This window comes from Crinia signifera, chromosome 2, assembly GCF_055691185.1.
Source record: "Crinia signifera chromosome 2, ASM5569118v1, whole genome shotgun sequence".
NCBI classification, from domain to species: domain Eukaryota; kingdom Metazoa; phylum Chordata; class Amphibia; order Anura; family Myobatrachidae; genus Crinia; species Crinia signifera.
In genome coordinates, this window is record NC_139218.1 from 342,997,424 (window position 1) to 343,285,781 (window position 288,358).

Here is a 288,358-nt window from a genome sequence, read left to right on the forward strand (position 1 = left end):
ACACCGAGCGGGATAGAACCGGAGACTCAAAATCGGGCGCACAGTAACCTATATAATTTCTTAATTAGATGAAGAGTGTAACACCTGCAGCTCTTAAATGGAGAGTATCTGCAATCTCCAAGAAAGGATAAAATTAGCAGGAAAATATTAAGTAAATATTTAAAGAGCGCAAATGTGACACTAGATTTCAGGTAAAAATATATATTTATTACTTATCATAGAATAATAATATTATTCATCACACACCTAAATGGTGGGCAAAACAATTAATATGGTTTTTTAAAAAATCATACAATACAATACACATATAATAATGAAAGAATAAATAAAATGCAATTTAAATCAAGGACATGGACATCCAATAAATTCTTAGGCTGGCCAGCCCGATTTATAATAGCAAATACAGCTGTAGATTTGTGGATTAAATTATCAAGTTCCTCCAATCAGTATTCTTTGGAAACAAATTGGTAAGTAGGTAGCCAAAGATTTGCGATATGTGCACAATTTGGGATTCAATCTCTTACTTTTGGTTTCCTAGCTTGCCCATAATTCTGGGCTGTTTGGGCAGGATAATGCTTGATTACACAGTCAGTTTTAAGCCGTATTGGATGGACTTATAGCGTGCTGTGATGAATTACAAGTGACCCACAGCAGGGGTTAAATAGAGTATGGATTTTTATTCCAGTTGTTCCGTGCTGACAACAATGTGTTTGGCAGGAGAAAGTGTAGATACACTGTGGCTGCTGCTAGTAAATGCTGAGTGTGGTATAATGATTGCGTTACCTGCACTCATGAGCTGTCCATACACACTCAGCCGGGGACTTACGGCCACGCAGAGTCTCCTTGCCGTGTCCAGATGGAAGAAGGGCAGCGTTCATTGTATCAGCTGTATACAACCGTCACCGCCGCAGTGTTTTGGAAATCAGCGCTGGAACCCAGGATTTATTCAGAGCACAGTCACGTTTTAGTATCGGAGTCCACGTCCTTGTACAGGTACCAATGCCTGTCAGAGGGGGCTGTCTTGACGCGTTTCTCCGATTTACAGGGATGTCGGTTTCCTCAGAAGATGCCCTCCCCCTCATTGGGGGTCATTTTTAAAAGACAAATGTCCAATCAAAAAGGTATATTCGTTAAAACCACCTGTGGTCATTAAATGATCATTCTGACCACCTGTAATCAGTGTGTGAGCTCATAGCTAACAAGCTAGCTCCATTTATAAACAGTGACATAAAATATTTTATTATATTATTAGGAGATGTTGCAATGGCAAGTTTTGTTACTCTTAATAGAACAGAGAAGATGAGAAAAAAAAGGACAAGAAAAGACAGCAAGTTTCATACGGACCTCTGTATTTAGAAATAGCTCATTTATTCTAATTCTAGAAACATTGGTACTTCTGTGGAAACACTATTAATTCAGCAGCCGGGGTGGCGCAACGCACACGGCAGAAGCAATACAACCCCATAGCATCGGGTTCGGCACCCACAGTTTTCCAACCTAACTTAAAAATAAAAAAATTTCCAATTTAAGCACCTATTTTTATCTTTAGATATTATACTTTCGTTTTGAGCCTCATAGTGAATTGTTACAGAGAGAGAGAGGGAAACTCTGTCTCATTTAGCTTATGTCCGTATAAACACCGGCTGTCTTTCTTTTATAGAGCGTTCGCTGCATCTCTATATAGAGAAGTGACTCACAATATTTATTCATTCAAAAAAGGAATCTTTATAAGAATCATTTTTTCCGATAAATATATAAAAACAGAAGATTACAATATAAACCACATATGACACAGAGCATAGTGAGAAATTAATTATCTTGCAATTTCAAAAAAGGTGCTAGCGTATGAATCCGAAGTATAATAAGTGAAGTCCAAAGAGAAATTACGTGTTTAAAGTACATAAGGGGGGAAATTTACTAAAGGAAATTTGTAAAAAAATAGGTGTATTTGTACCCAGAAATACACTTATTTTTGACATTTACTATCCCGAAAATATGGCAATTCGTAGTTGTATTGATGTGCTATCAATACGAATACGAATTGCCGTATTTTCGGGATAGTAAATGTCAAAAATAGGTGTATTTCTGGATACAAATACACCTATTATTTTACAAATTTCATTTAGTAAATTTCCCCCATGGTGTCTATATTAAGTGTGTTTTTACTTCTGCCTGCCACAAGTAGTTTAACGGGGTATAGTGTTTTGAATTGCTTGATTATAGTTACGGAACATGGGCGCGTGTGATAAGATTTTGCACACGTGAAGGCAAAGGCATGTATTTATTATAGGACATAGAGGATTCTTTCTGCGTAAAACTATAATCTTTTGTTGTTGTTCGTTACTGCAGGTCCAGGGACTCAGCCACGTGGCGACAAGTTCTGGGTCTTTACAGTAACGTGAAGCGTCTGCAGTGTATTACGTAAGGTATGCGGGATTTATTTTGCATCTTTGTACGTAATTTACAGACTTATTACGGGATTTATTTAGCATTTCTGCGCAATTGCTGCGTTTGGCGGAACCCGATCGCGACCTTACAAATACACTGTAGAACATGTGGGTGGCCGATCCATCGGCGGCCTGTGTACAGGTTTTAACAAAAACACGGGCACTGCACACGCAACACTCATAGGAGCCCAAAGGTGGCTGGTATTAAGTACTAGCTCTATTTAACAGTATATTAACATACTGGTGATAAAGCGGTAATTAATACAAGAAAACAGTATTTTCGGTTCATTTTTCAAAAACAAGCAATTCAAGCATTATTTTAATAGATTCCTATAGCCATTAAAGGGGTTTATACTCGCATAAGCATCTGGTGAGAAACTGCCAACCAGGGAAAGTTTTCTGTATGAAAAAAGAGAGAGAGGCAAAGCGAGTGAAATTACTTGAACAGATGAAATCACTAGAAACATTCCATAAAACTACTCTTTCCCCAGATATATTGAAGGAATTGACTGAGACTAGGGCTCTTCTTAATCAGTTACTACGAGACAAGACCAAACTTGAATTGCGTAAATGTAGGCATAAGTATTACCTTTGGGGTAACAAACCCAGTACCATGTTAGCAAGGGCGCTGAGAGCACAAAGGGCACAAACATATGTGCAGAACGTACTGAACTCTGAAGGGAAACGGGTACATACCTTCACCCAGATAGCATGAGCCTTCGAAGAGTACTATGCTCGACTTTATAATTTAAAGGCAGAGTCTTCGCCTCCGGATAAACTCCTACTTAAAGAGGAGATAAATAAATATTTGACATCAGTAAGATTTCCTAAATTGTCTAACGAGGACTTATGTATGTTAGAGCGACCGATTGCTATAGAGGAACTAGAACAGGCACTCTCAAATACCCCTTCCGGGAAAAGTCCAGGCCCAGATGGTTTCCCAGTAGTTTATTATTGTTACGATCCGCCTCCAGCGGATCGGTGTAAATGTGCAGTTTTTCATATTCTGTTTGCAGTTTGCATGTTTTCCCTGGATCTGTACTCCGGGTTTTGTGGACCCAGCTTCCTCAGTTTCTTGCATTCCCTGCTGCTTGGGTGTGGCTGCATGCAAGGTGATTAAGTGAGGTTCTCAGCATGCAGTCACTGCCGGTTATAGCTTACTGATAGCTTTGTGTATCCTGCCGTGTATTCCCTCTATGTTGTGCTCCAGAGTCTTCCCAGTCCCAGCACCTTGTGTACAGCGTCCTGTGTGCCAGCTTCGTTTGTGCCTCAGTCCTCAGTACCTGCAGTGTCCTTGCCAGAACCTGCTGCCAGCCCTCGTTTCCAGAGTGTTCCCGGTCCCAGCACCTTGTATCCAGCGTCCTGTGTGCCAGCTTTGTTTGTGCCTCAGTCTGCGTGTACCTGGTCCTTGGTCACCTCAGTCTGCAGTACCTGCTTCATCCATCCTGCAGTGTCCTAGCCTGAACCTGCTGTCAGCATTTGTTGCAGATAAGTCAGGGGTGCACCCTGCCAGTTACCCTTGTGCTTTGCAGTATTGTATTAATTATATTCCATCGTTGAGCATTGTTGCCATTTATATTTTGTTATATTCCATCATTGAGCATTGTTGCTATTGCATTTGTATTTATTATATTACACCATTTGGGCATTGTTGCAATCCCTGTAGGGGTATCAGTCCTGCACGTCAGGTTTAGTTAGAGGTCCTTTTGCTGCTGATCTGCCTCCACAGATACGTTGTCCTGAACATAAAACCTGCCTGTAGCGGAGTGGGGCGGACATAATTCGCCCTTCAGCCGAGACGGGTACAGGAGAAGACTAGCTCCGCACGTATCTCGTGGACGTCAGGCTGGGGCAACAGAGTCAGGGAGCAGGTCTTCTGACCACCTACAGAACCATAACAAATATAAGTCCTTCCGCTCTCTCCTTTTGCCATTTTCTTAAAAGCGTGTAATGCCATCACGAAGGAGACAATCTTCTCTCCGCAAAGTCTCGAGGCCCATATTTCTATAATCCCAAAAGAAGGAAAAGATCCGTCTCTCTGCTCTAGTTATAGACCTATCTCACTCTTAAACATTGACTTGATATTATTTGCCAAACTTCTCACCCTGCGTATGGGACCCCTTCTTCCTGGGTTAGTCCACGGGGATCAGGTGGGCTTCATCATGGGTAGAGAAGCAAAAGATAATACAACCAAGATGGTGGACTTAATCCACTTTGCGAAAATGTGTGATGCCCACGTGGTTCTATTGTCTACTGATGCAGAGAAGGCTTTTGACAGGATTGATTGGACCTTCATGGAGACTCTTCTTGAATTCATAGGCCTGGGGCCAGCTTGCCTTCATCGTATCCTGGCTCTCTATAGCACCCCTTCAGCATATATCCGGATTAATGGGGCCCTATCTAATTCGGTTCGAAAACGTAATGGTACCCGCCAGGGTTGTCCCGTGTCGCCCTTAATCTTCATCCTGTGCATGGAAGCCCTGGCGCGGGCGATAAGGCTAAATGGCAATATAAAGGGGAACCAAGTGGTAGAACTGAACATAAACTAGCCCTCTATTCGGACGACTTGTTGGCCTCGATCTCGAGTCCTGTCACTTCTTTGCCATTGTTGATGCTTGAATTTGAGAAGTTTGTCCTCCTCTCTAACTTTAAAATTAACTTTAATAAATCTGTGGGGTACTTGTTTCCTAGCACGGCCACATATCTTATGGATCGTGTACCTTTAGTTAAGGTACACGATCCATAAGATGGACCCGATTTCCTTTGAAATCAGGTCCATTTGGCCGGCTAGGACAAAATATCGGGGGCATCGCGTCGGTCGGGACCGTTAACAATGGTCCCGACGCGACCGACGCGATGCCCGCGATTTCCCCATAGGGTTCAATGTTAAAAAATATTTTAACATTGAAATCGTGTCGGGAAAGGTAAAATATCGGGGGCATCGCGTCGGTCGGGACCATTAACATAGGTCCCGACGCGATGCCCCCGATTTTTACATAGGCTTCAATGTTAAAAGATTTTTTAACATTGAAATCCAGAAAAAATGTGAAAAATGTGAAATGGGCCAATATGACCCATTTCACATTTTAGATGTCCCCGTCGTCACCCCACGATAGACGCCAACCCGAAGCGTGGCGAGCGCAGTGAGCCCGCGAGGGGCGGCGGTGCGCGTCCTCCGACCTTTTCATTCCCCTACTATCCACGTCGGCGTGGAGTTGAGAATAGAATAGTGTGGTGAGCGCAGCGAGCCCCGCGAGGGGACGCGGATACCTTCACAGTTATACGCGTACCCTCGCGGGCTTCACAGGTGTCCGTGGCGACGCGGACACCTGTGAAGTCCGCGAAGGGACGCGTTTACCTGTGAAGGTATCCGCGTCCCCTCGCGGGGCTCGCTGCGCTTGCCTCGCTGCGCTCGCCTCGCTGCGCTCGCCACACTATTCTATTCTCAACTCCACGCCGACGTGGATAGTAGGGGAATGAAAAGGTCGGAGGACGCGCACCGCCGCCCCTCGCGGGCTCGCTGCGCTCGCCACGCTTCGGGTTGGCGTCTATCGTGGGGTGGGGTGTACGCCGTGACATTTGGGGGGGGGTTGGGAATATTTTACATTGAATCCAATGTAAAATCGGGTCCCAGGGACCCGATTTACATTCAATTCAAAAAAAAAAATCGGGTCCAAAATCGGTCGGTCGCGACGATCGCATCGCATGCGACCAAATCGCATGCGATGCGATCGACCCGATTTTTCCGACACGACCACCCCGATGTAAATCGGTGTGGCCGTGCTAGGAAACAAGTACCATCTGTGGCTTTAAATATATCGGCCCCTGATGAGGTGATTGCAGGCCTTGAAAGGGCATTTCCTTTTTGGTGGCACCCAACCTATATCAAATACTTAGGAATCCTTTTATCTAAAGATAATTCTAATCTCTTTCAACATAAATTTTTACCATTATTAGCCAGCTTTAAAGCTTCTATTGCAAAGTGGTCAGTTCTCAAGCTGTCATGGTTAGGCAGCTTGAGTATGAATATACTCCCTAAAATATTATATTTACTTCAGGCTCTTCTGATTAATGTTCCCTCTTCCTTTTTCTAGGAATTACAAAGTATAGTGGGTAAATTTGTTTGGATGAACCGTAGGCCTAGGCTTTCTCAAAAAGTCCTTATCCAAAGTCGAGTGAGAGGTGGTCTACAGCTCCCTCACTTTCTTAGTTATTATCACTCAGTTCATCTTAAAAGAATTGTGGAGATGTCTAGGCCGGTTTAACACAAACAATGGCCGGTTATAGAGGGTCACTCTGTAGGTGTTTCCCCTCGGGTTATTCCTTGGCTTCAGAGGACCCCAACAATACGACATCCCACCCTGACCCCGACACTCCTCAGTTGGAAAAGGTTTAGATGTCTTTCATACTTTGATCCAGGGGTGACGCTTCTAACCCCTCTTATTAATAATCCTGAATTCCCCCCTGGATTTAATTTTAGAGACCTTCATAGTCGATTATCTGTAGATATATCTTATTTAGGTTGTTTAGTAGATAGACAGGGTTTACGCTCCTTCGAAGATTTGCATAAAGATATTGGTCTCCCGGTGGGCCTCTTCTGGCTCTTTCTCCAAATCAGACATGTATCCTCTCTTCCTAAACGAAAGCTCAGTTGGGAACCAACTCCCTTTGAGTCACTGGTGCTAGCCGTGGAACCCCCAAGGCATTTGATTTCTAATTTTTATCAAATATGTCTAAGGAATCTCCCAGAACAAATGCCTGCATACACGAGGGCATGACATGGGGAGCTGGGTCGAGAACTATCGGGAGACCAATGGAGTCAAATATTTAAGTATATCTTTGTAACATCATCATCGATACAAACATTAGAAACCCAATATATCTCGATGGTATAATTGCCCAACCATATTGCATAGAATGAATGTGTCAGGTTATGCAGAGCATTGCGCCGCGTGCAGTACTCACCTGCATGGGCGCTGTACTCCTGGCGGTGCTGCAGCTGTCACACAGCGGTCCCCTGACTTGGTGTCACTGGCAGGGACGGGGGTATGTCCTCTGGGGGTCCGGCTGCTCCTGTGGTCGGCTCCTGGGACGGGCGCCACTATCTTGCTTGTGGCATTAGGCAGAAGGGGGCTGGGTCTGATATAACCTCTGATTGGAGGTTGGGCCGGTGACATCACAGCCTGGGGGAATAAAAGGCTGGGCTGCCTATTCCTCAATGCTGCTGCTACTTCTGGTTTATGCTCAGTGTCCTGCTGACAGCCAGTGAGAGTGTACACAGCTCCAGGTCTCTCTGAGTCCTGTTCGCGACCCAAAGAATTCAACTACCATTCCAAGTGTCTCCTGAGTTTAGTTCTCCTTCCAAGTGTCTCCTGAGTTCCGTTATCCTTCCAAGTGTCTCCTGAGTTCAGTTCTCCTCCCAAGTGTCTCCTGAGTTCCGTTATCCTTCCAAGTGTCTCCTAAGTTCTATTATCATTTCAAGTGTCTCCTGAGTTCCGTTATATCCATCTGTTCCAGCTAGCGTCCAAGTCTCCTTGGAGGCTCCTGATTGGAGGGCCGCGACCTGCTGGGTGGACGCAGCAAAGTCCAAATCCCCTTGCTACACTCGCCACAGGTTTATATCCAACTCCATGCCCACTTGGATAGTAGGGGTATGAAAAGGACCCCTTTTCCCATTGAATTCCATGTTAGAATGGACTCAGTCCATTTTAACATTGAATCCTATGGAAAAATCGGGTCCATCGCATCGCATCGCATGCTATATGGTCGGATGCGATGCGATGGACCCGATTTCAAAATCGGCAGCCCAGTTAGTACATAAGTACCGAAGAATCCGATTCCTGCTCCCTATCAGCCTTTTGCTGATGTCTTCAACAAGCAAGCAGCTAATATCCTGCCTCCACATCGCGAGTGGGATTGCCCCATTGACCTGGTTCCAGGAGGGATGCCTCCACGTGGTCGTATATATCCTCTATCCATCGCTGAAACTCAGGCAATGAGTGACTACATCTCCGAGAATCTACAGAAGGGATTCATCTGTCCTTCTTCATCCCCGGCCGGAGCGGGGTTCTTCTTCGTCAAGAAGAAAGATGGAACCCTAAGACCCTGCATAGACTACCGAGGTCTAAATTATATTACAATAACAAATAAATATCCATTGCCCCTGATTCCGTAACTCTTTGATCGCATTAAGGGAGCTGTTGTCTTCTCCAAATTGGATTTAAGAGGGGCTTACAATCTCATTCGTATTAGAGAGGGGGACGAGTGGAAAACGGCCTTTAACACCAGGGACGGCCATTACGAATACTTGGTCATGCCGTTCGGCCTCAGCAATGCCCCCGCAGTCTTTCAGAATTTTGTGAATGAGATCTTTAGAGACTTACTGTATCAGTCCGTTGTAGTATATTTGGACGACATCCTCATATTCTCCAAAGATTTAGAGTCCCATCGGTCACAAGTGAAGGAGGTTCTTCAACGACTTCGAAATAATCACCTTTATTGCAAACTCGAAAAATGCATTTTTGAACAAGCCTCTGTACCCTTTCTGGGATACATAATCTCCGGTCAAGGTCTACAAATGGATCCAGAAAAGGTTCAGGCGATTCTAAATTGGACACAGCCCACTACTCTACGAGCAGTGCAGCGATTCTTAGGATTCGCCAACTATTATAGGAAGTTTATCCGGGGTTTCTCCACCATCGTTGCACCCATCACCGCCCTGACTCGGAAGGCAGCCAATCCAGCTGTTTGGTCTTCCCAGGCACTGTCCGCTTTCCAGCAGTTGAAACAGGCTTTCATCTCTGCTCCTGTTCTCCACCAGCCAGATCTTTCAAGACCTTTTATTTTGGAAGTGGACGCCTCCTCTGAGGCTGTAGGAGCCATCCTGTCTCAAAAATACGGAGATGGGTCCACACATCCGTGTGGGTTTTTCTCCCGAAGATTTTTACCCGCCGAAAAAAACTACGCAATCGGGGAACAGGAACTTCTGGCGATCAAGTTAGCGCTTGAGGAGTGGCGATACCTCCTAGAAGGTGCTCAGTTTCCAATCCAGATCTACACGGATCATAAAAACTTGATTTATCTACGAAACGCCCAATGCCTTAACCCACGACTGGCGAGATGGGCGATGTTCTTCACCTGTTTCAACTTTAAGCTTTCCTTTCGTCCGGGTTCCCAAAACGCTAAAGCAGATGCATTATCTCGCTCTTGTTCTCCTGACGCTGAGGAAAGACAGCCATATCCTATTCTGGATTCCTCTGTCTTCGCGGCTACCAGAATAGTCAACATCCAAAGGGGCAAGACTTATGTAGGGCCTCTCCTCCGAAAGAAGTTGCTCCATTGGGCCCACTACTCCAAGTTTTCTGGGCATCCTGGTGCAAGAAAGACCTTAGAATTTCTCCAAAGGAAATATTGGTGGTCTACTATGAGAACCGATGTTCAGGACTTTGTATCTTCATGTCCAGTGTGTGCCCGGCACAAATCCTCATGCCAACCCTCTGTGGGGAAACTTCTACCCCTTCCAGTTCCTGCGAAACCATGGACCCATATAGCCATGGATTTCATTACAGATCTGCCTCCGTCTAATGGCTATAATACTATATGGGTGGTCATCGACTGTTTTTCCAAAATGGCCCAATTCATCCCTCTGAAGGGCCTTCCCAGTGCACCAACGTTGGCACACCTTTTCATACCTCAGATCTTTCGTTTACATGGCTTACCACTAGAAATTATATCCGATCGGGGTGTCCAGTTTGTAGCCCGATTCTGGAGGTCTCTTTGCTCCGTTTTCCAAATCAAACTAAAATTCTCTACAGCCTATCACCCCCAGACCAACGGTCAGACTGAAAGAGTTAATCAGGATTTGGAGAAGTTCATCCGACTCTACCTATCATCCTCACAAGACAATTGGCTTGAACTCCTACCCTGGGCAGAGATCTCTCACAATAATACCTATCATTCTTCCAGCCGAACCACTCCTTTCCTCACAGTTTATGGAATTAACCCTCGTGTTCCAGACTTTTCTAAACTCCCTGGTAATGAGTTACCTGCAGTTCAGTCTTCTGTAAAATTCTTTGCAAGCATTTGGAAAAATGTACAAAAAGCCTTACAACAGGCCTCCAGTAGTTACAAACTTAGCGCTGATCGGAGAAGAAGTGCCGCTCCACCTTATAAAGTTGGTGACCGTGTCTGGTTATCAACCCGGCATATTCGCCTCAAGGTTCCGTCCATGAAGTTGGCTCCTCGCTACATTGGGCCCTATGTAATCCAAAAAATAATCAATCCTGTAGCCGTTCGTCTGAAATTACCACCTTCCTTACGGATCTCCAATTCATTTCATGTTTCGCTCTTAAAACCCTTAATTCTCAATCAGTTTCAGAAAACTCCACCAGGAAGGTCCGGTATCCGAGTAAAACGAGATGTGGAATTTGAAATAAAACAAATATTGGATGTTAGATGACGTGGACTGGAAGGGATACGGTCCTGAAGAAAGAATGTGGGTTGATGCTTCCAATGTTCATGCACCTCGTTTGATTGAAAATTTTGGGAGAAACAATCCTAAGAAGTGTCCGGTGTCCACATTGCTCACCTGCATGGGCGCTGTACTCCTGGCGGTGCTGCAGCCGTCACACAGCGGTCCCCAGACTTGGTGTCACTGGCAGGGACGGGGGTATGTCCTCTGGGGGTCCGGCTGCTCCCGTGGTCGGCTCCTGGGACGGGCGCCGCCATCTTGCTTTTGGCATTAGGCAGAAGGGGGCTGGGTCTGATATAAACTCTGATTGGAGGTTGGGCCGGTGACATCACAGCCTGGGGGAATAAAAGGCTGGGCTGCCTATTCCTCAATGCTGCTGCTACTTCTGGTTTCTGCTCAGTGTCCTGCTGACAGCCAGTGAGAGTTTACACAGCTCCAGGTCTCTCTGAGTCCTGTTTGCGACCCAAAGAATTCCACTACCATTCCAAGTGTCTCCTGAGTTCAGTTCTCCTTCCAAGTGTCTCCTGAGTTCCGTTATCCTTCCAAGTGTCTCCTGAGTTCAGTTCTCCTCCCAAGTGTCTCCTGAGTTCCGTTATCCTTCCAAGTGTCTCCTAAGTTCTTTTATCATTTCAAGTGTCTCCTGAGTTCCGTTATATCCATCTGTTCCAGCTAACGTCCAAGTCTCCTTGGAGGCTCCTGATTGGAGGGCCGCGACCTGCTGGGTGGACGCAGCAAAGTCCAAATCCCCTTGCAGGGGTCCCTGGTGAAAACCGCCACTCAGTTTAGACTCCGCGCCTCTGATTGGGAGTATTGCCAAACTCCTTGAAGACTCCTATGAGACGTCAATATATTCGACCAGCAGTTCTTTCTCCACCATTGGCCTCCGTGTCAGAATCCACGCCCCCAGTGGATCCACAACAACCCGTTGTGACAGAATGGGGCGTTACCTGATCTCTGCTGGAGATGTGGTCAACACACAGGTTCTCCCCTACACATATGGTGGTCTTGCCCAATTATTCAAACATACTGGCATCAGATTCATGCTATCGCAGAGAAAATTACGAATTCCTTCCTCCCCTTTGAACCGGAGTTTTGGTTGCTTAATCTTATGGATATCCCCATTTCCCGGTTTAAAAAATCTTTAATTAAACATTTAATGAATGCAGCTAGGGCGATCATACCTTGTCATTGGAGGTCCAACTTGGCCCCACCCATCACACACTGGTTCCAATAGGATAGATCTCTATATGTCTATGGAAGATTTGACATCATTTTTGAAGGACTCTCCCCAGACCTTCACTGCTACATGGTTAAGATGGCTTGAGTATAAGGAATCCCCAGATTATTCCCACTTTCATACATCAGAATAGAGACCTGGGATTGAGGGGACTCCAAACAGTACTATCCCTTCCCTGTTCCCCCTTTTACTACCCTTTCTCTTTTATCTTTCTTTTTCTCTTTTTTTCTTGCAGTCTTCTTCTTTACATAACATTAGACTACTATGTCTTGGTCATAATATGTATATTTCTTATCTTTTTTCTTAAAGAAGATTAGTTAGATTATGTCAATAACAAGTCTAATAACTTTTTCATACCATGATTCGAGTTATGACAATTGCACACCTTTTTTCTTTTCTTTGTGATTTTTTTTATCTTTGGTGTCTTTTTTGGTGCATTATATGTAACATGTTGCAGTTATATTGTGACCTTCTTCAATAAAAATTGATTGCATAAAAAAAAGGTCTTAAGGAAAATTTGAGGACCAGAAAAGAAACTGTTTTCCGCAACTGGAGAGAGATGACAATATGTACCTTAAGAAAATCTGCTATTGATCAAGACAAAAGAATTATGAGAGAGATGCAAACAAACGGTGTGCTTAAATTGATGGCAGTTAGCAGTCACGCTTTCAGTAATGCCCCAACCAAAAACACACAACACACAAGGCCAGAAGATGTAGGATGGAAACAAACGGTGTGCTTCAACTGTGGTAAAGAGGGACACCTAGCCAGAAATTGCAGGACACGGAACCATAGGAAGAATAACACATGCATAAGTGACTGGGAGACACACCAAAAGGAGACAGACAGGTCTCAACACATAACCATAGCCCCATCTGTTAGCCGACACCGCCCTAAGCGTGACACAAATATGCAAACAGGGAGTAGAGCATACTTATATCCCACAACCAGGTAACATGACACAATATCTGAAGGAGGAGCCTCAGATATGGGTAAGTGTAACGGTTTGAAAACTAAAGTTTTTTTGCTTAGCCTTGCTAACAACATTTCCTCTTGATCTAGGTTGTGCCAAGCAAATGGTAGTTACAATTGGGGTAACACGAAAAGAGCAGCATTACCCATTGATGAAACCAATAGAGATCATGATCGGGCCCTTGCATACCAAATATTCTGTCTTATTGACTGCAGTGTCTACGATTTACCTCCCAAGTAGAGAACTGTCTTGAAAAATAAGTTATGTCATCCTCTGGGCTCCAGAAGATTCATAACTTAGATACAACAGGACAAATATGCACGAAAAAGATTCAAAATTGTTAGATATACCTCCATGATTAATGCTGCACTGTACTGTTATAGATTTTAACCAATCTAAGGTAGCTAAAAATTACAGCATGAATACCGAGTTCCCTTTGAACTAAAGATGGGCAGGACACAGGATTAATGGCAACAATAGCTCCAATAGAAATCCATTTAAAAACAGACAGCATAGCGCCCAAAATACAGCATCACCATTTAAAACCTGAGGTCAACCTGGAAATGTATCCATTGATATAACAAGTTTCTCAACAGAGAACCTCTTAGTTAATACCCTTAGACATGGCCTATAGTCCCACCCCCACTGGGTAAGAGAAAGGAGGGAGGGCTTACAGACCAGAACAGGATTTAAGAAGGGTAGAAACCAAAACCAAATAGTTGAGAGCCAATCCCCCATAGTGCTAAATCCTGCTGTCATCCAAACAAAATAATAATTTCTGTTGCAATATACACATATTGCTGTCATTAATTTTCTTTTCCTCTAATTTTCCCTTTTTCTCCCTCCACTTCTGTTCCTGATACCTTAATAGCCACAGAGCCTCTTCCCGGGCCTTGCGGGGTTGCACGTCGTCCTTACAGCCCATAAATGGCTTGATACCGACACAATGGGTCAATGATCTATTGTTATGTCCTGACTCATCCAGAACCTCGATAGATGGCACTAGACAACTTCTAGTGTATTCCCCTGAGGCAGGACATAAGGTATCGAGGGACGGGTTGCAGTTTTTCCTGACCAGGGGGGGAGGGGAATCTAGGACACTGTAGTAATCAAAACCCCACAAATGATAGAATACAAGTGGTTCAAAACACTGTCGCACACCCAGCAGAAAATATCTATTATGAATGTGCAGTACCCCATAAACCAGCACAAGTGTACAAGATAGTAGTCACACTATTTTCAGTAAACCTTAAACAATGTTCCAGTAACTTTAAACATTGCTTTCTTCGTTACCCATGGCAACAACAGCCATCATCTTGTGAATAGCAGTCCAAGAAGTGCACAAAGCATTCCCCATCCAACAGAGAATGAAAAAGGTTGTCAAAGGCATTTACATATGAATACACTGGCGTAACTTGTGTAAGGCAGCCCCCGCCACTGCTTGGGGGAGCGGGGGCTGCGTGGGCGCCGGCTCCCGCACGGAGAGTCAGGATCTCATTACCTGTACTCCCTGTCAGCAGCAGCACCGCAACGAGTGAGTCTTCATTCTTCTGCAGCTCCTCGGTGTCTCACTCTCAGCAGACGCAGCTTCCCACTGCCAACCTCCAGCTTCTCAGTGTCACCAGAGTCCCGGCACCTGCATCTACTAGTAATCACCAGCGCTGCAGTACAGGAGCAAGCAGCGCTACCGTCGCTTCCCTAATGACGATGCCTGGGGAAAAGTATAGTAGTTGTTCCTATGTGTGCGGCTGTACCCGTGCGCTGCTAGCTCTCGTTACTGGCGCTGCTGCTGCAGCACCGGTGGTTAATAGTAGATGCAGGCGCCGGGCCACTGGTGATGCTGAGACGCTGAGAAGCTGGAGGTTGGCGGCAGGAATCTGCTGCTGTTGATTTTCACCAGACGCTGGGGCTGTGGAGACTAGGAGCTGGAGAATGCTCCTGTACTTTTAGAGGTCAGTAACCGTCAGTTTATAAAGACAGAAGGGAGGGGAAAAATTAGTGTAAAATAAACAAAGGGTGGGGGGTGAGTGGGATACATACATTTTTAAGGCTTGGGGGATTATAGATAGTAAGGGGGGGGGGGTCAATATATTATGAGTGGTCATGAATGAGTTTCACTGGGATGGGGGGGGGGGGGGGGGGGGCGCCAAAAAATATTTTGGCTTGGGGGAGCATAATTTATAGTTACGCCACTGTATGAATAGGTGCAATCACAAAACCCATGTCCCACAGACAAATGTGGATAGTAACAAAAAGGAACCTGCCACTATGACTGGCGTTTCTTGTGCCCCTAAGAATCAGAAGCAAGCCTGACTACAACCCCATCTGCTGGGTATGCGACAGAGATATAGTGACTTAAGAAACCTGGTGATGCCAGCCTGACCAATGTCGTGCTGCAATGTACAATTAAACCCAGTTGCTCGAGCACTTCCCACTTGTCTACACAGTGTAGTTGCCATAGCACTACTGGTAAACAAGACTGAGGATGTGTTGTTGGGGTGTGTTTTAACTAGTTACGCTCCTCATGTAGTCTGGACACTCCTAAAATTCTGCCTAAACATGAGAAAAAGATTAATCTAACTAAATGGGAACTTGCATTGATGAATTCTATAAATATTACCAGTAAAATGTGTAATATTATAAACTCAGCAACACTCTTACCAGGTGTGCCCTCCAAGGCACAAAGGGTGGGAGTTGATGCTGAGGTTGCTGGAATGGTGGAGTTTAGTGAGAGCCTAGAGGAACATGATTGCATGACATGTTTGAATCAAACCTTTGCAGCATATACCCAAAGGGTGGTAACAACATATTGGAAGAGGTAATTAAAAAAAAATTCTCTTCTCTCTTTCTTTTCACTGATGGCAGCTGCCACAGAGACACCGAGATGGAAAAATTGGACTGGCTATACCGTGATAGATGGAGAAGGTATAGTAGAGACTGGACCCCTTGGACCATCTCACTTAGCAACAGTAGCCTAATTAGTGGCACTGACCCAAGGTGTGTGAGCTGGCTGAGGGAAAGCAGTCAATATTTATGCCGACTCTAAGTACGTTTGTTGGGGTAATGCAAAAGATCCGGGGCCCTATGGCGCCTAAGAGATTTTGTGACAGTAGCTGGCACTTCAGTGGCGCAAGTGTTGTAAGTTCAAAGATTCCTGACCGCCGCACAGCTGCTGGACAGAGTGGCTGTTATCAAGTGTAAAGCCCACACCTTCGATAAGGATTCAGTGTCACTTGGTAATGGCCGTGCCGGCAAGGCAGCTGGGTGAGCCACGCGCTCTGCGAATAATGTTTTTGTTCCCCTGTAAATGTCTGTGTGTTCACATAAAAGTGCAAGATTTGTGTCCCCTGCAGGAGAAAGCAGTCTGGAAGCCGAAGGGATGTGGACAGGTATAGAAAGATGGACAAGGAAAACCAGTGACTCCGAGAGCATGCCAAACTGTCATGGCAGAGATAGCCTATGGCCTGACTTGCTTTGGCAGGGAAGGTATGTGGAAATTGGTCAAAACTTACTGGTGTGCCCAGAGGTCACTCCACAGGCAAGTAAGACGGCAAGGTCATGCCTTACTTGTCTGGGGAAAGATACTGGAAAGGCTGTCCCCACAGAGCCATCTCCACATCCCTCCTCCAGAAGGATCCTCTGCAGGTAATACAAATTGACTTTGTACAGTCCACTCTAGAAGTGTTTAGAAATGTCTTTCCTATGTGTTGATGTCTTTGTGTATAGATATGGTAGCCCAGAAGTACCCCTGAGTACGCAACTGTATATGAAAAGTTTTTTTTTAAGTCATGTGTAAACTCCTAGGGACTGATGGTACACCCCACACTCTCTGCTGACCCCAAGTAACCGCTAAGGTGGAGAGGGTGAAGGGTACTATCAAGAACAAACTGGGTAAAGTTATGGCTGAAAGAGAGTTGCTATGGCCAGGGGCACTGCCCATTGTGCTGCATAGTAGTAGAATCACTCTCAGAACTGCACCTCATTTGTCCCCATCGAAACATTGCTTGGCCGGCAGCCACACATCATGATAACCCCACAAGAAGATCTTAGACGCAACCACGAACTGACCCTTGTTTCAAACGTAACTCAAATGATGTATCCACATCTGGAAAAATGCAGCAAAAAGGACTTTGTTGACACCTGTTGTGAACTGTCATAACCATGAACCAGGAGATTTTGTTGTTTCCCATGATTTGCCATACACAGGTTGCTTGATAGACCATTGAGAAGAACCATCCCAAGTCTTGTTGACCAGCACTACCTCAATAACAAAGTCGCGGAGAGAGAGACTCGGGTACGTTCGTCCTACTGCCAGAAGACCAGAAACCCAGAAGTTCCTTACATTGAGAGCTAAAGAAAGAACTCGCTAGAGGCATTGTTCCGGGAGGACTGGAGGGCAGCTAAGGTCAAGCAACCTGTACAAGCTACAAAAAGGACTGTGACAAACCCCACTGGTAACAGGTTGGAAGGACCACTAACAACCTTTTCATATTTTTTATTATTATGGGTCCTATTTTTGTTTCTCCCCACTATCCGTTCTTGCCCCAAAATCAAGGATATTGTTTTTGCATTGCTGCCAGGTATAGGGCAGATGATACAGAGTTCTGAGAGTGTATTACCCGACCCAGTTAAGGTCAAGATAGAATCTCTAAGCTTGATACTTTACCCAGGACCGGAGTATGGTAAGGAGGTTTGATAGTTACGATACCAACATACTTAAAGCATATGTACCAGAACGAGAGGCAACAAAGAAGTCAAGGGTTTGGTGTGTGACCCTAGAATCAAAACCAATGGCCACCGAAGAATGCCATATCTGTAAAATGTATATATTGTAACTTACCATTTTTATTTTTATCCCAAACTTGTACATTAAATTGTTAGATAAATGTGGTCCTTCATTTATCCATAATCCAGGATTGGCCTAGCGCAGATGGTTTACTCCCCTTTTATGTCTAAGTCAGAGATCCCAAGTTGTTTTATTAGGAATATGAGTTTATTTTGTGTTTTAGGAAAATTTTGAACTGTGACAGTTTTATATTTACTGTCAAAGGGTGGACTATTAAAGTCGAATTATATACGCGCCATTTTAGAATGGTATGGCCGCCATGTTGGTTCGCAGAGTTGCGCAAATAAAGTATAATACCCAAGTTCTGTGTAGCGAAGCGAGCCTTGAGCGCAGCCATACTAATACACATAAATTCATATCCCACACTTACACGAAATAAAATATAGTTAAATGTAGGTTTAGTTCACAGCACATAGTTTACCCAATAATACACGACTTTTTCTGTACATGTTTAGTATCTTTATGTTCCGTGTTTTATGCGCAGCACTCCGGTCGTAGCGAAAAAAGTTTGCAAGTCCTAATGTCTGATAATTACGGACAAAATCCATAATCTACTGTATGTACTTTTGCAATGTGAACTGAGGACGACAAAGGATCAAGTTGTTACCAGTTCTTGTGGTTGATTTACGACCTCCCATGACGATGCCAGCTAACAAAGGACACAGAAGTACATTCCCTCTGCACCAATCCACTTAAAGTGCATCCCCTTTGCTCCAATCCACGAGGACCTGACTTTTGAACTCTTGGACCAATGAAAACTACCTTTGACCTCTTTTTGTGTGGACACTATAAAAGTAGCGATCCCTGGCTGGCTCGGTCACTTCTTCACTGCTTTTTTCCCCCCTCCATCCTGACCGGCTAAGTTCTATTTGAACCTAGTGAGCTCGACCGGACCGCACTGCGCTATTGATATGACGGTAAAATTTGTATTCCTGTATGTAGTTATGGCTGATTACATTAAGTATCCGTTCTCAGCCTTAGGGGTGGTGGGCCTAGTCCAGGTGTTCTCATGGCAATGCTGAGTTGAGGCCACATGATGTTCCTGAGTTTTGTGGTTATAATGCAGCTGAAGTGCAGCTGATTTGCTGCATTAGCCGCAGGTTTCGCTGTTAGGGGGAATCCTCGCCGTCCTGTAACAGCGAGGATTCCCCTGGAACGTTGAATAGGGCAATCGGCAGGTCCGGCGACAGGGGGGGTCAATGGGGACAGCTGACCCGGGCCCGACCATCGGAGGGGCCCCAGAACCAGACACTCATCCCTGCAGTCAGCCACCCGGTACTCGATTGCTGTGGGCGGCTGACACATAAACCACCCCCCCCCCCCCATCAAGAATATTTGCGGCCGCGGCGATGCAGACTCGGGAGGGGAAGCTTCCTGGGGACACCTGTCAGAACACGCAGCTTCCGGCCGCAGCTTACACACACTAGCGCCACTGACATGAGCGCCACTATCCACGTCGGCGTGGAGTTGAGAATAGAAAGTGTGGCGAGCGCAGCGAGCCACCGAGCCCGAAGCGTGGCGAGCGCAGAGGACAGCTGTGAAGCCTGCGAGGGGACGTGGATACCTGTGAAGGTATCCGCGTCACCACGCTTCGGGCTCGGTGGCTCGCTGCGCTCACCACACTTTCTATTCTCAACTCCACGCCGACGTGGATAGTGGGGGTATGAAAAGGTCGTAGGAAGCGTACCGCCGCCGCTCGCCACGCTTCGGGTTGACGTTGATCGTGGGGTGGCGTTAACAATTGGGGTGGCCATTTCACACTTCAGGGTGCCTATTTGGCCTCTGTGGCCTATTTAATATTGTTTCCTATGGAAAAATCGGGTCAATTGAGGCATTGAACAGGAAAATCGGGTCAATTGAGACATTTAACATTGTTCCCTATGGGAAATCGCGGGCATCGCGTCGGTCGCATCACACCTGATTTTTTAGTGCATTCAATGCCCGCGATGGCCGATGGCTGTTATTGTGATTTTTGGAATTGTTTCAGTCTTTTGCTTGTTTTCTACCCTAGCAGCAGTTTTAAAAAGTGGACAATAGACAAAAACAGCTAATTAATGAGATGAGATAGGTGATAGTGGCTGATTCAGAGTGGATCGCTATTGTGCGTATTCGCAATCCATTCGATTATCGAATGTCTTTGCTTGCGCACGGATCTTAGTGTGCATGAGCAAGTCAATATAGCCAAAAACAGCTACAATTTCAAATCACAATCCCTTCACAATTTGATGGTCAGGAAGCCGGCATTTGTAAGTGTCACCTGGCCATTTTCTGGGAGTGTCGGAAAAAACAAAGGCGTGCCCAGGCCCATGGTATGTGATATCAATGCTGGCCTTGATCAGCCTATCTCTGTCGCAGAGTTTTGAAAGGGCCAGACTACAATCCATTGAGATTGTAGGATTGGGTGCAATGTCTTTCTGATGTATGGCCACCTTTACTCACATTTGCACAAACTGGAACAATCATTTGATTTGTGTATGGATGTGCAACAGGATAGCGGATAGCGATATTTTCGCAATTCCCTCACAGATTGCACAGGTTTTCTTTCTGTATGTGGGGCAGGTAAAATTGGCAGATGAGCGGTCAGCTCTAAATTCAGGCCTGCAATTTAACAAATAAGGGACAGTTGTATTTTAAATGCTAAGTTTAGAATAGAAATCAGTGGAGGAATAAAAACATATAACACATCACTTGAATTGATGTTGTGCAATTCTCCTTTAAGGAATGTAGAACACCAATGAGGTTGTGCTGTGAAGTCAATGTTAACTGCCTACTGTATATCAGCATAATCATTTAAGTCATTAATATCCTCCAGATCATAGGTGCCGATTTATATTTTTGCTGGTGGGTGCTCAAGGCAAAAATATAGAGGAGTGGCTTCATGGGGAAGGGGTGTGGCCACAAAATAATATCACTTTACATTATGGAGCACATTTGTCTCCAATAATCAAATTACGGCAACAGAGTTCCACATACATAAATGCCCCGACAGTGCAGGTACATAAATGCCCCCACAGTGCAGGTACATAAATGCCCCCACAGTGCAGGTACATAAATGCCCCCACAGTGCAGGTACATAAATTTCCCCCACAGTGCAGGTACTCCGCAGACAGAATACACTCTTCCTGGCATACTGTTTCCCAGGTGGCGGGTCTGGCGATGTGGGTGCTGCTGCCGCAAATTAGCAAGTTAATATGGCAGCCCAGCAGCAGGACTTGGGCCCGTGGGTGCTCATCAATTTCCGTGGGTGCTCAGGCCCTTGAGCACCCACAGAATCGGCACCTATGCTCCAGATACAACTCTTGCAACCTGATGTTTCCTCATACATACACAGTCTTCCAGGGGAGAGATCCCTGCATGAGGTAAATATCTTGTCAAAGACAAGGGGCGAAATTTACTAAGATCTAATGAGTATGAATACACCCATTCGTACCCATTCAATGTTAAATACGGCCAGGACTCTATGCCCGGCAAATTTACAATCAGCCATCTATAGAACTCGCCCATATATGGCCATAGAGTTATATCTGATTGGCTAATTTACAATCACTCACACTGCTGAATTCGGCTATGACTAGAAAATAGACCTCATTTTTCAGGTGTATTTGGCTGAAGCTTGCACAGATCAGTAAGATTTCTAAGCCAATCAGGAATGGGCCTCGGGCTCAATAGAAGCCTATGCTAAGAATTTCACATGGGCTTCTATAGTGGGAACTGGCAACTTAGGCTGACCACAAGGTGACCCCATCCAGGGCACTTGCAGTCAGCCAGAGTTGATGGTTCCCATCAAAGAAGACCATGTTAATTTCATGACATGGGCTTCTATAGAGCTGCGCAGAGGTCCGAACTCCCCCGTAGCCTGCTCCTGATTGGCTGAGGGAAGACCAATTTCCTCATTTTTGGGAAGGGACACAAGGTCCCTCAGTCCACTGAATACGGTATTCGGGTTTTTGTTTTTTCTATCTATGGATGCTACTTGGACTGAAGAGGATGTGATCTTTGCCGGATTGCTGGTGAGTATGATTTTTATTCACCATTTGAATATCGACCTTTTGACCATATTGATGTTATGACTGTCGACCTTTTGACCCTGTCAACCTTTTGACTGTTGACCTTTTGACTGTAGAACTAGACATTTTAGATCTAATATGCCGTAACCGTTTAGGATGTGAAAGGGGTACTAGTGCAATGCCATTTAGAGGTAACAGAACAATTTTCTGTAGTTGTTGTGCAGGACTTCCTATGATATTAGATACATGTGTCGTAGATTTACTAAAACTTCTAAAAATGAAAAGAGGTTAAGTTGCCAATAAACACCAGTCAGATTCTGTCTATCATTTCTATATTGTATCGTAGAAAATTTTAGATAGAATGATGGTTTGCTATAAGCGATGTCACCTCCTTTCATTTTTAGAAGATTTAGGAAATCCACCCCATACAGTAGTTAACAGAATTGGCATCTGGCATCCTATTAATATGCTCTAATGCAGGGTTGCCTGCCTGACCCTCTCCTTCAGGGAGAAAATGCTCTGTTCCTGGACTCCCCTAGTAATGTATGATTGCAATCACCTGTGGTGAGCTAGGTAATTGATAAGCATGGTGTTTCACCACAGGTGATGGTAATTATACATAACCAGGGAAGTCCAGGAACAGAGCATTTTCTCCCTGAAGGAGGGGGTCAGGTAGGCAACCCTGCTCTAATGTCTTAGAGGTCTCTAGCCCTATGAAAATAAAAATAGTACAGACTATCTCCAGCCAAAGAACGTCTAGGTGTTCTATAGTTAAAGTGGTATGGGATGCTCTTTTCATAAAATGGAGCAGATCTAATTAAGCCTTGTTCTATAGAGTGATAAATGTATAGCTAATCAACTCCTAACTGCCATTTTTCAATCAAAGCCTGTAACATGACAGGAGCTGATTGGCTGGGCATTTATCACTCTTTATCACCCTTGTGTTTATCTATTTTTAATGCTTAATACAGCTGTCCCATTGTATCATATGCAATGTCATTCATTGCCCCTAGGATATGACGAATCCTTGTGGCAGCCATAGTGATCTCCGGATCTGATCGAATCATACTAGTGTAGAGTGTGGTACTTGTGTATTTTGGCGGCGCCCATTGCATCGCATACCATAAGGCATACGATGGTATGCGATGCGACGCAATATCGTACAATAGTGCACGATGGCATACAATTTTGAAATTGTATGCCATTGTACATGGCATACGATGCGATGCGATTAAACATTGTATAAGCACCCTAATGGGTGCTTATACAATGTTAAGCACCCAAATGGGTGCTTACAATGTTAAATGCACCCCCACGCCACCCCCCCACTATAAACGTGAACCCGAAGCGTGGCGAGCGGCGGCGGTACGCGTCCTACGACCTTTTCATACCCCCACTATCCACGTCGGCGTGGAGTTGAGAATAGAATAGTGTGGCGAGGGCAGCGAGCCCGAAGCGTGGCGAGGGGACGCGGATACCTGTTAAGCCCGCGAAGGGACGCGTTTACCTGTGAAGGTATCGGGGGCGCCGCCAAAATACACAAGTACCTAGAGTGTCCTTTGTAGTAGTATCCTTTGTAGTATCGGGTACATCAGGGGTACCCAGGTGGGGAATAATGGTTGAGTGGAACCAGTGTGGTATATAGGATAAGGCACTGCAGTGTTACGTTGGAAGCTGCCCTGCCTTGCAGTGTTTATTACATTTATTGGTCCCTCTCTTTGCGGCCACAGCTTATGCTATGGAATTTACGTAGCGTAACCCGCACCACCCTGGGTCCACGTCCCCCTCCTGTGTCCACGCCACCAGTAAAGTGGAGTAAAGCAGAGCAGAGCCAGACACCGAGCCTGAAGCGTAGCCAGACACTGAGCCGGAAGCGTGGCAAGTGAAGCAAGCCCATAAGGGGACAATGGTGCTATTCTGAAAGCGGCTAACGTAACTGGCTTAAGCTATGACCGACAAGATAAGGAAGTACCCATTTATTTGGGATTCGGTAGGGAATCCCGGCGTTCAAAATCCCGGCGCTGGAATCCCGACCGCCGAAATCCCGACAAGGGGGGGACGTGGAGCGCCCCCCCTGCGGGCCCGCTGCGCTCGCCACGCAGCGGGCCCAGTGCCTTGCTACGCTCGGCATGCTAATTTATTCTCCCTCTATGGGTGTCGTGGACATCCACGGAGGGAGAAAGATTCGGGATTTCGGCGGTCGGATTCCAGCGTCGGGATTCTGACCGCCGGGAAATTGACTGCATCCCTTTATTTGTTAACAGTTATTTATTTACATGTTGAGTTTTGTGTTTACTCAGGAGAGAAAGGAAATTTCCAAGTCTCCTGAGTGCCCCGGCGCTGTTAGAGTTAATCTAAATAAAATTGACTCATAGAGAGAAATATATACAATTGAAAAAATTTACTGAGTGGCTGCTGCAGGGGAGAGAGGTCTGCCTGACCTCTAGTGAAGAGAAACAAAGTTTTCCTTCAGACAATACTGTTTTGGGGTTACCCACTGCGCTGTCAGTCAGGACAGTATAGATTAAATAGAATTAGTCTAGAATTTGTAACACACCAAGCAAAATGAGGAGGACACGCTGTATTTAAAACAATTGGATTTTATATAGACAGAAAGTAAAAATAAGTTTCAGGTAGGTATAAAAACACAAATTGGAATATAATACATATAAAGACAATTACTCATATATTTGAAAAAGAGCCTTGATAACAAGGTCAGTAATATGACAATAGATTCGAAAAGACAAAAATAATAATAAATATCAGGTGGGTATATAAACACAAATTGGAGGATAATACATAAAAGACAATGCTTATTTATTTACATGCCTAATATACCCGCCTGAGGCATCTGCTTGGGGTTGACAGTCCACAGTCATTAGGTCGACACCACTAGATCGACATACTGCAAGGTCGACAGGTTATTAGGTCAACACAAGCATTATTTCAACATGGTCTAGATCAGTGGTAGCCAACCCTAGCCCTCGAGAGCTATCAACAGTTCACATTTTCAAGACAACCTAGCTGCTGCACAGCTGCACTCATTAATCACATTTTAAAACACATTTTAAAAGATCCACAGATGGAGCTAATTAGCTCACTTGTGATTCTGTGAGGAGACCTGCAAAACATGCACTGTTGGTAGCTCTCGAGGACTAGGGCTGGCTACCCCAGGTTTAGATCGACAGTCAAAAGGCCAATATGGGGTTTTTCACTGTTTTTTGAGCCGACATGCAGTATTTCATACCCTATCATCCACTAGAGCAGGGGTGTCCAAACTTTTTGCAAAGAGGGCCAGATATGGTGATGTGAAAATGTGTGGGAACTAACCATTCATCCTGACATCCTTTGAACCATTAATCATATCAGAAAGGTCCCCCACTCTGCCCCCATTCACTGTATGTCCCCCCAGCGTACCCCCACTTCACTGTATATTCCCCGCCTTACCCCCTTCTCCATATTTCCCCCACTCTGCCCCCATTCACTGTATGCCCCTACTCTGCCCCATTCACTGTATGCCCCCACTCTGCCCCCATTCACTGTATGTCGTCCAGCATGCCCCTCCTTCACTGTATATTCCCCTGCCTGACCCCCTTTCTCTATATTTCCCCCAGCCTGCCCCCATTCACTGTATGTCCCCCAGTGTGCCCCCATTCACTGTATGTCCCCCAGCATGCCCCTCCTTCACTGTATGTCCCCAAAAGTGCCCCTCCTTCACTGTATGTCCCCCAGCATGCCCCTCCTTCACTGTATGTCCCCCAGCGTGCCCCTCCTTCACTGTATGTCCCCCAGCCTGCCCCCATTCACTGTATGTCCCCCAGCCTGCCCCCATTCACTGTATATTCGCATAAACTGCCCCTCCTTCTCTGTATGTACCCCATTCACTATGTCCCCCAGCCTGCCCTCCCTTCTCTAAATGTACCACATACTGCCTCCCTTCACTGTATATTCCCATGCAGGAGACAGATGCTTGGGCTCCCGCCGCTGCCCTTCTCCGCTCCGCATATTACAGGAGCAAGCTTCCCCTTTGCTGCTCCCCCCTCCCTGCACACTGCTGTCACTGTGATCGTGGTGGAGGGTGATATATAATTACAGCAGCAGGAGTTGGACACATACTCATCTGAAAGATGGCAAACACGTCTCACAGTGGCAGCTGGCACCCCCTCACCAATGCAGACAGCAAGCCAGCAAGGTAAAGGCGCGCTCGCCTGTGTCCCACCTCTAGAGTCCTGTGCTGTGTGTCCCACTTCAGCCTCCAGTCACCGCTTCTGGCTGTAGGCTGCGGGCCGCTTGAAGTGACATAATGGGCCGCAATTGGCCCCCGGGCCAGACTTTGGACATGCCTGCACTAGAATGTGTTGGGAGAATAAAAAAGTGTGCCGAGCGCATCGAGCACTGTTCCTGAAGCATGTGGCTAGCACAGAAAGCCATGCGAGGGGACGCTGTGCACTTAATCCTGTGTCCATGTCGACTGTGTCAACATTCGGGTAAAAAAAACAGTGAAAAAAACCGTCGACCTTTTGACTGTCGACCTAGACTATATCGAACTAAGGCTTGTGTCGACCTTGCCCCATGTCGACCTAATGACTGTCGACCATATGATCCATACCCTCTGCCTGAGCTCTGGTCAGACTATATTATGCACATTATAATGGTGTAACACGTCACTGCTAGAGCCGTAATTCCACTACTACCACCAGGCAGAAAACCGTAAAGACTGAGTCAGCGCTGCAAGAACACGTAATACCCGTGCCTAACCACACATCACCAACTATGTGTGTAACATAACATCTTACACAACAAAGGTGGAAAAGATATACTCTACATCTGTTCCTAAATGTCTCCAGCGCGGAACATACGGTTTTGCCCTACTTTAAAATTTACCGGTACGAAATATGCCAAAGTCACTGACAAAATGGCTGGTGCGATGGAGACAAAAGATGACAGCAACGCTTGTCTCTCTAGAATACGTTGCGGGAAAATTTAGCGTATGCCCCCACTGCCCGCCTCCCTAGCGAATACCGAGCTCCTGATTTGCTGCGCCCGCGGATATTTCACAGCCGAGGAAGCTGATTGGTCGAGTGAAAGGCGCTCGGCGTGTGATTGGCTGTGTTGCGGAGAGTGGGGAGAACTAGTAGTGACTGATGGTATCCATGGCGGAAGGTAGGAGCGCTGTGATGTGGGCATATGCTGCTGCAGAGTGTGTGTGGGTGTGGAGGCGCAGCAGGCATGTGGTGGCGGATTATGGAAAGATGGGGTCGGTAAGATATGGAAGGGCTCTGTAAGTGAGCGGATGACTGATTACAGATTAGTACCCTGGAGTGTAGGGAGCCTGATTTTTATATATATATATATATATATATATATATATATATATATATATATATATATATACATACATACACACACCCACTTACACCCCCCTATCTCTGATCACCCTTTTAGTGCAAGCTGTGAACACATGTTATTATACAGGAGTTGGTTACCTGAGATTGGGGTGTATCTAGTGATGTCATTATCTGTATGAGATGTTGAACAAGGTGTGAGCATTCTTTGCCAAGGACTTGGAAGCATCTGGGGGAATTATAACACACAGAGAGAGATTCTGTGGCTGTTGTGGAACTACGTGTCGAGATGATGATCACCAGCCGAGAGACCAGTTTGCCTGAATTAAAAACTGTTCCTTTGACCTTTTCCAGGGTAAGACATGGATGACCTGAACCTCCACTACCGATTCCTCAACTGGAGACGCCGTATCCGGGAGATCCGTGAGGTGCGAGCTGTGCGTTACCAGGAGAGGGCCAAGCACATTATGGTAGATGGGGATACCCTCAGGTGGGAAACAGCCCTCGGGTTTGGGGGTGATGTTCTTTCTGGGCACTGCACCTGTCACCTGTTCCCTGGCCTAAGAACGTTTAGGAAGGAATGAGGTGGTGTTGACAATAGATCCCAGTTTGATATTTGCTTTTAGTCTTTATTTTGAGCTTTGGAAATGGTTTGATCTGATTCCTGATGTGGACAGTTGTGCTTTTTTCTTCTTTCCGCCATTGCATAGAATTGCCACCCGACGGGTATTACCTGCCTCTTTTAAATTCAGCTGCTGTTTATGACCTTTTATTACTGTATTGTGCATGCTGGTCTTGTTACGCTGGTTATTACTCCTCTACTTCCTTGTTACCATACAAAGGATGTGTTTCCAGGTGTTTAGTCAGAATAGAAAAATGTACGATCTGGGTAGGAACATAATATTATTTTGTGGTGTGACCGTCTCCAGTGACTCAGCCTGATGAGAAGTGTACAAGTTGTCAGCCCAGAGGCATTTTGTTGGAGCTGAAAGATCGACTACTGCATGCCTGTGAAAGTATAACACATAAATCTGCACGTTAATTCTACCTTTCTCCCTGGTTCTTTATTTTGCACATGTAATCTATTGGTTTTTGGTACTTTTTGTTTAGTTTTCCATTTTCTGTATTCTGAGCTGTTATTACCTTTTGTGTGTTGCTATATGTGATTTATTTTTCCTTGTAGAGAATATTCATTCTTAATGCTTGAATTTGTGAAACTTTGCCAAATGCCAATGTGTGTCTTAGATCACCCACAGGCCCCGAGTAGATAACTTATTTACATTGGCTATTTGGGGTTTTGCTGTATTTGAAATTAACCATTAAAACATAAAATTGCCAGAGTAATATTAACATTTGATTCACAAAATCTAACTAATCCTTATTAGAAATATCCTATTGGGCAGTTGTTGGGCCTAATTGGTTGCAAGCACCTCCAATTAACCAGTGTTTTTTTTTTTGCTGCGCATGTGTTGAGATAGCATGCTCACACAGAGTTGCGTCTGAGGTGGATAGATGGAGGGCTAAGAAATGTATGGAAAACACAGTGGAGGTTTGTGTTCTGTGACAGGGAGGAGGCTTGTCACAGATGCTCCATCTTATGGGCTAGTCATGGGAATGTTACTCACATAGGAGAGCATATTCTGACAGAAGAACTGCACCTGCCATAGAGTTGGTACAATTTTTGATGGTGGATATAAAGATGCACCAATCGGTATTTCAGCATTATCGGATACCTCAGTGGGGATCTCATTCTGTGTATATTCAGACAAAATCCCGATGATGGTTCGACCGTTAATAGGTCAGCAGTGACTAGGTTGACATTAGGAAAAGGTCTACATTGCAATGATTGACACATGAAAATGTTGACATGAGTTAACAATTTTTTTTTTTATTTATTTTTTTTTTTTTATTTCTGGACTTTTCATACTTTTCCATTCCCAATTAGGATCCATGTGGATTGTAAAGTGTGAGGAGCGAGGCACCAGGCCCTAAGCATGGTAATCATAGTGAGCTATGCGAGGGTGTGCACTACACTATAGTGTTCCCGCTGTGGGCAGGGCGTCGGGATTGCGGGTGCACCGAGAAGGAGGAATGGGCCTTGCTGTTGTCACTAATGGGGTGTTCTAGCCCCTCTACATCACTGATGGGGTAATGCCCCTGTCTTCAGCCTCATTAATGGGGGCGTACCCAGGACTTACAGAGGTGCAGGTCTTTATCAACCTTTTGGTGTCTACCTATTGACCGTCTATCTAGACACTCCCAAAACTCTAAACTTTTCTTGAAACATAATTCCGAAACCACCTGCTTAAACCCCAATAGGGTATTCCCCTTGAAAAAAAAAACTCCATAATTTAGCTATTTCACAGGCCTCATATACACTGTACGATTTAGGCCCAATTCAGGCAGTTCGGGCCAAGAAATCTGGTGAAATTGTCCCAAATCGCATGCGTATGAATCAATTCCTAATTGATGCGCAGATTGGGCTGCACATAAAATAAGCACCCGCGATGTATCGCATCAGATACAGTCCACGCAGCTATGCATAGCTGGGAAGCCCCCGTGCTGGGGAGGCGCTCTCTCTGCTTTGCTTCCCCTGTGGTGGAGTGCAGGCTATTTGAAAATTTGGTACTCTTTACCTAGAAGGGCGGGCATTGAATGCACTAAAAAATCGGGTGCGATGTGACCGACGCGATGCCCGCAATTTCCCATAGGGAACAATGTTAAATGTCTCAATTGACCCGATTTTCCTGTTCAATGCCTCAATTGACCCGATTATTCCATAGGAAACAATGTTAAATGGACCACAGAGGCCAAATAGGCACCCTGAAGTGTGAAATGGGCACCCCAATTGTTAACGCCACCCCACGATCAACGTCAACCCGAAGCGTGGCGAGCGCAGCGGTACGCGTCCTACGACCTTTTTATACCCCCACTATCCACGTCGGCGTGGAGTTGAGAATAGAAAGTGTGGCGAGCGCAGCGAGCCACCGAGCCCGAAGCGTGGCATCCGCGTTCCCTTTGCGGGCTTCACAGCTGTCCGCGTCCCCTCACGGGGCTCGCCACGCTTCGGGCTCGCCACACTTTCTATTCTCAACTCCACGCCGACGTGGATAGTGGGGGTATGAAAAGGTCGTAGGACGCGTACCGCCGCCGCTCGCCACGCTTCGGGTTCACGTTGATCGTGGGGTGGCGTTAACAATTGTGGGGGCCATTTCACACTTCAGGGTTCCTATTTGGCCTCTGTGGGCCATTTAACATTGTTTCCTATGGAAAAATCGGGTCAATTGAGGCATTGAACAGGAAAATCGGGTCAATTGAGACATTTAACATTGTTCTCTATGGGAAATCGCGGGCATCGCGTCGGTCGCATTGCACCCGATTTTTTAGTGCATGCGATACCCGCAATTTTTTACTAACGATGCCCACGATCAAAATCGTGGGCGCCGTTCTAAGTAAAGAGTACCGAAAATTTTAATGCAAAAGAGTCAGCGGCCGCCCATTCCTTTTTTTTATTATTATTTTGGTAATTATCCTGCAGCTCCCTGGGAGTAACTTGTGATTAATCGCATATGATTTATCATATCAAGTGCCAAATTGTATATGAACCCTCCCTGGAAGCTGCAGGGAGAGCTCAAGGGAAGTTGGGTCCGAATTGTCCTTAGGACAAGTCAGCCTGTTTTTTATCAGTAGTTTTTACACCCGTTTTGGGTGAATTTCATGGTATCAGGGATTATGCCTAATCTCCAATAAATGCCAATGATCAGACTGATGCCAGTTACGGGCATGATAAACCATTGGCTCACTCCCATAATGTTCTGCAGGCATATAGGCGGAATTGGGAGCTGCACAGAGATCTGTCTGATATCTGGCTGGTCTCTCGTTCAAGGCTGGTGTAAATGCACGCTTCCGGTGATGGCTGTTACTTTAGTGGATGTATAGATATGAATAGCTCTGCATATGGGGGACTATACACATTTACACATAGGAAGCCCTCTGCATCTGATCCCGCATAGTTTCCCATGTCGTAGCGATTGTATCGGCGTAGGATGGCCGATAAGAACCACCTGGCCCATCTATTCTGCCTCTTTTTATGCTTTAGGCAATCTCAGCCCGTTTGAACTTTGGTTCTTTGTAAGGCTAGTCATATGCCTATCCCAAGCATGGTTAACTTGCTCTACTGTCTTAGTCTCTACAACTTTCTGTCAAGTAATTGTTCCTTTCTCTTACTTCCCCCTCCATCTCCCCTCTCTTTATATCTTTGTCATAGTTACTCTTTCTCCTCTCTCTCTTCCCTTCCTCTCTTCCCACACTTCCCATCTCACTCTCTTTCCTTCCGCTCACTCTCATTCTCTTTACCTGAAACCTACTCTCTCTCCCTAACACCATCTCTCACTCTGTCTCTCCCCTCTCTTGATGATACCCAACATTACTGTGTCTCTCTCCCTTTCTGTCCATGAAACCATCTTTCAATCCCTGTCTCTCATCCTGACTCCCTTGCTCTTTCTTTCTTGAAAATGGTGCTGGTGGGGCCCTTACAAAAATTTGCTATGTGGCCCACACAGTTCTAGTTACGCCCCTGTGCCTGTCCTTGTGTTTCCCTCATATGTCTCTATAGATTGTAAGCTTGAAGCAGGGCCCTCCTACTTCCAAGTCTGTCTGTTGTTACCCAGTTTGTTTTATCACTGTCTACTATTGTAAAGCGCAACGGAATCTGCTGCGCTATATAAGAAACTATAAATATACCTACAAATCATTTCAGCTTTTATCTAAATGCTGACCTATTGAAGATAACGGTATACAATTAACCCTTGCTTGTCTATGCTACTAACCTGACTGCTTGACTGCTATAACTCTACTGCTACTAACAAACACTAAAGATTACTGGGAAGCCAACTATCTAATTTTTAACATTGTACTTTACCATTCTATATTATGTTATTTTAATAATTGACATTGTGTATGTTTATTTTTAGCTTTATATAAATACTTTGATACAACATGGGTCTTGCACCATATATTAAATAAATGGACCATAGCAGTTGATCAGAAATTCACCGAAGTGTAAATTTCAGCACCTTAACTACCATTTACTTCACCTTTATATTTAGAAGGAAGCTAATATCTATTATCCTCTCTGTGATATTCACTGCGTTTCATGCATCCAGTTCAAGGGTGGGCGATAAGCATTCCTCCAGCTGCTGCAGGACTACACATCCCAGCATGCCCCGCCCCAGATTTGCTTTCGGCGCATTCTAGAACTCTGCAGGGTGTGCTGGGATTTGTAGTCCCTCAGCAGCCGGAGGGCCCTTTTTTGCTCACTCCTGATTCAGTGCGCACATGAAATTTTATTGGCGCTTGTGAGGAGAATGGAATCTTGGCCCCTCACTCTGCTCCTGTCTCTTGCCTTAATTAATAGCATGAGGAACATGTTTCATATCTATAAAGACTTCCCTAGTTCTAAAGTAGAAAACATTCAGCATCTTCAGTATGTTTTAGAAAACATTGCAGTAAAATTGTTCTCGTTGAAATGTCACATTGGCCTAACAATTGCAGCTCCTTTCCATATTTAATGAGTTCTGGGCACAATACCTATTGAACAGCATTTCTAATGAAGTCCCTTATGTACATCAAATGTGTCCTTTATTTTTTTTTAACTGTTCCCATCGATACAAATGAGATTTTCCTTGTGATCAGAGCAGTCTGTGCTGCCCGGACGGATGCTCATTTCGGTGATCGCTTACTTCTTCTCTCCACAGCTACCACGGGAACTCAGGGGAAGTAGGCTGCTACGTAGCTCCACGACCACTAAGTAAAGACAACAACTACTTTGAGGTGAGTCTTACAAACCACAGCTTTAATGTATCTGTACTGTAATTGTGTGGTCGTATTGTGGACACTCCTGACCAGAAGGTCTTCCCCTGGCCTAATCAGTGCGGCAGCAGCTGCACTTTACGGCAGCAAGAGCGTGTACAAAATTGTTTGCACCCTGATTGGTTTGCAAAGTAGCTTTGGGCAGGGGAGGGGTGCAAGATGCAGTAGCAGTTCTGCCCCTTAGCTCATAGCTGAATATCCCTGTTGGAGGTTTAGATTTTGTGGGTTAGTATTAAGCTACATACATTAAAATCAGGGTAATTAGGAAATTTGATACAGGGTGATTCAAAAGTCGCAGTACACCCTTTTGTTTGAGAAATTGTGCAGGAAATGGGGAGAACGGAGTACTCCAGTAAGGTATGTTTGGTACATACCCTAAATGATAGCCCACCTCACCCATCCCTTACTGGAGTATTAAGTTCTCCCCATTTCCTGCACAGTATTTCAAACAAAAGGGTAAACTGTGACTTTTGAATCACCCGCTATACCCTAAATAACTAATTTTCTTTTCTTTGGCAACACTTTTAATACAGTTGAAATTGGTGGGATGGGGGTGATGTGTTCTAGACTGTAATACTGACCACAATTAGCTTTCTACTTTATCCAAAGGATTTACACTATCCGTTCCGTTCCTTCTTCATACTTCATGGCAGCCATTACATTGGGTTCATCCCTCTCTCTCCCAATTAGACAGGTAGTTTTTTCCCCAGGATTTAGCTCCTTCTCTTCCTCTCCCTATATAGCTGAGCACCTCCCTAGTATCCATAGTCTTTTTCCTGTCTCCTCTGTCTGTAAACAGGTAGTTAGTTTAGTGTTTGTTATTTTTAAGTCCAGCAAGCTGGTTATGCTGCTGGACCCTGGGCAGTGCAGGGATGGCGGTGCTTTGCCCTATCTAGGTCCGGGCCGGTGGCATGGACTCTTCCCCCTCCTATGCAATACAGGGCTGGCGGTGCCTTAGATATGTCCGGGCTGGCAGCATGGACTCACCCTTGTATGTGCGCTTGGCGACGGGACTGGCGGGGCCGTTCCCGTAGATATCCGGCCCGTGCATGTGTCCCCTTGAAGCTCCGTAGCTGCTGGGACGCGGGGGGGGCATGTCCGGCGTGGTTAATGTGGGTGGCGGTGTTCTTCTAGCCGCTGTCGCAGGGAACTAGTGCCGGAAGGAGGATGACACACACTTCCGGTGGGCGCACTCTCTGCACGTGGCCTGCGTTCCAGATACTGGAAGTGCCGGTATTTAAGCACCTGGCCGGTGTAATAGGCGCTGAGGTGCTGCTTGGATTCTTAAAACATGGAGGAAGCCTCTCCAAAACAAAACGTACCGCTGCCCAGGTAAGTCCTCTTGGAGGACTAGTTTTCTTCATCTTTGCTGGTTTTTAGATGGTTAGTAGTTCCTTTTTTCTTTTTGTAGTGTGCCCTCAGCACCTAAAAGAAAGCCAAAAGTTGTCCATCTTGTGATAAATCATTTGTAGGAGAAGAGGTTTTATGCCAGGATTGCCTTAATAAAGGAGAAACAGGCCCTAGTGTGTCATCTGAAATTACTGAATTGATGAGCTGGATGAAAAATAATTTTGTGACCAAAGACGAGTTTCTGAGTACTAAAAGATCTAGGTCACAGACCAGTTTGGATAGAGAGGAAGAATGTGGATCGGTAGAAGTTTACTCTGATAAGGAAGGGTCTGGTGATTCTAGTGCAGAATCCGGTGACGTTTTGGAGGATGAGCGATTGTTTAAACTGGAATTAGTGGAGATGGTGTTAAACCTCTATAAAACTCTGTTTTTACTGGCTGTTTGTAATTCAGAGTTTGATGCCTTTATTGAGGATATATCAAAGAAAGGCAGATGTTTTCCCGTACACAAAGTCGTCAAGGACATATTGGCAAAAGAATGGCTTAATGTGGATAAACGAGTGGGGTCATTTAAGAGAGTTGATAAGAGGTTTCCCATTGATGATGAGGACTTTTTAAAGTGGTGTAGCATCCCAAAGATTGATGCGGCAGTGTCTGAAGTTACTACGCAGATGACTATTCCTTTAGAGGATGGAACATCCTTAAAAGACGCAATGGAGAATAAAATGGAAAGCGCCTTCAAAAGGTTATATATTTTTTTCTACCTTAGTTTCTATGAAATCAGGCGTGGCCATAGCCTCTCTTTCTGGAGCGCTTAGAATCTGGTGTGCCTCGCTGCAAGAAGATTTACAGGATAGAACTTCACGTGAATAGATCAGTAAGAATCTGGCCCAAGTCCAGTTAGCCGTGGACTATATTTGTGAAGCTTCCTTAGATGTTCTGGACTTTTTGGCTAAGTCACTAACATCAGGTGTTGTAACCAGAAGGGCTCTATGGTTGAAGTTGAAAGTTGATTCCCACTCCAAAAACAAACTGGCCACTCTCCCATATGAAGGGGCATTTCTTTTTGGGAGCAAGTTGGATCAGATGATCCAGAGAATGTGGGGGGGAAAGCCCGTAAGATTGCCACAGGACAGAAGGAGAAGATTTCCCGCTTATTCTGCGACAGTCGTTCAGACAAGCCAGATCATATAGGCCTGGTAGGCCATTTCGTGAGAGGTATGCTTCAGGTACGACCAAAGCGTTTTTTCGCCAATCTGTCAAGAAGAGGGGCAAAAATCCAGATCCGGTCAAAAGCTGTGACAAATCATATCCTGTGGAGCAGGTCCCAGTGGCAGGAAGACTGTTAAAATTTGCTCATGTCTGGGAACAAACCATTCGAGACAGATGGGTGCTGGAGGTGGTTACCACGGGGTACCGGCTGGAATTTCAAGAATGGCAACATTTTTAAGTTCCAAGCTTCCTCTTTTGAGGACAGAAAATGAAGCTCTGAAAATAAGTTTAAAAGGACTAGTCGACACGGGGGCAGTCGAGGAAGTCCCAAATACAGAAAAGGGGTTAGGTTTTTACTCCCGTCTGTTCATTATAAGCAAGGTTTCTGGAGGTTTCAGAACCATACTGGATTTAAGAAGTCTGAACGACCGAATAAGAAAAATTTCATATGGAAACCACCAAGTCTATCCTGATGGGTCTCAGAAAGAACGACTATTTAGTATCGATCGATTTGAAAGATGCTTACCTCCATATTCCCATTGCACTCGACGACAGAAAATACCTGAGATTCTGCATAGGAGAAGGGCACTACCAATTCACTTGCCTTCCGTTCGGCCTCACTTCATCTCCACGAGTTTTTAAGGTCCTTGTGGTGCTGATAGAAAAATTAAGGAAGCAAAAGATCATGATATGGGCATACTTGGACGACCTCTTGATTTCGACAGTCACATGATGGCACCGTATTTTGGTTGAGTGTGTGTGTGTGTGTGTGTGTGTTCCAATGGGGGTGCCGGATGACCTTCCGTCAGTTGGGATTACGACGATCCGCTTACGACATTGGAATCCAAACTGTTAAATGCCCGACAGTCGGGACCCCCCCCTCAATAGAGCCAGAATAGCCCCTGTGGAGAGCCATCGATGTGCTTGCCCTATCGGAGAACCGGCAGTCGAGATTCCAATAATGGTATTAGTGTTCATTCTAGCACCTGCTATAATTGAAAACCATTGCAGTTCCTCTTCCCTGCCTGGGGTGTCGTGGTCTGCTGTAGTGCTTCTAGCGCAGTGTGGTCTGTAGATCAGCAATGATATGCAAACCAGACCTGTGCTAGAAACACCACAGCAGACCGAGACACCCCAGGCAGGGAACAGGAACTGCATGGGTTTTCAAAGATTGCGGGTGCTAGAATAAACACTAGGAATACTGACTGTGACATCGCTATACCACACCAGTTGAAGGATTTGCAGAGTTGTGCAGCAGATGTTGAATGTCGAGAGAGTGAGACCTTTATATGAAATTGTAGTTTTGGTAGACGGGGATGTTCTCAGGTCCTCTACAGCTCATGTTGTCCAGGGCTCCTCAAAGAATCACAAGTGATATAATTAGCTTCACCTGCTGACTTTTTAAAATGTGTCAGTGCGTTTATGAATATACATGCGCTTCCACTAGATGACCTGGAAGACGTGAGCGGATTGGGAACCTCTTTTATTAAAGGATGGGTTAAGCCAGCAGTAAGGACACTTAAACAGCAATTAGAAAGTAGTAGCTGATCCAGAAGAGCACTATGCCATACCTCCCAAATTCCTGGCAGAATGGGGGCAGGGCACTGATGTGCGGGCAGGGCTTCATGCGGTGCTTGCTCCTGAAAATGGGTTTGCCGGCTCGGAAAGAGGTGTGGCATAGTCTGAATGACTCTTGGGGCAGCACTAATGGAGGTACTGCCATATCTTATCTCTATGCTTATGTCATCTATTTAACAGTAAGTTGTAGCCCACCTGCGGGTCACTGCAGCCCATGGGTGGGGAGGGTACGAGGCAGGCTGTTAGCAGAGCGCCACAATTCCAGCAGGTTGCATTTTGCCACTTTGAGATTTGGCAAATGTGGCACCCTTCTAAAGCAGCCTTGCGTGAGGGAATGTCTAGTTAAAGGATGGGGATTGTCTATCATTGGTTCTCTCTGGTTTTCACACTGACCAAAGCACAAAGCATTATATTGGTTAACATTTAAATCCTACAGTGACTGGTCTCCTATTCTTGTAACTCCTATTGAAGGTATATAAAATCACCCCTGAAGACCATCTTCATTAACGAGGTGTTGCTAATCATCATATTTTTGACAATTCTCCTTCTACTGTCTGTATGTTCTGTGGGCAGTAACAGCCCAAATGTGATGAACTGTGTTCCTGAGCCAATTGTTGTGTGTTAAACCTGTTTACAGCAGATCATAATGGCTTCCAGATAATGGCCCATATGACAATGTGCAGTGTTACTGTTTGTTGAGAGGCCATGTGAAGTGGCCCCTTATTCAGACTGTCCATAATGTGATACTGTGGCAGAGACTCCATTGCGCTCAAGCATCCAGTAGCCATTTACCACCACAGGTCATGCGCTCAGATACAGTTTTTTGTTTTCCGGTCCACGCTATACACTTAACTGCCGCCCTCATAGTTCTCTGGGGCAGCCATTTTGCTAATGCTCGCACCGCTGCTGAGTGCCAACAAACATTCCACGCAGAAAGTGTCAGATCGCAGAATGGCTATTACATAAAATCGAGCGATCATTTGCCTGCCGAGTGTACATTGGAACTGTGCTGACACTTGTGTTACAGTCATTGCTTGAAACTCTTCCATTAGTAAGAACACCCTTGTGTGATAGGGTATGGGTCAATGGATTGACCAAATTAAGGTTGACATGCATTGGATCGACCCATGAAAAAGGTGGACAGGGTCAAAATGTTGACACAAGCATTAGGTCGACAATGGGAAGGTTGACAGTCAATGGGTCAACATGATTTTAATTTTTTTTCGTCCCGAATGTCGACAGTCAACATGGACACCGATAGTGTGCCGCGTCCCCTCTCATGGCTCGCTACGGTTGCCATGCTTCGAGCTCTGTGTCTCGCTACCCTCGACACACTATCATGTTCTATCTCCACGCCCTTGTGGATGGTAGGGCATGAAATACTGCCTGTCAGCATGTGCCAACCTTAACCATGTCAACCTAAGCCTTGTTGATCTTCTGTGGTCGACCCAAGGCGTGTCGACCGTATACCGTGTGATAACTGTAATAGTATGGTCAGTGTCTCGCTCATGTACACTTGGCAACACTAAGGTATCTGATCTAGTTGATGTATTTCCCAGAAGCTGTCTGTGCGAGACGCGTAACCTGTGTTTTACCGTGTTGAGTATTGACCGCCATTGTCACTCTAGGTGTCCATTGTGGATCGTGGTGTGCGAGGGACAATTGCTGTGGGATTAGTGCCACAATATTACAGTCTGGATCATCAGCCAGGGTGGCTGCCGGATTCCGTGGCATACCACGCGGATGATGGCAAGTAAGTCATATATGTATTAACTTGTAAGGACTGAAAAGGAAAGATGCATTAGAAGGGTGTAGAAAGGTCTGCAGTATGACATCTTGTCTTGTAAAAGTTGTTTTATGTGCAGATTAAAGGATTTCATGCTTACTATGCTTCTGCTAGAAGGAAATCCTTGCTGGAATAGAGGCGGGCAAACAATGTAGCATAACACCGTACATAATGCAAGCTGGTGGTATGTTCCTAGCCAGGAGGGTCATGTATATCTGAAATGTAATAACTCTGTATGTCTTATATAATGTATCACCTTCTGTTAACTTTAAGTATAAACCAGACGTGATGTCTAAGGAAGCTTCTGCCCCTTAGCGCCAATATAAAGCGTCAGGGAAGCTTCCTGTCTTTCACTTCTCTTAAACAATGGGCTGGAAGCTGGCTGGTTATTTTCACATCATCCTAAAATAAACCTTTACAAATTGTTATTTTAAGTCCTTGATCGGAATTCTTACTTTTTTTTTTTCTTTCTTTGACTTTTTATTGTTAAACCCCCTCCTCAGCGCACGGCTTTTGTCCTGTGCATAAAGCTTTAGCAGAGCCCGTAATACCATATTGTGGATGTTCTAGAGCTGAGTGATGTCATTACCCAGATGCCTAGTTCTGTATATGCGCTGTATATAGAAGTGGGAGACTGCTCTCTTACGTATGGAATGCTGCTGAATTAGGCCGCAGCCTTGTACTCAAACATGATTTCTACACAGTACAATTACATTGGTGCTTATTGCTTCTGCCTCCCTACACCAGTTGGCACCAGTTTCCCAGAAGATATGGTTACCTTTCCTTATTCTAATTTACCCTCTAACAAAGCATGGACTGCTAAGGACATGAATGCTAAATTGACGTTTGTTTTGTACAGCGATGTCCCATTATGACGCCACCCACACATACCGCCAGGTATTTTCCTGCAACAGACTTGCACTAAAATGTATTAATTCCATCATACTCTGTAACTTTTATAACACCACTCTCTCTATAACACCTGATAGATGCCTATACAGAAGTAGAACGTCAGTAATAAAAATGTGTGAAATAGTCCTACATCAGGAAACAAATAATGCATGTGCCTTATTGGCTGGTGGCATTCTAACTATAAAATGTTCCTTTACTCAATGGAGTAGTCCGCCAATGTAGACTTGTTAGGTTTACATTAATTTGCTAGGCCGATCTGTGTAAGCAATGCAGTTGCTTTATAGACTGGACCTACAGCTAATCCTGGCTGGTACCATACTATTTACATAAGTTGTGCTACAGACCATTGTAATGCGTAGTAAGAGCGTCTGTCCCAAGAACCAGTAATTAAAAACTGATATGTATTTATTTATTTATTTATTAACAGTTTCTTATATAGCGCACACATATTCCGCAGCGCGTTACAGAGAATATTTGAACATTCACATCAGTCCCTGCCCCAGTGGAGCTTACAGTCTATATTCCCTACCACGTGTACATGCATACACAGACATTCTAGGGTTAATTTGGTGGGAGCCAATTAGCCTACCAGTATATTTTTGTATTGTGGGAGGAAACCGGAGTACCCGGAGGAAACCCACGCAAGTACGGGGAGTATATACAAACTCTGCACAGTTAGAGCCATGGTGGGAATCACACCCATGTGCTGTGAGGCAGTAATACTAACCGTTACATCATCCGTACTGCCCCTGGTTCTGGTATAGATGATAGACAATGTCTAGGTTGACTACTAATGGTTGAGTGACTAGGTCTACACCTACTCTCATTGTTGATCATTCTTAGGTGTTGACCATTAGTGGTCTGCCTAGTCCATGTCGACCCAGGGACTGGATACCGGTTTCCATTAGCGAAAGGTCAAATAAAGTATGAACTTGTTCAGTGTGCTCTCCAAGCTGCATTGACAAAGTTTGTTCAGGTTGCAGGATGGTATCTATGTCATTAGTGTTGGTGAGGCAGCGTCTGTTCTTGCAGGTCATCGCTGTGATCTCATCAGAGTTAGATTTAGTCGTAAGCCGAAAGCATTTACCTAGTTGTAGGCAGGATTCCACTCGTTCAGCTCAGGCTAGAAGTATCTAGTAGAACTGGAGACTATCTATCTGACCAGAAACTCTCTTTCAGGCTGTATAATGGGCGGGCAAAAGGACGACAATTCGGTACAAAGTGCAGTTCAGGAGATCGGATTGGTTGTGGCATAGAACCCAGCTCTTTTCATGTGCAGACTGCTCAGATTTTCTTCACCAAGAACGGTAAACGGGTAAGAAAGAGCCCTCGCAGTTCCTATCGTGGGTTTATCTTTAGCTTTGTTTGTAAGACACCCAGAGATGAACCCTGTAGTACTATGGAGCAAATGTCTGTCTGTTTCTGTTCCTGCAGGTCGGTAGTACGGTGATGCCCTTATCTCCTGATGGCCTGTTCCCAGCCGTAGGGATGCACTCTCTGGGAGAGGAAGTACGCCTTCATCTAAATGCTGAGCTTAGTAGTGAGGATGATGACAGCATAATGATGGTGGACAGCTATGAGGATGAGTGGGGGAGGCTATATGATGTCCGAGTGTCTGGAACGGTAAGACAGCTGAGTGACTGGGTTCCGTCCGCTCCAGGCATCTCTCATATTCATTATACAGTATGTCTCTTATCTCGGTCTGTCTTTCTAGCTCCTGGAGTACATTGGGAAGGGTAAGAGCATAATAGACGTGGGTCTGGCACAAGCTCGTCGCTCTCTCAGCACTCGGAGTCATTACTTTGAGGTGGAAATTGTGGACCCCGGGGAGAAATGCTATATAGCCTTGGGACTGGCAAGACGGGTAAGAACTTATTTGTAGGACTAGTAAAGATTATTTCTCTTATGGTTTATTTTTTTTTAATTATTATTTGTGATTTAATAAGTCTATATCTTATTGTATAATCATATGGAGTGCATCCAGCACGTGGGGCCTAATTCAGACTGGTCGCAGGACAGATTTGTTCCCAAAATGCTGCAGTGCAGGTGGGGCAGATGTAACGTGTGCACAGAGTTAGATTTGGGTGGGGTGTGTGCTCAAACTGAAATTGCAGTGTAAGAATATAGAAGGCCGTATTTACCCTGCACAGAAACCATATAACCCATCAAAATCTCCCTGCACATGTTACATCTGCCATTCTGAGAACACATTTGTCCTGTGATTAGGTCTTAATTAGACCCAGAGTGTGTTGCTGTATTTTAGGGATGGCCATCATTGCCTTTGCCATCGATGGCAAAAGTGCAACAGGCCATCGATGGTGTATAAGTATGCAATGGATGACCATCGATGTTTTTACATATCAATGGTCATCCATTTGCTTTGAAAAATTGGCCTATGAGTCAATAAAAATACGGGGGTGGAGCTATACCCCTTAATGAAAAAATAAAAAATAAACTATTCATTTAAGCCTGACATCGATGAGGAAAACCATCTGGTTCTCCCCCATCAGCGTAAAAACTATTCGACATCGGCCATAAACCATCAATGATTTCTAATCATGATTTCTAATGGCGGCCTGCACAGCTGGACAGTGTCCTAGTAAATCTCTAAGCAAGTGTTTCAATTAATCTCTGTAGTGTGGCGCTATAGACAGCACACTCACTATTCATGTCCAGCAAGGTGTGATGAGAAAAGGGTTCTCCTTGACCGGGCGATAGCTGGGCTGTGCATCGCTATCGCCCGCTGTGTACACAAGTGGTGATTTAGGCAACCCTAAGCGACAATGTAGTCAAAATCGCTTGGAAGAATTGCCCCGTGTGTACACCCCTTTATTTGATATTTCCTTTTGGACTCAAGTAAGGCTGAAGCACTTTCATTCAAAACATTAAAATCACAATTAACATGATTTACAATTTATTTATTTTGTAATGTTTTTATTTTGTTTCTTTAACAGGATTACCCGAAAAACAGACACCCGGGGTGGAGCCGCGGATCTGTGGCTTATCATGCAGGTAATAAACTTTTTGCTTTGTAGGAACAATAATAAGTGAAGTATAATTTCAATTGTAGTCTTCATTAGTGGGAAATACATAATTAATTCAAAACTGATCCATTCAGCGTATTCTACAAATCACAGGCCTTGGCTAAAGAATATTAATCATTGAATATACAGCAGGCTGGTGGCTCCACCCCTCTGGGGATGTAGTTATACTGGGGCAGATGTATCAAGCCTCATCAAGAGATAAATGCAAGGGTGGTAAGGAGAGATAAAGTCCAGCCAATCACATCCTAACTGCCATGTTACAGGCTGTGTTTGAAAAAAGTCAGTAAGGAGCTGATTGGCTGGATGTTTATCTCTCTTTATCACCCTTGCATTTATCTCTTGTTAAGGCTTAATACATCTGCCCCATTCTCTCATAGTGGGGCAGATGTATTAAGCCTGGTGAAGAGATAAAGTGGAAGGAGATGGGGGTTGGTAATACAGAGGGGTGCAAGCTCTGTGTTACTGATATGCATCTTTCATCACAGATGATGGGAAGATATTCCACGGAAGCGGGGTTGGGGATCCATTTGGCCCACGCTGCTATAAAGGAGATATCATGGGCTGTGGAATAATGTTTCCAAGGGACTATATCCTGGACAGTGAAGGTAGGAAATGTATTCGCTTTGCTGGGGATGGTGACCTGTTTGACACACACACACACGATAACACCACTATATATTTCTGTCACAGGAGAAAGTGACGACAGTAGCGACATGAAGGAGTTGAGGCTGCAGCCCCGCGGGGTTAGGAATGTTATGTATCTCCGCCGAGAGCAGCAGCAGGATGAAGATGGAGAGGAGGAAGAAGAGGATGAAGAGGAAGACCTTGAGAGGGATCATGAGGGCAGGAAAGTTGTGGTGAGTTCTGTAATACTAGATGATTTATGCTTCTTGAAATAAGGGGGTAATTCAGAATTGCAAAACAAAAATCTATCTCTAATGGGCAAAACCATGTGCACTGCAGCTGGGGCAGATGTAACGTGCAGAGAGTTACATTTGGGTGAGGTATGTTGAAACTGAAAATTAATTGCAGTGTAAAAATAAAGGAGCCAGTATTTACCCTGCACAGAAACAAATTAACCCACCCAAATCTAACTCTCTGCACATAATACATCTGCCCCGTGCAGTGCAACATGGCTTTCCCCATTTGAGAAAGATTGTGCTTATGCGATCCTTACTGAATAACCCCATAAGTGTGATTGGCAGAAGGGAGAATTCCTGCAGTGGATACAACATGTTGTGAAGGAGAAGTAAACACTTTGTAAACCATATTTGCATTTTTGACAAATTAAATTAACCTTACACTAATGAGCACAATTATGGCAGTACAGTCTTTCTTCTCTGTGGCATTCTATCTTGGGGGGGGGGGGGGGGTCATTCAGACATGATCGCTGGGCTGTGAATTCAAAGGCTTCCCGATTATCGATCCAATGATGAAATCTAGCGCCTTTTTAACTGCAAGCTGTTCACAATTTGATTTGCGGGTAGCCGGCATTTGGGGGGGGGTTACTGGGAGTGTCAGGAAAAAGGCAGGCGGTTTCGGGGAGGGTGTGTGACGTCAGCTCCAGTCATGATCAGCCTGTTTCTATCACATCTGCCAAGTAGGTCCTGGGCTATGCAAACTGCACACCGGAACAATTGTACAATGATGGGGTTGCAGCTTATCTGCAATATTTACATAAGCCTTTCGCAGTGTGGGTTTTATTCTGGCAGGGTGGTGGCTATTTGATCTACAAATTAGCAGAGAAGCAATCTGGTCTGAATAACCCCTTATTTCTAGGCTGTTGTCTGTGCTTTGTGATGTATTCCATTTAAAACTTTCACTCCTGAAAGCTGTATAACGTGTTCTTCTAAAGGGGCATACACACAGAGCAAATGTTTGCTATTTTCTAAGCAATCTGACTAGATTGCTTAAAAAGTAAGCACAGATCTCTGTGTGTATGCTCCAAGAGATAAATATCTCCTGCTAACTAAGTCAGTGCATGCAGTCACAATCTAGTCAAATTGCTAAGCAAGTGACTGAAAATCTATCAGTGTGTACAGAATGAGACACTGGTCTCTCATTCTGAACTGCTACCCGGCCTTTTTTTGCTTAAGCAAAATTGCTTAACATGTGTATGTGCTCCCCATGGGAGATCTGGACACAGGGAAATCACCTACCCTAAATAGCTTAGCACACATCTCTACGTGTGTATGCCCCTTAAGTAATGAATGGAAATGCTTTCTCTGTATCTTTGTGTTTGGAAGTGTAGCTGTGACTCAGCGTTGTGAGACACTATAATTCCTTCTCTCTCCACCTCAGGTCTTCTTTACAAGGAATGGAAAGATCATAGGAAAGAAGGAATCCATCCTGCCCCAGGGGGGCTTCTATCCGACCATAGGGATGCTGAGCAGCGGAGAGAAAGTGAAAGTGGACCTGCACCCATTGAGTGGGTGAAAGTGTGACTGTGGCAAAAGCACACTGGATTCATTTTCCATCTTTCCCTTACACCCACCCCCACCCCCGGTCATGCACGATTTGCACGTGGGCTTGTGATAGTGCTTCTTTGTATTTGGAAATGTATCTCATTGGCCCTTGCTTGTTATTGTGGGCTCTGCATCACTTCATGCCTGTACATTCTGGTATAGCAGGAGACCTAACGGGACAGGAAACAAGAGAGGATGTTGCGCGGTGGCCTGTTACACAGAATGGCGACCTTATACCCCGCAGGGTGGTAACTCCAGCCAAGGAGCAAAACTGCTGAAATTAATGGGATTTCTCCTCAGATTTACATAAGTCTGACATGTCATTCAGTCCTGAGCTAGAATATTGCTTTTGCTGTGGCACAAGAAAAGGTTTTGAAGCAGTCACACAGTGGTCCTGTGCTTCTCTTCACTGGGTCAGTTACGTGTCTACATATCAGCGTCACGTACATGCAGTGGTCAAATCAATGTGGAGTTTTTCCTTCCTGTTGCGGGGAGGGGGGTCACACTATTGGTGCAATCTATTTCTATATAAATAATATATATTGAGTAGACTGACATCCTCCATGGCCTAGGGCACTATTCACCGCTCTTCTTACACAGATGAATCTCTGTTTGAAAGAGCACCAGTGGTTTTTCCCAGAGCTTTCTGTCACCACCTCTGCATAGAATGACTGCAGGGCACATTAATATAAACGTATTATGGCCAATATGCACCTACCACTCACTGTAAGAGCGTAAATGGACCCTATGCTCATCGGCCAGCGTTGGATAGATCTGTTCTAGCACTTATCTCTTTATGCGTAAAGCCTTCTCTCTACATGTATGAATCATACATGACAAGGAATGTGTGTTGTCTTTTTCTGATGCTATTATTCAGAGTGAAATTTATGTGCCGCAACATGAGCATTGTGTCCATGTGATATATATATATATATAATATATATATATATATATATCTCTCATCAATGTATATGTAACATGGCATATCTACCTCTTCTTCTGCTGCTAATTCTCGTTACACGTCTCAATGTCCCGTCAGTATCTGTCTCTCACAGTCCGTTCTCAGGGCTGCTTTGTAAAGGTGCAATTTGGGCACAGTGTAAAAATTAAATGATGCTGTATCTCGTCTTTCCCTGGAGAAGAAGGACTAGGGTTGGCCACCTAGTGTTCCATAATTTAAGAGTTACCCAGAACACTGACTGACAGATATTACAGTACTCTTAGGGTGCTAACGTTTCTGCAGCGCCCCTACACAAGACATAGGCTGATGACATGGAGAGGCGATAGCTGCCGGCTGCTTGCCTCCATGTGGGTTATCGGCAAGGGCTGTGTAAAGGTAAGAAGGGACTGTGGTGCAGGGGGCACTAGACATACTTTTACGGAATCCCAAGTATTTCTAGAGAATGCCTTTTTACATTTTTTTATTATGTCAATTCTGTTTATTGGAACCAAAAAATGAATAATCTAAGGATTCAAAAAGCATTCTTGTACTAGAATTTGGTTTCACACATTAGTTGAAGATATATTATTTTATACTTTTTTTTTTTTATCCTGGATAATGTCTGTTTTTAAAATCTGCTTATTTAGATGCTCCCTCCCGTCATGAATCAGCCAGGCGAAGTCCCAGGATGCTTTGCTGTAATTCCACAGCAGTCATACAGTTTTAGGTTCTGTTCTAGATGCCTCCCTCTGATGGGAAGATAAAGCTATTGCATTGACCATTGTATACAGGCAGTAAAACACTTAATGCTAGGATACATTCCATATATCATTAAAAGAGGGGCACATACTGTCATTTTAGTCTTTTTTTTTTTTTTAAGTTTAATTAAAAATACTGTCCGATAGTGAAGTAACCTGTGTGTTACTATACCGCAAACAGCATTCCTCATGGGAACTGAAGGTTTTGAGTTATATGTATATTGTCAAAGCGGATTTCCCAAACACATCCAGGTATGTGCAGAAGCTCTCCATAAGGGGAGAGCACATTGGCCATACTGGGGGGCTGTGAGTCTATGGTGAGGAGTAGTGGTTCCTGACATAGGCACTGCGCAAACAGTGATTGGGCTTTACTTATGTAGCACTGACCTCTCGTGTAGTTTACCTATAGGGGCTGTCAGCGCCACATAAAACACAATATATTTGGGGATGAGTTTAATCTTTCCCCCAAAATGTGATTTCCCTGCACACAGTCCTTCTAAATGATCGAACATCTTATTTGGTTTATGCAGCTGTAAATACTGTAGTTAAATTGTGCCTCCCCCTCAAATCAAAACCTTTTTTGTTTGTTTGTTTTACAAATCCTATATAAAGGCTAATGTTGCTTCTCACTCTTATGGGTGGAATTCAAGCGTTTTGCATGCTGGAGGCTACCAGATGGTGCCCAACTGATCAATTCAAGTGTTGCTCCCTGCTGGCAATGACATTACGGTTCTGTCATTTTGACTGGCTGGTAACTAGTATTTTATGTTTGTCAAGAGTGAAGAGGTGCCATTGCATTAATCTCCCTAGGATGCTTAGAACATACCTACCAATCAGTGCACTAGACCCTTTTCGGTACACCAATAGTGACCACAAAAACATTTCTACCTTGTGTAAGCTATCCTGCTTGGAACAAACCCATTTTGCATTTAAACCCCAAAGTTTGTAACTGTAGCTATGAAAAGAAGAGGCCAAGTGTGGTCACTTCATTCACATGTAACTATGATGCCTAAGATTAGGAGTTTCTATGTCTTTGTAACTATAGACAACACTGTCTCTTTAATGTGCCGAGGGACTGAGCGGTTATACGGTATTCTCAGGTGCTGAAGACGCCATTGACAAGTCTTGTTTCTGCTCTGTCTGCTGCATATGCCACCCACTTCCTCAGATCCACCTCTGACCATTTTGGTTTTGTTACGGTTCCACCAAATTGCACTAGAACATATCACAATGTCTGTACATAATCAATATTCATGTTTATATGCATATAATAAAACACAGATCTATTTAAATGTTTGTGTCCTCTGAAGTTGTTGTTAATTATCTCTACAACTGTAATGACTTCATATTTAAGAAAAATAAATTTGGATACGCACCAGCTTGGATAAAAGTATTTATTACAGATTCATGTTCATTTTCTTTTCTTTCCATGATATAAACATTTTGATAAAAGATTCATTAAGCTTGCATAGAAAATTAAAATATCTTTCTATTCCAACTATAATATATAAAAGCGCAAGTGCTTCTTGCAAGTTTATTACATATATATTACATATGCTATGTATATGTTATAAATAGTCAATATATTTCTCTATAGAAGGCTCCCGTCATTCTTGGCAAACAAATCTTTTTAGGTTGTAGAATAAACTGTTAATGGTTTGTCTCTCAATCTCCCCCTTGATACCTCTATATGATAACATTTAACATGAGAACTTTCTGTGCAGGAATTCCAATCATTTTACAAACATGGCTGCAGTCACATGACTCAATGGTATATTAACTGGACAATAAGTGTACATAATAAAGTATACTAGCATTTAATAAATTCAGTCATACCTTGTATGATCAGCTACATTCATGAACAGGTTTTTAGTTTAATGTTTTAGGCACGTATACTGAAACGGATTGGGGGTGATGCGGCAAGTTACGTCACCTGTAATTCTATTGCGATCACGGAAGTTAATGCGTAGCGTTAACCTTATGTGGAACTGTACCCCTTTCTGTGATTGGATGGCATATATATATACACAAACGTAGGGTCCGGCACTCCAAATAATGGCAGCAATAGGCGGTCGGTGCCTCCACAACTCGGCAAGAGCGAATATAGACAGTGGTGGTGTGGCACTCACGACTCTTACTCAGATACATAAACGGTATGCCACATACCGTTTATGTATCTGAGTAAGAGTCGTGAGTGCCACACCACCACTGTGTGTGTGTGTATATATATATATATATATATATATATATATATATATATATATATATATATATAGAAGGGTGGTGGGGCAGCACTTCCAAACTAGAAAACATATACTGGCTCCGGTGCCAAGCTTTTAAGATACCGCGGTATCCAGACAGAGTTGCCAGGTAAGCGGCACCCGGAGACTGATCAATGAGGTAAACCAAACGTTTTCGAAGTTTATTCACTTCTTCATCAGGATGCCTCCTGATGAAGAAGTGAATAAACTTCGAAAACGTTTGATCCCATCCACGTTTGGTTTACCTCATTGATCAGTGTCCGGGTGCCGCTTACCTGGCAACTATATATATATATATATATATATATATATATATATATATATATATATATATATATATATATATATATGGAGCAGGTTGCCCTCACATTAAGCTTACCATCTCCTAGATGCCTGGTTAATGATGTCTAATTATCTGTATACACTGCATTGAGGCTTTATGGGGAAAATATATTAAGGACCTTAGAGCCTATAATGTACAAGCAACCAATGACCACAACAAGCGTTTAGGTGACAAGTAACCCTTTAAATACAACAAAATGTTTTTTAGGGTATAAATATTACTTTTCCTTAATGTACCTGGAATATAGTCGGCACTGTGCTCGGCAGTTTAGAAATAGAATTGTAATTTATATGCTGTGTTCCATATTACTGCTTACACCCCTCCCTAATTAAAGCAGTGCTACATGTTTTCTGTTGAGTCCTATTTATTTAATTGTTTTGAATAATAATTCATAGACTGGTCATTTACAGACTGGGTTTGAAAAATGACAGTTAGGCTGGGTACACACTATGGCTGATATCCTATTAGCCGGAATCACTGGAGGGTAATAGCCCCCCAAACAACTGAGCTCCTGCTTCTTTAGAATACTTTGAATTCCTGATTTAGTTGACATAAAATGCGTCCAGGTCATTTAATTGTCAGGGGCCATATGTAAAAAAAAAAAGTTTTACAAATTGTCCTGCTGCAGCAGTTCCATGCTCCGGGGGCTGCTGCTGAATAGGACTGACAGTCTCCCGCTGCTGTTGATTAAGAGTAATTTTGTGAGAACTACCGACCTCTCGCAAGAATTCCCCTGCACTTGACTCCCGGCAAAGCCACCAGGCGGGTGGGTGGGTGGTCAGGCCGGCCATTCAGACTGGCTACGGGGACCGCATACGGCCCCCGGGCCTGAGGTTCCCCACCCCTGGGGTAAACCAAATGCATTTTATAGAATCTTTACTGCACACATTGTTTCTCCATCCTGTGTGATAGGTATGGCAGGCTTAAGCATAATGCCATCATCTAGTGATGGTTGTACCTGCTGACCCATCACTTCATCTTGAAGGTATATTGTTCCCTTTACAGAACCGTTTCTGTAAATACTTCTAGGTTAACTTACAGTGTTGCATTTGATTAATTAGGATTCATTCCTAAACTTACTGTTAATATGCTCATCCTTCCATTAGATTTACTCACTTAGGATTGTTGGGTGACCAATCAACCTTCATGAATGAATAGATGAGCAGACACTCAGCTATACAGTACAATTTACTTGTACATCTTTCAGGATTTGCTCAAGGCTTGTGGAACATCCAGAAGATGGAACAGTTTCTTAGCACAAAACCTTGAACCTTCAATAGCCAAGACTGTGTGGAGGGTATTTGGCTGTTCTTCATTTCCTCCAAACATTGCATTTCCCTTTTATAGTAAACTGTCCCACTTTCATCTGCTCTGTCCACAGAACACATTTCCTGTAGCCCTCTGGATCCTTGGCTGTAGATCAGTAGTTTATTTTTTAGTTCCTTCCATACACATCCGATACTATCCTGAGAGTTAATTCATTAAGATTGTTTCAGTACCTATTCTTTGCTAACCTCACAGTGTATTCTGTATCTGTGTTTGAGTGATTTGTATTTGTTAGATTGCCCAGCTACTACAGTAACTGGTGTTTTGAACATTCTACATTTACATGGTGCCTGCCTAGATAAGTAATGAGAACTGATGCCATGAAGAACAACATACCCGTTATCTTACGCGAAGAGGTGTGGATGGAATGTTCTGTTCCTTATTAAAAAAAAAAAAAAAGTGTGGTGCTGGGTTGACCCATCCCACATGGAGGTGTGTCAGCATCACAAGTAAGATACCGCTCCTCCTCCATGGCAGTGGCCAGGAGCAATAAGGGTATGCAAGTAACATTGAATGATGGACCTCTCACACTGAGCCACTAACTCTGCATATTGTCCAGACAACACAGGCCATGGCTTGGCGAGTAAGGGTCAACCCATTGCATGGCCCCTGGGGATTCATCCCTGGCCGTGACCTGAATATTCTGCGTCTGAAAGGTGGAACCTGGTTTAAGCAGAGAAAAGGAGCGGATTAGGGGATCAGGAAAGTTAGCAGCCTCCCTGATGTGATGCAGCAGATGGGCTCAGCCGCCCGGCCACAGCCTGATGAACACAAAATGGAAATGGAGTCTGTGATAAATCACACTTATGCTGAGCCCCAGCACTGGCATCACTGCCCAGCACTGGCATCACTGCCCAACACTCCGCACAAGTAGCCACCACGTATCTGATGGAGCTGGTACCTACTGAATGTGCCAAGTGACTGGAGTGGTCTCTGCAGCTGGCACCACAGTCTCCAACTCCAAGTTTTGCCATCTTACCCTGAGCCACCCCATCACTGGGCAGCTGGCCTAGCTCCCTACCTAAGTCGGCACAAAAAAAATGGTGATGCACACTCTGTGGAGCCAGAGCAACCTGCTGGGGGAGAAGAGGAGTACACTGGGGAGAGAAGCCAGATCATCCCTGCCTTCTGTGCTAGCATCAAGGTAGGGGCGCAGTATTATCTGCCTTGGAAAGGCTCAAGTTTGTTTAGGACACGAGATTGGTGCTAAAGAAGGTCATGAACCGATCATGACTGTGGCAGGAGCTGCTAGTCTCCAACATGGTAAGGACAGCGGTGCTCAATCTCTATTGCCACCTCCTTGATACTGGACTTTGATTACTCATTTAATATAGCTAATACTGTCAGTTCGCACACGTATCCAACTAAATCACAATGCAGATTGTAGTAGAACATCTTATGTAGCCAGATTACTAGGAGAGTAAATAGCACGCACAAGGGAGAAAAGGAGGGACTTTATGGTGTAACACGATAGCCCAAATTATAGACCTCATAATAAATGTGCTCATTATCAAATAAAAAGTCATTGTAATGTGCAATTTGTTTGACGAGGCTATGGAGTACGAGCACTTAGATAAGTCAGGATAATGCAGAAATATATACATCTAGTCTGCACACACTGTCACCACAGGATGGTGGCAGTCACACATACATACTACTCATGTTCTTAGCATGTAGCTGACAAAATTGTCACCCATCACATTCCATGTTAGCACCATGCTCTAAGGGGACCGCAACCGCATGTGACGTAAAGAGACAGTAACACTTTTTTTTACGAATAACTTTGACGGCATGGTTTGTCTGCCTGTAAGTATGGCAGCATCTGTTGGTTTGCACAGGTCACCTCTTGGCTCCCTAGCACACACACAAGCACTGGGTACAATCGGACAACTCCCATCTTGTACTACTACCGTCTATGTACGCCCAGCATGACTTTAGTGATGAAGTTAACAATGGCTGATGCTGGCTGTTCTGGGTCCAGTTCAGCGAAGAGGTGGCAGACGTTCTCTGCTGCGCTGCCAGCTTTCCGGGCCACAAAACCAAACACCCTGCAGAGCACAGATCACATTTAGCAATACGTTATACATCAATATTCAGGCTGAGCATGAAGATGTACAGTAGTAAGTCACTGGGTTATGATATAAAGGGTCAACAGTCAAAAGGCGGACATTATGTAGGTTGACACTAAATGGTCAACACGCACAATGTCAACACAGGCAAAAGGTCGACATGGAAATGGTTGGACATGTCATTAGTTTTTCATGTATACCACTTTGCTCGCCATGCTTCGGGGCAAGGTTTACCATCCACAAAAACGCCAATCGGGATTGGTTACGTATGATTCTTTGCATACCGTAAAGGTGTCTCTGATACGCTGAAACACTGTATTCCGTATACGGGAGACTCATCCTGTATAACTCGGTCATATTCAATGTTTAAGATGAATCCTGTACTATTTTTGCTAATGGAACGGTAGGCATTAATCTAGGGCGGCCTTCAGTCCAATTGAACATATTTCCCATGTTTATTCCCATCCCGATCACCACAATCTTCCCCATCATGGTTCTCATTGTCTCATTCACGCTCTCACCCCTCTTCAAACACGGTGCAGTCAGAATCCCAGTGGTCACAATTAGGGTTAGCCACTACCAAGGGGATGGTTAGGCCAGGCCAGGGAAGTGGTGGGTTATGGTTAAAATGCTTACCAGGCTCAGTCCATATTCTGGCCATTGGGATCCTGACTGCCGGTATGCCATTTCCATCCCACTTAAACAATTTCCATTAGTCCACATTTAGGGCCCAATTCAGACCCACTCGGTCTCCTGCGAATTCGGTGCAAGGACCGATGTTGCGGGTCTGCGCATGTGTATGGGCAAAAATACGGATGTGCAGACCCACCATGCACATGCCCTCAGCAAGTATTATACTGATGAGGCGTTTGCACAGACAGGGGTGGTAAGGGGGCGGATAGTGGGCTGAACCCTGGGAATGCCAAGCATTTCCTAGGAAAGCCCCAAAAAACGGGAAAACCCAAAGAACCCTGGGCATCCCCATTTGAACGAAGGCGTGTCGAAGCCTGCTCGGAGAGGGCGGCTGACGTCACATGACGTCAAGGCCGCCCAAATTTGGCCATGTCAGTGACCAATAAAAGACAATCCTGACTGACTTATTTGTGAACAGGCAAAAAATAATAATTTAATGGTCGTTGACCCTCGAATGATTTTCCGCTCGTGCAGCTGCATGTGACTGGATGTGTAAGTGTACACATTCATTTACAAGAAACCACGGCCATTCATTCAGGGAGGGGGGTAGGCGTTTACTCGCTCAGCGGGCGGTATTTACCTGTTCCTTAGGCTTCAAGTGATGCAGCCTAGCGAACAGATCTGAACTAGGCCCTTGGCAGGAGCTCTGGCAATAGGGCATCGCAGCTCTTATACGGTAAATCAGTTTTATACTTGCAGCAGAATGGATTCTGAAAACGCAGGTCAGCAGAAATTGATGATTGGCGATCTGCCGGGGAATCATCAAAAACGCTGCAGGTCGGAAATCCCCGGCTCAACAATCCCAATTATTTCTTGGTTGGAATCGGCGAGTCCAGTATTTGCAACATGTTGGATTCCCTTAACCCCTGGACCCCGGCATGGACAGAATGGAGACCTGGCCCCATACCTGCCCGAACTGCAGCACGCACGCCATACAACATGGGATATAATGTGACTTATTTAATAACATGGAGCAAAAGAGCACGCATACATACTTTGATGTTGTCCTATCTGCATTGGTCCACCTGCAATGAAATGAAATAATGGTAAGGCAGATGCTACAGTGTGAGCTGTCTAATAGAAGCCGCCCCTTGTGATGAATGTGGTACCTGCGATCCTGGGGGTCAGCGCTGCAGAATGTAACACTGGACACCGGATAATGTCGCCTGAAGAACAGCCTGTTGCGAAACACAAATGTATTACACCAATGCATGGACATCTAAGTGGTGCACTGTGGAGATAAGCAGCCGCTTGCTCACTCACTTGCGCTGGCTGTCAGTCAGTGTGATACCCTGGTCAGACACCTTGAAATGGACAGTAGTTGCAGTAGACCTAGGTGGAGTCAAGATAGCGCTGGAAGCTTTGGAAATTGCTTGTGGTCCTGTCAGAGATTCAGTATCCACAGAGCCAAGGTATAGGACACAACAGGCTGGAAGTGGAGATATGCAGATAGACAGAAGATACAATTGTAATACCCCAGTTATGTAGGAGCAGAACATGCATTAACCAGGGACCTGTATCTGCCAGTAATGGAGCATGGGCTGTTCAGCTTATGGACATGAGCATGTTGATAGTAAATAAGAAGTAATGTAGCCTTATTCACTTTAGCACCAATTTCCCAATAACCAATCAGGTGTCAGAGCCTGCACACACACTACATACTTGGATGAAGAAGTATGAACATCATTCAACTACCATATTACTGATCAGCCCCATACTGTCCAATGTGTGCACTGTATCAGCAGCTAGTGGGTCTACACTTTACTGAGGGATCACACAACCGCCCCGAATCTCATCACAAGCCATACCCGCTCCTTGTCGCAGCAGGTCTGCCGCTGTGCTCATGTTTGTGGGAACGGCAACATCCAAATTCTGCTCGGTCAGATCTGTAGATGGTAGAGAAGACAGGAGGCTCGGTGTACAGCTAACTGCAACACTAACTACACGTTTCTATTCATTTACTAACAGAAAGTTTTTTATTTAACATATTTTATTGAAGAGCAGCGAATTATATCACACCGTATAACAGTGTGTAAATATTGTAAAGGAAACAAATGAGGACAGAGGATGACATACAATCAGCAATAAAGCTTATGGGGAAATCCATTGTGACAAACAGAAAGCACTAGCACACAAAGGGTACATTACATCTATATAGTAACTAATAGACAGGTCATGCATAATAATTTGTCTCGAAGGGTAATGTGTAATATTATTAGAACCGTTTGTAATCATTTCAAAATGATACCATGTAGTCCGAGAAACTGCGATTCGTAGTGAGGTTTTAATAGAGGGGGACAAGGATCTAACATAAGACAACCATATACTATTTGGCATTTTTATCTTTGTCCAGGGACCTCTCTAGCCAAACCATCTGAAATAAGTGGGAGATTCCAGGTAAAAGCAAAAGGTATTGTTAATGTATTAGAGTGTATTGCCCACTCAGGCGTAAGAACCACAACAATACTATAAGTGTTTTGCACATACTGGGCTACTGTTACCCATGCAGTGATACAGGTCTGCCCCTAGAGATGCACACTTAAAGCAATTTGGGTCTGTAGATGCACCAATCAGGAGCCTTCATTGGTGTGTAAAATACGCCCTACGCAAAAGCGTATATTGCATTTCCATTTACGATGCGGCTACTCAATTTTTGTTTATACGAACAAAAGCGGACAGTATGGACTGAAGAGGCGGATCAGGCATCAGGTAAATCAATAGTCCATTGTGCCGTTCCAGTTCGCAAATCATCTAATCGAAGTTGGTGTTTTATATGTAAATATAACAGAGAGGTAGTACATGGCCTGTTAGTAGCATGGCGAGTCATCACATCCAGGCCAGCTGTAGAACCTTTATCTGTCAGTTTCACTAATATAGTAGAGGTATCATTTCTTATTTGATTGTAAACAAATATGGGAATGTGTAAATCAATGTACTTCTCACATAAATTCTGATAGGAAAGTACTGTGAAACCACCCGTGTCCAAGACATGTAATAATAACCTACGGCCTCCTGCAGACCATGAGTGAACTAGTAGGCTATTTTGTGACAAAGGGGCATGTGTCCCATTGTTATAATGTATTGCGTTATGAGAAGATGGTCCCAATCTAGCGCGGAAAACCTCCATGCAGCACACGTAGAGGTCAGTAAAGGATTACCTGAAATAGGCAGGAAATCGGAAGGCCTCATTTATTTATTTACAGTTTTTTATATAGCGCAGCAGATTCCGTTGCGCTTTACAATAGTAGACAGTGATAGAACAAACTGGGTAACAACAGACAGGCATGGAGGTAGGAGGGCCCTGCTGCAAGCTTACAATCTATAGGGATGTAGTAGACTAGTTAACAGGACAAAAAGCTTGTTCTAAGAGCGGCCAGAACATAACTACTTATACAATGGAGTACAAAAGGCGTGGAAACGATACCATAGATCTGTGACATCTACCAAATTTATGACAACGGTAAACACCACCATGATTTAAAATCTGTTACTATGCGAGTAACTATAGGTGGGAAATTGATAGTGTATAGATCAGTTGGGTGGATAGGTATAGTAAGACCCAGATAAACCAATGACGAATCTGCCCACAGGAATGGAAAAGTATCAGACCAGCCTAATTCCGCCTTTGTATGACAAGCCAATGCTTTAGTTTTAGATTTGTTTATTATAAATCCCGATAACTGTTCAAAATCCGATAATAATTGCACCACCCCAGGAACCACCAGTGTCAGAGTCACAATGTTAAGGGGTCAATCCCTGGGTCTGACCTTGCTTGGACCAAGGTCAGTGTTTTACATTAGACAAGCCAGGAGTAAATGAAGGGGGTTATTCTGGTTGATTCGCACCCTTGTGAGTCACCAGAACCCACCCTGCGAATGGCGATACGCCTGCTCCCCCCCCTCGCAGCCTGTGGGTGAACACCCACATCATTCGATGGTCACAGAACGTCAGGAGGAAGTGGGTGGGCAGCTGACATCTGGTGATGTTAGCTGCCCGCCCCTGGCACTGACGTCACAGCCCGATTACCATGGGAACGCCCATGAAACAATGGGTGTTCCCATGGGTGCGAATATCCGCCACCAGCCGCAGCCTTGGGTGTGTGCACCCGAAGAACAATCTGTTCGCCATGGCCGCACGTACCTGGCGTATGCGTAAGTGGAGATGTAAACTATCAGCTTCTGTCATCTTTCAAACTCAGCCTGTAACATGGCAGTTAGGAGCTGAACAACTGGTACTTTATATCAATGTATCTCTCTAAAGCTAATAAAAGAGACCCCTGATTACATTACCAAGTATTTACTCACCTTTGTCAGGGACACGCAATCTGCAGGGGAGCGAGAGGGGGGTGACAGAGTGCTGAGACACCAATGCAGACAGGCTCCCTAGACACATGAACAGAAAGACACGTCATTCCTTAACCCATTCTTAGTTACCCCCTATACATTAGTTGTTCGGGCTACACCAAATGCTAGCTCTCTCTCTCTCTGGGCCTTATTCTAGTTCACTCTGACAACATTCTTCTTAGATGGACAAAACCATGTGCACTGCAGGTGGGGCAGATGTTACTTGTGCAGAGAGAATTAGATTTGGGTGGTGTTTTACTTCAAAGTGAGATCTATATTGCAGTGTAAAAATAAAGCAGTCAGTATTTTCCCTGCACAGAAACAAAATAACTCACACAAATCTAATTCTCTCTGTACATTTTACATCTGCCCCCCTGCAGTGCACATGGTTTTGTCCATCTAAGAAGGATTTTGTCAGAGAGTGAGCTAGAATAAAGCCCTGTGTTCCAAAGGGAGCCAAAGATAAGAAAACCTCAGTGGACCGCAATGATAAATAAAGTCACAAGTTGACATGTGGTCTCTTGCATGATGATCTGTGTATCACCACAAACCATCAGGAGAATGTGGACAGCTCCCAAGAGATCCTCATGTGTTCTATCACATTGCGCTCTGTGTGAGAGCTCTTGTGTGGACGAGACAGGTTAAGAATTACTGCAACAAAAATATTTACTATGTCCTGTTAAGATACTCTGCCAGCGCTGTCATTAAGAGCCTGCTGGTAATAATGTTGCTGATGGAAGGGGTAAACTCTAGGTCAGGCATGTCCAACATGCGGCCCTCCATCTGTTGTGAAACTACACGTCCCATCATGCCTTGCCACAGTTTTGCTATTAGGGAATGCTAAAACTATGGCAAGGCATGCTGGGATGTGTAGTTTCACAACAGCTGGAGGGCCGCAGGTTGGACATGGCTGCTCCGGGTGATGCCTAGAGAACAATCCATGTGTTAGGGGGGAAATGTACAGTACGATGAATAGAGTCTACATAATGACTCTACATAGGGTTGTTTACTATGATGGGATCAATGCAGTGCTGCCAGTCGCTGAGGTATGGGGGGTGCATAGATGTAATCAGTCGTAAGGGGCGGGCCTGCTGTTAAGGGGCCTAATTCATGTTGGCTTAATTAGCAGCGGTCGTTTGCTTCTTAGCGAGCACCTTAATGCTAGCCTGCCGGACGGCCACCCCCCCTGGCGCCAAAGTCCCTTCCCTGCCATTCGAGGAGATGTGTTCGCTAACACATCTTCTTGCACGTGGCTGCTTGCAGGAAAAATCATTTGATGGTCGCCGACCATCGAATGATTTATCCTGCCAGTCTAAACTGACTGTTATTTCCTCCGCAGATCGTCGAATACGGGTCGGGCGCTGACGTCATATGAGCCACCTGCTTGCGTTCCAAGGGGAACACCCAGCGTTTTCATAGCGACGCCAATAAAATGCTGGGCGTTCCCCTGCTCCGAGTCGGTATCCGCCGCTCTCCCTCCCCTACTCGTGCGAACGCCTCTGGTGAGTGTGATACTCGCCCAGGTCTGCAAATGCACAAACCCCCCACCATCGGAACGGGGCCGAATATGGCCTCATCCGATCACTGTTGATTCACCCCCAAAGTACCAAGAACGGTTGTGGATGAGAATCCTGCTCGTGTATTCACTAAAATGCCCTGCAATTCACAGATACAATATATTATCCTAATGCAGCCATATGCACTGCTGTCTATGTTACAATATACAGTATTGCATCTCACTACATGCTCTGTGACTGAGTATTATTCTGTCTGGAGTGGAAGACCTCAACAATGATTTGTACCAACATCTGTCTGAGCCACAAAAACCTCATCAAACCAGAGAACCGGGAATGGAGAGCAAGAACACAGAGCGGCCCACGCAGACATGACTGGGAAACATGAGGCCAGACAGAAAACCTCTGCAGCCCAAAGAGTTATGACTGGGCAGCACAGTCTACACCACTGAAACTGGGGTTCTCTTATTCATGTTTTGCAGACCGCTAGAAGTGATTCATTAGTGCACACAGACCTCAAAGGGATAAATCAGCGGAAAGAACTAGTGGATTAGGCTAATGCACAGTTCTTAATGTAAGTCCGCTAGTAAAAGAGGCAGATAGGGAAAGCTGGGTATTATTTTATCACAGTAAGGGTGAGCCTTCCATAAGATTCTAATGGTCATTAAAAAGAAAAAAGGCTTTTCATTCCTGCATCCGCTACGTTTGTCATTTTTGTAATCAAGTTATCTAGCCGCTCCTATTTCTGGGGCCCCATGTACCATTATTTGTCCTGTCTACCGTGTTTCCCCGATAAGACACTGTCTTATTTTTTTTTTCAGTCCCAAAAAACACCATAGGGCTTATTTTCGGGGTAGGGCTTATTTTAGCCCCTCAGTCCTGATTATATCCACATCATGCCCCTCAATCATCTTATACTTTAACCACAACTGCCGCTTAACTTTCCTTCTGCGATTTTCAGCCACTCAGCCTTCCTGCCGCCGCTCAGTCACTCCGCTCCCGTCTGTGTACAGACACCGCTCAGTCCTTGAGGTGCGCAGTGACGTCACATGCGCAATGCATCCCTTAGACCTCTGAGGCTTCAGCGGTACCAGGGCTGCTACCATAGCAGCAGCATCCATTTCATGCCTCAGGGGGTGGAGCTGGAAGTTTGGCGCAGGGACTGGGCAAAATGGGGATTTAGCTAGGGCTTATATTGGACTGTTGTCCAGAAATAAGGGTAGGGCTTATTATCGGGAAAACAGGGTAGTAGTTCCATGAAAATAACAGTCCAGTAACAGTCAGTTTGCAGAAGTCAGGCACACTGGAATTGTTATGCACAGAGGGGTAGATGTATGAAGCAGTGATAAGGGAGAAGAAGTGATAAAGTGCCTGGTACTTTATTACCGGCCAATCAGCTATTAACTGTCCCTTTTTAAACCCAGCCTGTAACTTACTTTATCACTTCTCGTGCCTAATCACTGCTTCATACATCTACCCCAGAGTTTCTCAAACTTGGTCTTCAAGACTCCACGCAGTTTAGGTTTTCCAAGTCGCCCGTGGATTTTCAAAATGTGACATTGCTCCTGCGGGTGACCTGCAAAACATGGCCTGTGTGGGCCTGAGGATGCCCCCCCCCCCACACACTTTCACCTGATGACATTACTCATTAGTGTGTCCACAGTACAAAATTACTTAATACTCCCAATGCTCATTCGTTGGGATTATATAGTTATCACTTAAAGATTTTTCTATAAACTCAGAAACAATCTGTTCCCACCTTTAGGTGATAGTTAAAATGTGAAAGCCTCTGAATAGACAATTGAAAGCAAGAGGAAGTTGTTCAAAATGGACAATAGACAACTTTTCATTAAAGCTGGGTACCCACTGGGCGATATACCGTCCAACTGGGCGACTCAAACTGGCACATCGATCAGTGTGTATGCATGATATGTGTGCTCCCGCAGCCACTTGTGACCACGCTATATTTGGCACATGTTTCAGGTTTGCTTACCGAGCATCTGAGACGCTGCCCCGCCGACTACCCCCGTCGCTGCCACGGATTTCCCTCGGTACCATGCGAGGGGATGTGTAACGAGAACACACCCCCTTGCATGCCTCCGCTGTAGAAGAAATAATTTGCTGGTCGCTGAATATCGAATTATTACTCCTGCCTTCAAAAATAGCAGTCAGTGAAAACTAATTTTTATTCGTGTGCACCTGGGACGTCAGCCACTCGCCCCTGGCAGGCATCAGCCCGCCTACGTAGCCATGGGAACACCCAGCGTTTTCACGGGGACGCCCATTTCAAGTGCTGCAAATCAAACCTAGCTGCATATGCATTATACATTAATGAAGGATTGAACAATGAACGTTCCGTCCTTTATTAACATCACTTTGGTGTGTACGGATTACCTGGCTGACGGGGATGTCAAAAGGACTCCCTGTCCCTTCAGTGTGTACCCAGCTTTACTCTACAATACTAAATAGATTTCCAAATTCTGGCTTACCAAAGTGGGGTTCAATTGGGGAACCTTTAATTTTCACCCCTTTGGGACCTGTCTCGATCAGGAAATGACGAACCAGCTGCTCTGCAGGATCTACAAGAAGAAACCCTCTGTGTTACATGATGTGTACTGCAGTATAAACGTCACTGCGGGGAGTAGGGGTGACAAAATATATGAATGAATATAATAAAAAAATACCTCTGCATGGCTGTGTCTGCACATTAGGAGGAGGACTGGAGACTTTCAGTGCCAACCCATAGGCCCCTCGGAAAGAGTTGCTGTCACGGATTAGGAAAGAACCCGGTTCTGCAGCTCTTAGTAGCGCAATAGCTGAGAGCAAATATAGATTGAAGTAATTGTTCATTTAGATTTGAAATGGTTTTGACTTACACTCTATAATATTGCAAAAACAAACCCCAAATACAGTTGTTTACTTTTCTGATAAACTAATTGTGCCATAAAACTGGTCTAAACTCAATCCAAATGGATTGTGAGAATATTGGGATAATGATGCAATATAGATCCTCAACAATTAGAAAAAGAAAAGCCCACAGATATTTTTGGTGATGGAAAACGTTATTTGGCAACCCTGGAACATTGGTGGTGTGGTAGGAGGGCAAGTTCTATTGTATTCTCTGAATTAGAGAGGGATTTATGGAACACAGAGGTTTGGTTAGTTGACATATAAATGAAACATCCAACTCCCTATAAGACGGGTTACTTTTAGTAATATACATAACAGATATACATGATGCATTCATTACCTTGCTCTCGAGAAATGTTTGGCCTATACCAAAACTTTGAGGAATCCTGCACAAAGTTGCTAACTGGAGGAGAGTCCTGTTGTACGTCTGAATATTGGAAGACACAAAGTCACACATTAATGCATCCAAAAATAGTTTGACAAAGTCATACCATTACCAGCAGTGTTCCTTAAACCAACCTTTGGTTGAGGAGGGTGATCTGTCTTCCCTTAAATCATTGGATCTCCCAAGAGTCCCGGACTTGTCTCCATTAGCAGGAGTGTGGCACTTTTCGGGCAACATCGGTGGCTGAGCACTTGGAGGACAAGGGCTTCCTGAATAATAGGCAGTGCTGATGGGAAATAGTGGTGTGGGGGAGGGTGACTGGAGCTCGCCCTGACTGCCCATTGGTGAGAGTGGAGGACTGGTTGGGACTTCCATACCATGGGGGGTTATAGGGGTGTCAGTTAGGGATATAGTGATACTTCTCCTCTGTGGTAGAACAGGATTAGACATCGGAGCTAGTTGTTGGGGGTAGCTGGTCCCAGTGTTTGCACTGTATTGGTCAGTAGCGGAAGTAGATGTCTCACTGGGCGCAGAAACGGCTTTTATTGATGGCTGCCTTGACACTTGTTCCGCTGTCCTCGTGGTTGGACTTACAGGCATCTGTGGTGCAACCTTTGATACATGGGATGGGGAGGAAGACTGCAATGTGACCGAATTTCCTTCGGAAGTTGTAGAAGCAACACTAGAAATCGTGGCCCCAGGCCTATAATATGAAAAATATTATTACCATTAATTGTGTTTTTATTGGTCATGATTTCAAATATGTTTATAGAGGTTGTGGGAGAAATACATTATGGCCAAATAATTAATGTGGTTAATAAGCCTCATTTGTTATAACCAGTCACAAATCTAGAAATAACACTCCCCAACTCTGGATCACACAATTCCAGACAGCGGCTCCTTCATCAGACAGAAATGTTTGGAGAAGTTTCAAAGCACAGAAGCGGACAGACCGACAGAACGTGGCGGTACAGCGACCATTATTTACCAGACATCCTTATCTACTTCTTCTTATGTCATGGCAAATAAGGAAAATTCAATATACAGTTTTCAACTTTCTAGGGGTCATCTCCAAAACCATAAGCTTGGTTGCGTAATGCTATAATTGTCATGTGACATGGCCCATCTATGAATACACCCTTTATGTAGAGAAGGACATTAATAAGCATCTGCAATTTATAGAATTTTTTTACATTATGATAGAAAATCACAGATGAAAGCGTGCGCTGAGATTTGACTGAAAGGTTACTGTCTGGCTTCCTGTCTGTAGCGGGGGGGGGGGGCACAACATTTTTCTCTTCGCTAAAGGACTTCGTGGAAAACACACCTCGCTAACACATTTGTAGCTTCCAGGCAAATGCTATACAGAAAAGAGTGCATTATTAGATGCAATAGTATGGACTTTGAAGTGACATTACTGTATATTTCGTTTCATCATGCCCATTCCAGCTAAACCAGTAAACTCAGAGGCCCAAGCATAAAAGGATGTGGGGTGCGGCACAATTGCACCAATGTACAGTAGGCACTAGATTAAAGTGGTAGCATCCACTGCATCACGCAAGCTATTACACTTGGGCCAGACGTTTTATTATGAAGCCAATTACAAAATCTGTAATGGAGGTGTGCGCTCACCTATGCAGCAGGTCCATATAGACAATAATTATATTGGGCAATGGCATATCTTGTGGATAGTGAATCTGTCTAGAGCTCAGCTGGCTACACATGTATTTGGACCAATCTGACAATCTACACATGTAGCCAAGTGATGCTCTGAGGGCAAGTAGGAGGATCAGCCCCTGTTTGGCCATCGTTACCATCTTTCCAGGAAACCAAATTACTACATTTTCTCTGTTCACAGCCAATGGTCAACCAATAATGGGGCAGATGTATGAATGTTTCTATGAACGTTATAAAAAAACCCCGAAATGTTAGAGTGACAATATCCCAAGTACAATTTGCAGTGATAATTCTAGTAAGGTGCTCGGTATTCATGTACCCTCTACTTGTCCTCTATTGTAACTGGAATTCACTGTCTTGCTTATTCGTTTATGTACTCTGTACTTGGGTGCTGCGGATCCCTTGTGGCACCATATAAATAAAGGGTAATAATAATGTTGCCACTGCTAAATTCCATTTTGCTACTTCACACCTTAACACATAGGGGTATATTCAATGCTTTTTGCTCGCTGTGACAGCTCGCACGGTCAGTATTCAACTGACCCCCTTGCACGTGCCATTTCCACCTCGCTGGGTTTTTACAGCGACGTGGAAACGGCATGTGTGCATGCTAAAACAGCGAGGCTCGCAGTTAAATGCTCAGTCATCTGACAGTGAGGATTTCCACGGAACATTGAATACGGTGAGCAGCCGTTGCGGGGGTTAATCGGCGAGGGTCGATTGTTTTCGGCGATCCCCACCGTTTAACGCCCTCGCTGGCCGCATTGAATACGGCATATACTGTAGACTCACCTGTCCGTGCTGGCAGTGCTGGGTGGCTGCGCGGAGTTGTGTGCATACACCGGCCTGTAGTTTGGTACAGCTGGACTCTGGTTGCAGGGATTTCTGAGTGTCTGTAGGGAAGCGGTCTGTATATGCACTGTGCTGTGCGTTTGGGGGTTCTGCTTGTGAATAGGACTGTGTAAAGCTAGAGAAGGCATCTGTGTTCGCACTGTGCTGTGAACTTGCCCATTGCTGTCTGCGTGCACCAGCGGACTCTGCATTTGCCCAGTATTGTTTCCTTGTATAAAGTGGGTATCTGAGCAGGCCGGACTGTGTAAATGGACTGAAGTCTGCTTAGGGACATTTGCCTGTGTAAGTGCACTATGGTTGGGCACAACTGTGGTTGGCTGAGCTGCAGGACTGTGTGAATTCACAGGTGAACATGAGTGGGCACTTGGGCTTTGTGTTTGCACAACAGATGAGGTCTGCGTTGCAGAATTTTGTGACTGCAGAGGCACATGTGGGCTTGGGCCTAGCGCTTGCCCGGTACTGGTTACCAATCTTTCGCTTGCCGAGGGAACAGGAGATAGTGGATGTGTGAAGCCCTGTGTGTGCACAATACTGTTTTTATGCACATTCTGCTCCTGTGCCACTCTGTTGCTATGTGCTACTTGTGTAAGCGTGTTCTGTATCTGCTCTGAGTTCTGGGACTGTACGGGAGGACAATTTCTTTGCACAAAGCCATTTACCTGTGTAACAGGGGGCTGTGTGTGCACTTGGCTATGGAAATGCACATGTGCACGTGGGGGGCTGGGCTTTTGCTGTACAGAGGGATTTTGCGGCTGTGTTGCATGGTCTGATTGTAACGGCCTATGTGGTGGGGAAGAACTTGAGTGCCTAAGAATACTAATCTGAGTTTGAACAGCTGTATTTTGTGTATGGATAGGATTGTGTTGTGCCTGTGATGGCTGGCAGTATGTATTTATGGGGGTACTAGCATGCATGGGGCTCTGAGGGTAAGCAAAGTTATCTGTTTGCGCTGTGTTCTGTCCATGTGTATTTGTGTGGATGTGGCCATTTGCTGGGTTGTTGGTGTGCAGCGGGTTTTGTGCGTGAACAACAGAGTTTGGGTGTGTAATAGAGGATAAGCTGGTTGCAGGTGCTGCAGCTGAGGGCTTTTGCGGCTGGAATAACGGAGCATTTCTTTGCACACAGTGGTCAGTGAAATCTGCAAGAAGAAGGACAGTCAGAAGCAAGCACATCAGTGTTACGAATTATGATGTGGTAAGTCATGTACTCAAATCTTATATTAGCAAGAACACAGATGGGTCATTCCGTGTCAAATCAACACACTTTGTGTTACAATTTTACCTCACAAGTTCACAATTTTGTTTAAACTTGGTACATGGAGAGTATATATGTAGGCTAAGAACATTTTGTGTATATATCTCATGCCGGTTCCAAATTATGGCTATGTACAATTTTCAAAGATCGGTCAAAAACACACAAGCATAGGTTCCTGTTGACTGACTAATAATAAGTATTTATATTCAACATGATTTATATAATTAAACTAAACTAATGAAGTCAACAAATTCATTATGACCTGTTACTACTTGTAATACACCTGTCTTTTTTTTTTTTAATAAACTACCTTGCTTTTTTTTTTTGTCAAAAACTTTTTGAGATAATCACAATCCAAAATTTTAATTTGAATAAGGTTTTCCTTATAAAGCCTATTGTGGAATGACCCATAAAGGAGGCAGCCATTTTGTGGGCTGAACTATCATTCATGAAAATGCATCAGATACTTTTAGCCTCAAAACTCAGTGAATTCACTAGATCTTGTAAAAAAGAATTAAATAAAAAAATAAAACCTAATTTACTAAAGGGCAGCACTGATGTCCTCATGGTGATCTCCTTATTCATTGAAATGGTTGATGAGAATTTTTATTAATGCAGATTAAATTATGCAGTGCGTATCTCTTCAGATTTTCTCCTGCTCACAACCGCTAGCACACTTTTGGGGGAGATGTGGGTGGTGAGTAGGCAAGTGGACCCATCCACCCAAGTGCCGGAGTGTTTTGCTGTGCATACCTTCTAAGTTACAGTAGGTCCACCATGTGTAGGTGAGTTGCATGCCTTTCTGTTCAACTACTGACTGGTGTCTCACTAACCTGTAGCACCTGTTCCATGCAGTTCATTCTCTTCTCATAATAATCTCCTCAGATGAAACACTTTAGGAAAATTCTTTCCGTGAGTATATCACATCTGGCATAATGTACTTAAATGAATATTATGGAATGCGTAGGGTCTGCAAGTTTAGAGGCTTTCGAGTGTCTCCGAGTCATTGCTGTGGAGATCACACCAAACAAACTCGAGTGCAGCCTTGACTGGGTAATGTTATCCAGGGTGGGAGCTGGAGGAGGTTTCAAAAAGTGTTCTATAATTTTTGCCCATAGGACTTGTAAATGATCCTGGCAGCTCCAGAATGAGTCATTACATTCTCAAATAAATGGGTTGTGGACTTGTCAGCCCAGAGAAGCATGTGGGAATAAAATGGAGTTTTCTACAGTAAATTTCATAGACTTCTATTAGAGGTTGTGTTTAATAAACCATGTATGTAAACACGAAGGCCCCGATTCTGGTTCATATGCCCCCCCCTGCATGTTCCAACAGGGGAGCTATGTTTAGCAACTGCGCATGCACAAACTTTTATGCGCATGTGCAGCTGCTTTGTGCGAGCAGGCATGCTCAGGCTCGTTTGCACCTAGCAGTGTGGACGGGGAGAGTGGGCCAGCGGCGAGAGGTAGCGCCCATGGGAACGCCAAGAATTTCATGGGCGTCCACATGAAAACACTGGGCATTCCCATGCTAATGTGGCCGTGAAGCTGACGTCAGCGGATGTCAGCTGCCGCCTTCTTCCTGTACAGGGACACCACAGATCTAAAACACCACAAAGATGTCTAAGGTCTGCGAGCGCTGTACAAATCATTCAATGGTCGGTGACCATCGAATGATTTCCCCCCCGCATGCAAGGCTGCGAATGGATGTTTATGCTAATGGATGTTTATGCTAAACATCCATTCGCATGTGTGCAGGGAAATCGTTGCACGAGGGGGTAGGAGGGAGCGGGTATCCGTACGGGCATCGTTTAAATTCACAGCTTTCTGGGTCAATTAGAATAACAAACAGGTGTGGATTGGATTGGCTCACAGTCTAGGTCGACAGCCAAAAGGTCGACATTGTCTCAAAAGGCCGACATGCACAATGTAAGTATGCAAGCAGCAACCAATCAGCTTCTCTCATTTTATAATATATTCAATAAATGAAGGATAGAAGCCGATTGGTTGCCATGGGCAACTTCCACAGTTTCTCTCTCTCGAAGGTTTGATGCATCTGCATCTAATACATAATTCTACCCAAAGTCATAGATTCAGTTTTGGGTGGAATATCCGAACTACAAAGTCTTCAAGGTAATATACCATGTGTTCAGTATATACTGCGAGTACATGGGCCATGGGAGATGTTGGAATGCACACCACAATTTAACATATAATAAGAGTTGCCATCATGCTGAGACTCGCAGTTCCATTAATAAAAACAGTAAATACAGATGCACTATAGTACTAAACATTGCTAATAACAAGAATGACAATAAACTCTGCAATATAACAAACAGTAAAATTAAGGTGGTTAGCATAAGTTTGGCCAAAATACGGGCTCACCAACTGTTATCAGTTGACTTCATCTGGGGGTCCCCAACACTAAGGTTCAAGTACAGGGCAAAGGACCCCCAGGTCAGCACAAGCCAGCCACCCCCCCAAGACATTGCATCAGTGAGAGGTTAGTGCAGGGCTCGACAAATACAGGTGACCAGATTCTGCTTCCTGGTGACCAGATTTTTTTGCCGGTAAAGAGGAAGCAGAATCTGGTCGTTCTGAGTATTTTACCCTGTTCTGGATCATCAGCCTTTGTTGTGGAGAGGAACTACTGCAGCAGCGGCACCGCCTGCAGAGACCCGAGGGCTGTGTCGGTAGCACACGTCCAAGGGCCACAGATATGGCATCGGTAGTGCCCCATCTTTAGTGCCCCTGGACCCAGGAATGGAGATGGCGGCACCACCTTTCGCTCAGTTTGAGGACTGGCAGTACTTTACGAGTTCAGTCCTCAACGGCATGGACAAGGCGAACTCCAATCCAACACACCAGTAGCAGCAGGGAGAAGCGGTGCGCTGTTCCAGGGAGCAGCGGTAGGCGGTGCTATGGAAGTAGCAGTGTCTGGCAGCAGGTGGCGCAGATCGAAGCAGTGGTGGCAGACACTGGGGAGATGAAGAGCCCGCTGCCAGTGAACAGGAGGCCTGCTGGTAAGAATGACACCAGTGACCTCTTTTCTTCCACCTCACCCCGTCGCCCCCTCATTCTGTAACCTCACCCTGTCACCTTGACCTATGTCAAGTGACCCTGTCACCACAACTGTCACTCTTGCCCCAATCACCTTCCCCCTCTCGCCTCCTGTCACCTCTCCCACCCTTTGGGTGAGTTATGGTGCCCATACATGGTACATGTTGTACTGCGTGAGGCAATGCATTCTCCTGTGCATCCCACGTACAAAAAGTATGTGCAGCCTGTACTTTTTGAACTAGATCGCATCACATCTAGTTCAAAACACACAGTGCTGTAGCGCATTCATTTTGAACTAGATGTGATGCGATCTAAATAAAACCCTTAAGCCGCCCATACACGCTCCGATCCCGGCGTGCGTTCTGTGCTTAACTAGCACGCATCGCATTGTATGCCTTGTGCATGCAATACGATGCAATGCAAAGCTAGTACAAAAAGTATGTGCAGCACATAATTTTTGTACTGGACGATGAGGTGCCGCGGGAGCGCGCACCTCGAAGCACACATCGCACCGCCTGGATCGGTGCGTGTTTGGGCACCTTTAGTTTCTCTGGCTCCTACATTTTCATCCTAGCTCATAGATTTAAAGTAGGGTTACATAGGTGAGAAGTAATAATTAGAATGTTAAAAGGTGTTACATGTGTCTTCTTCGCATCTGCCGCAGCATGGCTCATTCTAATTGCTTCTTTACTAAACAAGACACCAGATGTACTAAGCTTCAAAAAAGTGATAAAACAGAGACACAAAGTAGCAGCCAATCAGCTCCTAACGTTTTTCTCACTTTTCAAGCTTAGTACACCTAGCCCAGGGAGTGGAGCATGCAGTGAACCAGCCCGTCAACCATAGGGCTGCTCAGAAGTCTGTTGGTGACCAATGTGCACCCAATGCTGTATCTCCATATGCAAGCAGTGAATCAGATTTGCCAGCGGTGGATGTCTCTATACAAAAGACAGTGGCTGTAGCATTTGTACATATTCTCAGATCCCCTGCATATAAGGAGGCAGCAGCAACACTATTACCATCCACCACTTCTGAATCCTGCCGTTGAGTGTCCAGCAAGTTGACAATTGTACTCTGTGCTGGCCTTGCTACCAAACATGTGACAAATGGACCAAGTAAAATTTGGGTGCCCGGAGAATCTTAAGAATGCCACTGATCGTTCTGTGGCGGCTTACCACCAGGACCAGGGAGAGTGCTTGGGGTGGCTGGTGGAGGATTTCTAAGCTACAAGTTGCCGTTCCATATGTTTGCCTCTTTCTTGTTGCTAGAGGAAAGAGCAACAGAAAGCTATATGGCTGTGTACTGTATATATAGATCAGTCATACACCAGCCACCTATTAGAAGTTTGATTCATATACTATCAATGCAGCTTTACTGTGCATGCTAGAAAAAAACAGATAATGGGCCTCCGGAGAATAACCCAGAACCCCCCCACCAAAGGTTTCAGTAATGTCATCAATGTGCACCCACAGTTCTATGAAGGGAGTCTTGGAGTAACCAAAAGAGACAAACTTTCCCCCAGGGACCAAATGCCCAAGGCACAACTGTATTGGGTATGATCCGGGCAGCATCATAATTCCGCCTCACCACCCATTACCCACTACCAGACCCTGTGGGGCCATATACATAGAAGATAATAATGTAATACTAATGTAAAGAGGACAACAAATTCTATTGCAATCTACACTTTGATAAAGTTGCAATCATATTTAAATATCCCCAATTCCTGTATTTCCCTATTTATACCAGGCATTATTCTGAAGCTGAAGAAACCCATCCAAATGTGGCATCAGCTGACCTGTGGGGGCCTCAGGATGGGACTTATGCTAGTGCCTGTAGGTGGACTGTGAAATATACCATTACTACACTGGGGGGGGGGGGGGGGGGGGGGGGAGCACGATTTACATATAGGAAATGAACGTGTATAGGTTTTGTGGCCAATCAGTATTTATGCGCACGATGCCATAAAACGCATATTTTTCTTATGATTCATGATTAAGTGCGTCTAGCAGCTTTGGTAATTAAAAACCCACTAGCAGTGACTAAACCCATTATACAGTCTGCTAAAGTAGAGTGACTCTAGGGTCCTGTAGATTATCCTCAGCCACAAGGTTTGGCTGGGCAACATGCGCTGAACCAAGATTTCAGAATCCATGCCAGACTGTTATGCAGCCCACTACTGGCAATCTACAGGAGTTTCTGTCATCGCTCCAAAGGGAACAAGAGCTGCACTGATATTGTAGTGGAGAAATAAACGGTAGATGGTTTGGCAAACACTTACGCTTGGAACAGAAATGTCTAACTGTACATGGGAAAAGTGAAGAGAGGAAATTTCCAGCAGTCATTTTCGTTGGTTTATGGAGTAAATGAGTAAGTTGCTGATTCACCATAGATTCCCCCTTTAATGCTGGTCCCTATTACAGCTAAATGGAGTGATTTTCCTCTTCCTTTCTCCCTACTATGCAGAATTGATATTTACATGACCTTCTCAGAGAATCTGGACAGACTCCCACATATACTATTTCTTCTATATTTCCCCCTATAGATGAGACATTATACCACTTGCTTACTATGCATTTTTCCACTCTGGGAGAAGCCTGGAGAGGAGATTCAGTTAGGCTGCAACACAGGGCATTTGAAACACACTAGTCCCCGCCCTCTTGTGGGGAAATTGTTGAGATTGGTTCAAAATGTATAGGGGTGGTGCCAAAATGATGCCTTTCCATAGAGACGCATCACTAGGTCCTGTTCCATACTCAAGGAGATCAGGATTCCCTACATGAATATCCCGTCTTCACTAGGAAGTGGGCAGGATGCAGGAGGGGTGGCCACTCCTCCGATGTTGTGGCGGATTACCCGAAAAATCAGATGTCTCCCACGAGATTAGGGAGAGTAGGCAGGTATGTTATATATCACTGTCCAGAACTGTTCCCCCAGTTTATTTATTGTGGGGTTGATTCACAGTTAGCAGCAAAGAAAAAAAAAAGCACCTGTAAAAATCATTCTGGCATGCAGGGTAAATACTGGCTGCTCTTGCATGTAGCCCACAAATTCTGGGCAAATTTAGTTTTATGTGCAATTTAGACTTTAGCAAGAACATGCTCCTCTTAACTGTAATGAGAATAATTAAAAGTTGTGTGCGTGTCTCCATTTGGGCACCCATTAGAACTGACAAGCCTTAAAGCACCAGGTTTAGCCATATCTAAACCCAACTACAGCCGTGGTTAGGGGCCCAAAAATGAACTTTGCACACATTTCTTATCACACCTCAGGAGGCTCCAAGAAGAAAATGTCACCCCCGCAGATAACAGGAGGATAAACAGAGCAACAACTGAATTTCTCTCCCTGGTGGCAGCTGTGTAGGAAAACAATTGAATCACACCCTAAACATTTTTACATTTGTATCTCTGACCATCCCGCAGTGCAACACGGGTTTAACATAGTGCCAAAGGGCCTTATTCTAGTTCACTCTTTCTGACAAAATCCTTCTTAGATGGACAAAACCATGTGCACTGCAGGGGGGCAGATGTAAATGTGCAGAGAGAATTAGATTTGGGTGAGTTATTTTGTTTCTGTGCAGGGTAAATACTGGCTGCTTTATTTTTACACTGCAATATAGATCTCACTTTGAAGTAAAACCCCCACCCAAATCTAATTCTCTCTGCACAAGTAACATCTACCCCACCTGCAGTGCACATGGTTTTGTCCATCTAAGAAGGATTTTGTCAGAAAGAGTGAACCAAAATAACCCCCAATGTGTGTATTTATTTAGCTTTGCTTCCCGAGGCTCATTTGTCATTTACACCCTATAACTCTAGCCTATACAAGATCTGCCTGCTTCCTTACATTCACCAAGGGGAACTTCATTTAATTATTTTTAGGATCACTGTGCACCCAGAAATTGCTTTGATAGAAACAAATGATTAATATGTACTGTATACTATTGTAACGTGTAAACGATTCACGTTACAATTGGGAACAAAATAGTAATTAAACAAAGCTGGGTGATAACAGGGGGATAAGAGGGTCCTGCTCACAAACGTACAATCTATAGTACAGAACAACCCATGTAGTATAAACTATAAAGTTTAATTGGTTGTGAGAATTCAAACTAGATTTTAGTCCAGGTTCTGCAGCATGTAACAGGCATTCCCAACCATGGTCCTCAAGGCACACCAACAGTGCAGGTTTTAAGGAGCCCATACACGCTCTGTTTTGCTGCGGCTCCGTTTTGTACTATGCGATGCGCTCTCCCGCGCATCTCATAGTACAGTACAAAAAGTATGTGCTGCACATACTTTTTGTACTTGGTTTACATTGCATGCACAAGCAATGCGATGCGATGCGTACTTTAACGGAGTGTGTATGGGCTCCTTTAGAGATATCCAGGCTTCAGCACAGGTGGTTTAATCAGAATCCCTCAGATACTAATTAAGTCACCTGTGCTGAAGCCTGGATATCTACAAAATCTGCACTGTTGGTGTGCCTTGAGAACCGTGGTTGGGAATGCCTGATGTAACAGGTTCGTGGATAGTGTGTGATCTGGATGCCAAGCACTGCTAAACCTGTTCTTTACTTTCTCTTAGCGGGTGTGGATGATTAGGTCTACAGCAACTAGGTCAACAAGCATTGTGTCGACAGGCAGCAAGGTCGACATGGTTCAAGGTCGACAGAACATTAGGTCGACACAAGCATTAGGTTGACATGGGCAAGGTCAACAGTCAAAACGTCGACATGGGGTTTTTCACTGCTTTTTGACCCGAATGTCAACACTGTCGACATGGACACAGTTTAAAGTGCATTGCTCGCTATGCTTTGGGCATGGTGTCTCTACGCTCAGCACACTATTTCATTCTCACACCACGCCCTAGTGCAGGGCTGGGCAACACCGGCCCTCCAGATGTTGATGAACTACACTTCCCAGCATGCCTTGCATCAGTTTCAGCATGGCCACATAGCAAAACTAATGCAAAGCGTCCTGGGATGTGTAGTTCATTAACATCTGGAGGGCCGGTGTTGCACAGCCCTGCCCTAGTGGATGGTAGGGCATGAAATACCACCTGTCAGTAATTGTCAGCTCAAAAAACAGTGTCGACATTTTGACATGTCGACCTTGCCCATGTCGACCTAATGACCTGTTCACCTAAATCCATGTCAACCATGACTCATGTTGACCTAAACCCCTGTCGACCTTGTTGCCTGTTGACCTAGTGGTGTCGACCTAGTTGCTGTAGACCTGGGGTAGCCAACCCTAGTCCTCGAGAGCTACCAACAGTGCATGTTTTGCAGGTCTCCTCACAGAATCACAAGTGAGCTAATTAGCTCTATCTGTGTATCTTTTAAAATGTGTCAGTGATTAATGAGTGCAGCTGTGCAGCAGCTAGGTTGTCTGGAAAATGTGAACTGTTGGTAGCTCTCGAGGGCTAGGGTTGGCTACCACTGCTGTAGACCATGTGGCCCTCCAGATGTTTTGAAACTACACGTTCCATCATGCATTGCCACATTTTTTTCCTATAAGAGCATGCCAAAACTGTCAGGGCATGCTGGGACATGTAGTTCCAAAACATTAGGAGAGCCACAGGTTGAAGACCTGTGCTGTAGACCTTATGACCATAGCCCCTCTTAGCACTTCATTGTTTCCTAAAAGCAATATTTCCTCACTTCTTGGAACTGGTCATTTACATTAATTAGCCAAGCTGGTATTCAGGCCATCAGAGCTCACACATCATTGATGGATTAGCCCATATAAGTAAGTAGGGTGGCGGATGACTGCCCGACATGGGGAATCACGACGGTCAGTATCCAGACATCGGAATCCCGACTGTCGGTGCTCCGACACGGGGGATCCCGACTGACAGGGGCTATTCTCCCTTGTGGGCGTCCATGACTAACAAAGAGGGAGCATATAACGTATGAGCCCGCAGGGGGCTTCTTTGCGATCGGCCCCTTGTCAGAGCACTAGTAGTCGGTATTCCGAAGTCGGGATACAAACCGTCGGGATCCCCCGTCGGACCGCCATACCACACCCAATTAAGTAATGCACGTATGTTGGTTTATCCCAACCATGTAGTGATTAAATGGTCTTTCATCCTTCCCTCAATTCACTTTATATTCCTTATCATGGGGCCAATTCAGACCTGTTCGTATGGGTCCGAATTCGGCCCCATGTCCAATGGTGGCCAGGAGTGAACCTTAGCCGAGGTCTGGGGTCGGCTGCAGGGGAATGCCCAGTGTTTTATGGGCATCTCCATGAAAACGCTGGGCGTTCCCATGGGAACACAGGCAGGTCCATGCCTGCGTGGGGCCGGGCGGCTGATGTCACATGACAACAGTGCCGGCCCCCTTTTCGGCGATCTGCGGTCTGCGGTAAGTTTAGACTTATTCCCAAAGAGAATAGAAAAAAGTTGATGGTGTGCGACCATGGAATGGTTTTTCTCCCGATTGGCCACATGTGAGGGGTTGTGTTAAGGAGCACATCCCCTTGCATGCTAGTGATGGGATTCGGGCAGCGCTGAGTATACGCAGTCTACTGTACATGTCTGAATTAGGCCCCATGTGTTATCCATAATCATGTTGTCCCATTCTCCATTGTACTTTCCTGGAATCATCAATTTAATGAGGCCTCAGCCATCAACAGTATCTAGTAAACTCCTTCCAATGTCTAAATATGTCCCCTAAAATGGTTAAAGTTGAAACAGAATTGTAAAGGTTCCTTACACTAAGAACAAACTGCAACAAAGTAGCCCGACTCCATGTTTGCAGATAAAAAAAACGTGTTGAAGGTCAAGACCAGTTGGTATCAATGTGATACATTTAAGTCAAGTTCTTACTGGTGTCACAAATCCTGGTTTACTCACTGCCCCAGGTTTAAAGTGCTGGTTACACAGCGTACATCTATTGCAACCGGCACCCTTGCGCATGCAAGCTGACGCTCCTGTACACGGTTGTGCATAAAGATTGCAAATATGTTTCATTGGTTATACACATTTTATTTTTAGCTTGTTGACCCCTTTGACCATAACTTACATCAGTAAGACTAATGACGTGACAGCTGTGACATTAGAACATTTCTGTGGTTACAGGTTCATTCTAGCTCACACCAGCGACGTGCATACGAATGCTTGGACATGAAATGTAACAATAAAGGCCCCCATACACTATGCGATTTTCGGCCGATTTCATCCGATTTCGGCCCTTTGGGCCGATAAATCGGATGAAATCGGCCGAAAATCGCATGTGTTTGACATCTGATCTGATCTGATGCGCGGTCCCGTGCGCATCAGATCGGATCAGGGCGTCGGACCTGCTGAAGATAAGATATATCGGAATCTGGGCACAATAAGAGTTTAGTCGCACACTACTCACCTTGTTGCTGTGGCTGAGGAGGTGTTAGCTCACCGGTGCTGCCTGCAGACAGGTTATCTCCGCTCATTCTCCTAGGGGCACAACTGGAGGCAACAATAGGGGACACTGAGCCTGGAGGAGACTGGCCACCAACTTGATTATAGGAAGGCATACATGTGGATAAGGCATGGGCACCATACCCATTAGGAGGACAGTTTGTTGGGAGGTAAGAAGGGTGCAGGAAATGTGGGTACATAGGTCCATATCCAGCATCAGGAAAATGGGTAAAATGTAAAGAATCTTCACCATGTGGAAAAGAGAATCCATAGTGCATCTTATCCAGCGGAACCTGGAAGGGAGGCGCAATATCGTGGTTGTGTTGTAAGCTTTGCCCATAGGGTTGTGACATGTGTGATGTGAGCTCTCCTCGATGAAAAGGCTGCATTGGTGGTATTTTGCCCCCTTCCAGAGACCATATGTTGGGTATAGGGTAGCAAGATGTACTTTGACAGTGAGAACATGGGCACATTGGAGGCAAAACATGTTCGTGACGAGGAGGTTGGCATATGTATTGGCGGTTTTCTCTCAAACTGCCTCTCTTTGGTGGACTCTGTGTCTGGTTGGGATAATGTTGGGGACCTTCAGACAATGATCGATACAACCTTCTTCTGTCTTGATCACCATACAACGCTGGATAGTGACCACCTTGCAATACTGCCCCTGGTGCACACCGTGGATCAAGGAAGCCTTCTGCCCTGAAATAAGATCTGTTAGGCGGTCCCTCAATGTTGGGACCAGCATTCCCTAACCTGCAGGAACAATGCCTAGATAATAAAGGCCTCCTTCCAGGATACATAGCTAGGCCTCCAAACTGCCCCATCTCTTCTTCCAGAATGGTTGCCTCATGGTCTCTCTGCCCATCCCAGTGAGTCCCGCCAGATGAATCTCTCTGCTCCTCCCAGGATGTAGAGGTCAAGGGTAAACTTTGAGATGTTCCTTCATCAGACACTCCAGACCACTGTGGGGAGTACTGGAGTCTCGTTTCTCTGGCCAGCTTTGCCTGTATGTTCTGATTTATACCATCCGGGTGATCCCGATGCTGCAAATCTTGAGGTCTTTCATCCATTTTTTGTCTTTGGTGTCCATTTTGTGTCACTGCCTGCTCATGTTTCAGCACCTGCGAGTACTGTGGCTCCCCATCCTGTTTTACGCTAACCCCAAAACCACCCAAAAGTTTATTGAGGTCTTCTTGTTCAGCTGCTGTTGGTAAAGATTTCTGTGGAGTCTCCTCCAACCTCTCTGTAGGAGCAGAAGAGTGCCCAGAATCACTGCTAACAGACAGGAGGCGCCCATGCTGCTCAGGGCTTCCATTTGCGGATGGCAATGGTGTGCTCTTCTTGTTCACGCGGGCATACAGGCTGCCATCCAACGGCCCACGCATGTGACGGAGATCTAATCATAAAACAAAAAAAGCCAAAATGCAAAGCATATAAAAACATGAATGTAAAATAAAGTCTGCAGAACTTCGGGCAGCAGTAAGCGGTGTTCAGTTGTTTTGCCAATGAACACATGGGCCAGAGGCGTCCATTATTTCTGCTCACACCCTCCTGAGGCGGTGAGCAGTAAACCCATCAAAGTGGAGCTTTTGGTTGACAAAATGCAGCAAACCCAGTGCATGAGTTTAGTCGCTTTACGCATCTTAACCAAATGTAATTGGACATGACAAATAAAGGACGCGCTCGCACCCATCAGCAGAACAACTGAATATCCCCTGACGGATGCCCATTACTTACAGGTGTCCAAACATTATTGAATTCCCTCCATATGTTCATATGTTTCCTATAAGATACTGACAAAGGATAATGATACAAGTTACCCAGTCCATGACTGTACCATGACATGGAACATATTTTGCTTTATGCTAGTTATAAAACTAAATAGATTTGCGAAACGTCTAAAGGGTATTTACTAAAGCTTCCAAAAATGAAAATAGGTGATGTTGCCCATAGCAACCAATCAGACAGTGGCGTAAGTTCGTTCCAGTTGCCCGGAGGCAAGATATATATATTGGTGCCCCCAGTCTAATGGACTATATATGCAAATAATAATTTAGGCAACTATTCTCCCTGTACAGCAAAACCTTTTCTAATCTGCTCATTTCTATGATATCATATAAGTCTATTGTTGGGCCTTTGCTGGGGTCATCTTTGAGGACTTTAAATATGTTTAAAAAAACGAAAAACAATAATAATCATTTAGGCGATATGGATTCTGGTCTGTTTTTATAATGCTCAGAGTTTGCGCAGTACCTGTAACTACTACATATAATCAGCGTTCATTTGCTTTTATTACAGCTTAAAATATAAATATCTGTTTCTGTACGCGACGTTCTTGTTCTTTCTGCATCCAGTCCGTGTCCTTTCTCATTGAGTCATCAACATTAGTCACATATACATGAAAGACTTGTATCCATTAAGAAAATTAATAGCATTAAAAAAAAAAAAACAGCAATTTTAGGTCACTGTAAAGTCAACCACAAAGACAAAGTAAAGGGGTCTAGGAGACTGATGCTTATTTGGTAATCATTGCAAAGAAGTGACTAATCTGCTCTGTGTCTCGCATAGTTTGTACAAGTGACAATGAGTTACAGCGATATCCCAGACTGTACAAGTAATATGGCTTTGTGCCTATATAGGACATGAGCTAAACTCACCCTCCAGACTGTCCTCATGGTTAACGTTGAGGTTCTCATAGGAGTCGAAACGGACAAGTGGATCAGTAATGTCATAATCCACAGTAATGCTGGGATCCTTGCGGAATACCTCTCGCCCTTTAATGGGGGATACACAGAGACACAGGAGGGTATAAGTGGACTACAGGAAGGAAGGTAGAGGTAACAGTAGTGTGTAGGTGGGAGAAAAATGTGTCTGTATAAGGCGGAGGGTCATGCAAAAGGGTTGGGGGTTAAGCAATATATGGCTGTGCGTCATGAGAAAGTGGAACATTTATACAAATACCAATGTAAACATTTATAACACTGGAGGACCTTGTGGCACATAAGTCATAAATGGTTTAAAACAATTCTAGAGCCGAAAGGAAGTACAGGCTTGATGTGTAGAACTTAACTCTATAACATACAGACACTGCAGGAAAAAATATTATATACTTCTATATAGGAATACTCTTACCTTTAGCTTTGTCTTGTCCAGAGGAAAATATAAATTCCACAGCTGCATCCTCTGGGAATTTGTCATCTTGGGGAAGAGAAGGACAATTGTTATGGACAAAGGAAAGGCCAACAACTAGCAATGCTCTTAGGATAGGTTGTAATCCTCCGATGGTAGACCAGTAACTAATATAAGACTACAGTCATCCAGTTTCAACCAAAGTTATATTTAACATTCAATGGTACACCCTCTCTCCCTGTCATATTCAGCATAATATCAACACAAGTCTACGTCATGTAGCAGGAAGGCAGAACAAGTATTTAAATACCAGCTCTGATATCTCTTCTTACTATCTCAGGTGTGTAATGTTCTCTATTTCATAGTAATTGTGTGCCAGGCCAGAGCCGGTACACCACTGCTTCCCATCACAGCCATTAGCTTGATCCTCATACCAGTCATACTGTCTCAGCATCAGTAGTAAGATGCTGTGATGGTGGTGGAAACACTGTTACTGTGGTATTAGTGGCAGATTCACCATTAACCCGGTGTTTCTCCACCTCGGCCCTCAAGGCACACAAACAGTAATTAGTACTGGGGTTATTTTGAGTTTGTCATCTGTCCTCAAAAATGTATATCCTTAGAACCTGGTTCAGGAGCTTTGTTCTGTATGTCTAACATGGATAGAAGCCTATAGCCTAGGAGGAGGATCCTGAAAACGCTGACATCTGAATGTTTATTCCTCTTGTACAGAACATAAGCTGGGCCTGGCTTACATGGAAGTCCATAGATAATAATGGGAACATCATTACATCTGTCTCAGCAACACCCTAAGGTGCTCAGCTATAAAGACACCACATTCTATCCTTTCATGGGATATCCTGTAGTCAGGAAGGGTCATAGAATTGACCCAATGAAGGTCTACATACATTTGGTCGACCACTGAAGGTCGATGTGGCTTAGGTCGACACAAGCATTAGGTCGACAGTCCATGTCAACATAGTCGACATGGACACCGTCTGAGTGTACCACTGTGCTCGCCATGCTTCAGTGCACATACTAGCAATACAATGGCAGAAAAGAGCAATTCTCTTGTTACTACTAATCCTGGACAGGAACCGATCCAATCTGCCGATTAAACACTCTAATCTCACCCATGTGATTCATTATATGACTGACAGCTGCCTCGCAGTGCATTGTGTGTAGGCTGCAGTACTCTCACCTGTGTTGGCACAGTCCAGCTGGTCTTTACTGAAGCACAGATGTGTGTTATGGATTGTACACGTATGAAACTGGAGTCTGAAGAGCACCTCTCTCTCGTGAGGCTTGCAGCGCTTGTGATAGCATTTCACCTGTGACAAACACATACAGAGATCAGAGCAGCCCAATACTTTCTTAGGTCACTAGCATGTAGCAAAGCAGAACATGTTCCTTCGCTGCTACAGCCTGTGACCACACATCAGTCTCCCACACTGATCGGGGAATTTCACATTGCAATCTCTCCACTGAAAGCTGTTACTTTTAGAGAACAGCAAATTGGATGAGCCATGTAATCCCTAGGATCTGTTTCCAAGTAAGTAAAGTAGAGTGAAGGGTGGTGGGGTGCAGGAGGGCACAAACAGGTATCAAGGAGAGGATCAATCATTACCACCAACACTGCTTCTAGGACAGAGCGAGCACTCTCTGGGTCATGGTTGGAAGGGATGGGGGTGTAGCCTGCATACTACAAACTATAGAAGCCTTTTGGCTGTATGTATAGGCTTGTGACTTAGCTGGAGGTATTTTACTATACAGGGCAGTGGTTGTTAAACCTGATCTCCAAGGCACCATAACAGTTCATGTTTTAGGGTTCGGAGTTTGCGTTCTTATGTGAACGAATATAGCTTTCAACATTGTGAGGTTCCTACATTTTATCTATGCATATTACATAGAAAAGTGGGCCCCTGATTGAATCCTCATTGAATGGATTTAGAGAAAACCAATGTCATATCAAAAGATGCTTTTCGTGTGCAACCGCCCCTTCATCTGATGAGCTTCGTATGTTTAGTCTAGGGGGGGGGGGGGGGGGGGGGGAGAGTTAGGTACAGTAGCTGGATAGGATGAAAAAGTAACCGCAGGATGTTGTATATCAGACTGTTCTCTATGCAGGACAATAACCACAGTTATAACGTTCTAATAAATCAAAGTTGATAATTCAGCAGTAACTGTGAAAAAGGGTGTTTGTGCCACTTCCACTGTCAGATGATACAGCTGTCATTACACAGTGCCACGGAGACTACATATATGTAGATATTTATCTATATATTACCAGAAATGTTATATTCCCAATGCCTTAATATTAACGTTAACACGTATCTAGCTCACACCATTACATACCATAATGTCACCTTTAAGGAGCAAGGCTGGCTCCACACTAATACACAGCTGGCGATTCTGGCTTGTGCCATCTCCAAGGCTTAAGCTACAAGGGAGGAGGGAGAAAGGAGAGGGTTAGAAGCACTGATACACTAAAAACACCACAAAAACACTTGCGAAGATCCAGAAATGAGACTTACTAGATGCCAGAGGTGTAGACAAGCTGCATGGACTGGTAGATCTTCAGAAAAGGGCAAAATCCTGGAGCGAGAGACACAATAAATAAATCAGTATGGAACGAATGAACGCACCACATGGAGATAATAAGGTCCTGGCATTCCTGGTATTTTATGTGGCATGGATCGGAATGTTATGGAATGATCCAGCAATACACAGAGAATAGCTATGACACAGGTGGAATACCACAGATTTATTGCCGCAGATGTGCAGAGGACAGGGGCATGACAAGATAACAGATGGCTACCGCACACTCAGTAGCTCTGCGGCAGACATCCATTACGGATGAACTGGAGTTCACACAAGGGCTACACAATGGGTATCAGACCGAAAGCCTTCACAGTATACTTTAGCAATTTACCGTGGATTTAGCTTCTTTTTACTTGGAGAGATTTATTACTACATTTTATTTTAGTCATATGCAATGCACTTCCATGCATTCCTATGATGAGGATATATCATTCCTCTAATTAATACAGTCATTTAAATCTGTACCTTTTGTTATGGATTGTAGTTCAGCTACAAACAGAAGTGGGAGGCAATTTCTAAGCAGACCAGGGTGCAGCCATCATTACAGATGACTGATTGTTTAGTCGGCCGTAATGAGATGCAATTATGCCTGCGCTATTTTCCCCGTTGTGACCTGAACTATGTAAAACCCATAGAAGTCACCCAATGTTTAAAGTCCAGCAACAAATACGATGATAATACCACTAGTTATGAAAACTCTCACTATGGCCCTTATTCAGATCTGAACGCAGTAAATTTCCAAACAAATTTGTACTACGATCAGATCTGAATAAGGGCCTTTGTACTAAAAACATCACATATGTCAGCAACTAATTTAACAGGTCTCAGTTATGAACAGCAAATATAAAAATAATCGGAATTACTGTAGGTTAAAACAGCAAATCAAACCTCAGCACTGAAACAGAAAATATTCAACAGCTCCACTGCACGCTGAGCTAACACCGAGCAGATGTCGGACATACGCGGGAATAGGATTGGTATGCACAGACCACAAGGGAAGTGCAGTGATTCAGGCCTGGAAACCTGCTCTCTCATTCTATATGCTAACTTCATGGAAGCAAGCGCTCGCTGCATGTGCTCTGGTTACATTTGGCACAATGATATTTATTTAGGAGTTTTTTCCTAAGGAAACCTGGATGCTACAACGTGGCAATGAGCAATGGAAGTATCTAAAAATGCACAAGATGGAGATTGCTCATAGACGTGAGCAAGGGTAATGCGCACTATAGGACTGTCTGTGAAGCAGATGTCAAAGCAAGTCCAAGATTTATAGGAAACATGTGCGCCTGGGACAACTGTATAATGAGCACTGTGTAAGCTGAAATTAATAGCAGAACAATTACATAAATACAGCCCCAATTCCTCAGTGTATTTACCGTAATATAAGTACACAGTGCAGCCGCACTGTAACACTGTGAGGACTGATATGTTCAATGATATTAAGTTAATATCTCACACTAGATTAACCTTCTTTCATTGTGTACCTTAGGCTATAATGAACCTCGTGGATGTTTTGGGCGGCTCGGGAGCACTCAGGAGTTCAGGCGCCCGAGTCATTCGAGCCCGCGTGAATATCCCCGAGCCCGCCGCCTGTGGTCACTGCTGTCACTGGCGGCTGGGGCAGCGGCAGAGCTCAGTGAAGGTGAGGGGGCTCCTACGATATGTGGTGGGTTTTGCTGGGGCAGGACAAACCTGCCCCGGTAGGTTTGTCCTGCCCCAGCAAAACCCACCACTCATGGGGTTAAAGTCCCCAGACTTTAATCCCATTGAGAACTTGTGGTCAATTCTCAAGAGGGGGGTGGACAAATAAAAGCCTTTGACACTTATGAAATGTAACATCTGACAAAATGGTCTTAAAACCCTGAGGCAGCAAACTTTGTGAAAACCAATACTTGTGTCATTCTCAAAGCTTTTGGCCATGACTGTAGGCAGGCATGTCCAAACTATGGCCCTCCAGCTGTTGTGAAACTACAAGTCCCATCATACCTTGCCACAGTTTTGCTATTATGGATTGCTAAAACTATGGCAAGGCATGCTGGGATGTGTAGTTTCACAACAGCTGGAGGGCCACAGTTTGGACATGCTTGGAAATATTGCACATTTTAAGCTGTTGTACTCTCTAATTTTTTCGTAGGCATAGTTGTTGATATGAATAATTACCGCCATCCGTTTGCAGTGCAGGAATAACCGGCAGCAGCACACACTGCAGGGATAACATGTCGCTGCTGATCTTTATGGTACCGGACAGTAGACCTCCAAAGTAATTGATATACCTGCACACACAGACACCAGGATTCAGTCACATTTGGCCAGAAGCAGAAATCTGTACTAGTACTATTGTATTATTTGATAATATAATTTTCTTCCCTTTCATTTAAAACTTTACTATCCAGTAATATGTTATCCTGCCCACTGCCCCACAATCCTGCCACCCATGTTGACAATAAAAAGTGCCTTGTCCAATCGGGCAGTAGGTCTGTCTTGCTCACAGTGACAGGGAGAGGCAGAGGGTTATAGTGGTTTAGAGATTGATGATTGTATAAAAAGGGGCACAACATCATATGAGTAAGAATACTGTAGCTTTATATATCGCAGAGTTATCCGCACACAAGCAGGGTGAGAGCAGGGTGTGGCGGTGCAATACTGCACAATAAAAGAAAAATGGGGCACAGAGAAGGGAGAGGGCGGGTACGGATTATTGGGGCTCAGACATGTTTGACGGAGCCCCGGTCAGTTTCTGTGTCCTCTTTGCACAGCAGATAGCACATGCAGGAGTACAATTCTGGCCCCCACACTATAAAAAGGACATCATAGAATTAGAAAAAATCCAAAGAAGAGCAACTAAGCTTATTAGGGGAATGGAGAATTAAAGCTACAGTAGGAGCAAGTTTCATCTTTGCTCCTTTGGCCATGGCTAGCCATGGCTAACCATGGCTATTCTATTGTTCTCAGCTGCAATACGTATTGTATTGCAGCTGAGAACAATATAATAGCCATGGCTAGCCATGACCAAAGGAGCAAAGATAAAACTTGCTCCTACTGTATGAGGAAAGATTAAGCAATTTGGGACGATTTACACTAGAGAAGAGACATTTAAGGGGGGACATGCTCAACATGTATAAATATATTAGGGGTCAATATGAGGAATGGTCAGACGCCCTTTTTTCTGCTAGAAAGGAATCTAGGACGAGAGGGCACGAGTTTAGATTAGAAGAAAAAATGTCTTTACGGTGAGAGCAGTCAAACTTTGGAACTCTCTTCCAGGAGAAGTGGTGTCGACAGACACTATACATATGTATAAAATAAGGTTGGATAAACATTTAATGGTTGAAAACATCCATGGGTACGAATAAGTAACAATCTGTCTTTAAAATATCAGAACATACTATACAACAAGGGATAAACTATTATAAACATAGGTTGAACTAGATGGACGAAAGTCTTTATTCAGCCTCACCTACTATGTAACTATGGGCCTTATTCTAGTTCACTCTTAGAGGCAAATTTCTTCTCAAATGGACAAAACCATGTGCACTGCAGGTGGGGCAGATATAACATGTGCAGAGAGAGTTTGATTTGGGTGGGGTTTTTCTTCAAAGTGAGATCTATATTGCAGTGTAAAAATAAAGCAGTCAGTATTTTCCCTGCACAGAAACAAAATAACTCACCCAAATATAATTTTATCTGCACCTGTTACACCTTACCCCCTGCAGTGCACATGGTTTTGTCCATCTGAGAATGAATTTGCCTCTAAGAGTGAACTAGAATAAGGCCCTATGTAACTATGTTTTTCTCCGAAACTTGGTTGTGCTCAATTCCGTTAGTACCCAGGCCCTGTTCAGATCTTGGTGGCCCTGCAGATATAACTGTGTGAATGGATATCTTTGGAGACACAGCGCACATCTGCAACTCTAATTTTGGCTGTGAGACCCCCCTGGAGCAGGATAGTACTATTTGGGGAGCCTGTGAAATTAAAGACACTTATGATTTCTCTATTGGGGTTATCGTTTAACTGAAAAATATAAATATAGGCAGGTATATATATTCAATAAAACAGTAATAATGCATGTACACATATTGTACTGGATGTACTCTGAGGAAACAATAGCGAGTTCTGCCAATCTCTATCACAGGAAATAAGTCCACTGAAAAGCACTGATAACAGGATACCGTGCGGCTGAGCATTTCTCAGCTACAGCAGGAAGAGGTTCAGATTTCCCTACCGCACAGTAACAAAACATTAGTGAAGTGTTTGGCCATTGTACATGAGTCAGGAATAACGATACGGCTGCTGGGTCACTGCGATTACCACTTTCCTCTCACTGACCTGCGCTGGGAAGGATGAAGTGATGACGAGGCCTTATCTTCACAGAACTTTCTCATGGCCAGAGTGCTGAGTGCCTGATTCACACTATAACCAAGGGATGGAAACCAAGCACGGAATTAGCAGCCAAAGGGGCCAGGGAAGAAAAACAAAACATGGCAGGTGGAAATAATTCACAATTTAAAAGGAAAGAAAACATTAAGAATACAAAGAATTGTGCAATTGTGAAGAGTAAAGTTGTTGTATAGATTAAAGATCTGGCTAGAAACTACTTACTGTACTTGATTGATGTAATTACTGACATTATATACAGTTGGCGGTTATTCTGATTGCTTCGGTCCCCCATGCGTTCGCACATGTGCGGACGCAGGGCTATAGCGGCACGGCGAACTACTACCAGTGCGGGTGGGTGGCCGCACAACCCTTGGGAACGTCCAGCATTTCATGGGCGTTCCCATTGTAATCGCCCGGTGACGCAGGTATGGGCTGCTGGCGTCAGCGGATGTCAGCTGCCCGCCTGCTTCCCGCACAGGGGGCGCTCACAGATCAGACACACTGGGTCTCTGATCTGCAAGCACTGGAAAAATCATTTGATGGTCGCCGATTATCGAATGATTTCTCCCCCACACCCAAGGCTGCGAATGGATGATTATGCAAATCAGGTGGATTGCGGGGTGCAAATGGGGGGAAATTTGCCCCCGGAACTGGGGGCAAATTTTGCAGCGTTGCGTGTGGACCAGAATAAGGGGCATTGTGTAAAAATTCGAAACAAATAAGTGGTTCACCACCTCGGTGATCAAGTACCCTCAACAGTTCACGTTTTCCAGGTCACCCGGGTGGTGCACAGGTGCACTCATTCGCTGACACATTTTAAAAGGTCCACAGGTGGAGCGAATTATTTCACCTGCGATTCTGTGTGGAGACTTTTTGGAAAACATGCACTGTTGGGACGTACTAGAGGACTGATGTTGGGAACCACTGAAATAGATAAAAGCCGTCAAGGTACAATATAAGGCAAATAAAGGGAATGTCCAGATTCTAGATTTTATACAATCCTTTGGGCCACAGTCCCCCTTGCAGCTAGCTCAATGAGCGCCCCTGGGATTAAATACCCAGTTTGTTGTATCACTGTCTTCTTTGTAAAGCACAACGGAATATACTGCGCTATACAAGAAACGGTTAATAAATAAATAAAATAAACACCTTACATATATATTTCTCAATGAATGTTGTGTAATATTCCTATATTATGGCTTAGGTAAGGGTTAGGATATATGAATGATTCGCATCAGAATACCTTGCAGACACCTTGCTATAGTGCATGTAGGAAGCAATGACCACTCCAGTCTTCCCCTGATTTCCCTAGCACAAGAAAAATAAACTGAATGTTAGACCAGCTGAAGCAGTATCTTGGATCACAACAGCAACACACACACAAAGTCACAGTCCTCACAGTCAGTACCTTGCAATGCAGGACAACTACATGCTGTGGGTCGCTGGTCAGCCAGGCCTCCATGGCTTTACAGATGGAACAGATAACGTCCAGTGATGGCGCGTGACAGTCTGGCCAGAAGAAGTCCTGGACCTATGACGGCATAAAGATAAAAACAGTAATCTGGGGTCACCATTCACAGCAGGCTGGTCCAGTCACACACAGGCAGCACAATATACCATTTATACTTTTAGTGCTACACAATAGCCGTTTGTACTTTGTGATAATATATTACTATATTTACCTTGGGGTTAAGTTTGATAATATCATGCCTTTTTTTTGATAGATGAAAAAGCTGTAAAAAAAAGAAAAAATAGAATACATTGAGCACATATAATCCTTCCTGACCGTGGTGGAAACACGCACACGTTTCAATGAATGATATCATAAATTGATACTCATGCAGGGCTGCGGTTACCAAGTACTTGTCCTCATGTTTGGACCGGAGCATGCTTGCAACCTCGCGCAGATTACAGCGGTATCGCTGCTCCTCCAGGTTAGTTGGGAAGAAGACGCTGATGATGCGCTCAGTGATGTACGTTAAATCCAGGTCATAGCTGCGCTGGATCACATGGTCCAGACTGAAACTCCTGCATTACACACAAACACGTAGAACATAACATATAAGTATGCCTCTGCTTTGCCATAGTACTAGCTGCAAGGGCATAATACCATTTGTACAGTATATACAAAAATAAGAAACAATTTTTGTTAATGCTACAATTGTTTTTCTGTTTTGCATTTAGAACTTCAAATAATTTCAGACTTAATAGAGGTAAAATATATTAAAAAAAATTAAAAAAACAACCCCAATTTTAATATTTACCACCTTGAACAAACAGGTATGGAAATAAAATCTGACAGAAAAAAGTTACAATGTTTTGTGTTGTTTTCTTTAGGACATATCCTGTTCAGGACGGTACAGCTTAAGGCCTACAAGGACTACTAAACACAGAAGTAGTTTCTTCCCCCAGGCAGCCATCCTAGTCGATTCCTCACTAGCGATACCCGCACCCGTCCCAATCATATAGTCAAGTATCTGTAATTGCCCCTTCCCTATGTCGTTTAAAGTACATTGTGCACGGTTTTATTGTATGGTCCGATGTTGGAATTGTATTGTAGTTATCGTACACAAATTCCTGTGTATTATGCATTTTTGTACTGATACACCTGGCAATGAACTGATTCTGATGTAAAGATGTAGTAAAAGTCATAGCAAGGTTTAAATAGGTGAAAACATTGTTAACATTGTGGCCATGAATAATAAGGGAAACGAGTGAGAGAGGTGGATTGGAGGGGAGTGCGGAGCCCAGACGTGGAAATAGGATGAATGGAGGACCATGTGGTAGGCAGCCTGGACCCCCCGGTGTAAGCATGGTAAGTCTGTAAGTGTAAATAATTCTACGTATTTCTTTTAAATAATCAAAACACAGCAAAACCGAAGCTTTATTTCAATTATTCTGCACATCACTGTAAGTAGAAAACCAGCAAAGGTAAAGCTATTTTAATCTTACATTTCACCTGCTCCCTACATGCGATGGAGGCAGCTGGACCTATATTCATTAGACCAGTGGTTCCCAACCCTGATCCTCAAGTGCATTCAACAGTGCACGTTTTCCAGGTCACCCAACAGGTGCACTCATTATTCAGGCACATTTGAAAAGATCCACAGGTGGAGCGAATTATAGCACTTGTGATTCTGTGTGGAGGCCTGCAAAACATGCACTGTTGGGGGTACTTGAGGACCAGGGTTGGGAACCACTGCATTAGAATACAGCCTTGCAATTCATCGGTATCCAGTGACATCCCAGAGGTATAATGTGCCTCAGTGATGACAATGGCTCCTTGTTTGAGAATTCAACTTATCAATTAACATTGGTACAGCTCACAAAATAAGCACTTGTGCCAAAACCACAGCAACGTACAAGCACAATCCTAAAAGGCAAACATATGAAGTGTAACAACCGGTAGCTGAAATAACTCCCTGTGGGGCGATAATTCATACGCGTTTAGGTCTGGAAATAAGACCATGTCAAGGGTCGGCGTCCCAACTGCATAGGGCACTATTATACTCTGTACTAGATCCAGTGGTGTAGCTAGGTGCCACGGTGCCCGGAGCAAGGGCATGTTTTGCGCCCCCCCCCGGATTACACCACACGCCGTAATGCCCATTACACGTTATACCAAACACATTATGCCACACACTGTAATGCCCATTATGTATAATACCATACACGGTGATGCCCATTATATATAATACCACACACGGTGATGCCAATTACATATAATACCACACACTCTAATGCCAATTACACCTTATGCCACACACCGTAATGCTTATTACATATTATACCACACACCATCATGCCCATTACACATTATGCCACACACTGTAATGCCTAGTATATATTATGCCACACAAATGCGGCTTACATAAATGCTTGTTGCCAGGGGTTTCATGCTCGTTGCTATGGGAAAATCATGCTCGTTGCCATTGGGGATCACATGCTCCTCGCCCAGAGGGTTATATGTCTAATACCCCCATAGTAGATACTCCTTGCACAGACTTGTGGGGGTATCACTGCTGTACTAACCCCATTATGGTTGTGGTTAAGTTACCCCCATTTCCCCCTTGGCAGCAGCAGGGCAGACAGGTATACACTCATATTCACCTAATTACAATCGGGCCAGCAGAAGAAGGGGAGCCCACCCCCTATGTTTGCTGAGTTCTTTTATTAAACAGCGGGGCAGGGAGGATAAAGAGGGGAGCCCAGCCCCTATAATGTGTCCTGAATTTGCAGAGTATTGCAGCGGAAGGGGTAACAAGGGCAGAGTGGTGCAGCAGAAGGGCTTGTGGAGTGTAAAGGTGCCCACAGACGCATTGATCCCAGCGTGCGTTCTGTGCTTAACCCCTTACCGCCGCAGCCTGTTTTTGCCTTCCTGACAGAGCCCTTTTTTTCAAATCTGACATGTATCACTTTATGTGGGGATAACTTTTTATTGCTTTTACTTATCCCAGTGATTTTAAGATTGTTTTCTCGTGACACATTGTACTTTAAGTTAGTGGTAAATTTTGGTCGATACAGTCTGTTTTTTTTTTGTGAAAAATACCAAAATGTCGTAAAAAAATTGAACATTTTGCAATTTGCAAAATGTTAAATTTTCTGCTTGTGAGACAAATAATCATACCACTCAAAATAGTTAATAACTAACAAAGACCATATGTGTACTTTATTTTACCATCATTATTTCAACCTCCTTTTAATTTTTTTGGACACTAGGGGGCAGCAGAGACAAAATTATACACAGAACACAGAAAACGCTGCAATTGGCTGTTCACATTTGAACAGCCAATCACAGCGATCGCCGATGGGGGGGCATCGCTGCCCCCCCTGGGCTACGAGGGAAGATGTCTGCTGTCAGGGACAGCAGCCATCGTCCCTCTGTCACCGCGTCTATAGACGCGGTGACAGTTTAAAGTCATGACGTACATTTATGCCATGCGTCGGGAAGTACATCCCGGCCATGACGTAAATGTACGTCAAATGTCGGGAAGGGGTTAACTAGCACACATAGCATCGCATTGTATGCCTTATGCATGCGATGCGATGCTATGCAATAAAAAGCTAGTACAAAAAGTATGTGCAGCACATACTTTTTGTAATGTGCGATGAGGTGCCGCGGGAGCGCGCACCCCATCGCATAGCATCGCCGGTATCGGTGCGTGTGTGGGCACCATTACCCTCTGTTGTGGCGCATCTGCCCCCTTCGATCTCCAGCTGCTGTGATCTTCAGCGCTGCCCAGGATGCCGAGCACCGCTCCAGGCTGCGCACTTTGTCCAGGGCTGTCCTTCTGCTGCAGACGCCGGGGTGAGGTCCTCCACGGAACTCGGCGGTTTCTTCACTGGCTGGCGGTGCAGGGAAGTGCAGGGCTGGCGGCGCAGGGCTGAGCGGCTGGGGGAGCAGGCAGGGCTGGCGGTGCAGGTGGGAAGACCATCTGAGGTCAGGTGGGGGGCACTGGGGGAGATCACCCTGTCACTTGGCATACATGCATGTGGGAATGTAGCTCATCCATACAGACTAGTATAAGTGAAGCCACAGGGCAGAGTTAGTGGGCAGGGAACGCTGGGACTTGTGGTTCTGCACGTTTGGCGGCACACGGGGAACCATCAGATGGCAGAATTAGGGAGACCCCCACGTGAGCCATCCCGCCCTGCAGCCCGGCTACCCACCACACACATAACCCCTCCGGTTCCCCGGCCCCGCTCTCACGTTCTTATCCCCGGACAGCTCCGGGTTGCTGTTCTCGTCACTGCTCAGCTTCTGCCTCTCACGTGACATCAGAGAGAACTCGGCGGTGCAGGGAAGTGCAGGGCTGGCGGCGCCCTGCATGTCACCCGGGCCCCAGCACAGCGGTAAATGGTGAGCGGGCAGGAAAGCAGGCAGGGCTGGCGGCGCCCTGCTTGTCACCCGACACAGTGGTGAGCGGGGAGGCGGGAGTGGCTGGGGGAGCAGACAGGGCTGGCGGTGCAGGGCTGGGAGGCGATGCAGGCACGGCTCAGGCGCCATTTGATCTTCCGCCGCCCGGAGCTGGTGCTCCACCAGAGCCACCCTCACTACGCCTCTGGCTAGATCACCCATAGACACACTCCAGGTCAGAGTCTGAGCTTATGGTGAGGGGACACCTGTTTCCATAACATTGCTTGCACCTAAGCATGAGTGTCAATAATGATGATAATGATGATGATTATGATGATTATGATAATGATGGCAAAAGTTGAGCAGTACAATGTATACACATAAGACCAGTGTCACAGCATCATTACGTTTATAATCCATTCATATTCAGAATACAGTCACATTTACACCTGTGTACATATCAGAAACAGACCCTATAGCACAGACTTATCTGACCAGTGCAGCAATGAGGATGTGTCCTCACCTTGGTAGGGAGCTCCTTTGTTTAAGGCTGAGGGATTTTGTGGAACTCTGAAGAAGAAAAAAAATATTGTTTTAGAATCTAAAATACAATTTGATCTCATGTAAAAAAAAAAAACACTTTGTAACCTGCCACCCCAAATGCTTGGAGACCCCACAACAATGACCCCATCAGACATTTTGAACTTGCTCACAACAATGAACCACCCACAGACATTTGAAGGTTGCCACAGCAACGACCGGCTACAAGACACTTAGAGGTTGCCCACAACAGCAACCCAACACTAGACACTTGGAATTTGCCCACCACAATGACATTCACCCAGACACTTAAAAGTTACCAAAAACAGCAACCCATCTCTAGAAACGTGGAAGTTGCCACAACAATGACCCGCTACCAACAAAAATTACCTGCCCCCAGACACTTGGGGGTACACACAACAATGGCCAGCCCCCCAATACACTTGTGGGTTGCTATAACAATGACCCTCCACAGACTCTTAGGGGTAAATTTAAATGTTCAGTTTCTAGCTATTATCCTCTAGAAGGAACTAGATAAATAAGTAGAATCTGATTGATTGTTATGGGCAGGAGATCGCAGAGATTGCGGATTAGATCACTTCTATAAACTCACACTTCGTAAATCTACCCCTTAGAGACCCAGTTAAGAGAATGTTGAGAATCACAGGCCCAAGTCATTTACAGGATGTCCGTATCGGTCCTGCCCAATGTTCCCCGAGGACAGATATGAAACATACAGTACTAGTATTTATTAACGTAACAGAACATGGAGACAGTCACAGGATCCTTACAAACTAAATATGCTGTTATGCAATTGTTTAATAATTAACATATCCCATGTAATGTTATGGCTTCGAGTTCTCAGACCTCGGCAAGCCACACAGACCATACATCAGCACAGTGTTCCTTCCTACCCCTCCTGCCGCTCTCTCTCGCTGAGTACACTATTGCAACACACCAATGAGAAAACTGGTTTAAGATGTTTATCCAGGATAAGCAACAACAAAAATAACATAACAACGTCAGAATCATAACTCGCTGAGGTTTCTGAATAGGAAATCACTGCTTTTCTTACTCAAATCGAGTTACCAGGGACAGATGTTTAACCCTTTAAGTGCCAACATCTCTGTGAGAGATGCGCAAAACATCCATTATAAATGCTAGCGTCTCTCACATTTGCTATATAAATGAAAATAAAAAATATTCTGTAAAAAAAAAAAGATTATCTGTCCCTCATAATTAAACATTACAGGTCCTTATGATGTAGAAAAGTGGTTTCTTGGCAATTTTCACACCTATTTTGACAAATGCACTTGGCACTCAAAGGGTTAAGCAGAAAGGAGGTTGGTAAATGTTTTATTAGGGGGCAGGTAGGGTGTGGGTCCTTCAAACATTACAACAACATAGCAGTTCACTTCCAATTTTAAACATCATTCTGAATGGTATCCTGAGCATTTTTATAAGTGGATTTCATAGTTGCATATTGTGCTCTGCTACTGCCATGCAATTCATTCAAACAGCCAATGTTAGCGACTAGAGATGTTTACTGTAAAACATTTCACAGAATTTTTCAAACTAAAAAAAAAAAAAAATACAGCTAAATTCAAGCAAAGTGATGAGGGTTTCACCATATTTGGGAAGGTTTGGACATAGGGCCTAATTCAGACCTGATCACAAAAGCACCTTTTTTCTCAAATAGACAAAACAATGCTGTGCTGCAGGTGGAGCAGATGTAACATGTGCAGAGAGAGTTAGATTTGGGCGAGTTATTTTGATTCTGTGAAGAGTAAATACTGACTGCTTTATTTTTACACTGCAATTTAGATTTCCGTTTGAACACACCCCACCCAAATGTAACTCTCACTGCATGTTACATCTGCCCCAAATGCAGTGCAGCATGGTTTTGTACATTTGAGGAAAAAGAAGCTTCGTGATCAGTTCTGAATTAGGGCCTGATTCAGACTTGTTCACTAAGCTGTATATATTCGCAGCCTAGCGAACAGGTAAACGAAACGCGCGAAAGTGAGAAATTCATCCAAGCCGTTCCCTCCCGTGGTTTGCGCATGCACAAACCCCGAACATTGGAGACAGGGAAGAATTCGGCACCTTAGGCCCATGAGTCAAGTTTAAATGACTACAGTGGATAACATTTTAACAGTTTCCAATGCAAACTGCAGACTTCAAATGTTTGCTAACCCACTGCAACTTCCAATAACGTTTGTCAATGGCTCAGAAAAGGAAAGACTTTTATAAAAAATTATGGCATCACTCAGTGAGCAACTTCTGAATTAAGTTTGGAGTAAAAAAAACTCTGTGCATACATTCTGCCAAGTTACTATAGTTTGCTCATCTGTCCAAATATTTTGAAGATTCTATGAAACCGTAAAACGGGTTTTCCATCAGGACATAAAGCAGACCACGGAAATGCAGAATGAATATTCAGAGAATCTTCTCACAGACCCTTGTGTCACAATTACTGCACTTATTGCACATATTACTCTAAATAGGCTTGCAAATGAGAGCTAGTGACCAATTACAAGCACAGTAGGTTACACATGCCTGAAAGCAGCTATTTTAAAAACCGTGGTTACTGATACAGTCATGTCGCTACCATATCCAACTAATGTAAAAGTAAATAAGCACTGGTAATGGAAACAAGGGCCCTGTTTCACACTTGGACAGAGTGGCTACCACTAATGTGCCCATACATGCAGCAAGGATAGCGTTGATACGGCAATGCAGCAGGACAGGTCACACCAACTGAATGCATGCATTACTGAGCTGCGTCCTAGAACATTGTATATTAGTCAGATCCTACCCAGAGGTGAGAAAATCTCCATCCTTTGATGGATCTATCTTTGCTTCTTCTCGGTGCAAGAACAGCCGCCCCCCCCCCCCCCCCCCCCCAAAAAAAAAAAAACAACAAACCCGGGACCGGACTTTCAATCCAATCACTGACATTCTGATAACATAGTGCAATGAACATCGCAGACCCGTACTGAACATGCACAGTACGGGTTTGACGCATGCTGTAAAGTACTAAACAAACATTGGCAGTTGCATCTCCATCGAGACCTGAATCATGCGGAAGATGCACAGCACTGCTGCACAGCAGTTCTTAATCAGCTTGCACCTTTTGCAGTAGTCTTCTTCACTACACCTTCCCTGCAATTTCCCTGCATTGGTTATAAGGCACAATGTGCGTGATTCAGAGATGGACTGAACTGCGGAGCTGCACACAGACAGCTCTGCTATTCCATCCACCAAAATGCTAATGCACCCGGAGATGTCTATATGAATTATACATGTGCTGCATTACTTTTGTAATCAGAGTGTAGCATCCATAGACGCTGCCACGGATCGCCATCGTGACCATCGGTTTGGTCTGTCCAGGATGAAGAAGTTGAGGCTTATGCACCATACACATACACATGGGGTGACTGAGCATCTGTGCTTAGCCATGCCCAGCGATCTGTGCTGAGCAATCTGAGGGACCGCGCATCGCTGGGGGCCATACACACACAGCGATCCATGCTTCATTTCTAAGCGATCTGGTCAGATCACTTAGAAATGGGGCTTTAATTGTATGCCCCACTACTCAGCCTGCCAGGTTCCTGCAACATCATGCCCTGATTTATGAAAATTCTACCCTGACATGCCCCCACTCAGCCGCCCCCAACACCACAGCATGTCAATCATGCTGTGGATTGGTGAACTGTGAGCAGACTCGCGAGGTGGGTGTGAACATGTGCAGTACACATCCTGTGCATCCTACCATTGGAGATGTGCGCTAATGATCGGGTTAGCTTACTGTACATTTATGAATCAGGCCCAATGATCTCTATGGTTACATGCAGTGTTCAATAAAGTTTCTCATGCCCACTATGGAACCACGTGAGCAGAACGCGCTCATAGGTGTTGTTTTCACAATCCCCCCGAAACACGTTTTCTAAAGTAATATAGGCAGGCATGACTAAAATAGGTTACTGTAAAGTCCTGAGAGAGTGCGTGTACTACTGCCTCTCCCCTGCTGGTTTCCCTTTCTTTCTCCCCACCCTCCCATCTTCTTCCCTAGAACTGGCTGTGTCACTCTCTCCTCCACTTCAGCCAAGAAAAACTTCACACAGAGATCCAGCCACGTCCTGTTCATTTCTATCACCCTTTCCTTGCCAGCCCCCTCCACCGCGCCCCACCATCCATTAACCCCCTCCCCTCCTCACCATGTGCTGGATGCTGGGTCCAGGAGCCGTTCTTCTTCTCTGAAAGAGAGGGCACAGGTTAGTGAGAACAGCAGGGAACAGGTCATTTCTGTATAACATGTAAACTTGTAAAGCCAGCCATACATCTACAGATTGGGCTGGTTGGAACAAAATCCTGGTAATGGATGACAGTAAATGACAGTTGACCATTTGCTTTGAAATGCTGGAAAACTGCCAAAAACTGTCACTCAGATATTACTAGGTTTTTGTTGCAACCAGTCCAATCTGACAATCAATCTGTAGATGTATGGCCACCTTTACCCTGTGCATCCCAAATTAATCTAACAGACACTGCCCAAAGTGTTAGGACAGATGGAGTTTGTCACCTGTAAGCGTATTCCCTGTAACTTTATCAAATGGATTAAATGTGAAAAGTCCTTGTTCCTTTAAATGCAGGTTATTGGGGTCTCTAATAAACACAATCCTTTATTACTCAGTAAACAAAATTCAACCTCACACAGCACAACATATAAGTGATTGAACCACAACAACAACAAAAAAATCACTGGAAAAATGGTTGACATGCATGCGCAGTAGTAATTAATCACCGGAACATGGCGGACGCCATGTATCCGGAGACCACACATGCACCGTAGACAGATTCCATGGCGCCACAGAGAGGAGCGGGCCTCACCAGTCTGAACTCGGGCCTCCTCCTTTGTTAATACAACTGTAAACCTGTTCACAAGTGTAAGGAGTCGCACAGATGAGTTACTAGAAAATGGCCCATTAAACAATGTGAGCGCTAGGATTACTAATCCTTATGTCAGACACCAGTGACAAGTGGGGCTGACCGCATTTCATCATCACACACTTTTCAAATAATAATGTCTAGCTAGGGGGGAGAGGTATCAAACTTTGGGAAGGAATAAAGTACCAACAAATCAGCCTATCATTTTTCAATCATAGCCTGTAAAATGACAGAAGCTGATTGGGTACTACTTTATCTCTCCTCTAGGCTTCATACATTTCTAGCGTTCTTTCCGTATTACTGGCTCAGGTACTTGTTTCCTAGCAGGGCGCCCAGATTTTCTACGTACGGCACCGTAGTGAAATCGGATCGCATCGCATCGTATGCCCTTAATGGCATCCAGTCAGATGAGATCCAATTTATTATCTTATCCTATCTTTTTAATGGGCTAAGTCAGAGAATACATTAAAAAGATAGAAATCGGATCGCATCGCATCGTATGCCCTTAATGGCATCCAATCAGATGAGATCCAATTTATTATCTTATCCTATCTTTTTAATGGGCTGTCAGAGAATACATTAAAAAGATAGGATAAGATAAAAAAAATCGTATGGCATACAATGAGATGGGATCCAATTTTTTTTATCTTATCCCATCTTTTTAATGGTGAAAGCGCCTAAATACATGTGAAAGATAGGATGCCCCCCACTATCCACGCCACCCCGTAGCGTGGCGAGCACGGTTGACGCCACCCCGCCATCAACGTGAACCCGAAGCGTGGCGAGCGCAGCGAGCCCGCGAGGGGCGGCGGTACGCGTCCTCCGACCTTTTCATGCCCTACTATCCACTAGGGCGTGGAGTGAGAATAGAATAGTGTGGCGAGCGCAGCGAGCCACCGAGCCCGAAGCGTGGCGAGCGCAGCGAGCCCCGCGAGGGGACGCGGATACCTTCACAGTTATACGCGTCCCCTCGCGGGCTTCCCAGGTGTCCATGGCGACGCGGACACCTGGGAAGCCCGCGAAGGGACGCGTTTACCTGTGAAGGTATCCGCGTCCGCTCGCCACGCTTCGGGCTCGGTGGCTCGCTGCGCTCGCCACACTATTCTATTCTCACTCCACGCCCTAGTGGATAGTAGGGCATGAAAAGGTCGGAGGACGCGTACCGCTGCGCTCGCCACGCTTCGGGTTCACGTTGATGGCGGGGTGGCGTCAACCGTGCTCGCCACGCTACGGGGTGGCGTGGATAGTGGGGGGCATCCTATCTTTCACATGTATTTAGGCGCTTTCACCATTAAAAAGATAGGATAAGATAATAAATTGGATCTCATCTGATTGGATGCCATTAAGGGCATACGATGCGATGCGATCCGATTTCTATCTTTTTAATGTATTCTCTGACTTAGCCCATTAAAAAGATAGGATAAGATAATAAATTGGATCTCATCTGATTGGATGCCATTAAGGGCATACGATGCGATGCGATCCAATTTCCTTACCCTGAATAGCCCACTACGTAAATAGAGTAGTGGGCGCCCTGCTAGGAAACAAGTACCCTGGCTCATTTACAGTACTACTCTCAGGTTTTATGGCTTTTGATGCATGAAGATAATAATAATATTAGATTCTTCTAGATCACAGAAGGCCCTTATTCAGATCTGATCGTAGTACAAATTTGTTCACAAAATGGGCAAAACTATGTGCACTGCAAGTGGGGCTGATGTAACATGTGCCGAGAGAGTTAGATTTGGGTGGGGTGTGTTGAAACTGAAATCTAAATTGCACTGTAAAATATAATGCAACCAGAATTTACCCTGCACAGAAACAAAATAACTCACAGAAATCTAACTCTCTCTATACATGTTACATCTGCCCCACCTGCGGTGCACATGGTTTTGCCCATTTTGAGAACAAATTTGTACTGTCCCAGTCCAGGTTTTAAAGAAAACCAATAGTTGTGCACAGGTTTATTTTGATTGAGCAATCTATGCTTATGCATGGCTATCACCGACACCTGGACTGTATGCCTTAAGAACCTGCATTAAGTTAGACAAGGGGTGGCCAAACCTGTCCTCAAGATCTACCAACGGTGCATGTTTTCCAGGCAACCTGTGGATCTATAATAGGAATGAATGCAACAGGTTTGAAAATGTGACCGTTAGTATTGACTACAGCTGTGCAGCAGCTAGGTGATCTGGAAAACATGGACCGTTGGTAGATCTCGAGGACCGGTTTGGCCACCCCTGAGTTAGACAATATGTTGCTATTGCTAATTGGCAAGTCTCAGTATTTTTACTTACCATATCAGCTGGTGGGGGAGAGGAGCAACCTGGGGGAACCTGCAACAAGGGAGAGAAAACATAGTCAAGGAGAAATGACTTCCCAGACATGGTAATGGATAAGTTGAGGAGTAGCTTCGCATCAGAGGTGGTAGAGACAAAGACAACAGAGCTATTTAAACATGCTTGGGATAGGCATATGAATATAGGCATAGGCATATGAATAGCCTAAGAAAGAAATAAGGATCAAAAAGGGCTGAGATTATACCTAAAGGATAATAACGGGGTAGACTAGATGTGCAAGTGCTTCTTATCTACCGTCAACTTCCTTTCAAGTTCTATGCGACAGCAAGAGTGGAAATGCTTAGTGTGGGCCTGATTCAGACCCAAACTCCCCATTTCTGATGATGCGTGTCTGTGCATGGGTGAATATGCGCATGTGCAGACCCGCTGTGCAAACGCCTTCCTGAGAGTATCACACCCGGTGAGGTGTTTACACGGGAGGGGGCGGGCAGAAGAACGCCCAGCGTTTTATGGACGTTCCCCTGGAAATGCAGGCGGGTTGGAGCCTGCTCGGGGCAGGCGGCTGACGCCATATGACGTCATAGTCTGCCCCGTATTTGCCCATTTCCGTCAGAAATAAAAGTCCGTTTAGACTTGACCTCTATTTGCGAATGGGGGAAAAAAAATCAGTTGATGGTCGGCGACCATCAAATGATGTTTCACTCGTGCGGCCACATGCGAAGGGGGATGTGTAAACTCGGGCAGCAGCCTAGCGAACAGGTCTGAATCAGGCCCTATATTTTATATAAAACAAAGCATTGAGAGGTCTATGTACTAAGCATTGGAGAGAGGCCAGGAGCTGTATCCTCTGCTTTTCTCTCTCTCTCTCTCTCTCCAAGGCTTAGCACATAGACCCCGAAGGCATATACCAATTATATGCAATAGTCCGAGCAATCCATAATCTATATACTATAATCTATGTATTATAGAACATCAAATTAATAATCACCATTTCTGCCAAGCTGGATATATGTATACATTTATATATATACATGTATACATTTATTTGTTGTACTAAGGGGTACATTTACTAAAATGGAGTCCTATTGAAGATGGGATGTTGCCCATAGCAACCTATTATTTATTTAGCACCTTCTAGAAGATACTGTAATATATAGAATCTGATTGGTTGCCCATAGAAACATACCATCTTCAATAGAACTCCCACCTTAGTAAATTTACCCCTAAAGGCGCCCATTCACTAACGTGACTCGGCCCGATTCCCACGGGCACACTGCGGGTGTTTTTTAACACACGCTATGAATCGCATCCGACTTCCCATGAACTCCCCCGGCAGCTCCCCAGGAGTCTTTTTACAGGTGAGAAATCCCATGTATAAAATATCACATCAAGTGCCTACTTGGATGTTAGCCCTCCCGAGGAGCTGCCGGGGGAGCTCAAGGGAAATTGAGTCCGACTTGCCCTTAAGACAGATCCGTGTATAGGGGCCAAAAGCCTCTATCCATAAAGCGAATCCTGCTTTGCAGTATCACATAGTCACACTATAATCTTTGTGTACTTCAGGAACAGTATGAATGTACAATATGACAGATCTGTATGATGAATGTAGACATTTGCAGGATGGAACGCATCTTAATGGTATAGTGATAAATAGGATGCATGTATAATTGCAAGATGAAACACGGCTTAGCTATACAGCAGGGGCGGCCAAGCCGGTGAGAAAACACTGGCGATGACTAGATTTATGGTCCCTGCTCATTCTTATTCTACCGCAATAGTGATGCGCAGGGCTACGCAACGCTAACGCTATGGCCCCCACACACACATAGCGATGTAGGGTCACTTTCTAAGCAATCTAGTCAGATAGCTCACAAAAGGGCTAAAAATCGCTATGTGTGTAGGTCCCATGAGTTTAATATGTCCAACATGTGCCATATGAGAAGCGCTTATATGTCTGATACAGCGCACCAACACAAGATTGCTTATACGATGTACTAGGACAGTCCCAATTGTTTTTAACCACAACTGGAAGAGTAATTTTGGATCCTGGCAATATTGCTAAAATAAAATGATAAGCCACCATCCCATATAATCATACAGTAAATGATCATGTGGAATTTGTAGGACAACAAGCTTTCTGAGTTTACCGTTTTCAGTAGTAAAATACAAGACTTCCCTGGGAAAACCAGGACACGTGGGAGTTCTAAACAGAAGAGAGCTGTGTCCTGTAGCACATAAAACACAGGCTTAATAGTAGGTGTGTTCCAGCTTTATAGCCGAAAGGTCTATTTATAGACAGAGAACCCTACACCCAGGACAGAGGTGCCATTGACACTCATGCTACCCATAGAGAACACCCAGCTACCCTGCCTCATCCTGCCTGACATTGGGGAATGTAAAACTCTGTATACTCATAGCATGGAACACAGACAGCACACAGTGTAAGGAGAATGCATCACAGTGCTATGGGTGGGAAACGTTGCAGTCTACTCTATAAATAGTACATCAGTTTTCCTTTACTCTCAGGTATTTCCATCCAGGCCATGAATAGGGATGTCCTTGGGTTGCACAGTGGCTTCTTACTATGGGGAAAGTCATATTATGGGTAGGGGGCTACACACAGAGAGACATGTATTGCAGAAGATGGAGTAGTTATGTAGAACGCAGTCTCACCTTTCCTTCACATTTTTTGTGACTTATAATCTTGCACACTGTAAAACAGTAAAATATATTGAAAACATCAGCTATAGTATAGTACAGTACATGTAAAAGTAACAAAAAGTCATAAACAGATGCCAAACATCATCTATAGTACAATGTGAACATTAAGGAAAACTAAGGACTACAAGCATCCTTTTAGAAGAAAGATTTTCTGTCGAACTACAATGATTGAGGAACAGGGCAACAGTAATGGAACTGCAGTATGTGTTACCATGATAACTGTAGTGGCGTGTTACCATGGTAACAGTGGTGGAGCTATAGTATGTGTTACCATGAAAAGTGTAATGGCGTGTTACCATGGTAACAGTAGTGGAGCTACAATATGTGTTACCATGATAACTGTAGTGGCATGTTACCATGGTAACAGTAGTGGAGCTACAGTATGTGTTACCATAACTGTAGTGCCATGTTTCCATGGTAACAGTGGTGGAGCTACAGTATGTGTTACCATGATAACAGTAGTGGCATGTTTCCATGGTAACAGTAGTGGAGCAACAGTATGTGTTACCTGTATAACTGTAGTGGCATGTTACCATGGTAACAGTGGTGGAGCTACAGTATGTGTTACCATGATAACTGTAGTGGCATGTTTCCATGGTAACAGTATGTGTTACCTTGATAACTGTAGTGGCATGTTACCATGGTAACAGTGGTGCAGCTACAGCATGTGTTACCATGACAACTGTAGTGGTGTTTTACCATGGTAACAGTGGTGGAGCTACATTATGTGTTACCATGATTTAGTGGCGTGTTACCATAACAGTATACAGTATGCGTTAAATCCCTTATAACAGTAGTGGCATGTTACCATGGTAACAGTAGTGGAGCTACAGTATGTGTTACCATAACTGTAGTGCCATGTTTCCATGGTAACAGTGGTGGAGCTACAGTATGTGTTACCATGATAACTAGTGGCATGTTACCATGGTAACAGTAGTGGAGCAACAGTATGTGTTACCTGTATAACTGTAGTGGCATGTTACCCTGGTAACAGTGGTGCAGCTACAGCATGTGTTACCATGACAACTGTAGTGGTGTTTTACCATGGTAACAGTGGTGGAGCTACATTATGTGTTACCATGATAACTGTAATGGTGTGTTACCATGGTAACAGTGGTGGAGCTACAGTATGTGTTACAGTACCATGATAACTGTAATGGTGTGTTACCATGAACAGTGGTGGAGCTACGGTATGTGTTACCATGATAACTGTAGTGGCATTTTACCATGGTAACAATGGTGGAGCTACAGTATGTGTTACCATAATAACAGTAGTCGCATGTTACCATGGTGACAGTGGTGGAGCTACAGTATGTGTTACCATGATAACGGTAGTGGCATGTTACCATGATAACAGTGGTGGAGCTACAGTATGTGTTACCATAGCATCTGTATTGGAATGTTACTATGATAACAATAGTGGAGCTAGAATATGTTACAAGGATAACTCTATTGGTGTGGGGTCACTATGATTACAGTAGTGTAGTTAGCCACTGTATGGTATACCTGTACCAAATACAGGTATGGGTATGTTTATTGTTGCTCAGACCAAAGCACAGGCTCCCCAAAACTGGACAGATAAACTTGGACACACATGGAGTAGCCTGGCGAATGTCTATTCTTCTGTAAGATGCTGATTATAGGGGGTGACTGACTATAGCATCAGTAATCCATGGGTCCATCCTGTCTTAGATCAATGGGTCAGGCTGTTTATATTGATGTAGGTTATAGTATTTTAGATCTACAATGTCTAGGTCGGCAGTCAAAAGGTCGCCCGGGTGACTATATGTCGACATTATTAAAATAATAATTATTATATAAATCCCTCCCCACCGCAGTGGATGGTAGGGCATGAAATACTGCCTGTCGGCACATGTCGGGTCAAAATATTTTTAAAAAAATCATGTCGACTTTTTCACGTCGACCTAGAGTCAATCTAGAGTGGTCCGGATACCACTGATGTAGTGGTGTGGGATATGTCAAAATGCCACAGCCCAACAGAGTTGGGCATCACGTGCATCGCTCTATGGCCACAGTCTACCCATACTCGAATTGCTCAGCAAAATAAGCCCCCCTGTCTCAAAGCACACATACCCTCAAGACTACCTATTGGATGAGGTGGAATGTGAAGTCACAGCATACACGTACAGCAAGCCAAACTGTGTGATGCGATTCTGTCACCATGGGCGTGGTAAATGGTTCCGACAGTCATTAGCCCGAAGTCGGGATCCCGACTGGCGGGACTCAACATCGGGTAAATGACTGTCGGGACCCCGTCCGGCACCTGTCACCATGAACCAGAATCTCTGATGAATGTTTTCTGCACCTTGTTGTCTGTGCCACAAAAACATTCAGGGTCCTCTGGGACAAATGTATGTAAGGAGTACCTAGTAATGTAGCCATGATCATGGTATGGTATCAAACTGGAGCAAAAATATATGTGTGATATCTGTGAAAAGTGCAGGCTTCAGAACATACTGTACTTGTAGAACTAATGTTTCATACATTTCCTATTGGGCCTACACTCGGGGAGATTTTGGTGAGCGATGTGTCAGCGCTGTGTGCTGAGCGATCTGTCAGGGCCAGTGTTCTCCGGTGAGTATATTGGCCCTGACTGGCGATCTTACTAGATGTATCGAGCATGCTGGATATTAATGGGTGTGGTATATTTGCCCGACAGTCGGGATTCCGACAGTCATTACTCAGACGTCGGAATCCCGACTGCACAGCGTGGGGAGCGCAATGAAGCCCCTTGCGGGCACGGTGGCAAGCCGTGGATTCTCACGAGGGAGCAGTCAGGATTCCGACATCTGAGTAATGACTGTCGGAATCCCGACTGTCGGGCAGCCGTCCTGCACCCATATTAATTGCTGGGCGATAGTGCTATTGCCCCTACACAGCCGGTATTTCATGCCCTACCATCCATGCATAGGGAGGCACCGTGCCTGAAGCATGCGAGGGGATGTGGTGCTACGTTTCAGTGTACATGTTGACTGTGTCGACATTCGGGTAAAAAAACTGTGAAAAACCCCATATCAACCTTTTGACTGTCAACCTTGCCCATGTTGACCTAATGCTTGTTTCAACCTAATGATATGTCGACCTACACCCATGTCGACCTTTCTGCATGTTGACCCAACTGGTGGAGACCTAATGATCCATACCCAGACCATGTTGGTACAGAACTTCCTAGTGTGTTGAATAGTAATGGCATGCACATCTTCCCAGTGTAGACGCTGTGTGTAACTCATCCCAAAGCCTTGCAGTAGACTACATTTATACATCAGGCACACTTGGTATGGAATAAATATTACTTTCCCTTTAATATGAATGTGGACATGAGAACAGAAATCCCTAATGGGTGTGTGAGTGGTGAAATTATTGTGTCATACTGTGGAACTTGCGCGTCAGAACAATTATGTAGGACTTGTGACTTGGGCTGGTGAACTCCATTATGAAAGGTCCTTTGTTCATGAGAAACATCATACTCAGCAGCTGTTGTTGGTCTCCAGTGCCTATTAATATTCATTCATTGTGGTGTCACTATTTAAAATCACATATTGGACAATGGCTGTAAAATGTTACTCTGCTGAAGCAACAGTGTTCAATATTTTGCAACCAAGCCCCTAATCCACATTCTCCTAAACACGGTAATGCTTAAAATATAGAGATCTATGGATAGTCTTCATTAACCGCAATAATAATGGATTAAGTTCTAATATAAACCTATTTCACACACTCTCAGAGAAAAAAGTGGGACATTTCTGGCAGTGCCCACTGTACCACCCAACTATGCCGCTGTAGAGCCCTTATATCAGCTTTCAAGTATGTCCGAAGATGTCTGACTGCTCCAGATTTGTCCTCTTTCTGTATAATGGTGGATAACAGGGGCACTGTTTTTTCCACCATTATATGGGTGGAATTCAATTGACAATGACTAGTTTTCAAGGGTGAAAAAGGGAGGCAAGCCCTGGGGTTTAACACCTGTGGCTATTTAATTGCACTGCATTTTCACCTTGTTAAAGCCTGTTAAATTAGCTTGTTAACAATCTGTAAAACGTTAATTGTTGTGGCAGACCAACTTTTCTCCAACCATAGTTGGTTGGACTGAAAATCTGGTACTCAATGGGGGGCAAATGCCAATAAGCAACTTGCTCACAAACTCAGGAGAATGCACAAAAACATTCAGTGAAATTGTTTTAATCAAATAGGTCCAACTACAGTACATTGAGTGACAGTTGTTGTCATTTGTAATTAAGTAATTTGTTTCCCAAATTTGAAAATGGACATTTGCTCCTATACAGTACCAGGTTTTTATTCCATCCAACCAACTAGTTGGATGATTGGAGGAAAGTTGGTCTGATGTGTGGGCAGCATAAAGCTGTGCACACACGGGGGCGATATACTGCTTAGTGTCTCCTTTTCATCAGCGACCAGAGATGGTCGCTGATGAAAGGGAACCAGCTGGTTGCAGGACCAGCGATCATAAGGGGGCTAAAAACGGGAGCGCGCACCCGGCGATTTATTGCCGGTGCACACTCCAATCGCTGGCAATTCAAATCGTTGCCAGCGATTATAGCCCGTGTGTACACACCTTTAGACTGGCAAAAATCCCCCACCCCCTTCTTCCCCCTAAATGTTATTTGAATAGCCTCAGGGGATCAATTAGCCCATGGTTACAAATATGTTGTACATTGGACATACACAGGTACATAGCATTTATATAACCCTTTCATGTTAAATAGCATTCATTAATGCTATTTAACACTAGCCTCCAAACTTTCAAGCGTTCCCTGAAAACTCACCTCTTCAGGCAAGCCTATCATATTTGAATTCTACACGCATAACCTTGTGAGGCACTTATGTATTACATAGCTTCCCTTCTGGACCTACAAGCTATGCTATTACTGGTGCCTGTCCTTGTGTTTCCCTCCTATGTCCCTATAGATTGTAAGCTTGCAGCAGGGCCCTCCTACCTCCAAGTCTGTCTGTTGTTACCCAGTTTGTTTTATCACTGTCTACTATTGTAAAGCGCAACGGAATCTGCTGCGCTATATAAGAAACTGCAAATAAATAAATAAATAAATAAATAAATAAATAAATAATGTAAAACACTGCAAATGAATATAAAGATAGCAAATTTCCCATGTTGACCTAAAGCGCAATGAGCAGAAATAACGAATTCCACAACCTCATCCATAGAGAATATCAGCCTTAACCCTGCACCATATCTTACTGCAGAGTGTCTTAATCGCAAACAGCAGATAAAACATACGCCTGACCAGTGGCATAGCTATAGCTCCGCAGCCCCCCGCGGTGGCGGGGAGGCGCAGGGAATATTTGGGCGCCGGGGATCTGCGGGGCTATAGTTACCCGCTGCTGCCGTCATGGTCCAGTGTCTCTCCGTCTCCCAGCTCCTGCTGCTATAATGAAAACTGTCACTTAGAAAATGGCTGCCCCCATACTGCAGACAGTTTTCTGTCTGCAGTATGGGGGCAGCCATTTTCTAAGAGTCAGTTTTCATTATAACAGCAGGAGCCGGCGACGGGACCGTGACCACAGATTCGGCCAGGCAGGCACGGGCATGGGGGAGGGGGCGCGCCGAGGGGAGAGGGCAAGGGGGCGCCAAAAAATTTGCGGCGGGGGGGGCACATAAAAGGTAGTTACGCCACTGCGCCTGACATTACAGTATATTCACTTTAATAAAATGTGGCTTAAAGAATATAATGGGTTAGGAGAATTCCATCAATACTGTATAAAATAAATTGGCAGTGCAAATAAATAAGAGCCCACTAATAGTATACTTGAATTGTAATTCCAAAGAACTTTCACATCATGGACAACCAGTGCCCAGTCCATACGGTGATCCAGGAATCACAGGCACAATAGATTTTGGATGGGATAAGTTGAAGCTGTCACTTGGAGGAAATGCTCTGCTCAATAGCACCATTAACATGAGACATTCTACACAATGGTCACCTGTTGCTGAAGGCCACAGTGTCTTCCTGGCTCTTTCTGGTCTCATATACCCAAAGCCAAGCAATAAAACTTCCCAAAGCAAGGCGTCACTGCTAAATGTGGTTTCATGGGAATGCTGGACGCTCCTAATTTGTGGTTTACAGAAAAGTCAGCTCCAACTTGTGTGTGACTCACTTTTTTAGGTGACATTGTGTGAGATGACTGCAGTAACAGCTCTCTGCTAATGTTACTGGACACTCAGGTTTTACCTTAACAAAAAGTTCAATTGATCGTAAGAATGCTAAAATAAATCTGTTCCAGTGACAAGCTGTGGTGTAGCTGGTCTATCCAACTGGTGGGAAGAGGCTAAGGGGTTCTTCTGGTTGACACGCAGTGCTGCTTTGCTAGCAGTGCTGTGTGTAATCTTTTCCCCGGTGTTCGCAAATGCCGTCACCCCCCATTCGCCTGTCACTCAGGCAGCAGTCCTGAGGACCGAGTTTGACAACCAGAAGCTATAAGCCATTAAAAAGTCACAAGTTGAACTAGAATGGCTGATTATTAATAAAATAAAAGTGCAGTGTACAATCACCAGTTATTGCTCAGTGAAAGCTAAATTAAAAAAGCATTTTGTTGCAAAGAGTACAACTTGAGGACAGAGAATGAGGTAAATCCCCAAAGACAATACATTACAATGGGCTCCATTTACTCTATAGTGATTTCCAAGTGAAAATACTGTATAAATAAAAACAGGTGGTGCAATATATTGGAGTTTTTTTAGTATCTTTAAACTCCACACTGAATAAATGTATTCTGACCCCAAGTGACCACATGTGAGATATATCCTTGTCCAGACATACAGCACATTTCTTGGCTACAAGTAGCGCCGATACGAATTCACATACAAAAGCAAAATGTGGTGAGAACATGTACGGACACAGATTTTAGCGCACCGCCCCGCTAATGGCATATTACATCAGATGCAGAGGGGAAATACACCCATAATATTCCATATTCCAGGGCAAAACATTAATTAGCCATGCAGCTGAAAGTGTACAGACTTTAAAGGGGAAATGTCAAATAAAAGTCTTTATAATGTAAAGCAGAGTCTAAGAAGCTTGCGGCCCAACAGCTTCTGTGGAACTACCCGTTCCAGCCTGCTCTGCTGACTAGCCACAAGGGCAATAAATAATTTCCTGCATTAGAGGAGTCTGCAGGAAGTGCCCCTGCTACATTTGCACAGTCTCCATGTCAGTAAGTGCAACTGTGTGGGTAGAGCTCTGGCACTTTTCACTGGGGATCTTTTTACCTTTGAGATAATGACAAGACTGGGGCTGGTTTTCTAATGACAAGACTGGGGCTGGTTTTCATTATGTAAGGAGGACCCCATGCACATGGTTTTCCTGATGACACAGAAAATCAGGCCAGACCGTCTAGTACTGAGGCTGGTTGCGGACATTGGTGGAGGATATACTGGCCATTTACCGGAACTCTATATCTGTGGGGTGCTGGTCTGGTTAACCTGGACTAGCCACCATATGCAATAATGTTGAGCTGTAGTGTTCAAGCTATAGTTTATTCCGAGCACTGCTGCTTTTTAAAAGTAGATGACTTTCTAGTGAGAATTATTTCAGTAATTAGTTCATCATCAGTGATTTCCCTAATGATGGCTGAGTTTCAGAGTGGGCCAAACTGAGGGTTAGGTTTATTAAACTCGGTGAAGTGATAAAGTGTCTGGTTTTTATCACCGGCCAATCAGCTCCTGTCATTTTTCAGTTAGGAGCTGATTGGTCGGTGATAAAAACCAGACACTTTATCACTTCACGAACTTAATAAATCTGCCCCTGAGTGATCTATCTACTTGTGTCCTGAGATTTAATAGAAACTGTCAGAGAAGGTAACACACTCCTGCATATGGGGATACAACATGCACAACTATGTCTGATTCTGAGCCATATGCACTTCAGTAAGCAGAATGGGTGTAACTGGGTGGGAATGAAGATATCCAGGCAATATGTTGACAGGGTCAAAAAGTTGGTATATAGATGGTCGAAACTGACTTTTGTTGACATGTAAATGGTCGACACATGGTTTTTCATTTAGTTTTTGGGGTATTTTTTACAGTTGGGGTTAGGTACCAGGGGAAGGGTCACGTTGGGGGGCTATGGTTAGGCACCAGGTGGGGGGGGGGGGGCATTAGAGATAGGCTGGTGGTGGGGACAGTTAGTGTTAGACAGTTGGTGCAGGTTAGGCAACATCAGAAGTGTCTACACATTGCGTTTTAGTAGGATGCAGTCGAACAGGATCCTGTTTAGCAGGTAGACCCATTGATTGACCTGTCAAAATGCAATGTGTAGACAAAGCCTTAGAGTTAGGCACCAGGGGGAGGGCTAGGGTTAGGGGGAGGGCTAGGCACCAGGGGGAGGGCTAGGGCTAGGCACCAGGGGGAGGGCTAGGGCTAGGCACCAGGGGGAGGGCTAGGGCTAGGCACCAGGGGGAGGGCTAGGGCTAGGCACCAGGGGGAGGGCTAGGGCTAGGCACCAGGGGGAGGGCTAGGGCTAGGCACCAGGGGAAGGGCTAGGCACCAGGGGAAGGGCTAGGGCAAGGCACCAGGGGAAGGGCTAGGGCAAGGCACCAGGGGGAGGGCTAGGGCTAGGCACCAGGGGGAGGGCTAGGGTTAGGCACCAGGGGGAGGGCTAGGGTTAGGCACCAGGGGGAGGGCTAGGGTTAGGCACCAGGGGGAGGGCTAGGGTTAGGCACCAGGGGGAGGGCTAGGGCTAGGCACCAGGGGGAGGGCTAGGGCTAGGCACCAGGGGGAGGGCTAGGGCTAGGCACCAGGGGGAGGGCTAGGGCTAGGCACCAGGGGGAGGGCTAGGGCTAGGCACCAGGGGGAGGGCTAGGGCTAGGCACCAGGGGGAGGGCTAGGGTTAGGCACCAGGGGGGGGGGGCTAGGGTTAGGCACCAGGGGGAGGGCTAGGGTTAGGCACCAGAGAGAGGGCTAGGGTTAGGCACCAGGGAGAGGGCTAGGGTTAGGCACCAGGGAGAGGGCTAGGGTTAGGCACCAGGGAGAGGGCTAGGGTTAGGCGCCAGGGAGAGGGCTAGGGTTAGGCGCCAGGGGGAGGGCTAGGGTTAGGCACCAGGGGGAGGGTTAGAGCTAGGGACCAGGGGGAGGGCTAGGGGTAGGCACCAGGGGGAGGGCTAGGGTTAGAGTTAGGCACCAGGGGGAGGGCTAGGGTTAGGCACCAGGGGGAGGGGGAGGGCTAGGGTTAGGGGGAGGGCTAGGGATAGGCACCAGGGGGAGGGCTAGGGGTAGGCACCAGGGGGAGGGCTAGGGGTAGGCACCAGGGGGAGGGCTAGGGTTAGGCACCAGGGGGAGGGCTAGGGTTAGGCACCAGGGGGAGGGCTAGGGTTAGGCACCAGGGGGAGGGCTAGGGTTAGGCACCAGGGGGAGGGATAGGGTTAGGCACCAGGGGGAGGGCTAGGGTTAGGCACCAGGGGGAGGGCTAGGGTTAGGCACCAGGGGGAGGGCTAGGGTTAGGCACCAGGGGGAGGGCTAGGGTTAGGCACCAGGGGGAGGGCTAGGGTTAGGCACCAGGGGGAGGGCTAGGGTTAGGCACCAGGGGGAGGGCTAGGATTAGGCACCAGGGGGAGGGCTAGGGTTAGGCACCAGGGGTAGGGCTAGGGTTAGGCACCAGGGGGAGGGTTAGGTAGTATCAAGTAATCCACACCTGGGAGTGAGCTCTTCGTTCTTAAGTTTCGTACACTTAGACGATAGGTTGTGTCATTATGCAGAGCGGATGTTATATATGTGTGTACCCACTATATCACTAACTATGCACGCTCCTGCATGCAGGACTGACGGAAGACATAGCTAGCAGGGGCACCATTACCGCTCCATTGATGGCATCGTGTATGCCGCCCAAGCCCCCCTATCTTCATACAGTGTCGCTGGGTAAACACATCATATAGTGTGTACCTGGCCTTAATCTAACTCTCCCCAGGACATGTCACAGGCGTGTAGGTGTAACTGCCAGCAATGCACTGGTGACTGCAGCCAGAGATCTGCCTGAGATAAGTGGGTCTCTTGCACAAAGTATAGGACTGGGGCACACATGGCACATTATGCTAATTTCATGAGCAGATGTATACGGGCGACTGTATTTATGTCAGTGCAGGCACAGCAATAGCACACTGTTCCCTATGTACAGTATACTGCTTTGTTATACCAGAGTATAGACGTACTGTAGTTATACCCGCTCACCTCTGCAGACGCTGCCTTGGGACAGGACAGGCTCGCTACAGGCGGCGCACAGCCTCTTCTTTCTCAGCACTTTCTCATGGAAGACATGACGCTCACCCCCCGCGGGCTGCAGAGGAAACAACATAGAGATTAAATGGAGACCACAAGTCAGTGGGAGACTACAGTAATGTACTCCCTGGAATCTGGAAACAGGACAGTGCTGAAATTACAGGTTCACATAATATTATACAAACATACAGAACAACAACAAAACCTTAAAAACAGTCATCTCAAGCATGACACAGAAAACAGGTGGTCTCATAGCGGAGTCTATGTGGCGCAAATGTAAGGGCTCTTTGGTATATTGTATGAAGAATCATATATAAAATATAAAAGCGGAAACCTTTCCACAAGGAGATTTATGCGGTTTACATAAATTCTACATAGTGCAGCAGAAATCAAGATTTCTCAGAGCAGGTGATGGTTTTGAAACCTCCATCTTTTGAAATGTTGGTGAGTTTGTGCCACAGTTGTCTCCGTTTCTGGAAAATACTGTAGCTGTAGTAGCCCACCTGCGTGTGATGTGTACTCAGAGATGGACTTTTGCATACCAGTGTTGCAGCAATGTTTAGGTAGGTGGTACATGCCAAAGTAAAGCCTCACACAAACTAGATGAAAAAGTAAAAGATACCGCATGGAAGGGCCCATCTGACAGACACACAACATTGTTAACGATGCACGCTTCCGATCAACATTAACGACCCCCTCCCTCATCTGAACAGTTTAGACAACGGAGGACTTCATTAACGGGGGCCATACTACAGCATGGTCCTGCTCCTCCTGTCACCGCCTCCCCACCTGCACTGGCAAGTGTGTATGCACATACCGATGCCAGCACCCCACTGCGGACATTATCACAGGGTACACACATCATGTGGGGTGTATCTGGTTTTACATCCAAATCTTACTTGCCATCCATCCCTGAATGTCAGGGACACTCAAGAAAGGAGGGAAAGGGAAGACTTGTCATGGTGTGGTGCACCTATTCAAGAGAGCTGATATTAAAACATAACCTTTATTTATTTAATTAATAAGGCAAGCGAAAAATATTAAAAGAAAACACATATAGATAGACAAGTGAGTGTGTGTTTAAAATAACACGTGCCGACGCTTCGTGTGTGTTTGATTTAATTTAGAGCAAACAGGCTTATTTTGAAACACTTTTATACCTTGATCGTATTACTGCAACTGTTTCACTTTGTATGTTTCATAGTTGCTCTTAGAAGCATTAAAGTGAGACAAAGTATCAGATTGCAGAAGACAACTCTCTCTTTAATAGGTGCACCACACAAAGACAAATCTTCCCTTTCCCTCCTTGATTGTATTTGTATTTTGTCCGTGGCAGCACACCCCTCTATTAACGCACTTATAAGGTCCTTATCATTATACGCAGGGGACCTCCTTGCAGAATATCTCTCATTTTTAAATACATGGTTTTGTGCGATTGAACCATACCAATCCGATGTCAGGGACACTCCCTGAAATAGAAGCAATCCCCCTGACTGCACCTTACCCCCATTCTGTAGCTCATATATTCAGTATTCGGGGGAAAGATGATATCGGAGTTATATACATTTAAATGGGAGCATCAGTGCCATGTCCCTGAATGGGTTATAAGGCACATTAAGGCAGATTATAAAATGGAAGGTGATATTGCCCCAGCCAATCTCCTAACTGTTATTTTTCAAACACAGCTGATTGGCTGGTGTGTTATCACCTTTCACTTTATCACTTTACCAGGCTTAATACATCTGCCCCAAGAATCCATATGGCTGCAGGTATTTCCAAATAATGTTTCTCATGGCCATTTATATGGAACCACAAGCGAGTAGAACACAATACAGGAACAAGCCGTGTAGAGTACCAGCATACAGTTATCAACTAACAAAACTTATTGAGCAACAAATCCTTTGGACCAAATTTTGGTAGGTACTAACCACAGCACACCAAACAAGAGCTGCCATTTTGGAGAAGCTCTGAGCCAGTGTCTAGCCATCTGAATTTGGCACTGGTTAATGTTGCTTAGATTCTTATGCTTACCCAACTTTACTGCTTTCTAGACTTCAACTTTTAACCCCTTCCTGACAGAGCCAGTTTTTGCGTTCCTGACAGAGCCCTTTTTTTCAAATCTGACATGTCTCACTTAAGTGGGGATAACTTTTTTTTGCTTTTACTTATCCCAGTGATTTTGAGATTGTTTTTTCGTGACACATTGTACTTCAAATTAGTGGTAAATTTGGGTCGATACAGTCTGTGTTTTTTTGTGAAAAATACCAAAATATCGTGAAAAAATGGAAAATTTAGCGATTTGCAAAATGTTAAATTTTCTGCTTGTGAGACAAATAATCTTACCACTCAAAATAGTGAATAACTAACATAGACCATATGTCTACTTTATGTTGACATCATTATTTCAACTTCCTTTTAATTTTTTGGGACACTAGGAGGCTTACAATATGAATAGCAAATTCTCAAATTTTCAAGAAAATTTCAAACACTGATTTTTTTAGGGACCAGTTCAGTTCTGATGTGACTTTGAGGGACTTGTATGTGAGACACCCCCATAAATGATGCCATTTCAAAAACTGCACCCCTCACAGTATTCAAAACAGCATTTTGGAAGTTTGTTAACCCTTTAGGTGTTTCACAGGAATTAAAACAAAGTGTAGGTGAAATTTCAAAATTTCTTTTTTTTTGCAGATTTGCAATTTTAATACATTTTTCTAAGGAACACAGTACATTTTACTAGAGAAATGTGACTAAAAATTGATTCCCCCAATTCTTTTGTTTTCATAAATATCCTATATGTGGCCCTAGTGTGCACGGTGACCAAACCACAGGCTTCATAATAGAAGGAGCACCTACTTGATTTTGGAGCCTCCTTTTTATGAGATTATTTTTTAGGCACCATGTAGGTTTCAAGGCACCATAAGATGCTAAAAGTTAGGAACCCCCCCACAAGTGACCCCATTTTGCAAACTACACCCCTCAGGGAATTCATCTAGGGGTATAGTGTACATTTCAAACCCCCAGGGGTTTCACCAATTGTGGTACAACTGGGCAGTGAAAATGAAAAATTATTTTTTTTACACAAAAATGCAGTTCTGGCTCCAAATTTGTCATTTTCAGAAGGTATGAAGGAGACAAAGCACCCCATAATCTGTGCCCCAATTTCTCCCGAGTACGGCAATGCCTCACATGTGACCAAAAAATACCAGTTGGGTGCATGGCAGGACTCAGAAGGGAAGGAGTGATTTTTGGATTTTGCAGCTCAGATTCTGGTGGAATTTTGGTGGGTGCTATGTCGCATTAGCAAGACCCCCCAAGCACCAATACAGTGGAACCCCCCCACAAGTCACCCCATTTTGCAAACTACACCCCTCAGGGAATTCATCTAGGGGTATAGTGTACATTTCAAACCCCCAGGGGTTTCACCAATTTTGATACAAGTGGGCAGTGAAAATGAAAAATTACATTTTTTTACACAAAAATGCAGTTCTGGCTCAAAATTTTTTATTTTCAGAAGGTATGAAGGAGAAAAAGCACCCCAAAATCTGTGCCCCAATTTCTCCCGAGTACGGCAATGCCTCACATGTGACCAAAAAATACCAGTTGGGTGCATGGCAGGACTCAGAAGGGAAGGAGTGATTTTTGGATTTTGCAGCACAGATTCTGGTGGAATGAATGGTGGGTGCTATGTTGCACCAATACAGTGGAACCCCCCCACAAGTCACCCCATTTTGCAAAGTACACCCCTCAGGGAATTCATCTAGGGGTATAGTGTACATTTCAAACCCCCAGGGGTTTCACCAATTTTGATACAAGTGGGCAGTGAAAATGAAAAATTACATTTTTTTTACACAAAAATGCAGTTCTGGCTCAAATTTTTTCATTTTCAGAAGGTATGAAGGAGAAAAAGCACCCCAAAATATGTGCCCCATTTTCTCCCGAGTACGGAAATGCCTCACATGTGACCAAAAAATACCAGTTGGGTGCATGGCAGGACTCAGAACGGAAGGAGTGATTTTTGGATTTTGCGGCTCAGATTCTGGTGGAATTTTGGTGGGTGCTATGTCGCATTAGCAAGACCCCCCAAGCACCAATACAGTGGAACCCCCCCACAAGTCACCCCATTTTGAAAACTACACCCCTCAGGGAATTCATCTAGGGGTATAGTGTACATTTCAAACCCCCAGGGGTTTCACCAATTTTGATACAAGTGGGCAGTGAAAATGAAAAATTACATTTTTTACACAAAAATGCAGTTCTGGCTCGAAATTTTTCATTTTCAGAAGGTATGAAGGAGAAAAAGCACCCCAAAATCTGTGCCCCAATTTCTCCCGAGTACGGCAATGCCTCACATGTGACCAAAAAATACCAGTTGGGTGCATGGCAGGACTCAGAACGGAAGGAGTGATTTTTGGATTTTGCAGCTCAGATTCTGGTGGAATTTTGGTGGGTGCTATGTCGCATTAGCAAGACCCCCCAAGCACCAATACAGTGGAACCCCCCCACAAGTCACCCCATTTTGAAAACTACACCCCTCAGGGAATTCATCTAGGGGTATAGTGTACATTTCAAACCCCCAGGGGTTTCACCAATTTTGATACAAGTGGGCAGTGAAAATGAAAAATTACATTTTTTTACACAAAAATGCAGTTCTGGCTCAAAATTTTTCATTTTCAGAAGGTATGAAGGAGAAAAAGCACCCCAAAATATGTGCCTCAATTTCTCCCGAGTACGGCAATGCCTCACATGTGACCAAAAAATACCAGTTGGGTGCATGGCAGGACTCAGAACGGAAGGAGTGATTTTTGGATTTTGCAGCACAGATTTTGGTGGAATGAATGGTGGGTGCTATGTTGCACCAATACAGTGGAACCCCCCCACAAGTCACCCCATTTTGCAAAGTACACCCCTCAGGGAATTCATCTAGGGGTATAGTGTACATTTCAAACCCCCAGGGGTTTCACCAATTTTGATACAAGTGGGCAGTGAAAATGAAAAATTAAATTTTTTTACACAAAAATGCAGTTCTGGCTCAAAATTTTTCATTTTCAGAAGGTATGAAGGAGACAAAGCACCCCAAAATCTGTGCCCCAATTTCTCCCGAGTACGGCAATGCCTCACATGTGACCAAAAAATACCAGTTGGGTGCATGGCAGGACTCAGAAGGGAAGGAGTGATTTTTGGATTTTGCAGCTCAGATTCTTTTGGAATTTTGGTGGGTGCTATGTTGCATTAGCAAGACCCCCCAAGCACCAATACAGTGGAACCCCCCCACAAGTGACCCCATTTTGCAAACTACACCCCTCAGGGAATTCATCTAGGGGTATAGTGTACATTTCAAACCCCCAGGGGTTTCACCAATTTTGATACAAGTGGGCAGTGAACATGAAAAATTAAATTTTTTACACAAAAATGCAGTTCTGGCTCAAAATTTTTCATTTTCAGAAGGTATGAAGGAGAAAAAGCACCCCAAAATCTGTGCCCCAATTTCTCCCGAGTACGGCAATGCCTCACATGTGACCAGAAAATACCAGTTGGGTGCATGGCAGGACTCAAAAGGGAAGGAGTGATTTTTGGATTTTGCAGCTCAGATTCTGGTGGAATTTTGGTGGGTGCTATGTCGCATTAGCAAGACCCCCCAAGCACCAATACAGTGGAACCCCCCCACAAGTGACCCCATTTTGCAAACTACACCCCTCAGGGAATTCATCTAGGGGTATAGTGTACATTTAAAACCCCCAGGGGTTTCACCAATTTTGATACAAGTGGGCAGTGAAAAAGAAAAATTACATTTTTTACACAAAAATGCAGTTCTGGCTCAAAATTTTTCATTTTCAGAAGGTATGAAGGAGAAAAAGCACCCCAAAATCTGTGCCCCAATTTCTCCCGAGTACGGCAATGCCTCACATGTGACCAAAAAATACCAGTTGGGTGCATGGCAGGACTCAGAACGGAAGGAGTGATTTTTGGATTTTGCAGCACAGATTCTGGTGGAATGAATGGTGGGTGCTATGTTGCACCAATACAGTGGAACCCCCCCACAAGTCACCCCATTTTGCAAACTACACCCCTCAGGGAATTCATCTAGGGGTATAGTGTACATTTCAAACCCCCAGGGGTTTCACCAATTTTGATACAAGTGGGCAGTGAAAATGAAAAATTACATTTTTTTACACAAAAATGCAGTTCTGGCTCAAAATTTTTCATTTTCAGAAGGAATGAAGGAGACAAAGCACCCCAAAATCTGTGCCCCAATTTCTCCCGAGTACGGCAATGCCTCATGTGTGACCAAAAAGTGGCAGGACTCAGAAGGGAAGGAGTGATATTTGGATTTTGCAGCACAAATTCTGGTGGAATGATGGTGGGTGCTATGTCGCATTAGCAAGACCCCCAAAGCACCAATACAGTGGAACCCCCCCACAAGTCACCCCATTTTGCAAACTACACCCCTCAGGGAATTCATCTAGGGGTATAGTGTACATTTCAAACCCCCAGGGGTTTCACCAATTTTGATACAAGTGGGCAGTGAAAATGAAAAATTACATTTTTTTACACAAAAATGCAGTTCTGGCTCAAAATTTTTCATTTTCAGAAGGAATGAAGGAGACAAAGCACCCCAAAATCTGTGCCCCAATTTCTCCCGAGTACGGCAATGCCTCACATGTGACCAAAAAATACCAGTTGGGTGCATGGCAGGACTCAGAAGGGAAGGAGTGATTTTTGGATTTTGCGGCTCAGATTCTGGTGGAATGAATGGTGGGTGCTATGTGGCATTAGCAAGACCCCCGAAGCACGGTGAAATTATGAACCTAATATTCCATAGATGTGTGGTATATTTTAAAACACTCCTTTATACATAGGCCGGGTTTGTCGGGGCAAGTGTCACACTGGAAAATAGTTTGCTTTCTTATTCCCTTTTTATAGCAAACTTTGCACCTTTTTTGTGTCCTGCCCTTTTTTCCAGTGGAGGGGATTTCATCAGGAAAATGCTGCCCTGGTACAATACGGGGGCCAGTACTAGAAGTACTGGGGCCCTCTGCCTGCTGGTTCCCAAATATTAGGCCCTTTATGACTTCCTCTTGAAAGTGCATAAATGTCCCCCTCTGGCCGGTAGAACGGAATAGCACGTAAGCGTTATACAGTGCCATCTGGATGATATACACGGCCACCTTCTTGTACCAGATTTTTGTTTTCCGCAGGGCACTGTACGGCTTCAGTACCTGATCTGAAAGATCCACTCCGCCCATGTACCTATTGTAATCCAGGATACAATTAGGTTTTGAGGTGTGGGTACTGGTACCTCGTACAGGGACGGAGGTGGTACTGTCTCCGTGAATTGTTGTCAGTATAAGGACATCCCTCTTGTCCTTATATTTGACCAACAACATATTTTCGTTGCATATTCCCCTGCTTTCACCCCTTCTCATTACTTGGGCAATGTGCGTTTTTGGGAGGCCTCTTTGGTTCTTGCGCACAGTACCGCAAGCTGCTGTACCTCTTGAACCAAGGGCCTTAAACAGGGGGATGCTAGTGTAAAAGTTATCCACATAGAGGTGATAACCTTTATCCAGGAAGGGGTGCACTAAATCCCAGACAATTTTCCCACTAACACCTACGAGGGAGGGGGGGCATTCTGGCGGTTCAATTCTAGAATCCTTCCCTTCATAAACCCTAAACCTGTGGGTGTACCCTGAGGTGCTTTCACACAGTTTATACATTTTTATGCCATACCTTGCCCTCTTACTGGGAAGGTACTGGCGGAATTTAACCCTTCCTTTAAAATGTATAAGGGACTCGTCGATACAAATAAATTTTTCAGGGATGTACACCTCTTCAAATTTGGCACTGAAATGATCAATGACCGGCCTGACTTTGAATAGCCGGTCAAAGGTGGGATCATCTCTGGGTGGGCACTGTGCATTATCGGTGTAATGTATAAATTTAAGAATTGTCTCAAATCGAGTCCGGGTCATGGCCATACGGTAAAATGGAGTACTGTACAGAACATCTGTACTCCAATATTGCCTAATTTCTGGCTTTTTTACTATGCCCATATGAAACACCAGACCCCAAAACGTCATCATCTCTACTGCATCTACAGGGGTCCACCTAGCAAATGATGACGTGGGGTTTTGAGCAATAAACTGCTGGGCATATAAATTAGTTTGGTCCACCATTAAATTTATAAAATCATCAGAGAAAAATAATTTGAAAAAGTCAATTTCTCTGAGACCTGTGGAATCAAATTGGATTCCTGGCATGCCCAAAAACTCAGGAACCTGGGGCTCAAAATTGTCTGGTGGTGGGGTCCATACTAGATCAATTATTGGGGGGGGAATCTCAGCTGATCTACGGGGGCGTCTTTGAGGGGGTCCCTCATCAGCAGAGGAGGAAGAGGAGCTTAAGGCAAATCCTTCAAATTCCCCGCTTGCATCACTGCCTGTGTCAGAGTCAGAAGCAAGCATGGCATATGCCTCCTCCACTGAATACATTCTCCTGGATGATTGGGAGGACATTTGGGAGGACATTTGGGAGGACATTTGGGATGCCATTTTTATTTTTGTGTTACCGGTAGTGAAATGTTTCAACACGTGTATAGTGTAGGGGGGGGCACAAACTTTATTTCAATCCGGGGGGTATGTAGTGTGTAGTGTGTATGTGGTGCAGAAAAAAAAAAAAATGCTTTATACCAATAAAAAAAAAAAAAATGAAGGGGTTAAAAAAAAAAAAAAATGAAGGGGTTAAAAAAAAAAAAAAAGGAAGGGGTTAAAAAAAAAAAAGGTCCTGCGCCAAAAATTGAGCACAGATGTTGGTCAGTAACGTCTGTCACTGAACAGCGCTCAAAGGCAACAGGAATTTGATCAAAAAAAAAAAAAAAATAGATCAACCCTGTGCCGAAAAAGATGATCAGTGATGTACGTCACTGATCAGCGCACAGCGGCCACAGGACACCCACAAAATCACAGTGTGTGTAAAAAAAAAAATTAAAAAAATACCCCACAGCACACACACAAAAAAAAAAGGTGATCAGTGATGCGACACTGATTACCAGTGAGGTGCAGCAGGTGCACAACCTTTGGTGCAACTGACAGGTATATATAAAAAAAAAAAAACCTCTGTACCCCCAAAAAAGTTGCTGATCACCTCAGATATAGTGATCAGCACAAAAGGCGGGGACAGCAGACACAAAATTTAGCACTCTCTATCACTATCTCTCTCTATCTCTCACTATCTAACACTATCTAACACTCTATGACACTGCAGCAGCAGCACTCACAGGTATATCTATATATAAAAAAAAACCTGCGCCCCCAAAAAGTTACTGATCAGTTAATTTATACTGATCAGCACAAAAGGAGGGGGCAGCAGTCAGTTATATAAAAAATATATAGCACAATCTGTCACTATCTCTCTCTATCTCTCTCTATCTCTCTCTCTCTATCTCTCTCTATCTCTCTATAACTATCACACTGCAGCAGCACAAAATATAGCACTCTGTCAGTAGGCCTCTCTCTCTATCTCTCTCTCTCTATCTCTCTCTCTCTATCTATAACTATATCACACTGCAGCAGCACAAAATATAGCACTCTCTGACACTATCTCTCTCTCTATCTCTCTCTATCTCTCTCTATCTCTCTCTATCTCTCTCTATCTCTCTCTCTCTATCTCTCTCTATCTCTCTCTATCTATCTCTATCTATCTCTCTATCTATCTAGCTAATACTAATACAGTGCAGCAGCACAATATCACAGTATGGCACAATTATTGCACAGGATCCAGGAAGCAATCAGCAGCGATCAGGTAAGTATTGCAGCAAGTATTTCTGGTCAGTATGGCGGCAGGGGGGTACGGTGACCGCACTGCACGCTTTCCAGACCGGAATGGCGTCTGCAGTGCAGTCACCGTTAGTTTAAATCTCCCTCCTTGGCTGTGATTGGTCCGTCGGTCCGACGGACCAATCACGGCCTTTGGGGGCGGGCGGGGTGAGGTGGGGTGACACCAGTGTCACCCTTACACCCCGCGGTGATTGGTGCTGTACTTTACAGCACCAATCACCTCTGATCCCGTGTCACCGGCGAACGTTATTCGCCGGTGACACAGGAAAACGCTGTGAATGGCTGTTCACACTGAACAGCCAATCACAGCGATCGCCGACGGGGGGGCGGCATCGCAGCCCCCCCGGGGCATGCACGGACATGTCTGCTGTCAGGGACAGCAGACATGTTGAAACTGTCACCGCGTCTATAGACGCGGTGACAGTTTAAATCCATGACGTACATTTACGCCATGTGTCGGGAAGTGCTTCCCGACCATGACGTAAATGTACGTCAAATGTCGGGAAGGGGTTAAGTCCCGGCGGTTCACTTTCCATATACATCCCAAACCTTGACAGGGGCCATTATAATATAATCAATGTTATGTGATTTTCATGTTATGCACATACACACTATGGGCCTTATTCTAGTTCACTCTTAGAGGCAAATTCCTTCTCAGATGGACAAAACCATGTGCACTGCAGGTGGGGCAGATGTAACAGGTGTAGGTAGAATTAGATTTGGGGGAGTTATTTTGTTTCTGTGTAGAGTAGATACTGGCTGCTTTATTTGTACACTGCAATACAGATCTCACTTTGAAGAAAAACCCCACCCAAATCTAATTATATCTGCACATGTTACATCTGCCCCCCCCCCCCCCTGCAGTGCACATGGTTTTGTCCATTTGAGAAGGAATTTGCCTCTAAGAGTGAATTAGAATAAGGCCCAATACGACACACACACGCACACACAGAGTAATACACACGTACATAGGCGCACACAGACCCTTTAAATCCAAGATAGTGGCCAATCTATAGCGGGGACTGCACCATTATATCATGAATTATCACGGTAGAATGTGAGATGTACTGATGTTTCTGTCACTTCTCCATGTAACACGTGGAAAATCTGAACCTAAAATATCCTGTAAAAGAACCAAAGTAAACAGAGGACATGGACTTTCTTTTTATTTGTCTTTCATCAAATTCTCTTAAAAGGATGAAACTTTTGGATCATTTTTATACAAAATTTTATTTAAGAAAAAGAAAAACAGCTCCAAACCTCTTAAATGTTTCCAGTGCTTCGCTTTTCAAGATCTGGTTACTTAAACCCTTATGAATATACTTTATGAAAGTTCGGTGGGAAACGCAGGCACATGAAAGTGCCAGGCATATTTTATTTTCTTGCACTGACCTCTCTCAACCTTACTGGTGATAACTTTTTCCATATGGCAGCCCATAAACCCGTGGAGAATAAAAGAAGTACCATTTTTTTTTTACAAGGGTAAGTAATCTCTTATATATTTAGCCAGATCTGTCACTCAACCCCTGTGGAGAACGTTCCTGTGTAGAACAGTTTCACTTTCATGTGTCTAACGTTCCACCCCCTTGACATCACCTCCCCCCGCCCAGCCAGGGCTACAGTACACGCCCACCATCCACCATTACTCCTGCACATCCCTACCCTCTGCCAGGACCCCGCACCCCCCCTCCCGCGATTCGCGGGACCCCCGCTTTCCACCCTCCCGCGAGTCGCGGGACCCCCGCGACCCCCCCTCACGTGATTCGCGGGCCCCCCGCGAACCCCCCCTCCCGCGATTCGCGGGACCCCAGCGACCCCCCTCCCGCGATTCGCGGGACCCCCGCGACCACCCCGGTATCCGGACTATTGTTAGACAGCACTTACATCGACAGCCATTACATCGACACCATTAGTTCGACAGCTCAATAGGTCAACATGGTTTTAGGTCAACATACCATTAGGTCGACATGTCATTATGTCGACAGCTCATTAGGTCGACAGCTCATTAGGTCGACATGTTTTTAGGTCGACACTGCCATTAGGTCGACAGTGTCTATGTCGACAGTCAAAAGGTCGACATGGGTTTTTTCACTGTTTATTGAGCCGACATGTGCCGACAGGCGGTATTTCATGCCCTACTATCCACTAGGGTGTGGTGGGAGAATAAAATATAGTGTGCCGAGCGCAGCGAGGCACCGTGCCCGAAGCATAGCGAGCGGCTGCGGTACACTTCAAACTGTGTCCATGTCGACTGTGTCGACATTTCGGCCAAAAAAACAGTGAAAAAACCCATGTCGACCTTTTGACTGTCGACATAGACTCTGTCGACCTAATGGCAGTGTCGACCTAAAAACATGTCGACCTAATGAGCTGTTGACCTAATGAGCTGTCGACATAATGACATGTCGACCTAATGGTATGTCGACCTAAAACCATGTCGACCTATTGAGCTGTCGAACTAATGGTGTCGATGTAATGGCTGTCGATGTAAGTGCTGTCTAATATCCGTCCCAGACCCGACCACCCCCTCCCGCGATTCGCTGGACCTCCGCGACCACCCCCTCCCGCGAAACCCCCGCGACCCTCCCGCAAATCGTGGGACCCCAGCGACCCCTCCCTCCCGCGAGCCCCCTCCCGCGATTCGCAGGACCCCTGCATCCTCCCCTCCCGCGATTCGCGGGACCCCTGCGACCCCCCCTCCCGGCATTAAAAGGGCCCCCCGCGACCCCCCCTCCCGCGATTCACGGCACCCCCCCCTACTGTGATTTGCGACCCCCCTCCCCCGATTCACGGAACCCCCCGTAGCGCCCCCCTCCCGCGATTTGCGGGCCCCCTCGGCACTTCTCGCGATTTGCGCCTGCCCCCTAATTCGCACATTCGGGGACCCCACCTCCCTTGATTCATGCCCCCCTCACGCAATTCACGGCACCCCCCACACCCCCCTTCCTGCGATTCGCAACCCCCCACGACCCCCCCTCCCACGATTCACGAAACCCCCCGTAGCGCCCCCCTCCCGCGATTTGCGGGCCCCCTCGGCACCTCTCGCGATTTGCAACCGCCCAGTAATTCACACATTCGGGGACCCCCCCTCCCGCGATTCATGCCCCCCTCACGCAATTCACGGCACCCCCCATACCCCCCTTCCTGCGATTCGGAACCCCCCACGACCCCCCCTCCCGCGATTCATGCCCCCTCCCGCGATTCACGGACCCCCGCACCACCCCCCTGCGCCCACCCTCCCTTGATTCACGCCCCCCTCATGCAATTCACGGCAACCCCCCACACCCCCCCTCCTGCGATTCGCAGCCCCCCCACGACCCCCCCCCCCTCCTGCGATTCATGACCCCTCCCGTGATTCACGGACCCCCGCACCCCCCCCCCCCTTGACTCACGGCACCCCACGCGCCCCTCCCGCAATTCACGGACCTCCACAACCCCCCCTCCCGCAATTCACTAACCCCGACAACCCCCCTCCCGCAATTTGCGGACCCCCCTTCCCACGATTCAAGCCCCCCCGCGCCCCCGCCCACGATTTGCGGACCCCCGCCCCCTCCCGCTAACCGCGGATCCCCACACACCACCCCCCCTCCCACAATTTGCAGACCCCCCAGACCCCCTTCCGGCAATTCCACCCCCCAGCGGACCACCGCGGCCCCCGCTCCCGCATTTCACGTACCCCCGTGACAATGGGGGATCCTGTACCACCACAAGCAGGTACCGCCCCTAGGTGGGAAATCCGGCCCTGGCTGCCGCACTGCAGGTTTCCCCACTGCCCTCTGCACCAGCGCCACAACTTTTATCAATGTCTTGCCCACATACCACTATTATACAGCCTCCTGCTCTCATGCACGCTCACTCCCTCCCAGTGGGAGGAGACGCTCACCCACTGCCGGGAGCTGCATACTGTCCCCCACCCTCCTCCAGTTCTAGGGATGCCCATCGACCATCAATGATTTTCAAATAATCGATGGTTTATGGCCGATGTTGAATACTTTTGCCATCAATGTGGGAGGACACTGCCCTGCCTCCTGTTCTCCTGCCCCGTAACTTCCGCCAGTGGAGACCCGCTCACCCTGTGTTGCCCACATTCCCCTATCATGCTTTACCGCCCAGCCTCCTGCTCTCATGCACCCTAACTCCCACCCAGTCGGAGGAGACACTGACTCCTGTATTTCTGTGCTGCCACGCTGGACCCTCACCCACTGGCAGAAGCTGCACAGTGTCCACCACCCTCTTTAGTCCCCCGTATGCCCACACACCCCTATCACTACCCAGCTTCCTGCTCTCCTGAACCGTAACTTCCACCACTGGGTAATCGCTGAGGCTGTGTTGCCCACATACCCCTATCATGCCTCATATCCCAGCCTCCTGCTCTCATGCACCCTAACTCCCACCCAGTAGGAGGAGACACTGACTCAGGGCCACCGTCCGGTACTCCTGTGCTGCCACGCTGGACCCTCACCCACTGCCAAAAGCTGCAATACAGGCATCTTTCATACAATTCTAACCATATTTCTCACAATACAAATGTTCACAAATTAAGGGGCGTAGCCCCTTACGCCGGTGTGAAGAGCGCCCGTAGGGCGCGATGAATCACCTAGTATTAAAATTATATTCAAGTTCCTATTCTACTGAAAATAATGAAATCAAAGAGATGTATATTACAATAGATGAAATGAATACTGAAGCTGGGTACACACTATACGATATCGTTAGCGAACGTTCTTGTTAATGATATCGTTACAGTACGAACGATATAGGGCATACACACCGAGCGATATAGTTTAGGATATCATTCAGTGACGTCACCCGGCTGAACATGCTGGTCGTTGATGATATGTCAGATTTGACTGCATGCTCAGACCACAGGGGGAGTCATTTACTCTAAATCACAGGTCTTCAACATGTGGCCCTCCAGATGTTGTGGAACTACATGTCCCAGCATGCCCTGAGGTTTTTTGGCATGCTCTTATAGGAAAAAATGTGGCAATGCATGTTGGAACATGTAGTTTCACAACATCTGGAGGGCCATAGGTTGAAGACCCATGCTCTAAATGAAAATGAAAGTACTATTGGTGGGGGATAGAGTTACGGTCATACATCTGCTGTAATCAGTGCTATTTTTCAGCAGGAACTCAGTTTCTGAACCTCTAATTACATATGACATCATCAGGAACAGGGTTCCGGAACCTGCTCTGGGACAAAGTTTTATTAAGTCACCTGTGAGAGACTTTGTTTCTAAATACAATGTATACATTTCTTTCTCTATCTATTTTTATTTAAAATCGATCCACCTCCAGACCCAGAGATCCTGGACCTATGTTTCCAGAAAAATAGTACTGTCTGTAACACATAGGCATATATTCAATGCCGTGGGCGAGCGGTGACTGCGAGCAGGACTTTTTGCTCGCAGTCACCGCTCACCCTGTCAGTATTCAACTGACCCCCCTCATTCGCAAATTCCCCCTCGCTCCGTTTTTTGAGCGAGGGGGAATTTGCGAATGTGCCTCCAAAAGCTGCGAGAGCCGAGGCTAATTACAGCGAGTTTGCTGCACTAGCCGCGGCTCTCGCAGTTTAGGGGAATCCTCGCAGTTCTGTGACTGCGAGGATTCCCCCGGAACGTTGCATAGTGCGAGCGGCCGGCGCGGGGGTTAAACTGCGAGGATCACTGGTTTTCTGTGATCCTCGCAGTTTAACCCCCTCGCCGGCCGCTCGCATCGGCATTGAATACTGCACATAGACTGTATTGTGCAATTTGTGTGTTTCCTTTGTACCCTCAAGGTGGGAACATTAACCCAAGGTTGGGTTAGTTCCAAACTGCAGAATGACAAAAGCCATCATACATAAATAACTTATTCATCTCGTGGTCTCTGCAATTTATTAAAAATCTATTTATTTTTATATCGAGGATACCTGGCTTGGCATAATCTCAATTTTCTTCCCTATTTCTGAATAAGCAATGCATTTGGGGTACACTCACTAGGTCGACCATATTTAGGTCAACATGCATTGGGTCGACCACTGAAGGTCAACAGGCCTTAAGTCGACACCTGAAATAGGTCGACATGGCTAAGGTTGACAGGGTCAGAAGTTCCGCACAAAGCAATAGGTCGACAATGGGAAGGTTGACATGAGTTTTTCACGTGTCATGCGGTAATCCATGTCCTACCATCCTCCACAGCGGGTGGGAGAACAAAATAGTGCCCAAAGCAGGGAGAGCATAGCGAGACATGCGAAGGGATGCGGTACACTTAGATGGTGGTGTCCATGTCGACATTCGGGACACAAAACAGGAAAAATTGTCAACCTTTTGACTGTCGATCTTCCCAGTGTCAACCTAATGCTTGTGGCGACCTTCCAAACTAGACATGTCGACCTTTTTCTGGTGTCAACCTAAGGCCTGTCGTACTTCAGTGGTTGACCCAATGCATGTCGACTCAATGGGGTATGGATCATTGGACAGACAGACTACAAGCATTAGGTCAACATGTATGAAGGTCGATGTGTGTTAGGTTGACAGGTTCATTAGGTCGACACAAGCATGGGGTTTTTCGCTTTTTTTTGTCCCGAATGTCGACACAGTCGACATGGGCACTAAAACAGTGCAATGTGTCCCCTAGCATAGCTCGCTATGCTCGGCACACTATTTTATTCTCCCACCATGCCCTAGTTGATGGTAGCGCATGAAATACCTCCTGTCGGCACAAAAAAGAAAAGTGAAAAAGCCCATGTCGACCTTTTGAATGTCGACCTTCAGTCATGGCGGCCTAGTGACTGTATCCCCCTGAAAATCAACTGTCCATAGAAATACATAGGTAAAGCTCAGCCAATCACACAATTAATACTTAAATGCTGGTCACCTGTGATTGTCTGAGCAGGTTCTGAGGAGTCGCTTGGTAATTCTTTTATATCATACACTAACTATATGCTGATAGTTATAATAGCAGCAGCTAATGGACAACAATGCTTACAATATACAAGGCCAATGTCGACATGGACACGTATATGTGTAACGCGTCCCCTCGCATGGCTTACTGCGCCCGACACTATTGTATTCTCACTCTATGCACACTTGGACAGTAAAGTATGAACCAAGTCGGTTTACACCAAAAAAAGTGAAAAACGTGACCTTGTGGGTGTCGACTATGTCCATTGCGACCTTCTGTCAATGCTGAACTATGGTATGTAGACCATTTCCAGGTGTTATCCTGCTCACTGTTGACCATTAGTGGTCGACCTCGGGACCTGGTGACTGTCAACCTAGACATTGCCGACCCAGGGACCGCATACCCACACAAAAGAGAGTGATACATTATGGACTGAAAGAATCATTTTATCAATTCACCACAGACACTCAGGGGTTTATTGACTAAGATGGGGGTTCTACTGAACATGGGATGTTGCCATGGGCAACCCATCAGATTCTATTTTTATTTTATAAATAAATAAGAAGTAGACTCCCCGCCGACACCGATATTGGTGGTGGTGGTGGGGGGGCATCAGCATGGCCATCATTAATGAGGAACATGCAGGATGAGGTATACACAGTAGCCCTGTCTGAGTGATATTGGTCACGACATCGCCTAGTGTGTATGGGGTTTTAGAGTGAAAGGCTGTTAAACAACAAATTTTAAGACCTAGTTGTGATTATATATATTTTTTCCAACCCCAGAAAACACCAAGGTAGGGATTCAAATCCTTACACCAGTCACTGACTACCCCAGGCCAATATACTCACGTGCATTTTGGGGGGATATAAAAAAAAAAAATGCTTAATTTGGTTTATTATTTTATGTTGTTCATATATGCATGGATAATAAAACTAATACTATGCAAATAATGTCGACACCAAGGTTATGTAATGCTATTACCCATGGAAAAGATGCCCCCACACAAAACATATGCATACACTATGTGTCTTATATAAGTGCATTAATCATACTTGGTGACACATGATGTTGCACACTGGGTTCTCCTGTCCATGTACTCTATGGCACATTATACAGCCACGTCCTGCTGTTCTATGTTCTCATCCCTCTCGCCTCCAACAACAAACACTGCTGTCATAAGCACACAGTGAACTTCCATTGGAAGAAGCACCCGTTGCGTGCACATGAAGGCATTCCTCCGTCACACACATTTCCCTCCTTTAGCATGCACATCATTCCATTGGCAACCAGTCACCCTCATGGATAGATCCACCAGATCTCCTGCACCCATCAGAGACACCGGCGCCTTCCCTGACTACACAAGTCATAGACATAATGCACTCTTTTCCAGTTACACTTTGGCAATGCATTATAATCATATGCAGGCACAATGACGCCTAAGCTCACACATCCATGCAGTTTTATAGGACACCCTGTGCTCCTATACTGCAGACACAGAATGAACCCACCATACCGTGGCACAGTTGAAACTCCTGCTCAGGCCTCTCAGCACCTCCTGAAAAGTCCTCCTAGGCTTCATGGTTAATGTTAGGCACCCCTCAGCTGCAGCTCCCCAGGCTGCACGCTGAAGGAGATGTGTGTGAAGCCAGTGCGGGGGGCTGTGCAGGGAGTGGTGGCTGATCAGGGCGGACAGAGGATGTGATGTTGGGGGGGGGGGGGGGAGGACATGATGGGGAGAACTAGCCTTTCCTGAAAGACAAAGCTCACATTTCCTCCCCACCTAATGTTAAGCATGGAACTTAACCTCTGCACTTCTAGCTCAATGCAGTAAACCTAGTAGGGTTAATAGAACTATGTAGAGGACCGGTCTACAGGGATATGACGACATGGTTTTGAATCTCACAAAACATTGTTAAGTAGTAATCATAACAGCAACATTTGCTAAATACATTGATATTTATAGTCGTTTGGCCCCTAAATATGGGGGTCATTCAGACCTGACCGCAGCCCTGTGATTTTGCAAGGCGGCTTATTATCGATCTCCTGTGCCTGCAAAAGGATTGTAGTGTGCATGCTATTCAGTGATCAAAATCCAGCAGCTTTTCTGATTGCAAGTCGTTCGCAAGGTGATTGACAGGAAGCTGGAGTTTGTGGGTGGTAACCGCATGTTTTTTGGGAGTATCAGGGAAACCACAGGCGTGTCCAGGTGTATTTAGAGCAGGGCTGGGGGTGACATCAGCTGGTTTCTATAACACAAAGTAAGTTCTGGGTTACGCACAGACTGGCAAAATCATTCGATGTGAGTCTCCGCAGCTATTTGCCGATCGGTGTGATTTCCGCAATCCATTCGCAGCCTGGGACAGGGACAGGGCGGGTCTCCACTGTGGCAGGGAGGCGGCTACCTGATCGCAGGGCTCTGCAATTTCTTAGAGCAGCGATTAGGTCAGGTTCAGTATAATTTCCTGACATTCAAAATGCCGTATATTCATTATGCCGACATGGTTATCCAGGTCTGCTTTTTGACCGTGTCAGATGGGGATGCAGAAATAGGTCATCCTCTTAGTGAACATGTTCTGCTCAGGGTGAGATGTACGAAGCTTGAAAAGGGATACAATGGTTGGTGGTTTTTCACTCTCCAATTATATCTTACATGTCATTTAATAAGCACAGTCTGTAACATGGAAGTTTAGAGCGGATTGGCTGGTGGTTTATTACTCTCCATTTTATCACTTTTAAAGCTTAGTATATCTGGCCCTCAGTCCGGTACCAGAGGTCATTGCCATCCAGTAAAATAAATACCATAGACTAGGCATGTCCAAACTATGGCCCTCCAGCTGTTGTGAAACTACAAGTCCCATCATGCATTGCCACAGTTTTACTATGAGGGAATTATAAAACTATGGCAAGGCATGCTGGGATGTGTAGTTTCAGAACTGCTGGAAGGCCACAGTTTGGACAGGTCTGCCACAGACCAATTTTTTGAATCACAGCCCCTAGAGTAGAATATCAGCCTTTTTCCATGGCACCCATAGTTCAAATGTTTCTTATAAAAAAACTCAGTACAATCATTTATATTTGATACTGGACCACCAATCCCATGGCACCCCTGCAAGTATACTGTAGCACCCAGTTTGGGAAACACTGCCTTAACACATTTCACACATGTCCTCATTTCATAGTCTTCGTTTCACAAAAAAGCATATAAAACGGAGACAACTTTTTACTTGCGGTCTGATTTTAGAACCACAGTATCATTTAATTGCATTTGGCAAACACCACCATGTGCGAGACAGAAGACAGAGCTAACTTTTCTAAATCAAAAGAATAATCTAAAAAATATATGCAGCAGAAAGAAAATTCAGGTTACGTGAAGCACAATGACTTGACATCACTATATATAAAAGCCTGTGCACAAGTGAGCAAAATAATACATCTGAAATAACAGATGTGATTATACGTAATTAAATAGGTACCATGCGATAAGTTCTATACCACAAAGAAAGCAGCCATTGCGTAGGAAGGAGGTGCTTCTTTATCTTAAGGTCCATACACACTGGTCGACTATGCCCAGCGTGTATGCATACACACTGAGCGGCTTTCCCCCTGCCCGGCGCCGACAGAGGGGGGAGGACAGCGTTGCATAGCGGAGCGCTATGCAAAGCCGTCATCAACGCTGCTCATCTGCTGGAAATACCAGCAGATGAGCGGCTTTCCCAGCGATGATGCAGGAGCGCGCAGCAGTGCTCACCGCTCATCGCTGGGGCCATACAAACTGGGCGGCTTTGAGCTGAAAGCCGATCAAACAGGCAGTTTTGAGCGGCTTCCAGCTCAAAGTCGCCCAGTGTGTATGGGCTTATAGACTTACATTATTCTGAATCATCATGTAGTTTGGAAGGTCTCCAACCACATCCCAATATGGTGGTCTAAGTTCCGTCTGCCTGTACTTTTCCATTGTATGCCCTTTGTACATTGCTGCAAAAGATCCACGGGAGATTTAGCAAAAGATTTAGCAAAAGATCCACGGGAGCGCGCATCGGACCGAAATCAGCCGATTTTCGACCGATTATCAGTAAACATCAGACGATATATCCACCAATTTATCGGAAATCAGCCAAAAAATTGTTCTAGTGTGTGGGCACCTTTAGGCCTATCCTTACTTTGTTATACAGGTGGTTAAATCATACCACCCAACTGTTCCGATTTTCACTGGACCATTCAATTTTTTTGGGACGGTCCATAAATGAGGGGCGCATTTGGGAGTCTCCTCAGCCCTGCTCTACTGAGGAGACTCCCAGCAGATATATATATAGCAAAAGAAGACGATACTCAGAGGTTTCCCAAGAAACTGTAATGAAGACAGTGGATGGATCAACATTTCGGGGCTGGCACGCCCCTTTGTAAAGGTCAAAAAGTGAATCAACCTGAGTGCCGTCTTCTTTTGCTACATATTGATCAACACCCTAGAGAGGCACCAGGGTCTGAGACCAGAGAGTGCCAGGCCTAGAAACTAGTATACATAATTTAGTACTTGTTTCCTAGCACGGCGCCCATCGCATTGCATACAATAAGGCATATGATGGTATGAGATGCAATGTGAGCCGATGTTATACAATTTTAAATTGTATACCATAAAATTGTATGCCATTGTATGGCATATACAATTTTAAATTTTATAAGCACCCTAATGGGTGGTTTCAATGTTAAATGTGCCCCCTATAAGATAAATAATTGTATAAGCACCATAATAGGTGCTTACAATGTTAAAAGCACCCCCACACCACCCGTACTATCAACGCCAACCCGAAATGTGGCGAGCGCAGCGAGAGGCGGCGGTACGTGTCTGACCTTTTCATACCCCCACTATCCACGTCGGCGTGGAGTTGATTTTATATAGTGTGGCGTGTGGGTGCATTTAACATTGTAAGCACCTATTAAGGTGCTTATACAATTAAAAATCGTATAGGGGGACCATTTGACATTGAAAAAACCCATTAGGGTGCTTATACAATTTAAAAATCGCATTGCATTGCATTGTATGCCATATACAATGGTATACAATTTTAGATTGAATACAATGCCATAAGACTGAATATCGTGGGCGCCGTGCTAGGAAACAAGTACCCATAGTTTATATTATTTTCGGGCCAGGTGTTTAGTTTCTATATATACTCTTAAATGTAAGTGGCAGCAGGAGAGTATGTTTATTCTTCATCACTTGTGTCCAGACTTAGGCCAATTCAGAGCTGTTCATTTGGGTTCGGATTCAGCCCCTTGCCCAATTTTTGGGGTTTGTGCAAACCCTGGGAGTGAACAACTCCGATTCACACTCGCAGAGCCGTCGGCTCTAGGAGGTGCGGAACTGGGGCGGCAGCAGGGGAATGGCCAGCGTTTTATAGGCGTCCCCATAAAAACGCTGGGCGCTCCCCTGCTAACGCAAGCATGGTGATGCCTGCTTGGGGTGGGCGGCTTACATTACATGACGTCAGCGCTCTTCCCGAATTCACAACACAGCGGGGCTATCTGGACAGTAAGTACTGACTTACTTTTCAGACCGAAGGCTGGAAAAATCATTTGAGGGTGAGCGACCATTGAACGATTTATCTTGCTAGCGGCCGCAAGCAAGGGGATGTGTTACCGTCGGGGTCCCTAATTTTAAAGTCTTCTCTCCGGGGGGCGGGGCCTGAGGTAGATGTCATCAACCCCCCCCCCTCCCAGTACTGCAAATACCGCAATTCATGGGTCTTCGAAGAGGGTGTGAGGCTAAATAAAACAATTTGCATCTTTAGCCCTGCCCCCTCCCCCGAAAATGCAGTGGTTTGCGGTAATTTACCACTGCAGCCAGGGAGATTCGGGGGTGCTGCCGGTATCCGCGAGGGTTGCCCACCTTTCCAGGGGGCCCAATTTCCTTCCTGGCCATTCTGGGAGGGTAGGCAACCCTGGTTACTGTGCCCATCCCATCGCATGTTACTGAGGGGGATGTGGGGGAAGGGGGCGTTCGGCTTACACGCAGCCTGCTACATGTGAGTGCCCGTGTATGTGCATAATCTATAGGGGTGTATGTGTGTATTCTATATTTTTATACATTATTACTACATTTTCCTGTTTTATACATATGTTGGAGTATACTAAACTACTGTTCCTCTTTGCTGAATTAGGTTTATTATAATTGACAGGTTATACGGGGGGGAGGGGAATTAAATGATTGTCAAGTAGCCAATATAAAGCATAATTTAAACACAATTAAATGCACAATAAATATAGTAGAATTCTGTAACTCATAAAATAAAGCTTAATGACCCGTTGGATAATGTTAAATGTTATATTTCCGTGTGCCTGAGCCGATTTATAAAGAAGGTGACATTTTTCTTTCACCTTGTTGGTGTTTGCTTACGGGATACTGACTTACTGTATGTCTGGGCTGCACGGATGGAGATCAGTGCAGCCTTGTCTATCCCCAGACCATGGCGGTCCAGGAACGGATTAGTACATGGATACCCATGACTGCAGCTGAGGCATGCAATAAGTCAATGATTCCTTGAAGAAAGTCCAAGACCAAAAAGATGGAAGAAAAAAAATCAATATTTTTTTCAACATTAAAAGCTTGGCTGAAGCACCAGCAAAGACAACAGAAATTACTTTCTCAAGGGATCATTCACGGATTCATAATGCATTCTACAGAAATGAATTATGCTGTGAGGTAATAAAAGAGTTTAGATGATAAAGTGACTTAAATGAAATATTACACAGTGATCTCCAGAAATGGCTTTGACTTTAGTGCACACCCCCTGACTTTTGAAATTGGTCTGGAGGGGAGGTCCAGTTGGGGAGTGCAGGAAAGACTCAGTCGGTTTTGTAGATAGACTGACAAACTACCGTCCCCACCTTGGTAAGACCTTCACATCGCATATTTGCCAAAATAGTATAGTAAAAGCTTTGAAAAGTGATAAATGGATGGTGTTGTAAATAGTCATTGTAGACCTGCACACACTGCCACAATGACATCATTTACTACACAACGCGTCAGTATTTGGAACCAAAAGCAACCAAGCATGAAGCATGAAGCATTGGGCCTAATTCAGCTAATCAGAGAATTCACAATCCATTCGATAATCAAACGACTGTGCAGCGTTCGCATTGTACAAACATATACGTACACATAACAGTCGCAGTTGGATCGACAGGAAGTTGTTTAATGGAGGCAAGATGTCGTTTTTTGGGTGTGTTCGTGAAAACGCAGAGTTTTTTAAGTGGGTCTCTGACATTAGTGATGACCACTTCCAGCCAGGTTCATTAGCAGATTAGTGGAAGCCCTAGACTGGCGCAAATGGAAAAAAAAAGTTTGATGGTTCGCTTTTTGCAAATGGATTTGGAAGTGCATCGCTAAATTATTTGTTTTCGAGTGGCAACTTTTTTTTGTTCTCTAACTAGCGATCCATTCTGCATTAGGCCTATAAAAAATAACATTTATTAAAAACAGAATAACATTTAGAAGCATGTGACAAACTAGAATAAACAAACAAAAAACAAAGAAGGTATTATTTCCATAAATGCAAGATTCAGGATGTTATTATGAATAAGCTAATGGTCCATACACACTGGGGCCTTTTTGCCCAGCGATGTGCTGGACAATCGCTCAGTGCATAAACACTGAGCGACTTTCACGGGGTAAAGGATTTTCTATAGCAGGAGACTATGGAAAGCTGTGTCAAACAAGACAAGTGCCGGCGATTATGCAAGAGCGCCTGGCCATACACACTAGGGGCGAAATGTAATAGGGTGCGATTTTTTAGACTAAAAAAAAATCGCACCAAATCGCACCTTTAAAAATCGCATTTTTTGCCGCGAATTCGCATATGTAATGAGATGCGAATTAGCGGCAAAAAAATGCGATTTTCCGCGATTTGCCGCGATTTTTAGTCATGAAAATGTGCGCATTTTCAGTCATGAAAATGTGCGCATTTTTATAAATGCGCTTTTGTGCAAAAAAAAAAAAGTTAAAAAAAAAACGGCGTGGGGTCCCCCCTCCTAAGCATAACCAGCCCCGGGCTCATTGAGCCGGACCTGGTTCCAAAAATACGGGGGAACAAAAAGCATAGGGGTCCCCCGTATTTCTGAAACCAGCCCCGGACTCTTGGACCGGTCCTGGTTCCAAAAATACGGGGGACAAAAAATCTGGGGGTCCCCCGTATTTTGAAACCAGCACCGGGCTCCAACAGCCCGCGGTGTCATGCCACAGCCGGGGGACACTTTTTATACAAGGTCCCCCGGCCAAAACATGAGCACCGTGGCTGGTCAGCCTTGGACGGGGTACCTGGAGGAGTGGGGACCCCCCCAATAAAGGGGTCCCCCCCCCCCAGGCTTCACCCGTCCAGGGCTGAAGCCCGGGGCTGTCACCGGCGTCCGTGGCCAGTGGACGCCGGCCTGATAGGGTTAAATCCATCATACATATCATTACATTGCTTTTTACCGGCGAACTACAAGTGCCAGCAGACCTCCCCCGCATGCTGGGACTTGGAGAACCACAAGTCCCAGCATGCAGGGCATTAATGGGCCCGCTGGGACTTGTAGTCCACCTGTAAAAAGAATGTTTATAAAAAACACACACACACAGAGAAGTACAAGTTTATTACACACACACACCTCAATTTTACACCAGCATACTTACCATTCCTGGATCCAGCGCTGGTCTGGCTGCTTTACAGCCGGCTCCCCCCGCACTGACAGGCAGCGGGGAGAACCGGCTTTCTCCGTTGCCTGTCACCGGCTTTCTCCGTAGCTTCTGTAGCTCTGTCCGAGTGCTACAGAGGCTGAGAGCGTGATTGGCTGAGCTACAGTATGCGTCTCCATGGAGACGCATAGCTCAGTCCTGATTGGCTGAGCTATGCGTCTCCATGGAGACGCATACTGTAGCTCAGCCAATCGCGCTCTCAGCCTCTGTAGCACTCGGACAGAGCTACAGAAGCTACGGAGAAAGCCGGTGACAGGCAACGGAGAAAGCCGGTTCTCCCCGCTGCCTGTCAGTGCGGGGGGAGCCGGCTGTAAAGCAGCCAGACCAGCGCTGGATCCAGGAATGGTAAGTATGCTGGTGTAAAATTGAGGTGTGTGTGTGTAATAAACTTGTACTTCTCTGTGTGTGTGTTTTTTATAAACATTCTTTTTACAGGTGGACTACAAGTCCCAGCGGGCCCATTAATGCCCTGCATGCTGGGACTTGTGGTTCTCCAAGTCCCAGCATGCGGGGGAGGTCTGCTGGCACTTGTAGTTCGCCGGTAAAAAGCAATGTAATGATATGTATGATGGATTTAACCCTATCAGGCCGGCGTCCACTGGCCATGGACGCCGGTGACAGCCCCGGGCTTCAGCCCTGGACGGGTGAAGCCTGGGGGGGGGGGACCCCTTTATTGGGGGGGTCCCCACTCCTCCAGGTACCCCGTCCAAGGCTGACCAGCCACGGTGCTCATGTTTTGGCCGGGGGACCTTGTATAAAAAGTGTCCCCCGGCTGTGGCATGACACCGCGGGCTGTTGGAGCCCGATGCTGGTTTCAAAATACGGGGGACCCCCAGATTTTTTGTCCCCCGTATTTTTGGAACCAGGACCGGTCCAAGAGTCCGGGGCTGGTTTCAGAAATACGGGGGACCCCTATGCTTTTTGTTCCCCCGTATTTTTGGAACCAGGTCCGGCTCAATGAGCCCGGGGCTGGTTATGCTTAGGAGGGGGGACCCCACGCCGTTTTTTTTTTTTATAAAAACACTTTTACACATTTTTATTAACAGAACCATGCACAGATCTCAATGATCTGTGCATGGTTCTGTCAAATTCGCCTGTCAGAACCTGGTCTATTTTTTTTGCGATTTTTGGTAACATTGACCAAAAATCGCACCCTATTACATTTGCGAGTTGTATACTTTATAATGGGAAAACATCTGGATGCGAATTGAAATGTGACTAAAAATCGCACTTCTAAAAGTGCGATTTCGCGGTAAAAAGTGCGATTTTTTACCGCGATTTTCAACCTATTAAATGTGCGATTTTCGGAAAATGTGCGATTTCGGCCGTTTTTGACCAAAAATCGCACATGTCTAAAAAATCGCACTCTATTACATTTCGCCCTAGGTGTTTTGACCTGAAGGCAGCTCAAATGCCAAAAAGTGAGCCGCTTTCAGCTTAACGTCGACTATCGTATATGGGCCTTTAGTCTGTTTTATAGACAGACTGACAAACTAAACTGCCACAAACAATGGCAATTTGTCAATAGGATCAACACCTTCACTGAAGATAAAGGCCCTTATTCTGATCTGTGCGGAAATTCCCGCATTCTTACGGAGCGGTCAGCACGCAACGGTGTTTTGCCGCATGCGGCCATCGTCCGTAGAAACGCCCACGTGTCCTCCGCATTCGGACGGACTCACTCTTTAAGAACAGGGCGTGTTTACGGACGACATACAAACCATGCGTGTGCGGGAGAAACACTCCGATTCGGCACGGTATTACAGAGTATTACAGAGTATGCTCGGGAATACCGCATCCGAACGGGAGCCAAGCGGTGCTACCGCACGTAAGCGGAGTATTTACGCCAAACAACCCACTATGAAGTATCTTCTGCAATACATCACATGACCCACTTATTCAATTACCTATCCTCATAAAAAACTGCTTATTTGGAATTGGAATCAATTAGATGCCAATATATCCTTACAAGCATGCCTAACACATGCATTGCACACATTAACCCTTACAGCAATTGAAGTGCAATGGTTTCAATTAAAGCACTGACAAGCGTCCTATTAGTGAGTAATGAGTAAAGGAGTAGATTCTATTGGGTTCAGGTGTTAATGCTTGTAGTCATTAGGCGGTCCGTTCGCCTACCGCATGAACGAGTGGTGTCCGCAAAGCAATAGTACACTTGTGGACACCGCACATTTCTGCCCTTTTTGATCGCGTGCATTCGGAGTGGTTTCCGAATGTACGCCCCCCAACATAAGTGTACTCCCCCGTGTCCGCCCATGTTTCCTCCCCGTTTTGCCCACTTTGAAACTACGCCCATGTGTCATTCCGCATGACGCCCATAATACGCCCCTATTTCCCGAATGATAGCGGTGAACAGTTCTGGACGGGATCTGGCCGAACTGGTACCGAGTCAAGGCGTGGCACATGCGCGTTGCGTTCTCCACGCATGCGCAGACGCCGTAAACACGCGATCCGAAAGTATGCGGTAAAGTCCGCGTCAATCAGAATAAGGGCCAAAGTTAGATGCATTGGTGTTCATGTTTATTGGTGAAATGACTTCCTACCCAAAATACAATCATACAGTACCTCATTTATCTTTGGGCGAGATGCACTAAGCTTTTAAAGGTGATAAACTGGAGAGTGATAAACCACCAATCAGCTCCTACCTGTCATTTTTCAACCACAGTCTGTAACATGGCAGCTAGGAGCTGATTGGCAGGTGGTTTATCACTCTTTATTTTACCACTTTTCAAGCTTAGTGCATCTGACCCTTTGTCTCTCTCGTGCATCGCCAGTGACATCCTCTATCATCAATACATGGAGGACAACGGAGGGTATTGTTAGCAAGAGCTCCTCCCTCTCACAATCGATTGTCACGGCCAGCATCGGCAAGTGTGTCCAAGCCGTGTCCCCGTTACGTATGATGTTGCTAAGTACGCACCCTGTTAAGTGTATACCCAGCTTTAGGGGCTGAACTAATTAGCATTTTGAGATGTACCAGATGATACATGATAAACTGCATCTCCTGGGTTAGGTGCTGGAAGTGATGCTGTTACTGCGACCAGCCCTGAGGCACTATGAACTGAATTGTTCTGGACACTTAGTTACAAACCCACAATACCAATTGAATCGACTCTTGGGCAAGAGCCCATTTGAAGTTCTGAGAGTCATTCTCAATGGAACGGGAACTATTTACAGTAGAGACGTGCGGTAAATGCTTCTCACACCTTGCTGTCATGCAAATCAAGTCATTTGCTTTTACATATGTATCCAAACTATGGCCACTATTATATAACAGCAGAATTAGAACTAATGGTTTCCGTGTGTATATTAAGAAATTTTACAGCATTAAGCACATTACCGCTATGGGACCATGATTCCATTCACATGTAATACATCAGCTGAACAACAACAGTGATATATTTTCCTAGCAGACTAAATGCTGGGTGTTTTCTATATGACCTCACCATGCAGCTTTCTGTGCTGCCCATCTAATCACTGCCCCCATGGTTACAGACATCAGTCTATGGTCACCACGTAACAGATGTGGGCCCTGCTAATTATGAAATCACCACTTACAGGGAAAACACAATAAAAGTTATAATTCTCGGATATAACAGATGCCACCAAGACCAGCTTGTGGTCTGCAGTAAAAAAAAAAAAACATCTTTTTTTTTTTTTATTAATTATGTTTTGGCGCAGTGTAATCCACCAAGGTGCGATGTGTGCTGGTAACAAGGGAGAGGTTAGATGCAAGCGGCTAGCAGGAAGAGATAACTGGAGAGATACTCCGCAGTTTCCCAAACGGGATGTTATTCAATGACAATCAGTTTCTGATAGGAAGTTGTTAATAGGATGACCCGCAGACAGGCAATAGCAGGAAACTGTTAATTAATTGTTCAATAAGTGGATGATGATGATGTTTTCCATTGATAGGAGTAATGCTTAGTTGTCTGAGCTATAAATAATAAAACAAGGTTGATTTGCTGCTCTCAGTAACAAGAAAAAAAGTATTTTTTTGGATTCAACACAGGGTTGATCCCACTCGGAATAGGGGGGGGGGGGGGGGGGTCAAGTGAGACTTCCCTTCCCGTAGTGGGGTTCGGCCTGAGTAGCCTAAAACCAAATCTCTTTAAGGAATTCCACACCCCTAAAAAGAAAGGGGGGTTCTTGTGCAACAATTTAGTTGGTGGTGCTCCCTTGAGTCTGAATGTAACTAGAGTTATGTGGAGAAGGAAAGAGGACTCTTTTTTGGGGGGCACGCTAGCACAGAACCTAGAAACATTGTCAACTATCTCTCTATCCTGCGCAGAATTAGGACACTTTGTCAATTAATATGCGGTCTTTACATTAATAGGGAATATAACCCTCACCTACCTTACTGAAATAACTACCATGTTTTACCTCTAACAATTCCCAGCTAAATAATTGCTGGGCACACATCCTCACCTTAATATAGGAGGTGATAACTTTACACACTCCTAATCCCATTGTGGGACCATACTTCAAATAGCACAGCTTATTTGTTAACAGCTTATTTTTGTTTATACAGGCCATGTTAGTCCTCGTTTTCTTAAAAAAATATTAATAAAAGTTAAGTTTTAATATTTACAAATTACATATTTCAAGAGTGCCCCCCAAAAAAGAGTCCTCTTTCCTTCTTTCCTTCCTAGCTCTCAGTAACAAGTAAGCTACACACAATGACCTAAACATCCTCTTCAAAATGACATTAACAAGATGTATTTATTTATTACCAGTTATTTATACAGAGATCATATATTCTGCAGCCCTTTACATTAGGATCAGGATGGATCAAAAGAAAAATGGAGTTTTACCGCATTTTCGAACATCTCAATTGTTGAGAGCTGGTTTTTCGTCACAGAGAGTAACAAGCCTCCTGCTGTGCTGCCCAGTCCCAGTGACCTTCACCTCCTCCACAGCAGCAGTACTTCCCCTTCCGGGTGCATGGGGGAGGAGCCCAGGAGTCCCAGTAGCAAGAGGTTCCCTGGCATAGGAGGTGGGAGGGTCCTGCGGGACCCTCTCAACCGGCGACAGCGGCTTCACAAAGGGCAGCTCTTTTCCAAAAAATGGTCCTTTTTAGTACATATGTGATTAACATAAATGTGATGTGCGGCAGGATGTAACACACATTACTGAGTACATTCCATCCAATATCCATAATTACCTACTACACGTACAGACATACACTAGAGTTCATTTCTATATTTAACTACCAGTATATTTTTGTGGGAGGAAACCGGAGCATCCTGAGGAAACCCACGCAAGTATGGGAAGTATATATAAACTCCACGCGCTAGGGCCAAGATGGGATTTGAACCCATGACCTCAGTACTGTGAGGCGGTAATGCCAACCATGAGTGTTTGGAAATCAAAAATCCCTTCAAGTCGTGTGCCACATTTTTTTGTATTTGCAGGAAATGCAGGGCTGGGTTACTTTAAAATAGACAAACAGGTGCCCACTCGCAATCACTTGAAAATAGCCTACTCATTTTGCCTTATAGCTGAAATACAATAGTTCTGAAGGGAGCCTAAATATAAGTGCACACAACGTGTGTGGGGTTGAAGGGGGAGGGGGGGGGGGGGTAAAGGAGTGTTGACACTCTTTCCCTCAAAAATGACTCGGCAAAGTCTGGATATAAATCATGTACTAAAGGCAAGTAGATTTAATAATAATAATAATGAAAACATTCAGAAGTGTTATATGCCATCAAAAAGGCAGGGTGGGGAGTTAATGGGGTTTCATTGTGAAAACACTTTAATTGCTTGTATAAAGATTTGGCTGCAAGTCAGACAGGGATCCAAGAGAGAAACCAAAATATTACTGGATTATATGCACAAACCCAAAAGCTCCAAGCCAAAATGTTTCCCATCTGGATGAGGAAAATTGGCACAACAAAAGTTTGCAAACAATTCTTTTATAATTTGGGATGTATGAATTACACCAGAACATAGCCTCCCCCTTTAAGGACCTCAGCCCATTGTCCTGATGGAGTTACATTTTTGGATTCAACAATTTTTGTTATTTTCATAGTTGTCAATTGATACCGAAATCCATTTTTTTAACATGTTATTTAGCTTTCGCTTGTGCCACAGGCATCATATGCAAAACATGGTTGTTCCAGGCGTATTATGTAAAAATGACAGCTTAAGCATGCGAGACAAAAAGATGCGATACAACACCTGTCCCACTTATGCATCTAATGCGCAGTCGCTCTATTCTTGGCGGATGCAGTGAACACCTCCAGGCATACAGACATGGTTCGCTCCGTTCGGTCTGTACAACAGTTCCCTCCTGGTATGTTCTGAGTCATGTGGGGACTGAGTATTCTGTTCTAAGCCTCATTACTTTGGCAACGTGTAAACTATAAACATGATATCGGATGATGTGTCTGTGAAATCTTCATATTTTATTTCTACGCAATGAATAATGATTTTGTTTTGCTAGCAACTTGATGAATTATGGGAGATAAATAATCTTAACGAGACTCACAAACAAAATCACATCCAAAAATAAGTTTTATGAAGTTATTTTATAAATGAGTGGAGGCAAAACATTGAATGCACCATTATCTCGGCAGGCTCCTATTACAAGTCATTTGTGGCCATGTAACATGCACTAGAATATCCAAATAGTGCGAAAACGCTGACCAGGCTTTACTTATTATTATCCTTTATTTATATGGTGCCACAAGGGATCCGCAACGCCCAATTACAGAGTACGTAAATGAATAAGGAGAAACTGTGACTTACAGTTGAATATAATAGAGGATACGTACAGGGAACATAACCATAGCTGCTTCAGAAACTGGAATTAGTATCAGAGTGACCGAAACCGTAGGATTTGGTTCCATCAAAGGGGTGGGCTATAGCACGCCGACAGGTGGGATTCCGACAGTCGTTCGTCCGACGTCAGAATCCCAACTGCCGGGACTCGGACAGTGGGGCGAGTGCAACAATGCCCCTTGCGGCTATTCTATTCTCCCTATATGGGGGCTCTTCCCTCATGTGTTTTTCCTTCTCCTACTTAAACCCATCTTTGATGGGGTATCAAATCCTGGAGAGAGAGATAGAGATAAAGTTGAGTGCAATAAAGTACTAACATAAGAGCTTCTAACTGTCATTTAAAAGGCTACGATGCATAGGTTTTAAAGCTTAGAGAGAGATAAAGTACCAGACAGCTCTTAACTGACATTTTTTCAGTGACAGTTATTCTCTTATTGGTGGGCACTTTATCTCCACACCTCCGCCTTTATTCCTCTCCAACCTATAATTAATCTCCTGCGCAGTGAGACTGTGCCACACAGTGGAGTTGAGGCATCCATTTTGTTTTTTGAACCGGAACACAGAGCCCTGTTCTGGTTCAGCCCACAAAATGGTCTACTAAGGCTCTCATGGCAATATTAGTATACATGAGACCGGAAATATTCGTGGAGGTACTGATTCTTAGTAAATTCAGACTACATTCTCACAGTGACGTGCGGTGAGGTCAGTGGCTGGTGAGGCACTGACTAGTATCAGAGCCAGAGCTCATGGTGGTCAATTTGGACTTAAGCCCCACACATACCAGAGGACTAGGGACACCCACAAACTGACCTGTCACCTGCCAATATAGTCAGCAGTTTAGTACTGTCCCACTACCTTCATCCCAACATCCGGCTAACCACAGCCCCAATGTCCCAGGGCCGGCGCATGCTTGTATTATGTTTGTTAGAGAAAAGTTTCTCAAATCAATTTTTTTGTACTACTGTCTTGTAGAACAAGAAACTGTGTATTGGCTGTTGAAAGGCCACTGTGTTTCAGAATTGTATCTTCCAAAGGAACAATGTTTCTAGTTACACAGAGGAATGCACTCATCAAGTGTAACTGTCCTTTGTGATTCAGAAAACATTATTTTACTTAGCCCAATGATGGGGAAAATCGCTGGGATGAAAAACGCTTAGTGCATACACACTGTACGGTTTTCACCCTTCTCAGCTATTTTCCTCTGGGTGGATGACTTTCCATAGGAAGACGCTATGGAAAGCTGTCCACCTCGCCACTCATCTGCTAGTAACACCAGCAGATAAGCGGCTGGACCAGAGATGATGCACGCATCTGCGCTCACTGCCCCATACGCACTGAGAGGTTTCCAGCTAAACGTCGCCCAGTGTGTATGGGGCTTAACCCTGTCACTAACACAAGATTTAAGTTGGCTTATAAATACTCAGGACACCCCAGCCACACATGGGTAAGTCTATTCTGAACTGAGCCATATACACACCTATCACCAACTCTCACACCCCTTATAAATATGGATATATATATAATATATATATATATATATATATATATATAGCCATCACCAACCTTCCCATACTGTATATACATATTCCAACTATCGTCCCCCAAACACCCGTTATATACATCTATACACAACTATCTTACTTTATATACATCTATCACACCACACCCACCCCTTCTATATATTATATACACACACTCACATATCCCTTATATACATCTATACACACCTGTCAAATCACACCCACCACACCACACTCACCATATATATATATAGTACAGATTAGTACCTGTTAATAGGCTTTCCTCTACTCCACCATGGCAGCATACATATGGGTTACGCCCTCTTGGGTAGATATCTGGAAAGGAACACAAAAAAACAGACACTGCCCCTATATAAGGACCTCCTCCCTTGGGCTCTGTGTCTTATTAAACAGCTCCTTATAACATAATACTTAAATACTTAAATGGGACGGGAAAAACGGCTGCCATGGTGGAGTAGAGGAAAGCCTATTAACAGGTACTAATCTGTACTTTCCTCTACCTCCCCATGGCAGCATACATATGGGTATACCCAAGCAGTTTTATTTCACTGGGTGGGACATACATAATTATGAAAAGATACGGTTACTTCACCACCTCCGTCTGTAGCTTGTACGTATTACTATCATACGACTGCGCTCAGTATTTTGCGCCCCATGCTGGCATCTTGGGATGCTGTGACGTCTACCCTGTAGTGCTTGGTAAACGTGTGTGCAGATGACCAGCACGCTGCTCTGCATACTTCTTCTATTGATGTGGACTCCCTTTCGGCCCAGGATGCCGCCAAGGACCTGGTCGAATGGGCTTTAAGCCCCACCGGGATTTCCACTTTCCTAATTTTGTATGCTTCACTGATGCATGCTTTAATCCATCTTGAAATGGTAGTTTTGGTAGCTCCCAGCCCTTTATTCCTGCCTTCCATCAGTACGAACAGCCTTTTTGATTTCCTAAAAGCCTGTACCCTTCTTATGTAAGCTTTTAAGGCCCTCGTCACATCTAGATTGTGTAGCCTTTCTTCTTTAGTATTCTTAGGATTCGCACAGAATGAAGGAAGGATTATTTCTTGGTTGAGATGGAAGCTGGAAACTACTTTAGGTAAAAATGTAGGATTCGTCCTCAGCACTGCCCTGTCTTCGAAGAAGTTTAAAAATGGTTCTTGCACCCACAGGGCCTGGAACTCAGATACTCTCCTTGCTGACGTAATGGCTATAAGAAAAACCACTTTCATCGTGAGATACTTGAGCGATATTTCCTCTATAGGCTCGAATGGAGCCTCCGTCAGTGTGTTAAGTACCAGATTAAGATCCCACGGGGCCATAGGGTTGTGGAAGGTTGGCCTGATCTTTTTAATCGCCTGAACGAACCTCTGGATGTACTTATTGTCCGCAATTTTTGTATCTAACATCGCCCCAATGGCCGAAATCTGTACCTTTAAAGAATTTGCCGCCAGCTTTTTCTCTAATCCTGCTTGCAGGAAGTCCAGAATGGTAGGTATTAACTTAGGGTTTTTGTTATTTTCTTTACAGAAGAATACATACTTGCTCCATATTCTATAATAAGTCACGGATGTCGACTTCTTCCTTGCTTTCAGTAATGTGTCGACTACTTTCTGGGAAAACCCTTTCCCTCTAAGTGTCCTGGTCTCAGTAACCAAGCCGCCAGGCTCCAGCTTGCTGGCTGTCGTTGATGAAACCGACCCTGCCCGATGAGATCCTCGTGGTCGGGTAGAAACCATGGCCCCGCTATCGCCATCCTTACTAGTTTGGCAAACCAAGGTCTTCTTGGCCAGTAGGGCAGGATTGTTATTACCGTGGCACTCTCTCGCTGTACTTTGTTCAGGAATCTGTGGATGATTGTAAACGGGGGAAACGCATACACCAGCTCCGCTCCCCACTTCGCCGTGAGAGCGTCCGTCCGCCATGCTGTCGGCTCCCAGTGTCTGGAGATGAACCTTGGAACCTTTGCATTGCTTGCCGTCGCCATCAGGTCCACTTCTGGTACCCCCCATTCTTTCGTCAGTTGTGTAAACACCGCTGCTGACAACTCCCACTCTCCTGGGACTAGCCTGTACCTGCTCAGAGCGTCTGCCCTGACGTTTTCTCTTCCTGCCACGAACACTGCAGATATGCTCCTGACATGACGTTCTGCCCATTTCAGGATAAGCGTGACTTCTGCCATCAGTTTCCGGCTCCTTGTACCCCCTTGTTTGTTCAGGTACATGACCACTGACTGGTTGTCCGATCTTATTATCAGATCTTTGCCTATTATTAGCTCTTGAAATTCTTGACATGCCAAGAACACCGCCCGCATCTCTCTTACGTTTGAATGCTGCCGGCCCATAGCCTGGTCCCATTCTCCTTGTGTCGACTGCTCTTCGCACAACGCGCCCCATCCTGTCTCGCTGGCGTCCGTCGTCACCACTACTTGTGGACTGGTCGCGAATGACTTCCCCTTGGTCAGCCTGTGTGCTTTTGACCACCAGAGCAGATCTTCTCTCGCTCCTTTTGACAGATATATTCTCTGTCTTCGGTCCTTCGCATCCCCGTTCCACTGTCTCAAGAAGCAATTCTGCAGCGTCCTGATGTGGAACCTGGCCCAACTGGTCGTATCTAATGCGGCCGACAGGATACCGAGTACCCTCATGCAGTCTTCTGAGTACACCACCTTTTTCCTTAACATCCCTTTTACCTCCTGTAGAAGCTTTAGGCGTCTGTCTTCTGTTAATTTTATAGTCATTTCTTTTGTATCCAGAATGACCCCTAGGTACTTCACCTCTTGTGTCGGTACTAGCTGACTTTTTTGGATGTTGATTAACCATCCGTGTTGTCTCAAGTAGTCTAGCACTATCCTTGTATGTGCTTCCGCCATTTCTTTGGTATCTGCCGCAATCAAAAGGTCGTCCAAGTACGGCCAGATTGCAATGCCTAACACCCTTAAGTTGGCCACCAGAACCACCAGAATTTTTGTAAAAGTTCTCGGGGATGTAGACAGGCCGAACGGCAGCGATGTGAACTGGTATGTTATTTGTCTTAGGCGAAACCTGAGAAACCTTTGATGTCCCAGAAATATCGGGACGTGTAAGTATGCATCCTTTAGATCGATTGTTGTTAGAAACATCCCTCTTTCTATATCTGGTATGATGGATCTGATTGACTCCATTCTGAATCGTTTCACATGAACATAGGTATTCAGCCTTCTTAGGTCTAATATAGTTCTGAACCCCCCTGACGGTTTTTTCACGACAAAGAATCTTGAAAAACCATCCCAGATCTTCGTCTTGTTTGGGAATTCTTATGACCACTCCTTGTTCTATCATGGTCTGTAGGCTGCTGAATAAGGCAGCTCTTTCTTCCGAATTGCTGGGGATAGGTGACACTTCCATCCAGCTTCCTGGTACTGTGACAAATTCTATTTTGTAGCCTGATGAGACTACTTCCAATACCCACTTGTCCTGTACTGACTGATGCCAAGCCTGTTGAAATTGCATCAGCCTGCCGCCTACTTTCTCTCTGGCGTCATTGCTGGTTTTGCCTGAAGGCAAACCTGCCATCTCTGCCTCTTTGTCCACGAAAATTATATCTGTTACCCAGCCAAGGCCTGCGAAAGCCTCTGCCTGGCCTATATGTTTTCGCTTCTCTGAAGTCCGTGGACTGGTACCGGGATGATTTATTGAATGACCCTCTTCTTGCGGCCTTATCTTGCGGTAGCCATACCGACTTACCACCTGATACTTTAGTGATAATTTCGTCTAATTGTTGCCCAAACAAGTAACTCCCTTGGAAGGGCAAAGAGATAAGTTTGTTTTTGGACTGACTGTCCGCCGCCCAAGGCTTCAGCCACAAGGCCCTTCTTATTACCGCAGTTGTAGCGTTAGATCTGGCCGCCAACCGTACCATATCCAGGGAAGCATCACATAAAAATTCTACAGCAACCTGTATGTTTTGTACCACCTTCAGCAGTTCTGACCTCTTAATGCCATCCAACATGTCGGACTCCAGGTCCTGGCACCATGATCTTAGGACTCTGGTAGTTACTGCTGCTGCTGATGAAGCCTTCATAGAAGCCCCTATTGTGGTATGTTGCTTCCTCAGACTCATCTCAATTTTTCTTTCCATTGAGTCCTTAAATATGTTCGCATCCTCTAATGGAAGCGTCGTTTTCCTTGAGATGCGTGCTATAGCCGCATCCACCTTGGGTGCCTCATCCCACTTTTTGACCTGCTCATGGTCAAAGGGGTACATCTTAGATACTCTTAAGGGTACTGCCACCTTTTTATCGGGGTGTCCCCATTCCTCTTCTACTACCTCTTGTAGCGTTTTAGATAATGGAAAGGCTTTATTTTTCCTCTTTTTGTCCTTAAACAAAAGATCCTGCAGCTTACCCTCCTCCTGAGGGTCCTCTATGTTGAGTGACTTATGCACTAAGCAAAGTAGGTTCTCCAGTAAGTCAGGGTTAAACTCCACCCCATCTTTTTCCTGGAATACTTCTCCTTCTTCCATCTCTTCCTCTGGCTTCCCAGAGGGGCCTGGCTCTGATCCTTCGGAGTCAGAACGCACTGCTCTAGGCCTCTTCCCTGAGGACTTGACAAACTCATCTTTAGACATAAAGGTGTCTGCCAGCTCAGTTTTAAGCAATTCACTAAATCCGTTATCTGTATAGATCCCATCTGCACCGAGCTCCTGCATTTGCTGCATTCAGGACCTGAACATTTATCAGGTAATACTTTATCACAGGATGAGCACTTCCTTTTGTGCTTAGCCTTAACTTCTCCTTTTTCTTTGCCAGTATCAGACCTAGCAAGAAAACCCTATTTTAGTTATATGCATAAAACAAAAAAAAAAAAAACAAAAAAAAAAAAAAAAATTTCAATGTGGCTTACCCTGGCTTACTCGGCTGTTTTTTCTCTTCCTCCATTATTATTTTTATCACAGACTCACTGAAACAACATGAGACCTCCGTTAAAGGTAAGTAAAACAACCAAGTCCCAGCAGCGCTGCTGCTTGTCGGGACCTTACCCCAGTCTGCTGGTATCAAACACACGCTTTCCGCTTGTCTGCACCTCCGTATGGACACAGTCCTGTGCACGATCACCGGCATCCAGACACTCTGAGACGCCTTCCGATGACCTCAGACGCTCTCAGGCGTCTCCTATGTACCACGCGTGACGCCCTGCGTCATCACGCGCCGCGTCACGGAAGTGCGCCTCTCCCTCTGTATGCATGCCTGCTGCTGATGCCGGCGTCGTTACCCGCAACCGCTCCTGGCGGCGGGGCACTCCAGCAGATGGACGTCCCAACTGCCCTCGACAGCGGGGGTCCAAAAACGCCATTACCCCTTACTGCACTCGGCAGGGGAGCCAGCCTTCTTCTCAGCCACTTCACAGGGTAAGCCATGCACATCTACCCGGAAAGGAAAAAAAGACACAGAGCCCAAGGGAGGAGGTCCTTATATAGGGGCAGTGTCTGTTTTTTTGTGTTCCTTTCCAGATATCTACCCAAGAGGGCGTAACCCATATGTATGCTGCCATGGGGAGGTAGAGGAAATATATATATATATATATATATATATAATACATATATACACACCAATAACACCCCCACATCCCTTATATACACTTATCACCCCCACCCACCACTTATATAAATATATAGACCTATAACACCCCCACATGCCTTATATACATTTATACACACTTATCACACCACACCCACCACTTATATACATTTATACACACTTATCACACCCCACCCACCACTTATATAAATATATAGACCTGTAACACCCCCACATGCCTTATATACATATATACACACTTATCACACCCGACATCCCTTATATACATCTATACACACTTATCACACCCCACCCACCACTTATATAAATATATACACCTATAACACCCCCCACATTCCTTATATACATTTATATACACTTATCACCCCCCACCCACCACTTATATAAATATATAGACCTATAACACCCCCACATGCCTTATATACATATATACACACTTATCACACCCCCACATCCCTTATACACACTTATCACACCCCACCCCCCACTTATATAAATATATACACCTATAACACCCCCCACATTCCTTATATACATTTATATACACTTATCACCCCCCACCCACCACTTATATAAATATATAGACCTATAACACCCCCACATGCCTTATATACATATATACACACTTATCACACCCCCACATCCCTTATACACACTTATCACACCCCACCCACCACTTATATAAATATATACACCTATAACACCCCCCACATTCCTTATATACATTTATATACACTTATCACCCCCCACCCACCACTTATATAAATATATAGACGTATAACACCCCAACATGCCTTATATACATATATACACACTTATCACCCCCCCACATCCCTTATATACATCTATACACACTTATCACACCCCACCCACCACTTCTATAAATATATAGACCTATAACACCCCCACATGCCTTATATACATATATATACACCTATAACACCCCCCACATTCCTTATACACATCTATACACACCTATAACACCCCCCACATTCCTTATACACATCTATACACACCACATCCACCCCTAATATACATCTATACACTGATAACACCTCCCATATCCATTATATACATACACACACATCTATAACACCCCACATACCACTTATAAAAATATATCGACCTATAACACCCCCACATGCCTTATAACACCACCACATTCCTTATATCCATACATATACACCTATAACACCCCCCATCCTTTCCCCACACAAACAGTAAACAGTGGACACCAATAAGTTAACCTACTTTTTTGGGCTGGCAGACGTTGGGAGGATTTGAGCACGGACACAGAAGCTCCTGCGTTCCTCTGAGGTCTGACTTAGTGAGCTCTCCCTTCTTAGTGCAGGCAGAGCTGGATGAAGAGGAAGTGCAGCACGGCAGGGGAAGCTGGATAAGTTCACTGCAGCAGAGAAGTCCCCTTTCATCCCTGCTTAGCACCCAGTTGATTCTGTTAGGTTCAGATGGGCTGACAGCCACTCAGCTGAAGCAGAAAGCAGGCGCTGTCAGTGCATCCATGTCCACCTATGCCTGCCTTCTGGCATTTCCGTGCTGGGACCCGCCATAAAACAGGACAAACTGACCTGGACCAAGGTTTGCCGGGCAGCCAGAGATTCTGCTAAGAAAATGGAGGTAGGCAACTCTGCACCCACCCCCTGCGTGAGTGTGTTGGACCTAATGCCCAATCACATCTGCCTCGGTGACAGGGTCACTCGTCCCAGTCACTGAGGCACTTGTATAGGTGCCGCTTCTTCAGCTTTTTTAATGGGCTTTTACAGCCTGATGCTTGGATCCCACCCACTGCCCAGCTCCTGCCCGCCCCCTGTTTCAGTTCCTTTACTACCGACAGCAGGAGGCACCGCTCTTGGTGCCTCCAAAACAACAAAAAAATGGATTAATAATGAATAAAATAATAGAAAGCATATACTTATGACAGAATATGTGTCATAAGTATTTTCTTTGTATTATTTTATTATGTTAATCATTTTTTACAGGGGAGGCACTGCCTCCCCTGCCTCCCCTGACTGCACGTCCCTGCATTCTCAAGAATATTAGTTCGGTCCACAACAGTGTGGAATGAATATACCAAAGGGATGTATCCTTCCTACAGTATGCGTAAAAGAGGATATAAGGATAAAATAAGCCTGATGGCCTTGGAAACACATTCTGGGGGCAGATTTCGAACTGAGGGACAATTTCAGACATTGCGGTCCCCATTTCTGTTTGTGTCAGCTTTATGAATTACTGGGTGGGAAAGAACAATAGTCCAGTTGGAATATTGTGGAGCTGCGCACTCCTTCAGTACACTAAGCAGGCTGATTTGAAACCAATTATTGGCAATTTCTTCACAGGTGCAAGTCAGCTGCACTCTGCGGCATCGTGAGCTCACAGAAATTGCTTTACAGCCCCACATGTCTGTGACCAAAATTGATAAAATTCAGAATGAGAGTGGGCAGCAAGAGTGTCAGGATGTGGAAGTGTTGATAGCGTTTTAATGCCATGGCAATAGCCATTCACACCCTTCACCGTTAAATGGCTAAACCCTAAGGTTGTGCTTTGCATGTGTTCTTGGTCCAGGAGTCCAATGCCTTTTCACTTCACCACTGATGTTGATAGAGACATTGGGGCATAAAAATGTTAATGGAAGTGAACTTGCATTAAGTCAGATGGCATCCCTTATAGCTGGACGTTCTTTCTTCTGATCCATACTGTTTTCAGCTGACATATTTTAATGCCACTTAGGGAGAAATTCAATTGTCATTCACACCAGCTGCCACTAGATGGTGCGAGACAGAACATTTCAAATGATTCACAGAAGCAGACATTTCTTCTCTCAGCCACCCACAAAAAAAAGTGACCCATTTGGACTTTTTGCATCGCACCTAACACTTTAGTTGGGTTTAGCCACATTAGGCGACTGAATCCAGCCAGCATGGTCAAAGCAGAAAAACTTCTATGATCAGAGTTAGAATTTGACACATGGTAAAAAATCAACTTACATAAAACTATGTCACACTGAACTTGCCCGCACATACTATACACTTGTGCTTGGAGAGGCGAGCTGCGGGAGATCACATGCAGTAAAAGATGTGCGTCATCCCCGCCCAGTATGGCTGTTGTAATACGGGTACGAATCACTGGGTAGACAGCATGATGGTCTACATGCATTTAGGTCGACATGGTCATTAGGTCGACACAAGCATTAGGTCGACAGGACAGTCAAAAGGTCGACATGGGTTTTTTTAAAAAAAAATTGGTCACGAATTTCTACACAGTCGACATGGACACTGAAACATAGCACTGCGTCCACTTGCATGGCTCGTTGCACTCGCCATGCTTCGGGCACAGTGCCTCGCTACGCTCGGCACACTATTTGATTCTCCCACCACACCCTTATGGATGGTAGGGCATGAAATACCGCCTGTCGGCACATGTCAGCGTCAAAAAAATGTGAAAACCCCATGTCGACCTACCCCATGTCGACCTAATGACCGTATCCCTGTGATCCGTGTATTCGCAGGACCAATAGACCTGACACCAGTTTAAGAACGGATATAGATTTAATTGGCTACATTTTTATTGGTAAATTTAAAGCATTCTGCAAGTCTACAACCTTCATTCAGCGTTCGGTGCTTATGTCACAGTACAGACCACAGAAATAGCACAAGAAACAAATTTGGAATTTGAATCTCATACGCCTGCTCCCGGTGATTTATGGGTAGGAACTCTTTAAAAGTATTTTTGTGTTTCATGCTCCGGACTGGAGAATGTGCCTATAAAGCTGTTGATTAACCAGAGATATTTATGGCAACTGGCTGCGGGCATAAGGAAGGGATTTTCCGCTTACTATGAATACATGCCTTCTTTTCCCGAAAGTCATCCAGTTAGATGGAAAATAGATGACATCGCAAGTGGAGGAGGAACCAAAAAAAATTGTCCCATATATTTGGATGGATAGGAACCCCCCCCTTCCCCTCCCCGGATGTCACTTATGATAAGAAAAAGACAATTCCCCTGATATTATAAGAATGCAGTCAGAGTCCAGCAGCTGGACAGAGAAAGGGAGGGAGAGGAGAAACGGAGAAGGGTAGGAATGTGAAAAGAAGGAAGAAGAAAGAGGTCAAAGTTGCTAAATCCAATTTTAACCCAGTTCGTGCCAGCGTGTGTCAGCCCAAGGACACATAATGAAGCACAGCACTTAGCTCTATAGATCTGCTTAATATGTACATCCCCATATTTGTGAACTAGCTGCAGGCTTACATAGTATTTATGGTTACCTAATGGGCCCTATAGACGTATGTGTGTAGGGAGAGCGTTCTGAGTGATGCTACATGGCTCAGCACACAGCAATGCGCCAGTGATTTGTGGAGAGAGGTGTCAGGGGCAGTGTTCTCTGCTGTGTACACTACACACACACAGCGATATTCAGGCAATTTCTGAGCAATTTAGTGAAATGATGTAAAATCGCTCAGAAAATGCCTGAATATTTCTCCATGTGTAGGGCCCATTAAAGACATCACCGTAGTCTTTTAACACTTTAGCTGTTGTGTCTTCCAGGTGAAGGTTTTTTTCTCAGGTAACCATCTAGGATAGCTACAAGTGTTTTAAGATTATTACTATTCATATATGTAAACAATCAGGGATTTTAGATATAGGACATGGAAATTACAAATTGCTAGAACATTATTTTGATATTTATTTAGAGCATGTGAACTGCACCTAACTTGCCTGCCTTTGGATGTAACCGTTCTTTTTATTCTGCAAATACATTCATGGTTGCTTCCCACACACTGCCATACGTATGTGAAAGCCCAATACACAGATAAAGAAAAAACAAAATACTTTATTAAATGATACATAACATACTGGCTTCTCCACAGAATAGGAATATCATAATCACAGGCAACTAAATCAATACAAAATGCACTCTCGCATACAAGAAAGGGGCATCAAAGTGCCTGATTTAGAACCCCGCGCAAGTTTGTGTAGCGCATCGCACGCACGTTCAAAAAAATAAATGCAGATCTTTTCCTTGCCCATAACATACCCACAGAACAAATAGCCTGCGGGTGATAAACCAGTTGCCACCCAGTCACAGGTCACAGCCAATCAGCTGTAAGTGGAGATGCGGCTACAGATGCATAAGACTGGAATTGTGAAAGTTGCGTACACTCTGGAACATTCTTTAGATCTATTTGCAAAAATCGACTTCCGTGCAACTCGGTATTTGGGTGCAGTATTTTTTATCTAAGTGCACAGTCAGAAAGACAACATTATAGTAGATGTGCTTAGCACATTAGGAAAGCAGAACAACATAGATGTAATACAGAACTGTAAAGTTATTTTCAGCAAGTATTCTCCCTACATTACTAGCATTACTGTGGGGACATCCAGTTTGGGATTGATCACTGTGACCAACGCTGAAACTGCTGCTGTTTCCCAATGGGATAGGTGCATATAGACTGTGCCTGACAAAGGTGCTGAACGGACAGGGCCGCGCATCCAGTGCCTGGGTTACAGACTTATTATACAGCACTGTTTGCCTGCTTCTCCTGCTGTCAGAGCTGGAATGAGCAGTGTTGGAGCACTGGAGAAGGGTGATGACATGGGAAGTGCAGGGAGGGTTCTCAGAAATGATCATGTAACCTGAGTACAGATGTATGCCACTCACCCAAACCATTCATGTTATACTATAAAGCACCTGTTCATTCATGGAGTATAAATATTATATAAAAGAGACAACAAGGGTAAAGAGCCCATACACTCTTACAGTATAGGAAACATCTAGGGAGTTCTAAAGGTTCTGAAGCTGAATCTACAGCCAAGCTGAAGCCACACTAGCTTATACATGGTCAGTCAGTAAAAAACAAAACCCACAACGCCGCAGCCAATGTGTATCTCTGCTAAATGAAGTGCAGACAGGCTGCTGCAAAATAGAACTTCATTCAATTCTGTGTTTCTATTGAACACTTCATAGGTAAAAGTTTCTATACTAAGCAGCTACTTTAGATCTAGGAGAGTTTTTTACAAATGGGATGAGCACACACCCAGGAAGGACAGAGAGACTAAGGGGGATATTCAATCTCCGGCGAGCACCTCCCACCGGGGAGATGCCCGCCGGGCCCTATTCAATGCTGTCTTCCCCTATCACAAGCTGTCGGGCTCGTTCTGCCGAGAACACCCGGGAAGTGACGAGCTGCCGGCTGCAGCTCGCCTCTTCCCGGCCGCAACTCGCGGCCACACCCCCTTTTCGCTCCCCGGCAGGCGGGACATTGAATCCCGCCTGCGTGTTCTCGGTCGAGCTGACCGAGAACGGGACTGGGTCACGGCGGTCGAGCAAGCTCGACTGCCGTGACCCTGACATTGAATACCCCCCTAAGAGCCTTATTCAGCTTGCTAGGCAGGACTTACTTTTGAGATGGACACTTTAACGACTTTGAGGCAGGTGTGGATGTCATGTGACGACATCTGGCTGCTCCAAACAGGCAGGGGCATGCCTGTGTTTGGGAGGGTGCATCCAGCGTTTCTATGGGCACGTCCACTGTTTTTGTGGGCACACACCAGGTACCCAACCCGAAATGCCCCCTGCCTGTCAATCAGGCAGCTTGCGGGCCGGTGAATTAAAAATGTTCTTAATGCGCTCGTTGTGGGTGGAAAATGGATTCCTTTCACACTCCAGGATGGTGGTCATGTTGCCATTCTTATGTTATACTATAGTGTTCATTCCAGCATCATGTTCCTTGTAAAATCCTTGTAGTTTCTCCTTTCTGCTGTGAACAGTCTAGTTTGTATCTCAATGTTGAGATACAAACCAAAATGATGTAGAAACACCACAGCAGAGAGTGACACCCCAGGCAGGAAGGAGGAACTGCAAAGATTTTTCAATGAGCAGGGTGCAAGATTGAAGACTAATACTACACAAAATCCATCAGACATATATTCTATTACAGGAACCGTTATCACATCTCCTAAATAGAGATAGCTGTAGTTTAAATGCAAGGGAAAAAAAAAAATACATTTCCTCAAAGGATGTAACTCCATCTATAGGTACCCCAACAGTGCATGTTTCTCCCACATTAAGAGCAGGAGGATTACTACATGTAAAGGTGCCCATACACGTTACAATTATTGTATCCAATATTGGATACAATATCGCATCTCATCGCATCACGGTTTTGCTTTTGAACTCTATTGGGTACATTTGCAAGCAAGTGTCTTCACTGCAGAACATTGCATCCCTTGTGTGTGGGATTGTCTTATAGGTAAATTCAACTTTGTCACAGGCATACGTGCAGACTATCTCTCTCTGCTGTAACATCCACATGCTTTTGAACTCTATTGGGTACATTTGCAAGCAAGTGTCTTCACTGCAGAACATTGCATCCCTTGTGTGTGGGATTGTCTTATAGGTAAATTCAACTTTGTCACAGGCATACGTGCAGACTATCTCTCTCTGCTGTAACATCCACATGCTTTTGAACTCTATTGGGTACATTTGCAAGCAAGTGTCTTCACTGCAGAACATTGCATCCCTTGTGTGTGGGATTGTCTTATAGGTAAATTCAACCAAATATCTGATCTGTGTAAATAACAACAGTACCTTGCCTGTGTGTAGTGAGGCATGTATTTTTTATTCTAAAAGAGATATAGTATCCTGGAATGCCAGAACTGTTTTTGTAAGCCACTTTTATTGCTCTGTATAGCAGGGGGTGGGGACTGAGGGTGTAGATTCTTCCAATTATTGGAAACTGGGAAGAAGGCATTGTTAGAGTATATTAGTTCTCATTGCATACGGCTGTGGCCGGATAGGCTGTGGCCATAGTTTAGCTGTGGCCCTGTATTGAAGTGGACCGTTTTAAAGTGGGAAAACAGAGTCATAACTACAAGCGTTATACCTGCGTTACACCGAAGGAAAACTACTACAAATCAACAAAAACACACATGGACTGCATTGATACCTCAAGAGTATGTAATTCATCTCCAATATGCTCTCTTTATTTCTGTGTTATGCAAACTCTTGTATGATTTGAAAAGTTCTGATTTAATGAATTGTTTGTAATTGTTATTACTTGTTTGGTGAAGTTGTTCAGTGAAGTATAGTTCAGTGTTGCATTCTGCCTGATGTCTACTCAAACACAGTGCAAATTATCTCCTTTGGCCATTAGTGTTCAGGTGTAGCCTGACCTGAACAGACTCACTATATTCTTAGAATTAGTGACCTGCAGCTTTTCTGAACAGTAAAAAATAAAAACAGACATTGAACAACATCATCAAACAGGTAATTTCAACTTTAGATTTCAATTTTGTACTGTATGAACATGGCTAGGAATAACAGATGCACAGGCAAAATGTTTAAAACTATGTGTGCAAATGCTAGAAGCCTAGGAGACAAAATTCCTGATCTAATAGCAATAATGACAAGGGATGACCTAGACATTGTGGCTATCACAGAGACATGGTGGAATGAGAACCATGGCTGGGACGTAGCTATACCAGGATACAATTTATTTAGGAAGGACAGAATGGGAAGAATCGGAGGAGGGGTAGCAATGTATGTAAAGAAAAACATAAATGCTACTTTAATACAAAATATTGAAGAAAAAACTGAGGCCCTTTGGGTGACCATAGAAATGGGGGAGAAGGACATTATTCGTACTGGGGTCATCTATAGGCCACCAGGCCAGGGGCAGGATTTGGACAGGAGCCTATTGCTTGATGTCACTAAAATGGCTTTAAAGGGAGAAGTCATAATCATGGGAGACTTTAATCTACCTGATGTGAATTGGGAGGAGTCTTTTGCAAGATCATCTACAAGTGGCAAATTTCTAAATTCCCTACAGGGAGCCTCTCTCAAGCAATTGGTGAGGGAGCCTACTCGCAAAGACTCAATATTAGATTTAATACTCACAAATGGTGACAGAATATCAGACATATATGTGGGTGAGAACCTGGGATCCAGTGATCATCAAGCAGTATGGTTTAGTATCAAGTCAGGGTCCAACTCCAGTCACACAAAAACTAAGGTGTTGGATTTTAGGAAGGCTGACTTTGCAAAAATGGGGAGATGTTTAAGCGACTCATTAGCGGATTGGACGAACTTGAAAGGAGTGCAGGAGAGGTGGAGAAAATTAAAAAGTGCAATACTAAAGGCAACGGACCTTTGTATCAAAAGGGTTAAGAAAAGTACCAGGAAAAGGAAGCCAGTGTGGTTTACAAAAGAGGTATCAACTAGTGTAAAAGCAAAAAAGATGGCCTTTAGGACATACAAGCAGACTCAAAATAATAATGACAAAGAAGTGTATCTTGCCAGACGCAAAGAGGCTAAGAAAGTGATCAGGCGTGCCAAGGCACAAGCTGAGGAGAAAATGGCTCAGTCGGTAGATAAAGGAAACAAAACTTTTTTTAAGTATATAAATGAAAGGAGAAAATCAAATGGAGGAATAATAAGACTGCGGACAGACACTGAGAATTTGGTGGAGGGAGACAAGGCAATTGCAGATCAGCTAAATAATTACTTTTGCTCTGTATTCACTATAGAAGGAGAAGGGAAGGGACCACAGTTAAGTTGCAAGGACATTTATAAAAATAAGGTAGATGGAGGTACATTTACTAGGGAGAAAGTCCTAACAGAACTTTCAAGACTGAAAGTGGATAAATCAATGGGGCCAGACGGAGTGCATCCAAGGATACTAAAAGAACTAAAAGAGGTGTTGGTAGCGCCATTAACAGATTTATTCAACCAGTCACTAGATACAGGTGCAGTTCCAGAGGACTGGAGAAAAGCAAATGTAGTTCCACTGCACAAAAGCGGAAGCAAAGAAGAAGCAAGTAACTACAGACCAGTGAGCCTTACATCAGTAGTAGGGAAAATAATGGAAACACTATTAAAAGAAAGAATAGTGGAATATCTTAAATTAAACAACTTACAGGATCCAAAACAGCATGGTTTTACTGCAGGGAGATCATGCCAAACAAGTCTCATTGACTTTTTTGACTCCGTGACCAAAATACTAGATGAAGGGGGGGCTGTAGATGTGGCATATCTAGACTTTAGTAAGGCATTTGACACTGTCCCACATCGCAGGCTGCTAAATAAACTTGAAAGTGTGGGATTGGATTATAAAACAATTAAATGGATAAGAACCTGGTTGCAGGATAGGAAACAGACAGTTGTCGTAAATGGAGTGCATTCTATGGAGGGACATGTTACCAGTGGAGTACCCCAGGGATCTGTACTTGGACCAGTGCTCTTTAATATCTTTGTCAGTGACATTGCAAATGGTATTGAAGGGAAAGTATGCCTTTTTGCAGATGATACAAAGATATGCAACAGAGTAGACACACCAGGAGGGGTAAATCAAATGACTGATGATCTAAGTAAACTTGAGAATTGGTCAAGAGAATGGCAACTACAGTTTAATGCTAAAAAATGCAAAATTATGCACTTGGGACTCAAAAACCCAAAGGCTCAATATAGTATCAAGGGTACTATAATGGAAACTACTGAGGAGGAAAGAGATCTAGGAGTCACTATTTCAAGTGACTTAAAGGCAGGGAGGCAATGTAACAAAGCAATGAGGAAGGCTAGTCAGATGCTTGGTTGCATAGGGAGAGGAATCAGTAGCAGAAAAAAAGACGTAATAATGCCACTTTATAGGTCATTGGTACGACCTCATCTGGAATACTGTGTCCAGTTCTGGAGGCCATATCTTCAGAAGGATATAAATACATTGGAGAGTGTACAAAGAAGGGCAACTAAAATGGTTCATGGCCTACATCACAAAACTTACCTGGATAGACTAAAAGATCTTAACATGTATAGTTTGGAGCAGAGAAGGGAAAGGGGGGACATGATAGAAATCTTCAAATATATCAAGGGTTTTAACATAGTACAGGTGGGAAATTTTCTTCAAAGGAAAACAAGTAATAAAACACGAGGACATGCACTGAAACTGGAGGGAGGTAGGTTCAGGGGAAATGTTAGAAAGAATTACTTCACAGAAAGGGTAGTGGATAAGTGGAATAGCCTCCCATCAGAGGTGGTAGAGGCTAAGACAGTAGAACAATTTAAACATGCTTGGGATAGGCATATGAATATCCTTACAAAGAAATAAGGATTAAAAAGGGTTGAGTTTACCTGAAGGGTAAAAAAGGGGCAGACTAGATGGGCCAAATGGTTCTTATCTGCCGTCAAATTCTATGTTTCTATGTTTCTATGATGAGATCTAGTACAAAAAGTATGTGCAGCACATAGAATGTGCCACTAGATATTATACTTGTACTGTTAATAAGAAGTCTGGAAAAACAGTTTGGTCACAGACAGGCAGGATGGGGAACCGCATCTATGATACAGAAGTGAAGGCAGGACTGGTGGGTGACACCTGCATTTAGTTGTGTGTCAATCTAGATTAATGTAGGGTTCACACCAGAACGATTTGGCCTCAAAACACCTAATTTAGATACAATCGGTCAAGATTGTATGTCAATTGGGCAGGTTTTGGGCCATTTCTGATCAGATTCCAAACCTATACGTGGCCCCGTGGGTCATTTGGTCGTTTCACAGATCCTACCTGCAGCAGGTAGGATCTGGAAATGACCATTCAGCTGAGTACAGGTCAAGAACGGATCGGATTCAGATTGTGAGTAGATCATGTGCTCCAACAGATCGTGAGCCGATTGTACAATCGTCTTACGATCTGCATCGTTCTGGTGTGTACCAGGCATTACATATAGCAACTATTTAGCATGGAATACATAGAATATTAAAAGAAATCTAGAAATCATGGTCAGGACTGGAAAAAAACAGGGTTACCAAATTCCCTCGTTTAAGGTCATTACTTGAAAACCTTTAAATGCTTGGAAAAACAAGCAGTGCCTTGCAGGGAAGGTACACAATACACACCTTCACATGCTGAGCGCAGCAAAACCCCAGGATCTCCTAACAGACAACAGCATCCATTCATAAGTTCCTTTCATTATTTCCTTCTACTTCTTCCTTTAAGATTTTCCGAACGCTCTCCTTGACATTTCCTATTCCATGTTCTCTTCATACTCCCTGTCCTGCAGGCTCTCTCCTCATCATCATCGCCCTCCAGATCTGGCACTGAACTCCAGTATTCTGTATTAACATCAGATAATAGTGTGTCTGTGCTGTGTCCCCCACGCATGGACCAGAGGAGGGGGGTAATTAAAGAATCCAGAGAGGGTCACTGTCCTGCCGTTCTACTCCTACTCCTTGTTTGTTAAATTAAGCGTTTACACAGGAAAACACTCCCCTGCTATGTTCTGGTTCTGTTCCAATAGCTACACACTGCTATAATGAATGTTTCACAAACTAAAACACCTGTGATATCCAGTAAACCTGGCATGTGTCTGCAATAATAACAGCAGAGTCTACCGTTACAAACATTATTCGCTGCAGAGGTGAGAATACCATATTATGATTGACCACTGATGTCCTGTGGGGGCTGCAATTTCTCAGCTGGAAAAAATGCTTAACAGATAGCAAAAGTAACGAGACACTGGAGAGACATCACCAGACACTGGTTTTTGTTAGAACCCTCTGAAAACTATCTCCAGTTCCTCACAAAGAAAGATCAGATAGAACCATGGTATGATGTAAGAAACAGTCTCGAGCAGGGGTGGGTAACCAATGGCAATAGTGCTAGAAGGTAGCGCTAGAGGATGTTTTACGTGGCACCTGTGGCATCAGTCCCTCCCCATCCCTCATAACAGATTCCGATTTTAGGGCACTATATTCTCTCCAAACTGAAGAACCAAAACAGGGCCTAGCGACCAACTGAAGCCTGGGCTTCTGGTGAGTGAACCAGTATTGTACTAGTTTTGCAATGGTACTGTTGTAAAAATTCCAAAATGTGTCAACTCTCAAAATGACAGTCTATCAACCCAACCCTCCAAAAAGAGGACAGAGAACCCAGCAACATTTTAAATACCAGTCTTTTAATTTTGTAATTGTTTGCATTTGATCGGATCATGGAGGCACTCCAGAAACTTCTGCCCAGTCCATAAAGTCTCAACATGAATGCCATTTGTGATATAACAGCTACTGAAATTTACCTCCATTAACCATCTTAACAAAAACAAAGGAAAAATGCTCAAATTTTAAATTGGACTCTCATATATGTCCTTCCACAGTTATATAGTGATTTCCTGTGTGCAGCTCATCACGGCCAATAAACAAAACATACCAGAAAAGCCACATCTGTTGTAGCATCTCCACTGACTAGGACATATGCATGAAGTAAAATATATTCCCACGCCAGCCGAGGCCAGGGGTGGTTATGTGAGAAGTCAAGCGGTTGATAAATCAACATCATTATAACAGTAGCATCAGGTTTTCAAGTTACATATCTGAAAATGATGAGAACAACCTAGAATTATTCATTCCTTGCAGAGGTTAGAACCTCCGAAGTACAACATGAAGTTCCCTAAGCAGAACACTTTGACTGGATGCTGAAACACTCAGAAGCCCCAAAAACAATGGTACAATACGGAAGCGACACTCAAGTTCAGTCAGTTATGTGTTACATGGTAACGTGACACTTTCTCATAGTCACTGAAAACTCGAACCTAAAAGTTACTGCCCAGGATCTCATTGTAAAATGCAATACTAGCACTGGGATGTAAAGTATCATCCCACAAGTGCAGGGACAAGACCCGGAAAGGAGCCCATCCTTGCGATGCACTCAGCTGGAAGCCGGGGGTCTGCTGCCAGATGTTGATACATCGGGCAGCTTCGCATCCCCCATAGAAACCTATGGGGGATGCGGCCGGCAGCAATGCAGGGTAGAGATCAGAGTTTCCTGCTGCGGTCCCCCTTTGGTACATTCAGGGGATACTTCATATTTGCGGTTAACCCCCGAAAATGGGTGTTTACAGGGATTTAGCCACAATATTGTTTGATAAATGCGGCCCAAAGACAGATCAGTTGCTCCTAACTGTAACTGCAGCTCAGTGTGTGCAACTGGTGCAGAGTAAGCTAGTGTGGTTGTCTTGTAGTGGATCCATTAAGATGTTGAGTGCCAAGTGGTTGTAGGTGGTTGAACAGATGGCGAGAAAAGGTTAGTGACCAAGGACAGTAATATATACTATGTGATTGCTAGGTAATATACCTGACCCGGCGTGACAGGGGCAATGCAGGGCAGTGGTTCCCAACCTGGGGGTACGCATCCACCCGCTCGGAGGTATGCGGCGGCCTGTAATGGAGGGGAGGAGAGTGTGTGGCACTCCAACCTCGGTGCCCAAGGGGTTAAAAATTGGACGCAGCAGAGGGCGCGAAAAGGAGCCCCCGGGCTGAGTGACAGCCAAAGGGGGACCAATAGGAGCAGAGGGCAGGTGTCAGCGGGGGGTGAGAGGTCCCGGAAGCGGTGGTGAGCGGGTCTGATCAGGAGACAGAGAGGACGGAGAAGCGTGTGGGCTGACGCGTGAGAGGAGGGAGTCGGAGAGCCAGCGCGTGCAGCCGTGGAAAGAGTGCCGGAGCCGGGGAAGAGACGGCGGAAGGGCAGGGAGTGAGGTGCCGCCCCGATTAGAGAGCGTATCCAGCAGCTGGCAGACCGGAGGGGCGACTGAGTACGGCAACGCTGCGGCGCCCGCACTAGTGCGCCCCCCGGCAGAAAAGGAGACGGAGCTTGGAGCGCAGAAGGCCGGCACCTAACAGCCAGCCATGCGGACATCATAGGACAGTAGCGACGGGCAGGAGCCTGCAACTTGTTCCCGGCTACAGGTATTTGCGCTTCCCGCCACCCCAGGCAGACAGCAGATGCACCTACACATGCCCTCCCCATACCACAGAGGGATCACCAACCCCTCTCCTCTGAGGGTTAAGTCACCAGTACCAAACTCCAGTCCAGTGCTCCTGTAGTGCCCAGAGAGTGTATACCCCACTCAGGGGGGAACTCTTGCATAACACCGGAGACCAGGGACATTTAGTAGGAGCTCAGGAGAGATTACCAGGTCCGGCATTTGTGGGGCATTGCTGGCACTGTGGGGCATACTTGTTACTGGCACTGTGGGGCATACTTGTTACTGGCACTGTGGGGCATACTTGTTGCTGGCACTGTGGGGCATTGCTGGCACTGTGGGGCATACTTGTTGCTGGCACTATGGGGGCATACTTGTTGCTGGCACTGTAGGGGCAATGTTAGCACTGTGGCCACATACCCAGTACCATGGGGTCATACCTGGCACCGTGGTGGCATTCCCGTTTCTGGCACTGTGGGTGCATACCTGGCACCATTGGAGCATATGTGTTTCTGGCACTTTTGGGGGCATATGTGTATCTGGCACTATTGGAAGGCTAACGTGATCCGTTGGAATGTCTGTTACTTTAATAATAGAGATTTGACAGTGTTCTTTTATTTTATATGCTGTCCGCAGAATGGGCTGAGCTTATATTGTGGTCAAGTGGTTGCACAAGTGGTTTCTCGTCATTGCCAGTATGACTTGCACCTGTTAAGCCACACCCTTCAAATTAGGCCTCACCCCTTTTTAGGCCACACACCCCTAAAAATTTCACGAGGGGGTACTCATAAATGAAAAGCCTAATCAAGGGGTACGGGAGACAAAAAAGGTTGGGAACCACTGGTGTAGGGGATTCTAGTACAGGCAGACTGATCACCCTATCACAGTGGCATCATGTACACATATGGCTGGAAGCATGCATCCTCTAATCCAGTGACAGCTTTGTATCCCAGTGCTGCAATTAGACTGCTACAACTGGTTCTGAGCCAGCCTAACAATGTGACATACTAATTGCCTTGTGCGCATTCCAGAGGTTGCCGAGGTTTAGAAGGTTATAACATGCTGAGAATGTACAATGGATGCTTGCCAAGCCTCTATCACTTCGTAATAGCATTCACATTCAATAAATAGATCTTAATCACCGCAACAGACAATTATTTGCATTTAATAATAGCCCCCTTCTCCTCAAAGTCAGCGCCGCATTGAATTATTAGCCCACAGACCACACTAACAGATGATTATGTCCATGATCCCTCCTTAAAGCCCCAACATGGTTCCTTTATGTTATGATATTAAATAGACCCCACAGTCAAACAGCTATTCCCATTCACATTACTGACTTCCATCCGGCACTGTATACATTATGTTGGCTGGACTAGAGAAAAGGGCTCCTGAGCAATTAGGACTCTCACCCCTAGGTGTGGCACCATGACCCCATTATCAAATACTAAGCCTGTCAAAATGAACCCCGGACAACAAGATCGCATGTGATACATTGCATGCTGTCCTTTTACATGCGATGCATCGCATGTGACCCCACTCCCCGCCGCTGTAAAGGCAGCAGGTCCAACCTCCGGCTCAGGTGCGATGTGCATGGTACCCCGCATCAGAGGACAGCAAACTCATCCAATTTGGGCGTCGGGATCGGGTGAAATTGGCTCAAATCGGACAAGTGTATAGTCCCTATCTGGTCCTACCTCCAATCTCTGTCCATATCCAGGAAGTTTGAAACATATCATTTTGGTTTCACTTTCTGTTAAGGAGTTATTTGGTCTGACGAGTGGCCTCTATTGTTCGCTGGCGGTGCTCACCTCAAAAAAAAAAAAAAATTCTATATGTGAGAAAATATCTTTGTGAAAAGTAAGAAAATATTACAATAACTTTGAATACAGCGCAAGAGAATTGCTATAGGAGAACCTGTTACTAAATAATGAAAATAAATATCAGTGATAACGGATGTCCTTAGTGTTACATACATTTTTACATGAGAGGTTTCATTTGTAATCTGGGAGGTCTGGACAACATAAGCTGCTATTTGCCAGTGATGACCAAATAAGTGTTGAGTTTTTCCTCCTTGGGGGACCTTCTGACCAGCTGCAAAATGCAGTACTGTTGTATAAGCTGCAGGGAGCATTGATCAAGGCCTTGTAGAAACACAGCTGGGAACATGAGAACACAGTTTTCAATCAACTCGTTCATCTCCCTACTAGATAAATGAACCACTGCATTTGTCAAATGCACGGTCAGGAGAGAATACCATATTTCAAAAGGTTGATAAAGTTACAATTCTTAGATAAAAGTAAATGGCTGTTCTTTAGGCTGAACCAACACAACTAAGTGGATGTTTACTAAGTCGGACATCCCACGAGCAGGCGAGGCTCCTCAGTTCCTCGTATAGGGGGAGGGGTTGAGCACAGGAGGACCAATCACAAGATACTGTAGTTTGTGATTGGTAATTCCACGAACCAGGGCTGGATTAAGGTCTGTGGGGGCCCCGCACAACTAACTTGTGGGGGCCCCTATGAATAAAAGTGATAATGGTGGTTATAAAAATAAAGTATACTTCATCAATCAGCATTGTGATTTTGTTCAATTCCTTAAGAAAGGAGATATATTATTTTTTTTAGTTACCTAATGGAAATAGTATATAGTGTTGTTTTATGAATAATTCACAATAACTGATACATCTGGCACCGCACAGCTTAAAGCCCGCTGGCAGCCACTCAGATTGAGTGAAATGGGGCTGCCTCACTCACAGCTCCTGGATGTCACAGAAATCCCAGCGGCTACGGCAGTGTAAAATCCCGTAAGAGGCTGACAGTGACTTCAGCAGCACCTTGGCGGGCGGTGCTGGCAGTGGCTGTGTTGTGGGGAAATCAGAAACACAGCTGAATCATGCTGTGCTTTGATTTCAGTACTAGTAGGGTGCACAATACAGGGGGAAGTTGTGGGGGCCCCTCAGTTGACCGCCCGGTCGCCCCTCCTTAGATCCAGCCATGTCACCCACCCTGATTATACCCAATGCCATGATTTGTTTTGTGCAATGGTTTAAACCATGGTTTATAAATGTTAAGCAATAGGCCACTATAAAAAGGTGCCTTTACTCTGTTCTCAAATTGGGATTGTATTGACTATTGGCTGTCACATGTTTTGGATAGCCAATACGATTCCGGTTTGAGAACTGCGTAAAACCAAACCTGCACTTTTAACACTTAATGTTAGGCAGAAGTCACAGACCAGACAAAGACGTTTATATATAGTAAGAATGCAGACCCAAACAAAGGGCTGGCACTGTGGCACAGTGGTTAGCACTTACGCCACACATCACTGTAGTCAAGAGTATTTTTGCCAACCACGGCCCTAATAGTGTGGATTTTCTATGTGCTCCCCATGTATGCGCCTAGGTAGTACAATTTTTTCACACACTCAATAACATACTGGTAGATGCCGTTTTTCATTCTACAGTCTGCTAGTGAAAGCAGTCCCACATTTGCACCATCCACATCATTGGTGTAATACTAATTGATCTGTCTGAAATGGAATCTCTGCACACGGTCACCAGTACATGCTTATAACAACCCATAAAAACACTCGTTCTACATGTGAATGCCCTGTTGCCTGAATCAGCCTTAATATTGGGGAGAGGGGCCCTAGACTGCACACCTTAAGTAATGTACTACTATGTAGTTTTGGGTACTTATGTAATATCTGGGCTCCCATTTTTCTTATGAGGCCACGCTTCGGGCACGGTGGCTCGCTGCGCTCGCCACACTATATAAAATCAACTCCATGCGTAGTTCGATAGTAGGGGTATGAAAAAATGGGGTGCATTTAACATGGGAGCCCAGATAATACATAAGTACCTAGTTTTGCAATAAATAGAGTTTAGTCTTGTCCAAGGTTATGCGCTTATTGACCACGTCCAGGTAACTGCATTATAAGGAACGTCTCTATAACATTCTAAGGCAGTGGTTCCCAACCCTGGTACTCAAGTACAATTAACAGTGCACGTTTTCCAGGTCTCCACACAGAATCACAAGTGAAATATTTAACTCCACCTGTGGATCTTTTAAAATGTGTCTGACTAATAAGTGCACCTGTGCAACTGCCAGGTGACCTGGAAAACATGCACTGTCAGGGCCGATGCAAGGCACCGGAGCGCCCCAGGCGAGTCGGGGTGGGAGCGCCCCGGTGCCAGGGGGGGGGGGGTGTACCTGTCCTGCGGCTGTGTATATAAAGCTTGCGGCGGCAGCGGGGGGTCCCTGCAGTCAAGAAATAACGAGCGCTATCTGCCTGGCTACGTGGAAGCGCTTCTGTTGTGAAAACACTGGCCGCACGGCGCACACTGATTGCCAATCAGCGTGCGGCCAGTGTTTCCACAACAGAAGCGCTTCCGCGTAGCCAGGCGGATAGCGCTCGTTATTTCTTGACTGCAGGGACCCCCCCCTGCCGCTGCAAGCTTTATATACACAGCCGCAGGACAGGTACCCCCGGGGCACGGGGGGGGGGGGGGGGCAAATGCCGCCCTCCAGTGGCCGGCGCCCTAGGCAAATGCCTAGATTTGCCTAGTGGTGGCGCCGGCCGTGTGCACTTTTGGGGGTACTTGAGGACCAGGTTTGGGAACCACTGTTCTAAGGACTTTTTAGGGCTTGGAGCACCCCCAAAATCAGCCCAGGCAGTCTACCCCAAGGAGTCACACTGGTGGAGCAAGTCAAGTGTTAAATAGTTGTTTTTCCGTTTGTGTATTGGGAGAATGTGTACCATTTGTGTTACTTTTGCAATATTTCATTTGTATGGACCATCTGGCTGTTATTGTTATCTATGTTCTAGAGCGGATGTAATACATCTGTAATATGAACATCTGTGTAACGCAAAAGAGACCTAGAGACCCACACTGGCTTGAATTGCTTAAATGGAAGGAAGTTTAACTAATGCATCACTGCTCAGCACAACAGAAGGCAGAGTATGCCTGGTGTGTGCTAAACCACAAGGCCATCGTCTGGATTGTGTGGGGTCACACCGGATAATTTGTAGTGGATGGGGTTACAGCTGGTATCAGTCCTCTCTCAGTTTTAGTTTGTTTGTCGGCTGTTTACCGATTGTGGGAGAGAACGTCAAGTCACTAAGCTCAGTTGCAGTTGATCTGGTTTTTGGGTGCACTCCTCTGAACTATCCCACCAGGGACAATACTTCACCTCACCAGGTGATTTGTTATGTTGCAAGGTAAAGTTGAATACCCCTAGTTTTGTGTTGTAATCGCCCATAGGGCCCTCAATGTATGTTGTGCTTGTCCAGTACAGTGTTAGACTGCAGTTCCAACTGGCCATCCCGTGTTGCCACCATACCGTCTTTTTAATATTTCAATAAATAACCTGTGCTGTCTCTCTGTCTTTATTTTGTTTTAAGGTTATGCAAGGTATGGGCCCCACAATACACATATTAGCCATTAGTCGTTCAGAAGTGGTGCAACAAGAAGTAAATAAAACAAGGTTAGTGAATAGCTGACATGGCTGCAGGTCTGCGCACATACATCGGTATAAGCATGTTGTATGCTAGAAATAGAGTTATGCAATGGAACAGAAGGATTCGCTTCAGCTTGGTCATTCAACGTTGTGCTTTTATTGGTCTATTTGTAGACATGGACACTGTACCAGTGTACTGCATCCCCTCACATGGCCGCACCGCTGGCACACATTGCAGGTCCGACCTCCAAGCGGCGGGCAGGAGTTTTGAAAAATAAAGCCAATCTCTCAGCCAATCAGCGGCTGCCCACTCATTTACGGTTTTTATAATTCTTCTGAACCCCCCCTGCGCCGCTACAGCAGCTCCCGAGGAGTCTTTACGGGGGAAATTTACTAAGATGGGTGTTCTTTCACATATGTTGCTATGGGCAACCAATCACAATCTACTTTTAATTTATTTAGCACCTTCTAGAATATAATAGATACTGTAATTGGTTTGGTTGCATGTGAGCCTCCTGGGAAGATGCCGGGTGACTCACAGGGGAATTGGATGCTACATCTCGCCTCGGAAAAGTTGCATAGTGTATGGGGGCCTTAACATCTAACTCATTGATAACGTCATAACTTGAAGATGTAAAGCTCGGCAACAGCAGTCAGTTCAGGTAGACATTTTTGATATGTTAATATTAGTGTCTGGACCCCGAGACATTTCATATGTTAATATTAGTGTCTGGTCCCCGAGACATTTCATATGTTAATATTAGTGTCTGGTCCCCGAGACATTTCATTTACTCTCTGACAAAAGTATAAGGAATGTTTTTAATACTGGAGTAAGGAATGGCGTGAAAAAAATATCTTACTCTAAAAATTCTATAAAATGTCCTTTAAAGGTGACATTGATTTGCTGAGCACAGACTGACAGAGGACAGAGCAGTGAGCACATGGGGGGGGCGGGGGGACACAGAACAGTGAGAACATACAGAGCATTGATGCAGGGTCAGAGAGAGTACACTAGAGAGGGTCACTGACAGTATGCAGAGCACCACAACAAGTGGGGTTATACACTGTATATCCAGCACAAGAGGGAGTAGGCGGAACAATATACAGAAGGCTGCAGGAGGACAAGTAACACTATGCAGGGGACATGACAGAACACAGAGAGGTATAGGAGTTACTGTAAGCTAACCATGAGCTGATGTCTCACAAACTGCATGTATAATAAGATGCTAGGAAAACAGGGTACATGTGTAGTTTCACGGCGCCACTAAATCGCATGCGATTTTACATGCGATGTCGCATGTGATTTACTATCCAGTTAATATCCCCACTATCTACTAGGGTGTGGAGTTGATTTTATATAGTGTGGCGAGCCCCGCGAGGGTACACAGAATGTACTCCACGGAATTGCATGCAAATGCCATGCGATATCGTGATTCGCTGTGAAACAACACAAGTAGCGTAATCCGTGTCCGCTCTCCACGCTTTGGGCTCGGTGGGTCGCTGCGCTCGCCACACTATATAAAATCAACTCCATGCCCTAGTGGATAGTGGGGATATGAACTGGATATTAAATCGCAGGCGTACTGAAAACAGACTTAGATTTGCTCCTTGTACCTTTTGTGACAGAACAAAACATTTCATTAAATTTAGATGTAACGTTGCACTAAGGGGGTGATACTGTATGACAAACTTTCGCTGCTTAGCGAGCGATGTTAACAACCCCTGCCGCCAGAATAAATCCTCACCCCCCCCCCCGCAACCATGTGAGGGGATGTGTCACAAAGACCCCTCCCATGCCGCAGATGCAGGATGGTCGCTGACCATTGAATGATTTCTCCTTCCTCTGCAAATTTAAGTCAGTCTCAGCTAAATTGTATTTTCGGGCGCCAGGACGAAGACAGGGCAGGCGGCTGACATCATGTGATACCCATGAGAACCCGCCCACATACCCATGGGAACGCCTATAATATGCTAGACGTTGGCCCAGCGCCACCCCTGTCCCTCCCTCTCCTCTGTGGACTGCCCGGCAAGTGAGCACCTCGCCATGGCTGTTCGCAGTCTGGGTTGCGCATGTGTCCCTGACCATCGGGGGCATGGGCCGATTTTGGATCACTACGTGTTATCCACAATCGGCCTCTAAATGTGACAGCTGAAAATTAATGAGGGGTGAGAGAAGAGGATTATAGCACATGGAAGGGAAAGGGGGTGTGATCCACTGTATGGTATTTAATTACTCTCATTAATTGTATGCGCACCCCCCCCCCCCCCTGCCATCATTACTGTGGTGCATGCCCTCTGGTTGGCAGTACTTAATAAATAGGAAAGATAATAAAAGAGGAAATAAAAAAGGTACTTCTGTAATAGTTCCCATCTATCTGCAGACACAATCTCCCGATCCCCCAACCCACTGGCACTGCCGTTTCACCAACTGGATGTGCCAATCAGCGGCCAGCAATGATCAGCGATCCGTCTGGGATTGGGGAAATTAAGTACCGGTATGTAAAAAAAATGACTGTTCTACCCCAGGATGTGAGGCTCTAAATTTTTACCCATGTTTAATATCCCTGATCCCATGATGTGACCATGAGGAGATTGCCCCAATACACGGCTGGTATGGGTGCTTTTAGGGAAAGGAGGAGAAATGTGTTGCTTATATATTATCGGGTTAGCTCAGAATGCACATTGGTTGCCGCAGTTGTGCACACATTTTCACCTAAATGCGTTGCAAGCAAGCAATCTCACGGTCTATGTACATAGATGCTTTGGGAAATTGCTGTGCTGTCTCTTATTACACTTTGGAATTCCACCTTCTTTCATTTAAAATAGTATTTTTCCCCTAACTTATTTTCACCCTTATTTAGCCATTATAGAATAGGTGTGGTATAGGGGCCCGACAGTCATTATCCCGAGTGGCCGGACGCAGACAGTATGGTGAGCGCAACTAAGCCCCTTGCGGGCTCGCTGCGCGCACCACACTGCGGGCACAGTGGCTCTCTACGCCAGCCACCTATTCTATTCTCCCTCTATGGGGGTCGTGGACCCCAACGAGGGAAAATAGCAGATGGCCGTCGGGAACCCGGCTGTCGGTGTTTTGACAGTCGGGATCCCGATGTCGGGTGAATGCCTGTCGGGAACCCGTCCGGCACCCTATAGAATGTGGGTAAATAGAGGACATTGAGTCTCCCTTTATTTATAGTGGAATACTTTTATCATATTAAGTGGCTCCTTTTCAATGAGTGACAACGTTAGAATGTGACGGCAGATAAGAACCACTTGGCCCATCTAGTCTGCCCCTTTTTTTAAACATGTTACCTCAAACCATATTTGATCCTTATTTTTTTGTAAGGATATCAATATGCTTATCCCAAGCATGTTTAAATTGTACTACTGTATTTGCATCTACCACCTCTGATGGTAGGCTCTGATTCACGTTCATTGTGAATGCTAACCATTGAAGGACAGATTTATCAAGCTTTAAGTTATAAAATGTAAAGTGATAAATAACCAGCCTATCAGCTCCTACCTGTCATTGTCCAAACACTGCCTGTGACTTGTCAGGTAGGAGCTGATTGGCTGGCTGGTTGTTTACCAATCTACATTGATCACTTTTTGAAGCTTAGTGCACCTGGCCCAGGAGTATGATAAATAGTGTTCCAACCAATCACTCCCAACTGTAATTTTTTCAAATATATGACAGTTGTGAGCTGAACACACAACAAGAGCTGATTGACTTTAGCACCATTTATCATATACAATGAGTTTCATTATAACAAGTTGCATCACTCATTGAGAAATGGGCCCCTAAAGTTGCAACGTCAGTGGCCTAGTCTCTGAGCTGGAACCCTAGGGGACTGCTCAGTACTTTCACAAAGTTATCGGAAACGGTGAGAGGTGTGAGAGACACGAACAATCGCAATCAAAAGATTCAGTTCTAAAAAAAAAAAAACAGTTCAGACCAGCACAAGTGTAAACACCTTCCGATAAACTAGGTTTCTATTAAAGCAGGCATGTCCAAACTATGGCCCTCCAGCTGTTGTGAAACTACAAGTCCCATCATGCCTTGCCACAGTTTTACTATTAGGGAATGCTAAAACTATGGCAAGGCATGCTGGGATGTGTAGTTTCACAACAGCTGGAGGGCCATAGTTTGGGCATGCCTGTATTAAAGCATACTTGCCTACATTTTGGACCAAAAGGAAATGCAGGGAGCATGATGACGGGATCAGCTTGATCCATGCTGCGCACAATTTAGTGACTCATGTCATCACAGAGTGAGGGTGTGGCCCTGATTAGGAGGATGAAAAAAGGACCAGCCAATCCAACAGATGCCTACTTTCCCAGCATTCCAAGGATAATTTAATGTAGATGGAAAATACAATACAATTGTGAGGAGTGATCTTGCATGGAAGCTTGTAGTGCTAAGATTTCTACAGAGAGTGCACCTAGGGGTGATACAGCATGCCAAGCAAATCACACTGCATGCATGGAACAAAATGCAAATATTCATCCATATGCAGAGTTGCATGCATCTATGTCATCACTATTGGTATACACTTCTACCATCCACCTTCCTGGCATATGACTTTGTGGGGCACATTTATTAAGCCTGGAGAAGTGATAAAGCGGACAATAATAACAACACACCACTATATCACTTCACCAGGATTAATACATCTTTCCCTGAATCCCATATGTGTGTACACATAGCATACGCAGTGCTAAATATCTCATGATCCGCCCATAAAAAAGGTAAAACAGTACAGTTGGTATCACACTTTAGACTGTGTTGGCATGTGCAGAAATCATGGAGAATGTTCAAGTAGGGTCAACCAGGGAGCAAATACCTCTTACACACTTCATACAGGCTTTGTGTGTGTACGAAGGTTGTTAAAGGACCTGCTACTTGAGATACCACAAATCCGCATGTCGTCATATGTAAACTCGCTAAAACTACAATTATTCCAATCCCCAAAGAATATATAGGGATTACCTTATTTGTTTATATTGCGCCCAAAACAAGAATCAATACATCAAGTATCACACATGTGGGTCACACACCTCAGGATTCACTTCACTTCCAAACCCAGGGAGTAAAGCACAAGCAAAACAGAAATAGTCAATTCCTAAAGCACAAGCAAAACACAGCAGGGGCCATCTGAACGATAGTAGATGGCACAGTATCTAATAAAGCTGCCTTACAGTGACTGTGTCATGAGTTACAATCTGCCAGTGCGCTATGCGTGTGCATGTCCAAGTGCCTCAACTGGCCTTATAAATGTCATCATGCACACCCCATGGGCAGGATGTTATAAGGTCAGAGTACACTGGTGGTGCGAGATGCTGGCCTCACTTAAAGTCTGGCAATGATTGCCTCTTTAAAACCCAGCCCAAGATCTGCCGACATCGGCATCAGAGTTCAGCCGGACTCTGGCCCTTATTCTGGTCGGTGCGGATATATCCGCGTGCGTTCGGCCCGCCGTTGTTTTGTGTCTGCGCATGTGCAGAGGTGTCTCTGCGCATGTGCGAGCGGGGCGTACGGCCAAATCCCGCATGATATGTGAACACTCCGAACAGGGGGTGGAGAGGGGCTCATTACCATATCCATACGCCCCGCGTTTCATGGGCGTTCCCATGCAAACGCTGGGCATACGAATGGTAATGCGGCCGTGACGCACGTGTAGGGGGCGGACATATGACATCGCCGGATGTCAGCTGCCCGCCCAGATCCCGGCTTTTGCACGGAAAAAGGTCCGTGTGGTCTGAGGTTGCGGGAGCTGGTGGAGCACTCGGTCCTGCATTCGATGGTCTGCGACCATCGAATGATGGGGGAGGTTCCCTTAGATGGAGGAGGCGTATTCCGTGAAAAATACACGTGCGGTCCGTTCGGCCAGCTTCTTACCGCGTACGGACGGAGTTGGCGATCCGTATGGAAGGCGGGGTTTCGCACGCACGGTCCTGGCCGCATAATCGGATCCGGCCGCACCGATCAGAATAAGGGCCTCTATTAGGTGTGTCCAGATGCTTGCACAATATTTAGTTGATGCCACAAACAGTTGCTTAATGGCTATTATACGTCTGTTGATATTGGGATGTTGCTATGGGCTACCAATTAGATTGTTTCTATCATCTTCATAGATAAGATGTCCTTTCTGGTAACAGTGTACTATCATCTAGAAACTGGCTTGATAGTAAAGGATGTTATGCTACGATGTATACATATACTGGTCACAGAAACATTGTTACCCTCAGCCTTCCCCACATGTTGATTCTTCAACAAAGAAGGAAGTTGGTCCTTAGTTCCACCACAGAGACACCATTAGGGAGGATCATGGCTAGGCTAATATGCATTTGGATCACACAGTCAATAGACGTCTACACAAGGGACTGATTCAGAGTTTGAGGCGATTCAATTATTTCTGCTGGCAGCGGCAATGGTTGCTGCCGACAGGCGCCAAAAGTCCTGGGTTTTGGGCACTCTAGCCAGGACTTTAGATGGGTTTAGCTGCTTTATGTGTGTGACAAAGGCAAAGAAAAAATAATAATAATAATAATAAATTATCCCATCTGTTTGGGTGGGTTAAAAGTCGCAATCATCTGTGCAAAAACAACTGAATCACCCCCAAAGTGGTTGTGTAATGCTGCAGAGGCCTAATTTACAACTTTATTTCAATACAAGTTTCCATATAGCTAATGGAAGGATCTGCATTTCTTCAAGCGGGATGCCACTCCGCCCATCCATCCACAGCCACAACCCTCATCATTAGTATTGGCACAAGCACCAGCTTAGCAAACGGTACAACAAGAAGCCACAGTTCCACAGAACAGTTCCGTGTGAGCGCATTGTCAGCCCCTCCTTCCGCAAAGAGGGATCCAGCAATCATCCACCCGAATCATATATGCACAAAAATTCCTAGGCTTGGGTCTGAGCATTTGCTGTATGATAAACTCACGTTTTATGTGTGAGAAGAAAGATGTGCCACCAAAGTGTCTGGCAGTGGTCACCTGAAATAATAATCCAGCAAGTCAATAGTTGTAGAGGCTCGAACTATGGGGGGTATTCTGGTTGCTTCGATGGTCGGGCTGTGCGTATGTGTGTGCACCCACTGCGAATAGTGGGATCGCTGAGTGCACACACCCAGACCAGTGGACGAAGAGGGGCGTGGGGCAGCGGCATTACCATATCGGAACGCCCAGTGTTTCATGGGCATTCCCATGAGAATACTGTGCGTTTTGAATGGTAATGAGGCATTGCTGACATCCGGTGATGTAAGGTTGCCTCAGCGCAACCTTCCATATGCATGTGCCTTCCACATCATTCCAGGGTTGCTGACAATGGAATGATGTGGGTTTTCCCTGCAGCATGAGAATGGATGTTTATGTTAAACATCCATTCGCAGCCTGTGCGTGGGAACACATACTGCAGGGGGGCAGGGGGGGGGGCCTTACGACATTCGCCAGGCAGAGTTTGTTGGACTTGCAAGGCTGCAAATTCGCTATGTCTGGCAACTTACCAGGACTGATGCACAGGTAATCCTTACAGGTAAGTATTCCTTTAAAAACTAAAGATAATGACTGCTTAGGTTGGAACAAGGTAGATTACACTTATAATGGGTGATTTTATTGTAGTAAAGACATATTTAAATGCTCCTAGACGGCACAAGCCTTTAGTACTGTATACCCATCTCTCTCCAATGGCCTTCTCGGCTTTGCTGAGAATCTCAGATCCTTCTCCTGTGTTTACAGAAGAGACAGGAAGCTTACACAATGTTATGCTTTATGTAGGACGATGGAAACTTGTGTATATACAATGGCTACCACTGCACCTCGCTACTTCCTGAAGCACCACTACAACAACGTCACCGACCGCAATGGCTTTCCAAGTGTACACAGCAGTAGGTACACCCAGAACAGACCCTTCCAGCTCTGCTTCAGCTATAGGAATACTCAGCACACTCCACCAGAACAGGACATTCTTACTAGACATATTTTATGTGTGCAAGCTATGTGCGTTATGCCACCACAAGGACCCTGCGTACGCACATGCGCACTAACACAACATCGGTCCCATGCAAACTCAGCCCTGCTGCAAAGGAACCTGAATAAGGTCCAATGTACAGTAGCTGAAGAAGTAACAGGATAATATTTAGGGTATGGGTCATAGTGTCCACACGATTAGGGTTGACAGTGAATAGGTCGACTACTATTGGTCAACAGGCATAAGGTCAACACAGGAAAAATGTCGACCTACATTAAGTCGACATGGTCAAAAGGTCGCCGCAAACAAAATGTTGACATGAAACCGGTTGACATGAGTTTTTTATGTGTCTATGTCAACATAGATCGACATGGACACCGTATAAATGTACCGCGTCCCCTTGCATGGCGAGCGCTTCAGGTGCAGTGCCTCACTGTGCTTGGCACACTGTTATATCTATGCACACTATTATAAGTATGAACAAGCCCATTAAAAAAAAAATGTGAAAAAACTAATGTCGACCTTTTAACCATGTTGACCTAATGTCAACCTTTTTCGTGAGTCGGCCTTTTCACTATCTACCAATAGTGGCCGACCTTTAGAATGTTGACCTAAACACTGTCGGCCTCATGACCACATCCCTAATATTTCTTAGTTTGGCATTAAGCGGCTGAGGCGGAGAGGAATTCTAGGCAGGGGTAATTGCTCCCACATTACATGCACATAAATGTGTATATTCACTTGTACTCAGAATTGTGCACATCTATGTGGCAGGGCTGTAGCTTTGCTCTCATACAAACCATGATCAGGGCACACTTGCATCAGCCGTAAAATTCATGTGAACACACCCACACACCCAACATTGCAGGCAGGGGGGGGTTTTGGGGGGGGGGGGGGGGGGCTGACGCGACAGGCCGGTGGACTCACCCATAGGAACGCTCAGCTGCGTTTCATGGGCATTCTCATGAAACCGCTGGGAATTCCCATGGTAACCGGATGTCAGCTGCGCGCCCACTTCCTCCCGAATGTCTACATACATCTAAGGTAACCTGAGGGTAAAGGTGGCCATACAGCTACAGATTGATTGTCAGATTGGACTGGTTGGAACAAAAAGCCTGGTAATATCTGAATGACAGTTTGGCAGTTTTCCAGCATTTCAAAGCAAATGGTCAACTGTCATTTACTGTCATCCATTACCAGGATTTTGTTCCAACCAGCCCGATCTGACAATCAATCTGTAGATGTATGGCCAGTTTAACCTTAGATGTGTGTGGGCTTTCCACATCACTCGATGTTTGCCGACCATCGACTGATGTGGGTGTTCCCCCTGGCCTGCAAATGGATGTTTATGTTAAACATCCATTCGCAGCCCTTGCGAATGAGCATGGCGTGCGAGGGTGAGGGTGACCCAGCATTCACAGGGCGGCATCTGGTGGACTCGCACTCCCAAGCAACCAGAATAAGGTCCTGTTACATACTTCCAAATCATACTGTATCTTTTTGTATCTGCCAGGGGGGTAGTAAAACAGGAGTATTTCAGGAGATAAGCTGACCAAGGCACTGATGCACCCACCGCTACACCTCACATATCTGTACATATAGATGCATGATAGCGCAGTGTTGCAGTTCTCTACAGATGGTAGAAATCCAATAATCTGGACATGAAAACAAACATTCGGCAAAGAAGGAATAATCAATGAACTTCTGAAATGTAAAATGTATAGATTAACACATTCATTTTCTGCATTAAAATATATTTAGTTCCCAGATTATGAATTCCATAAAGATAAAACATATGATCGAGTATAACTTTCTGAAATCTTAGGTTATTTTACCTCAGACATGCTTTACTGACCAACCTTAAATATAATACGATCAATATGAAGTAGCGAGGACAAAATAAAGTGTAATAACCAATAAACAAAGAGCATTTGATGAGTCAACAAAACATCAAAGAGGAAAGACTGACAGTATACAGTATACCGGTGACCTGTAGAGCTGTAACAGGGAGGAGATGGACTGGGATGTGGTTAATGACTACTGTGCATGTAACAATCAGAGCATCACTTACATGGGGATACGGTCACTAGGTCGACATGACTGAAAGTCAACATGGGGTTAGGTCGACGGTGTCAAGCATTAGGTCGACATTGGGGTTTTCCACTTCTTTTTTTTGAGCCGACAGGCGGTATTTCATGACCTAACATGCGCTAGGGTGTGGTGGGAGAATAAAATAGTGTGCCGAGCGTAGTGAAGTACCTTGCCCGAATCATGGCAACCGCTGCAAGCCATGCGAGGGGACGTGGTGCTACGTTTCGATGTCCATGTCGACCGAGTCGACATTTGGGTAAATAAAGTGAAAAACTCCATGTCGACCTTTTGATTGTCGCCATTCCCCATGTCAACCTAATGCTTCTGTTGACCAAATCACCATGTCGACCTACAGTCATGTCAACCTAGTTCTTGTGTATCCAATGATCCATACCCCTACATGGATTCACCTGGGTCCCCAGCTTGTAAGCCACAGACACATGTATAAACATTACTACCGGTAATTGTCACAGGGAGGATTTAGCGTCATTTACTGAAACCAACTCTTAATTCACAAACATCTCTGTACATTGGTAAAGTCTTAAGCTGTGTACACACTAAGTGATCCAGGAATCGTGGCCGATGGGACAACATGTGGGTCGACCATACACACTGAACGATATATAGCACATGAACGTATGCTATAAGCTGGCCATACATTAGATTGACCTGAATACAATGTAGATCATATGATCGATCGAACGAGCCATCATATGTGCTATAAATACACGTATGATCTGCTTATGACCGCAAGCCATCCCGACTGATAATACATGCAGCACATATGATCAGTTGAGCGACCTCTTGACCCGTGGGACTGCGCATCACACCGAAATACCTCATGATGTGCACACAATCGATCTCACGACCCATCACAATCATGTATTCGGGACTAATATCGTTCTGATGTGTGGCCAGCTATAATGTTCTTTGCTTGGCACATTTTTTAGCATGATCATCCCATTGGCCATGTCGCGCAGTAGATAGAGCGTACACACGCCTGTTCGGATGGCATACACCTAGTATGTACCCAGCATAAGCTGAAAGTGTGACTATGGAAGCACCAGCTGCATCTGATTTACTGAAGGGAAAGGCAGACTTTACATGCATGCTCTGCCAATCCAGTAAATCCATCTCTATAAGAAGTATGTCAGCTATCCCACAGCTGCGGAATAAATGGCAGAGAATGGACTTATCCCCAGATCACCGAGATATAGAGCACATACTGTAACACAGGAGCAGCTGGGGACCCTCTGTGACTATATGGGGCATAGTACAGAATAGTGTTGGGGCTCCCCATGTACTCCCCAACACCCCAGAACCATGTTAGTCAGTAATGGCTAGGACTCTCACGCCCACTAAATAAACACATTACACGTATAGATTTAATACCACGTTTAGGACAAGACACCAGGAGAAGTGTGCAGCAGAGTTAGAAGGTCACACATCAGCACTGCCCACCACTGTGCTACAGAGAGAAGGCAGCAGCGGGGTGGACATGACAGCTCCGTACCTCAGTGAGATGCATTGTCCTCTCCACACGTCCAGTCTCCTGTCCTCCAAGAGCACAACTCCCCGCACAGCCCATGCAGGACACATAACATGACACGCCACGCCAGGCTGCTGCAGCACGGAGGACACAGCTCTGTGTGTAACTGTGCTGCGAGCAAGGCTCCGCCCCGAGAGGGGGCGCACTCCCTCCCCATCCACACTTCACACTCCCCATCCACACTGGGAACTTGTCCCCCTCGTAGTAACTACTGCACAGTACTACGCTACTACTACAGTGGTCTACCAGGATACAGGCGCACACAAGTGCTGAGCTGCAGGCGTGATCATCGCCCGCTTATGGAGTGACCCCATACTTTTATATTTATACCTACCTAGCTAATAGTAGCTAGAGATAGGTGGATTAGATATATAGAAATAATGAAATATATGTATACTATTATTTATTTATTAATTAACTAACTAAGCCTGCTCAACGCAAGAGCTTTGAAAGCTAGTCTGCTACCTTGTGATTGCCTCTGTGTTTCTGTATGTGTGAAAGAGATGTAGTTTCAATCGCTGGCAGCAGATGGCGGTGTTTTAGTTACACGCGACACTAGACTATAGATAGATAGATATGACGGTACTTGTGTACTAGCACGGCGCCCCGATAATTAGTCGCCCGATTTTTTAATCGCATCGCATGCCATACACCCGATGGCATGCGATGCGACGCGATTTTAACTCATATCCGATATTAAATTGTATAAGCACCCTAATGGGTGCTTACAATGCTTAAATGCACCCCCACGCCACCCCCCAAGTATAAATGTGAACCCGAAGCGTGGCGAGCGCAGCGAGCTCACGAGGGGCGGCGGTACGCGTCCTACGACCTTTTCATACCACCACTATCCACATCGACGTGGAGTTGAGAATAGAAAGTGTGGCGAGCGAGCCACCGAGCCCAAAGCGTGGCGAGGGGACGCAGATACCTGTGAAGCCCGCAAGGGGACGCGGATACCTGTGAAGCCCGCGAGGGGACGCGGATACCTGTGAAGGTATCCGCGTCCCCTCGCGGGGCTCGCTGCGCTCGCCACGCTTCGGGCGCGGTGGCTCGATGCGCTCGCCACACTTTCTATTCTCAACTCCACGCCGACGTGGATAGTGGGGGTATGAAAAGGTCATAGGACGCGTACCGCCGCCCCTCGCGGGCAGGCTGCACTCGCCACGCTTCAGGTTCACGTTTATACTTGGGGGTGGCGTGGGGGTGCATTTAACCATTGTAACCACCCATTAGGGTGCTTATACAATTTATAATCGCATCGCATTGTATGCCATATACAATGGCATACAATTTTAATTGTATGCCATTGTACAACATCGGCCGATATCGCATCGCATACCATCGCATGCGATATGGTCTGCGATGCGATGGGCGCCGTGCTAGTACACAAGTACCCTCATGACGATATATATAGATATATATCTATCTATATATAGATATAGGTACTTGTGTATTATCACGGACCCGATGTTATACAATTTAAAATTGTATACCATTGTATATGGCATACAATGAGATGAGATGAGATGAGATTTTAAATTGTATAAGCACACTAATGTTGCTTTCAATGTTAATTGGCCCCCATATAAGATTTTTAATTGTATAAGCACCCTAATGGGTGCTTACAATGTTAAATGCACCCCCACGCCACCCCCACTATCAACACGAACCCGAAGCATGGCGAGCGCAGCGAGCTCGCAAGGGGCGGCGGTGCGCGTCCTCCGACCTTTTCATACCCCCACTATCCATGTCGGCGTGGAGTTGATTTTATATAGTGTGGCGAGCCACCGAGCCCGAAGCATGGCGAGGGGACGCGTAATACATGTAAAGTGAAACGCGGCCCCTCGCGGGGCTCGCTGCGCTCGCCATGCTTCGGGCTCGAAATCAACTCCACGCCGACATGGATAGTGGGGGTATGAAAAGGTCGGAGGTAGCGTACCGCCGCCCCTCACAGGCTCGCTGCGCTCGCCACGCTTCGGGTTGGTGTTGATAGTGGGGGTGGCATTAACAATGGTTATTGGGGGTTTTATTACGATTTTTATGTTATGTCATCTTATGGATCTCATGGATCTTATGCATCTTATGGATGCATAAGATCCATGAGATCCATAAGATGAGATCCATAAAATGCGATATTGTACATACAATTAAAAATCTTTTCAATTGTATAGATCAGGGGTCCTCAAACTATTTTGCTCTGGGACCCCATCAGACAATAAAAATAAATGCGGGACCCCAGCAAGTTACTGCAGAAGGTCATCACATCACATGTGTAGGCAGCAGACAGCACATACATGGCAGCATTGTGGAGGCACAAAATGACGGGAGGAGCCTGAAGTAACAGACAATTCAACAGATATTTCAGACTCCTTCAATCACTGACTGAGATTAGAAAAGTCATTAGCCTGATGGTCAGCAAAATAGAGTCGCGACCCCATGCTGAGAAGGTTGGGACCCACTTTGGGGTCAGGACCCACAGTTTGAGAACCACTGGTATAGATTGTATGCCTTAATTAAGGGGGATGCAGTGTAAATCCCTGCGGTCGGGATCCCGGCGTTCAGAATCCCGACGCTGGAATCCCGATCGCCGAAATCCCGACACTTTCTCGTGGACACCCCCAGAGGGAGAATAAATTAGTGTGCCGAGCGTAGCGAGGCACCGGGCCCGCTGCATGGCGAGCGCAGCGAGCCCGCAAGGGGGGGCGATCCACGTCCCCCCCTTGTCAGGATTTCGGCGATCGGGATTTCGGCGATCGGGATTCCAGCGTCGGGATTCTGAACGCCGGGATCCCGACCGCCGGGATTTAATACTGAATCCAATTAAGGCATACAATCTTATGCGATGGGCGCCGTGCTAGGAAATAAGTACCGAAAAAGTCACTGGGCACTCCCCAGTGAAATACAGCGTCCTCCACAATACTTAACTTATAACTTAAGTGTTGGTGGCACTTGTTAACGTTTCAGTGCTTGTTAATGTTTCAATATAAACTGAGTACAACTCAAGTCAAACGGAGCACCGGCAGTTAGGACTGACTGTCGGGATCCCCACTGTCATCCAGCACCCCTGCGTGCACACACCCTTAGCAAATTTATGATATAATTTAGAATTGTGTGCAACTCTAAATCAGGCCATAAAGGCCTTTTTTTGGGGTGGATCAGGCTGAGAAATCAGGTGAATCGGTCCAAATCGCATATGTATGGCATCCGATCCAATGAGCATGTGAGCCTCCTGGGAAGCTGCCGGGCAGCTCACTGGGTATTGGATGCGACTTCTCCCCTCGGAGAAGTAGCTTAGTGGATGGGGGCCTTTAGTCTCATCGTCCAAATTAGGGATCAGGGCTATGTGCTCTTTCCAGACTTATTTATTTATTCCACCAGATGGAGGAACGGTAGATCACGGAGGTCCGTCAGGACAACATTTGGTGTTATTGCTATCCCTTAAACATATACACCACAGTCTCGTAAGGTGTGTACATTAAGGCGATATTTTGAACATATCATTTTGGGGCTTATGAGCAATATAGTTCAAACTATCAGCTAGTGAAGTTGTCACAACCTTATTTGGGGTGTGAGCTACTTGAGAAAAAGGAAACCTGCTAAAGAGCTACTAAGTAAAAATAAAGCAATCTGGTTGTTTCTCAAATGGTTTGCACACCTATCTGGCTGACTTTCAGCATTGGCCCTCAACGCCTGCATTGTGGAGGCTCTTCTGTGCATCCCTTCTCCATCCTGCAGTGACTCCCATCTACCTTCTCGCTCGCCTCTGCTGTGGCAGTGTCAGCAATGCTGCTATAGTAACTTCCACTTGTGTTATGCATCTTCGTGGGTCCCGAACGCAGCCTCCTGTCTTCTCTGGGTCACTGGCTGGATACACCTGCATCTGCCCTGTTCTAGACCCCTGCCTTATGGTGGCTTCTGGAATCAGATCCTGATTAGAGGCAGTGCTGCACCTAGATGAGCTACCCAAAATCTGACCGTGAGCTACAGGTTGGAGACCACTTGGCTAGTGTGTATGCAACAATCGATGAACGATGCACGCTTTCATAGGTGCCGATTCTGTGGGTGCTTGAGGGCCCGAGCACCCACGGAAATTTATGAGCACCCACCCGCTTAGCAGGGGCCCACTCGCCCGTGTCCCAATGTACTCCCACTCCCTCATCACTGGCACAGGTACTGTGGGGGGGATTTTTGTACCTGCACTGCGGGGGCATTTATGTATTTGGCACTGTTACCATAATTTGAATATTGAAGACAACTGTGCTGCATAATATAAATCAGTATAATTTTGTGGCCATGCCCCTTTCCCATGAAGCCACTCCCCTATATTTTTGGCTTGAGCACCCACCAGCAAAAACATAAATCGGCACCTATGCACGCTTCCTTGGGTTGTTCACAAGGATTTCTCTCTAAGCCATTAACAAAAAGCTGCATATTACTAGACTCTAGCTTGATTGTTTCTCATATCGTTCAGTGTATGGAACACTCAGCAATTTGGTCACTGAGCGATTTAGGGACACTCAGCAATTTGGTCGCTGAGTGACGTTTAAAGCTCGGTGTGTGTGGAGCTTTAGACTCATATAGATGGGGGAAATAAATCAATGGATCTGCGAATGTAGCACTATTTACGATGCATTCGCTATTTTGCAAGGGGATTTTATATTTTTTTCTGGGCGTGATTATTTTATCGCAGACAACTGCGTTATCTCTGACTAGCGTTCCATTCTGAATTAGGCTCAATGTGTGTGTGTGTAATATCATCTTTACTGACTGCTAAGGAATTTAGGAGCTGGAAAAAATCGTCTGATTGTTATGCAGGCAACACTTCTGGCATGGCAGGGAACGTTCTCATTTTATACATCTAGAAGGTCCCATTGGTGCTAGTCTCCTGATTCCCAGTGCCCTCCCTCACTGCATGGGAGATTGCTGCTATCCTGCAGCCCCTAAAACTCTATATTTCTTTCCAGTCCGTCACTATTTTGTACATTGGATATAGCCCAAAGTAACTATTTGGTTTCTTAGGATAAAAACATAGTTATTTTCTGGCTCCTGGGTATGAGGCAGCTGGCAGCTCTCAGACACTACGGGTCAGTTCCCATATTCCTTTAATGGGTAAATGTTATCAGAGGACCAGGCTGCAACTGTGAGGATACGTTTTAAGAAGAGGGATTTCTCCACAGAGGAAAAGCCACAAGAATGTGCGCATACAAGCCTGGTACTCACCAGCATTACAAGAACCCACTCATCCGAGCCAGATACATGTAACCAATACTGTACCATTTGTACATAGTAGTAAGCCCAAATTTAAAAGATGAAGTCCAAATTTTTATAGCGAATTAACATAAAGTTGCACCATACAAATTGTTGCAAATGTAGAATATAACAAATATGGCCATGCTATTATTCTTGATTACGTCATAAGGGTATGGGTCATTGGGTCCTCCCTATTGTGCCATGCATTGAGTTGACCACTGAAGGTCAACACCTGAAAAGGATCAACATGGCTGAGATGGATAGGGGTGGAAGGTCGACACAAGCATTAGGTCGATAATAAGGAAGTCAAAAGGTTGTCATGAGTTTATCGTGGTTTTTGTCCCGAATGTCAGCATAGTCGACAAAGGGCATAATTCAGACCTGATCTTAGGACAATTTTATTCTCAAAATGTGCAAAAGAAAGCTGCACTGCAGGTGGGGCTGATGTAACATGTTAGCTTTTGGGTGAGTTATTTTGTTTCTGTGCAGGGTAAATACTGGCTGCTTTATTTTTACACTGCAATTTAGATTTCAGTTTGAACACAGCTCACCCAAATCTAACTCTTTATTGCACATGTTACATTTGCCCCACCTGCAGTGCAGCATGGTTTTGTCCATTTTAAGAACATTTTTTTCAAAACTGTTATCAGCTAGTCCAGTGGTTCCCATACTGTGTGCCTTGGCACCCTGGGGAGCCTTGGGGGACTTACAGGGGTGCCCTAGATTGGTGCTCCATGAACAATTCAAATAATTTATGACCACAGTAATCAGTGGCGGTTTTTACCTATGGGCTGCAGGGCTGCAGCCCACCCAGGTAAAGTCCGTCACTGTAGTGAAGCCAGATGCAGTCTGTGAGACTGTACTGGCTTCACTGTGACTGGCAGTGACTTCCTATTGGAAGTCCGACCTGCCAGTCACCAAGGCAGTCCCATTGGGCGGTGTTCCCTCCCTCCGGGAGGCCTTGTTGCGGTCTGCCATGCAAAATCACCAATTGTACCGATATCGGTACTGCACATGCACTGGTCCCGGTGCCTGTCATTTATATTGTACAGGCACCGGGACCAAGATTCCATCTATGGGCTGTTGCTGAAACAGCCCATAGAAGCTGGCAGCATGCGCAGTACATATGTTTGTACTGCGCATGCACCAGTCCCGGCGCCTGTCATCATAGGACAGGCTCCAGGGACCGGGAGGAAAGCGGCGGTGGCGACAGGGGTGCCTGCATCACGGAACCCCCAGACAAGTGGAAAATGAAGTTCAACGGAAATAAATGTAAGGTCATGCACCTGGGGAGACACAACCAGTGCAAGTTATACTCTTAGTGGTGAGGTACTAGGTAATTCAGAACTCGAAAAGGATCTTGGAGTCCTAATAGACCCTAAGTTGGGGTGCAGCGCCCATTGTAACGTAGCAGCAAAAAAGGCAAAATTCTAGCATGCATCAAAAGGGGTATGGAAACTAGGGACCCAAAAGTGATTATGCCCCTGTACAAGGCATTGGTTAGACCTCACCTCGAATATGGAGTACAGTTCTGGGCGCCACACTACAAGAAGGATATCGCTGAATTAGAAAAAATACAAAGAAGAGCAACAAAGCTTGTTAGGGGATTGGAGAAATTAACCTATGAGGAAAGACTAAGTAAGTTGTACTATTTACATTAGAAAAGAGACGTCTAAGGGGGGACATGCTCAACATGTATAAATATATTAGGGGCCAACACAAGGAACTGTCTAAATCCCTTTTTTTCTTCTAGAATGGAAAATAGGACCAGGGGGTATGAGTATAGGCAAGAAGAAAAAAGATTTTCTTCAGCGGGCAGGAAAAATTTCTTTACGGTTAGAACTGTCAAACTTTGGAACTCTCTTCCAGACGAAGTTGTATCAACGACCACAATAAATACGTTCAAAATGAGGTTGGACAGTCATTTACTGGCCAAAAATATCCAGGGTTATATCTAAGTAACAAAATCAGTCCTTAAATTAGTATAACATAATATATAGCATAGCGAGGTTGAACCAGATGGACGCAAGTCTTTTTTCAGCCTTACCTACTATGTAACTATATGTAACTATGTCAGCTACGGCGAGAAACAGCCCCCCTCCCTCAAGAAGGTAGGAGCCGCCACTGACAGTAATAGTTAAATTGTGGACAAACAAAAGTGAATCCTGTCCATAAGCACACAACTGACCCTAAGGATAAGATATAAACACAATTTTATTTATTTTATATTTTTTCACATTTTACCAATGAAAAACTTTTGGCCTAGGGGTGCTGTGAAAATTTTTTGATACTCAGGGTGCCGTGATTCAAAAAAGTTTGGGAACCACGGAGCTAGTCCAAAACTAATTTTGCAAGCAAACAGTTATGTGAGTAAAGGTGCCCACACACTAGAAAGATCTGCGATCATAAGATGTGCGCAAACATTAAGTTGCCCACACGTTGAAAATCGGCCTATTTTGGTCCGATGCGCGGCCCCGTGGATCTTTAGCTGAATCTTCTGATCTTACGTGCTGCACAAAAGATCAGAAGATTTAACAAAAGATCCATAGGAACGCACACGGGATCTTAAGAAAAATCTTTGGTAAAGATGTGCACTTGCCTGAAATCTTTTGTCCAGATCGGACAAAAGATTTGAAGGCTAATTTATGCGTACATCTTATGATCGCAGATCTTTCTAGTGTGTGGGCACCTTTAGTCAGTGGACTCACAATTTCTGATAGCAGCTCTGAATATGAGAGTCAGGGTAGGCGACCGGGGGTGGGTCAAAGGGGACACTCGTACTGGTCCCCAACCTTGTGAGGGGCCCCAAGGCTCTGAGGGGCTCAGGGGCTGTAAGCATGGCTTCAGCAGTACAGTCCTAGCAATGGTTAATAAAGGTTCTGCCTGCCCACCTAGGTCCGGGACGGAAACTCACACTGACCCCAATCCAGTAATCCCCCTCGATCTGGTCACCTGTCCGGCTACCAGTAATAATGCGACATCATGCAAAACAGCAAACCATATGACGCACAATACTGTGCCTTCCCTTTTTTTAAATAATAAAAACAAATGCCGGCCTTGATGAGAGTGAAATGGGAAGTGAATGGCAGCAGACTGAAAACAGAGGTAATAAGGAGGGGGAAGGGGTACAGGCAGCAGGGACCAAGAGACGGGATGGGCAAACTGGTGTCTAATGCCCGGTACACACCAGGACGATGGTGCTCGTGAGTGGGTCGTCACAGGAACGTACGACTCGGTCACGAGATGACGGGGTGACGACCCGCCACGAAAATGCCCCTAATGTGATTGTGATCCAATCGCGACCCCCACCCACTACAATAGTCTTTTCTGAGATCCTACCTGCAGCAGGTAGGATCTCAGAAAAGACCGACCGACCCACGGGGCCGCGCATCGGATCGGGATCACATCAAAAGGGCCCAAAACACGGCCGATTTACATACATTCGGTCGAGATTGTATCTAAATTGGCTAGTTTTGGGCCATATTGTCCTGGTGTATACCCTACATAAGGCAGGGTTGCCGACTTTTTAATGCTCCTCTCCGGGAGAAGCCCGGAGAGGAGACTTTTCCTTACCCGTTCGGGGGCGGGGCTTGACGGTGATGTCATTAAGCCCCGCCCCCACTACAGGAAATAGTAGAAATTACTGATATCCATGGAGGGGGCGGGGCTAAAATGATGCGATTGTGCCATTTTAGCTCCGCCCCCTCCTCTGAGACCCGCGGATTGCGGCATTTACATGCCGCGATTCGGTGGGTTCAGGGGTGTCCCCCAGATTCCGGGAGGGTTGCCCACCCTTCCGGGGGGCCGGGAGGGGGACCCGATTTTTGGGAGACTCCCGGGAATTCCGGGAGGGTCGGCAACCCTGACATAAGGTGATAAAAAAACAAATAAAGAAGAGAGCGGGTGAAGAGGGTAGCCCGCTGGGTGCGAGAAATAAATGGAAAGCTACCAGATAAATGGAGCAGATTAAATAAGAGAAGAGGTCAGTTCTAATGGAAAAAGGGAAGATATTATTTTTTAACATAAAGAAGAGGAAAAAAAGGGAAATCTGACAGGACTTGAAATATATACAGTAAAAAATGTAAATAAAAGACTCAGGAGAGAGGTTAAATAAGTATTGCTGTTAGAAAATGACAAAACTGTGGCAGGGCATGCTGGGATGTGTAGTTTCACAACAGCTCGAGAGCCAAAGGTTGTCCTGGCCTGATATATATGGTACATTCTTCATTTTAGTGTTTTAAATAAATGCTAACTGCAGATAAATAATATTGCTAGCAGGAGGGGGGAGAACTATTTATAGTTGAACAGTAATGATGATTGTGTATAATTATGGATATCTAATCAAACATGCCCATAGGAGCCAGCTTTGTACCTGCCCACAATGTTTTTTTTTTTCCACTTCAGCTACTGACCATGCCTATGCATGGCCTTTCCTAATCATATGAGAGGTAACATGAGCCTCCCTAATCATTTAAAAAAGCTGCCGGGTATGGCTTCAGTACTGACCAATGTAATCTATACTTCTTGTGTCCTGTTTCTTGTGACCCGTGATTATTTGGGGGTCATCACTGGTGCACACGTTCTCTGAAGGTCAGTTGCCACCTAGACCAGAGTACTACAAATGCTTTCTGGCCATATGGTTATAGGTTTTTTACTCACGCTAACCCGGGTTACAGCATAGGTCTGTTGTACTCTCTGTAATGGAGAGAAATGTAAGCACAGCGTGTCCTAGATGTAAGTAGATTTCATTGGAAGATGCTCATAGAATTATCCATTTTAATAGTGTATTTTACACAGGGAGGAAAGGTTTATTGAATTTTACTTCAGTTGTTTTCAAATAGTTGCTCAAGAAACCTCAAAAATACAAAAGTCTCATTTCACTATATAAATAATAAAACACAAAACAAATTGAATTAAATTATCATCACGGCATCTTTCTGCTTCTTCTGAAACTGTATTTCCACCTTGACCATCGGAAAGTAATGGTTCTCACACACTTGTGCGATCAGATGGGATGCGACATTGTGATGCAATTTCTCATTGCATCTTAAGCGCTTTTTTCCATTACCCGATGTCGCATGCCACCTGCTGGGTGCTGGGAGAGGGCTGGCGGTGGCAGGAGGGCTGGCGGGTGGTGGTAATCAGCGGAGCTAGCTGTAGGTGGCAGAATTTGAAAAAAAAAAAAAAACATTTTAAAAGACTAGGCAGCACTGTGATTGGCTGAGAGCTCAGCCAATCAGAGGGAAACCCAAATTCTGCCACCTGCTGCCAGGTCCGCTGACTACCGCTGCCCGACAGCCCTCCTGAAGCTAGCTCCACTACAGCGCCACCGCAGATCGCATTGCGATCAATCGCATCTGGTTCAAAACCACACGTGACCACAGTATGCACCTGCTGGTGGAACTAATCATTGTCAGCCATGCTTTTGACCCAAGAGATCCATCTGAAGACGGATGCACCTTTACATAATCTCACCACCGAACATACTTGCCTACTTTTAAAAACTTGTTTCTGGGAGATTATCGTTGGCCGTAGAATTCTGCACAGTGTCCCATTGAGGGGGCGTGTCATGCTCCACCCAAAGGGCGTGTCTAGTTCCATATATGGAGAGATTGTGAAAAGAGATTATGAATGTGGCACCTAGAAGCGTGGGTGTGCACTGCTGCATCTGAGAGGAATCTTTTAAAATTCCTTATATCCAAATGTAGATGAGCCCAAAGCAGTTACTAAGAGCTACTATACTTGGTAAAGTGCTGGAAATGGTGCTGATGATTCAATGTAAATGTATATATCTCTCATTCCTTTTCCCCCCAAAAATGGAACAGCTGCATAATGTGGGCTAGGTGACATGAGGGAGATTGCTGCTATTTCAGGGAGTCTCGTGCAGAACGCAGGAGGGAAGGAGGGAAGGCAGCTATGCCACCTGCAGCAAACGTACCCATTTGCTGCCCAGTTACAGAGTCAGCTGCAAGTGAATCATCTTCAGTTACTCTGTTACATATATGAGCCCCAACACATGCTCAGTTGGCTAATAATTGCACGATCCATCCACAGACGGAATTGCATGAATCAGGCCCATTCTGTTTTCTGCACAATTTCAAAAAGTATTTCCAACATCTTGTTCTAAGTGTTTTGTGTGTAATAAAGCCAAATTCAGAAGGAATGTCATAATCACAAACATCTCCTCAGCTGAATCTGAGCCTTTCAGCAGCATGAACTGATTGGAAACAGAATTCTTCCCATCTGCTATTCAAATATTGGTGTTACCGTTTTCTGGGAGCTCTGGAGATGAAACCAGAAGACACCCTCATCAATGACTGGGGGGACCGCACTTCTGCATACTTTTCTATTCTAAAGATTATTGTCATAGAATAGCACAAGGTGCTGCACAAGCCACCCATTGCCCTATGGGCCCGATTCAGAGCTGCTAATTAGAGAATTTGTGAATCAAGCAATTATTGAATGACTGCGCATGCGGTAGGCTGATTACCAAAGGAAAAAGTCGGAGCTTGACTGACAGGAAGCCGCCATTTTGGGGTGGAAACTTCCCATTTTGTAGGAGTGTCAGAAAAACTGCAGGTGTGCCCAGGTGCTTTAAGGGAGAGTCTCTGACGTCAGCACTGGTCACGGTCAGAGAAAGGGCTGGAGCTACTTGGTAGCTATATGGGCGCTGGCAAGGGATGTCATGTAAAGCAGCTACCACTGGGACTGAGTAGGTCCCAAAAAACAGAGAAAAAATTGGGAAAAAAAGGTAGCGCTAGAACCAATGAGGATTTTATAAATAAAATAACATTTATTGGTACATATGTAATCATATAAAATAAAAATATTAAAAAACACATGCTCACTGCCCACAGGGCCACTTTTGTAGATATTTTTGAAGGGGGGATCCGCTCCTATTTTTGCCGCCAGAGGCTAAAGCGGAGGACCAGTCAATATGGCCAGGGATTGTATAGTTCCCAAATCTGATAGATGTTAGATGATGTGGATATAATTACCAGTGCCGTTCATTGGTGGGTTCCTCTGGGAGATCTTTAAATCCTTTTAGGATAGCATGAAAGCTGTGTCATCCCTTTTTGTTGGAGACTGAGGAAGAAGTCCACTGCAAAGCTGGAATTGCAGGCACGGTCCACTGGTGAGGCGGCTGGTTGGATCCCAGGATAAAGTGCAAATGCGTAAAGTGGCAGTTGGTGGCAAGTGAGTAGAGCAGCGCCTGACGCGTTTCGCTGTCACCCAAGGACAGCTTTTTTGACCCAGTTTTTGAAACGTTTCTTTAATCGGGTCAGAGCAAGTTTTACCCCTTTCACACTGCATGTTGTAAATGGTATATTACTGGTAAATTATCGTTTTTGTACCTTTCACATTGAACCCGTTGTGAAAGGTACAAAAACGGCAATCCAGAAATATACCACCGATTCCCTGGTACCTGTGGTGCCCCCCCCTCCCCTGGTACCTGGCCTACAACACCCCCCCCGGTACCTGGCCTACAACCCTAACCCCCCTCCTCTCCCCCCCCCCGGGTACCTGTCCTGGACCCCCCTCCCCTGGTACTTGTCAGCGTGCCAGATCCGTTCATTGAATTCTGGGGAACAGCTCCTCCTGACTGATCTCTGCTTGCAATGCCACTTGCCCGCACCGGGGGCTGCTCCCATCTGCACAATGAGGATTCCCCCGTGTCCGGGTCCAGGAGTACACGGAAGGGTAGCACAGTGTGATGCGGCACATGTGAACTAGGGGAGGCAGCGGGGTCCATTCATTGAATGGGCAGTGTGCGGCTGAGCTCCTGCGGCGTATGGGAACTAGTACTAAGTGCGGGAAGTTTGTTGAGCAAAACGTTTTTTTGTGGGAGAGTTTGCACTGGTTATTAGGAGTCAGGGAAGTGCTGCTTCATGTCCTTAGTTCTGTGAATTACGGTATAATATTTAAACTTATGGTTGCTGAGCGACCATATTGCCTGCGATGGGAGTGTGCACCGGCGTTATATCACCGGGTGCGCGCTCCCGTTTTCTCTCCCGCAGTGAACGCTGGTCGCAGAAACATGCTCCTGCGACCAGCTGATTTCCACTGCCGGGCTCCCCCGGCAGTTTCTTTTTCATCAGTGACCATCTCTGGTCGCTGATGCAAACGGGACACTGAGCGATATATCGCTCAGCGATATGTCCCCCCGTGTCTGCGGGGCTTTTTCTGGATATCAGTGTGCTGGAGGGTAAATCTCACACAGTCATTGCTGTGTGGTTTTAGAAATAGCCTAGCTGTCATGGGTTTCACCCAAACTGCTACAAAACCACCATAAAGCCCTATGGCCAATCAGAAGATGAGAACGCACAATACTTGATGAACACATAGTTGGGGGCAACTGCAGAACCAGGCCCATTATGTGAAAACAACATACAAAACACTTTCCCTTTTTTGGATAATGTTATAATGGCTTAGCCACACCAATCTCTTCTCTTGTTCAGGTTCTATATGGCAGAATAAATATGCGATCTCCAATTTCTACACAGCAGAGGATTCTATTGCCAATGGGTTAATAAAAGTCTCACATTTACAGCTATCTTCAATAACTGCAGCATCTTCTCTTACCTGTGCTGGGAATCGGACACAGGCCACAATGCAGGTGTTAGATAGTCACAATGCTCTACCAATAACTGCAAGGGTTGTTGTTGATGAACATAGATTCAAATGGTAAATGTTCTCTTTGGGTTTCATCCAGAGATTTCATTGTTGTCAGTAATAACTGGGTCTCCTCAATTACCTAATATGTGTAGCCACCTCTGGCCTATGGACACTCAGAGGGAGATGAAAAACCACACAGAAGCCTTGGAGGGCTGCCAATTGGACTGAAGCCTGCATGTGGGAGACATTGTTGTAGCCTTGTTGTATCCAGTTTCCTTCTACTTTACTGTCTCCTCTGTGTGTCATCATGGCTTCTGTTGTTCCCTATTAGCGCTCAAAGTAGTCCAATATCAGATATACACACTTGCCTCATTTATTTATAACCATTTATTTATATAGCGCCCACATATTCCGCAGGGCTTTACAGAGAATATTTAGCCATTCATAGGTTTAGCATACTATCCCTTTAAACATAACGTGTAATTTATTATTAGAGTTCTGGTTTAAAGGGATACTATGAAAAGTCTAGCCATCAATCCCTGCCCAACAGGAGGAAAGGGAAAGGGAAGCACAGGTCAGGGCTTAAAATTCAATGCAAAGCTGGGCCATACATGTGCAGAAATGTCTAGATGGGTCATATATTTGCAGAAATGGCTGGATGGGTCATACACAGTGATGGTTTTTACCTATGGGTTGCCGCCTCCCAAGGTAAAATCTACCACTGTAGTGAAGCCAGATGCAATCTGTGAGACTGCACTGGCGTTACTGTGACTGGCAGTGACTTCCTATTGGAAGTCTGACCTGCCAGTCACCGGGGCAGTCCTTTTGGGAGTTGTCCCCTCCCTCCGGGATGCCTTTCTGTGGGCTGCCGCGCAAAATCAGCGATTGCGCATGCGCAGTACGCTTCTTCTCACACTAGGCAAAAATGTAATCTGCTGCCCACACCAACCCCACACTGTCACTAATACCTATTTTCCAGCCCCTCAAGTGAAAATGTGAAGGTGCAGTTTCAGGAGTTCCATAGCCTGCATTTGCATTAAGGCTGTGTTCCTTATGGGTGCCAGATGACTTGTCGACAGTTGGGATCCCGTTGATCAGTATACCTAAGCCAAAATCCCGCCTGTTGAACTGCCTGACAGGATCCCTACCAACAGGGGCTATTCTCCCTCGTGGGGGTCCAGGATCCCCATAGTGAGAACAGAATATGTGGCGAACGCAGCGTGCCCACAATTGGCTTTTTTGTGCTCCCCAGTCAGAGGATTCCAATGTCGGTATACTGACTGTCAGGATCCCAGCCATTGGCTAGTCATACTGCACCCTTCCTCATAGTCATCCTAAATTTTATGTGAAGCAGACACAATGGCACCCCCCAGATCCTGGCCCTCTTCACAGCTGCCTAATGGCTGAGCCTGCTCTACCCTTTAGTAACAAGGATGAGGCAGCCCTCCACAGACAAGTGTTCAGTGATTATATTATGAGAGAGAGAGAGAGAGAGAGAGAGAGAGAGAGAGAGAGAGAGAGAGAGAGAGAGAGAGAGAGAGAGAGAGATATTTCAAAACATACATTGTTGCTAGACAAAAGCATATTAAAGCATAGCTTCCAACTTTGAACAATCCAGGATTGGGTCATGCGTGATCCCACAAAAGAGGTGTGGCTTTGTATAAAGGGTGCATTGCTTGTCCACGATTGCAAAGCGCTCAAAGCTCCTGGCCATACTCCCTGTACTTCAACACAGTGTCTATTCACTGCTGTGACTGTAACTGTCCCCTCCCGTTGTGGGACACTACCAGCCGCGGTGGGACAGTCAACAAAAATCGTAACGGTCCAGCAGAAATAGGGACAGTTGGGAGGTATGACTAAAGTGCTAAAATGTTGCAAAGTATCAATGTTGCTGTACATATACATACTTCCGTATATACCCTTGATGGCTAACCTTGACACTCCAGCTGCTGTTGAACTACACATCCCAGCATGCTCTTCTTCAGTTTTGCTATTTGACCACACTAAATCTGATGCAGAGCATGCTGGGATGTGTAGTTCAACAGCAGCTGGAGTGTCAAGGTTAGCCATCAAGGGTATATTCAGTACTATTTCTCTGAAAAAATAGGTTGAGAAATACAAGACCTTTTATGAGAATACAACGCGAGTGAGTGTGAGAGAGAGAGAGAGAGAGAGAGAGAGAGAGAGAGAGAGAGAGAGAGAGAGATATTGTATTTAGAAACAAAGGCAGTCACAGGTGACTTTAAAACAAAACTTATCTTACGGAGAGAACATTTTGGCCCAGAACAGGTTCAGGAGTGATTTTGTGTTTTTCGCGATTTTTTTTCCGCAAAAACGGCCGAAATTGCACTTTTTTCATAAATCGCCAACTTAATGGAATGCGAATTGCGGCAAAAATCGCGAATTCGCACATTCAGAAGTGGCGATTTCTCAAATCGCATCCAGATGTTTTCCCATTGAAAAGTGTCCGCCCACTTCTCCCCCATTACCAGAGCACAGTGTCAGCAGCAGGACCCCACCATTTCAGAAGATCATTCCCCACCTGCAGGACACAGCTTCCACCCCAGCAAAACCCGACATCAGACCCACCTGCCCGCAGATCTCATCTTTCTCCCTCCTTGCCCACTGCAACTCCTGGCATCCGAGATCATAGCACCCAACACCCAGCAGCTAGACCCTGCAATCACTCTGCAGCCGGTTGCCCTCGCCCCTGCGATCACCCAGCCCCCCCATCCCCCCCCAGGCGATGAGGAAAAGTTGGACGGTTGGTCAGTTGGATGGTTGGAGGAAAGTTGGTCTGATGTATGGCCAGATTTGAGTCTAAAGAAAAAGAAAAATAAGGCCAAACACTTCAGTTATATATATCAGGTCAGATATCAAAGTGAAACGCATAAGGCAAAAAAAGCAGGAGGTCAGGGCTGGGGCAGATTACAGATAACAGTTAAGTGTTCAGACAAGGTTAGTTCAAAAAGAAACAACAGTGATATAAATGTCAGGAACAGCATCTTAAACTAGGTACACATTAAACAAGATTTGTCAACAGTATCGTTAACGATATTTTTGTGCATATCTTTAATGCTGTGTACACACGGGGGAGATATGGGCTATAATCGCAGGGAATATGGTCGCAGGCGACCATATTGCCAGTGATTGGGAGTGTGCCCCGGCGATAAATCGCCGGGTGCGTGCTCCCGTTTTCTGCCCCATTGTAATCGCTGGTCGCAGGAGCTTGCTAATTACCTCTGCGGCTCCCCCAGCAGAGGTTCCTTTTCAACAGCTAACATCTCTGGTCGCTTGTTGAAAAGGAGACACTGAGCAATATATTGCTAGCAATATATCTCCCCCCGTGTGTACGCACCTTTAATGCGTACGCTCCAGCTGGCCGTTAGCCACCCCTTCTGTCATCTGTACACACAGTAAAAGCCTGACTATATCATCATTGACAGCTATACTCCTCGATGTGGCCACTAGATGCTATGGATTAATGTGTATGCACTATATCATTTTCTCAGGGAGAACAGTCAGTTCAAGGGAGATCATTGGCGTCATCACATCTTTTGCAGTAACATCTAATGTGTACCCAGACTTATATAATGACTGAAGGCAAACGTGCTGAGTGCACCTATTAGAGATAACTAATGAGTGCTGAGATAAGTAACAGCCAAATGCTCCTAATTAGTGTAGTTTGTGAGTATAGTTTAGCCAGGGCCGGAACTAGGATTTCTGATTCCTGGGGAAAGACAGTAATTCCCCCCCCCCCCCCCCTCCCCAAACTGTTGATTTTGCCCTAAGGTTACAGAAATAACACCTCCATGCTGAAAAATTCTGTCATGCAGATAAACTTTGTTATATAGGGGCAGATGTATGAAGCAGTGATAACGGAGAAGTGATGAGTGGCCTGGTACTTTATCACTGGCCAATCAGCTCCTGACTGTTAAGTTACAGGCTGGGTTTAAAAAAAATCAGTTAGGAGCTGATTGGCCGGTGAAAAGGTACCAGGAACAATACATTATCACTTCTCCTCCCTTAGCACTGCTTCATACATCTACCCCATAGTATGTTGTTCTACTATCACAGAATACTTTATTTTTAAAGATTAATTAAATTGGATGGAAACCTATGGCTGATTTACACTGTAAATCACAGTACTGGCTAGCACAAACTCACGAGCATTGAGGAGGGTCTTTAATACAAAAATAAATCCTTACTATCCTGTGCGATTGACATATCTCCCCCCAATTTGTGCCCATAGTAATACCCTACTTTATTTTAAGGACCGTAGTAGTGCCCTAGTTATCATTATGTCCCCTTGTAGGGCTGCCAGTACAGAGTATGCAACACACTACAAAATTCACATTATGTCATACATTGGGTTGGGATCATTTGGTCTACACAGCATCTTGGTTGACAAGCATTAGGTCGACACCACTAGGTCGACATGGGGAAGGTCAACATGTCAATAGATCGACACAAGCATTAGGTCGACAGTCAAAAGGTTGACATGGGGTTTTACACTGTTTTATTTTACCCGAATGCCGACACAATCGACATGGACACAGTTTGAAGTGCACCGCATCGGCTCACAATGCTTCGGGCACGGTGCCTCGGCACACTATTTTATTAACTGTTAATAAATAAATAAAACTGTGTGCTTCGGATTTCCAGAAAACAGAATCCATCTGAATTTTATGGATCCAAACCGAACCGCAAGTCTGCATCTTCCTGCAGTTCAGAATTCAAATTTGGAATCTTACTTTCAGGTTTTGGATTGCGAGAAGATTACACCATTGTAGCTGGGTTTATAGATATTTATAAATTTTACATCAAACCAAAATCCGAACCAGCACTGGAGCGTGTTTTGCAAAACCAAACAATGAAATTAGAATCAACATGGTGGATCGCACACATCTCCATCTTTTTATGCCACACTATAGAGCCTCCACTTTATATTGTGCCACATTGCAGTGTACACATATCACTTTGACAGACGGTAGGCCCCTCTGAGCTCTGGGCCCCATATCAACTGTACTTCCTGCACCTATGGTAATTATGATGATGTATATTACTTACCTAAACAGGGTACTTTGTAATATAATTACCTACTACTCATGTCTGGCCTCTGGAAACTAGGGGTATGTACTAGTACTAATGATGTCCCTATAAAGTAGCCAATGGATGTACATGATTATGCAATGGGGGTGGGGCCTGGATTATGCCATACATAGCGAATTGCAGAGTACAGACTACTGCCCAGTATCCCGAAGCCAAATTTGTGATCTGCTATGAATGATATGTAATAACCTCATAGCTGTAAATAATCTCAAATGTGGCTCAGTATTATCTGCATAAATACTACAATAAAGTCTCTCATTGTATTACCCATTGGTACTAGAACAGTACTGGTCGGACATAACTACACTGGAAGATGGTAAGTGAGAAGCCTTTGACATAAATTGGGCCCCTTATGATGAAGAGAAGGTACAGATTTAGGAGGGGGGGGACGCTGACAGAACAAATTCCACAGCTGCTTTACTCTCCTCCATAGCCAAGAATCTGTGGCATCTTCTGCTATCACAGAACCACCACTCCCCTTTCACATATGGCCCTGTTCTCTCTCCTGCATGTACCCAAGAGACGGAGTCATACTTTCCATGGGGACAGTGTGCAGGCTGCGTGCACACACGAGACACTCATTAACTTAAAGTCACTTTGCAAACTCTTATCCTAAAATAAGAAACTGCTTCTAGGCTCTGTGTGATATTAATGAAATTGGTGCACAAAGAAATATACAGGAAAAGGTTACTATAACCAATATATTCTAACAAACATGTAATTGGACATACAGCACATTTCCAAATAGTTCTTTGTTTGGCAGGACAATTAAATTCATCAGGATGTGTGTCGCTTGACTTTGAATATATGAGTTATTAGTGTGTGTGTGTGTGTGTGTGTGTGTATATGCCATCATGCTAATAGGAGGAGCTGTAGTCTAACAAATGACCATCATTTTCCTCTCTTATGATCCATGTCATATTTACAGTTCACCACTATGTTACATGCATGATATTGGGGCTTCAACAATGTATTTCAATAACTTATAATACATTCTGAAGATCTGCAACATGCTTTTATTTCTGACAGGATCAGAGATTGACTGATATGTACAGACTGTGCTTCATATACAGTGGCTGTGGAATTATATGCTAATGTCGCAGTATGCGTCTTGTGTACATAGACGCCTCCTGTCATCTTCAGGGATCCGCTGCTGCGTCCGAATACGCAGCATTGGAACAGTCTGTCCGAACAGGAGTCATCTGAGTAAGCCTCAGGTCACTCAATATGGTCGGTGTTTTTGCTGGCGGGGACAGTAAGGATGCAGCCTCGGCATATCCAGAAAATGGGGCCAACACGCCCCCATTTTCTGGAACGCTTAAGTACCTCCAACAGCCGTAGCCCCCCTGCCATCCTAAATACCGACATTTATCGGGCTAGGATGAAGATTCATTTTTGAACTAGTAATGTATGCAGAGAACCCCACCGTCACCCCCATTGCTAGCTTTACTGTATATATAATAAAGAACACTCCATCCATAGAGTGCAAACCAGACCCCGCCCCCATCATCATCATCATAAGCCATTTATTTATTTCCAGTCATTTAACTATCAGACACATTCACAGCACTCTTATAGGTATTATTGATCATTTACATCAGTCCGTGCCCCCAATGGAATTTAAAATCTGTAGTCCCCTCACATAGGGCCAGATGATAAACAGCCAGCCAATCAGCTCCTATCTGATATTTTTCAAAACCAGCCTGTAACATGGCAGATACAGTAGGAGCTGATTGGCTGGTTGTTTATCACTATCCATTTTATCACTTTTTAAAGCTTGATACATCTGGCCCATACACACTAGGGTTAATATTTGTCAGGAACCAATTAAGTTACCAGTATAACTGTATTTATAGGGATTCTGACGGTCAGTACACCAACATCGGAATCCCCACTGTAAAGTGCCCGACAGTCGGGATCTTGACTGACAGGGGCTATTCTCCCTCCTGGGGCATAGTTACCTCCCCACCTGCATTCTGCAGGAGACTCCCTGAAATAACTGCAATCTCCCTCTCTCCCTCATTAGTCTAGCAATCTCCCTCATTTCACCTAGCCCAGATTACACTGTTAAATTTTTTAGGAAAAAAAGGAATGAGAGACAGATACATTTACATTGAATCATCAGCACCATTTCCCAGCACTTTACCAAGTATAGTAGCTCTTACTAACTGCTCTGGGGCTCATCTACATCTGGATATAAGTCATTTTAAACGATTCCTCTCAGATGTAGCAGCACACACCCACGCTTCTAGGTGCCACATTCACAATCTCTTTTCACAATCTCTCCATATATGGAACTAGACACGCCCTTTGGGTGGAGCATGACACGCCCCCTCAATGGGACACTGTGCAGAATTCTACTACCAACTATAATCTCCCTTAAACTAGTTTTCAAAAGTAGACAAGTATGTCCTGGGGGTCCACAACCCCCATAGAGGGAGAATAGAACCTGTGGCAAGGGCAGTGAGCCACCAAGCCCACATTGTGACAAGTGCAGTGAGCCCACAACAGGGTTTATTGTGCTCACCCCTATGCCCTAATACCAACCATTGGAATCCATTGTTGGGCCAGCATATCACACTGTATTGTAAAAGGAAACCAGACTATCAAGAGGAAATCCATGCAAACACAGGGAGAATACACAAATTCAACACGGTTACAGCTGTGGACGGTGGGAACCAAACCCAAAACCTCAATGCTGTGATTACACCAATCATGCTGCCATACATTGGGCAATACACAGCTGGTATGTAGACAGAAGGAGATACCTGCAATGGAACAGAAATAACTCCTACTGTCACCCATTCATTCCACATTTCTTTTCCTCCCGTGCATCGGATATTTCTCTGTGATTATTGTGCCTATTATTCACAGCGGATACACATTGTCAAAATTCATGCAGTAATCCAAGGCAAAACCAACGCTTATTTTTTCTCAATTGTGAACACAGGATACTGTTTTAATTACTAAACATGATTTAAGTATGAGTAAGGTTTTGGTGGGAAGGGAGCAAGGGTATCCCAAATTCTGGCTGCATATAGCCTGGTAGTGAAAGGATACCTCTTAGTAGCTTGTTGTAATAACAAGGAGACTCTTCAGTTTACATCATTTAGCTGCCAAGTTACACATTCAACAATACAGAGCATGACATTTGTGCATTATACAAATTGTAATGATATATCGCCATCTTGTGGCTGAACAAAGAGCTGTCTTCCTAAACTGGTCATGCATTGTGGCAGATAAAGAGTATTTATTTTATCTATCAATTATGCAGTGCTGTAGAGCAGGGGTTCTCAAACTCGGTCCTCAAAACCCCACACAGTTCACGTTTTCCAGGTCACTCGACATGTGCACAGGTGCATTCATTACTCATTGACACATTTTAACAGATCCACAGGTGGAGCTAATTATTTCACTGGTGATTCTGGAGACCTGCAAAACTTGCACTGTGTGGGATCCTGAGGACCGAGTCTGAGAACCTGTGCTGTAGAGAAAATGTTATTCCTATCAGTCTTTAGTCCTGGGCTAGCCAACTCCAGTCCTCGAGAGCTACCAACAGTTCATATTTTCCAGCTCACCTCGCAGGTGCACAGGTGCACTCATTACTGACTGACACATTTTAAAAGATACACAGGTGGAGCTAAATACTTCACTTGCGATTCTGTGAGGAGACATAGAAAATGTTAACTGTTGGTAACTTTCGAGGACTGGAGTTGGCAACCCCTGCACTAGTCCCTAACATACAAGAACGTATACACACACACACACACACACACACACACACAAATGTCTCCTAGATGAGCCAAGGTTGTTCGCAATCATGGCTTACAACCACACAGAGAAAGCCAGCCAAAGCACATCAGCAATAAAAGAAAGTGACTTTAGTTCAGGGTTGCCTACCCGACCCTCTCCTTCAGGGAGAAAATGTTCTGTTCCTGGACTTCCCTAGTAATGTGTGATTGCCATCCCCTGTGGCGAAACACCTTTCTTATCAATTACCTAGCTCCCCACAGGTTATGGCAATCCTACAGGGAAGTCCAGGAACAGAGCAGTTTCTCCATGAAGGAGGGGGTCAGGTAGGAAACCCTGCTTTAGTTTGAAACAAAATGAAAGAAAAACACACTTTCAAATTACTATGTTGAAACATAGGGCCTTATTCAGAACTGATCGGAGAGTCCTGCATTCAGATAGCCACTGCCCAGACAGAGTGAAATCCCGCCCCGTGATAGTCTGTGAAAATATTGCCGATCGGCCGCCAGCTGCAAATCATACTTGCCTACTTTTGAAAACTAGTTTCAGGGAGATTTTAGCTGCTAGTAGAGTGTGCTGTGCCGATGAAAGGGTGTGTCATGCAGGGGTTAAAGTGAGCTGGAACAGGGCGGAACTGCGTTCGTCAGTTCCATTAGGAGACGGAACCAGTTCCGTCTCCTCCGGCCCACCTAACCCCAATACGCGCCCAGGGAGAAACCGGGCACCCGCTGAGATTTTCTTACCAGCCAGCGCCCGGCTTCTTCCCCACAGCGGAAGCCGGAGACAGGAGCTCACTCCTGAGCTCCGGCTTCCGCCTCCCGTCCCAGTCCCGCACTTTGCACTATGGGAGAGACATCACGTCATGACGATTTTGTCAGAAAGAGTGAACTAGAATAACCCCCTGTGTCCTAGGCTCAGCGCACTGTAGGATGCACTGTGCTGCATGCCTGACTTAGGAGAAACAGTGAGTGTGCAGGCAGTAAGCAGAGCCGGCCCTAGCCTAAATGACGCCCTAGGCAAGATTTTGGTTGGTGCCCCCTAGCACCACCACTAGTTCCGCCTCTGACCCTGCTCCCCTTTCCCAGCACCATCAACCCTCATCATAGCAGTCATCATTTTGGTGCTCCTACATGCAATATTTTAAATAAAAACAGTTCAAACATTCGGTGCGCAGCCCAAACAGGGGTGAGTTCTTGCTGGGAAGGGGCATGGCCACAGAATAGTACCCCCAATTCAAATTATGCCACACAGTAGTGCAACTTTATTCACATTATATCATGCGATGGTGTCCCTTATTCATGTTACATCACACAGTAGTACCACTTTACCTTATATACATTACTCCTCACATTATTCACATTATACTCTTAGAAAAAAATCCTGAGAAAATATTGTATTTTAAGCACCTCCATGGCCACACTGCAACCGAGCACAAAGCAGTGTGTGCTGGGCAGAGGAGAAGAGCTGCAGCTGCTGCTGTCACTTAAGGGGTGGGGGCCCGGGGCCTCCACTGGGCCCTCCCATCAGACTTTGGGCCATTTGCAAAATGTTAAATTTTCTGCTTGTGAGACAAATAATCATACCACTCAAAATAGTTAATAACTAACATAGACCATATGTCTACTTTATGTTTCCATCATTATTTCAACTTCCTTTTAATTTTTTTGGACACTAGGAGGCTTACAATATGAATAGCAAATTCTCAAATTTTCAAGAAAATTTCAAACACTGATTTTTTTAGGGACCAGTTCAGTTCTGATGTGACTTTGAGGGACTTGTATGTGAGACACCCCCATAAATGATACCATTTCAAAAACTGCACCCCTCACAGTATTCAAAACAGCATTTTGGAAGTTTGTTAACCCTTTAGGTGCTTCACAGGAATTAAAACAAAGTGTAGGTGAAATTTCAAAATTTCATTTTTTTTGCAGATTTGCAATTTTAATACATTTTTTCTAAGGAACACAGTACATTTTACTAGAGAAATGTGACTAAAAATTGATTCCCCCAATTATTTGGTTTTCATAAATATCCTATATGTGGCCCTAGTGTGCACGTTGACCAAACCACAGGCTTCATAATAGAAGGAGCACCTACTTGATTTTGGAGCCTCCTTTTTATGAGATTATTTTTTAGGCACCATGTAGGTTTCTAGGCACCATAAGATGCTAAAATTTAGGAACCCCCCCACAAGTGACCCCATTTTGCAAACTACACCCCTCAGGGAATTCATCTAGGGGTATAGTGTACATTTCAAACACCCAGGGGTTTCACCAATTGTGGTACAACTGGGCAGTGAAAATGAAAAATTATTTTTTTTACACAAAAATGCAGTTCTGGCTCCAAATTTTTCATTTTCACAAGGAATGAAGGAGAAAAAGCACCCCAAAATCTGTGCCCCAATTTCTCCCGAGTACGGCAATGCCTCACATGTGACCAAAAAATACCATTTGGGTGCATGGCAGGACTCAGAAGGGAAGGAGTGATTTTTGGATTTTGCAGCTCAGATTCTGGTGGAATGTTGGTGGGTGCTATGTCGCATTAGCAAGACCCCCCAAGCACCAATACAGTGGAACCCCCCCACAAGTGACCCCATTTTGCAAACTACACCCCTCAGGGAATTCATCTAGGGGTATAGTGTACATTTCAAACCCCCAGGGGTTTCACCAATTTTGATACAACTGGGCAGTGAAAATGAAAAATTACATTTTTTTACACAAAAATGCAGTTCTGGCTCAAAATTTTTCATTTTCATAAGGTATGAAGGAGAAAAAGCACCCCAAAATCTGTGCCCCAATTTCTCCCGAGTATGGCAATGCCTCATATGTGACCAAAAAATACCAGTTGGGTGCATGGCAGGACTCAGAAGGGAAGGAGTGATTTTTGGTGGAGGAATGTTGGTGGGTGCTATGTCGCATTAGCAAGACCCCCAAAGCACCAATACAGTGGAACCCCCCCACAAGTGACCCCATTTTGCGAACTACACCCCTCAGGGAATTCATCTAGGGGTATAGTGTATATTTCAAACCCCCAGGGGTTTCACCAATTTTGATACAACTGGGCAGTGAAAATGAAAAATTACATTTTTTTACACAAAAATGCAGTTCTGGCTCAAAATTTTTCATTTTCAGAAGGTAAGAAGGAGAAAAAGCACCCCAAAATCTGTGCCCCAATTTCTCCCGAGTACGGCAATGCCTCACATGTGACCAAAAAATACCATTTGGGTGCATGGCAGGACTCAGAAGGGAAGGAGTGATTTTTGGATTTTGCAGCTCAGATTCTGGTGGAATTTTGGTGGGTGCTATGTCGCATTAGCAAGACCCCCCAAGCACCAATACAGTGGAACCCCCCCACAAGTGACCCCATTTTGCAAACTACACCCCTCAGGGAATTCATCTAGGGGTATAGTGTACATTTCAAACCCCCAGGGGTTTCACCAATTTTGATACAACTGGGCTGTGCAAATGAAAAATTACATTTTTTACACAAAAATGCAGTTCTGGCTCAAAATTTTTCATTTTCACAAGGAATGAAGGAGACAAAGCACCCCAAAATCTGTGCCCCAATTTCTCCCGAGTACGGCAATGCCTCACATGTGACCAAAAAATACCATTTGGGTGCATGGCAGGACTCAGAAAGGAAGGAGTGATTTTTGGATTTTGCAGCTCAGATTCTGGTGGAATGTTGGTGGGTGCTATGTTGCATTAGCAAGACCCTCCAAGCACCAATACAGTGGAACCCCCCCACAAGTGACCCCATTTTGCAAACTACACCCCTCAGGGAAATCATCTAGGGGTATAGTGTACATTTCAAACCCCCAGGGGTTTCACCAATTTTGATACAACTGGGCAGTGAAAATGAAAAATTACATTTTTTTACACAAAAATGCAGTTCTGGCTCAAAATTTTTCATTTTCAGAAGGTAAGAAGGAGAAAAAGCACCCCAAAATCTGTGCCCCAATTTCTCCCGAGTATGGCAATGCCTCATATGTGACCAAAAAATACCAGTTGGGTGCATGGCAGGACTCAGAAGGGAAGGAGTGATTTTTGGTGGTGGAATGTTGGTGGGTGCTATGTCGCATTAGCAAGACCCCCAAAGCACCAATACAGTGGAACCCCCCCCACAAGTGACCCCATTTTGCAAACTACACCCCTCAGGGAATTCATCTAGGGGTATAGTGTACATTTCAAACCCCCAGGGGTTTCACCAATTTTGATACAACTGGGCAGTGAAAATGAAAAATTACATTTTTTTACACAAAAATGCAGTTCTGGCTCAAAATTTTTCATTTTCAGAAGGTAAGAAGGAGAAAAAGCACCCCAAAATCTGTGCCCCAATTTCTCCCGAGTACGGCAATGCCTCACATGTGACCAAAAAATACCATTTGGGTGCATGGCAGGACTCAGAAGGGAAGGAGTGATTTTTGGATTTTGCAGCTCAGATTCTGGTGGAATTTTGGTGGGTGCTATGTCGCATTAGCAAGACCCCCCAAGCACCAATACAGTGGAACCCCCCCACAAGTGACCCCATTTTGCAAACTACACCCCTCAGGGAATTCATCTAGGGGTATAGTGTACATTTCAAACCCCCAGGGGTTTCACCAATTTTGATACAACTGGGCTGTGCAAATGAAAAATTACATTTTTTACACAAAAATGCAGTTCTGGCTCAAAATTTTTCATTTTCACATGGAATGAAGGAGACAAAGCACCCCAAAATCTGTGCCCCAATTTCTACCGAGTACGGCAATGCCTCACATGTGACCAAAAAATACCATTTGGGTGCATGGCAGGACTCAGAAAGGAAGGAGTGATTTTTGGATTTTGCAGCTCAGATTCTGGTGGAATGTTGGTGGGTGCTATGTTGCATTAGCAAGACCCCCCAAGCACCAATACAGTGGAACCCCCCCACAAGTGACCCCATTTTGCAACTACACCCCTCAGGGAATTCATCTAGGGGTATAGTGTACATTTCAAACCCCCAGGGGTTTCACCAATTTTGATACAACTGGGCAGTGAAAATGAAAAATTACATTTTTTACACAAAAATGCAGTTCTGGCTCAATATTTTTCATTTTCAGAAGGTATGAAGGAGAAAAAGCACCCCAAAATCTGTGCCCCAATTTCTCCCGAGTATGGCAATGCCTCATATGTGACCAAAAAATACCAGTTGGGTGCATGGCAGGACTCAGAAGGGAAGGAGTGATTTTTGGTGGTGGAATGTTGGTGGGTGCTATGTCGCATTAGCAAGACCCCCAAAGCACCAATACAGTGGAACCACCCCACAAGTGACCCCATTTTGCAAACTACACCCCTCAGGGAATTCATCTAGGGGTATAGTGTACATTTCAAACCCCCAGGGGTTTCACCAATTTTGATACAACTGGGCAGTGAAAATGAAAAATTACATTTTTTTACACAAAAATGCAGTTCTGGCTCAAAATTTTTCATTTTCAGAAGGTATGAAGGAGAAAAAGCACCCCAAAATCTGTGCCTCAATTTCTCCCGAGTACGGCAATGCCTCATGTGTGACCAAAAAGTGGCAGGACTCAGAAGGGAAGGAGTGATATTTGGATTTTGCAGCACAAATTCTGGTGGAATGTTGGTGGGTGCTATGTCGCATTAGCAAGACCCCCAAAGCACCAATACAGTGGAACCCCCCCACAAGTGACCCCATTTTGCAAACTACACCCCTCAGGGAATTCATCTAGGGGTATAGTGTACATTTCAAACCCCCAGGGGTTTCACCAATTTTGATACCACTGGGCAGTGAAAATGAAAAATTACATTTTTTTACACAAAAATGCAGTTCTGGCTCAAAATTTTTCATTTTCAGAAGGTATGAAGGAGAAAAAGCACCCCAAAATCTGTGCCCCAATTTCTCCCGAGTACGGCAATGCCTCACATGTGACCGAAAAATACCAGTTGGGTGCATGGCAGGACTCAGAAGGGAAGGAGTGATTTTTGGATTTTGCGGCTCAGATTCTGGTGGAATGAATGGTGGGTGCTATGTGGCATTAGCAAGACCCCCGAAGCACGGTGAAATTATGAACCTAATAATCCATAGATGTGTGGTATATTTTAAAACACTCCTTTATACATAGGCCGGGTTTGTCGGGGCAAGTGTCACACTGGAAAATAGTTTGCTTTCTTATTCCCTTTTTATAGCAAACTTTGCACCTTTTTTGTGTCCTGCCCTTTTTTCCAGTGGAGGGGATTTCATCAGGAAAATGCTGCCCTGGTACAATACGGGGGCCAGTACTAGAAGTACTGGGGCCCTCTGCCTGCTGGTTCCCAAATATTAGGCCCTTTATGACTTCCTCTTGAAAGTGCATAAATGTCCCCCTCTGGCCGGTAGAACGGAATAGCACGTAAGCGTTATACAGTGCCATCTGGATGATATACACGGCCAGCTTCTTGTACCAGATTTTTGTTTTCCGCAGGGCACTGTACGGCTTCAGTACCTGATCTGAAAGATCCACTCCGCCCATGTACTTATTGTAATCCAGGATACAATTAGGTTTGGAGGTGTGGGTACTGGTACCTCGTACAGGGACGGAGGTGGTACTGTCTCCGTGAATTGTTGTCAGTATAAGGACATCCCTCTTGTCCTTATATTTGACCAACAACATATTTTCGGTGCATATTCCCCTGCTTTCACCCCTTCTCATTACTTGGGCAATGTGCGTTTTTGGGAGGCCTCTTTGGTTCTTGCGCACAGTACCGCAAGCTGCTGTACCTCTTGAACCAAGGGCCTTAAACAGGGGGATGCTAGTGTAAAAGTTATCCACATAGAGGTGATAACCTTTATCCAGGAAGGGGTGCACTAAATCCCAGACAATTTTTCCACTAACACCTACGAGGGAGGGGGGGCATTCTGGCGGTTCAATTCTTGAATCCTTCCCTTCATATACCCTAAACATGTGGGTGTACCCTGAGGTGCTTTCACACAGCTTATACATTTTTATGCCATACCTTGCCCTCTTACTGGGAAGGTACTGGCGGAATTTAACCCTTCCTTTAAAATGTATAAGGGACTCGTCAATACAAATAAATTTTTCAGGGATGTACATCTCTGCAAATTTGGCACTGAAATGATCAATGACCGGCCTGACTTTGAATAGCCGGTCAAAGGTGGGATCATCTCTGGGAGGGCACTGTGCATTATCGTTGTAATGCAAAAATTTAAGGATCGTCTCAAATCGAGCCCGGGGCATGGCCATACGGTAAAATGGGGTGCTGTACAGAACATCTGTACTCCAATATTGCCTAATTTCTGGCTTTTTTACTATGCCCATATGAAACACCAGACCCCAAAATGTCATCATCTCTACTGCATCTACAGGGGTCCACCTAGCAAATGATGACGTGGGGTTTTGAGCAATAAACTGCTGGGCATATAAATTAGTTTGGTCCACCATTAAATTTATAAAATCATCAGAGAAAAATAATTTGAAAAAGTCAATTTCTCTGAGACCTGTGGAATCAAATTGGATTCCAGGCATGGCCAAAAACTCAGGAACCTGGGGCTCAAAATTGTCTGGTGGTGGGGTCCATACGAGATCAATTATTGGGGGGGGGGTCTCAGCTGCTCTACGGGGGCGTCTTTGAGGGGGTCCCTCATCACCAGAGGAGGAAGAGGAGCTTAAGACAAATCCTTCAAATTCCCCGCTTGCATCACTGGCTGTGTCAGAGTCAGAGGCAAGCATGGCATATGCCTCCTCCGCTGAATACATTCTTCTGGATGACTGGGATGACATTTGGGATGACATTTGGGATGACATTTGGGATGCCATTTTTATTTTTGTGTTACTGGTAGTGAAATGTTTCAACACGTGTATAGTGTAGGGGGGGTACAAACTTTATTTCAACCCGGGGGGTATGTAGTGTGTAGTGTGTATGTAGTGCAGAAAATAAAAAATACTTTATACAGGAATTTGATCCCAATAAAAAAAAAAAAAATTGAAGGGGTTAAAAAAAAAAAAATTGAAGGGGTTAAAAAAAAAAAAAAAAGGTCCTGCGCCAAAAATTGAGCACAGATGTTGGTCAGTAACATCCGTCACTGAACAGCGCTCAAAGGCAACAGGAATTTGATAAAAAAAAAAAAATAGATCAACCCTGTGCCGAAAAAGCTGATCAGTGATGTACGTCACTGATCAGCGCACAGTGGCCACAGGACACCCACAAAATCACAGTGTGTGTAAAAAAAAAATTAAAAAAAGACCCCACAGCACTCTCAAAAAAAAAAAAGGTGATCAGTGATGCGACACTGATTACCAGTGAGGGGCAGCAGGTGCACAACCTTTGGTGCAACTGACAGTGCAACTGGCAGCAACTGACAGGTATATATAAAAAAAAAAAACCCTGCGCCCCCAAAAAGTTGCTGATCAGCACAGATATACTGATCAGCACAAAAGGGGGGGGTAGCAGACACAAAATATACACTCTCTATCACTCTCTGTCACTATCTCTCTCTATCTCTCTCTCACTATCTATCACTATCTATCACTATCTATCACTCTAGGACACTGCAGCAGCAGCACTGACAGTTATATGTATAAAAAAAAACCTGCACCCCCAAAAAGGGGGGGTAGCAGACACAAAATATACACTCTCTATCACTCTCTGTCACTATCTCTCTCTATCTCTCTATCTCTCACTATCTATCACTCTATGACACTGCAGCAGCAGCACTGACAGTTATATATATTAAAAAAAAAACTGCACCCCCAAAAAGGGGGGGTAGCAGACACAAATCTCTCTATCTCTCACTATCTATCACTATCTATCACTATCTATCACTCTATGACACTGCAGCAGCAGCACTGACAGTTATTTATATATAAAAAACCCCTGCACCCCCAAAAAGGGGGGGTAGCAGACACAAAATATAGCTCTCTCTGTCACTATCTCTCTATCTCTCTCTATCTCTCTCTCTATCTCTCTATCTCTCTATCACACTGCAGCAGCACCTGGAAGTCCCAAGAAGTCAGATCCAGGAAGCGTCCAGCACGCTACAAGCAGTGATCAGGTGATCAGGTAAGGTATTTGCAAGGATCAGGTAAGTATTAGCAAGGATCAGGACAGTATCACGGCAGATAGGCACGGTGACCGCTCTGCACGCTATTCCAGACCGGAATGGCGTCTGCAGCGCAGTCACCGTTAGTTTAAATGTCGCGCCTTGGCTGTGATTGGCTGTCGGTCCGACGGACCAATCACAGCCTTGGGGGCAGGTGGGGTGAGGGTGGGGTGAGGTGTCATCGTCACCGATGACCCCCTCATGCCCCCTGACGCCCGGCGGTGATTGACACCTGTGTTACCGAGCGTCTGATTCGCTGGTAACACAGGAAAACGCTGTGAATGGCTGTTCACACTGAACAGCCAATCACAGCGATCGCCGACGGGGGGGCGGCATCGCAGCCCCCCCTGGGCATGCAGGGACATGTCTGCTGTCAGGGACAACAGACATCGTCCCTCTGTCACTGCGTCTCTAGACGCAGTGACAGTTTAAAGTCATGACGTACATTTATGCCATGTGTCGGGAAGTACATCCCGGCCATGACGTAAATGTACGTCAAATGTCGGGAAGGGGTTAACATCAGTCCCTGCCCCATTGGAGCTTACAATCTATATTCCCTACCACATATACACTACACACATTCACTCTTGGGATAATTTTTTTGTTGGAACCAATGAACCTACCAGTATATTTTTGGATTGTTGGAGGAAAGCGGAGTGCCCGGAGGAAACCGACGCAAGTACGGGGAGATTATACAAACTCCGCACAGTTTGGGCCATGGCGGGAATTGAAACCATGACCTCAGTGCTGTGAGGCAGTAATGTTAACATTACACCGTCCGTGCTGCCCTCTTAAGCTGTGGACATACTGTGCAGTTCTGGCTATCAATTTTGACTATATAGTCAAAACTGAATAGAAAGTTAGTCTGAATTGCACAGGGTTCAGCCACAGATTGTTTAGCACACATCACTGCACGCCCACAATGCACCCGCGTTGTGTGCTGAGCGATCCGTGCACAGCAGCATTTTGCCTATGCTATTTGGCGAAATAGAATCGAACCTGAAACGCACCGAGTGTCCACACCTTTGGTGTCCACACCTTTCTTATCAATTTACTAGTTCAGCACATCATATGGCAATTATACATTAATAGGGAAGTCCAGAAATAGAGAGTTTTGTACCTAATGAAATTGGTTATGTTGGAGGGTATGGGTTGAGATAATTGCAGTCTGTTGTTAGTAAAACAATTAAGAATTCAGTAAGTTGTCAAGTTCAAACTCTATGGGGTCGATCCTATTACACCCAAAGGGTGCGGAAGATTTGCCTAGTGCAAATTGTCACGACACCGGGCACACTGAAAAGTTCTCGCACCTCCATAGGTGTGCGAACAATTTTCTGCTAATTCGGCCCTGCGAAGGGTTCATTTGGGTGCCGTTTTCAGCATTAAAACAGCACCCGAACGGGAACTCCCACCGTTCTGGGTTAATAGGATCGACCCCTATGGATACAATAGAGAAATTATAGAAATCTATTGGTTGCTTTGGGAAACAACCGCTCTTTTTATTTTTAGGTTAGTGAATGTACCCCTTAGCAGTCACTGGGTGGTAACACAGAGCACCTTTCCTCCCATTCAGGCTACTCCATCAGAGTGCAATAAGAGAGTGAGGGGAGGAGGCTGTACTGCTGCTGACAGGACTGGGTCCCCTGAACCATGCCTGCTTTGTACAATATTTCTGGTGTTCTGCATATAAGTCATAATTATGCAATTATTCTGTGGACATTAGTTACATATAAGATTTATCCTGGGGCACAAAAAATACATAATCACAGTAGCACAAACCGCTAATGTACACTGCGCAGAACCACCAATAGTGAGCTGATCCCTGTTGCAGAGGTGCGCTCTGCAACCATCTCCTTTTAAGTGGCAGCAGCAGGAGCATCATCAGCCCAATGGCTTGCTGTGGAGAAGCCTACGTTGACAGTGTGCTTAGGGTGGGATGTACTAAGGGTAAAATGCGGTAAAACACCCATTTTACCACATTTTCCTATGTACTAAAACCCCGCCGCCACATTACGGCATAGTAGGGTATTGCCACCTTTGGGTGGCAAGCCTATGGGCTTCTTTTCGCCGCCTGCCGCCAACCTGCCACTCCCCCTCCCTCTGGCTTACCTTAGTCCAGGTCCTCCTGGACCCGGAAGGTAAACCCTTCCTCCCCCTAGTAACGTAGCCAAATGTCCGGTACTTATGTAATATCTGGGCTCCCGTTTTTCTTATGAGACCGCGTCCGCTCGCCACGCTTCGGGCACGGTGGCTCGCTGCGCTCGCCACACTATATATAGTCAACTCGTAGTTGGATAGTAGGGGTATGAAAAAATGGGGTGCATTTAACATGGGAGCCCAGATAATACATAAGTACCAAATGTCCTTCTGGCTGCAGAGGGAGGAGGAGGCGCCGGGGACAGCCTGCTTAGCGGTCCCCGGTGTGAGAGGAGCACGAGACGACAGGGAGAAAATGGACCCCCCGCACACCACATTACAGGTATCGCGGGGGTCCGTGGAATCAAATTACATGTTTGCGTCATTGGAGCCCCGCCCCCCGCTGTGCAATGCCTGCAATACTGGCATTGCACTGCGGGGTGTGTGGCTACTAGGATGCAATCGCACTGGCCTCACCCCCAAAAGACATGGAAATGCTGTGGCTCCACCCCTATACTGCCCCTTCTCCTCACTGTCAGCCGCTCTGCTCAACTGCGCCAATGAACTGGCTGCCCTCTCACAGAGATGTCTAGTTACGCCCAGGGGCGGATTGGGGACCAAAAGTGGCCCTGGAAAATTTCTGGAAGCGGCCTCATGTGGGCGGCACCAAACCAAAATGGGCACGGCCAGCATAGCAGTAGGCGGGGTTACTACATCAGTGCTATCAGTGTTTCTACCTAATCATTAGTGTTGCAACGCCCAAGCAATTCAGCCACGGACACTGCAGGAAACAGGGCTGATTACTTTGAATACATATACTTAAAAATATGTATATAAAGTTTTCAGCCCATGTTTAATTCTGAACAATGGGAGGATGGAGAGCACTTCTCAGGGAGGGGGAACATGTTCAAGACAAAGATAAAGGGCTTTGCCCGAAACGTTGACACACTAGCTTGGTGTTTGACTTTTATTTCTTGAATCTGCCGCCGTGCAGTATTACAAAATCTTGGGAGTGCCATCCAGCTTTTTTGATATGGCCGGCACACCGTTTTTGACAGAAATAATACCCCAGTGCCTTTCCCAGGCTGTTTGTTGAAAACAGTCAATATGGAGCAGGAAGCAGGACGGCACTCACACGTTTTTTCAGTAAATAAATAGACCAAACTGTATTAGATTTCAACGTTTCAAATCTTTATTTTTTTTGGTCAGTAAGTGTAAAACAAGCTGCCTTAAATGGGCTTACAAACAGTGAAGACACACTCACCTGGTGCAGCGTTGCGCCCATGTCCAGCCCGATGACTTCACTTCTGTCTCTACGGCTCGAGTCACTTGGACGCATAGTAACCGGAAGGATGCGTTCCACAGGTGGTTCCATGGAGAGCACTATACCCGAAAGTATGTGCTTCACTCAAGTTCCAAACCTCTGTATCATCATCCCTCCGTTATGTGTGGTTCTCAGAGTCCGAAGTGGGAGTTTTTGTCAATCAGGTTGATCGCTAGCTGCATCGGGTGTACAATCAAGGGTGGATTCGGTATATAAGCAATATGACAAGGAGATGCTTATAAAAAGTTTCAACAAAGTGAAAAAAAACTTAACGTAACAGTACCAATATGCCCATTATACATTATGGCACACGCGGTAATGCCACATGCACATTATGCCACACATTACTGCCTATTTCACATTATGCCACACATTGTGATGTGCTTACACATTATGCCACACAATGTAATGCCCATTACACTTTTTGCCACACACCGTAATTCCCCTTACACAATATGCTGAACCCTTTAATGCCCATATGACATTATGCTATGCGTAATGTCCCAAGTACTCGTGCTTATACACATAATACCACCAGTAGTGCCCCTTTCACAATGCCCAGAGAAGTGCGTATTGCAGTATGCTTTCAGTACTGCTCACTGTGTAATCCAATCCTGTCCAGCCCTGAGCTCAGCAGAGCCTGCAGAGGCACTGAATTGATTTTCAAATATGGCCCCAGCTTTTGAGCCAATCAGAGCTTTTGGTCCGACAGGCAATCAATAACTGCAGCTGCTGGACCACATGATGTACCCACAGTGCAAATGGGCAAGGCACCACTGGCACACACCTAGTTATTGCCCTGCACAGCACCTAGTGCCCCTTATTCACATTACGATTCACAGCAGTGCCCATTACAAAAAATGTCCACAGTAGTTGCGCTGCTTATACATATAATGCCCAGAGTAGTAGAACCCTTACACACACACACACACACACACACACACACACATTATGTCCACAGTAGTTGTGCCTCTTACACATACAGTAGGAGCAAGTTTCATCTTTGCTCCTTTGGCCATGGCTAACCATGGCTATTCTATTGTTCTCAGCTGCAATACGTATTGTATTGCAGCTGAGAACAATAGAATAGCCATGGCTAGCCATGGACAAAGGAGCAAAGATGAAACTTGCTCCTACTGTAATGCCCACTATTGGCCACAGTAGTAGCGCTGACTATACGTAACGCCCACACCAGTTGCAGAAAGTCTTAGGGCTGATTATATGTAATGCCCACAACAGTTGCTGACACTAGTAGCGCTGCCTATACATATGCCCACATCAGTTTCCGACAGTAGTAGCACTGCTTAAACCCAATGCCCACTCCAGTTGCTGACAGTAGTAGCACTGCTTTTACTTAATGCTCACACCAGTTTCTGACAGTAGTAGGGCTGCTTTTAGCGAATGCTCACACCAGTGTCAGACAGTAGTAGCGCTGCTTATAACTAATGTCCACATCAGTTGCCGACAGAAGTAACGATGCATAATGCCCACACCAGTTGCCGACAGTAGTAGCGCTGTTTATACCTAACACCCACACCAGTTGCCGACAGTAGTAGTGCTGCTTAACACCCACACCAGATGCAGACAGGAGTAGCGTTGCTTATGCATAATGCTTACACCAGTTGCCAACACTAGTAGCGCTGCATATATATATAACGCTCACACCAGTTGCCGACGGTAGTATTGCTGCCTATACATAACGCTCACACCAGTTGCCGATGGTGGTAGCGCTGCCTATATGTAATGCCCACACCAGTTTCCGACAGTAGTAGCACTGCCTATATGCAACGCCCACATCAGTTGCCATGTTGCGGGCGGCTGCAGCTGGGTGGGTGGGCAGGAGCAGTGCAAGATTAAGGCTCTGGAGCTGAAATTTATAAAAGGCCTATTACTGACTGTGCCGCCACAGGGGGTGTGACTACTGATATGTGGGGGTGGTCTGTGTCCCACTCACCTTTCTTCACACACCTCAATCACCCTCCCCTCTACTTAGAGGGTCCGTCAAATTGCTCACAACAGGGAACATCAAGCAGTGTATACTGTATGCCCAATATGCAATGCCTGCGGTTGCTAATGATGTCGTTAGGTTTGTTGTGTTGCACATCAAAATTGACAATATCACCAGGGACTAATTAAGGACAGAACCGTGATCATTCCATCCTTCATTAACATTGCTCAATGTGTACCCAGGTTCCAATCTGTCATCATATTCGCTGGGTACACATTGCTTCACTGTACCCAGCCTTTAATAAAGTTGACTCTGAACCCCAGCACTGTCCCCTTAGGGGCACAAGAGAAAAAGTGAGTGGAGTGAACGACAAAGAGTGTCAGGGAGATAGAGAAAAGGGGGGGGGGGGAGAGGGGGAAAGAGAGAAAGATAGTGTCAGAGAGAAAGGGTGTCAGGGAGAGAGAAAAAAAAGATGGAACAAAGGCGAGGGGGAAATGGGATAAGGAGAGAGCAAGAGACAGATAGAAAGTAGGTGTCAGAGAGAGAGGGTGTCAGTGAGAGAGAGGAGTGAATAAGAGAAAAAGGGTGTCATTGCAAGAAAGATAGACAGAGGGTGTCAGTGAGAGAGAGGGAGTCAGTGCAAGAGACAATGGGGCGCATTTATCATTCATGTGCGATGCCGGCGTGGTGACATCGCCGGGCATTGCATTGCAGTTGCTTTTAAAACCGCCGGGATGTATCATTATGGGGACGCAGGGACAGGGCTCCGAAAGGAGCCTGTCCCTCCGATACCCAGAGCCGGAAGTCGGGGGGTGTGCGGTTATGCGCTGACCGCACTGCCCAGCTCGGCAGTGCAATCCCGCAGCCATAGGCTGCAATGGGCTATCGCCATATCAGAATGGCGATAGCCCAGGGATGCGAAGCCGGGCTGCCCAATGTTAATACATCGGGCAGCTTCGCATCCCCCATAGAAACCTATGGGGGATGCGGCCGGCGGTGGTACAGGGGGGATCACAGCAGGGATCGGAGATCCTTGCTGCGGTCCCCCTTTGATACATTTAGGAGATACTTAATATTTGCTGTTAAACCCCGAAAACTGGTGTTTTCGGGGATTTAGCCGCAAATATGGTTTGATAAATGGGCCCCAATGAGAGAAAGAGAGGATAGTGAGTAAGGGAGATAAGTTATCAGGGAGAGAGGGGGAGCAAGCAGGAGAGAGTGTGTCAGGGAGAGAGAGTGAGGGGGATTAAGAAAATGTGTCAGAGGGAGATAGAGAGGGAGGAGAGACAGTGATAGGTAGTGAGTGTCAGGGAGAGAGCGCGTGTCAAGGAGAGAGAGAGTGTGTGTCAGTGAGATAAAGAGGGCAAGACAAAGAGCTACAAAGAGAGGTGAGATGGAGGGGAATGAGAGAGGGTTGAGAGAAAGAGAAGGGGGAAGGGGAAAAGAACAGGAGATAGAGAGGGGCAGGGGGAGACAAAAAGTAGAGAAACAGCAGGGGAGAGAGGGGGTGGGTGACAGATTACAGGAGAGATAGGCCCTTATTCTGGTTGGTGCGGCCAGAGCCGCACACGGTGCTCTGGCCGCACAAACCAATCCCCGCCCACGAGACGGATCGCCACGGCCGTCCGTACACGGACGGCTGGCGATCCGCATGAAAATGGTGGGGCGTACGCCTCCACCATGGTGGGAGCTGCCCCCTGCATTCGATGGTCGTCGACCATCGAAGGCAGGGCCGCACGCCACAGCAGCTCCCGCAAGCTGAGACCACACGGACAATCGTCCGTGTGTTAGCTTGTATGGGGGCTGAGAGCTGACATCCGGCGACGTCAGCTTTCCGCCCCCATCAGTGGCGTCATACCCTCATTAGCATGCATACGCCCCGCGTTTGCATGGGAACGCCCATGAAACGCGGGGCGTATACATAGGGAAATGAGGGTATGAAGCCCCTCACGCCCCTATACGCCCCCTTTGCGGCGGACGAAATACGTCTGCGGCGAATGGGGCTGCACATGCACAGATTGACCTCTGCGCATGTGCAGACTAAAAACATCGGCGGTACGGCCGCACGCGGGCCATACCGCACGATGCAGAATAAGGGCCATAGAGAGAAAAAAGGAGAGAGAAAAGGGTACAGGGAGCGATGGGGTGGGGGAATGAAAAACATTATGGAGAGAGGTGAGAGAGAGGGGGAGGGGAACTAAGATAGGGATAGAGGGGTAGGGGGGGGTGAGGCAGTGGGGCAAGCAGGGAAAGGAGAGAGGTGGAGGATGAAGAGCATTGGTCTGAAAGGGTTTTGACGGGCATCATTTTGTCCCTTCTAATTCCCCCCGTACAAGTGGCACTGTGTACCTCTGGCAGTGGCAGGTCTCGTTCTCAACAGCATCAGCAGTGACGGGTCTTCCATTTACCAGCCGTTAGCGCTGGGTTTCCCATTCTCCCTTTCATCACCAGCAGTGACTTGTCTCTTGTACACTGGCAGTAGTGCCGGGTCTCCTGCTAAGGGGTGCCGGCAATGTTTGGAGCTGGACTGATTTTCTGTTTGGCGCTGGATGTCCTGTTCAGTGGTGGGTTTCCTGTGCTGTACTGCAGGTAGCGCTTGGTCTCTCCCCTCTCGGTGCCAGCAGTGGCGGGTATCACCTGTGCTGTTGAAGAGACAAGGACCCATTTATCATATAATATATGCGGCTAATTCCCTTAGCAGCACATATTAAGTATCACAAGAATATATGTAGGCGGGACCGCAACAGGAATCTCCGATCCCTGCTGCGGTCCCTCCTGCTCCGTAAGTTACTATGGTGGATGCGAAGCTTCCCAATGTATCAACATTGGGCAGCATCACAGTGGGTCCAGGGGCTACCGCCACTCTGAGATGGCGGTAGCCCATGGGCTACAGACCGCACTGCCCCGCAGGAAGCAGGGTCGGTCGTGGGTCAGTGCTAACCGTGCATATACAGACCCGGGCCGGCACCCAACGATGAAAAGCGCAGGGACGGGTTCCTTTCTGAGTCCCTGTGTCTGCAGGACACAAAGGATTGCATATTGCACTGCGATCCTGGGTGGTAAATGCCACACAGATCCCATTGCAAATGCGGTCCAATAATGAATGGACCCCAAAGAGAGAGAGAGGGAGGGAGGGAGAGAGAGAGAGGGAGAGAGAGAGAGAGAGAGAGAGAGGGCCTTATTCTAGTTCACTCTTTTTGACAAAATCCTTCTTAGATGGACAAAACCATGTGCACTGCAGGGGGGGCAGATGTCAAATGTGCAGAGAGAATTACATTTGGTTGAGTTATTTTGTTTCTGAGCAGGGTAAATGCTGACTGCTTTATTTTTACACTGCTATATAGATCTCAATTTGAAGTAAAACCCCACCCAAATCTAATTCTCTCTGCACATTTTACATCTGCCCCACCTGCAGTGCACATGGTTTTGTCCATTTAAGACGGATTTTGTCAGAAAGAGTGAACTAGAATAAGGCCCAGAGTGAGGGAGAGATGGGGGACAGGGAGAGAGAAGGAGGGGGGAGGGGCAGGGGAGAGAGGGAGAAACAGAGGAAGGAAGGGACACTACCTTAACAATCTACCTAAGCTTCAGCACAGGTCTCTGGAGGGGGCGGGCACTTCAGACATTAGGCTCCTCCCCCACTGTGTTTTGCCCTGCTGTCAGCTAGGTAGAGTTTGCAGGCTGGGGAAATAATTACTGCAGTGTGGGCCTAGGGCCCCTTGAAGACTGCCCATCTGTAATCAGTCCATGCTCCAGGCTGAGGACAAGCTAGTCACTGCTAAATAGCCGTGAAAGTGGACTTCACACTTAAGTCTGTGTAACATGTGGCTGCTATTTACGCTGTTACGGAGCAGCTTAACCTGTGACTGCTGTCTGCTCCAGTCCTGGCCTGGGGATGTACTGTAGAGTCTCTCCGATGTTATCGAGCTGGCAGCTGTGTGACATCATTTGTTGCGACGGCGGAGGCGGCGCTGAGCCACAGGGAGCATGGATGCCGGTATTTCCTTCATCAGCGCTGGGGACGGGTGGGAGTGTTGTTGGTGCCAGAGGGGGTGGGGCCTAGAACACGACAGTCTGCTGTACTAGCAGCAAGCAATAGAAAAAATCCTGTATAAGCAGTGAAGGCATCTGCGGATGCTTAGGCCTATTTTGCAGGTTCAGGGCCGCCATTGTTAACCCGGCCCTGGGAAGGCGTCAGGAGGACAGAGCACGAAGTGGAGTACCCGTCACGGGCGGGGGAAGATTTCGGTTTGCGGGCAGCTGCAGCCGGGTGGGTGGGCAGGAGCCGAGCAGCAGCAGCACACAGTCAGGTATCATTTGCGGTGCGCGCTGCCGCCCTGTACCCCGTCAGCGCCCATAGCTTGTGCTCCACCGGCTCAGCCCCCCCTATGCCCCTGCTTATACATAACGTTCACACCAGATGCAGACAGTAGTAGCGCTGCTTATACCTAATACCCACGCCAGTTGCCGACAGTACTATGCTGCTTTTACAGATGGACCCAGTCTCAGCCTTTGCATACGTGGACATGCAAGCATCTTGGATGCTCGCATGTCCAGTGCCGGGAATGGGGGGGAGCATCGGATACGCACACATGCCAGAATACCCAGCACACAGCGGCGATTGGTGTGCAGGGGATGGGTGCAATGAGAATGGCTCCATCTGGACAATGCCCACACTGGGATGCAGTTTAAATCCTGGCGGTCGGGATCCTGGCGTTCAGAATCCCGACGCTGGAATCCCGACAGCCGAAATCCAGACACTTTCTCCCTCCGTGGGTGTCCACGACACCCCTGGAGGGAGAATAAATTAGCGTGCCGAGCGAAGCGAGCCCGCAAGGGGGGGCGATCCACGTCCCCCCCTTGTTGGGATTTCGGCGGTCGGGATTCCGGCGTCGGGATTTTGAACGCCGGGATCCCGACCGCCGGGATTTCATACTGAATCCCCCACACCATTTGCTGACAGGATTACTCCCTCTCACACACTTTTTTTTACCTTAAAATCTGTCTGGCAGCCCATCCTCTCCTTTCATCAGCCCTGCTGTGCTCCACTGTAGCTCCGCCCCCTCGTCCCGTGTGGCTCCGCCCATCTGTTCAATCACTGCTGACACTGGTGGCCGTATAGTTAAAGGGGGGTTGGGAGTTGGCTGAGAAGGAATTCAACCTCAGCCTTATGTTGCTGGCACCGCTGCCTGTCATGCAGTGTGACAGGCAGCAGCAGCCACAAAGAACAGCAGCCAGGAAGCAGAGCAGGAAGAGCGTCCTGCAGGGGGTTCTCTGCTCCTCCACTTGCTGACTCCACTGGTCACGGAGGACTCCTTTGATGCTGTGCTGCAGCCCAATCCTCCTACAGCAGCTCCGCTGTCAGTGTCTTCGCAGCTGCAGCTCCACCAGCTGATGAGCTGCTGCTGGTGATCACTCCGGCTGGCCTCCATGCTCCTCAGTCAGTCTACAGGTACAAATGCGCGCTGGCTGGGAAACAGGAACAGGGGCAGGTACTTGTTGAAACTGCTTCCGGGCCGGCCACTGCTACCCATAACTCCGCAGTGGCCGGCCCCTTGTTTCCTGCAGTGCTAGTTGCTACCATCACATTCGCGATGGGGCACTGGGGGATTCAGTTATTCTCCTGTGACCTGGATTCAGTGTCACCTGCACTTTTCGGCCTCAGGGGCGGCCGGCCTCCCGGGAAACTTCCCGGTGACTTCAATGGCCAATCCGCCCCTGGTTACGCCCCTGCGTTGTCATCTAACAACACCACGTGCACCACTTTATACTCTGCCAACATTCCCCAAGAAACCTGCTGCTGCTATGGTCTATCACAGCGGTTCTCAAACTGTGGGTCCCGACCTTCTCAGCATGGGTTCACGACTCCATGTTGCTGACCATCACGCTGATGACTTTTCTAATCTCAGTCAGTGATTCAAGGCAGAGCCGGCCCTAGCCTAAATTAAGCCCTAGGCAAGATTTTGACTGTTGCCCCCTAGCACCGCCACTAGTTGCGTCTCTGACCCTGCTCCCCTTTCCCAGCATCATCAACCCTCATCATTGCAGTCATCATTTTGGTGCTCCTACCCGCAATATTTTAAATAGAAACAGCGCACCCATTCGGTGCGGACCCCAAACAGGGGTGTGTTCTTGCTGGGAAGGGGCATGGCCAAACAATAGTACCCCCAATTCAAATTATGCCACACAGTAGTGCAACTTTATTCACATTATATCATGCGATGGTGTCCCTTATTCACGTTACATCACACAGTAGTACCACTTTACCTTATGTACATTACTCTTCATATTATTCACATTATACCCTTCGAAAAAAATCCTGAGAAAATATTGTATTTTAAGCACCTCCATGGCCACACTGAAACCCAGCACAAAGCAGTGTGTGCTGGATAGAGGAGAAGAGCTGCAGCTGCTGCTGTCACTTAAGGGGACGGGGCCCCCACTGGGTAATTTGTACCCCCTACCCCATTCTCTAGGCACCCCTGATAATACCACACAGTAATGCCCCTTACACATGACACACATTATTAATGTCCTTATAACCATAATGCCCCTTACACATTATGCCAACCTTTATTAATGCCCTTCATACACATAATGACACAAATAATGGCCCTTACACATATGTCACACATTATTAATGCCCTTATACACATGACACACATTATGCCCTTACACATGTCACACATTATTAATGCATTTATACATGACACACATAATGCCCCTTACACATATGCCGAACACTATTGCACAACCCACCCACCCGCAGACAGGACTCGCACAGCCGCTAACAGCCTCACACACACAAAATAGGCATGCTGCATATCATTTTAATCAGCAGAACCTGCTGATGCCCCTAGGCATTCCAAATGCCCTAGGCAATTGCCTAGTTGGCCTATGCCTAAGGCCGGCTCTGGCAGTAAGGTAAGGTGCCCGTGCCGCTGTCACTGCATGTGAAAGAGGTAGAGCGGCGGTGGACTCTACTTTTAAAGCATCTACGGACAATTAATGAAACAGATGCCCCCTAAAGCTGTCACTCGGCGGGGAGTGCCTCTCAGGTCTGGTGCCTACCTGCTTTGCAGGCTTTGCTGAGCGGGTAGCGCCGGCCCTGCTCATATGGACCATAAATTACTGACAAATCATTGATTTTATATTTGTACATGATCTTTGTCAGATAAGATTGTGTACAGCATGTATTTGATGCACAATATCAGGTGCAGCTCTCATAATGTAGGGAGCCAATCAAAATGATTTTCTGTTGAGAGTCTTTCTTGGGTGCTGTGTACATAGTCAGGGCTCAGGTCACTGTTGTACCCGGCTGCGGCAGCAGTGAGCCAGTGGAGGATGCTGGGTACTGGAATACAGGTGGTTTGCGGTATGGAGGGTTCTTATGACACGGGTACTGTGGACGCAGCCAGGTGGGGAATTGACGTGACTCGGATCAGAGGTCAAACACCACCGACGGTTTTCACCCGGGACCCCCGCAAGGAGGTTTGGACTTCGCTGCATTCGGTGGCGATGTCACGGCCCTCTGGCCTGAGTTCCCACACCTGACTGGCCTAGCACAGGAGATGGACTCTGAGCGTCTCTGGTCGTGGAGAACCATAACTGATGTATGGCCTGGAAACTGCTGGGTTGTCGGCAGTCTGGGAACTGCTGGGTTTGTATGAAGTGTTGACATCTGTGTCAACTTGGGCGTTGAAGGTGGTGATGGCCCTTTAAGGGCAATGCAAACTTGCTGGCAGTTGCTGGAGAGCTCTAGCTTCTTCCTCTGGAGAACTGCAAATCGATTAAGCGGCTGGAAGATGACCTGGCAGGTGAAGGGGATTCGGTATGAAATACCGACGGTCAAAATCCCAACGACCATTGACCGTCAAAATACTGATCGATATATATATATATATATATATATATATATATATGCAAAAAAGATGAAAAGAGAAACGCACGAATGAGCGATAAATCAGACAATATTTACTGTTCTTAATATGCTCACATACATTAAGGTTAAAAGATAAATGCTTGCCAGCCGTATGTACAACTCGATACCAAAGTATACTCTGCAAGGATGTATCACGATACCCCAGGAACAGCTTCCAGATGCCTGTCGCAAAAACCAAACGTCGGAGCCGCCGGAGGGAAAGATGCAGTCTCAGCTGGATCAACAGTGGAAGGGAGACGTCGCCATGTCAGACCATCACAAGCCACGCCCTATATATATATATATATATATATATATATATATATATATATACACACACACAGGTCAAAAAATATACACAAGTTATTCATATTTTGTTGGTCTGAATGTTGACATAGGTCAACATAAAACCCGTATGAATGTACGGCGTCCCCCCACCCCTATATAGTTACGCCATTCTGAGTCCGGGAAGTCAGGATCCCGACGTTCGGCTAATGACTGTCGGGGTCCTATACTACATACAAGATTTGATGGGCTACAAAATCAGCCATAGCAAGTCTGAAGCGATCTCTCTTCATCTTCGAGTAACTATGACAGTGCTGCAGTTGAACTATGATTTCATATGGTGGGATTCCTTGAAATATCTTGGGGTCAATATTACTAAAAGAAAATTTACCACTATGGATGCCAATCCTGGGATCTGGATCCCAGGCATTTTTGGCCAGGATTTCTTTACCCAGGATTGAAATTGGGGTCAATCCAGACAGGATTCCCGCTAGCCGCGGGGAGCTGCAGCTTCAGTCTGAGCTGCAGGAAGATTCTTATACACTACATGGAAGAAAGTCATTGGACACCAGTTGTCAATGGAAACCATGCGTTTATTTACAATCAATAGGAGGTAGGTCTACCTTTTGCAGAAATAACAGCAGCTACTCGTTGTGGTAAACTTTCCACAAGTTCATATAGCACACATAGTGGGAAATTGTGCCATTCCTCCTGCAGTACAGTCACCAACTGTGGTAGTGTAGAAGGGTGAGGCGATCGCGACCTGCACTCAAGTTCGTCCCACAGATGTTCTATGGGGTTCAAATCAGGGCTTTGCGCGGGCCAAGCTAGTCGGGTGACGCGATTTTCATCATACCACTCCATTGTAGCCCTCAAAACATGACACGTCGCATTGTCGTCCTGGAACACACAATCGTCATTTCCAAAGAAACGCCACAACGTAGGCAACATGGAGTTATCCAGAATATCTCGGTAGGTCGCCGATGTTCCAATGCACCTGTACGAGTGGGCCCACGCCATGCCAGCAGAAACAACCCCAGAACATGATGCCTCCACCTCCAAATTTTACTGTTGGCACTACACATTTGAGTAACAGGCGTTCTCCAGGCAATCGCCATACCCACACTCTCCCATCTGATCAAAACAATCATCTGATCGAAACAATGTGAAGCGTGATTCATCGCTCCATAGAACTTGCTTCCATTGCTCCACCGTCCAGATTTTCAGCTCCTTACACCAACAAAGTCTCTGTCTTGTATTGGTTTTTGTGATCAGAGGCTTGTGAGCCGCAGCTAGAACATGATAACCAAGTGCGTTTCCTGTCCGTCATTTTATCAGCGAATGATCTGCTACGACGCTTGCTTCCATATTTATACATGTAGGAAGAGTCCATATTCACTTTGTCAGGAAGATTCCATTATTTCAGAGTTAAACCAGGGTGTCTATACTATACAGCAGGGGTGTCCAAACTTTTTGCGACGAGGGCCAGATTTGGTGAGATGAAAATGTGTGGGGGCCAGCCATTCAGCCTGACATTCTTTGAATCATTAAGCACATCAGAATGGTCCCCCACTCTGCCCCCATTCACTTTATATCCCCCAGCATGCCCCCATTCACTGTATGTCCCCCAGCCTGCCCCTTCACTGTATATTCCCCTGCCTGCCCCCATTCGCTGTATGTCCTCCACTCTGCCCCCTTCACATTTTATTCCCCAGCCTGCCCTTCCTTCACTGTATGCCCCCCATTCACTGTATGTTCCCCACTTCGCACCCAGTCACTCTGTCCCGTAGCTTGCCCCCCCCCCCCTCCTCTGAATGCCAGGGGTTGGACACACACTCACCCGAAAGCCGCCAAACACATCTCACTGTGGCGGTCAGCACCTCCTCACTTCTGCAGACAGCAAGGTAAAGGCGCGCTCGCCGGGACCCAACCTTTAGTGTCCTGTGCTTCGTGCATCGGATTCTCTGTCCGCTTTTGGCTGGAGGCTGCGGTCCACATGAAATGATGGCACGGGCCGCAATTGGCCCCCGGGCCTGACTTTGGACATGCCTGCTATACAGCAATGGATACTAGGTTGAACTTGGACGCGTCTTTTTTCAGCCTTACCTACTATGTAACTATGTGTCCTATGACTTTCTTCCACATAGTGTAGAAGGCACTGCCAGAAAAAAGGGTACTGGGGGCAGAGCCATGGGTCAGGAGGGGCTGGTCAGAAATTGCCAATAAGATAACCCTACAGAAGCCACTGGTAAAAATATCTAATATGGTCACATCAGAAATAACCTTGTCCGAGAAAGCAAAAGCAAGTGACTAAAAGTAGTAATTACAATAGAAGGGAAAGCCCATAAAAATGCTTTACCTCCTGGTGGCATGTCACAGGTAAAATCCAGGACTTGCAATAAACAGGCATTTAAACTTGGATATCAATATGCATATCCCAAGCATGTTTAAATTGCTCTACTGCAGGGGTGGCCAGACCTGTCCTCAAGATCTACTAACAGTTCATATTTTTCAGGCAACCTGTGGATCTATAGTAGGAATGAATGCAGCATGTCTGAAAATGTGACAGTTAGTAATGACTACAGCTGTGCACCAGCTAGGCGATTCGGAAAATGTGGACCGTTGGTAGATCTTGAGGACCGGTTTGGCCACCCCTGCTCTACTGTATTTACCTCAAACACCTCTGATGGGAGGCTATTCCATTTATCCAGTACCCTACATGTTACATGGCCACAAGTGAAAGTAGGGTCCTGTTGTAATCCTGAAAACGTGTATCTACATTGCTCTCATTTACACATCCCCCAGACAGCCAGGATATTGGAACTTTACAACAAAAGGAGGTGCAGAAAATTGCTGTGTTGGATTACTTATACCGAAGCACCAAACTCCTCACCATACACTGAGCCAGACTGGTTTTCTAAATAGGATGGGTTAACCCAGCGCTCAGGGGTAAATTACGCCAATTGGGGTAAAAATGAAATTCCTGAGGGTAATTGACATGAACCTATATGCATGCTATTTTGCTGTCCATTACCCCAGTGCGTCAGGACCTTGTGTATAGCAAGCATCCTTGTGTGATGCCCCGGGCCTTGCCTCAAAGTCCGCACCCTTCTTCGGTAGAATCAATTAGTTGCTGCACCATCTCGGCAGCGTGCAGTCTGCACTGCTGCTGCGGCACCGAGCTCCTGTCAAGGTATACCCATCTTTAGTCTAGGGAAAAAAATTTGCACAGACAGTCATTATATCATCTTGATATACTGACACTAATAGTTGCCTGGATGTCACATTATCAATGGCTATACCATTATATATTTTGGGATAAAAGGTAAAAAAGTTCCCGGACCCCTGCAACAACCAGTCACAGGTATGTGGGGGACACAAGTAAATTGCTTCAAATGAAGATGTGATGTCAAATATTTAGGGAAATTTATGAGCGTGAAATTTATCAAGTGTTCCCTGAAAACTCACCTTCAGGCAAGCCTATCATATTTAAGTTCTACACGCATAACCCTCTGAGGCACTTATGTATTATATAGCTTCCCTTCTGGGCTTGTAACTTGGTGGGACTGCTATGCTATTACTGGTGCCTGTCCTTGTGTTTCCCTCCTATGTCCCTATAGATTGTAAGCTTGCAGCAGGGCTTTCCTACCTCCAAGTCTGTCTGTTGTTACCCAGTTTGTTTTATCTCGGTCTCCTATTGTAAAGCGCAACAGAATCTGCTGCGTTATACAAGAAACTGTAAATAAATAATAAATGAGCACAAATACTCTGATAAGGACTTGCTAATGACCATATAATCAACTCACTGACCACAGCACTTCTCACTGCATTTATCTCCCTAGTAACACATGTATTACTTTGAAACCTGCCATTCTATAGAAGGATTCTAGTTTGTGTTTATACTATTTTTAGTTTATTTTCATATTCGCTCTGTCCGCACTAGATCATGATTATTTACCGCTTGCCCACGATTAAGGCTGAGCGCTAACACGATACCTCCACCAGCAGGACAGCTAACCTGCTTATTAGTTTTTAAAAAAAAACATTAAAGTTAAAAATATATTAGGACAAGCAAAATACGACAAATGGTAAACAGACAAGTATTTTAAAGATTAGTTTATTTGAGGGGGGACAGAGCTGATAAACAGAAAAAAAAAATAAAAAAAAAAATAAGAGGGCTGGTAAGGTACTTTACATGATAATAAAACATCTCCCAGAAAGCAGATTACAAATCATTACAAGTTTTTATTATATATTTTCTTCGCATTACACGTCTGAGGAAGTGTAACATGTTAAATGAACATATGATAAGCTGGCCCAAGTAAGTGTGACAGGGACACAGCTTCTGGATGCACATCAGTTATAAATTAGGGAAGGCCAGATGAAAGGGGGTGGGAGAGGATAGAATACTCATCTGAATTTTGGACTTGCCAAGAGTTAAAAGCAGTGTCTGGATGCAACATGCCGCGCAAACACTGCTTGCTCCAAGTACTTTATATATATATATATAAAAAAAAACATCCTACAGACAAAAAGCTCACTGCTACAGCAGTCTCCTTGAAATCCACAGCATCACGCAAAGCCTGAGGGTGAGTCTCTAATGTAAATGGATATAGAGGTTTCAAGCCAGTGTACCCTGCTGATCATCTCTGGCACACTGGGATAAAAGGTTTAGGGCAACTGCTCTAGTACGTGTGCAAACCATGCATCTGAAGAAGACATCCTTTTACTACCAAGAGCTGCAAAGTAGGGCTTCATAGACATTTCATCAGATCTGTAGAACCATACTGTGCTAAAAGAGGTAATACTCTCTTAAGTCACTTCCAGCAAGTCAACTCTAGACCGGTTTCCATGCTGGAGAATGACCTTAAAAAATAGCAGCTCTGGAAGCCACCTAAATAGGATATCTTCATTTATTTGCTCCCTAATTATCAATTTATTCACTGGCATAAAAAAAAAATGGTAACTTTTTGTACAACAGGACAGAGGCGGTTTGGGGAAGCATCTCAAATACTAAGCATCAATTTTGTAGCTATCCCCTTTCCTGGTGAAAGTATTATCTGCAATAGAGAGACCCTCTGCCACACATTGCCTTCACGCCCCCTTCTAACTCACGCACACACGGTAAAAGCTGCAGCAGCATGCAAGAGGACAGACAGCTCATTGTGTTTCTAACTGAAGATCATTGTCTGAGGAGTTATGGCTGAATTGCTTGTCTGATTTCTGAGGGGGACCGAGCCGGAAGGGGTGTTGCTTTTTCTTGCTCTGGATTTTGCCAAGAATAACCCTCGTGGAAAAGGGCCCATAGGAGATTAAATGAGAGGGAGGAAGGGATCCATGGACAGATATTCCCCAGGTTAGTCTGCGTATTCTTCAGCCTCTTCTTCTCCATCCACGGTCAAAGCTGCGTACTTACTCTCTTGGCTAAATTTCTGCAGATATGAGAGAAAATAAAAAGTTAGCAAACAGTGATGCTAAGAATACAATTGTACGGATAATTATCAAGCAAGTAGACAGAAAAATCAATAAGTCGAGGGAGGGGGTGCAGAATAGGGCACCAAAACATAAGCAGCAGAATCGAGATGGTGTTAAAGCTATGTGGCATTTAAAAGCATATTAACCGTAAGTCATTAGCATTGCAGCAATTCTACGGTGTAGTAACAGAGCAAACCAAATGGTTTCCAAAGTTATTCTTATAGGCCTACAGTTGTTTATAGATCTATATAGTTACATTAGGTGTGTTTTGCTGTGCTATGAATTAATAAATATTAGCCCTCTGCAGAGAATAGCAAGATAAAGATCAGAACAGCTGACACCCCAAAATGTTACACACTGTAGGTTACAGACCTAAGGATAGAGCGCAATGAGAAATTGGGTGTCCTCGGTCAGAAATGACACGATTTTGAGCCGACAGGCGGAATTTCATGCCCTACCATCCACTAGGGCGTGGTGGAAGAATAAAATAGTGTGCCAAGCGTAGCGGGGCACCGTGCCCAAAGCATAGCGGGCACTTCAAACTGTGCCCATGTCGACATTCGGGTAAAAAAAACCATGTCAACCTTTTGGCTGTCTACCTAGACCCATGTCAACCTAGTTGTGGGCGACCCAATGATCCCAACCCATGTATAGTAATCTTTCAAAAGAACTGAACCGGCCCCAATAATGTTAGATCTCATCCAACTTGGCCGCTCCTGCTTGATCAAATTTGGCTTGGAGCTCACATGGTTGGCAATCAGATTTTATTTTAACTACATGTTCAGGTATGGGACATTGAGTCGACTAAATTAAGGCAGACGTGTATTGGGTTGACCACCGAAGGCTGACAGGGCTTATGTCGACACGTGCAAAAGGTATACAGTGAAAAAGTCGACACAAGCATTAGGTCGGCAATAAGTGAGTCGACAGTCAAAATGTCAACATGAGATTTTCACTTTGTCCCGAATGTCGTCAAGGACAGAAAAAGTGCACCGCTGTGCTCGCCATTGCTATGCTCAACACACCAATATATTCCATGCCCTAGTGGATGGTAGGGCATTAAATACCACCTGTCCGCTCCAAAAACATCAACTACAAAGTGAATACCTCATGTCAACCTTTTAGTGGTTGACCCACTGCATGTCGACCTTAATAGTGTCATTATCTACACATTATATTTCATAACTTTCACCTTGAGCAACCCTGAAAGTGCAGCATGTTCGGAAACCCGGCACGGTCCATGACAATTATGTCACTTTTTTTAAATTTCAGTTTTCTAACAGAATAATAAATGTGAACACACTATTGTGGCTGACTTACTGGATAAAGCCAATGTCTAGTATGTGTGAACGCATTCAAAGAAAATTGAAGCTCACGGGAAAAAACACAGGCAGAACACAGATTTTCTGGCACCTGATTGTCCGGATCCTCCTTTAATACAGACAAATCAGGTGCAGAAGGTAGGATTTGGTGGGTGTTATATGTAGAAAGGGCTGTGGGAGGGCTTAGTCAGGTTGAGGGCAGCAGGAGAGCTTAGAGGGGCAAGTCACGTTGCAGGGGGGTGCTGTGAGGGCTCAGATGCCATGCGAGAAGGAGACAAGCTGCATGGGTCATGCTATGGGAGGGCTACCTGCATTCAGATGACACCACCGATAACCCGGTGCTGGAACAGACTATGCCGGATAATGGGCGTTCTGCCTGTATATCATGGGGTGCCGGACGGCTCCCCGACAGTCAGGATTCCGACAGTCATTACTCCTATGTCGGAATCCGGACTGTACCCTCGTGGGGGTCCACAACCCCCATAGAGGGAGAAAAAAAAATAGGTGGCGAGCGCAGCTCGCCACCGTGCCCACAGCGTGGCGAGCACAGCGAGCTTCATTGCACTCCCCCCGCTGTGCAGTCGGGATTCCGACGTCTGAGTAATGACTGTCGGAATCCCGACTGTCGGTGCAATATACCACACCCATATCATGTTCGTATTCCCTGCTTGGTAAATTAGGATGTGTATAACACTTGCAGGAGGATGGGGATAGAGGAGTTGTATCACATGTAAGATCTTACAGCTGCCTGCACTTCCTTTCTCTTTGTCACTGGTATTACCTTTGAATCTGAATCCTTAATTTCATTCCTGAAACACAAACAAACAAGAGAATTAAAAAAAAATGCCTTTAAGTACCTGTAAATGGGTGTAATGAAATTAGAATAAATGGACACATACCAAATATGCAAGATAAACAAGCTTTCTGTGTCAGGGAATGAATTAGCCTATGGTAAAATGTTGAGTACATATATGTGAAGAGTAGCTATCTGTTTATCACTACAAAGATGTTCATTTGAGTATTACAGATATATTGGCAAATATTCTAGTACCTTATCTCTGAATGATTTCCACCTTCAAGATCAGAATAATGTTCACATGTTGGGGATGTGCTTGTTTCACTGTGAATAACATTTTAATTTTAGCCCACGAAAGTCAAGTACGTGTGACAGACAGGGCCTTTGCTTGGATTATACAGATTCATTTTCCTTTATCTCCTGGTCATTATGTACCCGGGAGAAGAACGCGTTTAAAAAAAAAAAAAAAAAAAAAAAAGTACTCTTTACCTAGCACGGCGCCCGCGATTGGCATCGCGGTCATCGGGGGTAAAAAAAAAAACCGGGTGCGACGCGATGCCCGCGATTTCCCATAGGGATCAATGTTAAAAGTGTCAATGGACGCGATTTTTGTGTTCAATGGCTCAATGCTCGCGATTTTTTCATAGGAAACAATGTTAAATGGGCCACAGAGCCCTAATACTCCCCCTGAAGTCTGAAATGGCCCCCACAATTGTTAACGCCACCCTACGATCAACGTGAACCCGAAGCGTGGCGAGCGCAGCGAGCCCACGAGGGGCGGCGGTACGCGTCCTCCGACCTTTTCATACCCCCACTATCCACGTCGGCGTGGAGTTGAGAATAGAATAGTGTGGCGAGCGCAGCGAGCCACCGAGCCCGAAGCGTGGCGAGCCCCGCGAGGGGACGCGGATACCTGTGAAGGCCGCGAAAAGACGCGTTTACCTGTGAAGGTATCCGCGTGCGCTCGCTACGCTTCGGGCTCGGTGGCTCGCCACACTACTCTATTCTCAACTCGACGTGGATAGTGGGGGTATGAAAAAGTCGTAGGACGCGTACCGCCGCCCCTCGCTGCGCTCGCCACGCTTCGGGTTCACGTTGATCGTGGGGTGGCGTTAACAATTGTGGGGGCCATTTCAGACTTCAGGGGGACTATTTGGGCTCTGTGGCCCATTTAACATTGTTTCCTATGGAAAAAAGGGGATTTTGATTACCTACCGGTAAATCCTTTTCTCGTAGTCCGTAGGGTATACTGGGGTTTAGGTAGACAATGGGGTATAGATGGGTCCAAAGGAGCCGGTGCACTTTAATAAAAATTAACATCCTGTGTGCTGGCTCCTCCCCTCTATGCCCCCTCCCACAGCCCAGTTTAGAAAACTGTGCCCGAAGGAGACGGTCATACTATGAGAGGAGGAATAACTTTAACTTAACTAGCAACAGCATAACACTGACGAAACCGGTCAGTCAAACACACCAAACAGTAGAACGAAGCACAGAGGTGGGAGCCCAGTATACCCTACGGACTACGAGAAAAGGATTTACCGGTAGGTAATCAAAATCCCCTTTTCTCTAACGTCCTAGGGTATACTGGGGTTTAGGTAGACAATGGGGACGTCCCAAAGCTCCCACAACGGGCGGGAGAGTGCTGAGGTCCCTGTAACACCGAGTTTCCAAACTGTAGATCCTCTGATGCCAGAGTATCAAAACTGTAAAACTTTACAAAGGTATTGTTTCCGGACCATGTGGCTGCCCTACACAACTGTAGCAAAGGAGTCCCCCTAGCAGCCGCCCACGAGGCACTCACCGACCTGGTAGAGTGAGCGGATATGGAGGCCGGAGCAGGGATCGAGGCCTGCGAATATGCCATCTGAATGGTTAATCTAATCCATCTGGCGATGGACTGCTTTGTCGCTGGACATCCTATCTTTCTAGCATCATATAGAATGAAGAGAGCATCGGACTTCCTTGTACGAGCTGTTCGAGAAACGTAAGTCTTCAAAGCTCTAACCACATCCAAAGTTTTAGGGGTGGAAGAGCCAGTAGTAACCGATGGAACCACAATGGGCTGGTTAATATGAAAGGCCGAGACCACCTTCGGGAGGAACTTCGGCCCTGTACGCAACTCAGCTCTGTCTGCATGAAAGATTAGGTATGGGCTTCTGCACGATAGTGCGCTGAGCTCAGAGACTCTTCTACCAGATGCTAAAGCCAATAGCAAAACCGTTTTCCATGTAAGGAACTTTATTTCTGCTGACTTCAAAGGCTCGAACCAGGATGATTGAAGAAATTCCAAAACTAAGTTTAGATCCCAAGGCGCCACCGGACTTTTGAAGGGTGGTTGTATGTGTAGGACCCCCTTGATGAAGGTCTGCACCTCTGGGAGAGTCGCCAACTGTCTCTGAAAAAATACAGACAGTGCAGAAATTTGGACCTTGATGGATCCTAGCCTAAGGCCCAGATCAACCCCAGCCTGTAAAAATCTAAGGAATCTTCCCAATTTGAATTCCGAAGGAGAAAATCTATGGCCTTCACACCAAGAGATATACCGCTTCCAGATTCTGTAGTAATGCTTTGAAGTGACTATTTTTCTAGCCTGGAGCATAGTCGGAATGACGGCACTTGGGATGCCTTTTCTTGCTAGGATTTCCCTTTCAATCTCCACGCCATTAAATTTAGCCGACGTAAGTCGTGATAAATGAACGGCCCTTGCTGTAGAAGGTCTGGTCGATGTGGCAGAGGCCAAGGGTCTTCCAGGGACATGGACAGAAGGTCCGCAAACCAGGTCCTGCGCGGCCAATAAGGGGCGATGAAGATCACCAGGACCCTTTCCCGTTTTATCCTCTTGAGAATTCTTGGGATCAATGGGATGGGTGGAAACAGGTAAATGAAACTGAAGGTCCATGGCGCCGTCAGTGCGTCCACCGACACTGCTAGAGGGTCTCGCGTTCGGGAGCAATATCTCGGAAGTTTCTTGTTAATTTGTGAGGCCATCATATCTGCCTGAGGACACCCCCACCTGTCCACCAGCATTTGAAATATCTGAGGGTGAAGACTCCACTCCCCTGGGTGTAGAGTGTGTCTGCTGAGATAATCCGCTAGTAAGTTTTGTACTCCCGGAATAAAGATGGCCGATATGGCTTCTGCGTGGTTTTCCGCCCACCTTAGGATTTTTGCCGCTTCTCTCATGGCGGACCTGCTTTTTGTGCCCCCCTGGCGATTTATATATGCCACTGCCGTGACATTGTCCGATTGGACTTGAACTGGCTTTCCTCTCAACAGATCTGAGGCCTGTAGTAAGGCCTGATGTATTGCTCTTAGTTCTAAAATGTTTATGGGGAGAGAGGCCTCCTGTTTTGACCACAGCCCCTGGAAATGAACTCCTTGAGTTACTGCACCCCAACCCTTCAAGCTGGCATCTGTTGTTAGGAGTACCCATGGGTAAAATCCGAACTTCTTTCCCTCTAGCAGGTTGGATGACTTCAGCCACCACAGAAGAGAGACTCTTGTCTCCGATGATAGAGTGACCAGGGAGTGCATTTGGAGATGAGAACCCGTCCACTTGGTTAATAGGTCCAGTTGGAAAGTCCTCGCATGGAAGCGTCCGTAGGGAATCGCTTCGTATGCTGCTACCATCCTCCCGAGTAGTTGAATGCAGGAGTGTACAGATATCCTGCGCGGTTTCAGAACCAACCGCACCATCCTTTGGATGGCCAAAACCTTCTCCGTTGGCAGGAAGACCTTCTGCGCCACCGTATCTAGTATCATCCCCAGGAATAGAAGTCTTTGAGATGGTACTAGCTGCGACTTCTTTAGATTCAGTATCCATCCGTGGGTTGACAGGATCCTGGAGGTGGTACTGACACTCTCCTCCAGTAGCTCTCTGGTAGGGGCCTTTATTAAAAGGTCGTCCAGGTATGGCACAATATTCACTCCGGCCCGGCGGAGTAGAAGCATCATCTCTGCCATGACCTTCGTGAATATCCGAGGGGCTGTAGACAGGCCAAACGGTAAGGCCCTGAACTGGTAGTGGTCGTTTAAAATCGTGAAGCGAAGATAGGCCTGATGTGGCGGCCATATCGGGATGTGAAGGTAGGCATCCTTTATGTCTAACGACACCAAGAACTCCTTTTCCTCCAATCCCGAAATGACCGCCCTCAAGGACTCCATCTTGAACTTGAAAGTCTTGAGATGCATGTTCAGAAACCGAAGATTCAGTATGGGGCGTACAGAACCGTCTGGTTTGGGTACGACGAATACGTTGGAGTAGTATCCCTTCCCCCTGAGATGGGTAGGTACCGGGATTACCACAGCCTGATCTATTAGTTTCCGAACTGCCTCCAGAAGGTTCCTTTGAGATTCTTGTGAAACTGGTAAGGCTGACTTGAAGAATTTTTGAGGCGGGATAGAGGCAAACTCTATTCTGTATCCCTGAGTCACTATTTCTAGCACCCAGGGGTCCAGGCCAGACGCCTTCCAAACCGGACTGAAATGAAGTAAACGTGCTCCCACTGGAATGTCCCCCCCCTGACGAAGGGAACAGTCATGCTGAGGGCTTTTCCTGAGTGGAGGTGTGAGCCTGCTCGGGCAGGACTGCTGACTGGGTTCTGCGGGACTTGCCTCTTGTGCCTCTGGCTGCATTTGAGGCTCCACGGCCTCTGGTCCTGAACCTCGCGGTCCGAAAGGACTGCAAGGAGGGGCCTGAATAATTTCTCCTCGGGGGTGGAGGGGCAGACGGCAAGTAAGTGGACTTTCCAGCAGTAGCCTGCGAAATCCACTTATTTAGTTCTTCACCGAATAGAGCCTCCCCAGTGAAAGGTAAAGCCTCTACACCCCTCTTAGACTCTGGGTCGGCCGCCCATTGTCGCAACCATAAGACTCTGCGGGCGGAAACAGACATAGTGTTTGTCTGAGCTGCCACTACGCCAATCTCCTTTAATGCCTCACATAAGAAATCTGCAGATTCCTGGATATGTCGCAAAAGAGTCAGCATATCCACTTGAGGGTTATCCTCTTGTAGATCAGCCTGAATTGCCTCAGCCCATTTGCTAATGGCCTTGGTTATCCAACAACCTGCTATAACTGGTCTCTGAGTTGCCCCAGATGCCACATAAATCGCTTTTAATGTAGATTCAAGCTTTCTATCTGCTGGATCTTTCAGAGAAGCTGCCCCAGGGACTGGGAGCACTATCTTTTTAGAGAGCCTGGATACAGAAGTATCCACTGCCGGTGGGGTCTCCCACAACTTTCTATCCTCAGAAGGGAAAGGAAAAATAGATAAGAACCTTTTAGGCACCTGAAATCTCTTTTCTGGGTGAGCCCAGGACTGTTGAAATTTCCTGTTAAGCTCTGTAGAGACAGGAAAGGTGGCAGAGGATTTTTCTTTTGTAGAGAAAAACATTAATTCTGTATGTTCCTCTTCCTTTTCAGGAAGATTTAGAACCTCTCTAATAGCAAAAATGAGAGCATCCACCCCTTGAGAGTGAGATTCCTCAACTAACTCAGGGATATCTACCTCATCCTCTTCTAATTCCTCATCTTCAGTGTCTGTGCCGAGCGGAGCAGGCAAAGAACGCTTTTGAGGAAGAAGCTTAGGTGGTCTTTGAGCAGCAGGTGTAGCCCTAAGATCAGCCACAGACCTCTGTAAGTCATGTCTCTCCTGCCTAGCCACAGCTAATTCAGAAGAAATAGAAGACATCATTCCTTTAATAGAATCCAACCAAGCAGGCTCCTGGCTGCTAGTACCCTGATCAGGTGGCATACAGCTTTCACACACAAGAGACCCCTCCACCAGGGGGGTGAATTTTGTGTGGCATGACTGACACACCGACTTCTTCCCTGCCATGCTGTTGGAAGGTATATATACTTTTATAAAACTATACTGCACCCACAGAGCAATGTCCTTCCCTAAGCAGTGAGAAGGGACAGACTGGGAGAGCCAGCACACAAGCCCTTAGCTGGGTGTTTGTAGGCACCCGGGCTATAATTAACGCAGATTTGTCCTAAGAGGATCAAAAATGTGGCACTTACAAGCACCCACGGACCCCCACAACCCCACTGTATTACCAGTCTGTTGTACGGTCTCTGCTGCATTGTCGCGGTGCTCTCAGCAAGCGGTAATGGCGCCGGCTGCTGCTGCTCTTTCGCGCTCTCCGGGAGGTTCCGCCCCCAACATGGCGCGTCTGTGTGTAAAATACACGCCGCCGCGGCTACGAGAATCCCCTTAGCGGGAGACTGTTTTCCGCTGTACCGTCACTCTGATAGGCGGCGGGCTGATGGTGTGCTCGTCAGTCCTTAATGACTGCGGTAACATCACCCTCCGGGACCAAACTCCGGCAGCAGGACACGGACCATTAACCCTGTAAGAGGTTGGTGCCGTGTCCCTCCATTAGGACAGCAGTAAGCTCCGCTTGCTGCAAAAATAAAATTAAAATAGAAAAAATAACATCAAAAAACTCTGGAGCTCCAGAGTGTGCTACCGGCCCGTAGGGCACTTTTTTCTAAACTGGGCTGTGGGAGGGGGCATAGAGGGGAGGAGCCAGCACACAGGATGTTAATTTTTATTAAAGTGCACCGGCTCCTTTGGACCCATCTATACCCCATTGTCTACCTAAACCCCAGTATACCCTAGGACGTTAGAGAAATCGCGGGCATTGAGGCATTGAACACTAAAATCGCGTCCATTGAGACTTTTAACATTGTTCCCTATGGGAAATCGCGGGCATCGCGTCGCACCCGTTTTTTTAGTGCATGCGATGGCCACGATGGGCACCGTGCTAGGTAAACAGTACCAAAAAAAATTAGATACTTTTATACAATATTCCAAGCATTTATCATAAAACCTCACTGTATAACAGGAGGCTTTTGCATTTGGAGCAGAAGGCACCTTAAGTTTGTAATACAACCCTCTGGGTTGGCCTATTAACAGCTTGACATTACTTAAGTTAGCTGCACCAAAGTTTAATTAGGTCCTATGTCGGTTCTTTGAAAACAACAAACACATTCCTTTACTTTTATCAATTCAGAGCCTGTACAATCCTTTCCCTCCAATACTTATACATTACTGAAGTTAACCAATTACTAATGACAAATATTAAACCATACATTCAATCTAGGGCAATAGCCAATTACCCCAACCATAGGAATGATCCTCTGATCCTGCTTATCAGGTAGTTCTGAGTCATGGAATAAGATAATTACACAGGTACAGATCTCTCACTCATCTATGCCGCCAGGTGGACATATGCATTGCAGCATCAGGCGGTGATTCGCCATTCCCAGACACTAGTCATCAGTGACTACCCGCGTTTAGGGCTTCTGCCTCAGTTCTTCTTAAAGAACCAAATTATGGTCAGCACTAGAAGCTCTGGTCCTAAAGTCTCCATATATAGGGAAATTAACACTACTACAAAACATAACTTCATTCACAACATGCAGACACCATTGAAGAATGCCTTTGAAAAGATACAAAGTCCCAGAGAATGGGACAGTCGCATCCATACAGGTTTATAAAGTAATGGCCACCATATAAAGCATATTTTGTGAATAAAGTCACATTCTGACGAAAATGTGTCAACTTGCTTTAGAGAGACTTTTCGACCACCCTGTATAATACATCCATCCATGCGTGTTTAATACTGAATGCATTTATGTAACATACCTATCAGCTGTCCTGCTGCGACCACTAGTCTTTGATGCATACTCTGGACCGTCTTTGTTCTCGTCTCCTGTTAAGAACAGTTTATGTTTATTTGGCCTTTTTGTTGGCATCACTTTAAATTACACCTATTTCGGCTTAATTACCTCCTCTTTGACCAGTCCCAGGATGCCTTTCAGAATCATGAGATCTTTCTCCTCCGCTGGAAAACCAAACAAAGCGTCAGTATAGAAACTCCGCAAAGCGTTGACATCCATGTGTTCCAAGACATGCGAAATTGAGGCAACTCTATAAAATGCTCCCCCACGAGCACAAATTTCCAGCAAGTTCCTAGTGTGAAGCTACAGCTGTCCACTTACCTTTGAGAGGATTCTGAACTGAGGGAGCGAGAGGGAGTAGGTGCCGTGCTACGTTTCACCCATGCATTCTCCTTAGGTGGAGGAGCAGGCATAACTTTTAATGGAACTTGGGAATCAGACTTAGGTGATTTCGAGCTCGGAGATTCCTCATCTTTTCCAAAGACTTCATTCTCTACAGACTTCTCACTTTCCCTTCTTCGTGAGACTGTGGAGCATAAAATGACCACAACAGGTTATCATGTATTCTTATATTTGGTGCAACACAATAACTGCAATATGTAATAACTCTATTGTATTTACAATGTAGGGAACCTGTAAAGTGGAAGGATTTTATATAGGTCTTCATCCAAATATGTAGAGGATAGGCAAGTGAACAAAAACTACTGACTTCTCTGAACTATACCAGGAGGAATAACTGATCCACTCGACTAAAGACCCCATGATCCAGACTGGCAGTCATAATCCAGACCAAAATGCCACAGAGAAAAATTCCAAATGCTTGCGTAGCACCTGTATACAACTAGAACTGATCACAAAGATCCGCCAGAGCAGCGTGATAGCTGGGGAAGTGTCATGGCCTCTGGGAGCAAACCCTGCGGTAAGCTCCCCTCCTGGCCAGCTCCAATGGCACACCTTTTTGAAAGGGTAGCCTCGGACCACCATCAGGCTATACTCACAACTGCCCAGGCTGGCCGGTGGTACTCGGGCCAGCCTTGCAATGTGTGCAGGACACCAATAAAAGAGCCCCTGTGTCACTATCGCTGTCCTCTGACATTGTACAAGAGGCAGCTACACTGGTACAGGTAACACACTATACTTCTGACATGCAGTGATGGTGTTAACACAGTATAAGACATAGCACACATATAATGCAAATAATAAAGTGGTACTGAGCTCCGCAAAGCACTATGGCCGGCAGGAGCATAAATTGCTGTAACCTGTGCTCCAGTAGGAGAGGTACAGGGGGGGGATTTGCCCAAATGGCCTGGCTGTGAAGAGGTGGACCCCGGACTGGCAAAGTGCTCTCCGTGTCCCTCTATCACTATGCAGCAGGCAGGCAGGAAGAGACCAGGGCTGGAAACTCACGTGGGTATATCCTAGCTCCTGTCTCCGGGAGAAGGGCTGTGTGAGGAGAGGCTCCCTTCTCCCTACTAGCAAATGGCCCCCTGGGATTAATGACTCATGCGGCGTCGGTAAAATGGCGGGGATCCGGCGCTTGCTGGGCGGACCTGCATACAGACGCCGCTGCCCACACTCAAGTCTCCCTGGTGGTCCAGCGGGGCAGGGTGCACAACCTATTGAAAGGCGGCGTTCTGGCCGCTTGCTAGTGCAGCCCAGGGATCCCCCTCGCCGAGCTGCTCAGCTGCTATTACATGCGCGCGCTGCCAGTGGGGAGCGCGTTACCTGAAGCGGTTGTCACCGCTGAAGTCCCGGTCCCCGTCGTGGCTGCGTCTCCTCAGTGCCTGGAGCCAGCCGACACCCCCGCTGTGGAAGCCACGTGTGAGGTGTGCAGCTGCCGGGTTCCGGGTGATGGAGCACAGTGCAGGGGTCTAAAAGCAGCTCCTTTCAAAATGCATGTTGGCTCCTGCCAGCACAATCAAAACTGAAAGTAGCTAGCCTAGGAGGCAGGGTAGAGGAGGGGAGGAGCCAGGGCTGTCTCTAGGCAGTCCAGAAGTTTTATCCTTTCTGGTGCTGGAAAGGTCGTAACCTCACTCTCTACCCACTGTTATCCCTCTGGCCCCTGACGTCTGCCGCAGAAGAAATCTGTAATAACCCCTGCCCTGAAGACGACAAGCCTTGGGTCCAAGCCAGTTCCGAAAGCAAACCTGGTGGGTTCCCAAATGTAGCAGGAGGCACTTGTTGTAATTCCAGCTGAGGTAACTCAGCGACATGTATCAATAGCCTTGCAACTGCTAGTTGTTGTGTCAACTCCCTTATAGCCAATGAAAGAGAAGCTGCCCAGTCAGGTTCTACCATCCGATAAGCAGATGCCGGTATGATCCTGTTCTAGAGTGGACATTTTACATAGGTAGGCATGCAGTGTAGAAGCTCACTTCTCTTTGTGAGAGGATATAAATCGAGGATCCTTTAGCGTAAATGACTAAGTGGGCTCAATACACAAGATTTGCAATAGACATGTGTATAACACTCCTATATGACCACAAACAAAAGAATATGGTGTGGAAGGCTGTTGAAATAAGCACACAAAACGCTCTACCAAACAAAGATGGTGTTAGGAGATCAAAGTAGGCAGGTTCACTTCTCTCTGCACTGGCTGCACTGTGTAAAGGACATCCAGCAGTATTTAGGCGGAGAGATAGGGAAGCTGCACCCTTGCCTGGAAACACCAGGGACTTGCAGCCTTACATGGTTTCCCTGCTAGCTGTAATGTCCCTGGGGTCTATCATCATCACTGAGACAACAGTGTCCCGCTGCCTGGACCACCCAGTAACACACGTCAATCACTGCCACCACAATATGGCCTGATGACCTCAGATTTCTGGTGTAATTGGCCGTAAACCCAGCCACCGGTCTACTGGAGCAGTCTAGCGGTAGCTATTAAGCTAATTGCAGCCTTGCAGAGTGTAAAAATAAATTAAAAACAGGGGGCGGAATGCAGCTCTTCCTTGGAATGACCTGTGCCCCGAGGCACCAAGGAAAGACTAAGCGGCCTCTAGATAGGGTATGGTGGAGTAGGGGCATGGGCAGCATTCATGAATAACTCCTTGGTGACTGTCGCTGAAGCTCCACCCGTACCACTGTCCCAGCGCCAACCATTGTAATAAAACAAACAAAATGTTACTATGTAATTCAGCCTTGGTTATAGATGATAAAAATAAAACATGGAAACTTGCACATGAACAGATTAACTACAACAAACTTTACTCACTCCTTGAAGATGATCCACTGTTGCCCGTTTGAGAAGACTCACTTCCAGTCCTAGACCGTTCTTGGTTTTCGTCACTGCGCCAACTTGGATGCCTACAGACAACAAAAGATTTAGTGTTCAAACTCTAATTTATGTCAAACCCATTGGCGGCTGCATTCCCCTAATTTGTCTACCTGCCAGGTGATTAGGTCGCTTTAGCAAAACCATAGGGGTATATTCAATGCACTTTGGCGAGCTGTGCCAATAGCTCACCGCCACAGCTCGTGGGTCAGTATTCAACTGACACCCCCTGCACTCGCCGTTTCCACCTCGCTGGGTTTTTCCAGCAAGGTTGAAACAGCTAGTGCAGCCGTCAAAATGGCGAGGGTCCCTGCTATATGCAGCGGGCTCCCGCATCATTAGCGGCAAATCTCTCCGTTCGGGGGAATTTGTGCCATCCTCTGACGGTGAGGATTCTACCAGAACATAGAATAGGGTGAGTGGGCAACGAGGTGGTTAAATGCCGAGGATGGCCACATACTTGCCAGCGGCATGGAATACCGCCCATAACGTAACATTAAAACCTACTAACATGTACATAAAGTCCGCATAGGTAATCTGAGATAGTTAAGATTCTGGTGACAAATCCTGATCGTATAGATAAAATAAACAATTATGTCAGGAATACTTAATGATAGTGTAAACACAGTATACCCAGTAAGCATACACTTCCAAGTTAAATGATAAGTTAAAGAAAAAGAAAAGAGCACAGTGAGACCAAAAAAGTTAGTGACATCACACACACAGTATTCCACCCCACCTTTCCCTTGGCTTCCTCTCAATCGGTCGAGGTCTCTCATCATCCAAATGACGATGCTGCATTTTCTCCTGCTCTTTCTGCAGCCGCTCCTCTACCTCCCGTTCCCTAGCAGCGGTGTCCACAGGTTTGGCGCCACCAAAAATGGATGCTGTTCGAGAACCTGCAATGGGTTCTTCCTCTTTGGGAGCAGTACGAGGTTTGAGGTTCAACTTTGGCCTCTGTGGAGGACCTGTATTAAATAAATATATATTTAAATGTTTGTACACCAGGCTAATATTACTAATGGAAATAAACCTTAGTTATTTTATTATTAAAACAATGCAATAAATCTTAGAGGTAACAAACAAAAAATAATTCCATCTCTGCTTGCCAGTTGCACCAGTTTCCCAACTAATGAAACAAACCAACTGGGTGTAAATGTCTATTCACCTACAACCTACCATCCAATATTGGAGCACGCCATGGGACCAAAAACACATTTGGGAACATGCGGATCTGGCTAACAGCATGGTGGGGCTGGATGGACAACATTTAAGTTAACATTTAATTTTTCAAGTTCTCTAAAAAGTGATTACCACAACAATTTCTGATTCACAAAATAATACTGGCATAACAATCGTGAAGCATAAAAAGATGGATAGCTAATTGGCTTAATTTGAATTTGGCTTTTACATATACCTCGTTCTTCCCTCCTGGTGTCATCGCTCCCATTCCACCTGTCCGATTTGTCATCACGACGGTCCTCATACCTATCGCCACCTCCTCCTCCACCACCATATCGGTCGCTGCCGCCACCTCCTCCTCCACCACCACCATATCGGTCGCTGCCGCCACCTCCACCTCCTCCGCCACCTCTGTAATCATCATCACGACGGTATCCACTGCCAAATGCTCTCCTGCCACTGCCTCCTCCCCGGGAATCATAACCTACAAATTAATAATAAATGTTAGGATAATGGAAGAATGTGAATTATCTGGTAACCATAATTATTTACTAAATTAAAGCTTTACAATGGATTAAGGGCAAGGTGTGTATGGAGATTGAATTGTGGACAATTGCCATTGCAGCGAAATCTAAGCCCTGGAAGCAGTGGCCCAATCCACAGCACTTTCCCTTAAAAGCACCCTATGGGGTGTGAACACTTAAGCGGGATACCTCTCCCTTCAAGCGCGGTGGGTGTTGTGGGAATTCGGACAGCAAACAAGACGCCGGCAATTGAATTCTCCCAAAGTGCCAAGATTGGTAGCCACTTCCCTTTGTGGCTTTGACAAAGTTCTTCAGTGGTCTCCTTCAGTGACCCAAAGCAGCCCATCCAATGGGATGTATCCAAGCAACACAATAGCACCACACAGTAACAAATTTACTCTGGGCGATGTGCACGCTGTACCCATCTTTTGAAAACGAAACCCCTCCAGAGTACAGCGCTAATGACCGCAGAGCTGTGGAAATTGACAGGTAAATGGCCAGCGCATCATATCTGTGCCGACCCCCTAGTGGTCAGAATCTACAGCACCGATGCTGACAGTTGAGGCTGCACATGGGCCTTCTCTCTTAAAACTCCCATGTGCATAAGCAATGCTTTACACAAGAGGATGTGTGAAGAACGTCAACCAAACTGGGAATCAGCCGAGGACAATACATCCTTGTGACAATAGCTGCAAAATGTATCCACAAATGTTAATCTGCCGCACTGCAAAGTTCAGTCATCAAGGCATGAGCCCTCTTTGCCCAAGCAATTGCCAATTAGAATGGACTCTTAAGCCCCACACTAGGGACTAGGCAATCTAGTAAGAGATATTGTTTAAAAGGACCATTAATATATTGCCTAGCGTGTACACTAAACAGTCAATGATGCACACTTCTGCCATTTGGGGGGTAGGTGTGTAGTAGGGAGACCCAAGAACTGGGAACACCCCAAGGCACACTTCCCGGCGCTAGGCAATATCAGAAAAATTCTAAATAATAATGAATCTGTATGTACAGATTTATACAGCTGCAGCATGCACTCCTGTGGGTCTGTCGTGACTCACACAGAAAAAGAATGGGAAGGGGGTGGTGGAGTGAATTGCGCTGCTGATATACAATTGGATACAAAAAGAGTCACACTTAAGGGCTGTACAAGATGAATGAGTAATGGACACACTGTTTATATTTTAAATTATTTTATATGAAAAAATAGAAAATGGCATTACATTTACAAACAGCAAATTTAGTGTGACTATTTTTGTATCCAATTGTATATCAGCAGCGCAATTCACTCCACCACCCCCTTCCCACACTTCTGCCATAGCTAACAACCCCATCCCTTGTCCTACATGTTCTGACGGGGGGAGGTCCTCGTTATTGATGGCCATGCTGTGGCTGTAGCATTTCCCGCTGGCAGCAGCAAGTGGGTATGCACTTAATAACACTGGCAGCACATAGCCAACAATATTGGTGTCGGCAAGTGTGTATGGGGCTTTACAGTCTCTGGCACTTTGTGTGTATGTAAACAAGAAAAGAGGAAATGTTAGAGACTTGCTTGGTGCACTCTATAGATACTATTATTGGATTCCAATGAAAAAGATTTTTTTTTTAATTATTAAAAATTAGCTTTAATTACAATTCCCTAAAAAAAAAAAAAAAAATACCCTCATTAAGGATAGAAAAATATATATATATATATATATATATATATATATATATATATATATATTTTTTTTTTTTTTTTAATGACGGTACAAAGCGTCACTCCAGGGCTTGTTGCAAATGTGAATTTATTCGGTCAAAGCCGTTTCGGCCTCAGTTCTTCATCACGTGTGTCCTGATGATGGGCTGAGGCCGAAACGGCATTGACCGAATAAATTCACATTTGCAAAATGCCCTGGAGTGACGCTTTGTACAGTAATATATACATTGGTGCACTGAGTACAGCAGCATGAAAGCTGCCACCCAGGCAAGCATATATAGGCAGAGAGTGCCGGCCCATCAACATATACATATGTATATGTACCAAAATATCCTTTCAAGTTCTCTAGGCTTAAGCTGGCCATACATCTCCAGATTGATTGGGCTGGTTGGGACAAAATCTGGTAATATCTGAAGGACTGTTTTTTTGCAAGTTATCCAGCATTTCAAAGGAAATGGTCAACTGCCATTTGCGCTTATCCATTAACAGGTTTTTGTTCCAACCAGCCAGACTGGACAATAAATCTGTAGATGTATGGCCAGCTTTAGTTATTATCCAGTTGTCTCCATTACAGTTTTCAATGTATATTATGCTGACATTCTGTTTTCTGTAGGAGTGTAGCTATATCTTACGTGTTGACTAGAATTGCTTGCTTATCTATTATCAGTAATAGATCCTCAGGCTATGTCAGAGGCTGCTGTCCTCTAGTTTTGATATATATAGGAATGTGTGTTGCTGCATGACATTTATTATCTCTATTTCCCCCCCCCCAAAAAATCACTTTAAGTTAATTATTCTCCCAGGGCCACGGCCGCGGGACCGCCAGATTCATCTACAAATGGCTTCTTTGGAGGAAGCAAACTCTTACTTGCAAGAATCACAAACATCTGTTCTGTATAGAAGATGCTTTAGACGCATAAAAATAGACCAAATCTGATAAATGTGAAATATACATGCCAAGGAATCTGTACAAAGCCTTAGAGAAAGAGCACGGCGATCAAGTACCAGCCAACCAGCTCCTGTCATGTTACATACTGAGAGTAGATGTAGGCAGAGTCGATATGGATTTGGGGGGGGGTTTCATGGGGAGAAAGAGGTATCACTGCACATGATGTAATAGAACTCTTAAGAGGCCGTCCAACACCACCTACAAGGAATTCATATGCCTAAAAGAACATGTACGGCTGGGAACGGGACGCGAGGCAGGAGGGACCCCAGGCAGGCTGGTAGGACAGCAATCTGGCCAAAGCGAAGTGGCCCCCACCCCGTGTGACCGCAGCATTTTGTGTTAACACACACGTGCAGCGTTCCAACGGTACAAGGAACGCTGCAAGGGCTAGTGTGTATGCTCCCTGTCGTCAACGATGTGCACTCCCGCACGTTGTTAAAGACCCTCTCCCATGTCCAGACAAGGGAGGTCATTGTTAACTATGGACATTTCTCCCCCTGCCACCATTCACCTTCACATAGGGTGCCCGCCGCCACCAATATCGGTGGCGGCAGACACTGGTATGTGTGTATGGGCCTAATGACTGTAGCACCTAGGTGTTTAAGAAGAACTACAAAAAAACATTCCACCATTTTGGTAAACTCTAATAATACAAGTGGTTTTCCTGAGACTTGCCTCTATCACGATCATCATAACGATCTCTTCCTCTGTCACGATCACCATATCGATCACCATCTCTACGGGGACCATCCCGATATCGATCCGATTCATATCGGTCACTGCGATACCCTCCTGTAGGAAAAACTACTTGTTTAAAACATATTTGTCCAACATAATTTATGTCCTAGAACTGTGAGTGTTATTTTCTTACTGTCTCCGAAGCTATCATCTCCGCGACGAGGGGGATAATCATCACCACCACCAGTGTCTGAGCTGGGACGCGCCCTCCAATCAGAAGAATCTGTCTTGTCAGAGTCTCTATTGCGGTCTCGATCTCTGCCGAATGAACGGTCATCCCGTTCTACATAACAATGGATTTAAAAATATAGGAATGGTTGGTATAGAAGCAGACTGTGCAAATAGAAGCAAGCATAACTATACTTTGCATCGATCAATACAGGACATAGGTCAGTAAATGAAGGCATGCTTGCAACCCAGCACCAAAACAAAAAAGCCTCTCTAATTATGCCATTACCACAACCCACATGTATATACATTAAAAAGGTTTAAACAAAGCTCATAACTAAATATAAATGCCTCAAGGTCCTCACGGTGAGGAAACATTCATACAGATGTGTTCACATCGGCTTGATTAACAAGCAGCGCAATCTGCTTGTGGATCCTATATGTATGAAGACATTGTAATAGACAAAAGACAGAAGGGTCTCGCAAAAATCACCGGTGGTAATGTAATTGCATCATCTACCGCAAAGACAAGAACATTTCAGCAAAAATAAAAATATCGTTTTAAGAGGAGAAAGAAAAATGCACTTAGTGAAAATACTTATTCACATTTTTGCTCTCTCTGTTTAAATTTTTACCATGTAAAATCAATTAATATGGTAGCTTAATACCACATAAAACACTAGCAGGCTAGAAGGACAAAGTGTTTTTTCTGCCTTCAAATTTTAGGTTTCTATATGATAAACTAGACCGTATAACTGAAATAGTACATTCTTTATTTACTATTTCAGTTATGGTCTTTCAAAAATCAGACAATACCTAGGAAAACATTGACAGGACACTTGTGCCCTCATGTGTGTGCACAAGCTAGTATGGGGGATATAGGGCACAATGTTCCTTGCTCCAACAGTGTTCTTTTTATTTTTACATAGTGCTGCTAGGTGATTGAGGGTGAGATGTATCAAAGCTTGGATAGAGACCACTTAACTCTACTGTATATAACAAGCGTTAATAAAATTGAAGGCGATAAAATAGGAGCTAATTTTCAATTTCAAAACACCGCCTATAACAGTGCTAAAAAAATTAAAAGTATTAAAAAAATAAAAAAAAGGGAGGGGGATTCTCTCTATCTTCCGTTATTTATAGTTACACTACAGTTGCGAGGTTGTCAAAATCTGACTAACATTTCTAGTAAGGACAGCTCAATTATTTTTTTTAGATGGTGAGGGAGACAGACTTAAAAAGCCCCACAACTATCATTTTTTAAACCGTGCTGCCAGTTCACGTACAGACATCAGTGGTACTTCTGGATTTACCAATGTCTACTGCCAGTCTCCAAGCATTGGGTCGACACCACTAGGTTGACATGGGTCAAGGTCGACATGACATTAGTTTGACACAAGCATTAGGTCAACATGGGCACGGTCGACAGTCAAAAGGTCGACATGGGGGGGGGGTTTCACTGTGTTTTGACCCGAATGCAGACACAGATGACATGGACAGAGTTTGTAGTGCACCGCTTCGCTCGCTACAATATTTTATTCTCCCACCTCGCCCTAGTGGATGGTAGGGCATGAAATATCGCCTGTTGGCACGCGTTGACTCAAAAAACAGTGAAAAACCCCATGCTGACCCAGACCCATGTCGACTCAATGACCATATCCTCTTTTAAGTTCATAGCTACATATTAAAACATACCGAAACAATAAAAATGTAACCTCCTCCCACAGCTTATGAGACAAAGGTTGGTAATAAACACAAACAAATCTTTATAAGGGAATAAGACTGAAAGTCACACAGTAAAACAGGCATGGGGAACCTTTGGCCCTCCAGCTGTTGTACTACGCATTCCAGCATGCCCTGCAACAGTTTTATTATTTGGCCATGCTAAAACTGTTGCAGGGCGTGCTGGGATGTGTAGTTTAACAACAGCTGGAGGGCCGGAGGTTCCCCATCCCTGCAGTAAAATTTGAACAGCCTGCCTACAGCATTAGTACCCCAGCGATAGTGAATAGACTCCACTAACATTAGCAAGTGATATTTTTGCCTTGCTGGAAAAAAACAGTTAGCGATAAGTGATCTCTATGGTACTGAGCAGTGTCCCTACACACTGACACTAAGCACTGGATGGATAACTTGCCCCTTGTAACCTTTTGATCTTTTCTACACTTGAGCCCGTCAGTGTATAGGACAGTGGGCTCTAACTAGCTTGACTGGAATGCAAAGGTTCTATCTATTTTAAATCGCAATCAGCAGGAAATCTCCTGGTACGCAAGACTGGGTATGAAAAGCAGATGTACATTCTTATATCCGTTTCAAGGTTGAAATATGATCACTGCTGAAGACCTGCAACCTGAAATGTACTTCTGCTAAGCACATAAATATAACTACATAAAATTAAGTCCCTGGTAAGCGTCTGCCCACTAATTCTACATCTGTCAGGATTAGGTGTATGCAACATTTAACTATGACAAAAGAGCTGTGCAGTGACTATTTTAGTAAGAGAAAAATGGTAGTGCTCTACACTGCACACAGTGGCCACGAGCAGTACTGCAGTAGCTGTGCTCTGATAGAAGGCCTCAGGAAATATCACCGCTCATCCTTCACATTTGTTTCTGCTCCCATCGCTCCTTAAAAGTCACCCTTCACCATGAGTCATCAGTAATATAGGCAAGTCATTCCCATGAGCATCTCTGCCCCCTTCCTCCCTAACTGCAGCAATCACCTTCCCTTCCCATATGTATCACTGCCCACACCTCACACCAAGCATGCCTTTGCCTCCCACCTCCCTATGTGCAGTTGCCTCCCCTTCACATACAAGCCTCTGCTCGAACCCCATAAGTGTCCCTGACAATTGCCACCCCAACTGTGCATCTGACACCACCCCCCCCCCAATATTTGCCGCTGACCTCACATCAAGCCATTTGCTCCATATGTTCCTAGGATTCTCCGCTCTATATGCTCTTCTGACCCCACCTGTAACAGTTTCATCTACCATCCCTATTGTGCCATAGTCCCTCCCCTTCGGGTTGGGATCATTGGGTCTACAGCATGATGGTCGACCGTCATTAGGTTGACATGGGAAAAGGTAGACATGGTTCTAGGTCAAAAGGTCGTTATGGGGTTTTTCACCCGAATGTAAACACAGTCTACATGGCCACAAGTTTAAAGTGCACCGCCTCACTCGCTATGCTTCAGGCACGGTGCCTCGCTACGCTCGGCACACTATTTTATTCTACCACGCCCTAGAGGATGGTAGGGCATGAAACTCCGCCTGTCGACACATCGGCTCAAAAAACTGTGAAAAACCCCATGTCGACCTTTTGACTGTCAACCTATCGACCTAGAACCATGTCGACCATCATGCTGTAGACCAAATGACGGCATCCCCCCACTCTATGACAAAAGGGAGCTGAACAGTTACTAGGTTAGTAAAAAACAAAAGGCCACCTGAATACATGCGTGGCTAGCCGGTGTGAGCGTACATGGGGCTCTGTTTGAGAAACTCTTTAAAATGTAACTGTTTTACCATTATGCCAAGACGGAAAGTAAATATGGGTTGTACTACATGTAAATTAAAAATTGCTCCCGTGTGTAGCTGGGAAGGGTTGCTAGTTAATAATTAATGGTTACACCTGTTTCTGGACGAGATATGGGAAAAAAAACAGGATTGGCAAAGCAAATCAGTTGCCACTTCTAATTTTAAAGCTGCAGCATCTTGACACTGGCATCTGGCACTCACCCTTTTCCTGTGCCTGATCAGCAATGTCCACTCTTATCCTTCTGTTCCCAAGAGACTAAAATAAACAAATTAGGATGTTAGATGGAAACAATGTTTCAATGGTAACAGAAAATGCATAAATGGAATGCAATGCCATATTTCAATGGATCTCAACCTCTGTCCTCAGGACTCCACACAGTTCACGTTTTCCAAGTAACCCGACGGGGCACTGACATTTTAAAAGATCCACGGGTGGAGCTAATTATTTCACTCTATTCTGTGAGGAGACCTGTAAAACATGCACTGTGTGGAGGGGTCCTGAGGACAGAGTTTGAGAACGAGCGCCATATTTTGTTATTAAACCTCTTAGTAGAGCTGTAAAGGAAAATAACTGAATGCAACCACCAGTTTCAACCACACAGGTTAATAATGACAGGTACTTCCCTCAAAACTACTACATCCCACAGTGATCAACCCCCTGGGGACAGGTACATAGCGGCTTTCTCCAAAGCTATAAGTGGTGCTGAAAAAGGCAGGCAGCTCTATCATGGTTCTCCCCATAGAAGCCCATGTTAAGAGTTTAACATGGGTGCCTATCATGGGAACTGGCAATGGTGGCTTGGGGGAGGGACTTTTATTGGGTCCCTTCCCCAAGCCAGAGTTCTAATGCTTTGGCCATGGGGAGCTTGTGTAATAAGTCTCTCCCAGCTGTGGCATACACCGCTGGATGTTGGAGCCCGAAGCTGGTTGCATAAATATGGGGGACCCCTAGTTTTTTTTTTGTCCTCTGTATTTTAGTAACCAGGAGCGGTCCAAGTGCCTGGGGCTGGTTATGCTCGTAGGGAAGGGGGCAACAACAACATTGTTGCATAACGCCTAAAATAATTTGCATGTTCACATTACTAACTCCTCGCCAGCAATCGAAAATGATTTCTGGATTGTTCTATAACAGAAAAAAAAAATTGCACCTTTTCAGCCAAAAATCGCACATGTAATGTGTTTTTTTTTCTGCTGCTGCAAAAAAATACTTGCACCCTGTTTGATTTGGCCCTGTGGGTCCTTTTAAATTGAAGCATTCTAATGCCCCATACACATTACACAATCTCTGCCAACAGATATATGCGGCTGCGGGTACCAGGATTGGTGCATACACACTTGCTAATGCCAACGGGGAGGAACATCGGGGACCATGCTACATGGATGGGGTAGTTAACAATGTGCGCTCCCAAGCATCGTTAACAATGTTGACCATACATACTAGACAAGGGCCCCTCTGAGCGAGATCTTCTTTCTCATCTAGTTTGTATGGGGCCTAAAGCTGGGTACACACTAGACGAGAGCGATACTGGCACTTTTGACCAATTTGCATGATCAGTGTGTATGGCAAATCCATTGTTCCCTGCCATCATTCATACCCCATTCACACCGGCAAGCCGAGTCACACCCAGGATTTTGGACCCGGCAGTGAACGGGACCCGAGTCACATCGACCCGGCTTACCAGTTAACACCCCCCCCCCCCCCCCCCGGACCCGCGATGGGTCCCGGGTCCAACTCTGATCAAGACCCAGGTTGAAATACGTGACTTTCTTTCAGGACCCTTTCACACTGACCAATTTCCCGGGTTGTTGCGTGTTCATGTGCAATATGGGAAATATCAGTCAGTGTGAAAGGGGTTGCAGTCGGATGGTTCCACACAGCATATCGACATTTCAAATTGCTGTGCATGTTGCGAAGCATCGTTACATCACATTGCCCCTTCGGAAAGGTGTACCAGTGGAAACGTTAAAGTTGAATCATATCACACGTAACATGGTTACAATCTTGCACTGCTACAAAGGTCATGGAATATACAAGCACCTGAAGAGCACGGAGGCTGCTTACTGTGTAACAACTTCATTTACTACTTTCTCAGAGATCAATGACACAAAGGCCCCACCATTGTTACTGTTTTTATAATGTGTATTTAAAGAAATGGTGTAGGGACTTATTCATATTTCTTTGTTACAATACTGGTTGTTTATTTTTACCCGCAGTATTATTACAAATGAGGGGTTTTCACTAAATTACCAAGATTTACAGTAATGTGCAGTAGAGCCAGACCTGTGGGCCCTTGGAGTGGTTAAGGTCGGCCATCCCTGCTCAACAACCATGTAAAGCCTTATGAAGGCTTCTATGGAGATACTGCATCTCTTTATAGACTAGTTTATGTGAATCAGCACTGCTTTATTATGAGGCTATGTAAGTACTACCGGCTACACCCTTCTGCATGATTCATTTCTAGGTGTGCATTGCATCACATGGGCATCTGATTTTAGTTTTTACTCTCTATGCCCATTGCAAATGATAAGCTGATACTGCTTTCACAACGCAAAATGCAGGTCTGCACCGGGACTTCGAAATGGTTCAGTCCCGGCACGAAACTTCATTTTGGAATGTTCACATCCCCACAGTGAACCGGCATTATTGCCGGTTTGCTGACATCATCTGGGGGCGTGGCAGGGACTCTGCTTTCTTACCGGTTCCTATTGCCGCGTTCGCACTAATTACCAGGCCAAACCGGCTTTTACCCGGTAATTAGTTGCGATGTGAAAGGGGTATAACAGAACAACATTGTTACCACTAGCAGGCTTTGTTTGGCTATAGACACACACAATGTGATCCTACAATTTGCCAAGGGTAAGAAAACTTTGGTATGAACATTTTTTTAAGCTACCAGAAAGCCTTTTCATGTCGACATCTTGACGTCCCTTTGTGGGATTGTTATCGCGCGCGTTTATGCCATAACATTTGCTAAAATGAACCAAAGCTGTTGAGAAAAACGGTCGTAGCTTACATTCACCCCCGTGACTGACACATTTACAATGTGCTTATGATTCTGTACAAAATGTCTTAAAATGTTCACCATAACTCAATGTTAAGAAATCGTAGCATTTTCTATATATAGACACTCAAGAAATAAACTACTGTCTTCAAAAAGAAAATGGCACACAGCTATTCAATACGGCCATTTATAAAAAGTTGAATCTGCGGACAGTTGAAAGTTTCCGACAGCCAGAAAGACTAAATAGGTAGAGTATAAATTCGACTTAGTCTTGTCAAAAAGTGCAGATTTTCCAACTGTTGGAAATAATCGGCACACATTGAATACTCTCGTAGAAGGATAAACTCACAAGAGTTCTGTCGTGTGTGAAATAAGCATCCGCGTTCATTGACAAGTACCATCCAGAGTCAGCAACTCTCCCTTTCCCTCTGACCCATGAACGCGAGGGACAATCTGCAACACTCAGCAGTTCTGTGTTTACAGATCACATGGGGGCAGTCAGACAGTTAGAACAAAGAGGATTTGTTGGTGACTGTACAGTAAGCTTTACCAAAAGCCCTAAATATTGTTCAGAATGCTCATGATAATCAAGTATCCTAGAGACAAAATAGTGATCAGCTTCAAACCAAGATGTGCAAAGTGAATAATTTTATATGCACTCTAGTGAATGTGTCTAATGGTTGTGTACTCCAGAAGCACTGAGCAATAACTGGAGTGGCCATAACTAGCAACAGCTGCTGTTAGGAGCTAGGGGGAGGCTCTACCACAGCAGCCAGCAATGCTCTTCATCCTTCATACAGAAGGCATGGCACCTTTTAATACCTAGGCATGCTCTGAAATATTACTGGACAGAGATATTTCCAGGTTATGGTTTGGGTTTGCAGATGCAGATCAATTTGATCCTGAATTGATTTGCTTTTAATATTGTGCACCACTTAAGCAATTTATGCAGATTGACATCTCTAAACCGATATTATCCCTGCCTACAATACCAACAAGGCTTTGTAGATCATGTATAGAAACGAGTTACAAATGCTTAAAAGCTAGTCTTACTTATTGCACATCAAAACAAATATGGCAGCATCCAGTGAGCAACCTCTGTTTTAGTTATCAGAAGGCATGAGCTGCATTTTTAGGTGTCGGGAAACACGACTGAGCAAGAGCAGAAATGTCAGGCGCAAATTTTTGTTGTTCTAATAAGTGGAGATTTTGACACCGTAATCCCATGCATTGCTTATTAACTTACTTCTTCATTAAGACTCAAAGCCCGTAGAAGAGAGTCCAAGTCATCAAATTCTGCATAACCAAATCCTTTTAATCTCTCAGGATTGTTGGGCTCGCGGGGTAAGCGAACCGCACTTATCTAGGTATGAAAAAAATAGAGCAGCATAAGAAAAGTCATCAAGAGTCAAAACACAGGACAACATCCTTCTACTTGAAGCACACCAATTTATACCTAAAAAGGTTCAGAACATGATTGTTTATTCGAAACAGTAGCTCAATATTCAGTTGTAAAGAGAATAAAGGATGGCAAACAAACCACTGATAGGTATAGCCCATCTCATCACCTGACACCGGTCACTACTCACATTGAGTCCCCTGAAGAACTTCTGGATTGATTCCTCAGACACATCATAGGGTAGGTTTCCGAGGAAGGCCGTAAACGGGGGGCTTTTAGGTAGGCGGCTTCGGTCCACATTAGGTTCACGTGCAGCTCGTGGAGCCGTGGGCAGGATAGAACGATCAATTGAGGATCTATACATATCATCCTCATTGCTATGCCATGCTGTTGAGACTGGAAAAAGACAATGTATTTAGATCTCATTTAACAGCAGGGCTTGACAAATTTAAAAAAAATCTAGGAGCCGGGATGAAAATCTAGGAGCCAGAAAAAAATAGCGACAGTGTGCGCCAAAAAGTAACACGATAATGCCTATTACACGTCACATACCTAGTGTTCCCGCTAGGCTGTTTTAGCGGGGTGCTGTGCCCTGCCCCTCTAGCAGCACCCTGCTAAAACAGCCTGGTGTCTGCCCGACACACCACACTGGGAAGCCCAGCACCGCCGTAGACATCAATGCCCAGCGCTTCCCCGGCAGCACAGCGACTCCGGCGGGGCCAGCCCCTTTGATGACGGCCGTGGCCGGACCCGCCCCCTTTGTTGATGGCGGTTTCTGGGCCCACCTTTGAGGACGGTGCGGCCTGAGCATGCCCCTTTTGTGACGTCGGTGCCCAGGGACCGCCCAAAGCTGTGACATCGATGGGCCCAGTCCGCCCCCCTCCCCACACAAAATCTTAGAGGGAACACTACATACCCATTACACATACCCACATGCCACAATGCCCATTACACATTATGCCACACACTAGAAAACCTTTTGCATACTATACCACACACAATAATGCCCATTACATATACCTCACACACCGTAATGCCCATTACACAGTAAACCAAACACCGTAATGCCAATTACATATAATACCACACGCTGTAATGCCCATGGCATATTATGCCACAGTGCTGCTTACCTACATGCTCACTGCTATGGGTTTCTGGCTTGATGCCAGGCAGGGGCAGACTGAGGAAAAAAAAAAAGACAGGGGGGCTCTGGTCTCTCTGCCTAAGCAGTGGGTCTCTGTGGCTGATTATACTGTACTATCAGCACTTACAACATCCCTGGGAGCCACTGTTAAAACAAAGACACATAAGCAGATGGTCCCGCGGTGGGTTATAATGTTCAATACAACAACCAGCATAGTGGCAGCCAGGGGTTTAACTAGACCCTTATGGGCCCCATAGCAAAGTTTTGAAAGGGCCCCCCCTGCAATTTGCTGTATAGGTGCAAAAAGAGAGAATGATCTAATAGCTGCACCACTCCCCACTTCCCTTTTCAAAGCTCACTCACAGCGGGGGTTAAGAAGCCTGGTGTGATGCCTGGGGAGAAGTGTACTGGAACCACTGCCACCTGCCATGTCAGAGCTGCCGAGTGCCAGATGGTGGTTCTGGTGTAGAGACACCACAGTGTCTCACACAGTACAAGGAGCCGGGAGCTAGAAGGAGTCAAGCAGGAGGAGCACACAGTGCTTATGGAGAGGCAGCAGTGAAGTCTGGAGCCGGAAACTGGCGTGCAGGGCAGCTGTGGGCCTGGAGACTGAGGGTGACGTGACAGCCAGGTACTACAGTGCAGACGAGGAGATGAGAGGAGGGTCGGTGCACAGCTCTCCCGGCTGCCGCTGTATCAGAGCAGGTCAGCAGCGCGCCTATTTCAAAAGTCAAGCTGCATTTGTAGCTCATGATTAGCTTGTGAGCCACCTTGACTTATGTAATAGGCGCGCTGCGGAGTGCGGACCTGCTCTGATGCAGCGGCAGCCAGGAGAGTTGTGCGCCGGTCTGCCGTGCTGGCTGTTATATTGAACATAATAACCCCACGCGGCGCCATCTGTTTATGTGTCTTAAACGGGCACGCAAGGCTGCTGTAAGTGCTGATCATATAACAAGCCACGGGGACCCGCTGCTTACCCTGCCTCTCCCTGTCCATCTGCCGGCAGCCGGGAGAATTGTGAACTGCTCTGCCGGCTGCTGCCCGCTGCTGTCAAGCCACCACTCTGCCTGGGGGTTCTGCTTCCTGGCAAATCTGGTCGCCAGGAAGCAGAATCTGGTCTCCATGGCGACCTGGCCCCCGGGTTTTGTCGAGCCCTGTTTAACAGTAACTTAAGTCTATTTATGGACATGAATGGTTTGTGCTATATTATTCATTTATTAAATTTTGAGAGCAACAAACAGCAGCTCCTATAACATGCACTGTAATAACTAAACATACACCTAAAGAACACTAATCAGGCCACACCTTTCTAGCACAGATGAGAAAACTTGTTGGTCTCAGAGCAGCCTTGTTTGCGGCATGGTTCCAAAAAGACGTCGCAAACATTCTTTAGAGATTCTGGCCCGTGGTGACAGGATGTCGTCACGCAGTTGCTGAAGATTTGTCAACAGCACATCCTCCTGTGCCACAACATTAAAATGATCTACTGGAATGAGAGCTGGTGACTGAAGGCCATTGGTGTCCACTGACCTTTTTGTCATGCACGTGGAACCAGCTTGAGATAACATGCGCTCTGTAACACGGTGCATTTAACATACTGGAAGTAGGCTTTAAAAGAGATGAGTCGACCGTGGACATTAAGTGCTGCACCTGGTCAGCTTCATAATTAAAATCCCCAGGAAGGCTCTAGCATTTAAACAAAACATAATTGGTAATAAGGAACTTCATTTGTGCTAAGAAACTATTCCCAGCCGGAAATCACTGGCATAAGGAAGGAAAGATCAAGGTTTGAGAGCGACACCCCTTTTCTAAGATGACAAAAGTGGAACCCGTGTAGTAATCGGCTACCATAGCTCATCACTTTGAGGTGCTGTACATTCTGAGAAGCTCTTCCATAAACCACTGCTGTAACCAACGGCATGGTTACTTCAGATTCTGTCACCAGCTTGGCAGGTTACAGCAGACTGGCCATTCTTATCCAACGTCAATATAGAACCTTTAAAAATGGTCTCGACTACATTGGATGTTTTTTGTTTTGTTCCAAATTTTCTGCATACACTCTTGTGCCTGAAAATTCTTGAAAGCTAGCAGTTTCCAAGTAAAAAAAAAAAAAATCCAACTGTGCAAAGTTGAAAAAGACCTCTACCTGGGTCCAGGCAGTGCCGCTGAACTGTCACTCAGCGGCTGCCCGGACCTGCACCCCCCGCACCGCGTCCCTTTCCCAGGCAGCTGGCTTGTCATAAGCCGGCACCGGGGACTTCATACAAAACCAGGAGGGGAGGGGGGAGCCGCAGAGGGGAGGGAGCCGGCTATAAACAGTGGCAATCCCGAGAATTTTCCGGGCTTGCCAGACTGGGCACTGAGGCACAGCCCGGAAAATTCTCGGGATTGCCACGGAAGGGGTTGACGCAAGTATAAAATCCAAATTGCACAGCACCTATTCTACCTATTCTTACCTCTGCTGCATGCTGTGTAAGTCCTTTCGCACTTATCCTAAAGAGCGCTTATAAATGCCAAGTTCTGGAAAGAGGTATCCATATTTAACAGTCCTGTCCCACAAGCTACCCAAACACACGATAATCCCTAAACCAATCCCAAACATCCTTACAAACTGGACATTGCAAGTGCAGCTTTGTGGCATAAACTCCCTTTTAATATCTTCTTGGGATAGACTTAAATCAGGGCTTGACAAAACCTGGGTGTCGGGTCATCATGGCTACCAGATTCTGCTTCCTGGCGACCAGATTTGCCAGGAAGCAGATCTTCCTGGGCAAAGTGGTGGCTTATGATAATGGCAGCAGCTGGGCAGAGTGGTGGATAACTCACTTGGCTGCTGCTATATCAGAACAGGTTCATGGCGTGACTTTCAAAACTCGAGGCGGTTCAACAGGCAATCAGGAGCGAGCCGCCTCGGGTTTTGAAACATCCGCAAAGCAGACATGCTCTGATATAGCGACAGCCGAGTGAGTTTTCCACCGCTCAGCCGGGACCGATGGGGGGGGGGGGGGGGGGGGGGGGGCGCACAGTGTGCAAAGCAGCCCTGGATGATTGGTAGTAGTAGTAGCACAGCGCTGCCACTACTTTTCCAGCAGCGGATCCTCCAGCCCCTTCCAGTGAGCACGAGACCTTCCCATGTGCTTATATTTTGAAAAAAGGCATAATATGTAATGGGCATTACGTTGTTTGGTATAACATGTAATGGGCATTGTAGCGTGTGGTATAATAAGCAATAGGTATTACGGTGCGTGGTATAGCGTGTAATGGGCATTATGGCATGCAGTATATGTAATGGGTGTGTGACGTGTAATAGGCATTACGGTGTAAAACTTTCGTGCCGCCTTCAGCGCGCAACATGCCTTTTTTTTTTTCGTTTTAGTGGCTCCTACACTTTCACCCTTGCTCCTAGATTTTAAAGAAATTTGTCGAACCCTGACTTAAATGATACCTATCATACTTACCAAATTAATTGGGTTTAAAGCATTAATTGATTTAAACCAAATAAAAAGCCAATCAAGCAATTGTTAAACATGGTAATGATCATATGACGTAATGCACTGATATAGTCTATGCAACTTACAAATACCTAATGTAAAAAAATTGAGGCTTTCATAAAGTTTTCAGTTCATTCTCACAACCTTTTTCCACATCTGAGGGGTGATTTTGGAATGAGGCTGGAGTGAAATGGAAGCGGTGTTAGTTTGGACTGCTTATACACAGTGCCAACAACTGAAGTAGTGTAGGAGGCCCGAAGGCTTGAGTGTAGAGAAGTCGTCACTGGAAGATTGGAGGACTCAGGTAGGTATATAAACTTCAAATGATATTCGGCCTTGACCGATGTAGACCATCATTTGTGGAGAATATGGAGTGTGCACTGCAGGTAAGTATGTAGCTCAAGCTGGTACACTAATAGACAAAGAACAGTTCCACTAATGATGACTGTAACCAATGGTGGTAATATCGACATTGACTCTCTGAGGATGCAGGCAATTGGTTGTGATGGAGTGATGTCAGAATGACCACTTTAGGATTGGCTGAAAGGAATCATGTGGATGAAACCAATATGGATGAGCCCATGCTGGGGACCGGAGGGAAGCTTGCCGGTCACGTGTATCGGAGTGGGGGACCGATGCAGGATGCAACTTAGTGGCGCTTGCTGGGATAACGTTGTGGGAGATGATGACCACAGACACTCTGCGCCACCTGGACACCAGAGCACAGACATGGATGAGTCTCTGAGCAAGCCTACAGAAACATCTACATTGTAAGCCAGTGATGGCTAACCTTGACACTCCAGCTGTTGTTGAACTACACATCCCAGCTACAGTTTTACTAGTTGGCTATGCTAAAACAAATGCAGGGCATGCTGGGATGTGTAGTTCAACAACAGCTGGAGTGTCAAGGATAGCCATCACGGTTGTAAGAGTTTCTTAGGCCTTGAATCTTTACAACTTTGCTTTATTAATAGGTCTCATCTCTGCAACCCATAATTAGGAACTCCTATCCACACTTCTTTCCTTACCCTTTCTTCTAGATCACTTATTTCTGCTTTGTTAAAAAGGAGAGACATCATTTGCTTTAAACTGCGTTTGTCATGTCTTATGGCATGTTACTTACCTTACTGGTTTAGAACACTTCTTTTAAGAATGTACAGTACATTGTGTATTTTCGCAAAAGCAATAACACTCACCATCTCCCTCCAAATCATCAGTTTCATCTGCCCAACTGACAGGTTTCTGGCTATAGGTGGGAGGTCCTCCTCTTTCACCACCTCCTCCTCCTCTTTCTCTTTCACCACCACCACCACCTCCTCCGCCGCCACCACCTCCGCCGCTATTGTTCCCTTCATCTGCTAAGAAGTCAGTGAGGGTCAAAGTCTTCCCCTTCTTGTTCTTCTTCTTAGCTGTAATAAAGAAGTAGAAATATATAAACATCAAATATACATTTACATGATTTACTGTGAGGTTATATAATCAAGGATTAATTACTAACACACACACTTTATATTTTCTACCACAATGTAAATATAGTCACGGTCAAAAAACACAATGGGGCTAATTCAGGACCCCACGCTGTAGCGATGTTCGGTACTTAGGGGGATGTAATGGATCCGTACTGTGCACATGCTGTACAGCACTAGTGATTGACAGTCTGACAACGCTTGATGGCGGCAAAGGCCTTAGTTTTGCGCGTCTTGACCATTGTGGGGGACAATGCCAGGTTCTCCACCAGAACACAGTTCCTGGCCTCTTGGTAGGAACCGTGGTGGCCAGCTTCAGGACTCTATAAGCCATGGAGCTGGATGGTGGTGTTGCGATTATTCTCAGATCATTAACGAAAGCAGAAGGTGTCACACTACATGTAAGAAGCAATGATAGCAACTGTCCACATCTGGGTCAGCACCTATATTTTACAGCTCGTTACCAATGGAAAAATTGCTTTAGTTACAGATCTCAAACGTATTAGAACATTTTCTCTAAAAACCTTAATAAAAAGGTCTTCCAATATTCTGCTGATAATTCTAGATTTTGTGAAACTTAAGCCCCATGCACACTAGACGAGAAAGTAAAGGGCCCTTCTGAGCGATATCTTACTTTCTCATCGAGGGTACCTGTCTGTAAATACCCAGTTTGTTGTATTACTGTGTCCTATTGTAAAGCGCATTGGAATATGCTGCGCTATATAAGCAACTGTTAATAAATTAGTGTGTACATTGCAACGAACCAATATCGCTACACACATAGAAACATAGAATTTGACGGCAGATAAGAACCACTTGGCCCAAGAATGTCTCCCACCTGTACCTTGTTCTTTTTTGAAATGTAAATGCCTTTCTTTAAAATAATAAAATGACTCTATTGAAAAAAAAAAAAAAACTTGATATATTTGAAAGTTTCTATCATGTCCCCCCTTTCCCTTCTCTGCTCTAAAGTATACATATTAAGATCTTTTAGTCTTTCCTGGTACGTTTTGTGATGTAGGCCATGCACCATTTTAGTTGCCCTTCTTTGTACAGTCTCTAGTGTATTTATATCCTTCTGGAAATATGGCCTCCAGTACTGAACACAGTACTCTAGATGAGGTCGCACCAATGACCTATACAGTGGCATTATTACTTCTTTCTTTCTACTGCTGATACCTCTCCCTGTGCAACCAAGCATCTGACTTGCCTTCTTCATTGCTTTGTTACATTACCTACCTGCTTTTAAGTCCCCTGAAATAGTGACACCTAGATCCCTCTCTTCCTCAGTAGTTTCCATTATAGTGCCATTTATACTGTATTTAGTCTTTGGATTTCTGAAACACATTGCCTAGTGTTTATCCAGCACTACACGTACTGGCCACAGTAGATTATACCACAACCTTTATATGCAAGCTTAAAGAAAGAAAAAAAAAAAAAAGCACAATCTGCAAAACCAATAAGAAAGGTTTATTCCATTACTAAGGAGACTGCTTGCCAGTCAGTACGACCTACACGCGCTTGGCCTACTATGATGCACTTTGACATAACACAGTATTTGGAAATGCGTCTTTAGGGTGCTCCTGTTTTCTCCCACAGCCCAAATTAAACTCTGGTAAGAGAACTGGATTCTTACACAATGGACTTTAGTATGGGTTGGGTGGGAAGTTTAGACGGAGCTCTAACAAGACCGAGACTGATGTGATTGCTTACATATTCTCCACAGCAATGTATAATATGATTGTTGCTTTATACTTGAATGATAATGAAGGTCACTCATTACATAGGCCCTTATTCTGGTTCGTGCGGTAACGGCCGCATGCGGACGTTCCGCCGATGTTTTCGGTCTGCGCATGTGCAGAGGGCACTCTGCGCATGTGCAGGCGAAATCGCCGCACACTTTTTTTGAACGCCGCAAAGGGGGCGGATAGGGGCGTGAGGGGCTACTTAGCCTCATTTCCCTATGCATACGCCCCGCGTTTCATGGGCGTTCCCATGCAAACGCGGGGCGTATGCATGGTAATGAGGCCGTGACGCTCGTGTAGGGGGCGGGCAGCTGACATCGCCGGATGTCAGCTGCCCGCCCCAATACAAGATTTCACACGGACAAGTGTCCGTGAGGTCTTGTGTTGCGGGACCTGGTGGAGCGTGCGGCCCTGCCTTCGATGGTCTGCGACCATCGAATGCAGGGGCTGCTCCCAAGGTGGAGGAGGCGTATCCCCGTCCACTTTCATACGGATCGCCACATATCCGCGTACGGACGGAGGTGGCGATCCGTATGCAAGGCGGGGATTCGTCTGTGCGGTCGGAGCCGCATATGCGGCTCCGGCCGCACCGATCAGAATAAGGGCCATAGTGAGACATTTAAAATGCTGTTTAGGATGCCTTAACTATGTCACTTTATAGAAAAAAACAGCTATTCTGGACACATGTAATGAACCATCACATGTGCGATAAAAAAGGCAAACAGTCCAGTAAAAACCTGATTTCATTATTTAAATCTGTGTAATCGTTATATACAAGTACAAAACCGCCACTGGACTGATCTATCCATATGCAAAAGGATGTTCATGCGGAGTAATCAGTTGGTTAAGTGAATTGTTAATTTGCACTAGTGTATGGGCACCTTAAAAATGTCCCTAAAATACTGATTTGATTTTACAGCTTCCGGGGCATCACGGATGGTGTAATTGTTAGCATTACTGCCTCACAACGGCCCAATTCCCACCATGGCCCTAACTGTGCGGAGTTTGTATATTCTCCCCGTACTTGCGTAGGTTTACTCCGGGTGCTCCGGTTTCCTCCCACAACCCAAAAAAATACTGGTAGGTCAATTGGCTTCCAGCAAAAAAATTAACCCTAGAATGTCTGTGTGCGTGTACATGTGGTAGGGAATATAGATTGTAAGCTCCACTGGGGCAGGGACTGATGTGAATGTTCAACTATACTCTAAAGCGCTGTGGAATATGTGTGCGCTATATAAGAAACTGTTAAATAAATAAATATTCCAAATGTGGAACTGCATGCATCAGTTTTCAAGTGCCAGTGTGAATAGATTTTGCTGTGTGACTAGAACTGAATTACAGTCTTTGTTTGGCAGGGAGTGGATAGGTAGTGGCAGCTATTTACATCCTATCTGGCTTGGGAAGCCAATGTCCACTGGAAAACAGTGGAATTCATAAAAACGCACACAGTGGTAAATTAAGAGCAGATGGAGAGGCAATTGGGACACGGATATGGAGATGCCTTCTTCTATGGAAGAAAACCTAGATTTTTAGGGCAGACTGAATATTAAGGTGGTTTTCAGTTAACAATCATCATCCCAAGCCTCAGGTTACAGAAAGAATTGTGTGAACCGATAGAAAGAATAGTATGAGCTAAGCAACATTTATCTCTCAGCTTACAGCATTGCCCTGCACCCAATAGATAGGGCCCTGCCCTCACAGCTACCAGAAACACTTCTGTGAAAACCTAACTACATTGTGGTTAAAGGGTAAATCTACACAACGAAATATCCCATTTTGGTATAGTTCCATGTTCATAAAAAAAAAAAAAAAAAAAAAAAAACAAGACTAAAGGCCCCCATACTCTATGCGATTTTGGTCCAAATTCACCAGATTCTGGTGGATCAGCCTGATAAATCAGTCCAAATCGCATGTGTATGGCATCGATATGATGCGCAGTACCACATGCATTGTTCGGAGGTCACATGGGAAGAACATAAGCACCTGCGATGTATCGCATGCAATTTCACTTGACTTCCCCTGCCAGCTTCCAGGGAGATCTTTTACATACAATAAACCGTATGCAATTTATCTTACGTTAAAAAAAAAAAGGTGCCAAAATTGTAAGTTAGTCCTACAGGGGGAGCTGCCAGGGAAGCTCAAGTGAAATCGGGTCGGACTAGTATATGGTGTCCTTAAAAAGCAACAACCTAACCCTTTCAGTGATGTGAATTTTTCAAAATAGGTGTGAAAATTGCCAAGCAAACATTTGTATTCATAATGACCTGTAATGTTTATTTTATAAAGGAAATGTTATTTTTTTACACAATGCTGGCATTTTTACCAAATATTTTGCACATCTCTCACAGAGATGTGGACACTCAAAGGGTTAAAGGCGGATTCTAAGATCTAGTTCGCATTTCACAGCGGAGACACATTTGACCGTGGTTATTTTGCAAATCCTAACAAAATAAGCCATGTGTGTGCAATTCAATTTTTGTGCCATTGTCAAAAGTGGGCAGTTCCATTTTTGGGAGTGCCCAGTTCCTAGGCTACACTTACCACAGATTTCTGCTCGCACCCAAATAAGGTACGAGCAGAATCCCACATATAGTATGACTTTGAGGCTGGACAGTTAATGGTGTGAGAAATCCCACCTTCATATGATATAGGGCTAATTTAGTTCATGCATTTTAACAAGTACCCCTATGCAATTGCAAACGAAAATGCACAATGCAGGGGTGATTAAGTGTGCCACCACAACAGCACGTGGTTCATGAATCGCTCCTAACTGAAATCATCCCACCACAGTTAAACTGATAAGCGATTAATCGTTCACCCAATCTTATGGTGATTCCTATAGAAAGCTGCTGAGGAATGAGCCAATCTGATTTTGGACCGATTTTACCTGATTTCGGCACTTTGGGAAGATAAATCGGCCCAAAATCACGTGTGGGACATTTGATTCGATCTGACGCGTGGTCCCATGCACATCGGACCAAATCAGGAGGTCGGCTGTGCAGCATGTACAATTACGTCTGATCTCCAGCAGCGAGCGGCTAGTACATTTTTTAAATAATAACTGGCTGGCCTCTGATTGGCTGAGAGCTCTCTCAGCCAATCAGAGACCGGTCAGTCATGTCACATTATTCTAAAATTCGAATAGCCGCTGCACTCGTCACCCTTCAGCTCTCCGGTTTTGCATGCGACTTATGACATATAAAAAATGTTACATCAAGTGCCAAATTGTATTTCATCCTCCCGGGGAGCTGCCGGGCAGCTCGGAGAATTGGAAGTCGACCTAGTGTATGAAGGGGCTTTAGAATAGCTATAAATTGTCCTAATCTATTAAATTTAAATGCAATAAAAGTAGTCTATATACACTTAATGGGTAGCAACAAACCAGGCTGCTTCTGTTAATAGAGGTGTCCAACACAGTGAGAGAAAATATTGCATTGTTCAAATAATTGCTTGCAGTGAGTTTATAAAAGCCAGCAGGCAGGTTAATATAAAACAAATACTCCTAGGATCCTAATTTTTGTTTACAGGAGATCAAAGGCTAGTCAGATTTGGCCAGTTTTTGTCAGATTCAAAGGGATCTGACAGACCGATCTGACGAAAAAAGGCCAAATGTGAACTGCCTCAGATCAGATGTGCGGCTGAGTCAAGGCCCCCATAGATTAGTCAGACTTGTCCTAAAGGCCCCCATACATTAGGCCGACTTGTCCTAGGGACAAGTCGGACCCAATTTACCTGCGAGCCGCCCGGCAGCTCCCCGGGAGGCTCACATACAATCTGGCACTTGATGTGCCATTTTTCACATGGGATAAATCGCATGCGATTTATCCCATGTTAAAAAAAAAACGGGGAGCTGCAGGGCGGTGAGCAGTAGTGGGGGCGGGCAGCGGCAGTGGTGGGGGCGGGCAGCGGCGGCTGCGGTGGTGGGGGCGGCCAGCGGTGGTGGGGGCGGCCAGCGGTGGTGGTGGGGGTGGCCAGCGGTGGTGGTGGGGGCGGCCAGCGGTGGTGGTGGGGGCGGGCGGCGGGTGCTGCTGACCTGGCCGGGCAGTGTACTTACTTACATAGCAGCAGCGGGGACGGGCAGCGCAGTGGCGGCTATTATATTTTGAAAATACTTGTCAAATGACCGGCCGCTCTCTGATTGGCCGGAGAGCTCTCAGCCAATCAGAGAGCGGCCGGTCATTTGACAAGTATTTTCAAAATATAATAGCCGCCACTGCGCTGCCCGTCCCCGCTGCTGCTATGTAAGTAAGAACACTGCCCGGCCAGGTCAGCAGCGTTCACCGCACCCGCCGCCCGCCCCCACCACCGCTGGCCGCTGCCCGCACGCACCACCGCCCGGCCAGGTCAGTCAGCCGGTGCTCAGGGACCCGCTGCCCGCCCGGTGTCTGCATGCATATGCCTGTCAGGTGGCAGGCATATGCATACAGGGAGGTCGGATGATCTTATGTGCTGACCGTCCGACCTCCCTGATCCGGTCCGATGCGCACGGGACCGCGCATCGGATCGGATCAGACATCACACACATACGATTTTGGGCCGATTTCATCCGATTATCGGCACCAAGTGCCGAAATCGGATGAAATCGGACCAAAATCGCATAGTGTATGGGGGCCTTAAGGGAGGGATCACATGCGATAAATCACACCAGAAAGCCGGGCGGAGGAAGCAGGGGAGGCGGCGCAGGAAACCGGGCAGCTCGCCAGCGGCAGGAGCACTTAAAAAAAAAAAAAGCTCTTAAAAATGAATGGGCAGCCACTGATTGGCTGCCTATTCATTTGAATTGGCGGGTTTTTTTTGCCTGGCTCCCTGCCCAAACCCCCTGCTCTCTGGTAGCCGGCATTCCCCACCCGGCTCAGGGCTGCACATAAGATTTTGGAAATTTTATTGCGCTGCCCAACCTCCCGACAGCGCATCAGGTCGGAGGGGAAGTCAATATGTGCGATTTGGCCTGATTTCACTGCTCGATTCAGCAGAATCGGGTGAAATTTTACCCAAATTGCATAGTGTATGGGAGGCCTTCTGATCTGCCAAAAAAAATCCTTGGTGCTGCACCAAAGATCCATCTGATCTGAAACGGTCAGGGGTTTAACATATAATTGATCAGATGTATCTGAAGTGAATAGAGTGAAAAAAATTAGCCCAGATCAGATATCTGGGAGAGTTCAAGGGAAATCTGAAAAGCTTTGTAGTTTCAGATATGTCTGCGTAGTGGATGGGGGCTTAAGGCTGTGATATTTACAGCAAGTGCTGGCGTAACAGCTTGCTGGTAATGGGCTAAATGCACAATGAGCACCAGTAAACATAGCCCTGACCAACAGTTCACAAGTACAGATAATGGGTATTACATATTAGATCACTAGGCTCTTGCATCACAATACTAATTTATGCAAGATAAGCATAACATCTATTTGACCTAAAGTAGCTAAGTGTATATGGAAAAAGTAATCACTATTTTTTATTGTAAACCAATGAATGTTGTTTTCTATAACCACCATAAAGAACATCTGGATCACACTTCCAACGTCCCTCAATTATTTTCTATTAGTAACACAAAAATGCTAAACATTAAAAACGTATACTAACTTATATCTAGTAACGCTAATACAGGTTGAGTATCCCTTATCCAAAATGCTCGGGACCAGGAGAATTTTGGATAACGGATTATTCCGTATTTCGGAATATTTTAATATTTCAATGATGTATCTTGAGGTATCTTGCATTTATGATGTACATATACATCAAACACATGAAATAAACACAAATATATTTTATTTGTGCATAAAACAAGGTTTCAAAACATGAAACAAAGTTTGTGTACAATCTCAGGCACTGAATTTAAATGCCAAGCAATCATTGTCTTGCACATATATAGTGCCAGTTACATATCATTCCCTCATTAGTGCTGTTACAGCTGTCCCCAGTAAGTTTTTAACAAAAAAAAAAATTTTTTGTTCACTTTCTGAAATGTATGGTTTTCGGAATAATTCGGATAACGGATATTCGGATACGGGATACTCAACCTGTATAAGAATACAACGCATCTGTATTTTACCCTGTCATCCCAAATCCAGCATGTTAAATCAATTAACCCTATTTATACTGCAGGCTGGACAGGGCTTACATCTCACCAGTGCTTAGAGAAGATATCTCCAAGTGCCACATCTCCATGTGCTTTTAGCAGGATTATATAGAACCCTTACAACCCTGTTTGTTACCCGGGCTGGATTACTGGGTCTGTCAACCAAGGATTTTAGTCAGGGACTATACCCCTTTCACAACAGAAGCAAATTACCAGGTTAAAGATTTTCAGCCCAGGAATTTGCTGAAATACACAGGTTTTCCTTTGGTGTGAAAGGGTCAACACGGGTCTTAAATCAAGACCCATATTGACCCTTTCACACCATAGAAAAACCTGGGTGGTTTTTCAGCAAATTCACGGGTTGAAAAGCTTTAACCCGGTAATTTGCGGGTGGTGTAAATTGAGGTCAGGCTTCACCCGGCAAAACGTCCTGGCTTTTAAAAATGCCCGATAATTGCCGGGTGGCTGGTGTGAAAGGGGTAATACACTGAGGGCTGATCAGTTTGGCAATGCCATAATTCCAGGGTTCTTTCAGACGTGTAAGAGGGGTAATTGTGCATTACCGTTTAATTTCTGGATCAACATTGCTACAGAATATTTTATGATAAAGTCCAGAAGGTATTGCACTTTGCAGGGTGACGTACTATGGTTACACAAGAATGTGAAATGTTATGACTAAAGTGTTGACATGTGATCTTCCTCCAATATTTGTTAGACACAATGCCCTTAAGGTGGGCTATGACAGCGAGCAGTGCCAATAGCTCACCCTTAGTATTTAACCCACCCCCCTTCACTCACCGTTCCCACCTCGCTGGTTCGAGGTGGAAACGGCGAGCGAGGCCATCAAAACGGCGAGGCCAGCCACAAAATGGGCGGAACATTTAATGCATGGGTAGAGAGGGGGTTTGACAGCGATCCTCGCAGAAAACAAGCTATCCTCGCTGCAAAAACACCCTTGTCAGCAGCATTGAATACCACCCAATGTATGATGACATTTTCTCCCCAGACAAGGTATGCATCCCATACAGGAACAGTAAGTAAGTGGTATGCATAACATCACCACACACCTCACAGCATGCAGCAGTGGCACAGAAGGGACAGGCCTCAGGCAAGCACACAGCCCTTCATACATAGGTCGGGTATGTGCACATGATTATGGAAGCCCAGCACGTGAACTATATACAGGAGCAGTGCATGAGGGGGTAACAATGCAGCCATGACCGTGCATGTTCCATATGTGCCCCTCACACACCGCTGCTGACGTGTCCTCGCGACCAGTCACTTGTGCTCCCAGCAGGGGCGGATTCCGTGTTCAGGGCCTGACTGTGTCGGGCCTGTACCGCCATTACCTCCCAGCCAGGGGACGGAGGATTACACCCCCTCCCCCCCCCCTAGCCAAGGCACGGCGCCCGCCCGGGCCACGTGTTCCCTCCCACCACCCGGAACGGCGGACAGCAGTAGCCAGGGCACCGCGTAGCCAGCAGCAACCGGGCGAGGTGTCGGTACACGTGCCCGACAGGGTCACACCCGGGGGTCACGCTGCACGGACGCCCGTGCACCGTTTACCGGCTGCGGCCCCGGACAGCTGTTAGTGCCCACAGCAGCTGGTGCCAGTACAGGCAACCAAGCCTCGGTCACAGTGACCGCCAGTCCCCCGGAATGATCTTCGCACACAGACAGGGTGCGGCCTGGGCCACCCTGAGGATTATGCAGCAGCGTGTGGCCGCGCACAGCGCTCCCACAGCACGATGCCGGGAAGGGAACACACGGGGCGGAGCAGCGCGGCCTGGGTATCGTGCACGGGAGATATAAAGGCTGGCCGTCGCCTCCGCGCCCGGTACCGGGAGCGGCCCCCTGCGCCTCTCACACACTAACCTGAGGCTGCCATGTTGGGCCGAGTGTGAAAGAACGCGAAGACCCGGATGAGACGATCACGTGTGCGCGGCGCCTGGTCTTTCCAGCAAAGGAAAGCGAGTCTGCATGTGACGTAATTACGCAAGGCACGCGGGAATCTCGTGGCGCCATCTTTGTTGAGGGAGTCTCATAAAATGTTGCTGCGTTAAACAGCAAGTTGTTGGTATAGATGGGCAACTCGGCTCTTTTCCGTGAGCGGCTTTCTACAGATCAGCTCATTGGAGAGCCGGTTCTTTAGAACGGTTCTCAGCTCTTTCTGGACTTTTTTTCCTTTAATCATAATAATAATATCAGTATTAAAAAATCTATTTACTGTAGTTTTGTTACCCATGGTGCGGCCACTGCGTTCAGAAATATATATATATATTTATATATAGGGCAAGGGGGTCCCGGCACTCGTCCTTAGGGGTGCAAATACTTGTGGTGCCTCTCAATTTCAAGAGAAAAATGTAACCAAAAAGTAACAGATGGCACTTTCAAGATTGAGCAAGGTCTGCACGGCGGCAGCAATGGAGGAACAAAAAGAATCAACACAGGCTTGTGTGTCAACGTTTTCGGGCAAAGCCCTTGATGGATACTGTATCCATCCAGGGGTGCCCACATGTGTGCTGTATTTGTCCAGGGTTGCCCACATTTGCATACCTCCCAACTGTCACGATTTTAGAGGGACAGTCCCGATTTTCGGGTCCTGTCCCGCTGTTCCACCCGCGGCAGGCATTGTCCCGCTGCGGGGGGTGGCAGTTGGGAGACCCCCCAATCTAGTAGAATAGACGCTGTGCGCATGCGCACAGCGTCTATTCTCGTATGAAAATGAGGTTGCGGCTAATTAGCATAAGCCGCGCCCTCATTTGCATACGCCCCGCCCCCTTTTCGGACGCCCGCCGCGCGAGTGTCCCTATTTCCTCCGGGCAGAAGTTGGGAGGTATGCATTTGTGCTGTATCAGTACAGGTGTGCCCGCATGTGTACTGTATCCATCCAGGGGTGCCCACATGTGTGCTGTATTTGTCCAGGGGTGCCTACATGTGTGCTGTATCAGTCCAGGGGTGCCCGTATGTGTACTGTATCCATCCAGGGGTGCCCACATGTGTGCTGTATTTGTCCAGGGGTGCCCAAATGTGTGCCGTATACATACCTCCCAACTTTTGAAGGTGGTGGGTCGGGACGCTCGCGAAAAGGGGGCGTGGCCTCGAGGAAAGGGGGCGTGGCATCACAGGATGACGCGAACTCCGGCCACTCCCCCGTTTTCGCCGCTCATCGGCGCTTAATAGATGCTGTGCGCATGCGCACAGCGTCTATTGTTGGCAGGCTGGGGGGCTCCCAACTGTCTCCCAACCGTCTCGGGAAGCCGGGACTGCGGTAAGCAGTACCGGGACGACGGGACATCGGCCCTAAATCGTGAATGTCCCGCCGAATCCGGGACGGTTGGGAGGTATGCGTATAATTCTATAGGTGCCCCCATGTGTCCCGTATCAGTCCAGGGGTGCCTGCATGTGTGCCATATAATTCCATGGGTGCCCCCATGTGTCCTGTATCAGTCCTGGGGTGCCTGCATGTGTGCCGTGTAATTCCAGGGGTGCCCCCATGTGTTCTGTATCAGACCAGGGGAGCTGCCCTTTTTTTAAATAAAAATAAAAATAAGGTTTTTTTTTTTTTACTGCAAGGGCTGTTAAATGCGCTGTAGTCCAGGGGTGAGCCAAGAGTGCTGTATAATTCATGGGGTGTTGCTAAATCTGCCGTATAATTCCAGGTGTGCTGCTCTTTTTTATAATTAAAATAATACAAATTTTTATTTTTACTGCAGGAATTTGTCTGCCGTATAATTCCATGCCTGCCGCCATGTGTGCCGTATCAGTCCAGGGGTGCCGCCATCTGTGCCGTATAATTCCATGTGTGCTGTATCAGGTCAGGGATGCCCGCATGTGTGACGCATAATTCCTGGGGTGAGCCAAGTGTGTCATATACTGTAATTCATGGGTTGCTGCAAAGTCTGCTATATAATTCATGGGGTGCTGCTAAGTGTGCTGTCACAGTCCAGGGGTGAGCCAAGTGTGCTGTGTAATTTATGGGGTGCTGCTAAGTCTGCTGTATCAATCCAGGAGTGCTACCATTTTTTTAATTAAAATAATAACTCTTTTTACTGCAGGAGTGTCACTATGTGTGCCGTATAATTCCATGTGTGCTGTGTCAGTCCAGGGGTTCCGCCATATGTGGCGTATAATACCATGTGTACCATCATGTGTGCTGTATCAGGTATGTCAGGGTTGCCACCATCTGTGCTGTATAATTCCTGGGTTAAGCAAAGTCTGCCGTATAATTCATGGGGTGCTGCCAAGTGTGCCGTATCAGTCCAGGGGTGATGCTAAGTGTGCCATATCAGTCCAGGGGTGAGCCAAGTCTGCCAAATAATTCCTGGGCGAGAAAAAAAGGGGAGGTGGGAGGAGCCTGCACTAGGAATTGGAGATTTATCAAAGTTTAAGATAGAAAGGTTGGGGAAAAAACTGACTATAATTAAAGGTTAATCCTAAATTTAAATCACCTGTTAGCCCTCACCCTTGGTTATGGCTTTAAGAGATGTGATGGTCAGTGGTGCACCCCCTAGATTGGGGGATTAAGAGTGCACCCCAGAGTTTCTTTCTTTCTTTGATTTTCATTAAATAATTCCTGGGGTAAGCCAAGTCTGCCGTATAATTCATGGGGTGCTGCAAAGTTTGCTGTATTAGTCCAGGGGTGATGCTAAGTGTGCCATATCAGTCCAGGGGTGATGCTAAGTGTGCCATATCAGTCCAAGGGTGAGCTAAGTCTGCCAAATAATTCCTAGGGTGAGCCAAGTTTGCCGTATAATTCATGGGGTGCTGCCAAGTGTGCTGTATTAGTCCAGGGGTGATGCTAAGTGTGCCATATCAGTCCAGGGGGGATGCTAAGTGTGCCATATCAGTCCAGGAGTGAGCCAAGTCTGCCAAATAATTCCTGGGGTGAGCCAAGTCTGCCGTATAATTCATGAGGTGCTGCCAAGTGTGCTGTATTAGTCCAGGGGTGATGCTAAGTGTGCCATATCAGTCCAGGGGTGATGCTAAGTGTGCCATCTCAGTCCAGGGGTGCTATTAAGTGTGCCGTATCAGTCTAGTGTTTGTGCCGCCCACTTGTGTCACTTATCATAGTTATCCAACTACTTCCGTGCAACCTTTTGGCCTAAAAACAATATTGTGAGGTGTGAGGTGTTCAGAATAGACTGGAAATGAGTGGAGATGAATGCTACTGGGGTTTGTTAATGGCGATATAATATGACCAGAGAGACAATAAGTGAAAAGCGTTGGTTACGTAATAAGTCCGCAACCAACGTACCCTTTATACCTAACTACGTGCGAACAAAGCGTAGCGTACCTTTTAATGTATTATGTACACCAAGAACCAATACCTTAATCAGAGATTCCTTCGCAGTACTTTGTCTCTAATCTGCGAATATACCTTTATGGACAGTGTCCGTAATATACCTTTATCGCTAAATGCGAATAACAGACACAAACCACAGTATAGAAGTAAGGAGATAAGAACTCCATAAAGAGGTTGTATTTAAGTCCCTAATGGACAAAAGGGGGGTTACAGGAATAGAAAATACAGGTTTAACAAGTGATACAATATGCTAACAATGAATACTAAACAGGCTCTGCTAAGGGGAAAGAATACAGATACAAGACACAACCAGCCAACAATACAATAAGAATAAATACCGTGAATGCAACCGTTACCGTTCTCATCAAATATGCGAAGCGCAGTCCGGTCAGAGCTCACTATCGTTCAGGGATGAACTATAGTCCGGTGGAAAGTCAGGGAAAGGTAGATGTGCCGAAGAGACTTTGGCTGCTCTGGGTCGCCTATCTTATAGGGTCAGAAAGGGGAGGTCAAAGGCCGTTCTCATTGGTCAGAGGTCGTATGTCAGGTCAGCTGTGATTGGGGGGTAAGATGATACACCTGGTTTGGCTAGGTCCAGGGGAGTGAACTTTAGGAGTCCTTTGTTTGATGGTTTCGGCGTCAGCAGTGATAAGAACCGGTTTCATCTAGATTCCTTTGTTACATACTTCCAACAGAAACTGTCCCTGGAATATGGATTATGTCCATAACTATCGGGCCGTGTATATTGCGAAATATTCGCAATGACCGGAATACTTCGCACAATGAACGGAACGGAACGGTACTAAACATGATACAGACAGATGTATGCAGGGCTAACTAAGCTATGTGTGGCGTTCTAAACCTTTAACTACATTTTACTTAGTGTCAGTATGTATTTATGAATTTATGTGTGATAGTATGGCTACTCTTCTGGTCCACTTTGTCACACATACTCGGGTATGGAAACTTTATTTGCGCAACTCTGCGAACCAAAATGGCGGCCATACTATCCTAAAATGGCGTGTGTGCAACTAGACTTCCACAGTCCACCCTTTAACAGTAAATATAAAACTGTTACAATACAAAACATTTTACACGACAATACAGAAATTCATAATCCTAACAAAGAAATTGGGATCCATGAAATAAACATATAAGGGGAGTAAACCATCTGCTCTTGGCCGATCCAGGATCACGGATAAACGATGGGCCGCATTTATCGAACAATCTACTCAGGGTCACGAAGGATAATGTACAATTTTGGGATAAAAATATACGACATATACACGTTTTTCAGATATGGCATCCTTTGGTAGGTATTGTTTGTGACAACAGACCCTTGAACTCTTTGTTGTCTCTCTTTTTGGTATGCTTTTAAGTATGATGGTATTATCACTATCAAACATCCGGTCCTGGGTAATGTGTCAAGTTTATAGATTCTACCTTGACCTAAACTGGGACGGGTAACACACTCTCAGAACTCTGTATCGTCCGTCCAATGCCTGGCAGCAGTGCGGCGGCGGTATCCTTGATTTTGAAGATAAGAACGGATAGTGGGGGGGGAGACAAGAATGGGACCCACAACAATAGAGAAAACTGAGAAAGGAAAAGATTTTTGTTAGTGATCCTTCCAACCTGTTACCAGTGGGGTGTGTCACAGTCCCTTTTGTAGCTTGTACAGGTTGCTTGACCTTAGCTGCTCTCCAGTCCTCCCGAAATGGTGCCTCTTAGCGATTTCTTTCTTTCGCCCTCGAGTGTAAGGACCTTCTGGCTTTCTGTTCCTTTGGCAGTAGGACGAACGTACCCGAATCTCTCTCTCTGCGACTTTGTTATTGAGGTAGTGCTGGTCAACAAGATTTGGGGTGGTTCTTTCCAAAGGTCTATCAAGCAACCTGTATATGGCAAAGCAGGGGAAACAACAACATCTCCTGGTTCATGGTTATGACAGTTCACAACAGGTGTCAACAAAGTCCTTTTGCTGCAGTTTTCCAGGTGTGGATACATCACTTGCATTTGTGGTCTAGGATCTCCTTGTGGGATTACCATAACCTGTGGCTGCCCGCCAAGCAATGTTTCGATGGGGACAAATGAGGTGGAGTTCTGAGAGTGATTCTACTACTACAAAAAGAGATTATGGGGTGTACCATCAGTCCCTGAAGGTTCACACATGACTTAAACCTTTCATATATATATTTGCATACTCAAGGGTGCTTCTGGGCTGCCATATCTATACACACAAACGTCAACATATATATATATATATATATATATATATATATAAAAAAATAAATAAATAACTTAAATGCTTCTAGAGTGGACTGTACAAAGCCAATTTTGTATTACCTGCAGAGGATCCTGCTGGAGGAGGGATGTGGAGATGTGTTACCATATAGGCATATATATATTGTTTTATACCATCATTAATGTAATGTGATTATTAACCATAGTATATATTATGTATGTGTATATAAAAATAGGAATAGCTTAATAATTAGGATATCAGAGTTTAATGTTTAGACATCGTAGTATAGCTTTTTGTTTTACTAAAGAATATGAAGGACCACTTTGCAACATATCAAATGCAACTGAATTTATTTAGGAGACAAAATGTCTAAGGCATGCTAATTAGCAGAGATAGATGTGTTGATTCCCCCAGTTACATAATACTTATTAACCAAGTATAAACAAAGTAATGTACTTCACACCCCAGGATGCAAATAACAGAACAATAAGACAAACGGGTATTTAAGGATATACTATTTAGCACAGACTGTATATGTCCTGCTATTGTCTAGTTATATTACAGGACAAGATACAACTGTTTATAGTCACACCCTAGAGGTGGAATAAACCAGGCGCACTTCAAAGAGAACAAACAATGTCAAATGCCATCAAACACAAGGTCCCACCATGCCCACATCCTAGAACATCTGAACAAACAGGAAAACCATAAAACTTGACATCTGGGAATATCAATAATGCCCCGAGAACAGGCAAACTCAATGGGTGAATCTGTAATATAAGGGAGGTATGGATAGTTAGTAGTCAGTTCAGATCAGAGGGACGGCTGAGAAGGAATGGGCTGGAGTGTTGGTCACAGGTAGCTATCGGTATTCACTGGTCACTATGCCCATGTAACTTGTAAGTATGTCATTTTATGTCAGTATCGTAGCAGTCTAAGTCTGTCAATTGTTTAATGTTGTTTTATGTAATATAAGCAAGGAGGCGTATATAAATATATATATATAATAGCATATACATCAATTACTGTGTTAATGTATTCTGTAATGGTTTGTTTTGCCTGTAAATAAATATCAGACTTTCTGAGCTAAAATTACAAGTCTTGAACTCTCATATTTTGGGAATCAGGTTATGAGTAGTACTCTGCATATTGTATTGTAAAGTATATTAGAATATAATTGCAGATGTCAAATATATATGTTATATCAATACAAGATATAATAAATATATTTTATATAATATTTCACTCTCAATAATTATTATTGGGATAAGAGAGATATATGATTCCTAAAACTCAACAATGGCGACCACGGACGGGACTTGTACATTTTGGTATCTGATTGTATGATTATAATATTTATAAGGAGTAGCAGATGCGTGAAGCTGGCTACCTAACCTACAGAATCACAGTGAGGAGGTATCTAGGAAAACGTAATACTATTGTGTATTTTTATCTTGCATTGTTTGTAGACCTAGAATAACGTATTGGTAGAACAGAACTGATATTCCATTGTTACAATTATCTGGGAGTGCACGCTTAGATATTGATATATGGCATCATTCAGCAATATTTTTAACTAATACTATATTTACTAGGCTCAGCACAAGGGCTGGTTAGCCTGCTGACACATTGCAAGATCACAGTGGGGTATGTTACTAAATAGGCACATGATAATTGTAAGGCCTAGAATAAAATAGAATGGAAATGAGCATTTCCAAATAAATGATAATTAGTACCAGATATTAGAGTTAACTTTGAGAATCCGGACACTCTCATTGGGAGGATATCTTGTGTACAAAATATAAATATAGCATTGCAAAACGTGTGCAATGCTGAATTTACATAAAGTTGCAGTGGCATTCAGGAAAACGCCCAAAACTGCTACTTTAGGAGCTAAAGAGAAATCAGGTTCATGCCTTAAGAGCGCATGCCTGAAAATGAATGCAAAAATGCATTCATTGTTAAAGTCCCTTAAAGGGAAGAAAACCAAACATGAAAATATAGGAACAAACGCAAGAAGCCTGGCAGTTTGTAATCAAACTGGCAAGATCTCTCATGAAGAGATAATAGAAACACCCAACACTACACAGAGAAATAGTGTTGCTGTATGTGAGACTCTGTACACAGGGTCTACAGAAGTCAGGAATGACTTTATCAGGCAAGAACTTGAAATGGAGAATGAAAATTACATGTTGCAGGATTGCATCAATGTGCAGCCTACAGAGGCTGTTATGGCCACACACACCATAAACAAACAAGCCTCTCTGATAGAGGAAGGAGGCAACACTGTGCAGGATGTATCCATCCTTAAAAGGCACTTTAACAAAAAGAAGGGAATAGCAAAAGGAGATGATCCCTATAATGATTTTAGCCAGTGGGAAGATCAGTGTAACGTCAGTGTAACTTATGTGGAGAGTTCTTCTACTGAGCACACTCTCAGAGTTCCCATTATGATGGAAGAACTTGTTCCGAAAGGAGAACTGTCAATGGCCTTAGGCACAGACATCAGCAGTATAGTGCACACAGGGGAGGAGCAGTTCTCCTTGATGCAAACTCCCATGGTAACCCAAGTTGTTACACAAATAAACCCTAAAATTGTGTTTTCACCCAAAAATGTGTTTAAAGGGGAAATCCATGAAATGAATCTGAACATGCATGTTCACACAAAAGGTTCCACCGCCTTTGTAACCCCCACACAGCAGTCAGGGCCAGCTAGTGGTGGAGCAAATGTTTGCAGTCTTTCAGAGAGACCAAATGCAAAGTGTCAATCTAGAAACACCACACCAAGTTTCAGCAATGATACAAAGTGTCACCAGGATGAATATGTTTTTGTACCCTGGAAACCTAACAATTTTGTTATAGATCTGGACAGGCAGAAAGCCCTCCTGAAACCTGCAAAAGGTATCCGGCACGGATTAACAAGTTTCTCTCCCCACAAGAATATTTTCCAGGGCTGGCAAAATTCTCCAAGGCTGAAGAGTCGCACTGAACAGCAAGCACTGCAGATGGAGAAGTGCTGGATTCAGACCACTTCAGGGAGTGCAAACACAAGTCAGACGGTGGTATCACTTATTTTACTTTTAAAACCCAATGTAGCCATTGTTTGCTTTGAGAGGATCTCACATGTTAAACCAGCCCAGTTTTCCAAGTTAAATTTGCCGAGCATCATATATGCAGCAGAGTTTGTGCTGTCAATGACACACAAAACTACAGAAAGTAAAGACTGCCACGGACCAGCAACCATTGCTAGTTATTAAGTCCTTAAAAACCATAGTTATGGAAAGTCTGCATCTGGCAGCATAGAGGAGAGAAATGGCACAGACCAGAAAACATGGCCAGCAATGTTGGACCAGTAGATAGCACAAAAGATATAACAGCATTGTCACACCAGTTTGTAAAGAGCAATAATAGTAATTGTATTTCTTTTTGTTTCAATTTTAGGTTACAAGTTCTACACAGCAGCAACAAAGCTCCAATTCACACCAAAGAACAAGTTCTACTAACCCTTTTATTGCTGCAATTATGCAAACAGCCAGTCTCCTGCACAGCCAGTATCTGTGGCCTAAGGAGAATCCAAAAACTGTCACATGGACAAAATCAAAAGACCTTTTTGTTATTATTTTATTTTTCTTTCTTCAGTCCTTCAGAGAAGGAAAAGGCTTAACTACAGCAACTACTGTTTGTTTTCCGGACACATGCACACACCTCTTACCATGTGCATTCCACTGCAAGCATGCAGAATCCTTTTGTACATACATTTTTAATCGCCAATCAACCCACGCATATGATCTTCACTTGTTTTATGTCATTGTATATACCTTGTAAATATTTTTTCTTCTTCTTCTTAGGAGTATATGCTGATTATATATACGCTTCCTTCTTAAAAAGCTTCAAACTCATTTAAATATCAGACAAAGAATGGTATGCCTTACATCAAATTGGAAAAGAGAAACGTTTTGTTAGTTGTTGAGATGGATCATTCTCTTACTACAGACTTAACCAAGTCTAAGAGAATGAATAATAGCATAGATAGAACATTGTAGTTATTGTATATGCACATGGCTGCATATCACACAACACTGGATGCCAAACCCATTCTTAACAGATATTTAATATTTGTTTGAAGCAAAATCATAGTCATTTGTTGTATTGATAGGATATTTTCATAGATATGTCAAATCAAAATATTATTGTTAGTTATAGGATTTAGCTGGTGTATGGTTATTTTAGTTTAAGATAAGATAGTATATAGGACAGAATAGGTAAGAGATCAGAGACTGAATGGTAAATTATTATTCAGTGAGGAAATTTAGTATAAACGGAGTGGATCCTTTAGAATCTACCCCAGACATTTACCTGCCAATGCCTGAAGATAAATGTTCTTATCAACAACTAAAGGAAAAATACTTGGTTAAAGTTTCAACTGCTGTA

The 288,358-nt window shown here is 45.3% G+C and overlaps 3 protein-coding genes across 11 annotated transcripts; 1 reads left to right on the forward strand and 2 right to left on the reverse strand.

Moving 5' to 3' along the window:
• Positions 1–27,057: 27,057 nt before the first annotated feature.
• On the forward strand, positions 27,058–48,532 carry SPRYD3 (SPRY domain containing 3). 3 transcript variants are annotated; one of them, XM_083169622.1, is made up of 11 exons: positions 27,058–27,143; positions 27,680–27,815; positions 33,082–33,157; positions 38,964–39,088; positions 41,213–41,348; positions 41,468–41,656; positions 41,748–41,897; positions 42,988–43,045; positions 43,563–43,682; positions 43,768–43,934; positions 45,379–48,532. In XM_083169622.1, exons 2-11 carry the CDS (start codon positions 27,688–27,690, stop codon positions 45,511–45,513), a joined length of 1,284 nt encoding a protein of 427 aa, XP_083025748.1. In that variant the 5' UTR covers positions 27,058–27,143; positions 27,680–27,687; the 3' UTR covers positions 45,514–48,532. The 3 variants fall into 3 exon arrangements, with proteins under 3 accessions (XP_083025748.1, XP_083025747.1, XP_083025750.1); XM_083169621.1 differs by lacking the exon at positions 27,058–27,143 and adding an exon at positions 27,149–27,241; XM_083169624.1 differs by lacking the exon at positions 27,058–27,143 and adding an exon at positions 27,217–27,237.
• A 1,257-nt stretch (positions 48,533–49,789) lies between these two features.
• Positions 49,790–185,422, reverse strand: TNS2 (tensin 2). Of its 4 annotated transcripts, XM_083169627.1 has the most exons (30): positions 185,242–185,354; positions 169,898–170,011; positions 114,019–114,124; positions 103,755–103,792; positions 101,079–101,117; positions 98,052–98,090; positions 93,815–93,861; positions 89,291–89,462; positions 89,117–89,167; positions 88,843–88,965; positions 88,678–88,742; positions 87,384–87,467; positions 85,217–85,329; positions 82,990–83,050; positions 82,811–82,895; positions 81,657–81,786; positions 80,459–80,524; positions 79,984–80,100; positions 77,292–78,722; positions 65,554–66,751; positions 63,219–63,787; positions 63,040–63,126; positions 62,474–62,605; positions 62,279–62,368; positions 58,237–58,314; positions 55,741–55,818; positions 55,196–55,361; positions 55,042–55,110; positions 54,928–54,957; positions 49,790–53,218 (listed from the first exon to the last, which is right to left on the reverse strand). In XM_083169627.1, the coding sequence occupies exons 2-30, from the start codon at positions 169,937–169,939 to the stop codon at positions 53,077–53,079; spliced, it is 5,448 nt and encodes a 1,815-aa protein (XP_083025753.1). In that variant the 5' UTR covers positions 169,940–170,011; positions 185,242–185,354; the 3' UTR covers positions 49,790–53,076. The 4 variants fall into 4 exon arrangements, with proteins under 4 accessions (XP_083025753.1, XP_083025751.1, XP_083025754.1 ...); XM_083169625.1 differs by lacking the exon at positions 169,898–170,011 and having other exon boundaries at positions 185,242–185,422; XM_083169628.1 differs by lacking the exons at positions 169,898–170,011; positions 185,242–185,354 and adding an exon at positions 165,343–165,507.
• Positions 185,423–234,801: 49,379 nt separating this feature from the next.
• EIF4B (eukaryotic translation initiation factor 4B) lies at positions 234,802–278,387 on the reverse strand. Of its 4 annotated transcripts, none has more exons than XM_083169630.1 (16): positions 278,256–278,387; positions 268,287–268,499; positions 262,646–262,851; positions 262,303–262,419; positions 258,256–258,310; positions 254,482–254,631; positions 254,286–254,402; positions 250,671–250,919; positions 249,993–250,221; positions 249,194–249,285; positions 246,304–246,508; positions 246,091–246,146; positions 245,948–246,014; positions 238,549–238,617; positions 238,279–238,306; positions 234,802–236,132 (listed from the first exon to the last, which is right to left on the reverse strand). In XM_083169630.1, exons 1-16 carry the CDS (start codon positions 278,266–278,268, stop codon positions 236,058–236,060), a joined length of 1,941 nt encoding a protein of 646 aa, XP_083025756.1. In that variant the 5' UTR covers positions 278,269–278,387; the 3' UTR covers positions 234,802–236,057. The 4 variants fall into 4 exon arrangements, with proteins under 4 accessions (XP_083025756.1, XP_083025755.1, XP_083025758.1 ...); XM_083169629.1 differs by having other exon boundaries at positions 238,240–238,306; XM_083169632.1 differs by lacking the exon at positions 238,549–238,617.
• Positions 278,388–288,358: the final 9,971 nt, after the last annotated feature.

Bases quoted from the DNA above. Each gene is read 5' to 3' on its own strand.
- TNS2 (XM_083169625.1), bottom strand. From the start codon at position 185,316: ATGGGCTGTGCGGGGAGTTGTGCTCTTGGAGGACAGGAGACTGGACGT. The intron at 55,362-55,740 runs GTATGGCTTGTG...CTCCACTTCCAG, and splicing joins CCTGCTGCGACAAGGAGCGG to CCTGTTGTGTCCTATACCTT. The intron at 55,111-55,195 runs GTGAGTGAGCAA...GTTTCGCAACAG, and splicing joins CTGACTGACAGCCAGCGCAA to GCTGTTCTTCAGGCGACATT.
- EIF4B (XM_083169629.1), bottom strand. The intron at 246,509-249,193 runs GTGAGTAAAGTT...TATGCTCCACAG, and splicing joins CAGTGGATCATCTTCAAGGA to TCTCACGAAGAAGGGAAAGT. The intron at 246,147-246,303 runs GTAAGTGGACAG...TTGGTTTTCCAG, and splicing joins AGTTCAGAATCCTCTCAAAG to CGGAGGAGAAAGATCTCATG.
- SPRYD3 (XM_083169622.1), top strand. From the start codon at position 27,688: ATGGATGACCTGAACCTCCACTACCGATTCCTCAACTGGAGACGCCGT. The intron at 43,046-43,562 runs GTAATAAACTTT...CTTTCATCACAG, and splicing joins ATCTGTGGCTTATCATGCAG to ATGATGGGAAGATATTCCAC. The intron at 43,683-43,767 runs GTAGGAAATGTA...TTTCTGTCACAG, and splicing joins CTATATCCTGGACAGTGAAG to GAGAAAGTGACGACAGTAGC.